We start from the raw sequence: 288358 nt of genomic DNA, 5'->3' as shown, positions 1-288358 counted from the left end.
TAACAATACGGTCCACCTTGTCATGTAGAAAATCTTGGGGGAGAGGTTGCGACATTTTATTTGGATCCAATTGATCACCCTTTCTCTCTCTCCCTCTCTCCCTATTCAATTTAATGAGCCAACTGGATCTGGTCTACATTTTAATGTCTCAAGTATTGCCTCATGGTTTGACTCGTGAACTTTCCAAAGAATCTTATTATGTGGTTTCCACCATATTTTGATGCAACAACAAGGTTTGAATAATGAAGAATCTTCCTCTCTGTTTTCCAATCCTCGAATAACCACAAGTTAGGGTTCTTCATAGAATATCGTCTAAGCCATGTGCCAGTTACAACCACTGCACTGACTTGGTGCAATAACAACAAAAACATGGCCTACAGTGAAAAATGTACAAAATGTGATCATTAATTCAAAAAATACTTAGGTAAAAGTTATAAAGTTATATATTGAAATTAAATATATATATATATATATATATATATATATTAGCAAGTTGTACTAGATTAGACAAGTGGTCAAAGTCAATAGATGAATCCATCTGTACCATTTCTAGTGCTTGTGGGGGATGATAGGTGTCAATTGGGTCCAAAACTTGTATATCCCATTTGTCCACCCATTCAGTCGACTCAGTCATCCCAATTTTCCTTTGCACATGATGGACAACAGCATGTCATTTTTTGTGTGTGGATACTCCATGAACCTACATCAAAGCTTCTAAAAGAATGCAACTCACTGGATCCTTTTAGTGTGCAACAATCCTGATATGGTGCAATGTTCGTATTATCTATCAACCAAAAAAATCTACAAACCATAGACTCACCTTCCTTACCTGGACCCATTGTAGCATTACACCACTAGATGATGGATTTTGCATCTATCAATATTGCTCCATCTTTGTACTTTAGTTCTTCATGACCTAAGGCTCTTTTGATGCATGTGCCTACACCATCATCCTCTCCCTTTCCATGACTAGCCTCTGTGAATTTTTACATATATTGAATTCTATACAACCTGTGCATCCTGTTTAACCAATAGAACATCCATGCATTCTTGAATTGAGATGCACAATTGTCTGACCAAATAATGTGATGATGATATGTGATGCCCCTATTAGCCAAATCTCCATAAAATAGTTGAAAAAAACCTTGTACAAACTCTGTAGAATGTGATCGATCATCGCTGATGTAAAAATGGTACTCCCTCAAAATCTTCCCGTCATCCTTTGTACTTGTAGATGAATGCATGAATGTTATGTGAACAAATATGGAAACCTATTGAGAAATATAATAGTTTTCTTGCACCTCATTTTGTGATTTTAGTGTGTAGTTCTTTGTGAAGTCTACAACCAAAACAATGGTATCCAATGGAAATATATCCTTGCACAACTTGAATTGCAAAAATCTTTGACTTATTTGAATTTGAGGATACATACCAATAAATTTTGCAAAAAATTGTGTCCGAGTTGAGTCCAAAAAATATTTTGCATGTGGGTTGCGATTTTGGCTACCAATCCTCCTTCTTACAAGATCTCTTTGACTAGGGGAAACATGTGTGTTATTTTTCCAAAAATCTTCGATCAATGATTTCAAAGCTTCACTAATTTATTTATCCTTTTGCAGTAGTCTACCACTAAATGTCCATAACTCATTTTTTATTAGATCTTCCAAGCTCTCATGCCTTAGCATGGCTCTCCTTAGAGTACCTCTACCAATTTTTAATGATTTTCTTGCCTTTTTCATGAGTCAAGCTTTCTTCATTTGGCTACTTACTATTGTCAATGTAAGTACTCATCTTGTGATATTACTATCTTTGGTGCATGATTTAGAACCCACTTTGTCATAAGCACTCATTAGATTATTTACAATATTTTTTTCATTTGAATCATCCATAGTTCTTAGCCTAAGAATCTTCATGATAGGCCTAACTTTCAAATTCCTCATCATTTCAAAAAATAATTGGCATTGACCTGTAATATTTAATTCTTCAAAAAATAATCTCCACATATGATTAACTTTTCTTTGACAAGTACGGTTGCTAATCTTGTTAGGCATTGATTTCAAAATGTTAGTATCAATATCAATCAAATATTTTGGTCTTCTAAAACAAATTCTAGAAGATGTTATAATCTCTTCCATTCCCTCAACATTTTGAACATAAACGTAAGGTTGAGTGTATTGCGTACTTTGAACCAAAGATGATGTGCCTTGGCAATAAGATGCAAGAGATGGAATATCACCTACTTGATGTATTGATGTTGTGTCTTCAACATGACATGATGGAGTGTGTACATCATTGGATTTACAAATTAGTGTCTCTTCAACATGAGAGGATGATATGACTCCGACATTGGAAGATGGTGTAGCTTCAAAATTCAATTGTCTTCTGAGCATAACAATCTCATTCATTCTCTTTGTCTTTCCAATTCTTCCTCTTTGTTTCTTTGTATCGGTCATTCTTGATCCTCTTCGAAAGTCAATTATCCATTATTGCTTTGTAATTTTCTTTATTCATGTATTAGTTTCATTTTATCTCTTTTAATTGCCAAATCTCTCTCCCTATCTTCATTTGTTTGAGTTTTTGGTTTCTTCCTTGGCATGATGATGATTTCTACATGTCAAATTATTCAAACATCTAAATTACTTACAATGTGTAAATTACAAATTATTCAAATAAATATAAAAATTATAATTATTTGAATGAATATACAATATATATCAAACAACTTGTCAAATTTTTAACCATTTTGAAATAACATTTCATTCAAACATACAAATTTTAATGAATTCACTATATATTAAGCAACATGTCAAATTATAATCAAATTTGTATCTATATATCAACAAACAATATTTAAAATGGATTGTACTAACCTTTTCTAGACAAGGAATATTCAAAAAGTCTTCAAATCACATATCCAATGTTTGAATTTGGTGTTTGCTATGTTGGAACCCATGATTTCTATCAGAATAATAGAAAGAACAATAGACCAAAAGTAGAGAATGGATGAAATGGGCCCCAAAGTTGCTTTTTGACCATTTTTGGGTGATTTCACATAGTGTGTACGTACTAGAGTGCGTATGCACTATGTCAAAACACATCACTCTCTATCCTCCCTACTCTCTCTCCTCTCCCATCCCCTACTCTCTACCACCCCTACTCTCTCTCACACTTTCACACTCTCTCCCATCCCTTACTCTCTCTCTTTCACAAACACACACACTCCCATCCCCCCTCTCTCTTCTCTCCCATCCCCTACTCTCTAGATCTATCACACACACTCTCATCCCCCTCTCCCTACTCTCTCTCACACTCTCTCCTATCCCTTACTCTCTCTCACACTCTCTCCCATCCCCTACTCTCTCTCACTCTCTCCCATCCCCTACTCTCACTCTCTCTCTCCCATCCTGTTCTCTCTCTCTGCCACCTTCTACTCTCTCACACTCTCTCCCATCCCCTACTCTCTCTTACACACACTCCCATCCCCCTCTCTCTCCCTCTCCCTCTCCCACTCCCTCTCCCACCACCTAGTCTCTCTCTCCTATCTGCTACTCTCTCCCTCCCTCTCTCTCTCTCTCTCTCTCTCTCGCTACACTCTCTCTCCCCTCTCCCATCCCCTAAACTCTCTATTTTACAAATACACACTCCCATACCCCTCTCTCTCTCTCCTCCCATCCTCTACTCTCTAGATCTCTCACACACACTCCCACCCCTCCTCTCTACCCCTCTCCCACTCCCTCTCCCATCACCTACTATCTCTCTCTCAAGTTCTCTCTCTCCCTCTCTACTCTATCTCTCTCCCATCCCCTACTCTTACTCTCTTTCTCCCATCCCCAACTCTCTCTTACACTCTCTCCCATCCCCTACTCTCTCTCACACTCTCTCCCATCCTTTCACTATGTCTCTCCCATCTCATACTCTCTCTCTGCCACCCCCTACTATCTCACTCTCTCCCATCCTTTCACTCTATCTCTCCCATCTCATACTCTCTCTCTGCCACCCCCTACTCTCTCTCTCACTCTCTCCCATCCCCTACTCTCTCTTTCATAGACACACACACACACACACACTCCCATCCCCCCTCTCTCTCTTCTCTCCCATCCCCTACTCTCTAGATCTGTCACACACACTCCCATCACCCTCTCTCTATCTCCCTCTCCCTACTCTCTCTCACACTCTCTCCCATCCCCTACTCTCTCTCACACTATCTCCCATCCTTTACTCTCACTCTCTCCCTTTCCCATCACCTACTCTCTATCCTCCATCCCCTACTCTCTCTCTTTCACAAACACACACACACTCTTATCCCCCCACTCTCTTCTCTCCCATCCCCTACTCTCTAGATCTATCACACACACTCCCATCCCCCTATCTCTCTCCCTCTCCCTCTCCCTCTCCCTCTCCCACTCCCTCTCCTACCACCTACTCTCTCTCTCTCTCTCAAGTTCTCTCTCTCCCTCTCTACTCTCTCTCTCCCATCCCTTACTCTCACTCTCTCTCTCCCATCCCCTACTCTCTCTCACACTCTCCCATCCCCTACTCTCATTCTATCTCTCCCATCCTATATGAGCTCTCTCTACCACCACCTACTCTCTCTCACACTCTCACACTCTCTCCAATCCCCTACTATGTCTCTCTTACACACATTCCCATTCCTCCTCTCTCCCTCTCCCACCGCCTATCTCTCTCCCCCATCCCCTACTCTCTCTCACCCCTCTCCCATCCCCTACTCTCTCTCTTTCACAAACACACACACTCTTATCCCCCCACTCTCTTCTCTCCCATCCCCTACTCTCTAGATATATCACACACACTCCCATCCCCCTATCTCTCTCCCTCTCCCTCTCCCTCTCCCTCTTCCACTCCCTCTCCTACCACCTACTCTCTCTCTCTCTCTCAAGTTCTCTCTCTCCCTCTCTACTCTCTCTCTCCCATCCCTTACTCTCACTCTCTCTCTCCCATCCCCTACTCTCTCTCACACTCTCCCATCCCCTACTCTCATTCTATCTCTCCCATCCTATATGAGCTCTCTCTACCACCACCTACTCTCTCTCACACTCTCACACTCTCTCCAATCCCCTACTATGTCTCTCTTACACACATTCCCATTCCTCCTCTCTCTCCCTCTCCCACCGCCTATCTCTCTCCCCCATCCCCTACTCTCTCTCACCCCTCTCCCATCCCCTACTCTCTCTCTTTCACAAACACACACACTCTTATCCCCCCACTCTCTTCTCTCCCATTCCCTACTCTCTAGATCTATCACACACACTCCCATCCCCCTATCTCTCTCCCTCTCCCTCTCCCTCTCCCACTCCCTCTCCTACCACCTACTCTCTCTCTCTCTCAAGTTCTCTCTCTCCCTCTCTACTCTCTCTCTCCCATCCCTTACTCTCACTCTCTCTCTCCCATCCCCTACTCTCTCTCACACTTTCCCATCCCCTACTCTCATTCTATCTCTCCCATCCTATATGAGCTCTCTCTACCACCACCTACTCTCTCTCACACTCTCACACTCTCTCCAATCCCCTACTATGTCTCTCTTACACACATTCCCATTCCTCCTCTCTCTTCCTCTCCCACTGCCTATCTCTCTCCCCCATCCCCTACTCTCTCTCTTTCATAGACACACACACTCCCATCCCCCCTCTCTCTCTCTCTCCTCTCCCATCCCCTACTCTCTATATTTCTCACACACACTTCCATCCCCCCTCTCTCTCCCTCTCCCACTCCCTCTTGCACCACCTACTATCTCTCTCTTAAGTACTCTCTCTCCCTCTCTACTTTCTCTCTATCCCCTACTCTCACTCTCTCTCTTCCATCCCCTACTCTCTCACACTCTCTCCCATCCCCTATCTCTCTCTCTCTCTCTCTCTCTCTCATCCCATATGAGATCTCTCTACCACCCCTTACTCTCTCTCAAACTCTCACACTCTCTCCCATCCCCTACTCTGTCTCTCCTACACACATTCCCATTCCCCCTCTCTATCTCTCGCACTCCCTCTCCCACTGCCTACTCTCTCCCATCCCCTACTCTATCTCTCTTACATACTCCCATTCCCCCTCTCTCTCCCTCTCTCTCCCTCTCCCACTACTTAATATCTGTTTCTCTCTCACTCTCTCCCTCTCTACTCTCTCTCTCCCATCCCCTACTCTCACTCTCTCTCTACCATCCCTACTCTCTCTCACACTCTCACACTCTCTCCCATCCCCTACTCTCTCTCTTACACACACTCCCATCCCCCCTCTCTCCCTCTCCCACTCCCTCTCCCATTTCCTACTCTCTTTCTCTCCCATCCCCTACTCTTTATCTCTCCCTCCCCTCTCCCATTCCCTACTCTCTCTCTTTCACACACACACCCATCCCCCCTCTCTCCTCTCCCATCCCCTACTTTGTCTCGCACTCACTCTCCCTCTCCCTCTCCCTCTCCCACTGCCTACTCTCTCTCTCCTACCCCCTACTCTCTCTCACATTTTCACACTCTCTCCTATCCCCTACTCTATCTCTCTCTTACACACATTTCCATCCCCCCTCTCTCTCTCCCTCTCCCACTCCCTCTCCCATCACCTACTCTCTCTCCCATCCCCTACTCTCTCTCAAGCTACTCTGTCTCCCCCCTCTCCCATTCCCTACTCTCTCTCTTTCACACACATGCACTCTCATCCTCCTCTCTCTCGCTCTCCCTCTCCCACTCTATCTCCCACCGCCTTCTCTCTCTCTCTCTCCCCCATCCCCTACTCTCAATATCTCTCTCCCACCCTATACTCTCTCTCTGCCACCCCTACTTTCTCTCACACTTCCTCTCTCTCTCATCCCCTACTTTCAATCTCTCTCCCCCATCCTATACTCTCTCTTTGCCACCCCTACTCTCATTCACACTTCCTCTCTCTCTCATCTTTTACTCTCTCTACTAGCCCTACTCTCTCACACTTCCTCTCTCTCCCATCCTATACTCTCTCTGCCACCCCTACTCTTTCTCACTTCCTCTCTCCCATCCCATACTCTCTCTTCCACCCTACTCTTTCTCATTTTCTCTCTCTCCCATCCCTTACTTTCTCTCTCTCTCTCTCTCTCTCTCTCTCTCTCTCTCTCTCTCTCTCTCTCTCTCTCTCTCTCACACACACACACACACACACACATAGCCATTCCCCCCCCCCCCACTCTCTCTTGCTCTTGATTTTTATCTTCTATGCATTATTTAGGTCTTAGTAGTGCGTGTGCACTATAGCGCACATGCACTATTGAGACTAAAATTCAAATACTTTGAATAGCATGTGTGCACTATAAGGCATACGTGCTATTGAAAGCTTTGCATTAAAACCAAGCCTAAGGCTTGGTTTTGTCTTGGAGATCCAACTCAAAGGTTTGGAGTTTATAAACAGGTCCAAGACATGTTTTCTAGAAAACATACAAAAAATAATTAATTTTTCTTGTGTGCTCTCCTTCAAGATTCCTCGTGGTTGGGCATCGATAAGATTAGGTTACATGGCATTGTAGGTCTCTATGTTAGCTATATAACCATATAATTTATTTTTAATTTGAACTATTTCAAGCCTTTCATCTATAATTTCTTTTGAATGTATGTTCATTTTTTTTCAAAAACCACCATGTACTAATTGGGCTATAGATTTTAGCTCATTCATCAAATTTTGCAACAACTTAGTTTTTTTAGAAACTAGACTCCATTCTACACACTTTGAAAAAAAGATTTTGATTTTAGATTAGTTTTCAATTATTTCTAGGGGGAGCACACAAATATTTCACATTTTTGGGATGTGTCTAATTAAAAAATTTATTAAAATAAAAATACACATTATAAAATTACCCAAAAAATTTGGGTTAAACTACATAGTGTTAAGTAACTTTTGACTAGAGCAATTAAAGAATTTCAAAAAAAAAGTTAAAATTTTAGGGGGGCCACACTTTGTACTATGTTATATTTTTTTGGAATAAACAGTACCACTTTTTGTGGCCCCCTTTTTTGAGGACCTAAAACTAAACCATTTTGAAAAACAATTTGTAGTTTAGAAACTAGATTCAAAGGACTATGACTTTTTTTTTTTTGTCATATCTTAAAATTTTGAGCGTAACTATCTTCAAATTCTCATTGAAGTTTAGAAATTTTTTATTATAAGAAAAAGGTGTCCACTTATACCACCTTTTTGGCACCACAACTTGGCACACTTACCCTTGATCTAAGTGATTCTCATAAGGGTGAAGCACTGGGACTTCTTGGGAGGTCACTCATCCCAATGCTACTCTAGCTTGAGTGTGCTTAACTACATAGTTTCCTCCATGGTTAAACCCAATGCTTGCAACCCCATTTACAAAACCTTCACCAAGTGTTGTGCCTTATGAACCATTCATTAGAAGGCCCCTTAAGCTCATCAATTGATAAGTAGGAGATAATTTCCATAGCAAGTCAAATTGTGGTATTGCTATTAGGATTTAATTATTTGATTTTTGAGTCAAACTCATTGATCCATGTTTCATGAGTAGTGATTCAACATGAATCCATCTCTCATGAGAATAAATGGAACACTTAGCACTCATTGGATCTAAGTGATGCTCACAAGGGTGAAGCATCGAGACTTCCTAGGAGGTCACCATCCTAGTACTACTCCAACCTCAGCACACTTAACTACAAAGTTTCCTCCATGGTTAAACCCAAAGCTTGCAACCCCATTTGTAAAACCTTCACCAAGTGTTGTTTTGAAATACTAGAGAGAAGCTGTAAGTACTATTGTATATACCTTGAACCATGCACAAATCAAGAAAGGTACTCATTCAATACCTTTTGAAATATGGTATGGATATCCACCCAATGTGAAATACATTAAGGTATTTGGAAGTAAATGTTACATTCTTAATGATGTTAGAAATGGAAAGCTTGATGCAAAAAGTGAAGAAGGTATATTCCTTGGCTACTCCACAAGAACTAAAGCTTATAAGTATTTGAATACTAACGCTAACAAAATTTTGGAAAGTAAAAATGTAAATTTTGATGAATATACAGAAGTACATGAGGCTGAACCTATAAAAGAACTAGAAGAATACAAATCATTTGTATAATTTTATGAAGGTATGCCTACTGAAGAAGATGTTATAAATCAAGCTGCAAACCAATAGCAAATTTCAGTGACTATTGAGTCACATCCTGTGAATGTCGAATTGTATTTAGGAATCGAGCTACATTTAGATGTCAAATTACTGAATGAAGTAGGGGCACATTTTGATTCTAAGATTAACACATATGAAGGAGATGTTGAGATACTTGACAGAGAAATACATAGTGATTCTAAAACTAAAAGAAAAAATTAAGAAACAAGAGCTAAGCCAAGATTGTCAAAATATGTAAAAAGACATCACCCTGCTAATGAAATCATTGGAGATAAAGATGCTAGGCCAATGACAAGAAATAGATTGAGAAGTGAATCATGTTTGTTGAGCATGAAGGGACCCAAAATAAGGAAAGATGCATTAGAAGATTTTGATTGATATAAAGCCATGGAAGAAGAGATTGAACAAATAGAGAAGAACAAAACATGGAGTCTAGTTCCTAGACCAAAAGACAAAATTGTGATTGGTACCAAGTGGGTATTTAGAAACAAGCTAGATGAGAATGGTGAAGTCACAAGAAATAAAGAAATATTAGTTTTCAAGGAATATGCACAAGAAGAAGGAATTGACTATGGAGAGACATTTGCCTCTATTGCAAGAATGGAAGGAATTAGAACCCTATTTTCTTATGTTTCTTACAAAGGTTTCAAATTTTATCATATGGATGTTAAATCTACATTTCTAAATGGAATATTAGAGGAAAAATTTTGCATAGAATAGACAAAAGTTTTTTTTGATGATAGCAATAAGAACATAGTATATAGACTGCACAAAGCTCTATATGGTTTGAAACAAGCACCAAGAGCATGGTATGAGAGACTTCATACTTATCTTTTGAAGATTGGATTTGAAAGGACTAATGATAACAATAATCTATACATAAAGATAGAGAAAGACAAAGGTATTTTTTTATTTAAAATATTTGTTGATGATATCATATTTGGACGTTAAGATATTTTATGTAAAGATTTTGCAAATCAGATGAAGCAAGAATTTGAAATGTCTATGTTTGGAGAGATCAATTTTTTTGTGGGTTTGAAAGTATATCAAATGAAGTATGATATATACATCACTTAGTCAAAGTATTTCAAAGAAATATTGAAGACTTTTGGATTAGAAGATTTGAAACTAGTAAGTACACCTATCGTGATAGGACACAAGTTATCAAAGAATGATGATTCTACTAAGATGAATCAAACATATACAAGTCTATGATTGGAAAATTACAATATGTAGTACATAGTAGACCTATTATTTCATTATCTATAGTGATAGTTGCAAGATTCTTTGCTAATCCCAAGGAGAATCACTTAATGGATGTGAAGAGAATAATGAGATATCTAAAAGGAACAAAAGAGTTTGGTCTATACTACAAGAAGAATGAAAAGTTTGAATTGAGAGCCTACACTAATGTTGATTGGGTTGAAAACCTTGATGATAGAAAGAGCACCAGTGGAGGATCATTTTTCTTAGGCAAGAGACTAGTTACATAGGCTAGCAAGAAACAAAATTGTACTTCACAATCTATTGTTGAAGCTGAATATGTTGTTGCTGTTGTAAAATATATAAACATTGTATGGATCAAATAGCTACTCAAAGGAATGAAGGAAGAGATCACATAACTAGTGATATTTTATTGTGATAAAATAAGTGCTATCAATATATCAAATAATTCAACGATGTACACAAAGACTAAGCACATTGCAATAAAGTATCATTACTTGAGAGAGTTAGTTCAAGATAAAGAGGTGAAGATGGAATATGTCAACACAAAGGAGCAAATTGTCAATTTCTTCACAAAACTATTACCTAAGGATGCTCATGAGTATCTAAGAGGTAAATTAAGGTTGATACCCCTATCAAAGGTTATCTAAGTAATAAGATAAGTGACCTACATCAAACAAGCTAATGTTCATATGTTACAAATTGATGCAGAGGATCTTACTTTAGGAGCTACCTAAAGTAATCATAGAGTTGAAACTTCAAATCAATCACAAGAAAGGTGACAAAGGGAGAGACTAAAGAAACTAAAAAAGTTTATATCTACATATTTCAAGATGAAATTTTTTTGGTATATGTCTTTGGAATTGTTGTCAAAGAGGGAGAGATCTACTGATGAAAGGGGGAGAGAGCAAAGCCAGAATATCTACTGATTAGAAAGGGAGAAAGTACATTAAACAGAACTTAGAGGGAGATCAGATAATTGTTGATGTTGCTAATTAGAAGAAGACACGTGTATGATGAAGGAGATGCAAGAAGAAACTCAGAAGGAGTTATAAGAAAGAGATTTGTAACCTAATCAGAAGATGAAAGTTGTTGATAGAGGGAGAAATTTTGATACAAGTTTTCTTTTTGGTATTGTCTTAGTATTTTAACCTAGTCAATTTGGTTGAAAAAGATGTTCATCATTTGATTGACTTAGTTGATCAGTTTGGTTTTCCATCAATGCTAAAGAGGGAGATTGTTGAAATCTAATTGAAAAGATCATTGTTGAGAATGGATTAATCAAAGAGGGAGATTGTTGAAGAAGACTATGTGTTTCAATCATTATTTTGTTAGTAATGTCAAACATGTTATTTGCTAGTAAGACAACTACTTATAAGATTCAAGTACTATCACTTAGTTGATTGAAGAAGAGGATTTGATCAATATGATGTAATAAAAAAACCTAGATGAAAGGTTGAGTTATGATTATGTAATGAAGTACAAGAATCAGTTAAGACAGCGATGACATGATGTATTGTTAATCTACTTAAGGTTACAAATGTTGGCTACACTAAGAAAGTTTAGAAGAACAAGTTACACAAACTTTGTCTGCCAAGCTTGACCAAGTGGATAATGGGTGCCGATAAAAGTCAATGCAAGCCAAGTAGAAAGTTAGTTGGAGTCGAGTAGAAGAAAATTCTAGTGGATGTTGTGCAAGACAGTTGATACCGAGTAAAGTTTAGTGGATGTTGAGCATCAATAAACTTTAGTTGATTTCGAGTGATTTTATAGTTGATGCCAGGCAATGTAGTATGTGTTGAGTATCAAAAGGTTGATAATGCTCAGCTAGTGCATTATGTTAAAGATCGAAGATTCACATAATCTAACCCAACAAGTTTGTTTTCTTGAAACTTATGAACCCAGAGGAAGATAAGGTTGATGAGTTGGTGGCATAGAATTTGAGGTAAACTATTTTTAGGTAATTCAAATGGATTCTAGGAGAAGTTTCTAGAAGAGATATGAGATATGGGGTAGATACATTGTATCCTACCTAATCCATTCAAAATCTAATTTTTGACAATGGAAAATGAGTAGGAAAATATCATGATTTTCTATTTATAGGAATGCTTGGTCATGAAGAAAAGTTTTCATGTGTGATAACCTAAGGAAGAGAAGGAGTTAAGGGGTTTTGCTTCATCAAGCGACCTAAGAGAAGAGTTTGCAATGACATGTTAAGAAATAAGGCTTAAGGAGATGAATCCTTGAAGGGTGAACAAGTTGTTAAAGCTACAACATATGAAGGACAAGTAGAATGGAGGACTAAATAGAGATCTATAATCTGCAAGAGAAGTTGTAAGGTGTATCAAATCAAAGCTCTACTACTACTCTCTAACAATTGTATCGGTCTAGGGTAAATCCTTTAGAACAAGGCTCACTTCTAATAGGGTGATTGAAATCCCTTAACTAGGTCACATTTAACAATGTGTATTGTAACCTTTAACAAGGTTGGCCTTTCACAGGGCATCACTTCAGAAGAGTGAAAAGGAGTAGCATGTTACTGGTGGTTTTTTCCCAAATTGGGTTTCCACATAAATCACTGTGTCAAGTGTGTTGATGAATCTGCTATGTTTCATGCTTTACATTTTTGCAAGTTGATTTGACAGTAACATACAAATTTTCAATGATTGCATAATCTTATGGATGCATGCATGGGTATGAATCTTTTATGGGTTCACTAAGTTGTAAAAAAAATTATTTATACATCTAGACATTGGATAACTGATTCACTCCCCCCCCCCCCCCCCAGTTATTCTAAAGTATTCCATCACTTTGTAGTTAAGTGCACTCAAGCTGGAGTAGTACTGGGATGGGTGACCTCTCGAGAAGTCTCAATGCTTCACCCCTATCAGCATCACCTACATCCAATGACTGCTAAGTGTTCCATTTATTCTCATGAGAGATGGATTCATGTTGAATCACTACTCATGAAACATGGGTCAATGAGTTTGACTCAAAAATCACACAATTAAATCCTGATAGCAATATCACAATTTAACTTGCTATGGAAATTATCTCCTACTTATCAATCTAGCACTTCATCAGAGGTAACTTTAAATGAGGAGCTCAAAATTTAATATCAGATTCAAAGGGTTTTTGACACTTTATCAAAAGTAACCTTGATAATGTAGACACCTAAATCTAATTACTTCATTAACATAATTCTATTTAGTCATCTGCTAGAACATTATTGATTAAATATTTAATATTTAATTAATTGATCATGATCCCCTAGTTAATTTATTAATTTAATTAACTATACTCCAATTGATAAAAGAAAATGATAACCAAAAGTATAATTATCAATTAATTCCCTATTCTTCTATTAAATTAAATAATTGCACTATGTATATTCTATTTAATTCCACATACCCTTTTATTAAATAAATAAATCCCCAACCTCTAACTATTCCTAAATCCATATCAATAGCTAAATACAACCCATTCACCCATGCTAACCTCACTTAGCCAACTATTTAACCCACCTCATAAATGCTAGCCCACGTGCATCCCTCCAACATGCCACTTGCATCCTAATTCTCTCCTAAGCTAAGCCATTTAATCCCTTCCCTAAACATGTGCACAACTTTAACCAAGGATTACAAAATCCTAACTAAACCAATAACAAGCGTCCACCCCATAGCCCTTACATTCCTATCCAAGAGACTTTAAGGCTCTTGCAATGCATTAAAGGATCTTTCACACTCCTTATCCCTCACAACTTCCTTTGACCACCCATTTTGACCCTTTTCTCTCATCCAATTCTTGTGAGTGTCACAAGGATATGGATTTGAGATAGCACAATCCATGTGTTTCCCTCTCCTTCAATCCTAGCCTTCCCTCACCCTTAATCCATCCTTTCATATTGGTTATCCATCTCACTACCCCTCGGCCTATAAATTGAACCTTTCCTCTCTCACAAATCATCCACTTTTCATGCAAACTTATAAGGTTATTTTAAGAGCTCATAAACTATCAAAATGTCATTTATAATGGAAAAATCTACCCATGCTCCCATTGTTGAACCCTTCACTTACCCTCATACTTGACCATAATCTATCATTTGAAGCTTGAGCATATTTGAACTTACATCTAACCATAATTTGGACATATCTAAGAATCAAGGTTACACTTGGGGAGCTCACCATACTTGGTTTGCATTCTCCTTTTGTGTTTCCTTCATCCTTTCATATGTTGTTATATTTTTAGTTTGTGAATGTTAAATTTACATCAAATTTTTTTCACACTAATCTAGAATAACATATAGATAAATGGATCAAAAGGTTAGTGTTTCTTTGTGAAGATGAAGTTCTAAGTGCAATCCCTTGTAATACATTCTTCTCTGTGAGAGATAAGTTTGAGGTAAAAAAACTATTCTCTAGTTGGTTGTCATGACAACACCACATGACAGTATCTATGGTGACTTCAAGTAAACTTCTTGTCATGTTCATGTGTATGGGCATGCCCCTGTGTACATCATGAAAAAGTAAGGACTTCCAAATTATTATCACTTGTATTTGTATAAGTTATTGGAAGGTGATGATCTTACAATAACTTAAATCATAATATATATTTTATATAAATATTGAAATTGTTGGTGTAAATAAGTATTTACTTATTACACTTACTTAAGTTTACTTAGGTTAATGCATTATTTAATTATTTTGCAATATTTTATTATTATTTTAGGTGAGACACTTAAGAGTTTGTCTACTCTCATTGAGTTACGCAACTCTAATTATGCACATGGTGTCTACAACATAGGAGTATGCATCATTCACTAAGTTGTCATGTTGACAACACAATTATCCACACTCCTCATTTAGCACATGTTGTCTACACCACTAATTTATGTGCTACACCATTGTAGGCTTATCCTCACATCATCACACTTAATCCTGTGCTCAATGGAGGATAAGCCATATCTAGTGGACATGTGCCTAGTTGTATGACTTATCATGATGCTAACTTCTATGCATTCTAGAACCTCTCCTAAGGCCTTTATATTCAAGCACTCCTAGTGTACTCTCAAGTTGTCATATTGAATGAGTATCGTCATTCTGATCATAGTCCTTTTAATTGGTCTATTATGTGCTTGTGTTGAGTTCTTTAGTTCTTGGGTGAATTCTGGCCTAAGCCAAATTCTGACATGGTATCAGAGCTGAGGGAGATTCTCATCACATAGCCATTTGAGACTATTCATGTTTCAACACCTTGACAAAAATCTAAAGGATTCACAAAAATTAGGAGTGTCTAGAGATAGATCCAACCTCACAGTTGTGTCTGGAGCATCAATTCGGTGAAGATTGACCATAAATTTGCCTATACTAGGTGAAAGTTGATCGTGAGGCAAAAAAATTTTGCAAATCGAAACCCAGAGGCCCCGATTTGCAATTTGGGTATGATTATTTTATTGATCTGATTAATTATTTTTTGGATCTAATTCTCTACAATTATTTGGTATTTTTGAAATTATGTTTGGACCAGTTGCATAGGCAGAGAAATTTTTTTTAGCCAAACAAGGCAGTGACACCCTAGCTTGGTGCTTTGTATTTTGGCAAAATTATTTTATTATTTGCAAGGCTTATTATTTAATTAGAGGGCACATACCATACTTTGGCCATACCTACAAAATCTGCTAGTATTTAGCAAAGTATCCTCCCACGGCTCTCACTATGAAATTTGGGCACTACATTTTTCCAGTGTGTACAAAGCCTTTCCATCAAACGTTTTACATTCCACGGCAACCGATAATCCAAAATTGGCAGCTTTACATGCCTTTGCTAAGAGGAGTGAACAATTTTGTTTTAAACCCTCTCAAACCTCCATGCATAATGAATGTGCGATTAACCCACTTTACTGGATTCGACATCCGACGGTTGCATTGGTATATTCTAGCATCGTAGTTTCGACAATCTGGCACTCATATTTTGTAGCAAAACTCTAGCGACATAAAAGGAATACTCCAAAGAGGCATTGCACATTCTGGTGGCCTAATCACAATCTTTTGGCAGCCTGCTACAATCCCAAGACACGTCGCACATATTGCCTCACCCACACGGACAGTGGACCATGCAAACCACGTCACCAATCGAACAAGGATGCCAAGTCATTGCCACACCAATAAATTGCATGCCCAATCAGTAATCCACATGAGTGAATAGCAGTAGGACACATGTCACGCCCCTGTCAGCACAGTCATCCACTATTAAAGGACGTGTAGGAAGACATTTTGGTGTTTCTGTATGTATCTGTACTGCCATGTAAGTGGCTGACATCATCCCAGCCCTTGGAGTCACTCATGTCATTTTTTCATGAGCTTAAAATTGATGCTTGTCTGGATATCATTTTAGGGAAAATTTTAATTGCTATGATGGTTGTATGACCATCAAATTTAACCCCATCATTCACTGATGCAACCCCTCTCCAAATTGATTTTGGTTTTATTAATCTGACTTTAGGAGGCCATAACTTGGACATTCAAACTCCAAATCAAGTGCAATTTTTTTTAAAATTAGGTAGAATTTTCTGTGCTTTTCAGTGGTGCAGCTCTTTTCTTGTTTTGGTAAAAGGATTGTTCAGAATTTGGATTTTTTGGCAATTGTACCTGGATAATCCTACATTTTGCAAGTTCAAATGCTCCGTACAGGCACATTTGGAGTCGAAAATAGGTTCCATATTTGTTTAAAGTGCGTTATTTTTTGTCTACTTTCTAGATATGGTATCAGATTGTAGTGTTGTGTGGAAAAAAGTGTCACTTTCAGCAATAGGGCCTTTCTTTGCTTTGTAATGCTTCAGAATTGTAGCACATTGTAAAGTTTTAGATTTGTACTCCATTAAGAGCTTGTAACAAGAAAAATTAGAAGTCCACAAAGCCCAAAATTGGCAAGTGGCCCATTGTAATCGCACTACTAATAAAGTGTCCAAAGCATCTATTTTGGGGGGGTTTCTTGATTTAGTGAAAAGGGGGGGTGTTCTTGGTGTTGTGTTCTCTCTTTTCTACACTTTTCTTTCATTTTTTGCATTATGGACAACTTTAAATTTCCTAAATTAACTCCTCATAACTATGCTTTGTGGTCAATCAAAATGTGGTATCACTTAATGCATAATGGAGTTTCACAATATTTAGATGGTACTCTTCCTAAACCAGCAGGTGATAAGGCATTAGAGAGTGATATTTCAGCTTGGGTAGCCATGGATAGGAAAGCCCTAGGTGATATATGTTTGGGGGTAGATGATATGATCATGTATCAAATCAAGAAGTGTACTTCATCCAAGGAAGCTTGGGATACCCTCAAAAACCTTTATGGGAAAGTGTTTGAAGAAGATGTGTTCAAAATTGAAGATGAGCTTGTCTCCTTAGATCTTAAGTCATATGACTTCATACAGGATTTCATCATCAAGGTGAATGAACTAAGGAAAAAGCTTACTGATTGTGGGAGTTCTATCAAAGATGACAGACTGGTCTATCTCATCCATAATAAGCTGCCATCAGAATATTCCACATTTGTATCTTCTTTTAACACCTTAAAGACTACCTTAGGGTTAGCCTACAAGAAAGTCACTTTTGATGAATATGCTAAATTGTTGGATGATGAAGAAAAGAAGTTGAAATCAATGGGGATTCTCAAATCACCTCAGTCTAAAGCATTGGTGGCCAATGAAGGTTCTCAACATTCAGCTGGACAGTCTTCAAATAAAGGAAAGGGTAAGAGGAAATGGAAGAAAAAATAAGAGGATGTAGAAAAGACAACACCTCAATCCAATCAACAAGGCAAGTCCTCCAATTGCAACAAGAAAGGGGACAATAATAAGGAGAAGAAAAAGTGCACTTATTGCAAGAAATCGGGTCATGAAGAGCATGAGTGTTATCTTAATAAGATTGATGAGTTGACCAACATCATGAAGAAACATAATGTTCCATTGCCTAATGCTTACAAGGATAAAGGGTCATCTTTAGATTCAAGGGGCAAAGGGCAAGCACTCATGGAAAATTCAAACTCTTCAAGCGAATAGATATTTGACTCAGGTGCCTCATATCATATGGGTTCTTCAAAGGAGGATTTTTCTTCATTGAATCACTCAAAGGTACCACACATCTTCATGGGAAATGATAGAAAAATGGAAGTTGAAGGAAAAGGAAATGTGGAAATGGAAAATGGAGAGTTTCAAGAGGTTCCTTATGTTTCAAACCTAAGTTCAAATCTCCTCTCAATATACCAAATCACTCACCTTGGAGATGGACATAGAGTTGGGTTCATTCTAGACTAAGTAAAGGTGCACAATCTTAAAGATGATTCCTTGGTTGTAGTAGAAAAAGTGAATGATAACAAGAGGTTGTACTCTTTCTCTCATTTTGTGCCCAAGTCTCCTTCAAAGGCCCTGTTATCTCAATCCAATTCAAACATGAAATTATGGCATGAGTAGTATGTTCATCTTGACATTTGCTACCTTCAGCAACTTTTCACATACTAAATGGTCAAAGGTCTACCTCAAATCAACTTTTCTAAGGGTGAATGTTCAACAAATTTAGTGGATATTCATCTAGAGGGGAAGTTACAAAGAGGGAAGTCTTCAAGAGCAACAGGTGTTCTACAAATGGTTCACATGGTATTAGCAGGTCCTTTTGCATTCAGCCAGGGTCGCTACATACTTACCTTAGTTGATGACTTTTCAAGGTTCACTTGGGTCAACTTTCTTCATAACAAGAATGAAGTGTTGGAAAAGTTTCTAGACTTCAACGCTCATGTAGAATATAAATCCAAAAATGCCATCAAAGTACTATGCATGGAAAATGGAAACATGGATGTGAATAGAAGACTTAAGGACTTTTGCATACATGAGGGAATTGATCTTCAGACTTTGCTAGCATTCAGTCCACATAAGACAGATGTTGTAGCTTTGAGGATTCACACCCTTAAGTCTATGGCAAGTTGCATGATTCATGCCAAGTCTCTCGATCCATCATTAGAAGTCAAAGCAATCTCTAGTGCAACTCACATTCTTAATCATTCCCCTCATCCAGCCTTAGATGGCAAAACTCCTTTTGAGGCATGATGTGGTAAAAAACCTATTGTGACACACTTCAGAGTCTTTAGTTTTCCTACATGGGAAAAAAGATCTTCCAAGGGATGCAAGGAATAGTAATCTCAACCTTGTACTTTCATTGGTTATGAAGATGGTGTGAAGGCATACAGACTTCTAGATCCTGAGACACATCAGATATTTGTGGAGAAGGATGTACATTTTGAGGAAAGTTCACCTAGCTTTTCCTCTACTCCTCTTTGCACATCATACAGTGTGGAAATTGATAGGGATTTCAGTGATAGTGGTTCAACAAATTCAGAGACATGGGGTTCTATCAACAGTTGCAGTGAGGGGTCATTTCATCAGTTTAGTCCGCATGCATACATCTCCACAGTGATAGGCCTAACATAGCAAGGTACATCCAGTCTTCTAGATATAGGTTCAATGATAGATTTGGGGGACAGTATTAATAGTTGGCCTCTTCTTCTTGATGCAAAATTACCTTCTTTAGGTGTCATGAGGTCTCCATCTGACTCTCTTGTTCATTCTCTACATGATCGATCCTCATAGATTGAAGTGATTGTGGATACTTATGATCAGCAATTGCAATAGGGTTCTTCATTAGTTGCAAAGATAGATAGCTCTTTGGGACAAGTTCTTGAACTAGTTGAGCAAGTTTCAAATACATCACTTATCCATGGAATTCTTTCCACACACAGTGAAAGTATCTCATTTGTACCTTTGGCATTGTTTCTTCCTGAGGGGAGGAACACCATTCTACAGTCTTGGATCAGCTTTAATCATTGTTGGGAATTCTTCTTTTGGGGGGGACCCTATCCTATCTCTCTTCCTCTTCTCATCATTCTCTTATGTATATACTAGATGTATGTCATAATGGGGGGTCCTTGATTACTCCATCCATCCATACATCATTTTATCTCTCTTTTTAGGGGAGGGTTTTTCCCATGAGGTTTTCCCTCTTTCCCTGATTTATGGGAGATTGTAAATCATTATGTACATGGGTACCTAACATGGCCTAGTAGCCAGGACCCATCTTGCATTGCATCCTAGATTTTGTAAGCTTAAGGGCATTCCCCTAAGTTGCACTTAAGGGGGGGCGTTGGTGTAAATAAGCATTTACTTATTACACTTACTTAAGTTTACTTAGGTTAATGCATTATTTAATTATTTTGCATTATTTTATTATTATTTTAGGTGAGACACTCAGGAGTTTGTGTACTCTCATTGAATTATGCAACCCTAATTATGCACATGGTGTCTACAACATGAGTATGTATCATTCACTGAGTTGTCATGTTGACAACACAGTTATCCACACTCCTCATTTAGCACATGTTGTCTATACCACTTATTTGCATGCTACACCATTGTAGGCTTATCCTCATATCATCACACTTAATCTCGTGCTCAATGGAGGATAAACCACATCTGGTGGACATGTGCCTAGTTGTATGACTTATCATGATGCTGACTTCTATGCATTCTAGAAGCTCTCCTAAGGCCTTTATATTTAGGCACTCCTAGTGTACTCTCAAGCTGTCATATTGAATGAATATCGTCATTCTGATCATACTCCTTTTAATTGGTCTAATGTATGTACTTGTGTTGAGTTCTTTAGTTCTTGGGTGAATTTTGGCCTAAGCCAAATTCTTACAGAATAAGATCATATGATAAATTACATCTTTTAAATTAACAACTAAATGTTAGGTTTCATTTAGTTGACAGCCCATGAGTTGTTTGAAGGTATTTGGTGAATATCATGTGTTGATATTATGCAAGCCATTACCTTATTGAGTACTTGATGAATTTCATGTGTTGGTGTTTTGCAGGCCATTAATCAAAGTAATTGGTGAATATCATGTATTGATATTCTAGAGGCCAATGCTCATGATATCAAATGTGATATGAAAATAGTGGAGATTTTATGATCAAAGATATCCTTAAAATTGTTTCATTCTTAATATTACCAATGGTGTAATATTTATCAAATTGTTTATCATTCTTAATTAAGAGGAAGTGTTAATGTTAATGTAGTTTCACTCAGATAAAACTCAATAAAGATATATACCTTGTATATATATATGTGATATAGTGTATATATATAATTTAATATCACACTTTTAATCATAAAAATAAGAAAATGTTAGTGATAACTAATGAGAATTAAAGAGACATGTCTCTACTTAATCATGCCTCTTAGTATCATTTGCATATGCATTGAGAAGGTAACTTGAAACAAAAAGAAAAATCATAAGTATTGTTATAAGTTACAATAAAATAAAAATATATTAAAATCAACAAATAGCAGTATAAAAAGCACCCTCACAACAATCAAGGTTGAAGAGGAATCAAGTGATGCAATCAAGTGTACAAAATCCAAGTGATCATCCGATTGTATATTTAGGACCACAACCTAATAGGTTGACTAGTGTAAATAGTTTGAATTATTCATGATGATAAGAAAAGGAAGAATACTTGATGATATGAGATTTGAGATCATTGAAAGGTATATGGTGAGTGATCCTATTAGATGATATGGAAATTATGAGGGAAGTTTATGAGATGATGAGTTGACATAAGTTGGATCATTGGATTAGTATAAGGTAGTAATAAAGTAGTGCATTGGGAAAGGTAATATATTTTGACTATTCTAAGTAATCAATAGGGAAATATAATTCAAGGTCAATGTAGTTAGGATAAATCATATTGAGATATCAAGATATGTGAAATGCTTAAGGATATTGAGTGGGAAGCTTAATTTTTGATTGAGTAGTCAAGATTAAGAGAAAAAAGGTGTACCTATTATAATAACTCTAAAAGAAGGTTTTTAATAAGGATAAAAGAGAATGGGAAAAATAGGTGAGCAAAGTGTAGAGGTTGTGATCAAGATACAAAGAAGAGAAGAGTAAAGAAAAATTATAGAATGACAAAGAACTAATTGGATCTGATAGGAAAGGGGTTTCATATCTAGATCAGTGATTTGGTTATTATCTAATAGTTACAATATAATAAGCATTGAATCGAGTGAACAAGAACTGGTTCTAGTAGAAAATCCCTTAACTAGGTATTCTCTTAAGAGAGTAGATGAAAACATTTAAAAAGGTAGATCTTAGAAGATCTCATTGTACTTATAAAAATGTACAAATCATACCTAATAGGGTGGACCCTCAAAAAGGTCAATTGCATGCTCTTAACAAGACAACTTATTTATTACAATAGTGAACTTGTGGGTATGATCCCCATCATGGTTTTCACCCTATGAGAAGGGTTTCCATGACACCAAAATCAATATTTTATGTATGATGATTTTGTTGTGGTTTAGTTTTGTACCTTCTTTCTTTTAGCATCAATTTTTTTCTTTACTTCTTGGAGGTTAATGTCTCAATTTAGAAAATTGGTGGTTGATGTTTTATGTTACCTATGGGTACTAATTAACCCCCATCCCCACACACCCTTAATACTTAAGAGTCCTAATAGTTTCTATCTTGTCTTTGTCTTCTTTAGTCTCAACTTGTCTCTTATGGCCTTCCACTTTACAAGTTTTGAATATTCAATTAATTTCTTAGGTTTCAATTTGGTAATATCTATCAATGTTGGAATTATGTCTTCTTCTTATTTGTTAAGAATTTTCACTAGTTTTTTCCTTTTTTTCACAGTTATCTCAAGACTCAATTTTTTCTTTATGTAATACTCTTCTTCTATCTTCTTGAGACTTTCCTCTTGTCATTTTTCTATATATTTTTCTTATTTTTTCTAAGGGATTGATTCCTCTACCTTTTCCTTAGGAGATGGTGAGAGAGATTTCTTCTAATCCATTATATCAACAACCTCTACCTCATCTTCACTATTTGGTGGGAACTCCACACTTTATCCTTCAATGTCTTATACATATGTAGGAACATCATGATAACATCTCCAATGAATTTTCTATAGTGATTGTGTCATTAACCTCAATAAGTGTGAATTGATCCTTTCCTTCTTGTGTTTTAGTCTCCTTAGTCTTTAGAATACTATCCACATCTCAAGTGTTTCATTATTTAAACTTTGATTTTTCTCAATTAAAATTTTTGTAGCTAATCCAAAATAGATATTGTGAGTTGCAACTATTATTTTGGATTCATTAGGGCTTAACTTATGTTGCACATCCATTAGTGCTTTCTTTATTATCTCCCATATAATTAAGGGGTTAAAGTCTATCTAGAATCTATTAGCTGATACAATTCATAAGGGAAAAATGAATGTATCTCACAAGGTTCTCTATTGAATTTGTGAAGATGGTGCAATAGAATCTTCAATCTTCCTCTTGTCCTCATCATTTCCTAAATTTTATATTCTCCCAAATGATGCTAGTCCACTTGTATATGTAATGCCTCTCACTATTTCATCAATGGTAGGGACTTTCTTTGTCATACATCTCTTCTTTAATTTTGAGGATTCCTTATCTAATTCTATTATTTTTTCTTCTTCCTCTTCATATTGCTTATGATCACTCTTTTTCATTCAGTAAGTCTCTTTCTTACTATAAGTACCTTGCCTTCTTCATTTTTCAAGTTCTTTCTTTGTTTTGGTTTCCTTGGCTATCGATCTAGTCTACTTTCTCGTCACCCTTATGTATATTGCAAAGATGTTTGTTGATGGGTGTCCAATCACTACAATAGAAGCATCATATGTATCTTCTTCACCACCATTAATATTATATTCTTAGCTTGCTAACATCCTTCTTATCTTCATTTCAATTACTTATTTCTTTAATTCCTTATGAATGCCTATAAAGACTTCATCATATGTCCCAGATATGTTTTCTTTCTTGTCTAGATATTTGGACAATAGTTCCTAGCTTACAAAATTGTATTCTACCTCATACCCATAGGTGGAATCCAATAATATTCTCTAGGTTCTACTACCTACATAATACATCTATCTATATCTACTAGAAATTATATATCATTTATGTACTTTTCAAAATATTAGTAGGGATCATTTCATATTCATGCATCTTAGACTGGAAATCTTTAAAATAACCCCAAATAATTGAAATTCTCACCTAATTACTTGATGATCTCTCCAATTTGAGTGATCATTGATTTCTCCTTAGACCATGTAACCTTTCCTTTTACCAGGAAAAAAGTTATGGATGTAGAGAAGCATACATATTAGTAGTGCTCCATATGTTAGGTATTTCTACTTGTCTTCCTTTATTCTCTCCACATTTTCCAAATGTTGGGTCTTTATTATTTGACACAAATCATACACCACATCATATTTTTCAATTTGATAGACTATGTTGGGTGGATATTTTGAAATCAATAGTTTTGGGTAAAATCTAATTGCAAAATAGGTAGACCAGACACAACATGTAAAAAAAATTATCTCACACCTTAAAGGGAAGGATCACCCTTCTTATCATTCCTTGGATCAACTCAAGGTAAGAAAGAAGTTGAGAGATTTGAAAGGGTATTACCAATATTATTTCCTCTTATCTTTCAGGAAATAATTCACTTACTCATGGAGCGAGTAATGGGCAAGAGGAAACCTTGAACTACACTTCTATCTAGACTTGTAAATAGTGATATCAATAAACTCATACTAACTCAAAGGATAACTAAAAGTGTATTGATTTGGCTCTAAGTCTAATCTTAATTTATTCTATAAGAATAATCTTTACTATTGGGGCACAAAGACTTCCAAACGTAAAGGATTCTAACTATTTTGTGAATCAAAAAAGAGATATAAGATATAGTCAAAGCTTCTAGTCTATATATCTCTACAATTTCTCCTAGTAAAAGCTTCAGCTTTGATTGCTTCCTAATTCTTTTTATACTAATTTATCAATAATGCAAAAACACATGAATCAAAGATAATATGCTTGCACAATTTCTCTAGAGTTCTCTTGCATATAAAAATAAAAGATGATTATACAATGAGAGAGCACTCATTTATATAGGCAAAGAGTTGAGAAGAAGGAAAAACTGGGAGAAACTCAACCAACTTTAACCTAGTCTAACTAACAAGAGAAATTATTGGACTACATGTCACAACAATGTAAATCTTCAGTCTACAAACATGAAAATAATTTAATAACAATCTTAAAGATTTTTCTTTAGTACTTTGAATTTTATGATGACATCACATATTGTAGGAAGATCTAAAATCTCCATTACCTTTGAAATGACTTTTGTCCTCACTACATCAACATATGTTGATTTCACAATCTTAGAATGTGTCAATAGAGAATCCTACATGTGTTTTGCCAAGGATTTGTACAAAGAAAACATGTTCATTTAACGGGAACCACAATCTTCATAATCTAAATTAACATTGATCTTAATTGTGTATTCTTAAGTCATCCCTTCAACTACAACCAAATAACCATGTTCATCAAAAATTTGACATCCTGTTTGTTCCAAGTTGGTCATGGTTCCAATTTCTATTAACTAACAATCTTCTAAGTTTACCTACAACTTTGTAACAAGTTTTCTTAATGTTTCTTCTTTACAACTCATGAGTCCATGAAATCTATAAAAAATTTCACAAGATGGAATAATGTCACATGTGAAAATGGCATCTAGATTAAATTTGAAGATCCCATTTCAATCATTCGGAATTTTTTTCAAAGTGTTAGCTTCTTGAGTCAAAGATGCAATCAAATTATGTACCATTTTTTCCACACTTTTAATATGCCCAAGGACTTTGGTCATACTTGCAATGGCCTATACTCCTTTAGAAATGACTTCTCCCATCTAAGACTTTGTAGCTTCTACTAACCTTTTCTCTTTAGGTGTCTAGAATGCAATAATATCATGTTGAGAGGATTTTTGTCGAATAACCTCATTTAAATGAACAATCTCCTATTTGAGCTGATTTTTTTTCCCATAATTCATGATTACTCTTTGACACATTAGCAAGTGTGTCTTGTGAATCTTGTAAACAACCTAGTCATAACTGCTTTCCAAATTCCACTTTGGTGAATATGTAATTAGAATGACCAAGTCCTTCGACTCAATTCTCTACCAATGGCTCAGCAAGTTCCACAAACTTAGTGTTCTTAGAATCTACTACAATCCTAGAAAAAATCTTATATTTTAAAGATTTAGAATTAGTTTTCTTAATAGGAATGTCATCTAGGGATACCACAACCTTTCTTCTCTTAATCATAATATTTCTCAACCATGTAGACAAGCTAAAATTTTCATCTACAAAAATAGGTATAGTGGAGATCATTTCCATTTATCCTTATTATATTTTTGTTATGACTAAGCATGACTTAGTTTGTATAGCTGAATCCATGGGTGCATGGTAGGAAGATTCTTTCATGAAAAACTTGAACCCATTCAAGGATGTATCAAGCTAAGAAACTTGACCTTATGTGAGGGTTGGAAAATCCTCAAACACATTCACTAAGTGTTCGCATTGTCCAGCTATTAAAATGGAAGGACCTTTTGAAGATATAGGAAGTGTCGATATATTTACTTCTAAGGTCAGGATAGAAGGTGTGAAGAAAGTGGAGAATGAATCCACGTCATCATCTATTGCACCCAAAAAAGGTGCTTCCTGCATGGATGGTCCCTGAGTTTGTATAGGCCATGGAGAATATATGATCATGACTTCTCATTCTTCCTCCTCATCTGCTTCATCAAGTCCTTCATATGATTCTCCTTCTAACTCATTTTTAGGTGTCTAAGATAATTTAAATCCATTTCCACCTTTCAATTTGAATTTTACATATTTCTTTATATCAGAGGAAGATGCACCATATTTTCTTGTAATTTCTAATTGTGAATTCCTTCTAGATCGACCAAAACTTCCACAATTCAAACCTAAATTAGGATTCCCTCTTTTTATACCTTTGATTTTCAACCATTTATTGGTGTTTTCCAAAATGGACTAAATGTTGATATATGATTGAAATGATCATTTGAATGAAAAGATTGTTGAAAGAAGACTGTGTGTTTTCAATCATTGTTTTTTCACTGATGCCAAACCTACTATATGTTGGTAAGACAATTTTTTATATGTTTCAAGCACTAACACTTAATTAATTGATGAGGAGGATTTGATCAACAAGATGTAACAAAAGTACCTAGAGGAAAGGTTGAGTTATGATTATGTATTGAAGTGCAAGAATTGGTTAAGATAGTGATAACATATTGTATTTATGATCTACTTGAGGTTACAAAGGGTAAAAGCACAAACCTGTGTCACCTTTTATAAAGAAACATGATATCAAAATTTGACAGTTCAACATTAATGAAAAAAAAATGGTGTTTGTGTTTAAAATATGAAGATGATGTAAATTGATGAAATGTGTAGAATTGGATGAATTTTATGCCTATAATTTTTATAATTTTTTTGAGTAAGAATTTATTCATTTTATTTTATTTTGAAGTCCCTTTTTTAACTATAAAAAATATAGGGTGTAGTTCTTGTCAAACAAGTATATGCAAATCATCTTTTTTTGTTCTGATTTGAAAACATCTTATAGATGACATGTATAGCTAGTGAAAAATATTATTATTATTATTATTTTTTATGTATATTTTCTTTGTTATTAGTACTCGAGTTTGACCTTATCAAAATCCAACATTTTTTTCCTCCTATCAAAACTTCCCTATCAAATCTATACCTTCTTGGAAAAAAATTACATTTTTGTGAAGAGGATTCTCTCCTCTAGAGATAAATACAATTTTTTAATTTTTTTGATATGATTTACTATGTTTTTCCTTTTTTGAGGGAGCATCCTCTGAAATGTTGAAATATTGACTTATAATATTTTGAGATTATAACATATTATAACTAATCAAAACACTCAAAAAATTTATATAATGATGATATTGAATCTAAGATCTATAAAAGGGTATTTTTAGTATTTGAAAATTTTGAGTTTTGATAGAGAAATAAGATTTGACCAAAACAGGTTTTTGTATCATAAACGATGACACAGATCTATGCTTTTACCCTATTGAAATGATTGGCTACACTTAGAAAGTTCAGAAGATTAAGATTGGACAAGGTTTATTTGCCAAGCTTGACCAAGTTAATAGAAGGTGTCAAGAAAAGTTAGTGCAAGCTGAGCAAAAATTTACTTGGAGTTGAGTGAAAGAAATTTCTAGTGGATGCTGAGTAAACTAGTAGGTGCCAAGCAAGTTAATAGATGCTGAGTGATTGTCAATTGTGACTAGCACCAGTAAAATCTAGTTGATGCCGAGTAACATAGTATGTGTCGAGCATTAGTAAATTGATAATGTCGAGCTGTTGGATTATGAAAAAGATTGAATATTTGTCAAATAAAAACTGACAAGTTTTTTTTTCTTGGAACTTGTGAATTAGGAGGAAGATAAGATTGATGAGTTGGAGGCACAAAATCTTATGTAAACCATTTTGGAGGTGAATTCAAATGGATTCTAGGAGAAGTTTCTAGAGAAGACAAGATGTGGGGTAGATACATTGTATCCTACCTAATCCATCAAAAACCCTAATTTATGTGATGGATAATGAGGGAGAAAAAGAGTTCTAATTTTCTATGTGTAGGGATTCTTGGTCTTGAAGCAAGGTTAGAGGTTAGAGATTTTCAGATGCGAAAATCTAACAAGGAGAAAGAAGAGGGTTTGCTTCATCAAGTGACCCAAGTGAAGAAGTTTGCAATGGCAAACTAAGCAAGAAGGCTTAAAGAGAATGAATTCTTGAAGGGTGAACAAGTTGTCAAAACTACAAAGATTGGTAGCCAAGCAAAGTTGAGGACTAAATAGTGATTTGTAATCTGTAAGTAAGGTTGTAAGTTGTATCAGATCAGTGCTCTACTATTACTTTCTAACAATTGTATCAAATTAGGGTAAATTCTTTGGAGAAAGGTTGACTCAACAGTCATTGGAAAATCCTTTAACATGGTGGCATTCTAAGTGAATGGCATAAAGTCCTCTAACAAGACTCATTTTTAACAAGGTGATTGGAATCTCTTAATCGGGTCACATTTAATAGTGTGTGTTGTAACCTTTGATAGGGTTGGCCTTTAACAGGGCATCACTTTAGAAGAGTGTAAAAGGAGTAGCATGTTACTGGTGGTTTTTTCCAAATTGGGTTTCCATGGTAAATCATTGTGTCAAATGTGTTGATGGATATGTTGTATTTTATGTTTTATATTTTTGCATGTTAATGTTACAGTAACATATTAGTTTTGGTTAATACACAATGAATGAATACATGGTTAAGAATGTTATATGGGTTTATTTAATTGTGAAAATTTTTATTTTGTACATTTGGAACTTGAATAACTAATTCATCCCCCACTCTCATTTATTCTAAAAGAATTCCAACAATTGGTATTTGAGTTACAGTTGCTTGAGAGGATTAGTTTTAAGGTACTAAAAGCATAAAGATCAAGATGTCAAAAAGAGAGTTACCGAAGCTAAACAAAGATAATTTTCCTGCATGGAAAATTTTGATGAAGCTACACCTTGGAGGACTTGGAGATTATGCACAATCTTGCATTTCAATAGCACATGTTGATCTAGTAGGAGCCCCAACTGCTGAAGATTTGAAGAAAAAGAAAGAGCACAATCAAGCTATGTTGGAGATTGCCTCTGCCCTAAGCTATACTAAGTTTGATGATATCAAAGACCTTAAAAGTGCAAAGTAGATGTGGGATGCCTTAGAGACCATCTATGGAGGAGACAAAAATGTTCAAAGAGCTAAGTCAGAGAGCCTCAAAGGTAAGTTTGATGACATGAGAATGGAAGAAGGTGAACACATTGCTCAATATGTTGCTAGAATAAAAGAAGTTGTTAGTGAAATAAAATGTGCTACTAGTAAAATAAATGATGATACTATGCTGAGTAAAGTCTTGAGAACATTGTTGCCTATGTATGCCATTAGAGTGTCTACAATTCAAGAGTTAAGATGTATGCCAAGAAATGATCTAACCCTTGAAGGTTTGGTAGGAAGACTCATTGCTTTTGAGTTATCTAATTTTGACAACTATAGACTAGAGAGTATTGAATCAACCTTCAAAGAAAAATTGTTACTAAAGGATTTTGAGGAGGTAAAGCCCAAGAAAAAAAAAAAAAAGATAAAGTATGAATCCAGTGATAGTAGTATAGATGAGGAAGACATTGAACAATTGGAAGCATTGATGGCAAGAAGATTTCACAAAGGATAAGGTAAATTCAAAGGTAAGATACCTATAATTTGTTTTAATTACACTGAAGTTGGCCATATTGCAGCAAGATGTACACAGAAGAAGAACTTTAGGGAAGGGAACAAGCAAAAAAATAGAAGAGAAGATAATGGAAGAGACTACAAAGATAAAGGAAAGAAGTCATGCTACATTGTTGATGAACATGACTCTGATGAAAATGATGATGAAGTTGTATATGTTGCAATGAAGGATGAATCAGATGAGAATGAGGCTACTGCACTTATGACTTGTGTGAACAAGAATGATAAATGTATCATTGATAGTGGATGCTCACATCACATGACTAAAGTAAGTTCATTACGTTAACCTATTATGATGGAAATAGTGTAAGATTTGGTAATCATGCACCATGTTTAATAAAAGGAAAAGGGTCTATCAAACTCACAAACGAGATTTCATGTGACAATTCTTACTATGTTGAAGGATTCAATCATAGCTTGTTAAGTGTGTCACGATTGAACAATTTGGGATGCAAAGTTGAGTTTGAAAATAAATCAGCCAACATATATGATACAAATGGAAATTTAATTGGAAAAGGTGATCAAACTAGGATTAATCTATTCTATTAGGATATAGAAGATGCTACTTGTCTTATTGCAAAATTTTATGATGTATGACTTTGGCACAAAAGACTGTCATGTCAACTTTGATAATCTGATTAGTATCAATAACATGAAAGGAGTTAGAGGTTTGCCTAAGTTGAAGAAACCAAAAAATATAATATGAAAACAATGTCAGCTAGGTAAGATGACAAAGTAAATCTTATACCTCTAATGAAATAGTTGAAATTGTTCATACTAACTTGTGTGGACCTATTGAAGTGCAAAGCTACAAAGGAGATAGGTATATAATATTGTTTGTTGATGATTATTCTAGAATGATGACAATAATGTTTCTAAAACAAAAATTAGATGCTTTTCAAATGTTTAAATGGTACTTGACAAGATTTGAGAAAGAAACAGGTAAGAGTTTGAAATGCTTGAGATCAGACAGAGGAGGTGAGTTCACTTAACATGAGTTTGAGATGTTCTGTAATGACAGAGGAATCAAGAGACAAACATCAGCACCTAGGACCCCTCCACAAAATGAAATTTTTGAAAGAAGAAATAGGTTTGTAATGGTGTGCCAGAACACTCATGATGGAGAAAAATGTTGCTTTAAAATACTGGAGAGAAGCTGTAAGTACTATTTTATATATCTTGAACCATGTGCAAGTAAAGAAAGGCACTCACTCAACACCTTTTGAACTATGGTATGGTCATCCACCTAATGTGAAATATTTTAAGATATTTGGAAAAAAAAATTATATAATTAAAGATGTTAGGAGTGGAAATTTTGATGCAAAGAGCAAAGAAGGTATATTCCTTGGTTACTCCACAAGAAGTAAAGCTTACAAGTGTTTAAATACTAACACTAACAAAATTGTGGAAAGTGCAAATGTGAATTTTGATGAGTTTAAAGAAGCACATAAAGCTAAACCTACAAAAGAACTAGAAGATTATAAGACATTTTTATACTATAATGAAGGAATGCCTACTGAAGAAGATGCTACAAATCATGCAACAAATCAACAACAAGTCTTAGCAACTGCAAGTCACATCTTGTGAATGTCGAGTTGCATTCAGATGTTGAGTTGTAGAATGAGGAAAATGTACAATCTAACTTTGAGATTAGCACACATGAAAGAGATGTTGAAACACCTAAAAGAGATGCACATAGTGATACTGAAGTTGAGAGACAAAATGTAGCCACAAGAATTGAGCCTAGATTGTCCAAATATGTCAAAAGACACCATCCTATAGATCAAATCATTGGAGACAAATACGCAAGGCCAATGCCAAGAAATAGGTTAAGAAGTGAATCATGTTTGTTAAGCATGAAGGAACCTATGATAGTGAAAGATGCATTGGAAGATGATGATTGGTACAAGGCTATGGAGGACGAAATTCAACAGATAGAAAAGAACAAGACTTGGAGTCTAGTTCCTAGACTAGAAGACAAGAATATGATTGGCACAAAATGGGCATTTAGAAATAAGCTAGATGAGAATGGTGAAGTGACAAGAAACAAAGAAAAACTAGTTTGCAAAGGGTATGCACAAGAAGAAGGAATTTACTATGGTGAAACATTTGCCCCTATTGCAAGAATGGAAGGAGTAAGAATTCTAATTGCTTATGCTACATATAAAGGTTTCAAAGTTTATCAGATGGATGTTCAGTTTGTATTTCTGAATGGCATATTAGAAGAAGAGGTCTACATTAAATAGCCAAAAGGATTTGTGGATAAAAATAATAACAGCATGGTATGCAGACTGCACAAAGCCCTGTATGGATTGAAAAAAACACCAAGAGCATGGTATGAGAGACTCCATACTTATCTTGTTAAGATTGGATTTGAAAGGACAAATGATAATAGCAATTTTTACATGAAGACAAATAAAGAAAAAGGTATACTATTATCTGAAATATTTGTTGATGATATAATATTTAGAGGACAAGATGTTTTTTGTAAAGATTTTGCAAATCAAATGAAGCAAGAGTTTGAAATGTCAATCTTTGGTAAGATCAAATTATTTGTTGGATTACAAGTCTATCAAATGACATATGGTGTATATATCACTCAGTCAAAATATGTCAAGGAGATTTTGAAGACATTTGGACTTGAGGATTCAAAACTAGTAAGTACACCTACGGTGATAGCACTCAAGCTAACAAAGAATGATGATTCAACTAAGGTCAACCAAACATTATATAGATCTATGATTGGCAAATTGTAATATGTAGTACACAATAGACCTGATATTGCACTAGCTATGGGGATAGTTTCTAGATTCTCTGCTAATCCTAGAGAGAATCACTTGATGGCCATGAAAAGAATAATGAGATACCTGAAAGGAATAGAAGAGTATGGTTTATACTATAAGAAGAATGAAAAGTTTGAACTGAAATCCTACACTGATGCTTATTGGGCTAGAAATATTGATGACTAAAAAGACAATAGTGGAGGAGCATTTTTCTTAGGCTAAAGACTTATTACATGGACAAGCAAGAATTAGAGTTATACTTCTCAATCCATTGCTAAAGTAGAGTATGTTGATGTTGCTATTAATTACACAAACATTATATGGATCAAATAGTTACTAAAGGGAATGAAGGAAGAGATCATTGAACCAATGACACTTTATTGTGATAATACAAGTGCTATAAATATATCAAAGAATCATGTAATGCATACAAAGATAAAGCACATTGCAATAAAGTATCATTATGTAAGGGAGTTGGTTCAAGACAAAGGAGTGAAGATGGAATATATCAACACAAAGAAGAAAATTGCTAATATCTTCACCAAAGCATTACCTAAGGATGCTTATGAGTATCTAAGAGGTAAGCTGGGGGTGATTCCCCTATCAAAGGCTATGTAAAAGATAGAGGGAGTACCTTGCATCAAACAAGTTGACATGCATTTCATAAGAATTGATGCAGTGGATCTTACTTTAGAAATTGCCTAAAGTAATCATAGAACTGGAATTTCAAATCAATCATAAGAAAGGTGACAAAGGGAGAAAATTGAAGAGCCTGCAAAAGCCTATATATACATATATAAAGATGCTAAGTGTTGAGTATATGTCTTTGGCATTGTTTTCAAAGAGAGAGAAAGTACAATAAATTGATCAAGTGCATACTAATCAAGAGGGAGATTATTAAAGTAGAAAATTAAGGGAGAAAGTACATTAAACTAATTAAGGGAGAAGTGAAAGTACATTAGAAGTTCAGTTTGGTAAGAAAGAAATAAAGAAAGGGAAAGTAGAAAGCACTTAGAGGAAATATTAGAACAAAAGAGGGAGTTTTATTGATAGAGGGAGAAGTTTTATTCACAAGTTTTCTTTTTGGTATTAAACTGATCAAGTGCATACTGATCAAGAGGGAGATGATCAAAGCAAAAAATCAAGGGAGAAAGTACATTAAATTGAACAAGGGAGAAGTGAAAGTACATTAGAAGTGAAAGTTTGGTAAGAAAGAAAGAAAGGGAAAGTAGAACACACTCAGAGGAAGGATCAGAACAAATGAGGGAGTTTTATTGATAGAGGGAGAAGTTTTATTCACAAGTTTTTTTTTTGGTATTGTCTTACTCTTTTAACCTAGTTAGTTTGATGGAACAAGATATTTATCATTTTTTTTACTGGTTGATCAGTTTGCTTTGCCATCAACGCCAAAGAGGGAGATTGTTGATATACGATTGAAAAGATCATTTGAATGGAAAGATTGTTGAAAGAAGACTATGTGTTTTCAATCATTGTTTTGTTATTGATGTCAAACCTATTATATGTTAGTAAGAAAATTGCTTATATGTTTCAAGCACTATTACTTAGTTGATTGATGAGGAGGATTTGATCAACAAGATGTAACAAAAGTACCTAGAGGAAAGGTTGAGTTATGATTATGTATTGAAGTGTAAGAATTAGTTAAGATAGTGATAACATAATGTATTGATGATCTACTTGAGGTTAAAAAATGATTGGCTACACTTAGAAAGTTCAGTAGATTAAGGTTGGACAAAGTTAATTTGCCAAGCTTGACCAAGTTGATAAAAGGTGTCGAGCAAAAATTCAATTAGAGGCAAGTGAAAGCAATTTCTAGTAGATGTTGAGTAAACTAGTAGGTGTCAAGCAAGTTAGTAGATACCAAGTGATTTTAAGTTGATGCCAAGCACTAGTAAAATCTAGTTGATGCTGAGTGATTTTACAATAGATGCCAAGTAACAAAGTATATGCCAAGCATCAAGTAAATTGATAATGTTGAGTTGTTGCATTATGAAAAAGATTGAAGATTCACCAAATAAAAGTCGACAAGTTTATTTTCTTGGAACTTGTGAATTAGGAGGAAGATAAGATTGATAAGCTAGAGGCACAGAATCTTATGTGAATAGTTTTGGAGGAAAATTCAAATGGATTCTAGGAGAAGTTTCTACAGAAGACAAGATATGGGGTAGATACATTGTATCCTACCTAATCAATCAAAAGCCCTAATTTTTGTGATGGATAATGAGCATGAAAAAAAATTCTAATTTCCTATATGTAGGGATGTCTGATCATGAAGCAAGGTTAGAGGTTAGAGAGTTTTGGATGCAAAAATCTAACAAGGAGAAAGAAGAGGGTTTGCTTCATCAAGTTACCCAAGTGAAGAAGTATGCAATGGAAAACTAAGCAAGAAGGCTTAAAGAGGATGAATGCTTGAAGGGTGAATAGGCTGTCAAAACTACAGAGATTGGAAGACAAGAAAAATTGAGGACTAAATAGTGATCTATAATTTGCAAGTAAGGTTGTAAGTTGTATCAAATCAAAGCCCTACTGTTACTTTCTAACAATTGTATCAGATTAGGGTAAATCCTTTGGAGAAATGTTGACTTAACAGTCATTGGAAAATCCTTTAATAAGGTGACATTTCAAGTGAATGGCCTAAAGTCCTCTAACAAGGCTCACTTTTAATAGGGTGATTGAAATCCCTTAACTGGGTCACATTTAACAGTGTGTGTTGTAACCTTTAAGAGGGTTGGCCTTTAATAGGGCACCACTTCAGAAGAGTGAAAAAGGAGTAGCATGTTATTGGTGGTTTTTCCCAAATTGGGTTTCCATGTTAAATCATTGTGTCAAATGTGTTGATGGATATGTTGTGTTTTATGCTTTATACTTCTGCATGCTAATGTTATAGTAACATATAAGTTTTGGTTAACACACAATGAATGCATGCATGGTTAAGAATGTTATATGGGTTCATTGAATTGTTAAAAATATTGTTTTTGTTTATTATAGAATGATATGGTACGAATCTATGTATAGCAGTATTTTCTATAGCAAATTGAATATCTCTATAATAATATGTCTCTAGCTGATATTATATAACATATATATGTATATCTACATATATATCCAACAAATTGAATATCTCTGTAATAATACGTCTCTAGTTGATATTACATAACATATATATATATATATATATATATATATATATATATATATATATATATATATATAGAGAGAGAGAGAGAGAGAGAGAGAGATTGATTCTACAAAGATATCATTAAGTGGCACAATTCAATTTTGTTGACAACCAAGGAACATGGATGTATGCACAACTTATTTTCTCCCCCACAAGTCATAAACCAATTTTTTATAACAGTGGATAGAATTAAAAGATAATGTGGTTTCTTTCTACTATTGTTTCTTTCATCATAGCATTGGTAGCAATTGATTTTAGGTTCATTTTTGTTCACTAGAACATAACTTTCCTTGATTTCCTCTCCACATATGAAATCTTTCAAAATAGACATGTTTGGTCCCCTCCATTTTAAATTTTTACATCATGGGTTTTCTTGAAGTCTCTAGCATGATATTTTTCACTTGTAGATCATCATCGATGAGGCATTTTTGGATAGGAATTCCAAAAAGTGTGCCCTACAATCCCTAAAACACCAAAGTTTTAAATAAATGCATTGAGATATTTTTGGTCAAAAATGTGTTCCAAATTTGCCCCAAATAAATCATTTTTTTATAAATTAAGGGCAAAACATGATCCCAAGAACAATCATATGTATCAAAAATTCTAAAATGACTCCCTCATGAGCCAAAACATGATAAAAAACTCCATGAAAATGGACTTTTTTTGTCAAACATGTGACTATAAATCACCATAAAATGAATTATTTTGGCATGAATTCAAACGTATAGGGTATAGCAATGCCAATAAATTCAAAAATTCCTCTCCTCTTGGGATTTTAAAGCCATATCATGATCATATCTAAGCATTTGAGTGTAAATTGTGTTCTTCGAGGGCATATACATGGAGTTTTACCTTTAATCTTCAAAATCAAGTTTCTTAAAGACATATGCATAGAGTTAAAGACAAATCGCACCTTTTGGGTGAAAAATTAAATATTTTAAAATCACACCTTTTGGATGCATTTTCTTATTGTATAAGTTTCTCTCAAATGACCCTTAGTACAAAATCACACCTTTTGGGGGTCACTGCATATTTTGAAAACACTCAAATATGCATGTCTCACCTTTTGGGAGTCATTACATATTTTAAAACACATGTAATAGCATGTTTTATTTGTTTTAGAATTACATTTTCATTCAAAATTGCACCTTTTGGATGCAATTGCATATTTAATGAAAATGTGCTTGTAGGCATGTTATCCACAACTTAAGTGATAAATGGGTCATAAATAATATTTACACTATATAAATAAATATATAATGTTCAAATATCATTTTAAAAGTAACATTTATTAATATTTTTTGAATTAAAACTCAAAAATTAAATTAAACTATATAGTTAATATAGTCACTTAAATGAAAAATTAAAAAGCAACTCAACTTAAAAATATAACGTAAAGTGCTCTATAGTTACTTTAAGTGAAAAATTAAAATGATAAAGTAACTTAAAAAAATAAAAAAAGTGAATTTATGTTATATTTTTCAAAAAGTGAATGTCAACTTCAAAATATAACATGATATTTTTATTTGTGTAGTTGCACCTAGAAAGTCCACTTTTTGGGCACTAAAATGGTCATATCTTTTGATTGCCAACTCTGATAAATCCCTAAGATATATCAAACTGAAGGGAAAACTGAAAGAAATAACTTGAGAAAAAAAAGGACCAAAATCCAAAAAATACACACTTAAAAATAAGAAAAAGGATGTTGAAGGCTTAAAAAATGAAGCATAGGCTCAACAAACAGAAAAACTAAAAAGACTTGATGAAAGTCTTTAGTAAAAGGACTCATTATATCAATTAGAAATGATTGGTTGATCAATACTAACCAATTAAATAATGAACTAAATTTATAGAAATGTAAAACTAAGTTGAAAAGTTTTGTACATTTACCTAATTTTTTGGTGACAAAATGCAGGACAATGGACCGCGTGAATAGAACCACTAGGTATGTTGCTTTTTCTACTTGACTGGTAAACTTGATAACCTATCACCATTGAAGAAAAAATAATTTTCATGTCTTGAATATCATCAATTTTCATTGTTCTATTATCATATCTGGATTTGGTTAGCTTGGTTACCAAAGTTGTTGCTATCATTCTCAGAGTGTATTATTCTCCTTGTGCAGAAAATATTGTAACTCTATGAATTATTGTTTTCTATATCCTATAAGGTTTTTCCAACTACATATATTGATCATGAAATCTTCATAGAAAATAGTGAATTCAATTGAGATGAATTTATATGGGAATGTCCACTACATGTGTCAAACCTTTGGTCTACATATGTTTATGCTCATCCTTCAATATTTTCTCTGCATACATAGCATTATACTCTTTCTTGATCACTTCAACTCCCAAATCTTTCATTTTTTATTAAATCTATGATTATACATCTTTAGTAAATAATACTCTCAGAAGGATAATGGATAGGGCACCAACCATATCCACTTTGACCATATTGATAGGATGGAGTTTGAATTTGGGTCGAGGTATCTCTTCATTATTAAGAGAAAGTTTATTAACATTATTTTCAATTGGGACTAATCTGGAATGATACACTAATCAATCGAAAAACCAAATTAATGACTTGTGATATACCAATTAGGGCTCATGTAAACTCGATAGCAAAATCTCAATTCAATCACAATAATCACTCAGTAGTGCTCAAGATAACTCTCATATTCTCAAATAAAAGAAAATGTGTAGAATGAAATGGCTTTCCCTTATTTATCATCGATAAATAGAAATTATTTTATTTAATGGTTAAATAATACCTTTACCAATGATAGGAATAATGCCTTGTCACCAGTTAACAAATATTCACTAGTTGATACTCATCAACAATTATGACCAATAAAAAATAGATATATCATGTCAATTATTTAGTGTGGTCATCTCAGAATTACTTCAAATTCTCAAAGTCTTCAAAAAAACCAAAATCATACAAACATACACCATAATGTGTAGATATAACTTACCACTCATAAATGTAGAGGATTGATAAATTATATCTCTTTATGTGCTCCCTTAAGAAAATAATGTGCTTGGTTTGTAGATGAACCCTCTAGACCATAGGATGATGATTTCCATTCAAGTGACTTCACATGTTCTTATTTCTCTTCTTTCTTCACCCAAGTCTTCTTCATATCACTTCTGATTTCATCAAGGTTTATAGTCTTCTATTTTTTGTTTTCCTTGACCAGTTGGAAGATCAATTATGGATACTGCAATCTCTAGCAAATTGATCATTCATGATACTTAAAAATAAGCATATAGCCTTAAATTATTGCTCTCTTCTATAATAATTCATTAGTTGAAAGGTGTTTGAGGGGATTTCATCTTAGATATGCATTCCTCATCTTTGTGTCGATATTTATTTTATGTGTAATAGTATCCATTGAAACCACCATTGATGAATCCACTATTAGGTCTAGATTGACGCTTGTAAGAAATGACCATACTTATGATAATTATAGAAAAGTTCTTCAAATTAATAGGACTTATTCACTAATTTTCTCCTACACACATTCATAGTATGACCAAGATTTATACAATAAGAATGTGTCTTAGGCCTCTTAAAAAAATTGATTGTGACTTCCTTTTGACCATATTATCATTTCTTAAGTTTTGATTTTGATGACTCACCAATCACAAATGTTCTTTGTCTTGTGTAACCAAGACTAGTTGCATCATTGTGTCTTCTTTAGTTCTAAAATTTTTCACCAAGGTTTTGTAAGTTTTCACTGTATTTCTTCAACTTTTCTTTTTCATATTTCTTAGTTTGGAATTGCTTCTTCAATTTTTTTTCTCCTCTTTTAGCCTTTGATTTTCACTCATAATTTTTTGATTCTCCGAGATTTTGTATGAAGGTTCTCATGCATGATGGAAAATTTTTGAGATACATTTAAAAGTTGTTCATTCTTTTCCTTTAATACATCCTCAATCATTTTCTTGGCATTTTCTATAGTTTTCCTTAATTTTCTTGGCATTTTCTATAGTTTTCCTTACTTCCTCAATCATTATCTTCCCTTCAAAATATTCACACATCCTAATAGACTAAATTTCAATATCTCTTTTCAAGTTTGCCACTTTTTCTTTAAGTTGTTGATTCTTTTCCATCAATTCTACAATTTATTCCACATATTCTTTAGACATGGAATCCTTTTGATAACTGATCAATGTAGTCATGTCTTTCATTTAGTGTTTTAGTGAGTTCTCTTCTTATGGATATTGACTTCCTTATCTTTTCTTGCAGCTCTTGGATCGTCTAGTTTTCACTTTAAAGATGTTTCCTATACATTAACTCTCCATAATTGTGGATCTTTCCCTCAAGTTTTTAGTCTTATTATCAAGAGGGCCAATACTTTGCTACCAATTCTTAGGTACTAGGGAGAGGTCAAACTAATGAGATGTTGTCATTGATGTCAAAGTTAAAGATGAGAAAGGAGATGCATACACAATATACAATGAATACAATAAACAACATGATATGAACCATCAAGGTAAATATTATGAAGAAAGCATGATACAAAGACAATTAACACAAGAATGTATCAAGTTGCAACATGTTCTATTCTCACAAGCATATGTAAGGACATAAGGAAATGTATCAAATGAGATATCTATTTTGAGCCTCATTTAATGTCAAAGTCTAATGACATGAAGATTAAATAGAGGGTTGTAGAGAAGTGTATTAAAAGGAATATATATCTTAAATAATAGAAAGTGTGTGTGGAGAGTTTGAAGAAGATAATTGTGAGAGCATACACCAAAGAGAGAGTGCATTATGAAGATTATAGTGTATACAAGCTTGATAACAGATTATAAGGAAGACAACATGATCTCTTTGTAATAAATTTTTGACCAATTTTATAGCAGAGTTATAGAAAATCAATATTACATAGTTATAGTAATTTCATAACCGATTTGAAGATCCTTTTTTAGAAGAAGTCTTATAGTTGGTTTGAAGTTAGAAGAATTGTGAAAAGAGAAGAATTGGGAATTGAAGCAATGCCCATCATCAATTGAGAAACAAACAAAGAAATAGGTGGAAAGTTTGACATTCAAGTGCAGTGTGTTGATGCTCATGAAGACAACATGAGGGTTGGTGCTTCTAGTAGGTTGGAGCCTGTGAAGTGTGGGAGTTGGAGCTTCTAGTGGATCGATGCTCATAAATGTAAAGGTTGGGGCCTCTTGTAGTGTCTCTCATGTTTGTAGTCTGTACCTTGTTTATTTTGATCTGAGAGATACTTGATATTCTTATTGTTATTTGTATTTTGAGATGACTTGAGGGTCAGATATATACTTTGATTCAACACCATAGATGCATTACTGCTATACATTTCATTTTATCATATTTTCATGTTGATATTATTTTGAGATGATAGTGGATCTATGAGGATATCTAGTTATATGGTTTATTGGACATATTGTTGATTATGTTGTGAGTTGGATTTTTATGCTATGGTTATTTACTTTAGTCTTGTATTTTTACGCTTTCTGAGAATGTGAGTTATGTAAATGGATTAATTAGGTATTTAATACATGTTTATTTGGCTATGATATTTCATGCAATTGCACTTGATCATGTATGTTAGTGTGCAAGATTTATATCCCTGGCAGTGGCACATGGAGATAGTGATTCAGCTATTCATACTTCACCAATGTCATCCCTGTATGGTCAATGTATCCTTATTTAATTATTTTAAATTAAAACATTTTAGTGATTAGTAAATCTAAATTCATTTGGATTATATGATTAGACTAGTGAGGGTGTTTGTGTATTTAGAGGTACGCTTTGTCACGAAAGTGTTAAGTGATTTTCTTTGATTTTGGGTTTTTGGGTTTTAAATCTTTTTAGATTTAATTTATGGTAGCTTTGCCTTGGGTGAATTCCCATTATGGAGAATAACCTATTTTGGTTTGGGTTGATTTTGAGTTTAGCTAGTCTAGTTGGCTATTTTCCCTAATCAACTATTTACTCGAAAAGTGAATAAGTATTGAAAAAGTGATTTCATTATTCACTTCTCACTTTTTGAAATCGAAAATTTGAGAGCTTTTTGAGAATCCTCTTCTGAAGGATTCAAATTTTGTTCATTATAGGAGATGTGAGAATGGGTTTTTTGTGAAGTTAATCTCATTGGATTTGGCTCAAGGAGTTTATGCTTTGCTGTCACTTTCAACAGATTTGGCAAGCTATTTATTTTACTGCGCGGGTTTCAATTTTTGCCCATTTCTCTGTCGAGTAGGACCTTCTCATTTTATTGTTTTTACTCCATTTCAACTTTTGTTTCTTATAGCAGTATGTTAGGAGGCTGAGAACTAGTGTTCCCCTCCATTTTTGTTTGCTAGTTTTTCCTGGTTGGTTGGGTATGAATATTTTCCCTATTTTCAAGATGAGGGTTTAGGGTTTTGAGCCATTATGCTGGTTGTCTTTGCATACAGTGTTTGAACTCATTTATTTTTGGATTTTTGGGGTTTTTATGCCCAAAGGCCAAATGGGTTTTAATTTTTGAATTTTTCAAAATTTTGGGGTTTTACCTTGTTTTGTATGTCGCCCTATTTTCTCAAGTTTTCTTGGCACAATGTGGGTCGTGGACCTTGATGATCCATTTGGATATCAATCAGACCACTATTGCTTGTGTATCATGTTTAGATGATGTTATATTTGATACATTTCCTTATTATGATGATTAGCATGTGATCGGTTTTATAGGATTATCTTATGCCTTGTTTCTAGCATGGTAGATTTTCTTATGCTTATGTTGTAGCATGTTTAGTAGTGACATCCCTATTACGATAGTACCAACAATCTAGTTGGTGACTTGGGATGTTATGCATTGAGGATGGCTAGGGCCCGTGATGGTCTTATAATGCTATTAACCATTGGGAGGAACTGCATACTTAGTTGTTTTTTTCATTGCAATTTTAATTCTATTATTACAATGTTGCTTTTAGTACACTTTGATGTTTCCCTTCTGTACTTTTCCTTCTTGCTATTTGTTATATGGTTAGTGTTGTTTTTGCCTTGCAGATTTAGTTTGAGTGTTCTTGCCTTGAAATGTGGATTTGGTACTTCTCGATGTGGAGGTTTTAGACTCTTCTTTTACCATTTGGTTGTTGTCCTTAATTTTATCTTATTTTCTTGGGTGAACATGTGTCAGCATGGTGCGATACAATAAAGTATCGCACACCCATTAGAATTGTATCGTGCATTCCCTGATTGTGTCACATGCCTCTTGGAGTTTTGTCATGTGATACTTTCTAGTATCACATCCCCTTTGAAGAACTATCATATGATAGCCTTAAAGTATCACACACCTTTATGAGTTGTATCGCCTCATCCTTGAAAATGTCACCCTACTTCTTTAGAAGTATCACGTTATATTGGAAAGTATCGCCCAGTGCTAATTTAAAGTATTGCTTGGAAATTGCAAAAACCTGTATGGACGAGCAGTTGGCACTTTTTGGTAAGACCTAAACTTTTTGAGAAGTGTTTTAGATACCCTCTTTAGTATTTTTCAATCCTTTACTGTCACATTTTGGATTTGGAATGTTTTTATTTGAATCCAGATTTGTGTCTTTCTGTTGTCAGTCTTTTGTTGTTTAAAATATATCGTTTAAGTATAAAGAATTAAATATACATTAGTATAAGGAATTAAATATATGTCAATGTATATTTAATTCTTTATACTTAAGATATATTTTAATATATGTGACAATTCATTTGAGATAGGTTCCAGACCTCTACAAGCTAAGATAAAGATTCTAGGAAATTTTAGGGCTTTAAGATTTTAGACTTAGCCAATTTTTAGGAGTTGGCATTTATCTTTTAGCTTGGTTGATTTCTTATGTTTTCTTGTTTATGTTTTTGGTCAGTGGTGATGCTTGGAGATCTTTGGTGGTTGGTTTTTGGTTAGTCTTCCATCGTGATCTTTATGATCCATGTATGATGGTTGTCTTGTGCTTTCATTCTTGTTTAAAAAGAAAAAATTATCTTGCTTATATTTCATTCTTGTTTCAAGGATCTCTAAGCAGGGCATTACATCTATTATCAAAGTCCATGTTGCAACATTGGGATCTTTGTGTTATGCTTCCACTATTGTTTTATTTCCCATTATGTATTATTATATTATGGTTGTTAGTTTGATATCTTGTTCATGGTTTTGACTCTTATGCTTGAGATCCAATTGTTCTGACATTATCTTTTTGTTCCCATAGTGAGGCCTTATGCACATAGACCTAGTGGTCATGGTGGTACCTATAGTGGTAACCATGGAGATGAACACCAAAAAGAAGGGTGTCAAGAAGGAGGGGGAGAATAGGGTAATTACACTAATCAAAATGACATAGAGGCATTTTTGCTAGTGCTCCAAGAGATTCTTGCTCGATTGGGCCCTCGAGTTGAGGAGCACTACTAGGATCATAATCAGGAAGAGGGATCTCATCATGAAAATTTCCATCAATCAAAGCATAGAGAGGAGGAATGTGAACATGAGTATTCTTGTACTCCACCAAGTGGCAGAGGGCACCATCAAGGTGGTAGGGATTGCAACAATGAAGATTCCATCAAATTGGATATCATGAAGTCCCTTCAACAATCCAAACCACCATTGTATGATGGCAAGGGAAGTGGCCTCAAGGCTAAGACTTGGTTGTTGGACATGGAGTGGTGTTTAACCATGTATCCATATTCAACCAACATGAGAACTCATTGTGTAATTATGCAATTGAGGGACCACGCATCCGTTTGGTGGAATATTGAAAGTTAGAAGATTCAAATTAGTGTTGTAGATATCACCTAGGAGATCTTGGAAGAGAGGTTCTGAGAGAGATTCCTATCTCCTTAGTTTAGAGAGGCTTGTGCTGATGAGTTCCATGTGATTTGGCAAGGGAACATGAAAGTGGATTAGTACAAAATTTGATTCTTTGAACTTAGGTAGTATTCATGCTATAACAATGATGATCTACTCCTAGCTCAGGATGCCCTCATTGGAGAAGTTTGTATGCAACAGCCTCAGACTCTTGTTTTTGTTGTGGAGAAAACACATATTGTAGAGGAGAATCTGGCTAGAGGTTTTAGTGGTAGATCTAGTTCTCAGAACCAAAGTGCTCAAAATTTTTGATAGGATGCATAGTATTCTCAATCCTTAGAGAAGGGCTAGACCCATTCAACACCTTCTAAGGGTGGACAATGTTGTAAGTTTCAAAGAATTTTTTAGACCAAGGGCAAGACTTTGGTACCTTAGATAAGAAAGGGAATAACTAGAATTGAGGGTAGAAATCTCAGCAAGATCATCCTCCTTAGAGCAGTCAATAGAATTATAGTAGGACTAGTGCACCTTATCCTAGTGCTACCAAGGGTGGTCACAGAACAGGTTCCAACTTTGCTGGAAACTATTATTCTTATGGCCAACTTGGCCATAAATCTTTTGAGTGCTCCATCAAACCATCTTCAGGACCTAGTAAGGGTGTAGTGATATCTAAGCCTATTGTAGGAGATACAGGTAGGAATCACAAAGTGTTTGCAACAATTGAAAATCGTCAAGCAGATCATCAGGGTAAAGTAGTCAAGGCTACAAGTATGTTGTATGGTATTTCAACTTCAGTTTTGTTTGACTCTAATACTAGTAAATTGTTTATATCTCCATCTCTTATTTAGTGATGTGGGCTAGTGACAGTATGTTAGGTCAATAGGTGGTAGGTTGAGTTAGCCATGGGTTCTAAAGTGGTTGTTGACTCATTGGTTAGGAGTTGTGTTTTCAAGTTTGGAACCTTCACCACCATAGTGGATCTATGCATTCTACATCTAGGATCATATGACATTGTGTTGGGCATGGATTTTTTAGCCACCCATCAGGCAAATATTGATTGCCATCATAAGGTGGTATAGTGTGTGGATGACACAGGTGGGAAGGTGGAACTTTTGGGTGTTTAGAGACTAGTCTCACTTCGTATGATCTCAACTAATCAGTTGAAGCAGAGTGTGTGGAAAGGTTGTCAGTTGTTTCTTATTTTTGTCAGTGATCTTGAGGAAGTCGATAGCCATACAGTGACTCTTGATGATGACCCACTCCTTCATGAGTATGTAGATGTATTTCCTAATGAGATTCCAAGTATGTCACCATAACGTGACATTGATTTTTGGATTGATCTTGTACTAGGAGCGGAGCTAATTTCACGAGCTCCTTACTGCATGATGACTCAGGAGTTGAGTGATCTTAGATTGTAGTTGGAGAAATTATTGGCCAAGGGCCATATTTGTCCTAGTGTGTCCCTATGGGGTGCACCAGTCATCTTCATGAAGAAGAAAGATGGTTCTTTGCATTTGTGCATTGACTACCGGCAGCTGAATAAGGTGATAGTGAAGAACTGTTATCCTTTGTTGAGGATAGATGACTTGTTTGATCATATGAAGAGAGCACCAGTGTTCTCATTGATCTTAAGTTAGGATACCATTAGCTTCATATCCAGGAGGCTAATATTCATCGAACAACTTTTTGTACACAGTATGTTCGTTATGAGTTCATAGTTGTACCCTTTGGGTTAACCAATGCACCATTAGTATTTATGAGTTTGATGAATGGTGCATTTCACACTTACCTCAATTAGTGTGTCATTATATTCCTAGATGACATATTGATCTATTCCAAGACTGTGGAGGAGCATGAAGTCCATTTACGTTAGGTATTGTAGTGCTTAAGAGACCATCAATTATATGGCAACCTGAGTAAATGCGGGTTCTTCTGGTCAGAGGTGAAGTATTTAGGACACATCATTATAGGTGATGGAATTGTAGTGGATCTGGAGAAGATTTTTGCTATCATGGATTGGTCAATACCTAGTAATGTTTCAGAAGTTCATAGTTTCATGGGATTGGTGGGTTACTACCATCGCTTCGTGAAGGATTTCTCACGAGTAGCTCATCCCATCACTTCTCTTCAAAGGAAAGGGAAGAAGTATGTTTGGGAAAACTAGTGTGAGGCACAATTTAATACTCTAAAGGAGTTTTTGACTAGTGCACCAGTCCTTGTAGTGCTTAATCATGTAGGTGATTTCATATTTTGCATAGATGCTTCATTGGAAGGCGTGGGTGTAGTGTTGATGTAGGATGGTTGTGTAATTGCATATGAGTCTAAGAAACTCAAGGACCATGAGTTGAACTACCCCACCCATGATTTAGAACTTGCATCCATAGTGCATGCCCTTATTTGTTGGAGGCATTTTCTTTTGGGACATAGGTTTGAGTTGCATAGTGATCAAAGGAGCTTGCAGTATATCTTTACTCAACCAAATCTGAATGCATGACAGTATTGTTGGATAGAGTTCTTGTGTGAGTATGACTTTGATGTTCATTACATCAAGGGGAAAGAGAATGTCATCATGGATGCTTTGAGCAGAAGGTAACATGAGCTATCAATAATGTCATTGGGAGTGGATTTTTGAAGCTGTATCTTGGAGGTTTTGCCTAGTGACATTTGGTATCAAGAGGTAAGGGTGGAGATCAAGTCCGGACGTACCCTTGAGGGGAGATTTTTAGGTTATTTTCTTAAGTTTGATGGACTGCTGCATCACATGGGGCATATCTATGTACTTGTTAGGTGTTCTTTGTACCCTAGTTTTGTTGGAAGCACATCGTGCACCATATTCTACACATCCCAGAGTCAAGAAGATGCATTTTGATGTCAAATAGTTGTACTTTTGGATAGGGATGAGATGTGATGTTGTTGATTTTTTTGCTAGATGTCTTGAGTGCTAGAGAGTGAAGGTAGAGCATCAGCATCCAACTAGTCTTTTGCAGCCACATACCATTCCAGAGTGGAAGTGGGATACAATATCTATTGATTTTATCACAAGATTTCCTATGTCATCATGGAGACATGATTGTATCATGGTGATAGTGGACAAGTTGTCCAAGGTAGCACATTTCTCACCCATGAGAGCATCCTACACAGTTTCTTCTGTAGCACATGTTTTTTTGGCAGACATTGTTCATTTTCATGGGATTCCTTGTTGGATTATTTCAAATAGAGATCTAGTGTTTACTTCTACACTACAAACATCTCTCTAGCATGTTTTGGGTGCTCAACTCAATTTTAGTTTGGCTTATCACCCACAGACCGATGGCCAGACTAAGAGAGTGAATCAAGTTCTAGAGGATATGCTTTGTATGTATGTTATGGATAGGAAAGTGAAGTGGGAGGACTATTTGTACCTTGTTGAGTTTGCATACAACAATGGGTATCATAGTTCTCTTGGCATATCACCTTTTCAGGCCTTGTACAGTAGACTATGTCATACTCCTTTGAGTTAGGATCATTTAGAAGACCGTGTTCTTTTGGGTCCAAAGATTCTTCAGGATATGGAGCAACAAGTTGTTTAAATTAAGGAGCATTTGGTTAGTGCTAAGGACAAGTAGAAGAAGTATGCAAATGCCCATTGGTTGGATCATCACTTTTCTATTGGTGATAGGGTGTTTTTGAGAGTACATCAGAGGAAGAGCCCCATCCATTTTGGCAGACCTTTTGAGATCCTCGAGAGGATTGTTCCTATTGCTTATCATATAGCGTTGACACCTAACCTATCATGCATCCATGATATTTTTCATGTTTCTATTTTGAGGTAGTATATATTGGATGTGATCCATGTTCTTGATTGTGATACTTTGTAGGTAGTGGACGGGCACTTTACTCTAGGCCCATTTGTATCCTATAGCACCAGAGGTTGACCTTGTAATGTTGGGACATAGAGCAGGTAAGGTTCCAATACACCCAAGAAATGAGACCTTTGTGACTTGGGAAGATGATACATGACTAAGGAGATTGTACCCCTATCTTTTTGTTGGCTACTAGGAGTAAGACTATGCTAGTGGGGAAGGATGTAGTGCCTCTCGTATTTGCAGTCTGTACCTTGTTTATTTTGATCTGAGAGATACTTGATACTCTTACTATTATTTGTATTTTGAGATGACTTGAGGACCAAATGTATACTTTGATTCAGCACCATAAATGTGTTACTACTATACTATTTAGTTTATCATATTTGCATGTTGATTCTATTTTGAGATGATAGTGGATCTATGAGGATATCTAGTTATATGGTTTATTGGACATATTGTTGATTATGTTATGAGATGGATTTTTGTGCTATGGTTATTTACTTTAGTCTTATATTTTTAGACTTTATGAGAATGTGAGTGATGTAAATGGATTAACTAGTACTTAATACATCTTGCTTCGGTTGTGATATTATATGCAATTGCACTTGATTGTGTATTTTAGTATGTAGGACTTATATCCCTTGCAATGGCACATGGAGATAGTGATTTAGCTATTCATATTTTACCAATGTCATCCTTGTATGGTCGATGTATCCTTATTTAATTATTTTAAATTAAAACCTTTTAGTGATTAGTAAATCCAAACTCATCTGCATTATGTGCTTAGACTAGTGAGTGTATCTGTGCATTTAGAGGTTCACTCTGTCGCGAAAGTGTTAAGTGATTTTTTGTGATTTTGGATTTTTAGGTTCTATATATTTTCAGATCTAATTTTTGGAAGCTTTTCCTTAGGTGAATTCCCATTATGGAGAATAATCTATTTTCATTTGGGTTGATTTGGAGTCTAGCTACTCTAGTTGGCTATTTACCCTAATCAACTATTCACTTGAAAAGTGAACAAGTATTGAAAAAGTGATTTCATTATTCACTTCTCACTTTTTGAAATAGAAAATTTCAGAGCTTTTTGAGAATCCTATTCTGAAGGATTCGAATTATGTTCATTCTAGGAGCTACGAGTGTGGATTTTTCACGAGGTCAGTCTCGTTGATCCAGCTCGAGGAGTTTATGCTTTGTCATCACTTTCAGCAAATTTGGTGGGTTATTTATTTTATTGTGCGAGTTTCAATTTTTGCCCCTTTTTTTGTCAGGTAGGGCCTTCCTATTTTATTTTTTTTACTCTTTTTCAGCTTTAATTTCTTGTAGAAATATGTTAAGGAGCTGAGAACTAGTGTTCCCCTCCATTTCTATTTGTTGGTTTTGCCCAGTTGGTCAGGCATGAACATTTTCCTTATTTTCAAGATGGGGGATTGGGGTTTTGAGTTGTTATGCTCGTTGTTTTTTGATAGAGTGTTTGAACTCATTTATTTTTGGATTTTTGGGGTTTTTACAAAAAAAGGTCAAATGGGTTTTAATTTCAAAAAAATTCCAAATTTTGGGGTTTTTACCTCTTTTTACATGTCACCCTATTTTCTCAAGTTTTCTTGGCATAATGTGGGTCGTGGACCTAGATGATCCATTTGGATATTAGTTAGACCACTATTGCACTTTTATGTTGCATTGGGATGCATGTTCTATCTATCCTTTTGATTTTGTTTTTGGTTGGGGACTTTCTGCTTTGTGTTCTCATCCAATCCTTCTGCTTGATCTTTGTAATGGTGGTGTGCCACACAGTAGTATCTGCCCATAAATTTTTTGGGTGACCCTTGAGCTTGATCTTCCATAGTACTTTTGGATGTTATGATCATCAGGGTTGGGTTGGGAATTTTCATGCCTATGGGCACTCATCATTGGATGAACATGGTTAGGGTAGGGTGGCATATGGAGAAGGCTTCTATCTCCGCAGCCCGATGTCTATTTCTTGAGGGTTGGCATGCAGAAGCTTTGTGAACAAGTGATAACTAAGCTTAAACATTAGGTGGTAATAAAATGTAAAGATAATAAAAATGATTTGGGATGTGCTCCTTCTATTGGGAAGTGGAGAGCTACCAGTATCAGCTTGGGCTTGTCAATGCCAAGCAACACTCCATTATGTTAACCCCTACTTAGTAGCCCTTTGAGTGTCTAACCAAGACCTATAGTTTATGCATTATCTATGTCTTGAATTTAGTCATCATACTACCTAGTGTGTGTGTTAGCCATGGATGTTGCTTGTGTGTTTTTGGGGTTGGATCATTATCTCCATCAGCACAGTGGGTGTGGACCTATGGGTCTCACATAGTTGGGAGGTGTAGCTACCTATATCACCACTAGGGACCGATGTACAGAGATGGTCTATTGTTCTAGTGCAACCATTGCTAGATTTTTTCACTTGGTACTTTAGGTTCTAGAGTATGCTTTCTTGTGATTATGCTTTTATAGGAATTCTTGTGTATCATGTTTAGATGATGTTAGATTTGACACATTTCCTTATTTTGATGATTAGCGTGTGATAGGTGATGTTATCTACTTGTAGGATTATCTTATGATTTGTTTCTAGCATGTTATATTTCCTTATGCTTATGTTGTAGCATGTTTAGTAGTGACATCCCTATTATAATAGTACCAAAAATCTGGTCGATGGCTTGGGATATTACGTGTGGGGGTGGCTAGGGCCCACAATGGTCTTATGACACTACTGATGGTTGGGAGGAACTGTGTACTTAGTTGGTTTGTTCATTGTAATGTTAATTGTCATATTACAATGTTTCTTTCAGTACACTATGATGTTTCCCTTCCGTATTTTTCCTTCTTACTATTTGTTAGATGGTTAGTGTTGTTTCTGCCTTTTAGATTTGGTTCGAGTGTTCTTGCCTCAAAATGTGGATCTGATACTCCATGGTGTGGAGGTTTTATACTCTATTTTTACCCTTTGGTTTTTGTCCTTAAGTGTTTCTTGTTTTCCTAAGTGACCATGTGTCAGAATGATGCAATACAATAAAGTATCACATGCCCATTAAAATTGTATTGTGTGTTCCCTGATTGTGTCACACGCCCCTTGGAGTTTTTTCATGCAATACTTTATAGTATCTCACACCCTTTGAAGAACTATCATATGATACCCTTAAATTATCACATGTCATTGTGAGTTGTATCACCTCATCCCTAAAAATGCCACCTTGCTTCTTTAGAAGTATCACATGATACTAGAAAGTATCGCCCAGTGCTAATTTAAACTATTGCCTGGAAATTGTTGAAACCTATGCGAGCAGGTAGTGGGCACTTTTTGGTAAGACCTAAACTTTTTGTGAAATTTTTCAAGCACCCTCCTTGGTGTTCTTCAATACTTTGGTGTCACATTTTGGATTTGGAATGTTTCTATTCAAGTCCAAATATGCATCTTTTCATTGTCAGTCCTTTGGGGTTTAAAATATATCATTTAAGTATAAGGTGTTACGATATATTTTAATATATGTGATGATTTATTTGAGATAGGTTCTAGACCACTACAGGCTAACATAAAGATTCTTATTTCTATTCAAGTCCAGATATGCATCTTTTCGTTGTTAGTCCTTTGGGGTTTAAAATATATCTTTTAAGTATAAGGTGTTATGATATATTTTAATATATGTGATGATTCATTTGAGATAGGTTCTAGACCTCTATAGGCTAACATAAAGATTCTCAAAAATTTCAAGGATTCAGGATTTCAGACAGCCAATTTTTAGGAGTTTGCATTTGTCTTTTAGCTTGGTTGATCTCTTATGTTTTCTTTTTTATGTTTTTGGTCAGTGGTGGCAATTGGAGATCTTTGGTGGTTGGTTGTTGGTTAGTCTTTCGTTGTGATCTTTATGATCCATGTATGATGGTTGTCTTGTGCTTTCATACTTGTTTAAAAAGAAGCATTACACCTCTAGTAGGTTGAAGCCTTAAAAAAATTATAAAATAACATTTTATATAAGAAATCATTTTTTTTTTTTGGTTTTCTCCTGTATTGGGTTTCCACATAAATCTTGGGTTATTGTGTTCATATGCATAGCTATTGATTTCAGCATTTAAAAGTTATTATAGTGTTAGTGAATAGATTGTCTGTTCTCACTATACAAAACTTACTCTATACCCAAGGTAAGAAGACACAATAATGCTCACAATAGTTGAGAAAACTTCATGTTATTTGTTTTCTCTCTAAATTTATAGGTACAACTCCCTTCGCAAAAATTTATCAATAGATTCAAGGAAACTAATAAAAACCAACTGTACACTTTTACCAAAAAGTGCATAAGGAACTCTTACACACTCTTAGGTAGTGAGGTAACAATCAACTCATCTATTTTTAAAAAATTAATGAAAAGCCCATGGTCTTTTCATCAAAGACAATTTAATCAAAAGGGGGGGGGGGAATACTAGAGTAACTTTAAAACAATCATGCAAAGAAATGGATGAACATAAATTGTAGAGAAACAACAACAAATATTACATACAATAAATCATCAATGTTCACAAAGTAGCAATGACTAAACTGCTTTAAACACCAAGTTTTAAAAGCACGATTATATATATATATATATTCAAAAACTTTCTTCAGCACATAGTCATCCAAAACAGTGTTTATATATATTCTATCTATCTATTGCTATTTTGATTATATCAAAAGCACTTACTTTATTAGAATATCTTCTAAATTATGAAATTTTAACCCTTAGCTAGTTCAATGTCCATTAATTTATAGTTTTAAAGCATATCTAAAAAGGCCTCCATTAAAGCCCAACCTTTCGGTTAAAATAGTTACAATAAATAAAAATAGTTTTGAAACAATTTCAAAAAGAAACAACAAAAAGTAACTATTTTGATTAGACTTCATCGCTGGTCTTATCCTCCTTGCCCATGGTTTGCCTCACCAGCTTCAAGCTCCTGAAGGTATTCATGAACTCTTGCATTGCATGAGAGTGTGGGTTTTTTAAACTTAGCAACTTAGATCTACAGGCATCTTTTTGCCACTTGAACTCTTTAATCTTTAGACTTTGTCATGACATGACATTCCTATTCAAATATAACATGGATTCAATGTTTGCTAGCATGGTGAAATCACTAGCAATGGGTGTGTCAGTGTCTTTAATCTTCATAATTGCATCGTTGAAACTTTTTGTCAATGTTTCAAAATCCATATTGCCATCATCAAATTGTGGAATTCCTGTACGATTTACCATGTACATATCCTTTAAAAGCTCTTCATGCATCCTTGCAATCTTATTTTCAATGGATTGCATTCCTTTAATAGCCTCCCTGTAGATTATTCTTTCCAGCCCATATTATTTTTTAGGATAAATAACATACAGGAATCTATGGTTTTCGTAGGATTTTCACCTAGAAATTTGACTATCCCGTATTTCTCAATTTTAGTAATCTAAAACACAATGGCCTAACATTGGTTTCAATTAGACTCCCATCCTAGTGTAAGAGTTTGAATTTCTCACAAGAGTGTCTCCCCTTCAGCATGTGTAGCAGTGAAATCTAGAATAATTTTTTTTCCCTCTTTAAGGATGGAAGTTATCTAATCCTACACTACATCTAAAAGCAGTTTCCCTTTTTGCATTTAACCAATTGTTGGTTGTCTACAAAATTAGAATTAAAGGACTGTGGGGTCTGAACCACTGGAAGGGCCCCAAGATTCATCAATGAATCTATGTTGGCAGCCATGGTCACTACCAATACCTTGAGTTCCTTCTTTTCTTTACTGTCCTCTTCTAACTGGGTTACCATGTGATCTGCAAAGAACTTGAAAAATTGGTTACCTATGCTCCTAGTAATAGTTCCCAATTCAACAGAAGTAACCTTAGTACCTTCAGTGTCAATATTATCAGATTCAATTTTTCTAGTCACAAGATCTTTAATCAAATGAGCATCAATTTTTAGCTTCTTAACTTTGGAGCCACGAGTCACATACTTGGTTACAATGTCCTTCACTGGTGTAGACACTGGCTTTAGATTCCTTTTCTTGCTAACCAAGTTGGATAGCTAGGATGGAATAGTAGGATTAGTGGAGATTCCTTGAGTATCTTTTGTAGGAGTCATGAACCTAGGTTGGTCTATCTTGGGGGGATTCAATCAACTACACATCACCATCAATATTATCTAAGAAACTAAGACCATCACCTAGATCTTGTTCTTGGGTCATCATCTTCTCCTTATGAATTTCTTGTTGCATTAGGGCCTCAGACTTGGTTTTAGATATAGTTCTAGGAGTTGTCTTCTATATAGGGGATGGCATTCTTTTCTGCCTACTAGGAGCCAATATACTACCTACAATAGGAGACAAAACTTGAATGTCAAAAGTCAATGGTTCAAAAAAAAAACTATTTTTGGATATTTTCCAGATGGTGGTTCATTGACTATTTTCATGCTTTGTCTCCTTAGCTAGTTGTCCATGTGGGTGCAGATGGATCTAGTTCTTATATTTATGTCATCCTCCTCTTCCTAATTCTAATCCACTTCCAGCTATTTCGACTCACTGGTCTCTTCCCATCTTGGTTCAACAATGTTCGAACCATCTTCAACTACCCCTTCTAATTGAAATTTTAGTTTGAGGGAATTATTTTGTTGAAGTGTTAGCCTTGAATGGTCTCTCTTTAACACTCCTTCTTCATTTTTGCAATCATGCCTCAAGTCTTCTAAATGTGGGACTATAGATGACTAACCTTTTAAGCCAAGAACTTGAGCTGCAAACCTTTTACTATCAAAATCTCTTCTTCCTTGATAAGATCCAAAACCAAAACCAAGAAAATTACTCCCTATGACTGAGAGGTTAATCATGTTGTTACAGCTTAAAGAACTAAGTTTGGTAGGAAACATTGACTCCCAATTTTTTGAGGTAGATTATCTTAAATTTAAAAAAATAATTGTTTGCAAACTTTAGCCAAAACAAAACAATCAAGTTCATAATGTGGTAGCTTCATTGGTTCATCCTCAAACCCACCTACTCTCAAATAAGTGAATTTAGGAAACTGGATGAAATTGCTTCCGTAGTTCTGAATCAACTTTTAGGCTTCTAAGGACAATCTAGGCATGGGCACTTTTTTGAGAGCCAAATGCACACTTTCTATCAACACATCATATACCTTTCTAAAATTTTCTAACACCCTATCTTTTTGAAGTAGAGGGCAGTATTGATAGATTTTTATTTCTTCACTCCAAGTTTCATGTGGGAGGGAGGTGATGTTACTGACACAACTAATGCAATATGTGAGGTTGGCCATGTAAAAAATTTCCTTAGACTCCTTAGCATGTTTGAGTTGGCTTCTTAATCAACTAGCAATTACTTCAGCCCAATCCATCCATTTCTCCCCTTTAAAAATGATCTCCACATAATGAAATATCCATTCTTTGAAAAGGAAAACATCAGGTAAACTCTTAACTCGATGCAACAACACTACAAGATCATGAATATGGGGTTTCATATGATCTTTAGAGACTATCTTGGGCAGTCTTGAACCTTTTCCATAATTGGTTTCTATCCACTTCCTGGCTAGGATGTTACAATATTTACTTGGGCTTTCCTGATACTTGACTAGGAACTAGATAGGAGAAAATGCAAAAAATATGCCTTCAAGAAGGCATCAAACCAAGGCAATGGTTTCCCTAGAAATAGAAAACATAGATTCTCCATCTTTGTTTAAGATAATTTTACTTCTCACATCATAGTGATCAATACAAAGTTCAAGCAATTCAAGGCTTAACAGGGTAGGAGGAAAAGTTGTAGCTTCAATCAAGCCACTAATCAAGATTTCCATATAACCATTTATTTCATCAGCTCATTCAAGGAAATTGGGTTGCAATTTTTCTACTTTAACACCTTCTAAATTGGTATCACTAATGATGGGTCTCTTGAATTCTAGACTTGAAACATCCTGAAAGAAATGCAGTACAAATTTCATCTCAAAAAAAGAAAGTAAAGCCCAAAACTATTTTTATCTTGAAAAGAACATAGATGGTAGAACAAAGAGAATTTTTTTCTATGTTCTCACCTATAACTCACTAAGAAAAATGACCTCTTTTTCTTATCTCTCAATTGCTCTTCCTTTAAATCTTTCTTTCGCATAATAAACAAAGAGGAAGTTTATGTTCTTTTTAAAGGAAAAAGAGAACATACAGGCAAAAGTATAGCCTCATAATAAGGCATTCATGGAAAATTAGTTGTGGTTAGGTTCACACGTTTGAAATCCTTTGACAAGACCCTTTATTAAATAACTTCCCTTTGCGGCTATTATGACAATGATCACTTTCATCTAACACCCATTCTTCTTCTCGAGAAAAAGATTTCCCATCTTAAGTCATGATGATGACTTTCCTCATGCTTGAAATGAAGGCACACCTTTGAATTATTACCTCTTGATGTGTCAATTAATGTCTTGGGAACTGAGATTTTTTAACCAACCATAATCACTTTCTATTGAAAAGCCCTAGTTATAGAACCACTTTGAACTACTTCGAACCGAGATTCAAAGGGGGTTTAAAGTAGTTCAAAGGAACACTTTGTAGTCCTTATCATGCATTACTTGTAGGAAAATGGTCAATATAAATCCCTTTGGTTGAACTTCTTTGAACTACTCTGAACTAAGGTTCAAAGGGATTCAAAGAGGCTCACAATACACAAGATGTGACGGATAGCATGGGTAATTTTGTACAATGTTTTTCGATGATCAAGGAAACACGAAACAAAGGCAGGAAACTTAAATAATTGAACTGAGCATGTTTATGGAAAGTTTAGAAAAATCAAGAATAATGGCAACTTAGAATAGGGCTAATAGGGGCTCTGATTGGAGACTAGGTACACGGAGTACATAGAGAACTCAGAATATTGTAGAAAAAACTAGCACAAGAAAAAACCATGGAGGAACACAAAAGAAAAAGAAAGGGAAAAGTGGAATGAGAAGCCAAAAATGGATTATGTATATGATTAGGACTCTTTAAGGGGTCACATCTTTATTGACTTCAAATCCTGCCCATTATAGGTAAAGGGTAGAACTATGCCATCTATATAATTTAGACGAAAAGTATTTGGACCAATAGCTTCTGAAATGATGAATGGGCCTTTCCAAAGAGAATCATAATTTCCATGTACTCCTTTAGGTTCTCTTCTTTTATCCCATAAAAGAACTTCATCTCCCTTTAGGAAATTACTAGGTCGAGCTCTCATATCAAAAATTTATTTTACTTTCATTTGATGTTTAGTGATATGATCAACAAGCTTATCTCTTTCCTCTTCTAGCTTGTTCAAATACATTATCCTCTTTTCTAGAGAGTCCCTAAAAAAACCATCTTCAATCACAAACTACAACTTTGTAACATATATCTCTAGAGTTAGGGACACTTGAGCACGTACTTCATAGACCAGCTCAAAGGGGGCCATGCTAATGGCTCTTTTAGGGGTGATTCGATCAGCCCACAATGCTTCATACAACTTTTTGTGCCAATTTTGGGGATTATCAGCTACCAATTTCTTCATTATAGGAACCAAGATCTTGTTACTAGATTCTACCTACCCATTCCCTTAAGGAAAATAGTCTAAGGAATGAGCTAATGATGTGCCATGTTCATAACAGAAAAGGGACATCTCTTCAAATGAAAAATAGGTTGCATTATCTATAACTATCTTTTGAGGAACCCCAAACCTAACAAATATGTATTCAAATCAGAACTCATAGACTACCTAAGAGTTGGCCTTCTTGGTTAGTATAGCTTCCACCCACTTGGTGAAATAATCGATAGTTGTTAGTATTTACACATGCCCAACACTACATGGAGGATTTAATGGTCCAATACAATCAATACCCCATTGATGAAAAGGTTCATCAATCACTACTGGTCTAAGGGGTAAAGCTGCTAACTAAGGATGACCAATAAAAAGTTAGCATTTTTTATAGTTTTTCACAAAAGAATAAGCATATTTAAACATACCTAGCTAGTATAAATAGTTCCTGAGGATTTTTAAAGTAGTAACTATAGATGAAAAGTGTCCCCCACAAACATCTTAATGATATAATTTCAATAACTTTTTCTATTGTTCCTTGTCTACACACCTCAAAAAGGTTCCATCTACTCCTCTTTTGTATAGTATGTCATTAGAGATTACATATTTTGCCACCTTCAATCTAAGATTTCATTTTTCTTTATAGCTCATATTCGGGGGACATTCCCCATACGTCAAAAGGTATGCTACATTAGAGAACCAAGGATTCGTTGAACTTATTAGCAAAACAAAGGGTGTTGCTTCAGTATTATCAGGGGACGACTCTTTATTCTTAGCTATCAACTTGCATAAACCTTGTCCTCTTACTAAAGAAGTAGGCTTGATAGTTAAATCATATTCTTGAACCTTAGTCACCCATACAGCTCTTCTATTCACCCCAATTTCTTGTTGAGTCGGTATACTTTTTACTATTGTCTTTGGTACATAAACAATTAAATGGGAATGCAAAATGTAGTATCTGAATTGCTTTAATGCCTTAACCACAACGAAAACATGTTTCTCCACTTGAGTATAATTTAATTCCTACTTCTTTAGGGGAATTCTCATGAAAGAAATTGGGGCTTCTTTGTCTTTATCATCCCTTTGGGTCAAAATACTCAATAGAGTGTGTTCTGAAGCATAATAGTAAATGATAAAATCCCTTTCAAAATTTGGACTTACTAGCATGGGAGCATTTTATATGGTTTTTTTAATGTTCTCAAAGTCTTTCTTACCTTCTCTTGCCATTTTAAAGGGTGCTTTTTTGTCATCATATTCAGCAGATGCCTCATTTTTTCAAAAAAATCAAGAACAAAGCTTCTCAAAAAATTGATTTGACCAAAGAAGGATTTTAAATCACTCCTATTAGTATTTAGAGCTAACATTTGTATCACTTTTACCCTATCTAGCTCAATTTTAATTCCTCTTTTTGACACAATGTGCCCAAGCAATTTACCTTCTTCAATGAAGAATATAGACTTTTTAGGATTGAGGGATATACTGTGTTGTTTGCACCAGCCCAACATGGCTTCCAAATCTCTCAAGTGATGCTTTCTCCTTTTAGATTATATGATCAGGTCATCAAGGTATATTACAATTATTTTGTCTCTCAATTCTTTAAAAGAAGAATTCATTGCTCTCTGAAAAGTCGCTCCTGCATTGATCAGGCTGAATGGCATCCGATTGTAAGAAAAACTCCCCAAGGAGTAATGAAGGTTGTCTTGTGTTGATCTTCAAGTACAAAACTGATCTAATTTTATCCTGAATATCCATCAAGCATTGACATAACTTCTAATCTAGCAACTGTTTGCAAAACATGATCCATAGTGGGGAGTGCATAATTTTCCTTAAGACTGGCTTGGTTCAAATTTTTGAAGTCTACACAAATTCTTATTTTTCCATTTTTCTTTCTCACACGGACAATATTTACTATCCAATTTGAGTGATGGATTGGATAAATTATCTGATCTTTCAACATCTTCTCTACTTTCAAAATAGACTCGAATACTTTAGGATTATAATTTCTGATCTTTTACCAAAAAGTGGCAGCTCTTGGCTTCAGAGGGATATGATGCACAAATTTCCCATTCCTGAAGTTATTTAAGTCTTTGTATCCCCAGGCAAAAACATCCTAATATTTGGTGAGAAGTCTCGACAATCTATCTTTTTCTTTTTTAGAGCAAGTTTACCCAATAGAAATCCATTTAGGGTTTTCTTCATCCCCAATATTGATTTTGTCATGTTCACCTAGGTCTTTGTTAGGATCATTTCCCTTTTTCATGGTGCTATCATCCTTTCTACCAAAAAGATGTTTTAAAGACAGCAACCCCTTTGGAATTTTGTTACCTTTTAATTGAACAATTTCTCTTGATTTAGTTAATTCTTCCCCAACTAATTTTCTATCATTTCCTAACCCTTCAAAGAGAATATCAGCAAAAAAATTGGCACATTCGATAAAATCCCATAATTGTGTTTCATTATCAAAAACCTACCAATGATTTACATTATCCAGGACCATAGGTCTGTAAATCATTTCAATTCTATAAGTATCACTTTTAAATTTTGGATGTGGTAGCAATAAAGAGGCTGAAACAACTAAGGAATTAGCTTTAGTATTTTGTGAATGAGGCACAAATTCAATAGACAAAAAATCAAAGGTTTCAATTTCATCCCAAACTAGATTCATGTAATGTCTCAACTTATAATTTTTCACAGAAAACTACTTTCTTACCTTCTTTATGATGAGTTTAGCATTGCCTCTCACCTTCAATTGCTTTATATTATTTTCTTTGGCTTCCTATAGGCCTAGAAGAAATGCTTCATACTCTGTAGTGTTATTTGTGTTATGAAAATCCAATTTAAAAGAGAAAGGGAATATTTATCCTGAAGGTGAAATCAGAACAACTCCTACTCCTGAACCTAATTTGGAGCAGTTACCATTGAATTCCAAAATCCACATGGTGTCCCTACAGTCTCCCATATTATCCTCCTTGGGTCTATCATTAGGCAAGATGACATAATTTCCAAATTGGCACTCTTGATACAATATCCGGGCTTTTGGATTGTTTGAGGGTACCATCATGTATTTATTCTTAGGTTTAGGTTCTAGTTTTATTTTATTTTTTTCTTATTGGAATGTAAGCTTTGGACCAATCCATCTTGATTTCTCCACCCATATCTTTACAAAAGGTTCTACTAAGTAACATTACATAACTAGCTGGTATGTCAGCTACCAGGATGGTGGGTTTCAGTCTTTTATCTAGGCAAGCATAAAGAAAACCTTATACATCTTTTATCTGATCAACTAGGGGTACTTGCTTCCCATCCATATAATAACAATGCCCAAAATTTTTAGTAAGATCTAATCCAAGGGCCTTAGCAACAGGGGCAGGCATAATATTATCAAATGCTTCAGAGTCAATTATACAATTACTAAGTTTATGCTCATTTCACAATAAGGACACATAGAAAGGACTAGGTTTCCTCTCTTCCATCTTTCCTTCTATAGCATTGACAACTAGTTTAGTATGGGGGACATTTTCTATATGTCTTTCAAATACAAAAACTAGATTTTCCAGGGATTCTCGATTCTCAGTTGTATGTTCAGCAAACTGGGCATTAGTGATAGGTGTCCCTTTTACATACTAAACTAACTTATCCAACTCTTTAGGGTTCATTCTTAAATATTCTACTAGAGAAATGGATATAGAAGAAGATTTACAAAATTCTACAATGTCAAAAGAAGACATACTAGAAGTTGTTCCAGTCCTAGATAGAAGCTTGAAATCCGTGTTTTTTGTCGGATCACTCTGTACACGTGCTTTCCCTTTGGAACCTAAGGTAGTTGTGTTAGTTCTAAGATTAGGTTTTTGATTTCTTTGATTCCTAGTCATAATAGTATAGTCTGGATCTTGGAGTGTCACAAAAGCATCTCCCCCTCTTTCTAAGTCAGATTCATATTCAATAAAATAAGTATTTGTATCTTCACCTTCAATTCTTTCACTTACCTCTGGTGATTCAACACCAAGGGCATCTTTAGGTAGCTGAACACATCTCAACCAATGTATACAAGTTTTCCCATCATGGTCTATAATCAAATGGAAAGAACACATAGTCTCTTCAGGTGCCCCCTCAATTTGTAAGCCTAGATGGGAAGCTGTTAAAAGTGGGGTTTTCCCATGACCCTAATATTGCTGGCGTCTATTAATATCTTGATAGGGGGAATGGTAAGGACCATGAGGTCTATTTTTTTGCCTTTTCAACATGGCTATATCATTCACCAACCTTTGAGTGAAAATTTTTGTGGGTGTAGAAGTAGAAGCAAGCCCAAAGGTTTGGACATCTCTCTTCCACTTGCTAGTAGTAATGAATGCATCTTCATATTGGATAGCCAATCTTTGAGTGGCTGCTAAATTAGCAACTACATCTTTAATGAGGTGAAAACTCACATTAGGGGGAACTACATTAATAAAAAATATTTTTTTATTTTTCCCATTTGGTCTAGAGGCAACTCGAATTCTCTTGATTAACCTATTGAACTTTGCTATGAACTCCCTCATGGGCTCATGCATTTCCTTCTTTAATTGACTTAATTGAAGTAACAATGAGCATTCGTTGTTAGGGGTCTTGAATCTAGTTTTGAATTTTTTTTTCATATCATCCTAGCTAGTTATAGAATGGTGGGGTAGGTGGTTAAACCAATCTATGGCAGCATCAGTTAGTGTTCGAACAAATAACCTAATAGCGATTTCTTGGGTCGAGACACTTATAACTCCATAAGCCATGTGACAGGTGCTCAATTGATCATTTGTAGAAATTTTACCATCCCTATTGAACTTAGGTAAGATCTCAGTTGCACTCTTAGGTAATGCGGCATGATTGACCCTTAGGTTCAATGGGCCTATATTTTGACCCCACAGTTGGTTGATAGCCATGGTTGGTAGTACAAATTGTAATGATTGGATGTTCAAATGAGAAGGGACCAAAGCTTTCAATGGAAGTAAAGATTGTACCAAAGGTGAAAGAGGGGAAGGTGTTAGGGGAGAACTAGACCTACTGTAGGATTTAGTTTTCTTCTTCTTCGGGTTGTTAAAATCAAGCAGAAAGCTCAAGTTTTTGAGAGGCTTGAAATTTTCATCGAGAATGCCCCTTTCTCTTTCTCCTCTTGTATACCTCCTTTCAGCCAGGTCTTTCTTTTTTAAGGTCTCGCAAGTAGTTGAGAAAGTCTATTCACCATTGATTCTTCTTGAATTTATGGCATGCCTCTCAAAAGTTTAGCACATTCTTCTTCTCTTTCAAGCATGTTCGATGCTTGTTGAAACTACTGGTTATTCTGGCATAACACCCAAGTAGCAGATGTTAAATTAGAGATTATGTCCTCTTGTGTGTCTTCAAATCTGAGATTAGGTTGTAAAATAGGAAATACATTATCACTTAGAAGGACCATTATAATTCATTATTATTTTTCAAGGCCTAATCCTTTTTCAATAGGGACTCTCCCTAGTAGAGTCGCCAAAAATATGTTAGTGAATAGATTGTCTTTTCTCACTATACAAAACTTACTCTATACCCAAGGTTAAAAAGTCCAATAATGCTATCAACAGTTAAGAAAACTTCATGTTATTTGTTTTCTCTCTAAATTTATAGGTACAGCTCCCTTTGCAAAAATTTATCAATAGATTCAAGGAAACTAATAAAAACCAATTGCACACTTTTACTAGAAAGTGCATAAGGAACTCTCACACACTCTTAGGCAGTGAGGTAACGATCAACTTATCTATTTACAAAAATGAATGAAAATCCCATGATCTTTTCATCGAAGACAATTTAATCAAAAAGTTGGGGGGGGGATACTAGAGTAACTTTAAAACAATGGATGAACATAAATTGCAGAGAAACAACAACAGATATTACATACAATAAATCATCAGTGTTTACAAAGTAACAATGGCTAAATTGCTTTAGACACCAAGTCTTAAAACATGATCATAGATGATATATATATATATATATATATATATATATATATATATATATATATATATATATATATATATATATATATATATATATATATATATATATATATATATATATATATATATATATATATATCTTTAGAAACTTTCTTGAGCACATAGTCATCCAAAAGAGTGTTTATATATATTCTATCTGTCTATTGCTATTTTGATTATATCAAAAGCACTAATTTTATTAGAGTATCTTCTAACTTACTGAATTCCAACCCTTAACTAGTTCAATGCCCCAACATTTATAGTTTTTAAACATATCTAAAAAGGCCTCCATTAAAGCTTAGCCTTTTGGTTAAAATAGTTACAATAAATAAAAACAATTTTGAAATAGTTTCAAAAAGAAACAACAAAAAGTAATTGTTCTGATCAGACTTCATCACCAGTCTTCTCCTCCATGCCCACAGTTTGCCTCACTAGCTTCCATCTCCTAAAGGTGCTCATGAACTCTTGCATTGCATGAGAGTGTGGGTTCTTTAAACTCAACAACTTAGATCTACAAGCATCCTTTTGCCACTTGAACTCTTTAATCTTTAAACTTTTTGACGGCATGAGGTTCCTATTCAAATATAGCATCAATTCAATGTTTGCTAGCATGGTGAAATCACTAGAAGTGGGTGTGTTAGTGTCTTTAATCTTCATAATTGCATTGTTGAAGCTTTCTACTAGTGTCTCATAATCCATATTGCCATCATTGAACTGTGAAATTCATGTAGGATTTACCACGTTCATATCCTTTAAAAGCTCTTCATGCATCCTGGCAATCTTATTTTCAATGGATTACATTTCTTTAATAGCCTCACTATATATTGATTCTTTCTAGTCCATATTATTTTATAGGATAAATAACATATAGGAATCTATCATGGTTTTCGTAGGATTTTTTCCCAAAAATTTGAGTATCCTATATTTCTCAACTTTAGTAATCTGAAACACAATGGCTTGACATTAGTTTCAGTCAGACTCTCATCCTTGTGTAAGAGTTAGAATTTCACCCAAGAGTGTGTCCCCTTCAACATAAGTAGTAGTGAAATCTAGAATAAATGTGTTGCCCTCTTTAAGGATAGAAGTTATCCAATGCTACATTGCATCCGAAAGTAGTTTCTCTTTTTGCATTTGTTTAACCAATTGTTGGTTGTCTATGGAATTATGATGAAAGGATTGTGGGGTCTGAACCACTAGAAGGGCCTCAAGATTCATCAATGAATCTATGTAGGCAACCATAGTCACTACCAATTCCTTGAGTTCCTTCTTTTATTTACTATCCTTTTTTGACTGGGTTGGCATGTGATCTACAAAGAACTTGAAAAATTGATTACCTGTACTCCTATTAATGGTTCCCAATTTGAAAGAAGTAACCTTAAAACCTTTAGTGTCAATATCACCAAATTTAGTTTTTTTCTTATAGGCAGATACTTCTGTTGTTATTTTTCTAGTCATGCAATCTTTAATTAGATAAGCATCAATTTTTAGCTTCTTAACTTTCGAGCCATGGGCTGCATACTCAGTTACAATGTCCTTCATTGGTGTAGACACTAAGTGCAAATTCCTTTTCTTGCTAACTAAATTAGATAGTCAAGATGGAATAATATGATTAGTGGAGATTCCTTGAGTATCTTCGGTAGGAGTCATGAACCTAGGTTGGCCTATCTTGGTGGCTTCAATCAACTACACATCACCATTAGGATTATCTGAGAAACTGAGACCACCGCCTAGATCCTATTCTTGGGTTATCATCTTCTCCTTATGAATTTCTTGTTGCATGAGGGCCTCAAACTTGGTTTTAGATCTAGTTCTAGTAGTCATCTTCTATACAGGGGACGATGTTCTTTTCTACCTACTAGGAGTTGATATACTACCTGCAATAGGAGACAAAACTTGAATGTTAGAAGTAAGTGGTTTAGAAAAAGAAATTGTTTTTGGAGATTTTTTAGATGGTGGTTCATTGACTATTTTCATGCTTTGTCTCCTTAGCCAATTTTCTATGTGGGTGAGGATGGATCTAGTTCTTAGATTTATGTCATCCTCCTCTTTCTAATTCTAATTCACTTCCAGATGTTTTGACTCACTGGCCTCTTCCCATCCTAGTTCAACAATGTCCAAACCATCTTCAACTACCCCTTCTAATTGAAATTTTAGTTTGAGGGAATTAATTTGTTCAATTTTTAGCCTTGAATGGTCTCTTTTGAACACTTCTTCTTCATTTTTGCAATCCTATCACAAGTCTTCTAAATGTGAGACTGTAGGTGATTGACCTTTTATTGTCAAAATCTCTTCTTCCTTAATAAGACCCAAAACCAAAACCAAGCAAGTTACTCCCTATGACTGAGGCATTAATCATGTTGTTAGAGGTTAAAGAACTAAGTTTGATAGGAAACACTGACTCCCAATTTTCTTAAGGTAGATTATCTTTAATTATAGAAAAAAATTGTCTGCAAATTTTATCCAAAACAAATGGTTCATCCTTGAACCTACCTACTCTAAAATAAGTGAATTTAGGAAACTAGATGAAATAGCTTCCATATTTTTGAATCAATTTTGGGGCTTATGAGGATAGTCGAAGCATGGGCACCTTTTTCAGAGCCAAATGGACACTTTCTATCAACACATCATGTACCTTTCTAAAAATTTCTAACACCTTGTCTTTTTGAAGTAGAGGGTAGTATTGATAGACTATTATTTCTTCACTCCAAGTTTCATGTGGGAGGGAGGTGATGTTACTAACATAAGAAATGCAATATGTGAGGTAAGAGGCCATGTAAAAATTTTCCTTAGACTCCTTAGCATGTTTGAGTTGGGTTCTTAATGAACTAGCAATTACTTCAGCCCAATCCATCCACTATTCCACTTAAAATGATCTCCACATAACAAAACATCCATTCTTAAAAAAGGAAAACATCAGCTGAACCCTTAGCTTGATGCAACAACACTACAAGATAATGAATATGGGGTTTCATATGATCTTTAGTGACTATCTTGGGTAGTCTTGAACCTCTTCCATAATTGGTTTCTATCCACTTCCTGGCTAGGATCTTACAATAGACTATAGACACCTAAATTTGTCCAAAACCCATTCCTAGCCAATTAAATAGATATTTATTATGTATTTAATTACCCTACCTTTAGTTAAATAAATTCACATTTATTTAATTATATTTTCTTTTCCTTGATTTACATAAACTAAGGTTTATTTAAATCCTAGCCTTTCCTTGATTTAAATAAACTAAATTTTATTTAAATCCTAACCTATTCCCCTTGCATCCTAACCCATTCACTTTAATTAAGTACTTCGTTTACTTAATTAATCATTTGCTAAACCCACTTGGAATTAAATATTAAATTTAAATCTATTTGAGCACATGGCTCCTACCTTTAACCCTCACCTAACCTCACTACTCCTAACTAACCCACCTTTCTAATCCTACCCACTTCCTTAATCATGCTTGCTTTTCCTAATCATCCTTGCTAATTACCTTTTAATCCTAAGTGTGTGCTCACACATGTGTGAGAAATCCTCACACATGTGTGAGATATGTTCACACTTTCCTCACTCCTCATGTCTTTCATGCCTCTTGCACACTTGTCCTCTTGCATGAGAATCAAGGTGTCTCACACATGTGTGAGAAGCCATTCTTCTCACACCTCTTGCACACTTTTCCTCTTGCATGAGAGTCAAGTTGTCTCACACATGTGTGAGAAGCCATACTTCTCACACCTCATTGATCATGTCACCATCAAAGGTTGCTCACACATGTGTGAACATATTGCCCCCTTTGAATGGTCAAAACCCTAATCCACATGGAGTCTACTTGTCCTCCACTTCATGAGCACCTCATCAATCTTAAGGGATTCTAGCCCTTCATCTTGCCTTTAATCTCAGCCATCTATTGCATCTCATTTCCTATAAAAGGAGATTCCTCTCCTCATTTCATCATCTACTATCTACCCCATTGTTATGTTGCAGGAATTGTGAGCAACCACATCCCATGAACAAGACAATCATCTACACTTGATGGTTTCATGAGGTTTGCATAGTGATATTTCGAATGGTTTTAATGCTCTTTGTTATTTCATATCATGCTTAGTTACATATTCTCTACCATAGGTTTATTTTATTTATTACATTTTTATGCAATACGTTTTGGCATGCCCAGTGAGACCCACTTCACGGGTTCGAACTAACCATCTAATGTGTTTTTGAGTGTTTTGTAAGTCTAAACTTGTAGGTCAAAGGCTTGCATTTGGAGATCAAGTTTCACAAAAAGCCTTTAATCGAGCCATAAAGCCCATCAACAAGTTTGGAGCACATAAGGGAAGTTTTTTGACATATAACACTTTATATTTTATTTCCTATTGCTCTATTTTCAAGTTCTAAAAGTGTATATACATTGAATATATCTCTTTGCTAATAGGAAAATTTTTTTAAAATTTAAAAATACTCCTTCTTTGTTGGTTAATAAATAGGTTTTTTTTTTAAAATGGGGGAGTTTCCTTTATTTTTACGTTATTCTATTTATGTTTAAAATAAATAAATAAATAAAAATTTAAAAAATTTAAAAAAACATTTTTAACTGTGGGTTCGGCACCCACAGACACACCCACTTGTAGCACTTGCGAGCGCCACCCCCGCGGCTGCTCCGCCTACTCCCACCACCATCCAACTTGTTCGCCCACCAGCCTGCAACATTCTCGTCGACTGTGGCTGTGGCCCAATGCAAGCTACCATCGCGGCTGTCCCACTACCTCCCTGCCACCAAAGCCAAAGTTGTCATCGGTACCTTCCTCATGCTCAGCCACGACACTCTGCATTTCCTCTACCCTTCCTTCATTGTGGATACTTTTCGCTGCCCACATCTCTTCCTCCCCGCTTTGCTACATCCCAAACCTTCCTCCTCTATCGCTGCCTCCGCCGGCATCCACAACCCCCACTTCTCCCATGGCTCATCCCACCACCACTCAATCGACACCAAAACCCCTGCATTCACTTCTCCATTTAGCTATTGCTTGCAATCACTGTCCTGCTCCCCTCAGCCACCTCCCTGCAACATCACCAGTGCCTCCTCTTCTTAACACCTCCTTCCCTCATCTCTCACTATGGCCACCCCTCTACATTGTCGCTCAACCCTACTCAAACCCTCCCTTGTAGCCACACCGTTGCCTCAACCCCCCTGCCAACCCTCCACCCAAATCACCACCATCTCTTAGCTCCCTCTGCTACCCTCAAAACCACCAACTTTGTTGTACAACACCCCATTGCCACCAGCCTGCAACAACCCTCCACCCACAAAGCTCTGCTACATCCTCCGCAGTCACCTCTGCTGACCATCACCTGCTCTCGGTTCCCTCCATGCACCAAAAACCCACCACCAATCCCTCTACTCAGCCAAGTGTCTTCCCCACACCACTTGTTGTTTTATTCTTATTTATTTATTTAAAAACAAAAAAAATTGATGGTTAGATTCACTTGGCATTTTCACTTTTTTTTTTTATTTATTAAAAACATAACATTCATCTTTTTACTAACAAGTCTAGGGTTTTTTTTTTCTTCAAAAAAGTGTAAAAAAAAAAAAAATTGCTTCATATGCACCTAACTGTCAAATTTAACCTTGCAATTTTCTGACATCATCACTACATCAGCAGTCCACATGGCCCTCTAAGCCATAAAGAGCAGGCTTTGGTTTTTTGCTCATAACTTGAGCATACGGATTCCATTTTCAAAAAACAAGATATCGCTAGAAAGCTGATTCTGATCCTATCATCATGATGTTGGTTTCATGAGATTTTGATGTAGTTTATATCTCTAATTTTTCTATCAAAGGCTGAACTTTGTGTTAACACTTTATTTGTAGGGTTGTTTCACGTTTGTCCTACATTTTTGCTGCCCTAACTTGTGGTTTTGCAGGGATATTTTCTCACTAACCATATTGCTTGTAGGTTTTTTCCTTAATTTTATTTTGGAATGAACTTTTATGCTTAAAAACTCATCTTTGAATGCATGGTTAAATGCTAAAACAATCAAATTCACTCTTGAATTCCTTAAGGGAATGGACATGTATGCTTAGGCTAGCAAACATTTAGAATTGGTGCTTAAAATGAACTCACACAATCTTGAATGTCTTAAGGGAATGGACATGTATGCTTAGGCTAGCAAACATTTAGAATTGGTGCTTAAAATGAACTCACACAATCTTGAATGCCTTAAGGGAAATTGATTTCATTTTCAGCAATCTTGCTTATGCAAACGCTCGATTTACTTTCTTGTTGATGAATCTACACTTTTCATTTATGTTGATGATGATTTCAAGTTGGAAAGAACATTGTATATTTTAATCACAAGTGTCTTCAAGTAGATTACAAAACCTAAAGCTTCATTGGGAAAGAATGTGTGTCTTTTGAACCCCAAGGCCACTTACTATTCTCTCCTTTCGCACCTTCGAGTGATCTTGGGTGCACAAGAAATAAGTGGTCTTGTTTTTATTTTATTTTTAGGAGGCCTTCTTGGGGATTTCATCACCCCTTGGGATGACCTCAACTCCAGTGTTCTAGTGGAGTATAAAAATCGGGAGGTGAATCAAAAGACACCTCTCTTGGAAGTATAATATTGTCACTCTTGGCTAATCCCCAAAGAACTTTACACCTTTGGGAAGTGAAGGAGGAGATTTGGGTTATCATCTCCCCCCGGTTGTGTGGCAGTATTTTCTTTCATCTACAGATTTGGGCCTCATGTACCTTGCATATATCGAGGATGCCCTCTAGTTGATCCTTGTACATCCTAGTCAAAACCTTATAGGATTGTTGTTGTATTAGATGTTCTTAAGTGTTTGAAACACACTTGCCTTGTACATGTTTCCTTGTTTGATTTTTCATCTTAAACCTAAAAATCCAAAAAAACATCATAAAACATAAATAATCCAAAAAAATCGTAAAACTTCAGAAATCCAAAAAAATCAAAAAAAAAAATTCAAAAACAACAAAAACAGTCTTGGTTTAGGTTCCCCTTTGTCAAGTTGTCCACATCATTCCACATAACATCTTCTCTCCATCAAGTTCATCACCCTCATACATCTCTTGTCTTCATCATTCAAACCATTCTTCCATGTCTTAATCATCTCTATTCGTCCACATCATTTACTTGTCTTCCCTCATCATTCAGTCTAATTCATGATCTTCATCCTAGTCATGCTTCATCATCATCTAGATCCAATTTCCTTCGCCAATCCCATAATGGATTCTTAATTCAATCCTTCACATCATCATCATTCTAATCCAAATTCCTTGTCAATCTTCATCCATAATCAATCTTCCTAGTTTCATTCACGGCTTCTTCTAATTCAACTTTGCATCATATCTTCTACTTTGGATATAGGAGCATTGCATTACACATTGGACTTACATTCAAATTCCACATTCATTTGTTTGCAATATCATAGGGTTTTTATCGAATCACATCAAACCCTCATTAAATTCAACCAATATCAGTATCAAATCAAAATCATATCATATCAAATCAAATTCAATCAAATCATATGAAGTCCAATCCATTTCAAATCAAATTAGCATAACGCTCCTAGTCCTAAGTTCGTATTCCATCCATCCTCAAATCTTTCATCACTCTTCCTCTAACATCTATGGATCCGAGTTGGCTTAATCAAATAGTTGGCAATATTCAAAGACAATATGGAGTGGTACTTCCCGTTCAACTTGCATATCAAATCCATCCTCAACACTTCATATCCAACTCTAATCCATCTCATGTTCATTATTCTTCTACCTTTGACAAGGGAAATCCACCTCATTATCCTTACACTACATACGAGTCTATTCATAGCCCACACAATTCCTCAAACACAAATTCCCTTTCCATGGAAATGGAACAATTAAAGAATTATCTCTTAGTGAGTCAACAGAAAGAGTCCACCTTCCATGCCATGTGTCCTCTTCCCCCATGTTTCAAAGACCATAGTCCTCATGTCCCATCCAATTCCAATCCTCCATGCAATTCCCCATCCTTTGACCTTCATGCCAAAAACCACTATCCTAATCCTCCAAAAACATCATCCCCACCTCATAATGGGTTATCTCACATAAATTCTTGGCTAAGTGTACAATTCAAAATCAAGAGAGCCCATCACCCCAAGTCATACCCCCAGTTCCATCTCAAGACCTTTCTCCAAAGCATGACATTATACATGCCTCTTCTCCTCTAGATCCAAGCATTTCTTCATCCCATCATTCCCTTATCCCTCAAGATCCATTTACCCCTCCTAGTCCACCTCCTAATTCCCTTCCTAATCAAGATCAAGACATTCCAGGTACCACACATTTTACCATTTCCACTCCCTCTCAAGAGTTCACTTTCGTAGATCCTCCACTTCATACTAAATTTCCTTCCACTCCATCCACTAATACTCCTCCATGTCAAGATCAAATCACTCTTATTCCATCTCATGATCCACTCATTCCACCACATGATCCTCTTTTAAGTCAAGATCAAAGTACCCCTTCATTTTCCTTTCATGATCCCCCCCCCATCTCCAAATCCTATTATCCCCCATAATCCCCTCCATGATCCTAATCCTCCACATGATCCAATCACACCTATCCAATCCACTCATGTATCCCATCTACTTGGACTCGCATCTAGTATTAAAAATGATAAGCATCCCATTGAAGAAATAATGTCTCCAGATGTTGGTATACCTTCCACTTCTTCCAACTCCAAAGTTCGTCCATCCACAACTAAAGCTTTCCATCCTCCATATTCCAAGTCCATTTTAGGACCTTATATCCATATTCCCATTTCTTCCTCACTTCCATCCATTCTAGGTCCTTATGTTCCACATCCAAACCCTTCATCCCTTCCATCCATTTTGGGTCCTTACATACATCCATCCACCATATCCATGTTTTCCACTTCATCCCCTCATGCTCCTAATAAATATCAACAAAGGCACACATTCTTGAATTCATTCCAATGTTCACCATCCATACGCTCTCCATCCCACTTACCTTCATACACCCCTACCAAGACCAATGGAAGCACATTGGATGCTAAAGAAAAAATGAATAAAGTCAAAAATCCACAAAATCCAAAGGATCAACATGTCCCCTCTAAATTACATGTCCAAGAAAAGAAAAATCTGATCCAACGCAAAATCAAAAGGCCACAAAGCCTGAAAATCAAAAATACAAAAATTTTGTGGATTCCAAAGCTACTTAATGTAGCAATGAATCTCAAAGAAAGATTCAAAATGACATCCAATTTTGCTAATCCAAAGGCTTCCCTCATGCATAAATCATCCACACTTCCATTTTCCAAATCCATTTTGGGTCCTTATATACCCAAATCCACCATCCTACATCCATCGTCTCCTTCATCCATTTTGGGTGCCTATAACCCAAAATCCAAACTTACATATCCTCCACAATTTCCTCATTTCCATCACCCTTCAAGGTGTGTGCCAATGACAATCTTTCTGTCTCCTTCACCCACCCATTCACAAGTCTTCCAACATAGCATCCATCACCCATATCTTCCTCGCACCCACTCCACCCCCTTAATCCAAACCTTTTCATAAGTCATTGTCCTCCATTCACTAACCTGTCTCCAAAATAGTCAAACTCCCTTGAAAATAAAAAAGAAAACAAAATATCAAGGGATCCCATCCACCTATCTAGATGCTTGAGTCCTCCCTTCATTCTCCTATCATGTGTACATTGCCTTCCAATTCTGCTTATCCATCCATTCACTTTTCCTCTTCCACTTGCACTCTACACTTGGGGCAAGCTCTAGCCATACCATACTACCTTACATCTCTTCCATCCTTCCATCTACCATTCATATTCCACTTCCATCTTTGATCTTGACTTTTACTTTCCTTTCATCCATCCATATCCCTTGCACATTGTCCATCCATTCTCCTACATACTTCCATCTTCCTTTCCCATCTTTGATCTTGACATGTTATCCATATCTTACATCTCATAGTCCTTGTCATGTTCATCCATTTTCCATCCATACTCCTAGATACTTCCATCCTTCTTTCATATGTCCTTGATCTTGGTTATCCCATCCATTTCATCCACTTCATATCCCACATTTCATCCATACCCTTCATATAATTATCCTTTTTTCATACCCTCCCTCTCATATCCCTTATCCATTCCCCTTTCATGCCCATGCTCATGATAACTATTAGAGGCACAATAACAAAATGTTCATACATGCTTTGGAAGAGCACATGCCTTCCCTTCCTCTATATGCTAGCCTCCGTTCCACCTTTCCATTTTTCATGCATCCTTCCCCACCATAATTCTTTCCATTTTCCTATCCTTGGTATGGGGCATTTGGACTCCTTTGAAACATGGTCCTTGGCTCCACATTTTTCTGATACCATATCATTTGGCCTTCCTATCCTTTCACCATTCCTTTCATCTTCTGAGTCACATTGTTTTTCCTCCATTTACCATGCCTTCGTTCTCCCTTGTCATTGGTCCCAATCAATTCTATTCCACATTCGTTCAATAAATTCATTTCTATCCATTCTATCTCACATTAATTCAATCTAATTCTTCCACTCATTTCAATCAAATTCATTTATCCTCTAATCCAATCCATTTTCCCTTCTTCTAATCCTTTCACATCAATTTCTATTCTACTCTCATTATCCTTCATCCTATCGCCATCATTCTTCCAATCTCATCCACATCAATTCTTCTACTTTCATTTCATTTTTAATCTCTTCATCCACCTCTCCATAAAATCATAAAATCAAAAAAATCTCACTGTGCAATCAATACTAATCCAATCAATCTAATATTGCAATCTTGTACATCAATCCTTAATCAATTCATCAATTTGACCCAATCAGTTGATAATCCATTAATCATATTCAAACATCATTATCATGGGATGAATCCTTCTCAATCCTTGGATGTGCATTACGCTTATCATTAGCTCTACCATCCTTAATCAATCATCATCAATCAATCCATTAATGGGTTTTTAGCTTGACTAGGGGCAAAATGTTGGTTTGCTTTTGGTTTTTTGTGCATGATTGCTTGTTAATTGTAAGCATTAATATTTTTTGCATTTATCATGGTCTTTGCATCCTACTGTCCCAAGAATCATGGTCTTCCATATCATGGTTTCATAAGGCATATGGTTGTATTAGACTCTTTTTATCATGTACCTGACACATTGTCATCTTGGTTCCTCATACCTTGGTGCATACTGTTAAATACAATATCAAACTTAGGTTGTTCACACCATTGCAGCATAACTCCCTTCCATTCTCCCATCCATTTTGAGAGAACATCCATGTTCTCCTAACCCGCATGTCCTCTCAAGGGGGCATAGCCTTCCACCCTCGTCATCCTTCCTCATCCTTCCATGACTTAGGCATCATGCTACTAGTCTTATCCTCCCATCCACTATATTTTATTCTTCTTTGATATAACATTACTAATGCTATATCAAAGAGAGGCAAAATGTAGACACCTAAATTTGTCCAAAACCCATTCCTAGCCAATTAAATAGATATTCATTATTATTCAATTACCCTACCTTTAATTAAATAAATTCACATTTATTTAATTATATTTTCCTTTCCTTGATTTAAATAAACTAAGGTTTATTTAAATCCTAGCCTTTCCTTTATTTAAATAAACTAAGGTTTATTTAAATCCTAACCTATTCCCCTTGCATCCTAACCCATTCACTTTAATTAAGTACTTCATTTACTTAATTAATCCTTTACTAAACCCACTTGGAATTAAATATTAACTCCTACCTTTAACCCTCACCTAACCTCACTACTCCTAACTAACCCACCTTTCTAAACCTACCCACTTCCTTAATCATGCTTTCTTTCCCTAATCATCCTTGCTAATTACCTTTTAATGCTAAGTGTGTGTTCACACATGTGTGAGAGATGTTCACACTTTCCTCACCCCTCATGTCTTTCATGCCTCTTGCACACTTGTCCTCTTGCATGAGAATCAAGGTGTCTCACACATGTGTGAGAAGCCATTCTTCTCACACCTCTTGCACACTTATCCTCTTGCATGAGAATCAAGTTGTCTCACACATGTGTGAGATGCCATACTTCTCACACCTCATTGATCATGTCACCATCAAAGGTTTCTCACACATGTGTGAGCATATTGCCCCCTTTGAATGGTCAAAACCCTAATCCACATGGAGTCTACTTGTCCTCCACCTCATGGACACCTCATCAATCCTAAGGGATCCTAGCCCTTCATCTTGCCTTTAATCTCAGCCGTTTGTTGCATCTCATTTCCTATAAAATCAGAGCCCTCTCCTCATTTCATCATCTACTATCTACCCCATTGTTATGTTATAGGAATTGTGAGTAACCACATCCCATGAGAAAGGAAATCATCTACACTTGATGGTTTCATGAGGTTTGCATAGTGATATTTTGAGTGGTTTTATGCTCTTTTTTGTTTCGTGTTTCTTATTTACATGTTTATCTTCCATATTTTTAGGTTTGCATAATCATGTAGGAATAGATATGAGTTGCTTAGTATTTATTTCATTTAATACATTTTTATGCAATACATAGACAACACAGATTCTCCATCCTTGTTTAAGATACTTTTACTTCTCACATCATAGTGATCAATACAAAGTTCAAGCAATTCAAGGCTTAATAGGGTAGGATAAAAAAGTTACATCTTCAATCAGGCCACTAGTCAAGATTTTCATATAACCATTCATTTCATCAACTTGTTGAAGGAAATTGGATTGCAATTTTTCTACTTTAACACCTTCTAAATTAATATCACTAATGATGGGTCTCTTGCATTCTAGACTTGAAACATTCCTGAAGAAATGCAGTACAGATTTCATCTCAAACAAAGAAAGTAAAGCCTAAAACTAATTTTATCTTGGAAAGAACACAAATAGTAGAATAAAGGGAAGGTTTTTCTATGTTCTCACTTGTAACTCACTAAGAAAAATGACCTCTTTTCCTTATCTCTCAATCACTCCTCCTTCAAATCTTTCTTTCGCATAATAAACAAAGAGGAAGCTTATGTTCTTTTTAAAGGAAAATGGGAACATACAAGAAAAAGTATGGCCTCATAATGAGGCATTCATGGAAAATCAGTTGTGGTTGGGTTCACATGTTTGAAATCCTTTGACAAGACCCTTTATTAAATAACTTCCCTTTGCGGTTGTTCTGACAATGATCACTCTCATCTAACACCCAATCTTCTTCTCGAGCGAAAGATTTCCCATCTTAAGTCATGATGATGGCTTTCCTCATGCTTGAAATTAAGGTGCACCTTTAAATTATTATCTCCTGACATGTCAATTAATGCTTTGGGAACTAAAAGTTTTTAGCCAACCATAATCACTTTCTTTCAAAAATCCTTAGTTATAGAAATGCTTCAAACTGCTTCAAATCAAGATTCAAAGGGGTTAGAAGTAGTTCAAAGGAACACTTTGTAGTCCTTAGCATGCATTACCTATAGTAAAATGGTCAATATAAATCCCTTTGGTTGAACTTCTTTGAACTACTTTGAACCAAGGTTCAACGGACAATACACAAGATGTCATGAATAACATGGGTAATTTGTACAATGTTTTTCGGTGATCAGGGAAACATGAAACAAAGGCAAGAAACTTAAATAACTAAAGTGAGCATGTTTAGGGAAAATTTAGGAAAATCAAGATTAATGGCAACTCAGAATAGGGCTAACATACAGTAATTAGTTGGATATAAAAAATTAGTATATCGATTCACCGTGCCCCTTCTTAGTATAAAAGTGTTTACATATAGGTATTTATGTGATTAAATATGATTTGACAACATGCATGAATAGAAGTCAAAGATTGCAACATAGTGTATTTTAAGACTTTCTTTAATATACAACTAGATAGTCACAAAACTAATATAAAGAATTCGTAGGCACAAAACAAAATCAATAGTGGAGAATGAATGTAGCAGTGTTAGTAAAAGTGAGGAAATAAATTTGCATCTCTAGGTTAAACAACCTAAAAAAATACTATCAATGATGGAAAATTGAAAATGAAGATGTACAACAGTTATAAACATGTATGAGGAAAGAATGTCATCACTGGCAGTCAGAGGATGCCACAATAATGTCAGAAGAGCCCATTATAAATGTCATTTCACAATAAGGAATTTGTTAAAATAAACAATAAAAAATTTACCAAAAATCCATATCTTTATGGAAAACGTAAGAGTGTAGACAAAGAAAATAATTCAGATACAAAAGAAGTCCTAGATGATGGAAAAGCCATAGAAGGGTTGACTACATATACATAAGATGAAGAAGAGGCCTACAATGAAGAAGATGATGTTGATATAATGGAAGAAATTCATTATGCTTACAAAAAAAATGGAAATATTAAGAAGAAAATGAAAAACAAGAAACAAAAATTGAAGAATTGTATGAATCCCAAAAGGAATCTTGAAATTTTGAAAGAACAACTAGAAGAAGCTAGACAAGTTCAAGATGAGATGATGAGAAAGTTAAATGCTAAAGTTGTACACTATGCAAAATCAAAGGGGGAAGTCACCATGTTCAAAAGTGATTTAGAGAAAACTACTACCAAATTGAATACCAATCTTAAATTTAGAAAGAGATCTAAAATTTTGATGGATATAATTGGTAGTCAAAGACCATCCAAGAAAAAGAAAGGAGTAGGATATGAAGGAGAGGATAACAAAAAAGAGCATACTATTGGAAATATGGCTAGGTAAGATGAGTTAGTTTTTCATTTATGGAAACATATCTTTAAGTACATAATGGCAATATATACTTCTAAAGATTCTACAACTAGAGATAGAAAATTGTCTAAGTGTTAGACAGTTTCACTAGTAAGAATTTGCGTAAGGGAAAAATTCACTTAGGAACTAAGAACTCAAACACAAGCACATAGTAGACCAAAGAGAGAGAGAGAGTATGATCAGAATAACAATGTATTCAATAACTTGTTCCTCATAAGGGTACACTAGGAGTGCCTGAATATAAAGGCCTCAGGAGAGCTTTTAGAATGCATAGAAGTTAGCATCATGATGTGTCATACAACCAAGCACATGTCCACTGGATATGGATTATCCTCCATTAAGCACAAAAGTAAGTGCGGTGATGAGAGGATAAGCCTACAAGGGTGGGACATGTAAAACAGTGTTGTAGACACCATGTGCTCAAATAGAGTTGTGTACTTGATGTAGGAGCATCCTGAGTTTCTTTGTAATCCTGCACATTAGTTCATTCTTCCTAGTTCCCAATTGGGCCAAATTTTCTCACATTTAATTTTGGTATAGTTAATTATATTTGATGAGGGCTGACTTGTGGTTTCTCTATGTTCTAGAATTATCCATAAGCCATTTTGGCAAGTATAAGTAGGGTGTTTAGGTTTAGGGTTATGGCAGATTTTTGGGGAAAGTTAAAAAGAAAAAGAGATATGTGGATTTAAAAAGCTAATTTGGAGATCTGGAAGTTGTACATTTGTAATTGGCCGTAACCAAGAAGGCCTTACAGCTGGGCATGTATGCTGAATATTTGATGAATCAATAAATATATCCTTGTTCTCTCTTTCCTTGGTGTTTTTCCTTGTGTTTTCTTCCGTTGCATTAACTCTTGCAGGGTGGCTTGGATAGCTGGGTGTGCCTTTGGCCCTAGTTATTCATCCTTTGCCTACATCAGATGGTATCAGAAATAAAAGTTCATCCTTGTGGAGATTGGATCATGTAGAACCCTAATTTAGATCTTGTTGTAGGGTGGCAGATCTGTGGATTTGACCTATAACTTGTAGAGGGTTACGATCTTGCAGGAACCTGATTTGTAAAGATGGTTCGTGGTAGAGGAAATAATGTTGATAATGCTATATTGGATCAATTAACACAAATTGCAGCCATATTAGATGTTGTGGAGATAGCCTAGAGGAGAGGAGCGCTTCTTGAAGATGTAAGTGATGATGAAGCAGCAGCACCAAACCATAATCTAGAACCTGAAGAAGATTGAGATGAGGAAACATTGTCGCGATTATTGTCTAGGGAAAATTCAAAGCCTACTGTAGAAGTTGTTCCTTATGATGGGAAATTGGATACAAATACTGTGTTGGATTGGATCTTTGATATGGAGAAGTTCTTTGAGTATGAAAACACTACTAATAATAGAAAGGTGAAGATTGCAGTCGCTACGCTGAAAGGTCATGCATCATTATGGTGGGAGCACTTACAAACTGATAGACAAAGGAGAGGAAAGGAGAAGCTAAGAACTTGGCCAAAGATGGTGAACAAGGTAAAGAACAAATTCCTTCCTACTGATTACCAAGTTAGGTTATTGAGAAAGATGCAAAATTTGAAACAAAGGGACATGACTGTGAAAGAATATACTAAGGAATTCTATAGATTGGACATCAGATTTGGACATGTGGATGATGATGTTGAGAAAATTGCAAGGTACATTAATGGATTGAGATCTGGAATTCAAGATGAGATAAGTTTTGTGAAGTTTGAAAGTGTGGAAGAAGCATACCAGTATGCCTTGAAGGCTGAGGAGATCTTGACAAAGAAGCATGAACAAAGACAAAGAGGTAGAGGTGGTAGATTCCAAAGAGGTAGAGGTAGATCTTATGGAGAAAGTAGTAGATCTAACAATTCTATGCAAGATAAAGTCAAATCTGAATGGAAGAGTGATAATAAAGGAAAGACCAAATGGAAAGGTGGTAATTCTTACCAAGGAGGCACTAATTCTTACTAGGGAAGAGGTAATTCCTATTCTAGAAGTGGATTTCATGGTAATTGTTTTAGATGTGGCAAAGAAGGGCATAGATCTTTTGAATGTAGATCCTCTGAAAGTGGATAGAATAATAGAAATGTTGTGATTCAAGAAGACATTGAAAGTTCACCAAGTAGACTTGAGGTTGGAGAAAATCTGATGGTGAGAAGAACCTTATGTAATAAAAGTAATGAGGAACCTATTTTAAGGAGAAGTCTTTTCATGACAAGATGTAAGATGGCTGGAAAATGCTGCAAAGTGATCATTGACAATGGGAGTTCTACAAATCTGGCATCAGAAGAGTTGGTTACCAAGTTGCAGTTAGAGAGGCTGAAACATCCCAAACCTTATCATGTTTCATGGATCAAAGATGAGCATAAGATATTGGTAAGTGAGCAATGCCTTGTGAAATTTAAAATTGGACATTATGTTGATGAAGTTTTGTGTGATATTATGCCTGTGGATTGTTGTCACATTTTGTTGGGTAGACCTTGGCAATATGATAGACATGTTGTACATGATGGAAGATTGAATCAATATACTCTTTGGGTGAATGGGAAGAAACAAACATTGTTGCCTTCGATTGAGGTTCCAGATGAGGTTAATTGTACTACTATAAAGATTTGTATGGTTAATGGGAAACAATTTGAAAAGGAAGTGAAGAAGAATTAGGTTTTTTTTGCCATAATTTCAAGAAATCCAAGTTTTGTCAGTGAAGGCCAAGTGCAAGAAAATAATGCTAACCGAGTGCTAGATAGTGCTGACTGAGTGACAGATGGTAGTATTGACCAAGTGCCAGAAGAAATTGTAGAATTGCTCAATGAATATAAAGACATTATTGCTTATGATCTTCCTAATGGATTACCTCCAGTAAGAAGTATAAGTCATTGTATGGATTTGATTCCTGGAGCAAGTTTGCCAAACAAAGCACCATATAGATTGACATCTACCGAGAATGAAGAACTTAACAAACAAGTGCATGAGTTGTTATAGAAAGGTTTGATCAGAGAAAGCTTGAGTCCATGTGTTGTACCTATTGTATTAGCACCTAAAAAGAATGGAGAATGGAGAATGTGTACTGATTCTAGAGCCATTAACAAGATAACACTGAAATATAGGTTTCCTATGCCAAGGATGGATGACATAATGGATTGTTTAAGTGGAGCAAAGTATTTTACCAAGATTGATTTGAAGAGTGGCTATCATCAGATAAGAATCAAAGAAGGTGATGAATGGAAGACTGCTTTCAAGACAAAAGATGGTTTGTATGAATGGTTGGTTATGCCTTTTGGTTTGACTAATGCACCTAGTACTTTCATGAGGTTAATGAATAAAGTTCTAAAAAGATTTTTGGGTAAGTTTGTGATTATTTATTTGGATGATATTCTGATATTTAGATATTCAATAAGACTAAGGAAGAACATCTTGAGCATATTAGACAAGTATTGCAGAGGTTGAAAGAGGAAAAGTTGCTGATTAATATGAAAAAGTGTTCTTTTATGTAAGAGGAGATTGTGTATCTGGGATTTGTGATTTCAGCTAATGGTTTGAAGATGGATCCTAAGAAGGTTAAAGCAATTTTGGAATGGCCTACACCTGAGAATGTGAGTGAGGTAAGATCATTTCATGGTTTAGCTAGTTTTTATAGAAAGTTTATAAAGAATTTCAGTGCTGTTTGCAATGCTATGACTGAGACAATGAGGGGAGATAAAAAGGAATTCAAGTGGACACGTGGAGCTAATAAGAGTTTTGAGACTATGAAACAAAAGGTTGTAGAATTACCGGTATTGGCTTTGCCTAATTTCAACAAAGTATTTCAAGTTGAATGTGATGCAAGTGGTAATTTAATAGGAGCTGTATTAAGTCAAGATGGTAAGCCTATTGCTTTTTTTAGTGAAAATTTGAATGATGCTAGAAGGAAATATTCTATGTATGATCAAGAGTTTTATGCTATTGTCCAAGCATTGAAGAAGTGGAGACATTATTTGATGCCTAAGGAGTTTGTGTTGTATACTGATCATAAAGCTTTATGATACTTGGAAAGTCAACATAAATGAATCAAAAACATATGAAGTGGGTTGAATATTTGCAGAGTTTTACATTTATGATTAAGCATAAGATTGGAGTTACTAACAAAGTTGCTAATGCATTGAGTAGAAGACGTTCTTTGTTGACTGAAATGAAGGTTGAAGTTCTTAGTTTTGATGAGATGAAAGCGTTATACAATGCTGATCTTGATTTTTCTGAGGCATAGAGAGAGTGCAGAGCACCAAATCTAATAGATCACATAAGTAAGTATGATGAGTATTTCATTCAAGAAGGTATGTTGTTCAAAGGCATTCAGTTGTGTATTCCTAGAAGTTCTATGAGGTTGAATCTAATTAAGGAAAAGCATAGCGGTGGATTAGTTGGACATTTTGGAATTGATAAGACATTGGGTTTGCTGAAAGAAAAATATTATTGGCCACAAATGTATAAGGATGTTCAAAAAATTGTAAAGAGTTGTGGAGTTTGTCAAGTTGCAAAAGTAGTGAGTCAAAATATTGTTTTGTATACACCTATTATTGTTCCTGAGAAACCTTGGACTGACATTAGTATAGATTTTGTTCTTGGATTTCCTAAGAAAATGAAAGGGTATGAATCCATATTTGTGGTAGTGGACAGATTTTCTAAGATGGCTCATTTTATACCATGTAAGAAGACATCAGATGTTGAGTATGTTGCTGAACTTTTTTTTAAAGAGATTGTGAGATTGCATAGGTTACCAAGAAGTATTATTTCTAATAGAGACAGTAAGTTTGTTGGATATTTTTGGAAGACTTTGTGGAAGAAGATGGGAACTGAGTTGAAGTTTAGTTCTACATTCCATCCACAAACAGATGGACAAACAAAGGTTGTGAATAGAAGCTTGGATAATTTGCTAAAATGTTCGGTTGGAAATAAGCCAAGTAATTGGGAGATGGTATTGGCACAAGCTGAATTTGCATATAACAATTCTATGAATAGGAGTACAGGGAAGACACCTTTTGAGATTGTTACTGGAATGCATCCTAGAGGCATATCAGATTTGAGAGATGTTGTTGGTGAATAAAAGAGAAGCGTTGTAGGAGAAGAATTTGCCAATTTTATGGAGTCTTTGCATAAGAAAGTGAAGTTGAGATTGGAACAAAGTAATCAAAAGTATAAAGAGAATGTTGATTAGTCTAGAAGACACCATGATTTTCAGGTTGGTGATGAGGTGATGGTTCATCTAAAGAAAGGAAGATTCCCAGTTAGAACATACAGTAAACTGAAGATGAAGAAATTTGGACCTTGTAAGATCTTGAAGAAGTTTGATAGTGGTAATGCTTATGAAGTTGAGTTACCTGATGACATGGATATATCTCCTATATTCAATATTGCTGATTTGTATAAGTATCATGAGTCAGAGGATGAAATTGTTGTACCTGATGATTATCCTAAGAAGCAAATCGAAGAGGTTGAACAGATATTGGATCAAAAAGTTGGTAAGAGCACAAGAGGAAAATATTACTATGAATATTTGGTGAAGTGGAAGAATAGACCAGTTGAAAATGCTACATGGATTTCTCAGTCTGAGTTGGATTTAGCTCAAGGTGTGACACTTGCATGATTCAGGAGAATCATTTTTTTTCCCAACCTTGGTTGTCTGATGCAGGAGCATCCTGGGTTTCTTTGTAATCCTGCACATTAGTTCATTCTGCCTAGTTCCTAATTGGGCCAACTTTGCTCACATTTAATTTTGGTATAGTTAATTATATTTGATGAGGGCCAACTTGTGGTTTCTCTTTGTTCTAGAATTATCCATAAGCCATTTTGGCAAATATAAGTAGGGTGTTTACGTTTATGGTTACGACATATTTTTGGGGAAAGTTCAAAAGAAAAAGAGATATGTGGATTTAAAAAGTTGATTTGGAGATCTGGAAGTTGTACATTTGTAATGGCCATAACCCAAAAGGCCTTGCAACTGGGCATGTATGCTGAATATTTGATGAATCAATAAATATATCCTTGCTCTCTCTTTCCTTGGTGTTGTCCCTTGTGTTTTCTTCCATTGTGTTAACTCTTGTAGGGTGGCTTGGATAGTTGGGTGTGCCTTTGGCCCTAGTTATTCATCATTTTCCTGCATCAGTACTCCTATGTTGTCTACATGACAACTCAAAAGGTGTGCAAACTCCTAAGTGTCTCACAAATAAAAATAATAAAATAATAAAAAATAATTAAATAATGCATTAACCTAAGTAAACTTAAGTAAGTGTAAATAGTAAAGTACATATTTACACCAACACCCCCACTTAAATGCAACTTAGGGGAATGCCCATAAGCTTATGAACTAGGATGAAGATACAAAATGGGTCCCGACTACTAGGCCATGTTAGGTACCCAAGTACATAATGAAAATGCAAATCTCCCATAAAGTGGGGAAAGAGGGAAAACTTCATGGGAAAAACCCTCCCCCAAAAAGAGAGATAAATAAGGATGCATCAATGGATGAAGTAATCAAGACCCCCCCATTACAATATAGATCCAATATATACATAAGAGAATAAGAGAAGGAAGAGAGACAGAATAGGATCCCCCCCCAAAAAAAGAATGCCAACAAGTGAAAGCTGCTCCAATGAAGAAGTTGGTCCATGAATGCAGAATAGTGTTCCTCCCCTTAGGAAGAAACAATGGCAAAGGTACAGTCCTGAAGATGTGTGATGGCCCTGAAACCTGCTCAAGTATCTCTGTACTGATGTTGAAGTTCACCCCTTCCAACTGTGTTAAAAAGAATGAATGCAGATCTTGCAAGGATGTATGTTGAACCTGTTCCACTGAACCATCTGTCTCCTCAACTGACAAAGAGACCTCCACTAATTGCTATTCATAAGGATCCACAATCATGCCAATCTATGCAAATTGATCATGCAGAGAATGGACATGAGGGTCAGAGTGAGCCCTTGCAACAACTGTAGAAGAATCATCATCAATGAGAAGATATAAGTTCTCAAGTCCATCTCCCAAGTCAACTGAATCTGGAGCTAGAAGATGAGATGTACCATGTTGTGATGGACCTTTCACTATGGCAATATAAGCACATGGACTGCACTGATGTGACCTCTCACTACAACTGTCGACAGAACCCCACATGTCTAAACCTGTTGAAGCACTATCGATGGTGTCACTATCAGTTTCCACTATGTATGATGTGTAGAGAGGAGTAGAGGATAAGCTTGGAGAACTTTCCTCAAAGTGAACAGCCTTCTCCAAAAAAATCTCATGAGTCTCTAGATCCATCAGTCTGTAAGCCTTCACATTGTCTTCATAATCGATGAAGGTACAAGGCCTAGATGTCGGTGCCTTGCAACTCCTAGAAGAAAGGTTTTCCCATGCTGGACAATCGAAGACTCTAAGGTGACTCACAACTGGTTTTCTGCAGCACCATGCCTCAAAAGGAGTCTTGCCATCTAAGGCTAGATGAGGAGACATGTTAAGTATGTGAGTAGCACTACTAATGGCTTCAACTTCTAATGTAGGATCAAGAGACTTGGCCTTAATCATGCAACTTGCCATGGTCTTGAGAGTCCTAATCCTCATAGTTGCAACATTTGTCTTGTGTGGACTGAATGCTGGTGAGTTTTGAAGATCAATCTCCTCAATTTTTCAAAAGTTCTTAAGTCTTATGTCTACATATTTGTTCTCATTGTCCACCCTTAATACTTTGATGGTTTTCCTTGACTTGTGTTCAACATGAGTCTTGAAGTCTTGAAGCTTCTAAACCACTTCATTCTTATGATGAAGGAAGAAGACCTAAGTGAATCTCGAAAAGTCATAAAAAAAATGTGAGTATGTAGTGGCCTTGGCTGACTGAAGTCACTGCAAAGGGTCCTACTAATACCATGTGAACTAGCTGAAGAATAATTGAAGCTTGAGAAGACTTCCTTTTATCATACTTCTCCTTGAGATTCATATCCACTAAACAAGATGAACACTCTCCCTTAGAAAAGTTGATATTAGGTAGACCTTTGACCATATGTTTAGAGCAAAGTTGTTGAAGAGAGCGGAAGTCAAGGTGACCAAATTGCTCATTCCATAAGTTGATTTGTGTAGTAGAGTGAGTTAACAAGGCTTGAGAAGGACTCTTAGGCACAAAGTGGGAGAAGGAATATAACCTCTTGTCATCATTGAATTTCCCCACTACTACCAATGAATCATCTTTGAGACTTTACACCATCACTTAATCAGGAAGGAACTCAACCTTATGACCATCTCCAAGGTGAGCGATTTGGTAAACTGATAGTAGATTGGAGCTTAGATTTGGAACATAGAGAACATCTTTGAATTCCCCATCTTCCATTTCAACATGTCCTTTTCCTTCAACTTCCATCTTAGCATCATCTCCCACAAAGATGTGTGGTACCTTTGACTGCTTCAATGAAGAAAAGTCTTCCCTTGAAGAACCCATGTGGTAAGAGGCACCTAAGTCAAGTATCCATTCTGGAGAAAAAATTGTGTTTGTGTTTGCCATAAGTGCTTGACCTTTACCTTTTGAAGAGGTAGGAGTAGAATCCTTGGAAGTACTTGGAACTTGAATCTTGTTCTTCTTGAGTAGATTTTCTAACTCATTGATTCTTTTTGTCTAGCAATGATGCTTGTCATGATTTGGCTTTTTGCAATATGCACAAAAGATTTTGTCCTTATTTTCATTACTTCCTTTCTTATTTGAAGAAGAACCGCCTTGTTGAGAGTAGTCATGTTGTGTCTCAGATTGTGTTTTCTGCTTCCACTGCTTCTTCTTCTTGTTGCTTTTCCCCCCTTGACTAGATTTCTGAGCATCACTAGACACCATGGCTTTGGTCTTAGATAACTTGAGAAGTCCAAAATCCACCAAGTGAGATTGTTCAACAATCAACATGTCTGCAAATGCATCAAAGGAAGGCTTCTGGTAAGCAGATCCCATGGTTAACCTGTGAGTATTAAAACTTGAAACAAATTTGGTGTACTTAGAAGGTAGCTTCTTTAGGATGTGATGTAGCAACCTGTCATCCTTCATGGGATTTCCACAATCTTTTAGAAGTGCCCTATACTCATTGACTTTGATGATATAATCCTGAATTGTGTCATAATTTTTAGGATCTAAGAGAAGTAGATCATCTTCAATCTAAAATCCCTTTTCTTCATCCACTTTACCATACAACTATTCAAGTTTATCCCAAGCTTCCTTAGATTCTGAACAATTTTTAATGTGAAAGAGAAGATCCCCATGTACACAACTCCTAATTACACCTAAAGCTTGTTGGTCTTGTCTTTTCCAAGCAATGAGTTCTTTAGCATCAGAAGGTTTGGTAATTGTACCATCAACATAAAGACTATATCATTTTTCCATTAATCTGCTCCATGCAATATCTTTCCATGTAGAATAGTTGCGTGAAGTTAGAGGAGGACATTTAAAACCCATGATGCAGAAAATGAAAGAGCACAATAGAGAGACACAAAAAACACAGTACACACTCCCCCTTTTCACTCAATCAAAAGAAGCCCCCAAAAAAGATGCTTGTGGCACTTTATAAGTAGTGCATTTACAATGGGCCACTTGTCAAAATGAACAAAGTGGACTTTTTGATTTTGCTTTTACAACTACCTTATAAGGCTAAAATTTGTCACTTAAGCACTATAGCTTAGTTTTACAACAATTTTAAAAAAGAACCAAAGCTTTACAATGCCAAAGAAGGCCTAATTCTGAAAGTGAGAAATTGGTCCACACAACCATAGAATCTGACTTCAGATTTGGAAAGTAGACGAAAAAAAATGCACTTTAAAAAAAAAATGAAACTTGAAAAAGTGACCAAATGTGCCCGTATGGAGCTTCTGAAGTTGCAAAATGTAGGATTATGCAGGTACAATCACCAAAAAATAAAATTTTTGCAAAATCTATGCACCAAAACTAGAAAACAACACCACCAGTGGAAAATTCAAGAAATTTTACCTGATTTCAAAAAAAATTGCACTTGAATCGGAGTCCGGATGTCCAAGTTAGGAGCTCGCAAAGTCAGGCTGCCAAACTGAATAGCAATCTAGAGAGGGGTCTGGAGGAGAAACTGCACGTCTAAATTTAACAGTCAAATGGCCATCAACACATTGTAAAGATGCCTAGAAATGATGTTTAGATGGGTGTCAAATTTAATACAATGTTTTGATGATGTCAGCAAAAAATTGGCACCCTTTGGTGACGTGGCTGTAGATTTATGTGTCCATATTGTACGGACTATGTTGACATGTCACTGCCAGATTCCACGTGGCACGTGGTAGCTTCGGGCTTACGTGGAAAAACGATGACGTGAATTTCACGTGTCAGGATGTCCACGTGGTGAGCAGGGACTGGACAGCTTGCTGCAGGCATGGCAGATTCTGCGTGGCATCAGTTGGTGGGATTTTTAAAATTGTTGCCACAGAGGGAAAACCATGAGCACCACGAATAGTGACAACGACGGCCGAAAAACTGCAAAAAAAATGTCAGATTTTCAAACCCTCAACGGACTGTGTTACAGTGCACCGAAAAAAGCAATGTGGATGGTGAGAAGAATCTGAGGGCGGGAAGGATTATGCAACCTGCTAAAAACTTCAAGTGCTGCTAGAGTTCACTGCGGGCTGGCCAAAAGACAAATGCAGCAGTCGAAAAACCTCGTGTGGTCGGAGATCTTTCAATGGATCTGAAGGTTTTAATCCCACATCATCTGTGGGTAATGCAAGGTGCCTATATAAAAGGCAAAACATACAACAATTAAAAAAAAAGAGTTTCTAGTTACGGTACTCTCGACATCATGACTTATATGGCCGTCGGTTGGATATGGAAATGCCAAAAAGGTTATCTTTGGCCCGGGCCGGTGAGAGGGAGGGACACAGACTTTGTTGTACAACTTGTGCGCCAAATAAATAAAATAACTTGCCTGCGACAAACAAAATAAATCCCTCCAAAAATGGCAGATCCAGGGTGTCATTGCCCAAGTCTGTCAAAAAAAAATTTCTCTGTTGGTGCCCGAAGGCTGAATAATTTCCAAAAATTTGACAACAAATATGACGAAAATTACAGAGAAATACAGATTTGAATTAAAATTAAATCATATATTTGAAAATGATGACCATACCCATACTGCAAATCGGGGCCTTCGAGTTTCAATTTACAAAAATAATTTGCCTCATAGTCGACTTTGGGCCAAGGTAGGCATGCTTATAGTCAATTTTCACCGGATCAGCATTTCGGATGCAATGGAAAGGTCAAATCTGATGCTGGACGCTCCCAATTTCTGTAGCACTCCGGATTCAGGCTGAGGTGATGAAGCAAGCGAGAGGTCTCGAACGGCTTGTGATGAGAAAATCTTCAAGTTGCTCTGATACCATGTAAGAATTTTCCTAAGGGAAAAATTCACCTAGGAACTAAGAACTCAAACACAAGCACATAGTAGACCACAGAGAGAGAGAGTATGATCAGACTAACAATGTATTCAATAACTTGTTCCTCATAAGAGTACACTAGGAATGCCTAAATATAAAGGCCTCAGGAGAGCTTTTAGAATGCATAGAAGTTAGCATCATGATGTTTCATACAACCAAGCACATGTCCACCAGATATGGATTATCCTCCATTAAGCACGGAAGTAAGTGCGATGATGAGAGGATAAGCCTACAAGGGTGGGACACGCAAAACAGTGTTGTAGACACCATGTGCTCAAATAGAGTTGCATACTCCTATGTTGTCTACATGAAAACTCAAAAGGTGTGAAAACTCCTAAGTGTCTCACAAATAAAAATAATTAAATAATGCAAAATAATTAAATAATGCATTAACCTAAGTAAACTTAAGTGTAAATAGTAAAGTACGTATTTACACCAACACTAGCAACACAGACATTATTTTTGTATAGAAAAAGATACAAAGATATTTGGCATGTGTGAAGTTAAGGGAACGTATATCAGAGTTTCATGATGATGTACCTAAGTGTGAAGGTTAGTACAGATAGTACAGACAGAGTTATAGGCCAAATACCAGTAAAGACAATATGCACAGCAAAAAAAGGTACAAAAGGAAAAGAGGTAAAAAGTGTTAAGGAATTATTTTGGTCACAAAATAATTACTTTTTTTTGTAGGGATGACGTCCTAGATGTTTACCCTAAGTCATTGTAACGTGTTTTTGCATCAAGCTGACTGCACAAGAGTTTTTGTGAAAGGAAATGGTATTAAGTAAAGAGTTATTTTATGCAAAGTATAAATGTGTGTGATATGTGATATATCTTTGAATGTGAATTATATGATGGACATGCAAACTATGTGCATGATATACGAACTTATATGAGAGATCTATAAAGTTAATTCTAATTTCATATTAGGCTATGCGAGGTACGATACAGAGGTTTTTATATCTATCTCTTTTGTATGAAGGTACAATATTGTATAATTGCATGTTAGGGAAGTGGGCTCTTCTTGTATACAATTCTAACTATAATACCAACTCCTAAAAAGGTTGAGGCTTTTAATAGGGCCTATTCCTCTAACAAGGACCAAGACATTATATGTAACTCATAAACTCCTAACAAGGTCAATATCCTTAACATGATTTTTTTGTTTAGTGGATCATTTTGTTGGCACCATCCCCACCAAGGTTTTCCCTTGGCCAGGGTTTTCATGGTCAACAAATAATGGTGTTATGAGTTCTTTTTGTGTATGGTTATATTTACTGTTCAACATTATTGGTTTAGTTTCATATGCATATTGCAAAATAATTAATAATATCCAATTGTGGGCATAAGTTTGTAGAATATATATTCACCACGCCCCCCCCCAGTATTACCTATTTCTAACAATTAGTATCAGAGCAGGTTACTTAGATAGGCTTAGCAGCTTCACTAAGATCCCTATAGATACGGAGCAGTTAAAGAGAAATCTTGAAGAAGCCCTTGATCAAATTTTTCTTCTTATAGAAGAAAGAGACAACTAAAAAGATAGGTATGAATATGCAAAAGATTACATTGGTAAATTGAAAGATAAAATTGATCATCTAAAATATAGAAAGGAATCAATGGAGCATACTATTGATAGTGATGAAATAGGGACCCTCAAGAAACAAAATGAGATCTTGAAACATGAGTTGAAGATTGTTGAACTTGAGTTTGAAAAACGATGACAATAAGATTGAACCAGATCTAAAATCTGAGAATCTAGACTTAAGACCCCATCTTACTCAAGTAACATCTGAATTAGAAACTAGAGCATGTATAATTAAAAAATACAATATCATTGTGAAGGGAGAATTAACACAAGACAAAAAAAAGTTAGAGAAGCTTTATTCCAGTAGTGAGAAAATTGATGAATAACTATTTTTTTGACTGGTCTTCGATATCTTATTGGAGAGAAATCTGTCAAGAAAACTGAAGTTAGGAAGGAACCATATCTTGAATCCCCTAAGTCTAAAGAAACTTATCAGATTAGAATTGAATCAACTATATCTACAGAAGTATCTAAAGAAGTTGAGCAAGTTAATCAACCAGAGAAATGTGATGAGCCAAAGAAAATTGAGCAAATTGAATCACCTAAGAAGACTAGACATGAATTCAAAGGTAGATGTTTTATATGACATCAAGTTGGTCATATGAAGAGAGATTGCACAGTTAAGTCATTTAAACCTATTACTAATTTATATTGTTATGATTATCATTGTTTTTGACATATAGCAGTAGATTGTAAGAAACCTAAGTTTGGTATTAATAATGGAAATAGTAGAATGTTTAGGGATACTAACCATGTAGGTAATGAAAGAAGGAGACCACAAAGTAGATCTAATGATGGAGAAAGACCTAATGGAGTAAGGAATGAGATTGTTTTTTACAAATGTAACAACCTTGGACACATTGCAAGAAATTGCAGAGCATGTAATAGTCAGAATGGAACCAATCAGAGAAAAAATACCCCTGTATGTTAGTTATGCAATAACTTTGGACACACAACAAGATTTTACAGAATGGATAGAAGAAATTTCAACAAGAATCCTAACTATAGAAGGAACAATAATAGAAATGACAATGATAGCACTAATAGTCAGAAGGAAGCACTCAAAGAGCATGTTGAATAATTTAAGGAAGTATTTGTGAGAGAAAATTATCTAAAAAGTTCACATACTATCTTAGAAGAAGAAAAAAATTGATGCACCTGAAGAAAGAATTAAATTAGCTATAGTGTGTAATTCAACCTATTTGAATTATCCACATCTTATCAAAGATAGAGCATCATAAAGATGGAAGGAAGTTAGAAGTTGTGTTGAGAGATGCGAAGCTAAAAAAAGGTAGTAAAGACCCTAAGGAATCTCTAGTTAAGAGCACAAGTCATTTGGTGATCAAATGAAGGAGAACGGAGTCAAACAAGTTTACTGGTTAATAGAGTAGTAGTTTCATGAATTTTGGTAGATGCACAATAAATTTAAAGTTTGATTTGAAATATTTAAAGGATGCGAATAGGATTTTGAGTATCATTCAATTGTGTGAAGAGTTAAGGAGTGTTTCAAAGGGAGTTGACATCAAATAAAGGAAAATTTGAAGTGTTCAGATTATGAATTGAAAGCACCCTAGTTTCACAAAATTCAAGTATTTCACAAAGTTTTTGAAGTATTTGAATCTATTGAAATTGTGAATTCTATTATTTGCAATGTAAATGAGAGTCCAAGATATGTATTCAAGAAACATTTGTTCATTTCCCAAGTGGATGATCCCTTAGGATCATTTTCACAAGTTCTAGAAAATGTTCTTCACGTACAAGAAGTTAGGGCATACGGTCACTATGAATTTGACAGCATTGGAGACAATGATATATATAAGAACCTTGGCCTAGTGTGCTAGGGTGATTTGTCATTGAAACAAGAATTTAAGCACTTAAAAGAATTGAATATTGTGAACCACATGTTCTTTATAGAATTTGACAACCATGAATGGAGAAAAACTATTCTGAGTCACATTCACAAAGGAATATTTTTGATTGGAGAGGTACCTATCATGATTGATAATAATATGATTCATAGGTTAACTAGTTTGTGCAATAAAGGAAAAATTGTAGTTAATGAAAAGAATGTAAAGAAGATGGTAGAGACAAATATGAAGACCAAATTAGATGGAATAAACATGAGGATTGAAATTAAGTAGACAAATGTGAGAGTGATCAGCAAGATCATAGGTTACAAGATGAATCATAGTTCAAGATTGAACTCTATACTTGTTGGTTTCCAACATGTAGCATATATGATGATAGTTGAGAAGGAAAAAGTGAATATGTGTGATTCTCTAAGGCACCAATTGTTGGATAACATTGAAAACATCAAGAAAACTAGAAGTTTAGTATTTAGTTTTGAGTCATTATTGATTCACCTATTCTTCCTAGTGATGAGGCAATTGCCTAGTATGCCTAATAGAGAATGAGATAACATGAATCAGTGCACCATGAGCTTGGTGTCACACCATTACAGAAGATAGATTGAGGAAATGATTATGGAAGATATCATCAGAATGATGAGAGAATTTCAATCTGCAATGAAGAGAAGGTATAGAATACCAACCTCACTAGTAAAAAAGTACAAGGACATATGTTTCATGGTTGAAATAGATGTGACTTGCATGGAGGCAATTGTGCCAAGAGTCAAGTTCATAGACCCCATGGGTTATGAATTAAGTGAGTAAATCATTAAAGGTATGCGAAGATCATACTCGAGTCTAAGAAGGACAAGGACACTCCTAGATGGGGTACTTGTGCTAAAAAGATCAAAGTAGTAGAGAGAAATCTCTATAGAAAAGAGATCAAAAAGAATGTTGAGAAGAAGATAGAATCAATTCTCAAGGAATTGGGAATGACAAGGAAGAAATTAAATGAGATTAAGGGTATAGCCTTGGAGATGAAGGCTAGGAAACAATCTGAGGTATTGGTAGCTACTCCTATTTTCATAGTAGCACCTTCAAAAAGAGTGACAGTAGCAGGATCTACCTCATAGATACCTACTGCTCAATATGTTGCAGTTTCTCAATTACAACCTAATATTGTACAACCCTAAGAAAAATTCAGAGAGACTAACTAAAGTGAAACAAGAGGTTGAGTCACCTTGTAAGAAAAGGACCAAGCAACTATCTAGTGTCCCTGGAAAGAGGAGAAAGACACTCCAAATGGTTGAATCAGATGAATCTAATGGATTTGATGAAGAAGATGGACCTACTGAATAGGTATTTGGAAAAGCAAGGACAAACATAGGAAAGAATCCTTGGAAGCCTAAGGTAGAGAACTTGAACATGCAAATCATAAATGATAATAATTTCATTTAGTTGAATAATTTTTATAGCATGTATAGTAATATGGATAGAATCCACTTAGAAAATGCAGTAATAAGGAATATGATTCTTAAGAATAAAAGGTTTGAAGAAGTTCAAAGACACATTCCAAAGGATTTGTTCAATAGATTGATTAATTGGAGAAGATTCATTGGTGAAAACAAGAAAATTAAAGAAAATATGATCAAGAAACTTTGTGAAGTTAATAATGATGAAGACTTTCAAGATATATCTTAATGCAGTAGAGATAGCATCTTATGGTTGTCCAATCTACTCAGCATTTCAGAAGGAGCCAAGGACTCATGGAAAAAGAATATGAAGAGTCTTGCTATCAGTTTTGGTGATTGTATTTCTTGCTTATCAGCCTAAGAAGAGGTAATGGAACACATTTTTGACATTTAAATAGATTTTGAAACCTTTTTCATTGATGTCAAAGGGCGAGAAGAAAGAAATTTTTATACATATGTAAGGAGGAGCTTAGCTATGTATATAGGAAATCATTGTAAAAGGAGAGATAAAGAATGATGGAAATATGATATGTAATGATCCATCAACACATGAATAACATTTTAAATATTTTGGAGGACTTTTTTTTTAGAAGTTTCTTCTTATGTTTATTGTTGTTTTGTAAAACATTTTGGGACTTAGCCAATTTTCCCATATGTTTCCATCAATGAAAAAGGGGGAGATTGTTGGGAATATATATAGGTAATATGAGTTAAGGTTGTCATTTATGGAAATAAATATTTTAGGATGTGATGAAAAAATATACTACTAAAGATTCCACAATCAAAGATAGCAAATTGTCTAAGTATTAGATAGTTTCATTGGCATCAAAGAAATTGATTTTGATATAGAGAAGGATACAGATATATTTGGCATGTGAGAAGTTAAGAGAAGGTATATCAGAGTGCCATGATGATGTACCTAAGTGCACAGGATAGTACAGACAGAGTTATAGGCCAAATACCTGTAAAGACAGTACGTACAGCAAAATAGAGTACAACAAGAAAAGAGGTATAAAGTGTTAAGCAACTATTTTGATCAAAAAATAATTACTTATATTTGCAGGGATGACATCCTAGATGTTTACCCTAAGTCAGTGTAGTGTGTGTTTCCATCAAGCCAACTATACAATAGTTTTTGTGAAAGGAAATGGTATAAGTAAAGAGTTATTTTATGCGAAGTAGAAATGTGTGTGATATGTGATATATCTGTGAATACAAAGTAGATGATGAACATGTGAACTATGTGCATGATATGTGAACTTATATGAGAGATATGTAGAGTGAATTCTAATGTCAAAGTAGGATATGCGAGGTATGATAGTTAGAAATAAAGAGGCTTTTGTATCTATCTCTTTTGTATAAAGTCACAATATTGTATAATTGTATGTTAGGGAAATGGGCTCTTCTTGTATATAGTTGTAATTATAATACCAAATCTTAACGGGATTGAGGATTTTAACAAAGCCTAGTCCTCTAACAAGGACTCCGACACTATATGTAATTCATAGACTCCTAACAACCTCAATATCCTTAACAAGATTCTTTTGTTTAGTGGATCATTTTGTCAGTACCATCCCTGTCGAGGTTTCCTCTTGGCCAAGGTTTCCCTGGTTAACAAATAATAGTGTTATGTGTTCTCTTTATGTATGGTTATATTTCTTGTTCAAAATTATTGGCTTACTTTCATGTACATGTTACAAAGTAATTAATAATATCTAATTGTGGGAAAAAGTTTATGTCAAGAAAGGAAGAAGTATGGAAGATTCATTCAGAAAATTTGATGGATTTGAACTCAGAAAGGCTCATAGAAAGAAAGGATATAAACCTAGCATCTATGGATATTGCTACTCATGCAACTACCTTAATCACAAGGCAAGAAAATGTAGAATAGAAATGATAAATCCTCATTAATGGAGAAGCAAAAACTATAATACATACTTGAACCACAATATTGTATGTTATAAATGCAATAACTATGGACATGTAGAAAAATGTTGCAGATTTGATAATGGAGAGACTCATATAGATGACAAGAGATGGGATATAAAAGTTTATCACAAAAGAACTACAAAATTATGAAGAAGGAAGATAACTATAGGAGGGGAATAAATTAATGCAAGTGAAACTTGTAATTCATATACCTCCTAGTTTTAGAGGAGATGTGTGAACTCAGAGGGAGATACATCCATTTTTTCCTTGAAGAAAAGAGTGAGATGTTTTGAGATAGGTTGATGTCTTGAAGATTACTTAAAGAGTTTGAAAGGAAAATTGTATTGATGTAAAAATTTGAAAAAGGAACCTTGAAAGAAGAAAATTAAGTAATGTACTGGAGCATGGAGGAGTACTAAGGAATCCTTAAGGGAAGTACAGGAGAACTTTCATAAGGGAAGCATTTGATGCCTAGTTTGAAAATAGAAGATTGATGGATATCTCATATCTATTAATTCCAAAGGGGGAGAGATAAATAAAGGTAGGGAACCAGAAGGAATGAGGAACTATTTCCATCAATGAAAAGGGGGAGATTGATGAGATGTTTTCATTGATGTCAAAGTTGAAGATGAGCAAGGAGATGCATACACAATATACAATGAATACAATAAAACATAATATGAACCATCAAGGTAAATATAATGAAGTACATATGAAACAAGCACGATAAGAAGACAATTGTCATGAGAATTTGTCAACTCACAACATTTTCTATTCTCACCAGCATATGTAAGGATGTAAGGAAATGCATCGAATGAGATATCTATGTTGAGCCTCATGGAGTGTCAAAGTATGTTGACATGAAGATTAAATAGAGGGTTGAAAAGAAGTGCATTAAAAGGAATAAATATCTAAAATAATAGAAAGTTTGTATGGAGAATTTAAAGAAGATAAGTGTGAGAGCATACACCGAAGAGAGAGGCAATTATAAGTATTATATCAGAAGTATATTCAAGGTTGATAATAGGTTATACAGAAGAGAGTGTGATCTCTTTGTAATAGATTTGTGACTAAGTTTATAATAGAGTTATAGAAAAATAATATGACATATTTATAGTCATTTCATAATAGATTTGAATATCCTTTTTGAGAAGAAGTCTTATAGTTGGTTTGAAGAAAGCAGAAGTGTGAAAATAGAAGAATCTGGTATTGAGGCAATGCCCATCATCACTTGACAAAGAAATAGAGATAGAGTTGTAGATTCAGACATCCAAGTGTGGCATATTGGTGCTCACAAAGATAGTAGGAGAGTTGGTGCTTCTAGTAGGTCAAAGCCTGTGAAGTGTGAGAGTTGGAGCTTCTAGTGAGTTGGTACTCATAAATGTAAGGGTTGGAGCCTCTAGTAGGTCAGAACCTACAAAACATTGTAAAAAAATGGTTTATATAAGAAAGCATTTATTTGTTGTGGTTTTCTCCCTCATTGGGTTTCCGCATAAATCTTGTGTTATCGTGTTCATGAGTGCAACTGTTGATTTCAAAATTTAAGGGTTATTATAGTAATTGGTTGGATTTTTTGTTATATTGATTCACCCCCCCGTATAATCCTGTGCTCTTTAAAAATAGGTAATATATAACTTCAAACACCTGTCTACTCAACTAAACTATTAACTTCCAAACCACAAAGAATATAACTAGTGCAAGTAAATAAAAGGGAAAAATATCAAAAAACCACACAACTATCACACAAAGCATAGATATTTTGGAATCATAGAAACCCTTGTTAGAGGGTGAAAATCATGACGGAGGTGATACCAACAACTCACTACTGTAGTAAATGATTTTCCCTATTAGAAGCTACAAATACTATTTATAAGGGTTCACCCTATTAGGAGTGATTTGTAACTTGTTAGAAGTGCCAAAAAAATTGCAAGAATCTACCTTGTGTGAGGATTTCAAACACTATTTTCAAAGTTTACCTGGTTAAGGTATTTACAAAAAAAAACTTCTTATAGTTCACTCGATTTTGGGATTTTCCTATTGCAATTGCTAAGAAACAACATGATCTCTGATCTAGATGTGGCATTGCTTGCCTACCAAATCCAATCTACTCTATGCATTTCTGCAACTATTCTCTTCTCTTCTCTTCTCTATATCTTGATTACATCCTTAGCACTACACAATCAACCTCATTTTTTCATCACATGACTCCTTAAGAACAATTCTACTAGAGAGAGAATTTCTCCTCTTGGTCTTCAAATTTCATTCAACTTCAAGCTACCCACATAGATACCTTATGAAATTCATAAATCACAATGTTGTAATATGTTTTTTCATGACTACATCAGCCTTTAAGAAGATCTCCTTGTCATATATCCAAAGTAGCAAAACATGTTTTGACTCCTCTAATGAACTGCTTTGAAACTATCTTATACTTCTAAAATAATCTAAAAATGTCAACTTGTCATTACTATAACCTCCAATATTTATCATCACATTATGCAAGAGCATCATCAGTTTTCTTGATGGTTACTTTGGAGTTCATGGAAGGAGGCTCAATAGTTGCTTTAGAGGGTGCTTCGACTGATACATAGTCGAAGGAGAGGTGCTTGGTAGAGGTTACTCGGTTACCACTTGGCAGTTCTTGGTTGAGAACTTGGTGGATGTATAGACTTTGTGATCCTAGAGGTTCTCAATTATTAAAGGAGCTTGACATATCTTGGGGGCACTCAGTCGTTGAAGGATCTTAGCGATGCTTGTGGGAGCTTGACACATACTAGGAGCTCGGTGTAACTTGGATGAAGTGTTACCTGAGTTGCTCAACCATTGAAGGGACTCATTCTACGAAGGAGGTTGTACTTGGTCATTACTAGGTAGTTTTTGCTGGTTTTTGACCAAGTGACTCAGTTAATGAAGGCACTCAACATATACCGTGGCTTGGTTTACACTAGGAACATGGCAGTAGTGTTGCCCTAGTTGGCTTGGTCAATGATGGAGCTTAGTTATTCCTGGTGGAATGATGTTGCTCAATGGTGGTTTTTGACACTCAGTTTGGTCTTGGTCTTTGTGGTGCCCAAGATGTCTATGAGCCAACTTTTGGTATTTAATTTGGGTTGTGGGTATTTAATGAGTGTTGTAGCCGACTTGTGGCTTATGCAAATATTTAATGTAAGGGTTTATTTTAATTTATAATGGACTACGTCGACTTGTGGCTCAGTTGGGTATAAGTAGGGGTGTTTTGTGGAGTCTTAGGAATTCATTCATTTTGGAGTGAGTCGTAGTCATCCAGCTTAGAGAAGAGAATGAAATGTAGGAGCGAACTTTGAGAAGGGCTAGTAATTGAGGCTTGGCAAACCAGGAGATTTCCTTGTGGGTTTGCGAGCACAACTTGAGATTTCCTTGGGATCTCCTACAAAGGTGTGGATCTGGACTAACTAGTGTTGAGTTGGATCTTAAGGGATCTTGTAGAACTATTTTTGTTGTTATTGGTTTTGTATTTAGCTGTAACTCAGAAGGCCTTACAATTGGGTACATTGCATGTAAATAGTTATTTTATGAATAAAGAGTTGCATTTGGTATCAGATTGTGTATCTTATATTATGTTTTTATTGCACGATTATTTGCAAGGATTTGGATTACCTCTAGTAGGGGTACCTTCTGATTCTCGTTGTGTCAGGTGGTATCAGAGCACATTTTTTCTTAAGTGTGTAGATTGATTATCGAAGTTAAGGCAATTTTCACCAAGACCTTAGATTAAGAGAAGTTGATTTAAGAAGTTCTTGATCCGGTTGATATTGTGGTGAATTGTTCTTTCTAGAGTCCTAGATCTCTTGGTTGTGAGGTGGCAGATCATGGTTCTCAGTTACAATTGCAGAGGACTTGTAGATGGATTCATGGATGCAAAGATGGAAGATTGATCTTGTTGAGTCATGATTGCAGAGAGTTTGCATCAAGTGTATGGCAGATCCATGTTCTTCGACTTGTAATTTTTTCTAGTTATTTGTGCAAGATGGTAGGTTACAATTTGACTTGCAAACAACTTGAGGTTGTCACAAGGAACGTGGGAAGGATTTGTTGCAGAGGGTTTTTGAAGATCTTGGACAATGTCTCTGAGAGGTTTAGACCCTAGGATGATGGAAAATCTCTATGATGTGGTGGAGAAGAGGATTTCTAAGGTGTCTACATCGTTTGAAGCTAGTTTGGCTAATCAAGTTAAGGACGAGATGTGGAGGGCATTCTATAGAAGTTTGTGGAGTTGGAGTCTACCGATCTGGAAGAGAGTTTTTTGGCCCGTTAGAAGGCTTGTTCAAGAGAGAAGATGGCATAGAAAGTTCAAGGTGGTGGAGGTTGGTTTTGTTGATCAGTTTGTGGAGTCTAATATAGAACCTAGAGAGAAACTTGATACCATTGCTAAGGATATTCCTAACCTTGTTGATGTTGAGGTTGAGATTTTTTTTCATGATCGATTGAGTCTGACATGGAGATTGCAGAGCACTTGGTTGTGGATGATCAGGTTGATGTTGGTGATGAGTTATGTGTTGCAGAGCATCTTATTGTGAGCAATAAGATTGTTGGTGTTGTGATTTTAACATGTGTTGATGGACTTCTACACATTGTTGTTGATGGGGAGTTCGTTGCTACTGGTGTGGATTCAATAGTTGCTAATGTGGGTGTGGATTTTTTGATGAAGCATTATGTTCAATTTGTTCCTAGGAGTGAGCATCTTGATTGGATGGTTGAGATTCTGGTGTTTGACATATGGATGTAGATGTGGATGATTTGCATGTTTATTTTCTTTTCCCTATTGAAGTAGAAGCCTTTTGTGAAGATGAAGATGGTTTTTGATCTTCCTTTGGACATCAAAGTATGGGACATATTTTTCTATTTACCAAGGGAGTTTGATGTAGGAGCATCTTGGGTTTTCTTGATGGCTACTTTGAAGTTCATGAAAGGAGGTTGTAGTGTCTCTCATGTTTGCATTTTGTACATTGTTATGTTTTGTTTTGAGAGATACTTTGAGTGCATGTTTGAGGACACTCGAGATGACCTGATGGTCAAATATTATATTTTGATTTACCAATATCATACATGTTAGATGCCATGATGTTCAGTTTGATCATATCTACATGATGATGCTTATTGATGTGACCTGATGCTTTATGATAATATATGGTTATTTTGCATTCAGACATATACTTTGTTTATAATTATACGATGAACTTACTAGAGTCTAGAGACTTTGATTTGATGTTATGGCTATTTACTTCAATTTTCCTTTGAGATGTTTTATGAGGTAGTGAGTGATTTAAATAGATTATTTTAATGTAATTTAATGCATTGATTGCTTTGGCAATATTATTATATGCAATTGCACTTGATCGTGTTGTTCAGTGTGTAGGATTTATATCCCCGATAGTAGCACATGAAGTTACTAATTTGGTTGTTCTTACCTAGCCAATGTCGTCCCTATATGGTCGACCTATCCTATTTAATTGATTAATTAAACCCTCGAGTGATTTAATAAATTTGGAATCATTTGCATTATATGATTAGACGCATGAACGTGTCTGTGCATTTAGAGGTTCACAATTGTTGCAAAAGTTATTAAGGAATTTTTTAATTTAATAGTTTAAGTGAAATTTATATTTGATTTAATTATTTTAATTCTCAGCAATTTTTTTGTAGTTGAATTCCATTTAATTGGAATTGCTTGATTTTGTCTAGGTTGAAAAGCGGTTGTTTTAGTGAGCCAGTTAATTTTCTAATATTATATTTCGCTTTTAAAAGTAAATATATATACCAAAAGGGAATTATTTCCTCACTTCTCACTTGAGAAATAGGAATTTGGAGAGAAAATTCCAATATCCTCTTTGAAGTATTTACTATTTTGTTTGATATAGGAGCTACAAGTGTGGGATTGTCGTGGGGTTGATCTCATTGGATCCAGTTTGGGGAGACCTTCATTTGCTAAGATTTTTGGCAATGACCATGAGGAGATTATTTTATTGCACATGTTCCTATTTTAGCCCTTTTGGCTACAAGATAGGGCACTCCCATTTACTTTTTTTCTTTTTTGTGGGGTCTTCTTTTGGTAGTAAAACATTTGGAGGCTAAGAACTAGTGTACCCCTCTATTTATGCATGCTAGTTCTACCTGGTTGGGTGGGTATGAACGTTTATCCCCTTTTGGACTTGAGGGTTTGGGGTTTCATGTCATTATGTTGGCCATTTTTGTATATAGACTCCAAACCCAAATTTTATTTGATAGTTGTGACCTTTATGCCCAGCGACATAATGGATTTTAATTTTGAGGTTTTTGTCATTTTTGATTTTCACCTTGATTTGTGTGGGCCCGACTTTCTAAAGTTTTCTTGGCATGGAAGTTGGTTGTGGATCTAGATTATCCGTAGGGATATCTATCTGACCCTTGATGTATTTATGTTGCATTGGGATTCGTGTTGAATTTGTACTACCAAATATAGGTCAGTTGAGTGATCTATTTTATTTATGTTCTATATGTTTCTCATCGAGTCCTTGTTACTATGATCATCATGTAGTTGGTGTGCCCAAACACAATCATGTGAGTGTGCACTTGTCAGTCTTGTGAGACCCGAGCTCCTGGTTGCTTGTCAATTGAGTTATGTTCATTGGGGTTGGGTTGGGAAATTGCATTGCCCATAGGAACTCATCATATGATGAGCAGGTATATAGGGTAGGTTGGTGTGGAGGGGCTTCTCTCGTAAACCTAGGACATGTTCCCAGCGAGGTGTACATGAGGAATTTTCTAATTAAGTGATAATTAAATAAATTTATGGGTAATTAAATAAGAAATTACCACATTTTTTGCATGACTCGTCTGGGGACATAGTGCATTGGCCTCCTAGGGGAATGATTTGTAGCGATGTTCAGCTTAGGAATCGCAAGTAATCTACTCTCCGCTAAAGTCCCTACATAGTAGACATAGAGTGTCTGACTAGGACCTATTATATTGCATTGTCTCATGATCTTTGTTTCAGTCCTTTGTATTGTTTGGTATGAGTGTTAGCCATGGATGATTGTCTTTATGTGTGTTTGAGGTCGGATCACTATCTCCATCAGCATGGTGGGAGTGGGCCTATGGGTTCCACATGGTTGGGAGGTGTAGCTACCTTTACCATTGTTGGGGATCAATGTATAGAGTTGGTCTTCCTCCATGTTTAGTTCTCAACTTGGATGCTCATATGGTTCTATGTATTTTTCAGAGTATGTTTCCATGTGATTTATGTTATTTCAGTTCATTGAGATAGTTGATTTATGCACATGTATGTTCACTGCAACGTTGCTTCCACATGATTACATTAGATGCTTGGATTAGACGTTATGGTTGAGATGTTACACTTATGTGATCTTCCTTATGCTTTTGACTATTTACTCCTCAATTATTGTGGATCTAATACTCCTCAATGTGGAGGTTCTAATTCTTTTCCCCTTTAAAATTTCTCTTTAGGTTGTTTCCTTGTAAACCTGGCCAACAAAAGTTCAGCACTGAGCGATACTAGAAAAGTATCGCACACCTTGGAGAGAAATGTTTCGTGATACTGGAAAGTATCACCCAGTAGTATCAAGTTCTATCGTGCAACACTAGAAAAGTATCGCACAGTAGTAGTAAGGTCTATCACACACTTCCTAAAAGTATCACATGGTAGTTATAGAAATTATCACACAGTACTAGAAAAGTATCACCTGGTTGTACTGTAATATGTCGTACAACACTAGAAAAGTATTGTCTAGTTTCTTTTCAAAAAAATTTACAAGAAAATAGCAGGTGTCTCAAGACTTTTTGGTTGAGAGTCGAAGGGTGTTTTGGGTACCCTCTGGGATTGTGTTCCTTTCTAGATCTCAACAAGTCATAGATTATTGGTTTCTTGTCTGTGTAAACTTTCATAATTGGTTTTGGTCGCATTAGTAAGTAGTGACACTTGGAGATTTGTTGGATGTCCAGATTGCTTGGTTAAGTCTTCCGTTGTGATCATTCAATCGATTGAAAGTTGATGTTATTTGAATTCATGCTTATTACTTCAAATAAAAATGTATTGGTTTTTATTTATCCTTGTTACAAGGATCTCTAGGTGGGGCATTACAAAGGCTTAGTACTTGCTTTGGAGTATGCTTGGACTGATACCTGGTCAAAGAACTAGAGGTGCTTGGTAGAGGTTACTCGGTCACCTCTTGGCAGTTTTTGGTTGAGAACTCAGCGGACGTATGGACTCGGCGATCCTAGAGGTGCTCAGTTGTTGAAGGAGCTCGGCATAGCTTGGGGGCACTCGGTCATCGAAGGAGCTCAGCGATTCTTGTGGGAACTCAAAACACATTGGGAGCTTGCTATAGCTTGGATATAGTGTTTCCCGAGTTGCTCGATCATTGAAGGGACTCAGTCTATGAAGGAGGTGGTACTTAGTCATTACTGGGTAATTTGTGGTGGCTGATGTGTTAACCAGGTGACTCGATTAATGAAGGTGCTTAGTGTATACCATGGCTTAGTTACACTGGGAACTCGGCAATAGTATTGCCCAAATTGGCTCAGTTGATGATGGAGCTTGGTTATGCTTGGTGAAATGTTGATGATTGGTGGTTGTTTTTGACACTCGCTTTGGTACTCTTGTTCTCTGTGGTGCCCAAGTTGTCTATGAGCTGACTTTTGGCATTTAATTTGGGTTGTGGGTAGTTAATAAGTGTTGTAGCAAACTTGTGGCTTCTGAAAATGTTTAATGTAAGGGTTTATTTTAATTTTTAATGGACTAGGCTAACTTGTGGCTTAGTTGGGTATAAGTAGGGGTGTTTTGTGAAATCTTGGGCATTCATTCATTTTGGAGTGAGTTGTAGTCATCCAACTTGGAGAGGAGGATGAAGTGTAGTAGCAAACTTTGAGAAGGGCTAGTAGATGAGACTTGACAAACCAGGAGATTTCTTGGTGGGCTTGTGAGCACAAGTTGAGATTTTCTTAGGGTTTCTTACCAGAGTGTGGATCTAGACAAGCTAGTGTTGAGTTGGATCTTGAGGGATCTTGCAGAACTATTTTTGTTGTAATTACTTTTGTATTTGGTTGTAACTCAAAAGGCCTTATAGTTGGGTGTATTGCATGTAAGCAATTATTTTATAAATAAAGAGTTGCATTTGGTATCAGATTGTGTATCTTGTGTTGTGTTTTTGTTGTGTGGTTATTTGCAGGGATCCAGATTACCTCCAGTTTGGTTACCTTTGGATTCTTATTTTGTCATCACATCACCCAACATGATCACACATATCGTATTTCTCATCATTATAGAATAGTCTACCTGTCTTCAACAACTTAAGTGTTCTTAATTGTCTTGATCATTGCGACAACCAAAACTTGTTTACCAATCAACCAATTAGGTTGAGGTCATGTCTATGATGAAAGATAACCATAATGATGTTATGCATGTTATCGCATGAAACAATTACACAAGTACCATGATCACCACCAAAGTGTTGTCTAAGCTGCAAATTGCTCTATTAGATTTACCATGTGTGTCCTATCATTGGCCATAAAACCTTCTTGTCAATCATGTCATGTCTTCACCAATCATATCACATAGTTGTACTAACTTAGTTGTCATCAATGACAACAAACCAAATATATTCTTATGACTAATTTCCATCTATTCATCCCAACAATCTCCATCTATTCAACAAAATACCAACTTCTAATAGGGTAAGTTTCTAGCTGAACTAGATTGGACCTTATAATACTAACAATTGGTATCAAGCCCTAGGTCATCTTACTGGTAACCTTAACATCTTGAAGTAAAGATTAGGGTGGTGAAGAACAAAGGTAAGAAAAAGGTCTAAAGTTTTACAAGGATAACTATTCCATATGGTGTGACCAGACAAAGACCTATATCAAAGGAATGGGGCCACAGTAATGTGCACTTGTTGAGTAAAAATATGTTACACATATCAAGACACTTAGTGCAAATAAATTAAAGGTGCAATTGGACAGAATTCAAGCATTGGAAGTCATTTTAAGTACTTTATCTCATATCAAAATGTATTGATTTTCATGGACTTGATATTGCTCATGAGATTTGGGAAAAGATTAAGGTAGTCTATAGTGGAGATGTACATTAGAAAATAGTTTATGTAGATAGCTCAAAAGGAAAGTATAATGACACAAAAATGGTAAGAGAAAATATTGCTCAAGTTTTGTGATGTGGAGCCTAATCAACCTCAAAGGTTAATTTTTCCCCACTTTATTTGGCAGAGTTTCCCCCGAGATTTTACTATGAGGGTTTGGGGATAGTGCCCCTTGTGATGTCCTGGGGTAGAGCGCCGAGTGCAGGGGTTTTCGGGGGAAACACCCCCAAAATCTTGATCGACTTTATTATTGTAAAAGGCATCAACTACTATTCTTCTATTAGACAATTTTGTTCTAGCCCTAATTTTGTAACCGAGAAAAAAGCTTGTATAAAATGGCTTACGGTTAGGGATTTCATGATGTATGATGAAATTGTAGCTTCTTGCAGTGGTATTGAGATGTAAGGGATTACAAATTGTAATCAGGTTGTAATCACTGGATAATAAGAATATTGGACTCGTTGTATGGTGGACATAGCCTAGAGATTGGGTGCACCATGTTAAATCTTTGTGTCTTGTGTTCTCTTCTGTGTGATTTATTATATTTTTATATTGGTTGTATTTGCATGTAATTGTTATTTATTTCTATAGTTAATCCCAACAATAGGGTCATAGGATAAAAGAAGTAGGTGTTTCTATTAGAAGTGTTAGTGTTACCATTGATGATGAAGACATGGTAACTAAAATGTTGAGAACCTTGATACCTTCTTATGCCATTAGATTCTATGTTATTCATGAGTTGAGAACTTTTGATAGTCTCCATTGGTGGACTAATTGGAAAGCTTACTGATTTTGAGTTGAGCAACTATGATAATAATGTTCTTGAGGTTGAAGTAGATTTCAAGGCCTCTATCTTTGGTTCTGGTGGAGAAATGAAAGAGACAAGTGATTACAGAGAGAGATTGATTCAATTTATGATGAAGAAAAGAAGGGGGAGGAACTTGAAGCCCTACTTACAAGAAGATTTCCTAAAGGTATCAGTAAGTACAAAGGAAAATTACTTTTAAATTGTTTCTCATGTAAAAGGATAGGATATATTGTTGCTAGATGTCCTTATGGTAATCAAAAGGATAAGATCGGAAGATCTAAAGACAAAGGCAAGAAGCACTGTTATGTTGTAGTAGATGAAGGTGTGACAAGTAATGAATTGAAGGATAATGATGAGGAAGAGGTGGTGCTTGTTTTTTTCAAGAAAGAGACCACTAAAGGTGTGAAGGCATTAGTCTCACATTTTGATCACAATAATGATTGGGTCATTGATAGTCGATGCTCATATCACAAGGCTAGTGAGTAAAGTAAGTTTATTAGGCTTGAAATATTTAATGGTAGTGTAGTTAGATTTAGTAACAATACACCTTGTTTGGTAAAAGCTAAAGGCTCTATCTCAATGAATGGTAAGAGTGATTTAGAAGACGTTTATCTTCTGGAAGTTGTAAATCATAACTTGCAAGTGTTGGTCAGTTAAATGATACATGATATCATCTAGACTTTAAAGGAGGTATGCGTTGAGTTCTAGGAAGCTCGAGAGGTTTTCTTGTTGCCAAAAGACACATCAAAGGTAACTTGTTCCATTTGAATATTTTATTAATAGTTGTTCTGTTGCAAAAGCTGAAGATAGTTGGCTTTGCATAGAAGTTGTTGTCATGTCAATGTTGATATTGTAGTTAGATGATTTCCTCTTGTAAAACTAGATAATGTTAACTGCAAGGAATGCCAATTGGGTAAGTTAAGGGGTGCTATTTTCAATAACAAGTCATATTCATCAGAGAATGTGTTGGATTTAGTACATACTGACTTTTTTGGTCATATGAGGACAAGGAGTTATTGTGGTGATAAATATTTCATGCTATGTGTTGATGATTACTCTACAATGATGTGGGTAACATTCTTGAGAAATGAATCTAGAGCATTTCATAAGTTCAAGGTGTTCAAGGTACTTGTAATGAAATAAATAGCTAGTAATTTAAAGTGTTTGAGATCTAACAAAGGTAGAGAATACACTTCTTGAGAATTTGTTGGTTATTGTTATGGGAATGGTATCAAGAGACAGATGTCTACTCCAAAGACTCAATGGGGAAATGAAATTGTTGAAAGAAGAAATTGAACAATAGTTGATGCTGCCAAAACCATAATAATCCAAGGATACGTCTCTAAGATGTATTAGAGAGAAACAATCAATATTGTAGTCTACACTATGAATTAGGTGCAAGTAAAGAAAGGAATCTATAAGACTCCCAATAAATTATGGTATGGTCATACTCCTATTGTGAAGAATTTCAAGGTGTTATGTAGTATATGTTACATAAGAGAGATTATTTCCCTAGAAATTTTGGTCCCAAGAGTTACAAAGAAATTTTCTTAGGATATTCTCCCAATAAAAAGGCTTATAGGTGTTTCAATAAGAGGACTAACAAGATGGTTGAAAGTGAAAATGTGAAGGTTGATGAGTTTCCAGATAGATCTGATAAGCTTGATTATTCCAACAAACATAAATTTGAAAGGGGTCAGGAAATTGATTATGTACAACATGTTGAACAAAACAATGAAAATGAAATAGCTCAACGAATGAAAGACAAAGAAGCTCCAAGGACTAAACCAATGATACCAATGTATGTCAAGTTGCATCATTCTACAAATCAGATTATTCAAGATAAAAATGCAGGAGTACAAACTAGAAAAATAAATTATACAAATTAGTTTAATTTTAAAATTTGAGCCTAGAACTGTTAATGAAGTCATAAAGCATGACAATTGGATCGAGGATATGAAAGAGGAGCTTGATAAAATTGAAAAGAATGATACTTGTACATTAGTTCTCAAACTAGTAGACAAGAATGTTATTGGCACCAAGTGGGTATCCAGAAAGAAGTTGAATGAAGAGTGTGAAGTGATTAGAAACAAGGTAAGATTAGTTTGCAAAGGTTATACACAATAAGGAGGAATGGACTATGGAGAGACCTTTGCATTGGTTCCAAGACTTGAAGGGATGAGAATACTACTTGCATACGTTTCTTAGAAGAAGTTCAAATTATTTCAAATGGATGCCAAGTCTGAATTTTAAATGGGATTCTAGAATAACTCTACAAAGAACAACTATATGTTATAGCAATATTAGAAGATAATGGCATGGTGTGAAAGTTGCAAAAAGCTTTGTATGGTCTAAAAAAGAACCAAGAGCATGATATGAAAGATTGCACTCTTATCTAATTAGAGATTGATATCAAGAGAACTAGTGAAGATAGCAATGTTTATATCAAGATTAAAGGAGATAAGTTAATGCCAGTAGAAGCATTTGTGATTATGATCTTTGGCGGTGATGATGATATGAGCTTGGGATTTGTAGAAGAAATGAAGAAAGAGTTTGAGATGTCACTAATAGGAAAGATCAAGTTTTTCATTGGAATTGTAGGACATGCAACTTAAGGATGGAATTTTCATTAGCCAATAAAAGTATGTAAAGGAAGCATTGAAGACATTTAGAATAGGAGATTCCAAACCAATTGGAACACCCATGGTGATAGGATGCAAGTTGTCCAAAGATGATGAATCAAGTGTAGTAAATGGAACTCTTTATAAGTCAATGAATATTAATTTGTGTTATATTGTTCACAAAAGACTGGATATTGCACATGTAGTTGGATAGTTGGAAGATTTCAATCAAATCATAAGAAAACAAACATGTTTTCAATAAAGAGGATATTTAGAATAAACTACTAAATATGGTATTTGGTATCCACATGATAGTGATTTCATTCTAAATGTATTCACTTAAGAAGATTGGGTTGGAAATATAGATCATAGAAAAAGCACAAGTGGTGTTGCATTCTTCCTAGGTGGAAGACTTGTATCTTGAAATAGCAAGAAACAAAATTGTATTTCTCAATCCTCAATAGAAGCAAAGTATGTAGAATCTTCCGGAAATTGTTCACAAGTTGTATGGATAAAGCAAGTTTTGGAAGAAACCAATGAGAAGATCACATAAACAATGACTATCTTTTGTGATAATACCAATGCAATAAATTGTTGGTAATGGACCTACATCCCTCGCATGGTTCGCAACATTTCATAACCGCCTCTTATGGTTCTATATGATTATTGGTTGTATCAGTCATTGTCAGGCTAATCTTTTGGTGAAACACCAACCATAACCATTCGAACAAGTGGTATCAGAGCTTGGTAACATGTTTGAATCCACGCAGGTCACAACAAGTGATGTTGGAAGGGAGATTGTTTGTAGTGGCTCAGCATCCCCTCTGAGGTTCGCAACATGGCTTAATTGCCTCTTGTAGTTCTATAAGACTATTAGTTGTATCAGACATTAGTAAGTTGATCTTTTGGTGCAACGACATCCCCGGCCATACTAACATAGACATATCTAAGAACTTGGTACAACGCTCTAAGATTAAGCATATTACAATAAAACATCACTTTCTAAGAGAAAATGTGCAAGAAAGGGAAGTTTGCAAATATCTTCACAAAGCCATTACCTAAGGATTCTTGTAGGTATCTAAGAGGTAAGTTAGGGGTCACTCACCTACTAGAAAAAAACAAAGATGTAGTATTAATCTAGTGGACTCATTACATATCTTTTATTGGATGGCTATTAAGTGAACTACTTCTCAAGGGGAGTAATTGGAACTAAAGAAGTTAGTTGTTGCAGATGGTGACTCTTGTTGACTAACACCTTTCGCATTGTTGTAAAAGGGGGAGAAAAACTAAGATCAAGATGATTACAAAGTGAAGGGGAGAAGAAATGTGAAGAGAAGATCTAAAGATGATTAGAAGAATATTAGATGATGCATCAACGAAGGGGGAGAAAAGTGTTATCAGGGAAAATAGTGATAGTTATATTGCCACCAATGCCAAAGAAGAATATTATTGGCATAATTGATGCAAATCATACTGAAGGAGCATTATAGTACATATTTGATGCTCAATTGATGAGTTATTATGTTGTCATTAATGTCAACTTAAGTGTTGATGGTTGACAATTTACCGAGAGCATTGTTCTAGCATATGTAGAAAGGAAATCATAGTTAAAGATGTTGTATAGTATGATTTGGAGTGTATGGTACATATGAGAGTCTCAACAGTGTCTCATGATGCATTGTTTATGATTATACATGTTGGAAACAAGTCAAAACAAAGTTATGATTGATTGAAGTGTGATAGCACAACCCAGAAGAACAGTTAGTGATAGACAATGAATGATTTAATTGTTCTATCAAATCTATGAAGATTCATATGGTGTGGTTTTGGAAGTATGATCTAGACTCAGTTATGTGATTGGTCTTACAATCACGCATTGTTATGTTTACTAGAAGACATGGTTTGGATTGAATGAAGACTATTTTGTGGAAAACGATAATACAATTGGAACAATTTATGTTTGATCCTTACCATTGATGTAGTGGTCGGCTCTGACATATCTTTCATGATGTAACACTAATGGGTTGTGGTGAATTAGTCTTGCACTGATCATTGTGATGGAATTTCTTTAACTCATGCATGATTATTGGAAAAAGTTAAAAGAGCTAGATGTTCTTTGTCAAATCAATGCATGGTTTAAATCATTGATCTAGTGGAGCTTGCAAATGATGGATTAGGGTTTGGTAACATGTTTTGGTAGGACAAAGGTGAAATACAAATCTAATTCATTTTTGTTTAGGTAGTGGGTGCCTAAGAAGTGAAATGTGTATTTATATTGCATAGTTGTATTTGCAAGTGTGTAGATAATGAATGGTTGATGCAGTCGAGCAATTGATTGAATATGTGCAAGAAGATGAATCTAAGCTTACCTGGATCTGTACAAGCAAAAGAGAAGTGTTATTCCTAGATCATCCTCCTTGTTGAATCCTAAAAAGTTCTCCAAGTTAAATCCCTTACTTGGATCACTCCTGACAGGGTGAGGACCCTAACTGGTATATTGATTAATTTCCTTAACTAGGTGGTTCATTAACTTGAGTTAGAAATCCTCTAATGAAGTTACCACTAATAGGACTAGAGGCAAAGCCCTTAATGGGTGACTCCTAACAAGGTCTACTCTTAACCAAGAATTATTGTAGGCTCCTAACGAGGTTGGACCTTTAACTAGACGAATTTCAAAAGAATGCAAAATATTTGTGGGTACTACTTCCCATCAAGGTTTTTTTCCTCTAACCAAGGGTTTCCACGTGAAAATATTGGTGTTATTGTATTACTTGTGTGAATGGTTGAATATTTTAGGGATTAGCTTTGATATTATTGTGTTGCTTTTGCATTTGCTTTTTGTTGCACAAGTTAAACATTTGGTGCATATGGTTGAATATTTTAGGAATTAGCTTTAATTTGTGTAAATGAGTTGGTTAAAGTTTAAGGGCTATGCCTTTAACCAAGTGCATTTCATAAGAGTGCTAAATATTTGTGGGTATTATTTTCCACCATAGTTCTTCCCTCTACCTAAGGTTTCCACAAAATATTGGTGTTATTGTGTTACTTGTGCAAATGGTTGAATATTTTAGGGATTAGCTCTAATCTGTGTTAATAAGTTAGTTAAAGTTTGAATATGATAGAATACTAATTCACTCCTACACCACCCCACCACCCCCCCTCCAACAAATGGTTGAATATTTTAGGGATTAGCTTTGGTGTTATTGTGTTACTTGTGTATATGTTTTTATGTTTTGTTTTGCTTCTTTCACAAGTTAACATTAGGTTCATATGGTTGAATATTTTAGGATTAGCTCTAATATGTGTTAATAAGTTAGTTAAAGGGTGGGCCTTTAACTAGGCACATTTCATAAGAGTGCAAAATATTTGTGGGTACCACTTCCCACCATGATTTTTCCCTCTGACCAAGGGTTTCCACAAAATACTAGTGTTATTGTGTTACTTGTGCAAATGGTTGAATGTTTTAGGGATTGGCTCTAGTATGTGTTAATAAATTGGTTAAAGTTTGAATATGATAGAATATTGATCACTCTCCCCCCCCTACCCTCCCCCCCAAGTTTTTCCCTCTGACCAAGGGTTTCCATGTGAAAATATTGTGTTATCTTGGACCTTATAATGCTAACAGGCAAAGCCCTTTCCACAACCTTTCCCATGCTTTTGTGTTCAAGAATAGGTTGTAGAACTATGATTTCAAATTTGAGCAGTACAAGTGTAGTCGACGGATTCAATAAAGTTTCATCATTTTTTGCCAGGAATAAGTTGACTAACCAAGTTGTACCCAAAAAGTTGACTTGTCCTTGCCATTTTTTATTGAAAATCGAATATTCAAGTCTCTTCTTCCTAGATTTGCAATTACAACCGATTCCAACATTCCAATAGTTAGGAAATTCAAATCCAAAGTTCAATTTCCTCATCTCATTTTCAAGTGCGCTCACTCTCCCTTATTTTCCCTTGCACTTCATTACATCAATAATATCATTTATACTTATCATATCACTCTAATTTCCTTGGGTACCTGAAACCCCCTTGGACATAGATCTTGCATTTGCACCCTTCCTCCTTTTCTTGTGTTAATCAGATTTTTCTCGAGGGTGGGTTTGTATTTTCAATGTATATCGTAAGATCTTAGTAAGTGATCTACATTGCTCGCAATTTTCTTGTATACATTTCAGTTGAGAACTAATTTCTCTCTTTGAAATTCAGGTACAAATTGCAACTATCATTATTTATGTTCATTTTATCTAAATAGCCTTAATTTAGTATAACACTAAAAAAAGACGATTTGTTTGTAACATATAACATATAATATTTACATCTCTTTGTTTGGTTTCTAATTAAAATACACCAAATGGTCAACCCTTTAATACATAGGACCAAGAAACTTGGTTCCCATTAAATACATACACATGGGCTCAAAGTCCACCGGGTAAGGTTATTTATGTGCTCTGTCTCAAGCACAAGACCTCAACTCAAGAGACATGTCAATAGGCCACAAATTTGTACAAGTAAAGCTTTCAAGGATATTCGAGTCCTAATGTAGAATAGTCTTTGGCCAACATACTCTTATATATATCTAGGAGCCCATTAAGCATTGAGAATGATGGGCAAAAGTACCACTGGGCATGATAGGTTGTATGCTAGACATCAGAACATATAACAATGTGGCTTACATTTAAATTGTCGAAATAAAAATTGAACAAATCCCATAATGAGGGAGGCACTTTAAATTGTTAGGAAAAGAACTTGCAAAGTGCAACATAAGCCAAAATATAACTGAACTATACAAGGGCGGTAAAAAATGCCACAACACATACAAAATTGATCAACCATATGGATATCCTTCAGTCCACATTGTTGTTTTCATATTGTCCACGAATAGATCCAGTCAATAATTGGATCAATATTGTCATGTCTAAGCTGGGAAAACAAATTCTTATTTTACACATCTGATATTTTTTGCAAATTCTTCAATATTTGGACCATTTCCCCAGGGACCAGAGCTTTCCAACATCTTTACCAGCCTAGAAACACCTTCAACTATCCCATCAGTGTTTATATTGCTCTTTTTAGGAAATGCAAACAAAATCTTGTTCACGTCTTCCTCTATATCAAGACTGAAAAGCTCCTCAAACACCTATCAACATAACTGCCAACTGTCAAAAGATGTGAGAGATGATTGAATATGCATCATAATACTTTAAAACAAATACCTTTTCCATTCTTGAAATGACCATCTTGTGAATTGTTGCTGACCGTGAAACCAAATTCAGAATGAAAATTCCTTCCATGCAAAGGGACTCTTTTGCATTTCTTAAGAATGATTCTTCCACAAAACTTGAATGTGGACAGCTCAAACCAGTGCTGCACACATTAATATAGATAAATAAGTAAGACTTAATAGAGAATCAACAAAGTAAATAGAAGAAACGCAACAAAAATTAAAAAATTATATTATAGCTTGTAATCTTTGAATACGGCGGCAGCTATATTTAATGCGTGGAGCCCTTCTCTCTGTCCTATATTTTACATTTATAATAATTTTTATGAATGCAAATTGAAATTGAACCAACTTTACAGTTTCGTTAACCACATATTAAGAACAATCACTTACCTTAAATCATCAGAGTCTACATCAATAATAAGAACATGCACACCTTTGCTATCTTCTATTTCCATATTGCTTTGATGTTTCATAGAACTTGTATGAATGTCAGCTATTGAGGTTTCTGCATTAGCTTGCGAAAACTCAGATTCTATAGAACTTGCGAGTAAAATGTCATGTGAGCCAGTAGATTTTGAAAATTTTGCTATTTCTTCAACCTTCTTCACTCCATCGCCTATATGCAGCTGTGTACCATTCACATTTAGTCATGTTATAAAACTTTCAAATCTAAATGCTGTTAAGTTTCTTGAAACAGTATATACTGTACCCCATCAGATCAAAAGGAATAAGATATTTGAAATAAATGAGCAACTGTATTCTACAAACAATAGGCTGAAAATAGATAGTCATTACAGTTCAAACTGTCACATATTTGAAACATATCTTGTCCAATCAATAGAAGAGTAGCCTTTTTCCCAGTGAGAGAGTGGTCAAGCCACCGTATTATTAACTCAGCATTAGCTCAAGTCAAAACACTGTAGAAAATATGATGGTAAAGGGGCCTGAAGGGAAGCAACTTGTGGTTTATGCATGCAGCACAATCTATGCTGTTCAATCCAGTCACAGAAATACTTGACATGGATTTGCCAATTGAAAGACAAAGCAGTCATGTAATGCAGACAACCGATAGTTAACCTTATCATGCAGGTAATATATTTTATGCCTATGCACCCTGCTGCTTGAAACAGAATTCCTCAAAGCATGATTTAATCAATCTTTCCACCAACCATCAAAGGAATGATGCTGGTGCTTGTTTGATGAGAATAACAATTTATTTAGCTAGTACTCTTGATCGAACCTCCATGCAAATAGACAAATGATGTTTTGTCTGATCGGGCACATAAATGACAAGGTGTAATATCCCCATTAAATAAAGACTCATATAATTAAAATATACATAAATAATAATTAAATAATTATAATAACATAATATTAATCATATTATAGTATTGCATAATATATTACTATTAAAATATGAGAATTCGATATTATTATATAAAATAATAAAACATTAATAATCATAATATAATGTGAATTGTATTAATGTTAATATTAATAAAATTATTAATAAAAAATAAAGACATAATAATAACTTAATATTAACAAATAATAGAATGAAAAGACACATCTTTTCGCATATCAAGGTATATTAAGAATATCAATCACCCAAAAACATATACATGAGGAAATATGATATATCAAATTGGATCTGCAAAAGCTAAATTGAATAATTTCAATTAAATTATGAAATATCGCAATAAGGGACATTACAATTGGTATCAGAGCTAGCATCCTGCCAGCCTGTTAATACATGAAGACGTTTAGTCTATGATGCCTGCAGATTCTAGACTTTGAGCTTGCTTTACTTTAAACAGTGATCATGCAATGAGTTGAAAGATGTAAAGAATTGTGATACACTCACAGGAACTAATTTATATGCAGCAGGGTTGTTGAGATTGATACAAGTCGGTTTAGTCTTCATCTAATGTGCTTGACAGGAATAGACAAATTTTAAACTTCATTGTGCTGCCTGCGTGTGCATTTATCTGACAGCCTGATAAGGTTATTTCTTGGCATGGAAACAGCAGTAGTAACCATAAACTAATCTTCTGCAGCAACATATTGATTATTTAATGTCTATATCAAAGCAATACTAAATGAACATGGATGCACTTTGTCAATTATCGTGGTCATTGGAAGAGACAAAACAGAGGAGCATGGCAGGCACGTGGTGACTTACAGCCAATGAGGACAAATTTTGAATACATTAATGTTTAATATTTTTCAGGCTGTAAATCGACGGCAAAACTAAAGCAGGCTACGATTAATAAAATAGTTCTGATAATGTTGTGAATCGTCTCTAGCAGATTTAAGAATAAAAACTTTTATTTCATTCAACCTGTGAGCGTTGCAAGCTGATGACACAAACGATGTCAGGCAGTTAGATTTAATGGTTTGAATGCAGTGAAGGGTCTACCTAATTGAAAGTTAGTTGCATGATTTAATGGTGTCGATTCACTTTAAAGAATGTCCAAAAATCTGTTTAAACATATGTTTGATGTGATATGGTGGTGACAGGGAAACTTTTAGCACTAACTACAAAAATGTGTGTGCATTGAAGAACAATGTCATGTTAACCAGCAAAACTCGATGGAGATACATATCTCTGGTCTGAATAGCAAATAAATGCTGAGAGCCCCTGTTAATACTCAGTTGATGGACTCAAAAGCTTGTGGATTGTGACGGCATGTATTTGTGTTACCAGAAATCATCAAAAAATAGAATATTATCAAAACGATCAAAAGGAGATAAAAGGGAAGGCAAATAAGCATATAAGAAAGAAGACAATAAAGAGTATCGTTAGCCTAAACTGCATATATGCTCTCTTCCTAAATACACTATCAGCCCAACCGGCCTATACAACTGGTAACTGGCAACAGTATACAGAGGCTATAGTATCAGTAAATAATTCCAGTTGCCTGCACCTCTTATAATCAGACATTGATATATCTATAACACCACGAGAGGACACTCTGTTGATAACACACGACTTATGTAACTCCAAGGTAGGTATATTATCCATTATAATAATTACAATTAACTCACTCAAATAATATCCATGCATGGTCCCATTATAAGTCTAAGCCAATGAATAGGTAGGGATACAATATGGGAAAGGCCTGTATAAATCCAGCCAATGGGTTATCTCCAGATTGGTAAAGAGTCAATGTCCCCAAATGCCTTGAGGACATGTCCAACAGAGGCTTAAGGGCTTGGATCCACAAAAAACTTGAGGGAGATCATTGAGTTTGGTTTCAAAGTGACCTATTGTATCTGATTATTCCTCCAAGCCAGAGTTATAATCGGAATAGCATGGATTTTCCTACCTTGCCATAGCTTAATTGTGATTTAAAGAAATTATTAGATTAAATAGAATACAATTATAATAAATCTATTTGTGTATAAATAGACAACTCACAGAATAGGTAGGGATACAATATGGGAAAGGCCTGTATAAATCCAGCCAACGGGTTATCTCCAAATTGGTAAAGGGTCAACGTCCCCAAATGCCTTGAGGACATGTCCAACAGAGGCTTAAGGGCTCGGATCCACAAAAACCTTGAGGGAGACCGGTGAGTTCAGTCTCAAAGCAACCTATTGTATCTGATTATTCCTCCATGCCAGAGTCATAATTGGAATAGCACGGATTTTCCTAGCTTGCCATAGCTTAATCGTGATTTAATTATATTATTAAATTAAATAGTATACAACTATAATAAATCTATTTGTATATAAATGGAAAACTCACAGAGGGGTGTCTAAGTAACTTGTTGCATCTCAGCATTCTCATAAACTGGAATGATAACCTTACCTAAAAGGGTAGCTGAGAGAGAGAGAGAAAAAAGGTGTATTCAGGGAGAGGCTAGTATAAATCCATCCAATCGGTTGTTCCAAGAAAAGATAGGATCAGCCTCCCCAAGTGCATTGCAGACACGTCCAAGAAAGGCTTAAGGGCTTCGATCTATTAAGCCTTGAGGGAAACCGTTGAGTTTGGTCCCTAAGCAATCTATATACATCCTAAGTGTTCTTCTCAACTAAGCATCCCACTGAGTACGCCACCTCATGTGGACGCGTAAACACCGCTATCAAGGCCAAGGGGGGCCAAAGTTTCCCTCTTGGACTTAGTATGGGATTAGCTTGGAGTAATTTGTCATGACTGACATTTTCTTTAAAATTTATATATACACACTAATGATCACTTGTGCTTGGAGGATTATATTGAAGAAGTAAATTTTGAAAATCTTTTCTTGACCCCAGCTTATTGCAAATTGTAAGACATTAATCAAGAATGCGTGCATTACATGTCTTCATCGTGTCTACTTCATGTCTTCATGCTTTCATGTGTCTACTCTGTGTTTTCATGCACTACATGTTTGCTTTGTGTATGCTTCGTGTTATCATGCATCCAATTATATGCTTTATATATTGGCTCTATGAGAAAATTTATGATCTTGCTTGAGGACAAGCAAAGGTTTAGGGGAGGACTGTGATATCCCCGTCAAAATAAGATTCATAGAATTAAAATATAGATAAATAATAAATTAATTAATTAATGATAATATAATATTAATCATATTATAGTATTGCATAATATATTAATATTAAAATGTGTAAATAAGATTCATAGAATTAAAATATTAGAAAAATTATAAATAAATAAAATAATGATAATATAATATTAATCATATTATAATATTGCATAATATATTAATATTAAAATGTGTGAATTTAATATCATTATATAAAATGATAAAACATTAATAATCATCATAGTAACACAAGGACGCATCCCGCGCTTTGTTCCCCACGTCTTGGAGATGGGGACACACCGAGGACTCAGGGACTTCGTTCCCCCATTCCCAACGGCACCACCAAATTCTGCCACCTCTGCCAAGCACCGAGGGGGGGGGATGCCCAGTGTTGACTATTTGCTGATTTGACTATTTATTTTCAATATTCGATGTTCCAATTCAATGTAATGTTCAAGTATTTACTCTTTTACATCTTTGTATCTTATATTGCAATACATCTTTTCATAACTAGCATTGTATAGTATATACAACTGTCCCCCCACCCCCCACCCTAGTCCCCTGCCACCATCCCCCTGCTATCACCAAATTAAGCCCCCTCTCTCCCCCCCGTCCCCTAGGGCAGTGCAACTATGATAATCACAATATAAAGTGCCCGTTAATGGGGTAGTTGAGGGATCATCCTCTTCATATAGGGCAAAGAACGTTAATTGGGTCCTACCAGATCCACAATGGATAAAGATTAATTTTGACGAGGCATCATAGGGAAATCTGGGCCCATCCGATATTGGAGCAGTCGCTAGAAGTGAAGATAGCAGTACTATTGCACTAGTGGCTAAGCGAGTTGCAAATGGAACCAACAATCAAGTGGAATGTTTTGTTGCCATTGAGGAAACTTTTCTTGGGCTCAAGTTGGGGGCTCAAAAAATACACATTGAAGGGGACTCGAAACTAGTAGTAAACAAGATAGCCAGGAGAATGATGGACACATGGTATTTGGAAAAATTCATCCAACAGGTCCATGATTTGTTGGAAAAAGTGGAGTTTAGAATCACTCATGTACCTAGGGAGGCTAATGCCCACACCTTGTCAAACATTGGGGTAAAAGGATCACTAAACAACAAATTCGAACTTTTTGAAGACTATAGGTATGCATCCCAATCGGATTTTGATCTATCAAATCATTGGTAGATCACAAGGTGGCGATTAGTAATGAAATGGAGGCTAGCTTGTATTGCAAATCGTGATGAAATGTGACTTTGGCATGTGTGAGTCCGCGGATGAAGTTCAAGTAATGATGGTGCGTAATTCGGAGCGGTGTCATTCTAGAGACTTTGAAGTTTTAGGCTTTATAGGAAGTCCTAATGCTTCACCTCTATGAGCATCACCTAGATCCAATGAGTGCTAAGTGTTCCATTTATTCTCATGAGAGATGAATTCATGTTGACTCACGAAACATGGGTTAATGAGTTTGACTCAAAAACTACTACTGCAGGAGCAGCTACAGAAATAATATTTTTTATTGTTTATCAGGGGTACTTATATGTTTTAGGGCATATTTTAATAGTTTTCTATCACTTAGTAAATAATTGATGTTTAGGGCACATTTTAATATTTTAGGGCAGAATTTGATGTTTTGTTAAAGGATTAAACAAAACATTTACGGGACTGGTGGTTGCCAAAAACAGTTTTAACTGTTTACCATTGTTTATATATTCTCTGCAAAGTCGATCGTTGGGAGAGGATTTTTTATTGGAAGAAGGCTGAGATATTGTGAAGATTATTTGTACTCTACCCTGAACAGATGAAATAAATAATATTATAGTGCTTTCTTACTACTTGGTTTTTATTTTGTTCACACTGCAAATTGATTAGGGATGCATATCATATCTATTGGTTTCTGAATAAAATAGTAGTAGCATTGTTTTTTTTTTGTGTAGAAGTTATTGTTGCAGAAAGCCAAACTCGCACAAGAATCTCTGGAAGTTAATTTGGGCAGTAATGCCTCTTGCTCGCATAAACACCATATGAAGTGGCCTGAGTGTGGTGAAGAGCGGGTAGGAGGAATGTACAGTATGTTCTCTGTGGTCATTTGCAAGACTGGGCTACAATTTGAAGAAATATGTGTTTGGTAAGGCAGCATCCCTATGTGCTTGCCATGAATGAACACATGTAATATGTAAGGTGTTGTTCATATTTGATGTTTTTTCCTATAATCTTCTCCAGTTTCTTCTTTCCGTCCAATTTTGAAGCTAGTATAGGCTTTATAATTGTTATCTCCTCATCATATTGGTATCAGAGAGAGACAAGGTCTTGTTGGGAAGTGTATGTCTACAGAAGAATCATAGGCTGAAGCTGAGGCTCACACCATGCCTCCGAAAAGTATGACTCCAGATGCCATCAAAAAGATGATGGAGGAACTTCTAGAAGAGAAGTTGAAGGAGTTCAAGAATGGTTCTAGTGACAAGGATAAAAAGAATGAGATGGAAGAAGATGCCAGTGAAGATGAAGAAGGAGAACAGCACCAGGATCCACCAATGGAATTGCCTGTAGATCAAAAGGCATTCGTTGATGCTTTAAAGTCAATAAGAGGGGATGTTGCTGACAAGCTACCTACATATGTGTAATGACCCTTACTATAAAGGCCACTGAAACCCTCAAACTGGACTTAGGAATTTTGTCAAACAGTTGGCATGTAACCGAATAAGGCTGCAATATTACTAATTGTTGTACAACAAAACCTCAATATATGATGCCAATAATGTATGAACAACAATTCCAGATTATAACACTACCAATCTAAGAGATAGATGACAATATAAAACTCAAATATGAAGTCCAATGCAATTCTGATTTTATGACAGCAAATAGAACTGATTACAATGAGACTGTCACAACTATGCACTTCTAACACATCTAGCTCTTGACAATGCAATGTTATGACATGAACAATAACCCAGTTCAGATTTGGAATGCAAATGACGAAACTTTTACAACAGTTATTAATGACTGGAAATAACTATTTATGCAATGACAGTGCTGACTGTTCTAATCCAAAACATGCAATATTTTGGCAATCAAAACTTCAGTTTGTGCACCTGGAATAGCTCCAATTTTGCCGGATATGAATGCTGAATTAATGCCACACGAAGACCTCACAATCTGCCCCAAACCAACTCACAAAATTGCTGCTGCTGCCTAACTGACAGGGCCGTACAGGTACGGCCTGGTACGGCTGCTAGATAAAAATATTGCAGCGTTTTTTGTCACTCCAAAAGCAATAAATCTGGGCGCCTAGGGTTGCTGAATAACCCCTTAAAATATGAAATTCATCCGTCAAGCCAATTAGGAGTTATGAGCAAAAACGTGGGTCCAAACCCTGGACTGGCAGTCTGAAAATAATGCACAACTATGTCTACAAACCCTGTTAATCAATCCACAAATGCTAGGGCACAACTGAAACCCTTATTCCAACCAAAGTAAACCCTTATAACTGAATCTCAATGAAGTCCAAATGAGATGGCTGAATTACCAACTCCTCAAATGCAACAATTCAGGTGATATTTCACACCCTCAAAGTCGCCAATCCAAGGGAGTGATTCGTTCCCAAAGATCAAATAATTTGCAGACCCAAGAGACTACAAATTTGCTCCATAATGGAAGAAGTAGAAGAAATCTCAAATCCAAGCATGTCCAAAATGAGAGGCCCAGCCCTCTATTTATTCACTTTTCTAAGAAGTTGCTAGAACTTCTAGAAACATCCTTTATAAAATCTCATTATAATGCACTTTTTCTAGAACTTCTAGAAACATCCTTTATAAAATCTCATTATAATGCACTTTTTATAATAAAGTAATTTTATAAAATAAAAAGTGCAACTCAACTTAAAATTATAACATGTAGGCCCCAATAACACATAATAATAAAATATAACCTCTTAACACTTCTTCAAGAGCAAGATATGACCATCTAATCCGCAGAATTGACTCTCTCTCCACACCATTTGCCTACGAGAGTTTGGAATAGGCAAAATCATGATCAATGTCATGTCGAACTAAAGAGGGGACATTATAATATGGAGGTAGTCTCAATAGTGAGGAAGTGATTGAATGAATTGAAGCAATCACCAATCACTTTGAGTTGAATGAAGTTCCAAAGAATGATAGGGTAAGGATTGGAAAAGGAAAACTGAGAGGATCTGCTCTGTCATGGTGGAATTATATCCAAGGAGAAAGGATACAGAATAATAAAAGTACGATTTCTTCATGGGAAGTAATGAAGGCACAATTTCTGCCTGCAGATCATGAAGTGCAATTGTTCAAAAAGCTACAAAGCTTGAGGCAACGAGAGATGGACGTGAATACCTATACTGAGGAGTTCCATAGGTTAACTTTTAGGGCAAAGAAATAAGAGGAGGAACCAGAAAGAGTGGCCAGATATTTAAATGGTCTGAGAATGAACATACAGGAGGAGATCAGCCTCTTGGCCCCAGATACATTGGGGAAGTGTTTTCAACTTGCTCTTGAAGTTAAGAGAAGTTGAAGAGGAAGGGTGATCAGCAACAAGGAGGGAGAAGTGAAAGGAATGACCGAGGCAAAGGAAACTTCAACAATAGAGGACAAGGCCAGAGGTCCCAAGGCGAGTCTAACCCTAAGGAGCAAGCGGGTGACTCAAGTAGCAGAAGAGGCTACGGTGGAAGGGGATCTAATGGAGGAAGGTGGATCAGGTAGAGGATCCAGGTTCTTAGGAATGAAGTGCTACAGTTGTGGTCAGATAGGGCACCCAAAATATAAGTGTCCAGAAAGGGCATCTACTTCTCAAAATGGTGAAAGGAGAGTCACTTATGTGCAGGAAGATAATGTGAGTATGAACTCACCAGAAGTTCAGTTGATGACAGAGGCTTAGGGAGAAAGTCTCATGTTAAGGACACTTCTTAAGGAACTGCTGAAAGAAGATACCACTCAAAGGAGGGCTCTTTTTCGAGTTCAATGCAAGGTGAAAGGTAAGTTGTGCAAAGTAATAATTGATTCAGGTTCCACAGATAACATCATTTCACTTGAAGCTGTAAACAAATTTAAGTTAGAGAAACTTCCACATTCTTGTCTATACAAGGTCAGTTGGTTGAACAAAGGGCAACAAGAAGTTGTGAACGAGCAAGCTTGGGTAGAGTTTAGTATAGGGGAATATAAGGATAAAATATTGTGTGATATCTTGCCCATGGATGCTTGCCACCTCTTGCTGGGAAGACCTTGGCAATTCAATAGGAAGGCACGCCATGATGGTGAGGAAAATTCTTATAGCTTCCAAAAGGATGGAGTAACATACAGATTGAATTCTGAAGGAGAAGAAAAAGGGGTTGGTCAAGTTGGACCTAGTGTGTTGATGGTGGGTGACAAAGAGTTCATTAATACTCTTGAAGAAGATGGAATAGGCTTTGCAATGGTGCTGAAGCCTAAGGAAGATAGGAAGAAGGAACGTAGAACAATAGGCCCAAAAGAAGTTGAAGAGTTGTTGAACCAGTACAAGGAAATCATTGCTGAGGTAATGCCTGAGTCTCTGCCACCAATAAGAGACATAAGTCACCAGATTGATCTTATTCCTGGAGCAATGCTACCCAACAAGGCAACATATAAGATGACACTGCAACAAAATGAAGAGATTGCTAGGCAAATACAAGAGTTGCTTGACAAGGGGTTGATAAGGAAAAGTCTTAGCCAATGTGTTGTAACCTCGGTTCTTGCTCCAAAAAAAGATGGTAAGTGGCGGTTGTGTACTGATTCTAGGGCCATTAATAGGATAACTATAAGATATAGATTTTCTATTCCTAGAATAGAAGATTTGTTGGATTGTTTGGGGGGAGCTTCATATTTTTCCAAAATAGATCTCAAAAGTGGGTATCATCAGATAAGGATACGAGAGGGGGATGAATGGAAGACAGCCTTTAAAACTAATGAAGGTTTATATGAATGGCTGGTTATGCCATTTGGTTTATCTAATGCTCGTAGTACATTTATGCGACTAATGAATGAAGTTTTGCACGACTTCATTGGGAAGTTTGTTGTTGTCTACCTTGATGACATTTTGGTGTATAGCAAGAATAAAGAAGAGCATCTGCAACATTTGAAGATGGTTTTTCAAAGGCTACAAGAACAAAAGTTGAAGATAAACTTGGAGAAGTGTGACTTTTTGAAACAAGAGTTGGTGTATCTTGGATTTGTGATATCCAAGGGAGATCTGAAAATGGATCCATCTAAAGTGGAGGCCATCATTAATTGGCCAACACCAAGGGTTGTTGGAGAGGTTCGAAGTTTCCATGGTTTGGCCACATTCTATAGGAAGTTCATAAGAAACTTCAGCAACATTTGTGCACCAGTTTTAGACACCATCAAAGGAGGAGGTAAAATGAAGTTTGAATGGAATAATGCAGCAAATAAGAGTTTTGAGGAACTCAAACAAAAGGTAGCCAAGTATCCTGTTCTTGTTTTACCAGATTTTAATAAAGTTTTTACAATAGAATGTGATGCTACTAGCTATGCAATAGGGGCTGTTCTTAGTCAAGAAGGTAGACCCATTGCATTTTTTAGTGAGAAGCTGAATGAGGCAAAGAAGAAATATTCTTCTTATGATTTGGAATTGTATGCCATGGTCCAAGCGTTAAAAAAATGGAGGCACTATTTGCTGCCTAAGGAGTTTATTGTGTATACTGACAACCATGCTCTTAGTTTCTTGAATGGACAAGAAAAACTCAACCATAGGCACATGAAATGGGTTGAGAGTTTGCAGGCTTATGCTTTCACAATCAAGCATAAGAAGGGACAAGCCAATAAGGTGGCTGATGCACTTAGTAGGAGAGTGCTAACAGTGCAAGAAGTACAACTCCAAAGCATGGGTGTAGATGCATTGAAGGAAATGTATGTGGAGGATGAAGATTTCAGTGAAGCATATGAGGTTTGCACTAAGTTGGAAGATAGTTTTCATTCTAATTTTTCTGAATTCATTGTGCAAGATGGACTATTGTTTAAAGGTAGCCAACTATGTTTCCCAAATGTTCTATGTGGGAGAATGTCATTAAAGAAAAACATTGTGGAGGTCTTAGTGGTCATTTTGGACTCAACGAGACATTGGAATTGGTACAAAGATTTTATTATTGGCCCAAGATGCAAACAAACATTAGGAAGTTTGTGGAAGGTTGTCTTGTATGTCAAAGGGCAAAAGGAGTATCAACAAATGCTGGACTTTATCAGCCTTTACCCATACCAAACAGACCTTGGGAGTGTTTGAGTATGGATTTTGTAATGGGATTACCAAGGACAAAGACAGGTTATGACGGCATATTTGTGGTTGTTGATAGATTCAATAAAATGGCTCACTTTATTCCATGTAGAACCACTAATGATGCTAGTTATATTGCAGGACTGTTCTTTAAAGAAATAGTTTGTACTCATGGTTTTCCATTGAGCATTGTATCTGACAGGGATAGCAAGTTTGTGGAGCACTTTTGGAGAACCCTATGGAAGAAATTGGGCACAAATTTATCTTTTAGTTCAGCCTATCATCCTCAAACGGATGGGCAAACTGAGGTGGTTAATAGATCCTTGGGAAACCTTTTGAGATGTTTGATACGGGAACATGGAGGTAGTTGGGATGCCATCATACCTCAAGCATAGTTTGCATACAATGACTCAGTGAATCGTAGCACAGGCATGAGTCCTTTTGAAGTTGTTTATGGGAGACATCCAAGGGGAGTTTTAGAACTCAGAAATATGGATGGCTTGGAGAAAAGGAGTGGACATGTGGAAGACTTTGCTGAAGCAATGATGGAAGTGCATGAGCATGTGAGGAAAATGTTGCAACAAAATAGCCTTAAGGTGAAGGCTAAAGTAGATCTAAAAAGAAGAAATGTACAGTTCCAAGTTGAAAATCTGGTTATGGTACACTTGAACAAAGATCAGTTACCTCGGGGCAGCCATACAAAGTTGATGATGAAGAAGATTGGACCATGTGAAATTTTAGAAAAGTATGGAGAAAATACTTACAAAGTGGCATTGCCTCCAGATGTAGCTACCTCACCTCTATTTAATGTCTCAGATCTCACATTGTATAAAGGTTCAAATGAAGAAGTTGGTATAGAAGCAACAACACATGAATCAAATGATTGGATTCAAGAGTTGCCTTCTAAAGAGAAGCCACAAATGGAGTGCATCATCAAAAGCAGAGAGGCCATGGGGACAAGAAACAAAGTGCACTTAGAGCATTTGGTCAAGTGGAAGGGCCTTCCAGATTCTGAAGCTACTTGGGTGCTAGAAACAAAAATTCTGAGGGAAGGTGGGGATCTACAATAGTTGGTCTCCAAGAGGACTCGAGACAAAATTTACCCCCGGGAGTATGCTGTAGGAGCAGCTACAGAAATAATATTTTTTATTGTTTATCGGGGGTACTTATATGTTTTAGGGCATATTTTATCATTTTAGGGCATATTTTAATAGTTTTCTATCACTTAGTAAATAATTGATGTTTAGGGCACATTTTAATATTTTAGGGCAAAATTTGATGTTTTGTTAAAGGATTAAACAAAACATTTACGAGACTGGTGGTTGCCAAAAACAGTTTTAACTGTTTATCATTGTTTATATATTCTCTGCAAAGTTGATTGTTGGGAGAGGATTTTTTATTGGAAGAAGGCTGAGATATTGTGAAGATTATTTGTACTCTGCCCTGAACAGATGAAATAAATAATATTGTAGTGCTTTCTTACTACTTGGTTTTTATTTTGTTCACACTGCAAATTGATTAGGGATGCATATCATATCTATTGGTTTCTGAATAAAATAGTAGTAGCATTGTTTTTTTTGTGTGTGAAGTTATTGTTGCAGAAAGCCAGACTCACACAAGAATCTCTGGAAGTTAATTTGGGCAGTAATGCCTCTTGCTCACATAAACACCATATGAAGTGGCCTAAGTGTAAACACCATATGAAGTGGCCTAAGTGTGGTGAAGAGCGGATAGGAGGAATGTACAATATGTTCTCTGTGGTCATTTGCAGGAATGGGCTACAGTTTGAAGAAATATGTGTTCGGTAAGGCAGCATCCCTATGTGCTTGCCATGAATGAACACATGTAACCTATAAGGTGTTGTTCATATTTGATGTTTTTTCCTGTAATCTTCTCCAATTTCTTCTTTCCATCCAATTTTGAAGCTAGTATAGGCTTTATAATTGTTATCTCCTCATCAACTACACAGTTAAACCCTGATAGCAACATTACAATTTCACTTGTTGCGGAAATTATCTCCTACTTATCAATTGATGAGCTTAAGGGTCTTTCTAATGAATGGTTCATAAGGCACAACAATTGGTGAAGGTTTTGAAAATGGGGTTGCAAGCAAACTGGATTTAACCATGGAGGAAACTTTGTAGTTAAGTGCGCTAAAGCTAGAGTAGTACTAGGATGGGTGACCTCCCGGGAAGTCCCGATGCTTCACCTCTGTGAGCATCACCTAGATCCTCAAATCACCATAAATCCTCAATGTATCCAATCATCACAAGGGTGGTTGTTGAGTCTTAGCAACTTGCTCTTGTGCAAAATACCAAATGTGGAAAATCATCAAATTTACATCATTTCGCTAGAAGGTTTGTTCTTTCGCTTCCAATCCTTAAACCTTCATTGGAATGTGCTCTAATCAATTAGTTGGATGATTTGCTTAAGTCAAAGCCACTAGTTTTAAGAATGGAGGTGTTGGTGTTTTAAAACATCATGTTTCAAAATTCCTAATGAGAACAAAATACATTTAGGAGCAGCTACTTTCCATCTACAACATACCCGTTCAGACACCGGCGTCAACTATAAGGCTAGACCTTTCTTCTACTTCAGGCTCTGCAAAACCTAGGCAAGTGTACCTCAGATTCATTTATATGGTACCAGTGTTAAAGCATACAACTGAATCTAGAGAAAGCAAATAAAACCCTTTTTTCTCCTATACTTATGCAATAACAAGGTATGCAGTAGCAAATTGCAAGCCCTATGAAATCCACAAGCTGAGTAAGGGCATCCTTTTACTTCTTAAACAGAAAGGGAAATGGATGATCATAAATTTGATTTCAGTAGAACCCAAATATGCAACAATAAGAAACATGTTGATCCTGTCGTTGATCAGTGCCTTATCTATTGGGCAATTCCATAAATCACACATATACATCTATGATACCAGTGACATATTCCATACATCAAGATATCAAATCTATCCTATCACTTTGTGAATCAAACATCAGTGTTCATAAAGACCTCATACTCATGCAATATCCTTCTCAAATAACCAGAAACCCTGTCAAATATATCAAGCATTTACTTAGCTCTTTGTTCCAACAGCAAAACATACAAGACATACAACCTTAAGGGGATGCAAAAGCGTTTAAGTTCTTTGTCCCTAAACCACAAAACATTTGCAAATTATAGAGATAGGAGACAAGAATCAAAATGAAACTAAGAAGTTTGTTGTTCATTATATTCATTACTTTGAAACTATACATTCAAGATGCATACAAATAACTCATAGAACCACTAAATAGACCAGAACTATCGATATTATCTTCATTACTATTGTTCATACAAGAGAGACAGCTGAAGAATGGTGGAAATACAGCTTTGGATCCAACCTTGTGGTCTCACAGACAAACTGCAACCAACCATTATAATAAGAGAGAAAAAAAAAGATATAGAAGAATGAAATCCCAGATCTGATCTGGAAGTGACACATGTCCACTTGAATCTTCACTCCCTGCCGCTGCAAAGCCTCTCTCTTCTCTCTACAACATGATCTGAAAGGAATCTCATCATTGTGTATAACAAACTTGAAATATCTCTTCATAATGATGAGAAACCCTTGCTCTAATAAAATCATCAAATATGCATCTAAAATGTTGATAAATCATCTACTGAACTAATTTGTAGGTGAAAATACCATCACTAATTGCATCCTTACTTCCTTTGGCGCACACCCAATTCACCATTTTGCCAAGAATAAAATCTGAACTACTACAACAGAATGTGATTGAAAAAGAGGCACCTAGGACAAAACCCTAAATAACTCAAACATATTGACTCATGTGCAAAAACAAACTACAAATTTGGAAAGTTCGCTTCGAGACCTTTCCAACGGTATATGATATTCATATATTTGCTTATCAGAGATGCCCAAAATGTCCATTTCAAGTTCAAGTTCTTCACTGGTTCACAGGTCTGCATTTCTTTGCAAATGTTTATGAAAAAATTTAACTTTCACTAAGGTCGAAACTTTATTATATAATCACCTTTGAATTAAAAGACCTTGCACATGTAATGGAAAATAATCTTTTAAAATTTGTTTTTATGACCTTTTATTTTCCCTCCAATTCTGCATCCAAGTCAAACCTGGGTTGACCAATCTGACACGTGGCAGCATGTGATTGGTTCGCTTCTGCTCCGTCACTACCACCTCATCTGCCTATTGGGCACCTTGCCACGTCATCGCCACGTGTTGTACTCTAATTGGCTGGAACTGCTCTGTCATCGCCACATGGCTCACTACCACATGGTGGCATGTCGCTTCCCCGCATTCCTCATCTTCCAAGAAACTTCAATTTCCACAGAAGCATCAGCTGTCGAATCTAACACGTGTCAGCATCTAGTCAATTGCTCTTGTTCTTTGCCATGTCGTTGTCGATCACCACGTGGCGGCATGTCGCTTTCGCAGATTCTTTAACAACCTTGCATCTTTGAAATGCGAGGAAGCGACGTTCGTTTGATCTGACACGTGGCAGCATCTTGTGCCTCTGATCTTGAACCCACCACATCATTGCTCCTCATTTTCTGTGTCACGTGTCACATTGCAATTGGTTGTCAATCCACATCACTGCTAACGTCATCTCCTCAATTGGCATGCTTGGTCAAAATTTCTTCCTTCCCTCCAAGTCAACGGGTCCCACCATGCGAGCCTTATGGCTTTCCAAAAGAGCCACGTCTTCAAGACACTATAGGATTGTGCTGAATGGTATTTAAATATAGGACAAGACACCAACCCACCCAATGTGGGACTGAAACCTTCACTTGTTCCTTTTGTTTTCCTAAGCTATGTGCCCAAAACCTTGGAGAACCTGTGTTCATCCTTCCACGCGACTTCCACCCGCCTCTGTCGTTTCATTCCGGTTGGCTCTCCTCCTTCACCCCACGGAGATGGCACTTCTTTTTGTTTTAAATATTGAACGCCTCCCCTTCTATACTCAAGGCAACTAGCAAGTTTGGCCATGATGCAGAAACGCCATCTGGCAAGTCAACCTCAAGAAGTTTTCCTCTGCTCCAATGAATATCACTTTTCTTCATCTTGCTCCACCTCTTTTCCATTTCACAAAACTGGTCTCCTCAAACAGTGAGATATAGTCACTCAAGGTGGATGGAGCCTCTGTATTATTGCACTCATCATCCTCCAATGGTAATCACTACAACAGTCTTCTTCCTCATTGCAACAGGATCCCTATCGAATCTCCATTGGGCAAAGCCCCTCCAATGGCCTCCTCTATGTAATATCCCCTTGCTAACTGCCTTAAGAACTTGGAACAATGAATTTGAATTCTCTCTTTAAACAATCTCCAATCTCATAGACATATAATTGGCAACAAATAGACTTTGATAAGATTCCCAAGAACAATATAGAATAGTTGGTCTTATTGATAATACTATTATCTTTGATGTTAAGTTACAATACATAACATTCACCAACTCAATGTTACAGATTCATCTTGTTGTTCAAACATAGCTCCATGAAGTAACTAGTAGCTCTCCTTCTGAATTTTGTGAGATGCTTTAGAACGATGATGCACCTTATAAATGATTCACTAGGCCAAATCGATTGCTTATCTAATTTATTGGGACAATGGCACTATATTATTGGTTGGATGATCCCTAATTTTGGGTGGTGTCTAATATATCTTTATCAATATACAAAGGAAATTCTGTTTAGGTATGATCAGACCCTCTGATTTATATAATGATTCCTTCTCTTACTCTGTTCCACTCCCCTTATTTATAGAGGAAACAATCATCCATCACCGAGTACCTAATGATCTCTAATAAGTATGTAACCCTGTTGGTTCGCTGTGATATTCTGAGTATCAATGCTTACTGTGATGTCTTCTTATTTCTCTTCATATTAATTCAATATCTTTAGAGTCGTGTATCTCTGACTAATGAAAGTCTGTGGCTCCACTAAATACACATAGAGATGGTTCTTGCAGATCGAATAGTAGTGTAACTGTGGATCCCAAAGGCTTACTGAGTATGTAATTCAGACTTTAGACTATTGGTATGATATTCCACTGGAAGCCACAGGAGATTAATAATATATTTCCAGGCATGAGTTCCAATTATATGTGTTGTTATGCACATATGCTATCATCTGCGAACTTGTGGACTTATCTTTTCTAGGTATATGCGTTGGTGTCTTTGCAAAGTAATTGGACTTCCCGTCTATCCTATGCAACGCTTTCAACAGTGATGCCCATCGTTGTTCATTTCTTTCCTTCTATTTATTAATATTATTATTATAATATCATGAAATGTTCATGTAAGATACGGTAGTTCGCATCTGCTATTAATATAATTTTGAATTCATTAGTTGCCGTGTATAAATACTTCAAGGAATTAATCACAATATCTTATAATTTCCATCTATAACAGTGTTCGGTGCCTCCTCTTTCTCCCATGTTGCACATTTTGCTTAAACTGAAAGATGACTCAATTCCTTCCACGTTCCATGAATGCCTTCAATAAAGCCCTGAGTTGGATCCGAAGTGGTTGCTGATCCTTCCGTCAGTCTGCAGATTATAGAAAAGATATCATATTCGATGGTGACTGTAATGTTCTCTTCAATCATTTATTTCTAGTAGATAGTTCACTAATTTCACCATTGAGTATTATTATTAAATCTCTGATTTCCATCTAATTCTTCTTTTCCCCATCCATGATAGTCCCTCCTATTCATTATGCATACCCATTTTATATCTCTTTCATGGTCTATTCTTGAATGGTCACATCCTTAGAACTTAATAGATATGTTCTAAAACTTATATAGTTATAATATATATTACATTAAGTTATAATTATCTAATTTCATATTTACTTTTACAATTATTATTTATATTAATATTCTGCTATGGTTATTTATTATCTCTTTTCATAGCTGAGATATTACATTAGATAATATTAAAAATGTTTTCTTTCATCATCATAATAATTTGGATGATAATATATTATAGGGTATTATTATTATTATATTATAATATTTAATTTCTCAAAGTAAACCATTCTTTATCCATTTTATTATTATTTTATTATATTTATTATTATTATTAAATTCTTTTAGAGGAAAATAGGGAACATTACACTCTAGTTGCCGTGATCTCACTTCACATTCACCTCTGACACAACACGGCTTGGATGAGAGCTCTTGTTAACCTTACAGCTGGCTCTCTGCACTGCCAATGGCATAATCCTTAAATGATCCCCATGTGCAAATCAGCTGCGACTTAGTCTCTCACCTCTACTGCATCCAATTCTTGCACAGAATGAACAAGACTAAAATGTTCAGTTTCATCCACTTTCCTGAATGATGACGTCACACATGGATCTTTAAAATCCAATTGAATAAGCATTGTGCCTTCTTTCAAGACAGAGGGAGGAAAGATGTCAAGGAGTTTTGAAACCTCCTCCCAATCATTGTGAGCAATGAAAAACTCAAACTATGCCTCCCATGAAGAAAGGTTGATCCAAAATTACACGATCCATTGTTCATTGATCCCAAGCATCTAACTAGACAGCTACACCCTCATTTACAACACTAGATCTCCATACGACAAGCAAAGTTCCATTTTTATTGCAAATGGTAAAGGATCCAATCATATTTATCTTTAGTATGGGTATCTTTGTGTTTCCAAATCACATTCAGAAATATCATGCTCCACATAACCCAAATATCTAAATGTTGACAAACAAGGCTGGCGTGTTGAAATGGCAACCTTTGAACACTTTGGAAACAAAATTTTCTAGTGCAATGATCTTTAGCCCACTTGCACAAACATTTTGCCACATCTTTTATCATATAAGCTACATAACGTTTGAGTACCTCTTCATGATGTCACAACTCTATTCGACCTCGAATGCACTATGTGACATATTATAATGATTTGAATTATTACAACATCCTTTAAAACCTTCACACCCCACCTTATCGTCCTGACGATGTCAACCAGTCCCCAAAGTGGATCTGGCTAAAAAAAATTCAAACTGAAACACCTGAAACCTCAAATTGATCAATTGATCACCTGGAACTAATTGGATTCAAAATCAATCACTGAACCATCATTTAAAACTATTTTTGATCTTTCCTGCAAAACTCCAATTTCATGCCAAGAGGTCCTCTGACTGACCTTAAAAATTGACAGAAACACTTGACTGAGCCGTGTAATCTGACATGTTGATTCTTTACTCCACATTCTCTTACCCTGTCAGATCTCGTCTCATGACGACTTTGGGGTCAAAAGATATTGACCATCAAAGTTGCCTTCTCAGAACTGCCTGCAAGCAAACATGCCAGAAAGCCATAAATCGCATTCAGTTTTGGCTTTGAAAATAGGTCAAACTAACACTTGGGGGAACAAAGACTGAGGCATTAGTTTATTGTCACGAGGAGAGTATGAATCTGTGATTTGGGCTCATGACGAATAACGGGGTGCATTTGGTGAACGTTCAAAGTGGGCTCCTTGGATTCGCAAAACTGGGAACAGTGGCAAGATATCAATTTTTGCAAACGGAATGGAACTGGGAAAGTGTGCAAACGGATTCATCAAGACTTGAAAACTGGCAAACTTAAAAGAATTTTCAGAGTAGAACACAGTGGTACAATCCATTTGGTTCAGAGAATCACGGATTTAGAGTTATGACATCACGAACAGGGGTACTGATCAATCTGCACTTATGACACCAATAAAACTTTACAAATTGCAAATGGAATCGCATTTGAAAACTGATCAAACAAATTTGTCATAAGCTCAAATCTGAAAAATAACAAGTCTTTGATCTCTAAAATGCAATGCAAAAGAAATTTTCTCATTAGGGTCAACTACGTCAATGTTACAAATGGTCAAACAGGACCTCCCAAAATTCTGAACAATTTGCATCAGCATAACAACAATAAACAACCGACTTTGAGGGATTCAAAACCTAGTCAACACATATCGAAATGACTTGAAATCTGAAACATAGGTTCTTTGATATGCATACTAAACATTCCCAAAGCAGTGAGTTATGGAACTTCACAGAATGACTCGAAATGACAATTTATCTTCATGGGAGGCGTGGATATACTGAATGCAAGGTGTTAGAAACATAAAACACCTCTTAGGCCTCAACAGGACAACCAAGTACACATGCATCAAAAGCACTCATAGGGCTCAATTTTTAGGATGGTACTCAAAATCAGGGCTTCAATTTTGAGTCCTCATAGGAGGGATGCCTTGAGATTTATTCACAGAATTTGTTCAAAAACCCAGTTTGGTCCTAAGACTCATTCCCCATTAGTGGGCTTCACAATGTAGGTTTGGAGTGATATTTAACTGGGTAGTGCATTGATTTCCAAGTTTTGGACATGTTGCAGGTAAGTCCTTAGAAAAATCAGAGTTGTGACTTAATGAAGAAGTCTGATCCATGAGTTTTAAAGTCTTAATAAGTTGATTTAATTAGGCTTTGATGTCCTATTTGCAAACCATGTCATCAGACATGTGCCCTCAAAAATTTCTTAAATTTCATGACTTCAAAGTTCTGATTTTTTTAGGTTTGTAACAGCTAAGGGACTATTTTAAGCTCTTAAATTAATTACCCTATAGACTAAGTCCTTTGGCCTACTTTTCAGGCCTTATCTTCAGAAATTAGAAGCAAAAACAATATTTAAGGATGAAATAACTCATTTTGGACCTTGTTCAAATCCATATTTCATTTGCAGCCTATAAATATAAATTTCTTGAGTCTGTGGGTTGGATTTGAGAACTAAATCAAAGGTTTATAAGGGTCTAATAGTTTATTCCTTTATTTAAGTCCCTTAAATTATACTGACTTCGAGCTTTGAGCAGGGATATGGTGGAAGACAAAGGGATAGCAGAGAGGAAGGTATTGATAAGGAAGTTGTCGAAGGGGTTCTATCCCAAGTCCTTGATGGTCTCCAAGTGGAAGAGCATTACAGTTACAAACATGGAACACCTCGACATAAGAAGAATGAAGGGATGGATGTTCAGAACAAAGGACCATTCACCTCCAGATATAGTAGTTAAAATAATAAACAGTGGCCACTACCATGCAGCTGGGTTTCCATCTGCCATTCAATACAATGGAACTTCTAATGGAGTGTGCAAAGAACTATGATTCAGAGAGCAGGACAATCAAAGTTAAATAAAAGGGTGTTGGCATCCTAAACAAGGAGGTAGTGAGACTTGAGAGAGACCTTTGGGATTCCATAATACCCAAGGATGCAAATAAGGACTACGGAAGAGGTTCAAACATTGTATGAGGAGAAACTTGAGGCATGTATGGGCATCATCAACAAGAATTGGATTAGCGAACCAACAAAGCATCACTCAAAATTACCTAACAAGCTTGTAAAAGCGATTAAAGAGATTAGTACAATGATATGATTTTCATGTTGAACGGGATCATGGGAACATCCAAAGGGGCTTTCTTTGAGACTTGGATGTTTTACTTCATTCGAGAAATATACTAAGATACCGATGCATGCCTTGAGAGCATGGCAGTTGAAACGGAGGCAAACAGGCACATGGAGGCGTCAGGATGCCCTGCGGATGTCGTTAAACTGCCATCTGCAGGCATCCAGATGGATCAAGAGGCCTTTTACAGGCTTTCGGATGCATCTGGATGCCTACGAATAGCATCTACAAGGCATCTACATGCCTCCACAGACGTTTGATTGTAAAACCAAAAATAAAATGCCTTTTGGCATAAGTTGCAATTAAAACGTGTGATTTAGGCTTATTTTATCATATTTGTTTTTGCCAAACCCTAAAACAGCCCTACTAGAGGCCTTTCAACCATTCAACCAACATTTTGTTTGCAATTAGGTTTGCTCTTCTCATTTGGCTTCCATTTTGGCATTTTGAAGGCAACTTGATTATTTTCGAAGAGGAACAATCATAGGGCGAGAGTTGGCTTCCACAAGTCCATTAAAACACTAAGAGGTAAGCATTTTATCCCATTTTGATGAATTTTTTCAAGCTTGTGAAAAAAAATTCAAGTTCTTTTCATTTTTTTTTTAAATTGAGAATCAAGTTTAGGTATCTATTTGAATGGTTTTGTATCATTGTTTTCTACTTGTATGCTTGATATTCATAGTTTTTTTATTGATTTAAATTTATTTAATTTCTTATTATAAAAAGAAACTACATTGTATTGTGCAAGAATGGCTACCTCCGGTAGTTAGAGTTTTGTGGGAGGACAAGGTTAGAGTTCAATAGCAGGGCAAGGAGGGGATAATTTCAAAATTGATTTAAGATCTCCTCTATGGAGACATACAACAAGAATATCACAGGTTGCAGGTGGTGGCTCCTATATTTGGAGTTGTAGTTATTGCCAAAGTAACAAAGGAAAGCCTTTCAATAGCTCTTATTCTCGGGTAAAACTTCGTTTCATGGGCCATGCTGGTAAAGGTTGTGATAACCCCAGCCGTTAACTTCCAACGTTTGGCCTAACTGCAGCAATCTCACAATTCTTGCTTTGCATGCCAAACCATCAATCCTTATACAATCAGAATGTAGGAAATAATCTCACACACAAACTCATTGTCAACAAAGGCATGAACACCTCTTACGGCTGAACACTAAGAGCAGCAATAGACCACCAAAAATCACAGTGGCATTTGCAGTAAATAGACACCAGTCTTCCACCTATATCCCACACCTCAGCAATGGAAATGGAGTGATCACCTTTAGCAATAGACTCTCCTTAAGTCACAGGAAAATACAGTAGGAGAGATAGCCAATCCTATACCTCAGCACAATTGCCAATGCAACTCAAAACAGAATTTTAGATTTGAATCTACAATACTTGGGCTATAGATCTAATGGAACAACTCAAAATTCAGACCCTTATACTTCAGCAAGGCCACAAAAATTAGAACTCAGAAAAAACCACAAAGGCAACAAATACAAATATATATCCAAGCATGCTTTTCTCAACAAATAGGCTTGTATTTATAACCTCCATATTCCCATTTGTTGCCAAAATGTAACTTCACTCAAGAAGCTTCACCACACACCATTAATTAGAAGCTTCCATTAGATTCTTTCACTTGACTTGGCTTAACTAATTAATAAATGGCTCTTTCCAATGATAACTCAACCCTCAACTTAAGTGAAATTATAAAGTTAAATTATAACTTTATAATAAGTCATTTAATTATTAAATAATAATTTGGCCACTAAAAATATAATAACTCCCAAAATACTTATCATTTAAGAATGTTGTCTGAAATAGGAGTCATACCTATTATTTCTCCGTGTGACCAAATGCACTTTCCAAAAATAGAAAGGGTCCATCTCAATCAACACCAACTTACCATAAATAGTAAGTATACAAAACTAGGCCCAAACGAAGCCCAATTTGAGCCAAATGAAGACCAACCTATAGCTTACTGAATTGTGGACAAGATAAGATCCTCCCAAGCCAAGCCACTGCCTTAGAAGACCCTCTATCCACAATAATTAGCCTATGAGGATCACAATAATAGGTTAATCCGTGAAACTCTGATGCTAGCAAAAATGGGGACATTACAAAGGTTTTGGAATGTGCAAAGGTGCACATGGGAAGGGGTTCTCTAATACGCAGATAACTTCGTTTGTAAAAGAACAAGAGGATGTTGATCATTTGGTTAAAATATCAAAAAAGAGTTATTATCAACCTCCTTCCTCAATCAAGAACAAAATGCAACCACCTGCTGAAATAGAACCAATTGTATCTTCCAAACATCCATTCATGCAAGTACCTATACTAAGAGAGGAGGACGAAGTAGAAAACTTTGCCGCAGTCAGGAAAAGAGGCCCATTGCACTTTGCATTTAAAATGGAGGCAAGAGAATGTGCTGATGAAGCCATTGCACATTGCCTCTATGCTAATGGCCTTCCTTTCAACCTAGTAAGATCACCATATTGGAAGGAAATGGTAAGAGCCGTCAAAGAAGCACGAGATGATTACACAAGTCCTCGGTATGAAAAGGTGCGTACCACTCTTGCAAAATGAGAGAGTTTCTATAGAGAAAGCACTAAAACCGATTAAAAATTCTTGGAAAACTTTGGGTATGACAATTGTGTTTGATGCTAGGGAAGATACAAGAAACAGGCCATTAATTAATGTGATTGCAGTGTCCCCCAAAGGGGAAATGTTTCTAAAGGCAATTGATCGTCAAGGAGAGTTGAAGGATTCACAATTCATCTATAATATTCTCATTGAGGCCATTGATATGGTGGGTAGTGAGAATGTGGTCCATGTTTTTATAGACAATGCCAAAAATTGCAGGGGAGTTGGTGCTTTGGTTGAGGCTCACTATGACCATATTTTTTGGACATCGTGCACTGTACACTCCCTCAACTTGATTATGCAACAGATTGGCACTCAAATAGATTGGGTGAAGCAAATATAGAAAGAGGGAGAGGACATACAAATGTTTGTGACTAACCACAACGTGTCACAATCCATTTTTAGAACATACTCACAATTGGAGTTGCTAAAGGTAAATTAATTTTTTGCAATTAATAAATTTCATGGATTTGTAATTTAGTTAATATTTATAATTTTATTGTCAATTGACATACCGTTAACTTGCTTAGGTTACTGAGACCCGTTTTGCATCTCATACTATTGTTATGAGATGACTTCTCAAGGTGAAAGATGCTTTGAGCCAAATGGTCATTTGTCCTCAATGGGGTGCGTGGAAGGCTTCAAATATAGAAAGAGTCCTACAGATTAAGTGTATGATCTTGGATGAATGTTGGTGGGTTCGTGTGCAATATGTATTGGATATCACCGAGCCCATCATGACTATGCTTTGCTTTGCCGATACAAATACACCTTTCTTGGAAGATGTGTATGATGGCATGGACACCATGGTTGAAAAGGTAAAACATTCTCTACAAGAACATGAGAATGACCCTGCAAAATGTGAAGCCTTATGTAGTGAAGTGAAAGCAATAACTATTCATCAGTGGGAGAAGATGACTACCCCATTGCATCTCCTTGCATATGCTTTATCTCCGAGGTACTATAGCGAGGCAGTACTTTCTACACCAAATAGAATTTCACCATATGCTGATGAAGAGGTTGCTAATGGGTGCTCCAAAGCTTTTGCAAGAATCTACCAAGATAATGAGATGCATGAAAAGGTGAGGCTAGAGTTTGGCTTATTTCCTTCCGGAGCAAAGCCTACTCCATTTGCGATTAAGGACAAAAATAAAATGGGAGCAACCACATGGTGGTACAAGTATGGTCAACCATACAAGCATCTACAACCTCTTCCAATTAAAATCCTCTCACAAGTAAGTTTTGATTTTTGCTTTCAGATTACAACTTGTATTCTGCAATGATCAACCTAGTTTTTAACATTTGTCATATAATCATTTATTTTTCGTTTGTATGTTTAATTTTCAAAAATCAACTTTGTGAACACAATACAGGTTACAAGTTCTTATGCTACTAAAAGGAATTGGCGTACAAACTCCTATATCCATTCAGTGAAGTGCAACTTGTTGGGGTCAAAGAAAGCTTTGGACTTGGTCTACATTCATACCAACTTGCATCTTCTGTCACGTAAGGAAGATGAATACATGGATGGGGCAGCCAAACTTTGGGATGCACTCCCTGAGTGTGCAAACTTGAATGTAACATTGTGTTCTTCTATGATGATGGATGATGGTGACGATAGGTCCATGACACATGGTGCATCTAGCACAAGTGCAACCATTCTTGGTTCAAATGATATGGACCTTGCAGCAGTTAGAGACGAGGAGGATCCAGATTATTTTGAGAATCCTTATGATTTTGATTAGTAAACATTGAATCATGAACTATGTTTTTTATTTTGTAGTTTGGACATGGAGTCTATTGTCTAGAACATGAATATTTGTGCCTATGAAGTTTTAATTTGAAGCTAGAACTATATAATTGACATATGAAATATCTTGAATCTTGATCAATGGTGAACTATCATATGATTAATGATACTATCAAATGATGTATGTTTTTATATTTCTAAGTTTCTAAGTTCTTGTATTTATAAGTTTCTTAAATTTTTTGCATATATATACACACGTTTCCAAATGCATCTGTACCCAAAAAACAAAAAAAACCCGCATCCCGTATCTGCTAACAATTCCGCATCTGAATCGGTAACTTAGGAAATATTAGTAGAAATTGTGATGGTGAACTAGGTAAGGATGATCAGTGACAATCTAGATACCAAACTAAGGAACTTACTAAAAATAAGGACATTTTATAAGAGTCCCTATGTGATCTATCTACTAGAAGAAATATAAGTATCTGGGTTTTTAATGTAAAGACGTGATTGGAAATGATAAGTGACAGTTCAAGGTGTATGAGTGTTATCCTGAGTTGCAATTGCATGGAGAGGCTAGCTATAGGAAAGTTGCTGATATCTTCACCATGAACATCACACGCTTAATCCAAGGTGCACTACATAGAAGATTATCCACGGAGGCCATGACATTGATTGAGAAGTATGGATATTGGTATGTCCAATTCCCCACTTTTTCATACATCGAGATCCAAGGGTTCTTCAAAACCTTACAAATTGCCTAAGCATCCCACGGATGAAATGGTTTTGTTGGAGGTGGTAAGGCAGTTATCAAAGTTTAGTTATATGTAGAAGCGGATGCACAAACAAGGAATTTCTTCCTCTATGACGATAGGGAAGATGCTTGAAACATATCTTTCACTACAGGTGTAATGTCCCCATTTTTCCCAGCATTGGAGTTTCAGGGACTAGCCTCTTATTCTGATCCTCATAGGCTAATTATTGTGAATAAAGGCTCTTCTAATGCAATGGCTTGGCTTGGGAGGGTCTTATCTTCTCCAAATTTCAGTAAGCTACAGGTTGGTCTTCGTTTGGCTCAAATCGGACTTTGTTTGGGCTTAGTATTGTGTACTTACTATTTGTTGTAACTTGGTGTTGATCGAGATGTACCCATTCTATTTTTGGAAAGTGCATTGGTCACATGGAGAAATAATAGGTAGGACTCCTATTTCAGATGGCATATTTAAATGATGAACGGGAATGCCAAGAACAAAAGAAGTCAACTCACAAGAAGGACACCAAACAGTGCCCTAAGAAAGAAGCAACAAAAAACAAAACAAAAGCAAAAAGAGGGGTCTGAAAGGAACAACCCTCTCCAACACCACTTACGGTTATGACCAATCATGAAGAACCTCAAAAAAAAGGATAAGCAATAGGCCAAGTCAAATCCCTAAGCCGCTTTGAAGTGATTTGGGAAGAGAAAGGCCACTGCCGATAGGAGCATGTCCTAGGCTTCACAAATTTGGAACATGGGGTTGGCCCAAGCTGACACTTTATGTCTCGCATTGTGAGTGGCCATGTGAAGAAGGAAAAAATAAGCTAAGGTTGAGGTGTCACAGGATGCTAGTTTTGGAGTGTGTGATACGTGAGCCTAGTGGCTTCGTAGAGATATAGGACAAGGCACCTCTCATCCAAATACTTTAGTAAAGTGGGGAGCAACCCCGCATCTGTGAGAGGCCGTAGAACCTCCCTCTGATCTCATAGTATAAAGGGCAGTGAAAGATGAAGTGCTCCTCCAACTCCAATTCCAACTCCCAAATGTTGCCAAGCAAATAGATCTTGTGTGCTTTGTCAATAGGTGATCAATGTCAACAAAGCCAATCTAACACACCCTAAAAGAACCAAAAGGGATTTGGAGAGAATGCAAACAAGGGTGGGATAAGTAGGAGGGTAGACAATGAGCATCTTCTTCAACTCCAAAAAGATATTTACATAGAAGGTCGTCTTAGGGCAAAGAGCTGCATGGGGACACCACGAAGATGGGACTATCAAGAGAGTACTAGAAGTGAGAGATGTGATCCATCTCAATCCCAATGGACACACGAAGGGTCAAAGCCTCGACAAAAAAACCACGAGCTCAACCAAACGAGACAAGCCCCGTGGGGATTGACCCAAATAGTTTAAATGAATTGAATGTAAATGTCCCCTCTGATGTACCTATTCAACTCCTCTCGAAGAAGAAGATTGGGGGGACACCACGAAGATGGGACTATCAAGAGAGTACTAGAAGTGAGAGATGTGATCCATTTCAATCCCAATGGACACACGAAGGGTCAAAGCCTCAACAAAAAAACCAAGAGCTCAATCAGACGAGACAACATTAGTAGCAACGGACTCCAAAGAACAGTAGGCAAGGTAAGGGTGTTTATGACACCCATCACCCAAATTGTCAAAGCCCTAAAGGCAAGGCAATGAAGGTACCATACTAGATCAATGATGGCCTCAAGCCTAAAGCAATGGGCCCCAAACTCTGCAAGAATAATGTACAGGATAGATTGCTTGTACCGGATAATGCATTGAAGGAGGAGAATCTAAACCTACTTGGTAGAAACCCAATAAGAATTCAGCAGTGAAAGACCCCACATTAGTAAACCATAGAGAACAGTAGTTTTGATAAGAGTGTGAATAACTGTCAATTTGGACAAAGTGTCCTTGAAATGGTGCCTAAAACACTAATGCTCAAGGACTAACGAACCATACCCCTTATTTATATGCAACTAAAAACGAGGTCTCATGGTAATGCGCGGGCTAAAAAACTTGACCCCCAAGTATGAGTATGCAGGAGAGATCTCAACCTCTAGACCTCTGAAGAAGAAATGGAGGTGAGAAGCCTTAATAGCATTAAAAGCATCACTTGGTCTTCCCAAATTAAATGTCAAATGCCACAAATCACAGAAGGAAACAAGACTGTCCAACTGTCTTTGCAAATCCTTTGGGAGGAAGCCAAAAGTAAAACATCATCTACAAAAAGCAAAATAGAAATTAGAGCTCGGTGAGAAAGGCAACCCCCTAGCTGAGTATGGTCCTAAAGAAATCTCTCAAGCTCATCAATGTATATATTGAAAAGAGTAGGAAACAAGGGAAAGATTTGCTTAACCCTAATAGAACTCCTAGTGAAGTCTAAAAATCCAAAGGGGGTCTCTTCAAACTCCGCAAAACCATCCCGTAGAGTCTCATGATAGCTTCTAGAAGAGAATCTTATATACGCTGATATTCTCACAATGACTCCCATAATGGCAATCAAGTCTCCCAGCAACATTGTGCTCCTACTAAGTTTCTCTTGCTTGTGTGCCATCCATGGCTGTCACTAGGGCTGGTGAACCTCCTGCGAGCTATGTTTCCTTTTGTCATGTGGTGTTGTTGCCTAGTGTTTTTGCATTCCCGTTGGCCTCTTGTTCCTATCACCTTGATCTTTGTCATTGCGTTGTCTCTCTCCCAAATAATTTTTCGCTCAGTCTCCCCTACGTTGGGGCTTGTTTTTCTATTTGTTTGCTCTAACACTCTTAAATTTGCTTCTCTCCCAAAGGTTTTGCTTGGGCCTATTCTGTTCCCAACGATGTCTACAGCGTTTGTCTTGTCTTGCTTGTTGTGGGCCAACGAAATTCTGTTGTTCTTTTTTGTTGGTGCCTATGCTTATTCTCCCACCATGTTTTTTGCTTCGAGCGTGTGCTAGCGTTGCTTCTTGTCACTGCTACCTTCCCCGCAGTATAAAGTGATCCACTCCTCAAGGGTGTGTTTCTAGATTCTTTCCAACACTTGTGTTTTGTTCCACCATGCAGGAGTTGCTTGACATTTGACGTTTTTGATCTACTTGCAAGGCTTCTCTGGGCTACACGGGCTTCCTATTTTGCTCCTTCAGTGTACTCTACCTATGTGTTTCTACTTCTGTCCTAACTGGGTTTGCATGTTGGCTCTTGGAAGCTTTATTCTATTGTGTTGCTATTGTCATCACTCTTCTGTAGACCTTTGACCATGTGTTGCTCTACTTTCAACCCGACCCTGACAGCGCTTGTGCAGAAACTTTGTTGCTTCCTACTTGCATCACCCAACATGTTGGCCTTTGTTGAGACTCCCTTTCTCAACCTCCTCCTTCCCTGACATATTAGAGGTTCTTTGATCATCTGCTCAAGCTCGAATCGGAAAACCAGCTCCTGAAAGGCACTGTGACAACTCTCAAATAGACAATTTCAACACTCAAATTGCAAACCAATTCCAATAAAGCTCTTTGGAATAGTTTTCCTACCGAATTCACCATTGAGATAGGTGGTATCAAGTCCAACTTAGACTATGTCATTGTGCAGTTGGGAGAGTTAGACACCATAAAGGACAAGCAAACTAAATTTGTGGCTAAGCATTCCTCTTTGCTATCTGAAACTGAGCAAAAAGTTAAAACATGGGCTTTTGTGAGGTTTTCACACCATCGCCCCAAAATTTTTGGGGACCCCCTTTTTCGAGCAAGCCTAGGCAATTTTCACGGGTGTTGGGAATTTTTCGGTTGCCTTAGCAAAATTTGGAGTTGTCCAAAGGTTTTTGAATTGGCAATTATACACCTTGGACCCCTTTGGGCCAGGAGGGGATTTGGTTTGTTTTCACATAATGCGAAACTAGATTTTCCAGAACATGTAATTTCTTCCTTAGGCCTAGCAGGTTTCAACAACAACAATTTGATGGCTAAAATGATATCTAGCAAAGATAAAATTGCAAATTTTGGACTTAAATGGATTTTGAAAATTTTGATTTCATTGAACGAGTTTGAACATTTTCAAAATGAATTTTAGATTTAGTCATTTTGGAAAATCTTGAATTTTTTCAGTGAAAGGAATTTTTGATATTGAAATTGAATTTAGAGTTTGAATTTCGATTGCCAGGAAAAGGATTTATTTTGTTAAAAAATTGAAATTGTATTGCAAAAGTGAAATTGGATTAAATTGCAAAATCTTATTAATTTGGTTGACATTTTGCCTAGTGGATTTTAGAAATGATAAAGGAAATTGGTAATTTGGAATTGAAAATTAATTTTTGGCATGCTAGATTGGATTTTAATGATATTTTAATTATCGAAGTGTTGTTAATTGAAAATTTTGACATCTCCTAGACTTACCTTATTTCTATTTTGCAATTCTGGGTCAAACTAGCAATTAATGGGTCAATTTCTCTATGGGGCTTAGTTATTTTCATGTTTTATTTAAAACCGGGCCATTTTGGGGGGTCTAACTTAAGTTTTTGTTTCCCTCCAAGTAGGTCGGCCCACTTAGGAGGTCAACAGGAGGATATAAGAAGGGGCTTCCCCCCTCTTATTTCCTCATTCAATTTCCACTCCTTTTGCTTGTTGTTGAGCGATTTCTTCTAGCTGGGCGAGTTTCTTCTTTAGCGGTGATTTTGGCTTGAGGATTTCCATTTTTGGGCAGCGATTTTCTTCCTAGAGGCTGGGCGATTTCTGCCCTAAGGCAAATTTGTGGGTAAAGATCTGACTTCAAGCAAGATTGGACGATTTTGGAGGTCTGATTTTCCTCCTAGGGCAGCGAATTTTTTCTTCAGCTGCCGCAATTTTGTTTGGTGGAGAGACAAGGTGATTTGAGATCTAACTTTTTGCAAGTGTTGGCGATTTTAGCTAGACAAAATTCTGATTTGGAACAGACTTCTCTGCCCTAGAGCAGTGATTTTCCTTCTAGTTGGGCGATTTTGGCAAGGAGGCCGAAATTTGGTGAAAGGAGCAGATTTTGTGCAAGTAATCCATTTGCTAGGGCATCACATTTTGAATGAGGACTGAAATTCCTGAGATCAACTCTGAATTTGAAGAGGCCCGATTGTTGGTAGAAGGCAGATTTAAGGTAAGATTTTCACTCATCTTTAGAGGTGAAGATTGGTTTTAAAGGCCGATTTTATTCTTTGTTCTTACTTGATTCCTTTCCCTTATCTTTTTCTTGCACTTTTCATCCACCACTTCATCATTTCCATTGATAGAAAGAAGTTGGGAGATATAAGTGTAGATTTCATGATAGGACATTTGGAGAAGCAGAAATAAGCTAGACCGCCCTAGGATTGAAGTTGAGAAATATAAGTGTAGTCCATCCTAAGGTAATGAAGAGGCAGAAATAAGTGAGAGTCCCACCCCTAGGCTAGAGAGGCGATTATAAGGGTAAAGATAGGATTTGGAGAGGTAGAAATAAGCTAGATTCCATCGATAGAAAGAAGTTGGGAGATTCATAAGTAGTCCATATCATTTAGAATGAAGAGGCAGAAATAAGTGTTTAGGATGGTGGATGTTACTACAAGCAAGAACTCAAAGGGAATGAATACCAAAAAAGACAAGGAAGACATGATGCCTAAGACCACCTTCTCGAAAATGAGGCAAATAAGTGATACCAATATAGGCACGGTGAACATGGTACAGTTGAAGGATAGATTGAAGGAAGGACAATCCCCCACGGCAAAGAAGATCTACAAGAGCAGAATTGTACACGCAGTGGTTTTCCCTCCTACCTTGTGTTGTGAGGTTCTCACACCATCGCCCCAAAACTTTGGTGACCCTCTTTTTTTTTTATCACCTTGGTAAATTTTTGGATTGTCCAACAATTTTGATTTTTTGAGAATTTTGAACCTTGGACACCTTCAGGCCAGTGGGGAGAGGCTTAGCTTATTTTCACCCGGTTCCAACTTGATTTTCCAGAACGACCAATTTCATCCTTAGGCCGGACAAAATTTTCAAAAACAACATTTGGCAGGATAAAATTGTAAAATTTGTACTTAGACGATTTCTTTTGAAAATTTGGATATAATTGTGTAAATTTGGATAATTTTCAAAAAATGAAATTTTGTTAGATTTAAACTTTTTTGGAAAATCTTGAAATTTTTTCGGTGAGAAAATTAATTTTTGTTATGATGAAAGCAAATTGCAAAATCCATTTTAGACTTTAGAGAAATAATTTTATTTGTGTTAAAAAACTAAAATTGCTTAGCAAAATCAATTTCAAATGGAATTGCAAAAAATTGGCTTTAATGGATTAAATTTGAGTTGAAAATTTTTTTAAAACTTAATGAAATTGGTAATTTAATATTGAAAAATGACTTTTGGCTAGCCAAAATCCGATTTTAATGACATTAATTGCTAAATCATCATTAAATGGAAATATTTAGCTTCTCCAAGGGATTATTTACTTTCTATTTGCAATTTTGGTCTAATTGGCAATTTTAAAAAGTAAATTTCATCTTGGCAAAGTTAATATTTAGCTAAGCATTTAATTGGGGGCCATAATAGTGCATTAATTATTATTTTTCTTGCTCCCAGGGTCCTAGTCAGCTAGCTAGGAGAGTAGGAAAGTTGGGTATAAGAAGAGGCCTCTCTACCATTTCCTCCTCACTTCTCACTGTACCTCCTCAAGGTGTTGGCAATTTTAGCAAGAACAGTCCTCTCTCCATTTTGGGCGAATTTAGACTTGGAGCAGCTCTTCTCCTCCTTGGCGACTTCTCTTAGGAGGCAGATTTTTTGCATTTTTGGGCAAGTTTGCTTGTAACTAAGCATTTTCAGTCCTTGGCGATTTTTCATGGAGGCAAATTTTTGCATTATTTTGTGACTTCCCTCCTTCTATTAGGGTTGCGATTTATGCCCTAGGTGACTTTTTGAGGGCAAAAGTTTCCACTCTTGGCATTTTTTGAGGGCAGATCTGATTTTTGTGCCATAGGCAATTTATGATGGAGGTCTGATTTTCTCGATTTGGGATTGCATTTTTACATCAGACCTAGGCAATTTTAGTTTGGAGAGGAGATACAAGGTGAAAGTCTGATTTTTGTGGACAAATGGTGGACAGTTTCAAGAGTTTAAATTTCTGATTTGCAAGAGGGTTTGAAATTCTCAAGGTCTGATCCTAAATTCCAAAAGAGTCAAGATCCGGCTATTGGTAGAGGTGACTTTTAATCATTTAGAGTTAAAAGGGGTCCTTAAGCTGACTTCCTTCTTTTGTTCTAGTCTAAGGATTGCCTCCCTTGATTCTGCTAGTCTAATTGTCCACCACTTTACCATCCCGTAATAGGGTGACGAGATGGAGGATGTTAGTACAAGCAAGAATCCTACGGGGACAAAAACTAAGAAAGACAAAGAGGATATGATGCCCAAAACACCTTTCTTCTCGAAAATGAAACGAATAACCTACACCAATATTGGTACAATAGACATGATACGGGTAAACGACAGACTAAAGTAAGGACAATCCCCCTTGGCAAAAAGGATATACAGAAGTGGAATTGTACACGCAGTGGCTTTTCCTCCTACATTGCCCTGTCCGGAATTGGTTATGGAATGTGCATCCCGGTTTGATAGAATTAGTAAATCCATCATCTTTGCCGAAGGGAACAGGGTGTTGGCCAATATTGGCGGACAAGCAATCGAAGAAACATTTAACATTCCCCAGTACAAGAACATGACAGTAGTGATGATGGATCAAACAGCTAAATCATTTCAGGATAACCAGGAGGCCTATTTCACACACCTAAAGCAGAATTGGCTACACGAGGGAAAGAAGGGAGTCAACAGATCATCAAGGCTTACAATGGCAGACTTCAAATCAGAATATGGAGATCTCGTTGTTCTTTTCAACTAGATCATGGGCCTAGCTCAAGGTATGCAATTTGAAAATTGGATGTACTTCATTGATGAAATTGAAAAGGGGAAAAGAAGATTTGATTGGGCTAGGATCATAAGTGAGAACCTAGAATTGCAACTCAGAACCGTCCAAAACCAAAAGCAATTCTACATGGGATCCTATCTGTTTTACCTAATTGCTAGATTGTACAAGAGTCTGAGACTTAAGGATTTAGGAGAAGTTGGCAACCGGGGCAATATTTGGTGCATGAATGCTATCCACAGCTTCATTTGCACAACAACAAGGATTACAAGATATTCTGTAACGCCTTTTCCATTAAGACAGTAAGGGTACTACAAGGGCACCTGCTAAGAGACTTTCATCAGAAGCAGAGGCAAAGATAAAGAAGTATGGATATTGGTTCATCCAATTTCTGCAATTCGCCTACATTAGAGTAGCAGGGAGTACAGTTTGTCCCAAGAGGCTTCCAAGATACCCACCCGACAAGGTAGTTTTGATGGAATTGACTAGGCAACTTGAGCACTATGATAGAATAATGAGAAACGAAGGTAAAATAGGCATTACCTTCTCACTCGCAATTGGCAATGATAGTTGCCCCAATAGGGCCGCCTTTGTAGTTGCGGAGAAGGAATTGGAATGGTATCATCTAGGATGGTACAGAGCAAGGCAAGGGTTTGATCCTAATGGTCGTATCAAGGTATCTCATGGAAATGAATTTAAGCATGTTCCCATTATAGAGGACTTTTGGGCCAATGCCAAGGATGACTTTCATGTGAGAAAGCTAGCTTCCTCAAGATTGTCGGTGAACATGATGAGAGATATCAAATGGAGAGGCCTTGATATTCTCGATCAATTGGAAGATGATGGTAATGTGTTGAGAGGAGATTATGATACAATAGAAGGAACAAAGTTGAATCTAGTTGATTGGGATTACAATCAGGATCCTTCTTTGGAGGCAATTACCAGGACAGTTGATTTGCATACCGAGTCGTGGTATAATGAAAGATTAAGGAGGCTACAAAGACAAAGGGTATCCCTTACTTATGAGATGATGAAGCCAAAAGAGGGGCAAACATAATCAGTCGGACAAAAGGGTGAAAGAAGTAGCCGGCAACAGGAAACAGCCAGAGACAAGAAGAGGGCCTTGGAGGTAGAGAAGGGCAAGGAACATCTAGAACCTCTGGCCAAGAGATAGCATACAGTTCCATCAAGGGCAAGCATAGTTGAGGCTAGAAGCCAAGAGGTCAATTCAAGCGATAAAGGGGCCGCGGTAGAAGTAAGCTCTGATTCAAAATCAAGTGGTTACAGTGAGAGCACCAAGTATTCCCCTTTCTCAGAAAATCAACAAGGAGACGATATGGCAGTAACTAGTGCAGAAGAAGATGGGTCGACTAACATCGAGGCAATAAGTCAAGCGCCTGAGGCCGTTGGTGATGCTTTGTTAGTCAAACCAAATCCAGATTTGGGGAGATGCACCACACCACTGTGGTTAAGGCAAATGCTTATGCCAAGAGGCGAGGTAGTAACTGCCCGAACGGCGGAAGACATCCGAGGATTGATAGAAAAAGGTGATAGCGAGAACCAGAAACAAATGGCAAAGATAGTGGCAAAGGTAATCAGGAGCAACAATGATGGTCACCGAAAGGTTCAGATTGCTATACCAACAGTCAATAAGGCAATGGATGAGATTGCGGCCCAAGAATATGAGATAGTGGAACACAACTTGGGAAGGAACACGGATGATATGGAATGTGAAGAGATTCAGGAGGGTATAGCTTCAATCAGAAAAAGGTTGAGGAAGGCAAATGAAAGGATCGTACAGTTGGAGACCGAAAACAAATATTGAAGAGATTGTCAAGCCATCCAACAGTTGCACCAGGCAACCCTTCCTCAAGATAGCGGAAGCAACCTAGAAGAGATATCAACTCAACTACATGAAGTTAGGGATTAGATCCATGATACAATCCAAGATGGGCGAAATTTCTTGCCTTCATCTTGACATTCTGGTCATTGGTGACTGTTAGAAACAAGTTCAGATTATTTGAAGAAGAGTGGAAGGATTTCCCTCTCATCAAAGATTTAGCTATTCCCAAGCTACAGGTGTTCATTGGGCTACCGGAGGCATATTTGCAGAGGGCCAAGTTGGTTGATGAGAGAGGATTGGGTACAGTCGAATCTTGGTTTGTCGCCTTGACTACCAGATTGGGAATACTCAAAGAGATATAGAAGGCAGTTGCACAGCACAACCCAAGCGTCGACACTTCCATTTCAATCATGATGAGGGACGTTGGGATGGCACTTGATTTTGAAGACATCAGAGAAGAGGATATCAATGAGACAAGACTCGGATCGAGATTAGATGAGTTGGGAAAGGTTGCCATCAAGAAGAAACATTTGAACACCCTTTCCTCCCTAAATGCTTTCATTGGGTTCGCAAAGGAAGATGAGAAAGATCATGAGAAGACACTACAAGCAGCAAACAGCGTGATGAAATCGGCAGAGCTCAAGATAAAGCACACACCTTGTCCTCCTATAGAGGAAGTCAACGTAAGGCTAGCTAGGTTCATTGCCTTAGCTAGAAGAACAAAAGAAAAGGGAAGAGTCATATTAGAAGATCATTTAATGTAAGCCCAAGTGGCAATTTCTCTTTCTTCTAGAATAGGACAAGTGTCTATTTCTGATTGGCCACCATTTTGGTGCCTTCTCATTGGTTGCCACTTTTACACTATTTTCATTGGTCCATTGATAAAGTGGCATCTTCTCATTAGCAGTGGGGTGGGAACCCTAATTAGAGTTTCTAGGATTTGATTTGGATCGTCAATTTTGCCTCTTTATCTCTACCGTCGGTTGTAATTTTGGCATCTATAAAGGGCCATTTGCTCTCATTTGTAAGGGTCAGAGAAAATTGTTGCATAAGATAATACCGAAATTCGCTATTTCTTTCTCATTGTTGTGACTTGCATGGTGATTAAGGGCCTTTGGTATTATTGCATGGTTTCTACTTCCAAATAGTTAAAGTAAGTTTCTTTTCAACTTGTTGAAGCAAATTTCATTTCAAGTTGCTAAGTGAGAGTAAAGTAGATGGATAGTTGCATGGTAGCATTAGTAGGTGTGTGATAGGGATCAATACTAGACCACTAGCATCCTACGGCTTGTTGGGAAGCCTTGCGTGGCAAACTAGTTTATTTTTCCTTTGAATCATTGCACCTATGGAAGTGAGGCCGCTGGTTAACTTTCATTAGGTTTGATCCCCGTCCATTTGCTAATCTTCCTATTATAGGAGTAGGAGTAAGATAGCAAGAAGATTAGGACTTAGAATTTAGGAGAAGAAAGTTAGGAAGATAGAAGTCATTAGAACCATTATTGCCTCCTCGCGTAAGCAATATTATCTAGCGCTACATCCTCCATCATCACCGTCACCATCAACATCACCTAGCACTCATACAAAATCATCACCATCTCACCAAAAACCCAAGTCATCCTTAAATTAATAAGCGTAAGGCCGCCTACGTGATTACCAGCGAATCACATCAATAAAACTGAGTGAGTATCCACAAGTGTAAGGAACATTGGAGTTATTCTCATATCCCACGAACAACTTTTCAAGAGAGGAATTGTATGTTTGATACTCTGTATCAAATATGCAATTACGAATATGTTATGAAAGTGATACAAAACTCGAATCAACACCTTGCCTTGTCCGGAATTGGTAATGGAGTGTGCATCCCAGTTTGATATTGTGACCAAGTTCATCGTTTTTGATGAAGGGAACAAAGTGTTGGCTATCATCAGCGGACAAGTGGTCGAAGAAGTATTCAATATTCTCCAGCATAAAGGCATGACAGTGGTAATGATGGATCAAACAACCAAGTTCTTTCATGATAATTAGAATGCCTACTTCATTCATCTAAAGAAAAATTGGTTACATGAAGGCAAAAAGGGAGTTACCAAGTCGTCAAAGCTCACCAAGTCAGATTTCAAATCAGAGTATGGTGACCTTATTGTGCTTCTCAGCCAAATCATGGGCATGGCTCAAGGTATGCAATTTGAGAACTGGATGTAATATTTTATCGTTGAAATTGAAAATGGAAAGAGAAAGTTTGATTGGGGTAGAATTATAAGTGAAGATTTAGAGTTGCAACTAAGGACAATACAAATTCAAAAGCAATTCTACATGGGGTCCTACCTTTTCTATCTGATTGCGAGACTATATGAACATCCTGGACTTAAGGCCTTAGGAGTGATTGGCAATGGGTCGCGGCAATGTTTGGTGCATGAGTGCTATCCACAGCTTCATTTGCACAACACCAAATAATATAAGATGTTTTATGACGCCTTTGCTATGAAGACAGTAAGAATATTACAAGGGACACTTGCTAAGAGGCTCTCATCAAAAGCAGAAGCAAAAGTTAAGAAGTATGGGAATTGGCTCATCCAATTTTTGCAATTCACATATATCAGAATAGTAAGAAGTATAGTTTGTCCCAAGGGACTTCCAAGGTTCCCACCCAACAGAATAGTTTTGATGGAGTTGGCCAGGCAACTATAGCATTATGACAAGATGATGAAACTTAAAGGTGAGACAGGGATTACCTTTCATTTGGAATAGGCAATGATACTTGCTCCAATCCTGTCACCTTTGCAACTGCGGAGGAGTTAGAACAGTATCATCTACGATGGTATAGAGCAAGACAGTGATTCGATCCTAATGGTCTTATCAAGGCATCTCACGAAAACACAATCAAACATATTCCTACTATAGAAGATTTTTGGGCCAATGCACAGGATGATTTTCATGTGAGGAAGCTAGCTTTCTCAAGGTTGTCAGTGGGCATGATGAGGGGAATCAGATAGAGAGGCCTTGATATTCCCGATCAGCTAGAAGGTGATGAAAATGTGCTAAAAGAAGATTATGATACAATGGATAGAACGGAACTAGGTCCAGTGGATTGGGATGATCATCAGGATCCTTTCTTAGAGGCAGTTACAAGGACAGTTGATCTACACACTGAGTCATGGTACAATGAGAAGTTAAGGCAATTACAAAGTCAGAAGGTACACCTTACTTATGAGAAGATGAAACCAGAGAAAGAAGTTCCAGCAGAGTCAATTGGACAAAAAGGTGGGGGCAGTAGCCAACAACAAAGAGCAGTTAAGAGATGGAAGAAAAATTTGGAAGTTGAGAAAAGTAAAGAGCATTAGGAGCCTCCAGCAAAGAGATAGAATGCAACACTGTCAAGGGAGAGCATAATTGAGGCTAGAAACCAAGAGGTTAATACAAGTGAACAAAGGGTCTCGGTGCAGGTGAGCTTTGATTCAGAATCAAGTGGTTATAGCAACAGTACTGAATACTCTCCTCTTTCATAGAACCAACATGGAGATGGTATAACAGTTACTAGTGAAGAAGAGGATAGGTCAATTGATATTGACGAAGAAAGCTAGGCATCTAACACTGTTGGTGATGATTTGCTAGTCGAACCGAATCCAGATTTGGGGAGATGTACTACACCACTATGGTTAAGGAAAATTCTTATGCTAAGAGGCGAGGTGGTGATTGTCTGAACAGTTGAAGATATTCAAGGGCTAGTGGAAAAAGAAAATAGTGAGAAACAAAAACTAATTGCAGAAACCGTGGCAAAGGTAATCAGGAGCGATGATGAGGGTCATCAAAAAGTTCAGATTGCTATACCAAAGGTTAGCAAGGCCGTGGATGAGATTGTAGCCCAGGAGTATGAGATAGTAGAGCATAACTTGGGAAGAATCACGGATGACATGGAGTGTGAGGATATCCAGGAAGGAATGGTTTCAATTAGGGAAAGGTTGAGGAAGGCAAACGAGAGGATTGCTAAGTTGGAGGCCGAAAACAAGTAAAGGAGAGATTGCCAGCCTCTCCAACAGTTGCATCAGGCAACTCTTCTGCAAGACAGCGGGAGCAACATAGAAGAGATATTGGCTCGACTGCATGAAATCAAAAATTGGATCAGTGCTATAATTCAAGATGGGTGAAATTTCTTGCCTTCCTTTAACTCGATATTCAGGTCATCGGTGACTATTATAGATAAATTTAGAACATTTGAAGAGAAGTGGAAGGATTTCCTTCAAGTCAAGGACTTAGCCATTCCCAAAATACGGGTAGTTATTGGGCTACTGGAGAGATATTTGGAGAGAACCAAGTTGGTGGATGGAGGAAGGAGAACGATGGAGTCTTGGTATGTTGCCTTGACCATCAGATTGAGGATACTTGAAGAGATATGGAATGAAATTGCACAGCACAACCCAGGCGTTTACACTTCCATTTGAACCATGATGAGCGATGTTGGGGTTGCGCTTGATTTTGAAGATATCAAGGAGGAGAGCATCAATGAGATAGAGTTTGGATCAAGATTGGATGAGTTGGGGAAGGTTGCCATTAGGAAGAAGCATCTGGGCACCCTTGCCTCCCACAATGCCTTTATCAAATATGCGAAAGAATATGAGAAGGATCATGAGAAGACACTGCAAGCAGCAAGCAACATGATGAATTTAGCTGAGCTCAAGATGAAGCACACACCTTGCCCTCCCATGAAGGAAGTTAACGATAGGCTAGCCAAGTTCATTGCCTTGGCTAAGAAGATGAAAGAAAAGGGTAGAACTATATTAGAGGATCATTTGATGTAAGCCCAAGTGGCAAATTCTCCTTTCTTCTTGGGTAGGATAGGTTTTTTATTCCGATTGGCTACCATTTTGGTGCCTTCTCATTGGTTGCCACTTTTCCTTTTTTTCATTGGTCCATTGATGAGGTGGCATCTCCTCATTGGTCAATAGGGTGGCGACCCTAGTTAGGGTTTCTAGGATTTGATATGGATCATTGATTTTGCCTCTTAATCTCGACTGTATTTTTGGCCCCTATATAAGGCCATTTGCCCTCATTTGTAAAGGGTTGAAGAAAATTTTTGCTTAGATAATACCAAAATTGTTTCTTTATCATTGTTGTGTCTTGCATGGTGATTAAGAACACTTGGTGTTATTGCATGGTTTCTACTTCCAATAGTTAAACTTAAATTCCATTGAAGTTGTTAAAGTAGGTTTTATTTCAAGAAAGTTATTAAGCAAGAGTAAGAATAGATGGATAGTTGTATGGTGATATTAGTGGATGTGTGATAGGGATCCATAAACTAGGCCACTAGCATCCTAGCTACTTGTTAGGAAGCCTTGTGTGGTAATCTAGTCTGTTTTCCCTTGAATCATTGCATCTATGGAGGTAGCGCCGCTAGCAAGCTTTCATCAAATTCGATCCCCGTCCATTTGCTAATCTTTACATTCATAGGAGTAGAAGTAAAGCAGCAAGTAGATCAGCAGTTGGAGTTTTTTTTTTGAAAAGCAAAGTTGGAAGTGAGAAAAATCGGAAAAGTAAATTGAGAAAGTCAAGTCAATATACATTGCAAAGCTAGATTTCATCACCATCACAACAAAAGTTTGACATTTTTGAAAGAACGTAAGCCCGCCTACGTGATTAACCAGCAAATCACATTAATATAACTGAGTTAGTATCCACAGGTGTAAGGAACCTTGGAGTTTTCTCATGTTCATAAGTATTTACTTTTCAAGAGAGGGTTGAGTGTTTGGTATTCTATATCAAGTATTCAATTGCTATATGTTATGTAGTGGTATAAAACTAACATCAACAAGGCTTCCTTATGCAACAATACTATGGCTGCACCTCTTTTGGGTGTTAAGAAGTTGGTTCAAGAGAAGATTAATAATGAACGTGTGAGGCATGCTCACGAACTCAATTTGCAAGTCACGGGCCTTCCTACTTCCACTGTAAAACCCACTTCAATCGGTAACTCCTTCCTTTGCGATCAACTAGGCATCTCTGATATTACATTGGATAAATGTTGGCTCGGTCTAGATAATACTACCTCTACTCTCTCTCTCTATCTAATAGGCCATGGGCTCTTAGGGTAAAGAAGAAGTTAGCCCCTCTTCCCAATAGGATTTTCCTTGATGAGAATCTCACGAGATCACAAGTGGCAAAGTTGAAGTAGACCAAGGGCCTTGTTACAAAGGCAAGACGCAACGAGAAATGGGCGGTCACGCAGAACCTTAGAGCGGTGATTCGCATCCACCCCCCAATGGTTGCGAACTAAGACCAAGCCTCAAGGCCAAAGGACAATCTCGCTAGCAGTTGAGCAAGAGTGAGCCCTCCCCTACCTTTCTTCTTGTCAACTGCTGGAACCGTTGCTTTCTTAGTTAGAGATGGTCTTTTCGGCTCTATCTTGGTCGTTCATTCTAACATCATTGCTAGATTCTTGTAGATCTATATGGGCCGTATGAGTTTCCATCACAGAGATATCTTTGTGGTTGTTTACTACTTTCCACTTGTCCCATCGCCTTATGGACTTGCACGAGTGCATCTCCTAGTATGTGACTATGGGTGATATCAATATTTTAGACGTCTTCAATGCACGTACTAGGGAACAAAGAATCAGCTTCTTTTATGATATGTCAAATTGTACAAACTCTAGCTTGGGTAAGTAGAACTCTGCTGTAGCAAATAAATGCGGATTTTAGAATTGAATAAACAGCATCCTTTCTTGATTGGTGTTGATGCTTCGAAGTTATTGATTTTCAGTTTGTTAACATTTCAAGAACTGTAATCATTTACCAAAACTCAAAAAAAGTTTTTAAAAAACCCTCAAATCACACCAAAAAAAATCAAAAATCCGAATAAACAAAAAAAAGAATTTTTTTGGCAAAAATCAGAATTGCAAAAATTACCATTCCAGGGGTGGCCATTACACTTCATGTATCTTCTTTCAGACAAACAACATGAAATTTAACTCCGAAAGACAACAAAATCTTTCAAATATGCAATCCAAAACTATAACATCCCGATTTCCTGGGTCTAAATTAACATCTAACATACTCAAAGAATTCAGTTTCTACTTCATTTCATAGGAAGACAATTATGTCATTCATGTTCATGTGAATAAGATTTACCGTTAAAGTCAGTCAAACAAAATTTCTTAACTAAAAACTTGAAATACCATAAAATGAAATTACTATAGAAATTGTTAACCACATACCTCAGAAAAACTGAGATCGAAATCAAACTAGGGATGCTTCTGCAACCACCCAGGTTAGTCCTCAAATACACTATAACAATTTCATATGATGACTATAATCTTACAAACCGCTATCTTAAATCAACTGATAATTACAATTAAATACCACTATATTTTAAATTAGGGCATCACATACCACTGTATCAATTAGGGCATCACTTACCTTCGGTTCATTTAGGGCTTCTGATACTGCTATTTCACTTAGGACTTTCGCTACCACGGATTCAACTAGGGCTTCCGATACCACAGATTCAACTAGGGCTTCCAATACCACAGATTCAATTAGGGTTTCCGATACCACTGTATCATTTAGGGTTCCAGTCATTTCTCAATCAATTAGGGCTTCAGATTCCTTTCTCTCCGAATATTTAACTATGATAGTATCTCAAGATTAGAAATATGCTTATAATCGATATTCATAAAAATGAAAAGCAATCCATGATTCTATCTTTTACAACTAGGTGCAATTTAACAGTAACAATGAAATAACTCAATTTAATCTTACCTCCTCATAAATAAAAGTGATATTACCTATTTTTTCCGATTAACAATTGAGTGTATAGCTTATCTCTCTCTGACGCATGTCCGACCTCTTGGGGAGAGGTGAAACATTGTCAGAGGCTTAACCACTCAAACTCGGACCACAACATATCCCCACACGATCTCTAACGAGAAAGGCCCTCCCTACCCAGAATAGACGGGGAACATCTTGCCATCTACTGGGCTTCCTGATAATTTAACTTCACCATACGACTTGCCAACAGGAGATCTCAATAACAGGAATGTGCATGAGCTATTAATTCATATTAACTGATACGGATTTGATTATTACAGATTTCCTCTTTTTCACCTCGTCACCCTTTTTCTTGGCTACACAACCGGGTGAGTCTCATATATTTGGAATTCTCTTAGCAGTCGGCTCTATCAATTATTCAAGAAGATTGCATACAACCATCATTTCACACTTTGTAATTGCATAATTATGTTCTTTAAAGATCTCAACAATTTGACAACATTCTTCAATGTTATTATTTATCATGTTTTTATCTTAATTAGATATTTGTATATGCAAATCAGGTTGTAATGGTTTTATACTAGAATGATACACTTTTGACTTGAATCTTAAAGAATTCAGAGAAATTATCTTCTCTCTTATAAAGAAAAATGGCAAGCTTAAATCAGAACAATGAAGGCATCAGACCTTATTAACTGAATTATGTTTTCCAATTAGGAACGACAGATTAAGAGTTATGATTCCCTTGTTACTTGAAATAGAAACATAGCATCCCATGCTATTACTAAGATTCTCGTTGAACATGTACGTCAACTAAAGGAGCAATTTCATATTCATTATCAACGAGGAAGGGAATGAAAAAACGGTTTAATAGAATGTATTAGAATCTCTTACCATTACTATGCTATTACATGTAGCAGTCAACTGACTTTTAAAAGATCACAATAAACTTAAAAGGTTAATGACCGGCTTTTATCATTGCCTTATATCACAATTAAGAAAAATGGCAAACTTTAAATGGAATACGATTAGCTTCAATCACAGATCATTGTCTTATCACAAAGGAAAACGATACACTTGCAAAGAAAAACAGAGAACATATATCAATTCTAGTCTTACAACCAGCTAAATATTCATAAAAGCAAAATGGAGAGTAACACAAGTTTCAAATAGATTCTTACGTGACTGTTCCTAAATTCTACTACGACAAAGATATAGACCCGAGCCTGCTTCTTTTCACAATACTGAGGATGTGAGGTTAGTGTGAGAAGAAAAATAACAATCAGGGAGTACTTTGCAGCTTTTCTCCTTCAAAGACGTGTGTCAGAAATCAAGAAAACAGAGAGGAAAAGATGTATGCATTGATAACTCGAGAGACTCTAATATAAAGTTTAATTTGGCTCATCGGCTTCCCAACAATTGCAAGATTTCATTTGAATGCCATACAAAACATTTAACGAAAAGGAGGAAAAGAAAGCCGAACCATGAGTGAAGTTATTTCGTTTTTACCGCTAAAAAGGCTAACGATAAAAGACGTAAAAACCATTCGAATTCCCAATTAATAAATCAACTTTGAAGAGAGAAAAGAATAAAAGCAAATAAGAAGTTGGAAGGAAGAATTGGAAGATTATAATTTGAAAATTATAATAATTCAATTATTATAATTTGAACATTATTATAATGCACAACTATTAAATTATTAAATGATAATGGTGCCAAAACATTTTTATATTTAAATGCACGAAATTAAGTATTTATTAAAATAATATGATGAAAGATAAATTAAAATCCTTTGAAATACGTTTTATATTTGAACTCAATTAATTTAATTATATTATTAAATAACTCATGCGAGTCCCGCAGATGTATTCTATTTCAAATTGCTAGGTCCTTTACCCATCTGCCCAGTGATGGTAATGCCCTCCCTAATTCTTTTTTGACAATGCTTCCACCCCTTCGACATGCTTCCTGCAAGGAATTTCTTAGTAATTAAATTATTTAATCATAAATAATCATAACAGTTAACCTTTCATCTTAATTCCATGAATTTGTGATTAACGATCAACTAACATGTCATCTTCACTTGAAATCATAACAACCATCTTACCATTTCGCTAGATTATATCAAATTAAACTACCAACTAACTTCATGTGAACCTCAACGGCTATATTTCAAGCTAGGTCAAAAAATGGGATGTAACATACCATTCCCCTTGTGGTTCATCGTCCTCAATGACACTAAAAGAATATTCCACATACAAGATATATATATAACATTGTGATATCATTTCTCAATTCGGTCAAAAAGAAAATCATAATCGAAACTCAAGATTCATTTTTGCTTTAAAGTTTCCAAAAAGATACTTGCATGGTAACACGTACTCACCTGAGTTCTTTTTACCTTGCGGTTTTCATAGCATCATTTGAGTTTATTCTTTTTTCTATTCCTGTCATACTCATGTAGGTACTCACCATATCATTAGTTTGATTTCATACTGATATCTTCATTTAAGAGAATTTTCAAGGTTCAATGATGGTAAATAAGATAAGCATTCAAAATTGAAATTCTTCAGCTAGCAAGCTCTAGATCATAACTTAAATCACTTATACATACCATTTGGCATAAGGCATTTATTAATGGGTAGATCATTCTGATTAACTTACAGATCACTTGAAAAAGATTATTAGATCCATGTTTTTCCATTTTTGTAACTTCAGCCTCTTTGCCCTTCTTATCACAATAGCATTTCATTATAATAATCATTTCATGATCGAATATACACTTCATCTCCAAAGTAATATACAACAACTCAATATATAAAGTCAACATTGCATGTGTATTATACATGTACAGCAGTGTGTCAAGGGTAAAAACATGATATATTATGCAAGATCATCATATATCTAACTAAGATCATAGGCATCTGAAACAATTCATAAGATTCTCATCATTCATTTGTAAATACTTGGAAATTCATCTTCCCATTTCTGTGATTCAGGCTTCCATGCCCATTTCGCCAAAGTTTACATCTGTAAACAAGCATTGATAGTTCCAATTATGCAAGTGTGTTTACTCCTTACTCGAGCACATAATGATCTTGTCGTTTAACCAACATCAGAGAGGATCATGGTTCACAGTTTTTGTTTTCATTCAGTTCAAGTTCAAATAGGTAACAATTTATTTCTATCATTAATTTGGGTCGACAAACCCGATCATGATGGATTTAGATAACATTTTATCAAAATTATATAAACTGTGTTTGGATTGCGCAAGCCTCGGCATCTGGACCCATTTTAACCTTTTCATTCTCGATAAAGAATGGCCCTCCCTCCAAGGATAAGGCATATGTATCATTATAGTCCTGCCATCTGAGTATTCAGGTGGATTGAAATCCCAATAGTTATTCCACAAAATAACTGAAGCGTCTAGACAATCAACAAAGATCACTTGTTCCGACAATTCTGCCTAATTGAAGTCCCAACAGTTATTTGACAAAGTAACTGAAGCATCTGGACAACCTAATTCCACCTTGGCCAAGGATTTCAAAATTGTGGGTTTACAACCCGATCTCCACCACTCAACTTGCCAATCCTTTTTATCTTTTTAATAGTTTATACATTTGTCCACTTTATATCATTTCAGCCTTCTTGGCTATTCTGAATGATTTTCCATTGTGATTTTCCAGTTATGCAAATTGCATTTTCAGTTTCTCAGAATCATTCCATTGAGGTTCGCATGAAGTCAATTGGTAGTTTAATTTGATATAATCTGGCGAAATGGTAAGATAGTTGGTCGCTATGATTTCAAGTGAAGATGACATGTTAGTTGATCGTTAATCGCAAATTCATGGAATTAAGATGAAAGGTTAACTGTTATGATTATTTATGATTAAATAATTTAATTACTAAGAAATTCCTTGCAAGAAGCATGTCGAAGGGGTGGAAGCATTGTCAGAAAAGAATTATGCAGGGCATCACCATCACTGGGCAGACGGGGCAGACGAGTAAAGGACCTAGCGATTTGAAACAGAATACATCTGCGGGACTCGCATGAGATATTTAATAATATAATTAAATTAATTGAGTTTATAAATAAAACATATTTCAAAGGATTTTAATTTATCTTTCATCATATTATTTTAATAAATACTTAATTTCGTGCATTTAAATATAAAAATGATTTGGCACCGTTATCATTTAATAATTTAATAGTTGTGCATTATAATAATGTTCGAATTATAATAATTGAATTATTATAATTTTCAAATTATAATCTTCCAACTTATTTGCTTTTATTATTTTCTCTCTTCAAAGTCGATTTATTAATTGGGAATTCGAATGGTTTTTATGTCTTTTATGTTTAGCCTTTTTAGCGGTAAAAATGAAATAACTTCACTCTTGGTTCGGCTTTCTTTTCCTCCTTTTCTTTAAACGTTTTGTATGGCATTTGAATGAAATCTTGCAACTCTTGGGAAGCCGATGAGCCAAATTAAACTTTATATTAGAGTCTCTCGAGTTATCAACACATACATCTTTTCCTCTCTGTTTTCTTGATTTCTGACACATCTTTGAAGGAGAAAAGCTACGAAGTACTCCCTGATTGTTATTTTTCTTCTCACACTAACCTCACGTCCTCAGTACTACGAATAAAAGCAGGCTCGGGTCTATATCTCTGCTGTAGCAGAATTCAGAAACGATCACGTAAGAATCTATTTGAAACTTGTGTTACACTCCATTTTGCTTTTATGAATGTTGAGCCGGTCGTAAGACCGGAATTGATATATGTTCTCCATTTTTCTTTGCAAGTGTATCATTTTCCTTTGTGATAAGACAATGATCTGTGATTGAAGCTAATCGTATTCCATTTAAAGTTTGCCATTTTTCTTAATTGTGATATAAGGCAATGATAAAAGCCGATCATTAACCTTTTAAGTTTATTGTGATCTTTTAAAAGTCAGTCGACTACTACATGTAATAGCATAGTAATGGTAAGAGATTCTAATACATTCTATTAAACCGTTTTTTCATTCCCTTCCTAGTTGGTAATGAATATGAAATTGCTCCTTTAGTTGATGTACATGTTCAACGAGAATCTCAGTAATAGCATGGGATGCTATGTCTCTGTTTCAAGTAACAAGGGAATCATAACTCTTAATCTGTCATTCTTAATTGGAAAACATAATTTAGATAATAAAGTCTAATGCCTTCATTGTTCTGATTTAAGCTTGCCATTTTTCTTTATAAGAGAGAAGATAATTTCTCTGAATTCTTTAAGACTCAAGTCAAAAGTGTATCATTCCAATATAAAACCATTACAACCTGATTTGCATATACAAATATCTAATTAAGATAAAAACATGATAAATAATAACATTGAAGAATGTTGTCAAATTGTTGAGATCTTTAAAGAACATAATTATGTAATCACAAAGTGTGAAATGATGGTTGTATGAAATCTTCTTGAATAATTGATAGAGGCGACTGCTCAGAGAATTCCAAATATATGAGACTCACTTGGCTGTGTAGCCAAGAAAAAGAGTGACAAGGTGAAAAAGAGGAAATCCGTAATAATCAAATCCGTATCAGTTATGATATTTCAATATTTATCAATTAATATGAATTAATAGCTCATGCACATTCCTGTTATTGAGATCTCCCGTTGCCAAGTCGTATGGTGAAGTTAAATTATCAGGAAGCTCAGTAGATGGCAAGATGTTCCCTGTCTATTCTGGGTAGGGAGGGCCTTTCTCGTTAGAGATTGTGTGGAGATATGTTGTGGTCCGAGGTTGGGTGGTTAAGCCTCTGACAATGTTTCACCTCTCCTCAAGAGGTCGGACATGCATCACAGAGAGATAAGCTATACATTCAATTGTTAATCGAAAAAAATAGGTAATATCACTTTTATTTATGAAGAGGTAAGATTAAATTGAGTTATTTCATTGTTACTGTTAAATTGCACCTAGATGTAAAAGATAGAATCATGGATTGCTTTTCATTTTTATGAATATCAATTATAAGCATATTTCTAATCTTGAGATACTGTCGCAGTTAAATATTCGGAGGGAAAGGAATCTGAAGCCCTAATTGATTGAGAAATGACTGGAACCCTAAATAATACAGTGGTATCGGAAACCCTAATTGAATCCGTGGTATCGGAAGCCCTAGTTGAATCCGTGGTATCGGAAGCCCTAGTTGAATCCGTGGTAGCGGAAGCCCTAAGTGAAATAGCATTATCAGAAGCCCTAAATGAACTGAAGGTAAATGATGCCCTAATTGATACAGTGGTATGTGATGCCCTAATTTAAAATATAGTGGTGTTTAATTGTAATTATCATTTGATTTAAGATAGCGGTTTATAGGATGATAGTCATGATATGAAATTGCTAAGTGTATTTGAGGACTAACCGGGGTGGTTGCAGAAGCATCCCTACTTTGATTTTGATCTCAGTTTTTCCAAGGTATGTGGTTAACAATTTCTGTTGTAATTTCATTTGATGGTATTTCAAGTTTTTAGTTAAGAAATTTTGTCTGATTAACTAGAACGGTAAATCTTATTCACATGAACATGAATGACATAACTGTCTTCCTATGAAATGAAGTAGAAACTGTATTCTTTGAGTATGTTAGATGTTAATTTAGACCCAGGAAATAGGGATGTTACAACAACTAAAGGTTCAATTTGTAGCACAATGGTGATCTCTTAAAACCATTCAACTAGACACAAGGTTTTTGTCCTGGAAACTAGCAACTAGAAGAGGATTTTCATCCACGATAAGGAAAAGGAAGAGCTCAGATTCTTTCAAAAAATTCTAAAGACTCTAGACAATCAACTTGAAAATTTTAACTTCAAAAGACATCAAAATCTTCCACATCTGCAATCCAAAAAATTGAAGGTTCGATTTGTAGCACAATGATGATCTCTTGAAACCATTCAACTAGATAGGAGGTTTTTGTCCTGAAAACTAACAACTACAGGTGGGTTTTCATCCACAATAAGGAAGAACTCAAGTTCTTTCAAAAATAATCTAAGGACTCTAGACAATCAACATGAAATTTTTAACTTCGAAAGACATCAAAATCTTCCATCTGCAATCCTGAAAACTAAAGGTTCAATTTGTACCACAATGGTTATCTCTTGAAACCATTCAGCTAGATAGGAAGTTTTTGTCCTGGAAACTAGCAACTACAAGAGGGTTTTCATCCACAATAAGGGAGAACACAGGTTCTCTCTAGACACATAATAATATCATTTGCAAATCTCACCTCACAAACAAGCCCAAATCTATCTTACATAGCTTTCTATAGGGAAATATTCAATCTTAAAATATAATAATTTATTTTTTTCTCATCACCAAGACATTTTAGAACAATTAGTATAATGTTTTAATTTCATGTGCGAAATTCCTCAAGCCTCGCCTTCCAGCTTAAAACATATATTATTACCTTTTCAATGAACTATCGCACTATGTTGTCCTTTGAGTACTTGAAACATTAGACAACTTAAGTAAATAATTTAATATTAATAACTCAATAGCCAAGTCAGAAAAAATAATTCAGATGACATAATTATGCAGTTCTGATTATAACAGAGTGATATTGGTCCATCATGTGACGATAAACTAAAGCAACTGGCTAACCTACTAAAAATAGCTTGCCCCTCTCAGAAGTTTGGAGAGCACCCAAAGGTAATTTTGAATGCATCAAGAAGCTCCATATAACCATTTGAATTCATCACCAACACAACCCAAGAACTCCAAGAACTTTGTAGTTCTCACCAAGCAGCTTACAAGAAAACTCAAAACTGAGCTAAACGCTCACAAATCAATTCTTCTTAAAATGGTGTGACACTCCAAACAATGTTATAACAGCGAACTAGGGTAAGAATCAGAAATAAAATCTCTTTGTATGGCTGCACTATAATTGATGACACATATCACACAAAATATGACACAGATCCTAAAAGTCACAATTGATGATGATGGCAACTCCTCCAAAATGATGGCACTCAAGGTCCAAACCATGTAAACGATGGTGGAACAGAAAAATATTCTGAGAATTCAACAGTGAAACCCTCCACACTTGCAAACAAATTATTTTCTTGGAAATCTGACTTCTTCAAGTTTGACAATGATTAAATCATATCACATACAACTCACAAATGAAATTGCCCCAAAGGAGAAGAATTTTTTTGTCTCCTAATCCGTTAATAAAAATACAGAAGGCTTAATGGAATTGCCCCAAAGGAGAAGAAAGTTTTTGTCTCCCAATCTGTCAACAGAAATCCAAGAGAATTTTTCTTCTCCAAGATCTCCAGAATGTCAATAATACTGATGTTCAAAAAGCTTTTTATTTTATAGTTGTTCTTGATACCTTGCCCTTATATTAGAAATTATTGGGCCTTACTTGAAATACTATTATTAATCATTTGAACTTCGTTACTTTATTTTTTAGCCTATAGGAAATGGGAATAGGTTAGAGACCTTCTCTATTTCTCTATTTCCGAAATGAGAACATGACTATGTGGGTATTCCCGAGGAACCTTCTAAGTAAATTATGTCAAGTTTCTAAAACCTAATTGATGAGCAATTAGAATACTCTTACTATTTTCCCTATGATGTAAAGAATTTGTATTTAGTGTGGATCAAAGTATAAATGAGTGCATAATATATCTAAAACTTAAGCATTGAACTCTCGACAACTTGTCAAACACCGACGTCACTTTTCTTTACATAGGGATATTAGATTGTAACTGGTTTCTTTCAAAATAGAAAAAAAATGCTGATAAATTTTTATTGTTCGACTTGCAACCAGTTCCACAAAGAGTGCTTAATAGAAAATGACAAAAAGGAAGATATAAAAATGGCAGGCATCCAACAGTACACTCATCAATGAAGAGTGCAATTTTGTCCACAAATACTCATAAAATATATGTTCTTACCATGCAAAAGCAAGAATGGTGCCCATAAAACACAGGAAAATTATGTGTACCTTCATTCGTTCATCCTCAATAAAACCAAAGTATTCTTTTGCTAAATTTGCAACAACAGGATCCAGTTCCATAACCTGAACAACATAAATTAGAATTTTCAATTATTATCTTGATTCAAAATTATCTAATTTCATACTCCAGCTTCCATATAAAATTAGATGGATGAGTGTTTCAACCTCAATCTGAAGGAAGGGCATACGCTTGTGTAAAAACATTGGAAGCAGACCAGCACCAAGCCCAATTACAACAATCCTGATCTAAAAAGCATAAAAAAGCAATAATCAGTTACAAACTCGGGAGGACATATTCAGACTTCAACTAAAACAAAACATTAGTTTCAAAGTGTAGCCTGGAAAGTCTAATTCATACTTAACATCTTCCAAATAATTGGCAAAAAACAATTGTCGAAGCAATTCCATATACATGGTCCTGCATTCACATATACATCTTGCAACTAAATGACAACATACGTATCTCATACTCCAAAGCTCTCTATATGCCCTGCCTCCCCAATTCCCCAAGATTACATGTCATTTATGCATTTCAGAACATCTAAGAATCAGAAGGGCCTCTATATGTTCCACACATTCAGGTCTCCCAAATTACATCTTTTATGCATTTCAGAACATCAAAAGTTCAAGAGATTGCAATAACCAAGGACTGAATGAAAATATGTCTAATTACAATGAGTGATAAAGTTTGAAGGTTGGTGTTTCACTTGTTACCGGCATTTTTGACAAAATCCAATTCTCCAAATTGGAAAGAATTAACCCAAATCCAGTGATCATAGCACCATGATACAAACTAGCCAAGTAATAGTGATCCACATGGAAGTTTGCCTTCGGCTCTGACCAAGCAAGTAAGAGAGGACATCAGCCACCAACATATGCAACTGAACTTGCTGGAACCACAACCTACAATGCTCATTTCCTATGCATAGAAAGTATTAATAATTAAAGAAAATACACTGCAGTAATTAGACTAAAGTCTCTGAAGAAGTAAATAATTCAAAATAACTAATCTTATTTAAACCACTCAAAAAATGTATTTGCACCCGAGTGATTTCCATATCAAACACTTATAGAGAATAATTAACAATCAGTAAATGTATTCATGGATATGAGATGACAAAAAAATATTTCCAATGTAAGTGGGGGTATGTATATTTATTGAAATGATAATTGAAATATTCCTCATATAGAAGTACGGAAGATCTTTCCATAATGGAAATGATCAAGAACTAAGGACATTAACAGGAGTTACTAAAACTAACTAATTTAGTTACTAACTAATTTAGTTACTAACTAAACTACTTAATTGACTTAAATGACCAATAAAAAGGTACCTAGGTGCATTGGTCAGTCCATCAAGCATCACTAACCATTCATACAATCCTCCGTTTGTCTTGAATGCAGTCTTCCACTCATCTCCTCCTCTAATACTAATCTGGCAATAACCAATCTTCACATCAATCTTTGTGAAATACTTAGCTCCACTCTAACAATCCATTATATCATCCATTCTAAGTAAAAGGAAACCTATATTTTACTGTAATCTTATTTATGGCTCTTGATTCAATACATATCCTCCACTCTCCATCCTTCTTAGGTTCTAGCACTACTAGTACTGCACAAGGACTTAAACTTTCTCTAATCAGACCTTTCCATAACAATTCTTGCACTTGCCTATTCAGTTCCTCATTCTCTACAAGTGTCATTGGGTATGTTGTTTTATTACGTAAACCTGCTCCAAGGATCAGATCCATGCAATGACTAATGCTTCTCATAGGTGGCAATCCATCAGCTACACTATCTAATATTGTAACATCTTGTTTTCCAACCTTACCTAACAACTATCATATCATTGAACACATAACTTTTCCATATTCGTGAGCATGAGAATACAGTTATAACAGCTATTTTACATTTTCATATGAAAGAGATTTAGGGTTAAAATCAATTTAACTGAAAGCAATTGAAAGAGCATTCAACCAACAAATATGATATATATAATTGCCATCATAACTAACTGTTACTTAATGGAAAGAGGGATATTTTCCTACTAAATTCAACTGATCAATACTAAAGAAAATATTTGCAACCGTCACATGATAATTTCATATTTGACTAAACTTAAATAACTTTTTTTTAAATACCCATTAAAAGTAGACAACTTGAATGCAAATCATATCTCTATCTTGTACAATACTTGGCGTCTGGTGGAGAGGAGAAGCATTGTCAAGGGCTTAAACCTCCCAACCGCAGACCCTTAAGTATCCCCACACAAACTCAATTGACAAAGGCCCTCCCTACCCGGGATTAGGCATGGGACACCCCTGTCTTGCCATTGAACATCTAGGTGTTAGAGTGTTATTCCACAACCGGCTTAACAACGAGGATCACACCCTTAGACCACCATAAGCTGACTCAGCTTGTTAGGTTACTTGCATTCATTATTTGTTTATTAGTTACTGATTTCTTTCTCTTATCATGTAGGGATAACCTGTTGTTCATTGATTATCAGTCCACACGCTTCATCTTGAGCTTGCTAGTCATCCTGGAAGAACTTCCAGGCTGGTTGTCTAATCATTGTATATTCATAGCCAAGTACATTCTGCCCAGCCTGGGCTTATGGCTAACATTATGTAAAGATTCGTGATGCGGTCTGATCTCTCCTTGAGAGTGTTGTCTCTTATCTCAAAAGGTATACAGCAGATACCCCTATACAAGCTTGTGCCATTTCAATCTTACTCCAAGATAAGCAACAATTTTGAAAGGTGATGTTATTATAGGTTGCCACAGTTTGCTCGATCTTGAGCATATTTACAAATCTTAGACAAAATAAAAATAAATAGTTCATTTCAAAGCAAGGCTCTATCTATGATAATGTTGCCTTCTCAATTCTAGGCTAATATTTATGAGCCTCTTATATCAATTGCAAAGAAAAAAACAAGCAGAAGTATTGCATGACCTAACTGTAATATCGCTTCCTTGTATACTTAATCGGACTCTAAGCAGTTGTTGGTAGGTGTAACACCAAGATTGCAAACATAAAGCAGGAAAATATTTGATACGGCCTCTAATGCATCTTACGGCACTTCCATGCTTGTGTCCTCTAGCAAAATGCCCGACATGGTATGGCAAGATATGTGCAAGAGATTTCACAGTGAATTGATCACATCACGATGATGTTTGGTTCAATAATCAAGGCAAATGAAATAGAAACTTTATGTGGTTGTGAGGTGCTATGAAAGAATCACAGGAAAAAATGAAATTGTGAACACAATAAAAATTGAAAAGAAAGCAATATGAAATTGCGATGTCTCTCCTATGATGTTTTGAATGCTTCTCAAGATGAACCATCGCACAAATTAAGATCTTTGCCTTCCTCAGTTGCATGCCCGATTACAAGAAAGTATGAAGGTGGAGAAGAGTTACAATCAAAAAGCCATCAGCGACATAAGTGGCAAGCCGCAATATTATTAAATTGGGCACCGAAAAAATACATGGGCCTGATGAAAGAAAATACAAATATGGCCGCTCATGATATAATAATAAAACCATTGTCAAGGTTGGAAAATAATAATAATATTGAAACATTGCCAACTGTTGAACATAAAGGGCCATTGGAAAAAATAATGTTAAAAACATTGACATAGGATGGAAATAATTAATTTTACTCCTTATATTTATAATAATGATCATTTAATTTATTAATATATATTACAATTGTTCTTAGTTCATTTTATGCTCAAGTGGAAAACGTTTGTTATCTCATTAAGTGTATCGATCCAGTTAGCTCATGGTGGTTACTTGGTATACCTTAGCTTGCCTAGTCCTTTTCCTCGGCAATGGTGGTTTAGGACCCATACCCATTAACTCAATGGCAGGTGGTGCCCTCATGCCAATTCTCTTTCTGGAAAGGCTTCCCCCCTTCTTCGCACTCCTACAAGAAAAAAGTTTACCGTGGTAATAACATATTTCTAATCATTTTATGAAATCAAAATTACCATAGCACATAATCATATTAGCCAATCATTTCCAAATCATATATCATCATAATGATTAACCAATATTCCAATTTCCCTTGAGATCATAACGAATAACCGAAACTTTATTTTCACACGAAACCATAACAAGTAACTAATTTAACTAGTCACTCAACTTCTCATGAAACCTCAACAGCTGTAAAGGAACATTTAAAATTGAGCAAATAATTGGGATGTAACAAATATGATGTCTTCGTATTTTGTCAACAATTCTTTGATCTCTTTAGGTTGTTGAACCATAGTTGGAAAACTCTCACTTGGCAACAACTCGCCAAGCCTCTAAAAGTTTATTTGGGAAAAAATTGGCCAATTTTTTTTTTTAAAACTCGGGAAAACACGGGAATCTAAAAAAATTGCTAAAATCTAATTAAAAATACATTTTTTGCAAATTTCAATGAGAAGATGCATTTAATGAGTTAACTAAAGAGAACACAAAACAAACAAGCAGAGTTTAGATATATATAAATGCATAGTGGGTACAATATCGCATTCTCATATAGAATGCTAATGTCAGGAGGCAAAATAGTAAATAGTTTCTATCAAACAAATAATGTTTTTGGCTTTAACCTGCTGCGGCTGAGTCATTTTGTAAAACTCGCTGAGTTATTTGCAAATACTCAGTGATTAAACAGCGAGTTTTTTTTGAAAAAAACGGCAATTTTTTTTCTAGGAGTAAAACTGCCAAAAACTCACCATCGAGAAAAACTCAGTGAGTTGTGGCAAATCACCGAGTATTCGGCAATTATGCCAACTATGGGTTGTTCTTCCTATCCGATATCAAACTTCTTAGGGATTAAAGCATAACACATACTATCACTCTTCAAGCCATCCTAGTACTTTCTCCCTTCAACCAAACAAATCCTGACGCTGGTGAAATTCCCATTCTTAGGACTTTGTACAAAGGAATCATTTCTTGTTTCATTTCATTTGCAAATATGGTATTCCTATTCGTTCTACTATCATCCAAAGCTCATATATCATACCTACTGATGGAGCCCAAATCTTTTGCTTCCATTTGTGAAAACAATGTTGGAGATTCATGATGGAAGTCTGAAAGATGCAAAGACAGAGGGATATTGATGATCATGATTAAATCATTGGAAGAAATAATGATATATGTCTATAAACAAATGAAGCCAAGCCAGAGTTAGTTCAATGCTCATCAATGTTTGAGGTTATGAGTCTCAGTAAGGATTTCAAAATTTACTTCAAATACATTGAAGCAGCAACCAAAACTGGACAAATCAAGAAGGAAAGTGTAATAGGGAGTCAAACTTCTATGATGCTGGAAATATAAAGAATTTTTAAAAGAAAGAATATATAAATCAGTAGCAAGTATATGAGCAATGACCATCTACAAGTTTGACACAAAAGTTTCAGATGCAGGGGTATATCATAATCATAGTTGGATATCAACTTGACGCAGCAACATGCAGCATACAAGAATGGATAACAAGAAGACCAAGTTCTAATGCTTGTTGGGACTAACAAAACATGTGGCACTCTAAATGTGAATCACTAGTATCATGTCAGATGCATGGATCATTAAATATAGAGACAATGTTTAACAAAACACATGGGCGGCTGTGTAGAAGAAAAAGGGAAATAAATTATGATCATTGGCAACAAGATACACCAAATCAGTAGCAATAATATTTGAAGCAATTCATGGAAACATCAAAACCCACCAGATAAAACAGTGAAATCCATTTCCAGCATTAACAACACAGAATATGGTCATTGACATGTCCAAAGGTGACTGTATCTGTGTGTTTGAAAGAAGAGTGATGAAAGACAAAGTTTATGAGGCAACCCGATAGTATTACACAGGGAAGTTCACAACCACAGGTGTACTTAACCATCTGCTATGTCATCCAAAGCCAAGACCAGCATAACTCAAAATCATGCCCTCCATCAGCAGATGTTCTTTTTGTGATACTCACCTGGAAGTCAAAGGAACTTGCACGATAATAGGGGCAACACCTGCATACGTGAAAGGCGTTCTACATAAGGCGTACAAAATATTCAAATCTTGGAAAGAGTTGAATGGAAATTGGATATCTTTGAAGAATATATAGCTAGAGAAGAAACCGCTGCAAAATCCTTAAAAGTTTTGGAGCTATCACCTGAGCAGATGCAATCAGCAATTTTGTTGAATATTTATCACATTCACTTAGTTGCGTCAAGACTTGGAAATGAGAATCTCCACCATCACCCATTTCTGATTGCAACCGTGTATCAAAGAAATTCGTTGATTTCCTCATATAGCAGTCATATGAATAAGGTGTGAAAATGGTGTTTACCGCATAGGTTAATTAAGAAACGCACACAGACAATGAATACGAACACGAACAGCAGAACTCTTATTATTATTCGCATATGCCAAACAGTACATTATGCTTCGATGATATGATCTGATGATAAGATGAATACAATGCTTCCCGAAGAGGTTATAAATACTTTCCGAAAAACTTTCCCGAAGGAGTCCGTCGGCCACATGCATGTCGTTACATAAAAACCTTTCCGAAGGGATCCGTCGGTTGATACACAATTGCCTTTCCGAAGGGACCCGTCGGCTGATACACAATTTCCTTTCTGAAGGGACTCGTTGGCTGATACACAATTTCTACCGAAGGGACCCGTCGGCTGATAAACAATTTACTTTCCGAAGGGACCCGTCAGTTGATACACAATTTCTACCGACGACATCATCCCCCCCAAAAAGAAAAGTCGTCTCCTGAAGACTATTACAAAATCTATGAGAGAATCAACAACCAAAATACATTGACTGACTAACTAGTCTTCAACACTGTCACCTTAGCCAATCTGACATCTGACCCTGATAGCCACCTGTGCCGATTTCTGCCTTCCAATTCCTAGTACACTGAACCAAGTGTCGCTGCACTGCCTCCAACTGGATGATCAGCTCCTCCCGAGCTCTCTACGCATCCACCAAGACAGCCTCACGGCCAACACCTACTCTCAGTGCCTCTGGTACACAGACACTCCATGCCTGCAGCAGCTCTAAGTCTTCTCAACTGGTCAGACTCCCACGACTGATATCCGCAACGACTGGGGGTCTAGATGAGGTCGAGGGGCAGCGCCCTCATGGGGCCCCTCGCCACCAAGACCAAATTAGCACTCTGAAACCCACACAAAACTGCACGGAACACACTATTTCTATCATTTCCTGCTGATTCTACACTCTTTCTGGCAATCGCTGATGCTTCCCCTTCCTTATGGCATCATCTGATACTCATTCTGAGCATTCTTGATTTGTCGACATTTTTTTTTTTTTTAAATTTTTTTTTAGAAAACCTCCTGTCACCCTTACACCATACATCCTGCCACTATATCGACTCCTTCCTTATGCAATATCCTGTAACGTCCTCCCTCCAAAGTCTGAATGCAATAGAAGCCGCACACGAAAACCCCACTCTTCAGAATCTGTAATCTTGCAATCCAAATCTGTATACATGATATGCTTGAAAAATCCGTACAATTACCTCGCATTCCAAATTATAATTTCCATACGTTGTCTTTACTTCCAAATTCTGTATGCCATACGGCCAAAATCCACAATGTCAATGGCTTTCCTCAAAAATCTGTACTGATCAAACCCCTAAAAAATCTGTACGGTCACTATACTAGAAATCCGTACAACTATTGTTGAAAATCCGTACTGGGATACCATACGGTGATTTCAATAAAGTTCGTACGTTAACCTTCTCAGGCTATTAAAATCCGTACGGTGGTCCCAATGTTACAATATGCAGCTCTTTAAAAACCGTATACTGCTTAAAAAATCGTACTATACTAAAATCGTACATTAGCCTTAAAAAACCGTACATCTAAAAAAAGTGCACCAATCTTCAATTATGAAAACCATACCACTTTTTCCTGAAAACCGTACGGCACTCCTTTTCCCTGAAAACCGTACGATACATATGGAAGCCGTACGGTATTCTTCCCTTAACTATGAAATTCGTACAGTACTGTTTTCTTCAAATATTGAAACACGTACACCAAAAAGAATACCGTACACTGCAAGGAAAAGCCGTACTTCTCATACTTTATAATATGCAAACACCGTACTTCCTCCAAAACCGTACGGTGAACAGTTAAGAATCTGTACGATGCTTTGTTTCCAAAATCCGTACAGTAGCTCCCAACTTAAAAACCGTACAATTCAAAAACCAAGTGAAAACCATACGGTGAGCTGACAAAATCCGTGCGATACTTTTTTTCATTCTTTTTTTTTTTTTTTCAATAGCAAAGTCAATTTTCCCTCCGACCGTCGGCATCGTCGATCTGCAACGACGAAGGGGTCACCCCAAGGCCATTCTCTGACGCAGAAGTCTTCCGGCCGTGGTATACCTTCAGCTTCAAGCCATTCACCGCCTGAGGCACTTCCTGTCCATCCAAAGTCCATAATTTTATTGCTCCATTGTCCCCTACTTCCCAGATTTGATATGGCCCGACCCACTTAACTTTGAACTTGCCTTGTTTGATCTCATTCTGCTCATCGTACTTCAACACCCACTGTCCGAGTTGAAACCTGCTACGCCTGTTCTGCGTCATCTCCATATCGCCCAGTTTTTTCCCGAAGCTCGCTACCATGGACTCCGTCAGCTGCCCCTTCTGTCCGTCAATAACACATTCACTCTGTACTGCTACAACTTTTATTGAACCCTTCCTCTTTGTTGTCTGTGCAGATCGTATCGTGTGTCTTCCTTGCTGCTGGTACCTTTTTGCTATATTTGTGGTTCGACGTAATACTTTCTTCCGGCGCAGTCGTACAATAGAATCTTTCCTTCTTTTGGGTTCGTACTGTATGTTCTGTCTTTCAGCTTCAGTCATATCCGCATTTTCTTCTTCGGCTTCTCTGTGTTGCTTCGAAAATTCATTTCTTCCTTCAACTTCTCCATGTTCCTTCAAACATTCATTTCCTCCGTCGGCTTCTCTATGTTCCTTCGGACATTCATTTCCTCCTTCGACTTCTCTGTGTTCCTTCGGACATTCATTTCCTCCTTCGGCTTCTCTGTGTTCCTTCAGACGTTCATTTCCTTCTTCTTTCTTACCTTTGTCGATCCTTAGCATATTACAACTTGGAAAGAGCTCATAATCCTCTATCTACCAGTGGTAAAGACCATTTACTAAATCCAGATCATCATCTCCTTCCAATCGTAGGACTCCCTCCTGATCTGGTTCCATACTTTGCCCCTTTTCATCCTCTTCTCCTTCAGAATCTGACGATAGGGCTTCTTCCCCGACCATCTGAGTATGCAAATCGATGACATACTTCCGGCCTTTGCTTTCAAGTGATAAAGTATTTTTCTTCCAATCGTGCTTCGCCTTGGCTTGTATCAGCCACCCCCGGCCCAAAATGGCATCATATCCTCTCCGCTTCAGTGGGATCACAACGAAATCCAACAAGAATGGTTGTGTTCCAATCATCACCGGTTGTGCTGTTAGGACTCCCAATGGCTTGATTCCATGTTGATCGGCCGTTAGCAGCTGGAATGTGGACGGCCATAATCTCGGTTGTCCCAACTTTTTCCAAGTGTCTTCAGGCAACACATTGACACCGGACCCTCCGTCCACAATTGTTTTCGTCAATACAGTCCCGAGAATTCCCATTTCGACGACTGTCGGATGGCGTCCGGATGAGAGGGCTAACAACATCGGATCTTCTGCACTTGCGCCACTTTCCTTCTCCTTTTTGTCTGTTGTACTTGCTCCACTTTCTTGCTTCCTTCCATATTCTTCTGGTAGTTGAGCAGTGGGAACAATGTTTGTGAGTGTTGATCGGAGCTAAGGCATAGTGAGCAACAGATCACTTATCCTGACAGGTATCTCGGCTTGCAATATTTTTCATACAATTGTCTGTTCTGTGCAGTTCCGTACGGAGGTACTCGGCGTGTCCTTCAGGTGTGTCGTTTCTGCCTGTGTTGCTTTCTGGATCTCTACCCGTGCTTCCTCCAGTCTCTTCTTTTCTTCCGTCAGGTCGGGGTACACTTTCACTTGCTGCCGTGTGATGACCAAAACCTCTTCTTCGTCCATCCTGACGGTGATCAAGTTTACTCCCGACTTCGGACACCTAGCATCTTCATGATCACCAGGTCCACACCATCTGCATAACAACTTCGGTGTGTTCGTCGTTGTACACTCTCAGGCAAAGTGACCCCACAGATTGCATACGCGGCATTGAACAATCGGTCGACCATTCGCATCATACTGAATTCGACTCCTTTCACCTATATTGTTGTTGCTGCTATTGTTGTTATTTTGACCGTGCCGGTTGTTTTTGTATCTGCCCGATGTGGCACCTTCCGTACTGGTGTTCCCATTCCCTCCTGACGGGGATGCCTCCTATGTCAGGAACACTTGCTGCGGTGTTCTTGTTTTCAAGTTGAAAGGGCATTCCTTTACCGGGTGTCCCATAATTTGGCAAATCTCACAAAATTGATCTTTCGAGCATGATCCCTTCGTATGGCCTTCTTTCTTGCACTCTGTGCACCATAGGTCGTTGCCCTTAGTCTCCTTGTTCATGTTTTTGAACTCCCTCATCATCCGAAGCATGTCCTTCTGAAGAGCACAAACTTTCTTGCTACTACCTTCATCGTCACTGCTATCTTCTCCTGAAGGCTCATCGTCATCTGAATCTGATGAGCTGGTCTTCTTCTTCTTCTTTGTCTTCTGTTCACTTTCAAGGTTCAATGCCCGATTGTATGCTTCAGTATATGTCAATGGTGGCACGATCTTCATCTTTTTCCGCAGCTTCAGGTGAAGGCCTTCAATGAACCATCTTTTCTGGAGCCCATCTGCCGGCTTATTCTCCATTTTACAAATTAAGTCCTTCAACCTCCTGGCGAAGACCCGTACTGTTTCATTCTTCTTTTGCTTGGTATCGAATATCTCTGCTACAATTTCATTATCGTCGCGCAGAAGTTGAAATTCTGCAATGAACTCCTTCATGTTATCCCAACTGTTTAACTTTTGTGGATCAGTATCAGTAAACCAATCAATCACAACACCCCGTAGGGTAGCAGGAAATTGTTGAATCCATTCGTTTGTATCTGTTATGCCATTTTCCCTCCAGATTGTTTCACGTGTTTTACAATGTCGAATGGGATCAGTTGCTTCATCACCATCAAATTTAGGAAACTTTTCTTTCGAACCTACCATTATCACTGTATGTTGAGGGTTTTGTTGTGTACCTGCGCTGTTTTGCACTCCCACGCTATTTTGAGCACCCGCGCTGTTTCCAACACCCGCGCTGTTCTACACACCTGTGCTGTTCTGGACACCCGCACTGTTCTGCACACCCGTGCTGTTCCGCACACCGGCGTTGTTTTCGACGTCCGCACTGTTTTTGGCTTCCGCGTTGTTTGGTGAAGAAGAGGTTTTGTCAATCGAAGTTGTCCGTTCTGGAAGTATATCTCGGACGAAGAGGTCACTCCACGCTCGTGCTCCTTCGGCACTTCGAGCCATGCGAGTCGATCTCCTTCCGTCAAGATTCTCTTCCCGTGGCGTATGCAGGTTCAGAAACTCCTCCCTCGCTTCTTCCACCAAATCAAGCCGTTGTCAAGTCTCCTTCAACAATCCTTCCGCACTCCTGTTTCCGTCGGCAATCTTTTGGAATCTCCTTCAGCGCTCTATCTGCTAAGCCAGAATTAAATTTTCCTGTGCAACGCGTATGTCATCTTTTTCCTTCAACTTACTCTTATCTTTGTTCAACTGATTCGGCATTTAATTCATATCTGCCTGCCTGCGTACCAAGTCCATCGAGCAACGGCGCCACATGTTTACTGCATAGGTTAATTAAGAAATGCACACAGACAATGAATACGAACACGAACGACAGAACTCTTATTATTATTCGCATATGCCAAACAGTACATTATGCTTCGATGATATGATCTGATGATAAGATGAATACAATGCTTCCCGAAAGGATTATAAATACTTTCCGAAGAACTTTCCCGAAGGAGTCCGTCGGCCACATACATGTCGTTACATAAAAACCTTTCTGAAGGGATCCGTCGGCTGATACACAATTTCCTTTCCGAAGGGACCCATCGGCTGATACACAATTTCCTTTCCGAAGGGACCCGTCGGCTGATACACAATTTCTACCGAAGGGACTCGTCGGCTGATACACAATTTCCTTTCTGAAGGGACCCGTCGGCTGATACACAATTTCTACCGAAGGGACCCGTTGGCTGATACACAATTTACTTTCCGAAGGGACCTGTCGCCTGATACACAATTTCTACCGACGACAAATGGCTTCAGCAGCAACCAAATAAAATATTGTGAATCGATAGAAAAATGAATATTATGTTGAAATTGTTTACAAATCTTGTTCTTATTCAAGCAACAAAATGAGAATTACAAACTGACTCAAGCTCCTTTCAAGCAACCACACTAGAAACAACATTTGGAAGACCAAGAGTCACAACTTAGAATCCACTTTTTACAATGAGACAAATACAACCAATAGAAGACCAAGAGTCACAACTTAGAATTCCACAAAGATGTCCATCTTGGGATTTGAACCAAAATCTCCACAATGAGAACTCATAGCTTCAACCAACTAAGCTAAACCCCTTGGACACATGCAAATGAATATTATTAATCTTGCAGCCTGATATATGAAGGTTAAAATACCTAAGGTCCTTATTTCATAAATTAAACTCATGTGAAGATTAAAGTTTCAATTAAATTAAGGAAAACAATTTAATGTAATTATATTTAAAAGGGGTGTTATTTAGATATAACTCTTCACTTTGGAAAGTCGCCACTTCACATGAGTAAGATATAAATAAAGATTATTTCATTTTGGAAACAAGACATATTGGAAAGACACATTCGGAGAAGTATTTATAAAAAGAGATTTTTTTTGTATGGAGGGATAAGGAGTTTTAATATGGCTTTGTAATATGAATTCAAATATTTTATTCTAATAATAAAATAAAAGGTTCTTTGTTTATTTTTATTAAAGGCTTGGAGATTTAAACTGCAGTTGATTCGTCCTTTATAATCATTTTTTAATTATGTAAACAATTTTGGTCAGATAAGTGGACGAGGTCATCTATGGCATTTTAAACTCGATCATCGCAAATATTGTGGAATATTTAATTGTTTCTAAATCTGTGTCCAGTCTGTCTCCCCGACCTTAGGAGTCAAAGCGCAATCTGGACTAGTTTAGAACTGCGTATATTTATTTGATCCATCGCATCTTGATTACTAAATTGTTTATATTTTATGTGCATAGAACATTATAAAGTTGTACGTTATAATCTTCATTGTAGTTGACTATGTTGCTCGAATAAACTAAAGCACTGGTCTTTTATCATTCAAGTATTGGATTTATATTTGAAGTTAGGAAATCTATAACTTCCTTCTTACAAACCTCAAATCCATTGTTAAAACCCTAGACAATTTATTCAATCCAAACACTCAACATTCAATTTCATATTAATTGAGTTCAAAGACCTTGCTAGTCGAAGAACTCGCAAAGCCTAAATTTTCTATAGAAAAGCCTTGAACCAAGCAGTCGGCGTTTGAGGTGAAGGTCTACCTGCCTAGGTATAGCAGAGTCTAAAGTGCAAGGGAATCAAGGTGATTCTCGTTCGTTGGCTAAAACTAATTAAGAGATCCTATATGAGAAGTGGCAAGCTCTTGGATTTCAATCTGCAGTTTTGAAAACCAACACCTATTAAGGACTACCCAATGCGATATGACATATAATAGGCATAATATCACAAAGAGCGTCATCATGATAAGATAAAATTTTCAGTTTCACCAGGCATTGTTCACTTACCAGTACCTTATGATCGTTATAATCCATGCAATTTGATACCTATTCCTTCTATTAGCATCAAAATCTTTTCTATCATACCTACTAAGGTCTACCCACATCCATAGGCATAATATCACAAAGAACTTCATCATAATAAGATTCAATTTTTACTTTCACTAGGCATTGTCCACTTACCAGTACCTTATGACTGTTCTTGATCCATGCAATCTGATAGGGTTTGGGAAGCTTCAACCTCTACAGCTACAATTTGTTCACCAACTCCTCGATGCGAGGTTACTTGAACTCCTCAAAAATGGTTTCTAATCCATTTCTTCATCGCACAGGGCTCTTCTCACCAATAAGGCTTCTTCATCTTTAAGGTGGTTCAAAGATTCAGCAGGTTTTTCTACATAAGCAATTTTACCTTTACCTTTTGTCCTCTTCCTTGAATTCCCTTGGGTGTATTCAAATGCTTGGTGTTCTCCATGCTTGAAACAAGTCCCTCTACATGACTCTTTCGTCATCTCCCTTATAGCTACTTGACCCACTACCCCTTTGGAATTTTTTGTCATCCTAACTGTATGAACTTTCTTCTTTGAATTCTACCTTTCCTTTGGTTAATCCCCGTGAGGTCTTCCTCCCCCTACAAATGTTCTTCCTCTTTCTCTTTGCTCTTGTCTTTTGTTCAATTTCTCCTCAACTTTAAGGGCATACTCAACATTCTTCGACTTGACTAAACTAATCTCATCTTGAATTGAAATTCTTAAACCATTGAAATATTTTGTAACCCTCTCAACTTCATTGAAATATTTTGTAACCCTCTCAACTTCATCATCAGCATGACCAAATATGATGTCCAATGTCTAGAATTTCTCAATGTATTCCTTCACACTAAGATCTTTTAACTTTAGGTTTTGCAATTTCCTAAACAAATTCACTTGGCAGTCTGCAGGTAAGAAATTGGACTTCAATTTGTTGACCATCTAATCCCATGATCTGATTTTCTCTGCACCCCTTCGTTGCCTATCAATCTGTAAATGATCCCAGCATAAGGATGTATGACCTTTCAACTTTATACAAGCATCCCTTAACTTCTTATCTTCACTTGTACCCTAAAATTCCAAATATTTTTCCATTTATGTGATTCAATCAAGCAACTCATTTGAATCCAACTTTCCATCATGATGATGTGAAGGCTCTAAGGCAAGGTGGAACTCCTCAAACTTTCAAGTTTATGGATCACAACAACTATTCATAAAGCCTTCAACTCCTCATGGTCTTTCTTCACACAACAAGCATAGGACTTGTTAGGGGAACAAAATGTGTTCACAAGATGGATTGGACAAACTCAAAGGCTTCTATGTCCAATCAACAACTCAATACAAGTTCAATCCCAACAACTTATAAGACTTGTCTACAAGAAAACTTCACACATTCTTGGCACTTTGGGGTTTACACAACAACACTAAAAAGGTTATTTAGGTTCAAACTTTTATGTTTTCCTTCACCTTAAAACCAAAACTAACACAATTCCGTCATTGGTTCATACCATCAACTTTGTTTATGGCACTTGCTTCACAAACATACCTAATTGCTACAAGCCCTATCTAGTGGGTCTTTTGACATTTTCTCACAAACCTTTGACCATGGACCAAATCAAACCACCATCCCAAATATTATTTTGGGAGTCAATAAACAAATGCCAGAACTAGTTTATGAATCACAAATTTCATAGGAAAACTATTGCTAATTGAACTAAGCTAATAGGGCTATTAGGACTCCATTTACAAAGCAACCTCACTCAAAATCTCTTGCTGAACACAACCAAGGCCTTGAACATCTCTACCTTGCCCCCACATACAAAATCCAACATTGTCCTTACGACCTATTTACACTTACTACCTATTACCCTAGGCCTGTCACGTTGAGATGCGTGGCCTAAATACTTAAAATTAGCCATCATAGGAGACTACTCCAAGACCTTCAAGGTCTTAAAATACTTCTTGAGACCTAACTTTCCCCTAGGAATTAGGATTTTTGGCCGGTGGGAAGCCATGTCATTTTAGCCATGAAGCCAAACCTTGGGTTTGTGAGGCTTTCGGACTAGTTTGGATATAAATGAGTGTAACATACTTCAAACTTAATGGATCTCCACCAAACTGCTGCAAATGAAAGGTAACTCACGGGCCTATTTGAAAATGTGAATTAAGGGATCCTACCAATACACACAACGTTGTACCATCCAAGAAACTTTATAGGAAACAATAAATCTTAGAACATTATCTTTTATTTGGCAATAAAAATTACATCTCCTCCCAATGCCTCAACGCAAAGAGTCATTTGTAGACATTTCTCAAATGTTTGAGCCAATTCCAACTAACCATTTGAACTAACTAGCCATTGGATTACAATTTGACAAAAGTTGCACAATTTCTTGCAAAAGTTGCATTGCAACTTTGCAATTTTGACGCTTTCCCAAATTTTGTTCCCCCAATTACATTTCAATCATGCCAATCATGGCCCCTAACATAAAAAAACATCAAATCTACCATTTGCTCATTGTAATAACCCTATACTAGTTATAGCTTAAACAAACACTAATTCCCTTTACCAACAAAGATTTGGGCATTCAATCAAACCCTTGGCAAGCACTCAGATAATTTAAAGTCCGGCAAATTTCTGAATAGTTCTAATGATCAAATAGAATTGCAAACTATTTTCTATGCCACATAGCAAGGAAATACTGAACTTCTCATCATAGTCAATCTTAGAATTTATTTGCAAATGCCAAGATTTGATCTTTGGCTGAAATGTAATATTGCATAATGAAGTTATCACTAAGTTAAATCTATCATATCATGCCAATTCAATTTTATTGATAGTAGCAAAATATCATGAAACCTGGAATTAAGATTTTACTTTGTCTTGCACAATAGCCAACAAATTGCATCTTCATGAATAACCAAACTGAACAATATGTGAATGTTGGCTTTAATCCAATCAGTCACAAATATGTTGCCGAGGGTCCTCTTTGTATAACCACATCCCTGCATAGTAAACGGATTGCCTAGAAATATAGATCGCAGTATAGTAAATCCACCATTGTAGCCCTTAATGAATGCCTACTCTGTCCAAACGTTGCTACAGGAGTTTGACGGCTGCCCAATATTGCAGAATCTCATTCCTCTAATCAAATCCCAGGTACTGCAATTAATTTCCTTGCAATGAACACTCTTCATATTTTAGTCAAAATTTTCAGTGTGAAACACTTCTCATGCACAATTAGGATAGTAGAGAAGTATGGAAAATTTGCTATATAACAGAAGCAATTTGCAGCACTTCTTGAATTAATTTTCAGAACTCAAACCCTCAAACATCAAAACCAAAATAATAATATTCAAAATTCAATCTCTCAATCCAATTGTGTTCTCGAAAGCCACAGCATGTATAGAAATGGAGATTATACGAAATAATGAAATCACTATACCTCAGCAGTGATTCAAACTCGCTTCCAGCTTCAGAGCCTTATACCTCAGCAAGGGCACAAAACCCAGAAAATGTCACCAAGACAACCAAGCAAAATAATCAATCAAATATTCAGATGCTTTTTCCCTAACAAAGAGTTCACATTTATGATCTCCAAATGCCCTTTTGTTTCCAAAATGCAAGTTCACTTACAAAGCTTCTCCAACACAACTTTATAACATTTGGCTTAGGCAATATAATTAAATAATTGGCCCCTTCCCATGATGACTCAACCCTCAACCTAAGTGAAATTTAAAGTTAAATTATAACTTTATAATAAGCCATTTAATGATTTAATAATAATTTGGCCACTAAAAATATAATAAATCCCAAAATACTTATCATTTAAATATGTTGTCTGAAATAGAAGTCACACCTATTATTTCTCCATGTGACCAAATGCACTTTCCAAAAATAGAAAAAGTCCATCTCAATCAACATCCGACTTACCACAAATAGTAAGTACACAAGACTAAGCTCAAACAAAGTCCAATCTAAGCCAAACAAAAACCAACCTGTAACTTACTAAATTGTGAAGAAGACAAGACACTCCCAAGCCAAGCCATTCCTCAGAAGACCCTCCTATCCACAATAATTAGCCTACAAGGATCACAATTATAGGCTAATCTCCCAACTCCGATGCTAGCAAAAATGGGGACATTACACTCATTCACTTGGGGATTGACCAATCAAGTCTTTAAATGGTAGTTTAAGACATTATGGCCTTTGGCCTTACAAATTGGTTTCAAAACATAACTGCTCCCCTAATGGTCCTTAGAACCTTATTACAAATTTGATCTAATTATGAAACAAAATCTTGTTGATACTCTCCTTGACCCATGAGTGTTCCTGCACCACATAATCAATGTTAAATTACATGGATCGTTTTCTACAAATGTACTAACAATTGCCATTGTATTGATTGTGTTCCAAATGTAAATGAAGGCTTATAAATAAGAGAGGAGACATGTCTCTATAGTTTTTGATTAGGTAAAACAGGTTTTACAGGGATCCTGAAACCCAAAGTTTTACAGCGAAAAGAGCGAGATGAAACAGACTAAACAAACAAAAAACTGCCTCAAAAGGCCGGAGACAAAAGAAGGCCCGAAGCCAAAGTACAAAAGCCAGAGACAGAAAAGAAAAGCCAGGCAAACAGGCTAGTGGCCATCCATGTCCATGGCCTGCAGGGTTTCTGCAGCATCATTGTCCTTCTGAGGAGATATGTCTCTATAGTTAATCATCACTAGATAACATATTAATATATTAGTAATATAAATAACCATATATATATATATATATATATATATATATATATATATATATATATATATATATATATATATATATATATACAACACTATGTTTACCATACGAGTAAATTAAATGAATGCATACAGACAATGGAACACGAACAGCAGAATTCCATTATTATTCGCATATGCCAACCAATATATTATATTATGCTTGAATGATGATTACAATACTTCCCAAAGGGGGTATAAATACTTTTCGAAGAACCTTCCCGAAGGAGTCCGTCGGCCACATACAACATGTCACTACATAACAAGAACCTTCTCGAAGGGACCCGTCGGCTACATAACAATAACCTTTCCGAAGGGACCCGTCGGCTGATACACAATTCCCTTTCCGAAGGAACCCGTCAGCTGGTACACAATTTCTACCAACGACACACTATATATTATTAACATGGATAAGTATATGTAGGAAATGATGATTACTAATAACAATAATGTATATCAAATCAAATCAATCCAACTGAAGCTACAACGTTGACACTCCCTCTTAGCTAGGGAAGATTTGTAGAACACATTATGTTCTCAAGTATATGAAGAGATATCAGTTCAGTATGATATTCAATTCACTATAGGGCTAAATTTCTCAACACTCCCTCTTTAGCAAAAAGGAGAATTGAAGCAATTATAATACAAGATTTGAATACCACTTTAAGTGTGGTCTATGAAAAATTTAAGTTATGGTGTCCGACAATATCCAACCCGAAGAACCATAACAATTGGTTTTCATGGTGTCGAGCAAAATCTAGCCCAAGAACCATGATGAGTTGATCATCAAGGTGTTCGACAAAATCCGGCCCGAAGAACCATTATAACACTTGCTCCAACACATTTTGGTGTTAGGAAATAGATCAACTATTAATAAGGTTGTCACCTTACAATTGTGACCTCACACATATGAAAGATCGTCACCTTTCATAACACATAATTGAAAATATTTAATCTTTTTATGATAACAACTTAATGAAGTCTGTCATGATAACAGGTCTACCATTTATAAGATTGTCATCTTACAATGATTACCTTCTATTTATATGTCAATGAAAGATTGTCACCTTCATTAGATATCATATGCGAAATAGTAATCACCACGAACCAAGTCAAAGGGTGTAATAAGAGCTTTCACCTCAATTCTCTCTCATAGAACTATTGATAAGGTCGTCACCTTACAATTGTGACCTCACACATATGAAAGATCGTAACCTTTCATAACACAATTGAAAAAATTTAATCTTTCTGTGACAACAACTTAATGAAGTATGTCATGATAACATGTCTACCATTTATAAGATTGTCATCTTACAATGATTACCTTCTGTTTATATATGTCAATGAAATATTGTCACCTTCATTACATATCATATGCGAAATAGTAACCACCATGAATCAAGTCAAAGGGTGGTACAAGGGCTTTCACCTCAATTCTCTCTCATAGAGAAGAACATGTTACAATAAATTTCACTTAGAACTTCTCCTCATAGAGAAGATATTATTCACAAAGGATTGTGCCTCAAAAATTTTCCCTCTGAACAATGATCCTTGGAAGTCAAGTACAGTAGTTACTCCCTTAGAAGCTCTCTTCCCCAAGGATTCTTGTCAAACTCACTCTGAATCTGATATCAATTTTCTAATTTTCTAGTGATAAGTCATCACTTCCCCATGATATACATAGGAGTAGGCCCATCAACATCATGCAGTCACACGTGTATTTCTAGACTCCCATTGAGTATCAATCTTCTAAGCTCCTACGTTGCTTCAGAAAAAGTGTCATACTCCCTCTTAATGTCAATCTTCTCCCTCTTAATGTCAAGTACAGTAGTTCCTCCCTTAGAGGCTCTCTTCCCCAAGGATTCTTGTAAGACTCACAATGAATCTAATATCAATTTTCTGATTTTCTAGTGATAAGTCATCACTTCCTTATGATATACATAGGAGTAGACCCATCAACATCGTGCAGTCACACATATGTATTTCTAGACTCCCACTGAGTCTCAATCTTCTAAGCTCCTACATTGCTTTAGAAAAAGTGTCATGCTCCCTCATTACCTCAATCATCAAAGATGTTTGCTTCAAGAGCCTCACTTTTGTTAGTATTTAGAGGTCTGCTACAAATGCATTCACATTGCCATGTTATACACTATCTCTAATATATATATATATATATATATATATGTTACAATTTATCCGAGTGAAGCTAGAAAACATCAACACTCCCTCTTAGCTAGGGAGGATAAACACAGGACATGTATTACACCATTGGTAATATTAGGTATGACAAAAATATATCTTTCATCAGATGATATCTATCATGAGTATTGGCCTCCCAAAATATCAAAGATATTCACCAAGTACTCAAAAAGTTTTGATATCACATCTGATATCAAGAGTATTGGCCTCCCAGAATATCGATATTCGACATTCACCAAGTACTCAAATAAGGTGTGATATCACGTTTGACATCACGAGTATTGGTCTCCCAAATTATCGTAAGCTATTCACCAATTACTCAAAAGAGGGTTTGATATCACATATGATATCAAGATTATAGGCCTCCCAGAATATCAAAGATATTCACCAAATACTCCGAGTAATGGTCTTCCAGAATGTTGAGATACACCACATTCACCATTTACTCAATTTATTTAATCTCATAATACAAGCTATTGTAAGATCATCACCTTACAATAACTTCTACAAATACAAGTGACATCATTTGGAAGTCGTCACTTACTCATGATGTACACAGGGGGTAGGCCCATTAAAATCACATAGTCACGAAGAATATTCCTTAATCACAATCTTCTTGTCTCATACAATTTATTGATCATAGAGGAATTCCTCTCAAAGTGGTTTACTCCCTCTTAATCAATATGATCAAGATCATGAAGGTTGACTAAATCATATCATGTATTTACTCCCTCTCTTTCAAAATTGCATGAAATGTCAATCTCCCTTTGAATCAATCTCCCTCTTCTTCTTTTTTCTTTCTTGCTTTTCCTACAAGAACATTCTCAGAGGAAAAGATCAAGGCAAATAATTCTCAATAGTGTGTATTGAAAAGAATAAGAGAGTGAGTAATATAATACTCAATCTTTACCTTTCATACTCTCATAATGAATATATTAAATTATTAAATATCATTTTAAATGAATTCAAGTATATAGTTCACATGCAACTATACATACTTAAATACATTTTATTTCAATATATATTTTGAATTATAATGACTCATAATGTTTATTCCACCATAAAGAAGAATATAAATAAACTTCACAATTAAAACATACCTTATCACTTACGTTTATTGACATGGTAGGTCCACTTTTATCATACCCTTAATACTTAATTGACTTCCCATATTTCTTCATAGTATGTCTTATTTACCTTAATTAATGCATGAGTGATTATGACTACTTAAAAGAGCGTTCCATTCTTATATTCTCGTGCAATTTTGTTTCACTATCCCCAAGGCATTAATAGATTCTAGGTATCTCAATTTGATGATGTCTTGACTCCTTCCAATTCCATAGTGCTGACGTGTATTGCTATATTCATAAGTATAAATACCATTATTGGTATTTCTATCTCCTTAATCATTTGTTGCCTGAGATGGTTTCTTTAATAATTTTAACTGGCAATGAGACTATCTACTTGAAAAACCTAAAATATTCTTTACACATTCAGCTGAAAGTTGTCCACTGAAAACTATCCAAATATCTGTTCTCGCATGGCAAAAATTTGAAGTAAGGCTTCTATCTCCATATCAATAAACCATGATCACTTTTCATAGTGCCCCTCCAGGCATGGATACCTCACTGCTGAGTTAGGCGAGTCTATATTATCATATGCAGCAACTTGGTTAAGACCTTATGGAGATTGGTCCATCTTACATTGAATATTTCCAACAGTCATCCATATGTCAGATGTTCCATATACTAGCAGTTCAAAAATAAATAAATAAATTGGGGTATCGTTTCTTCTTGATAGATGTACTCTTTTCCAGCAACTGTATCGTTTCTGCAATTAAACTCTATCAAAACAGAACTATATCCAGTAACCTTTGACAATATTAACAGATTTAGTAATTTTACAAGTAATCTGCTAAAAAATGGATATCTTTTCTCAGGCTGATGTGTTTTGTATCGTATCTTGCAGATACAAAATGATTGCATCTGTAATTAAATCGTTATGTAGTGTTAAATCTAAAAGCACGCGCGCTAGCGCCTCACAGTTTTGATTATGTTTTACAAAGGCCCTCTAGTCATCAATGATTTCACTGCAACCACAGTCATCCGAGACAGCAAGGACAGTTTCTCTGTGTTTTACATAGCTTGTCTTTAACTAAACTTTTGGAGTCAAATTGGATCCACGTCTTTCATGTAGAAATCATTTTCTTCGCTGGTATAAGATTCAAGCTGTTTTCTCATCTCATCAAAGCACTTGTCATTGATGAGTTTATTCTTCTTCAACTGTATTCTTTGTAGTTGCATAATGCACTAAAATCACAAGTTAATACTTTTTTTTCTCAACATATTGGAAGAGTAGATATGAATTCATGAAATCTATAGGCTGGTAAGGAACCTGCTCTAATACCATGTTAGTATTTAGAGGTCTGCTACAAATGTATTCACATTGCCATGTTTCTGGTATATTTTTTCCAAATGGCAGCGACCTTATATATATATATATATATATATATATATATATTAAAGTGAGTAAAGAATAGACATGTCTCGTGAAGAGACATGTCTGTTTGTTTAACATAATTACAATCTTATAATTAATTACATATATTATCTCATATATATATATATATATATATGCTAGAATTTATCTAAGTGAAGCTAAAAACATCAACAACTTTATCCATCTTGATCATTAGGGTCTTTGGAGCTATTGTCATTAGATTGAGTCTGCACAATATTTGGTAGCATGTGTAAAGTACCAACTTTCTTTTCCTGAAAGAACATCTTCAAACATAAAGGAAAAGATCAAGAAAAATAACCCTTATAGCATGTATAGAATTACAAATAAGAGAGAGATAAATATAAAAGATAAGAATACTTATCTGCACATGAAGATTGAAAAATTGTTTACTTAGATTATTTGAGAATGGAACATCTCCCCTCTAAATAAGGTTCAAGTGGGAATGGAACATTGAATATTATTCCCCCCACAATGTAAAATTTCCACTCATTCTTATTGTTGAACAATTTTGATCAAATATGACAACTAAGTTCCAACTTGCTCTTTTTGTCCATTGAATGTACAAACATTCATTTAGCTTAATAGTAGAAGCGAACATGTCCTTCCATTTTCTCAAACTCGTCCACAATACGCCAATATCTTGATTGAGCATAATTGTGCCACATGTATGAATCTACAACTCATACGCCGAGTTTCATTCATCAAAGAAAGACTCGTTAGATGGTTCAAATGAATTCTTAAAAGCTTCATTAACATCTCACAACAACTCAAATCTCTTTTTTTCATGCAAAGGTATTTGTTTGATCTTTTGATTAAACTTATATTGCGCACATCTCGCAATCTATGCATTCCAAATTTATATCATTAGTGAATCCATCACAACATGGTTTACTCCCTCTGAATTAATATGATCAAGATAACCAAAGGTTGATTGAATCATATCCTCTATATGCTCCCTCTAAATTTCAATCTTTCTCTTCCTGTAACAACATTCTCAAAGGAAACAATCAATGCACAACTTTTATACAAATGTAAAAAGAAAAATTTATTATATTAAGAATGCAACACTAGGAAATTATACTCAAGAGAATATTTATCTCATGTAGTCAAGGATAATGCCCTTCAGGTGACTTCCTTATTCATTACTAATACTTCTCCTTGTTTATAAATAAATTTCATATCTTATTCTATTCAGTAACAATATTGGTATTTCACAATAATAAGTTATATTACTATCTTGATATGTACCCACTAAATCCTTTATGATTAATAATATTAGATTATCAAATATCATTATTGACGATTATTATCCTTAAAACAATTTTACATTTTACATTATACCATTATACAATTTTACATTAAAAATTATCATTCATTTACTTTTCTATCTCTGTATGTTGTGGTGTATTTATTAACATATTGATAGTGTAAGGAATAATATATTTCATAATAGTATGAAAAATTAAATAATGAATCACCTATACTTACCTAAAACTCTAATAGTGCTTTAATTTCTTAGCACTCCCCGATAAGTCTTTAAAAGTATACGATAGCTCTATTTGGTATTGGTCACATTCCCTCTTGGTAATGTCCAACGTCCAATCTATGTGGCAGCTCATCCAATCATTCCCTCGCTGCTCAACATCCCTCGCACCAGGAAAGATAATTCTTATCAACCTTTTCTTCTTGACATAGGCGTTCCCTTTCAACATTTACTTCTTTGATAAAAAGTACATATGCATATGTCACTCCACATCATAGTCCCTGTTGATGCTGATGAGATGTAATTTATTTGCCTTCCCTTGTATCTGTTTTTTATTGTTTTGATAATATTCTTCTTCTTTTTTATGATTTCTGATACCACAAATACATGCCATCACAATCCACAAGATTTTGAGTCCATCAACTGAGTATCAACAGGGGCTCTCAACATTTAGTTGCTTTTCAGACCAGAGATATGTATCTCCGCCAAGTTTTTCTGATTAACATGACATTGTTCTTCAATGCACACACAGATATTTTAGTTAGTGCTAAAAGGTTTGCTGTCACCACCATATCACATCAAATATGGTATGCTTAAACAAATTTTTGGACATTCTTTAAAATGAACCGACACCATTTAATCATGCAACGAATTTTCAATTAGGTAGACCCGTCACTGCATTCAAACCATTAAATCTAACTACCTGATATTGTTCGTGTCATGAACTTTCAGCACTCACAGGTTGAATGAATTAAAGTTCTGATTCTTATAACCACTAGAGACAATTCACAACATTATCAGAACTATTTTGTTAAACGTAACCTGCTTTAGTTTTGCTGTCAATTTACAGCCCGATAAATATTAAACATTAATGTATTCAAATTTTGACCCCATCGCCTGTAGGTCACCACATGCCTATCATGCTCCTCTGTTTTGTCTCTTCCAGTGACCACGATATTGATGAAGTGCATCCATGTTTGACATCAGTTTATGTTTTCAATACCAATCAAGTACTCCCCACTGGATCATTGTCTTATTAAAATTTTTGTCTCGTCTCCTACCTCGATAAGATGGAGAAAATATAAAAATCTTCAGATCGTATATAAATATATTCATTCTCCCTTTTTCTTCGTTGGAATTCTTTTAGTCTGCGTTTTCTCTCTGTTTGTCCTTATTCCCTGATACAAAGAACTGAAGTTTCTTTAAAATAATGTTTGAGTTGTTTCTCCGAGTTCGATGATTATTGTCAACTGAGTCACTTCTCCATCATATTACTCTATTTCGTATTCTTCAATATTATGTTGAGTTTCATGTTTTTATGTATCCTTTGTATATGTCTTTTGCCACTGATCTAAATGTTTTCCAATGCTAACTCATTTTGAAGGTGTTGAAGTGATATACTCATTACATTGAGTATTTGTATTCATGGTTTATATGAACATTGTTTTATGTCTCATATTATTGATAGGTGTATGTGTGTGTGTGTGTGTATATAGACGTCTATGTATTCATAAATTACTTAACTAATTGGGCTCTTATGATCAGAAGAGACTATTTTGTTATGAAGTTCTTGAATGTAATTGTTTCAACACCACATGTCTCTACGGGACATTACTTTGTTGTAGCCTCTGTCAGATTGATTTTATCATATCTATCTCATTGATAATAAATTATCCTTAAGATAAGTATCTTATATATATAATATATATTATATATGTAATATAATATATATTATATATATTATGCATTATATATCTTATATATATTATGCATTATATATTATTATATAATTATATAATTTTATATTATATTATATTACATATATGGTTAATATATTAATATTATATATATGTTCAAAGGCGAGTTATACATATAGTTATTTATTAACTAAATGGTGATTAACTATAGAGACATGTCTCTTCATGTCTCTTGAAGAGACATGTCTCTCATATTTATATGAGATCCAAATCTGCATTTGGATATCATCAATCACAATGGGCATGATTATACATGTGCAGAAACGATCTTAGTTACTTTAACAGAAGGAAGCATCCTTTGGATCGTTTTTTGCAAATGTACCAACAATTGCCATTGTATTGATTGTGTTCCAAATGTAAATGAAGGCTTATAAATAAGAGAGGAGGAGACATGTCTCTATGGTTAATCATCATGAAATAACATATTAATATATAAGTAATATAAATAATCATATATATAATATATTATTATATAATATGTATAACAATATATATATATATACAATAATATATATTATTAAAATGGATAACTATACATAGGAAATGACGATTACCAATAACAATAATGTATATCAAATCAAATCAATCTGACTGAAGCTACAACTTTAGAAATTAGGGGGATTAAATTGAGGTTTTGCATTAACTTTGGTTATGGCTCTTAGGAGTCTTTCATGTCCATTTTCAAATTTTCATGTTGCTTCTTCTTCATCTTTTTGTTCATTCTCACTCGCATCCACAATGGTTCTCCCTTTCTCTCAGCAGTTTCTACAGCTTCTAACCTAGCTGCAATTAGTCTCAACATGTCCAACTTCATTTGAACTGCATCTCCCCTTCCATAAACCATATTTGCACAAGTCCTCTGCAATCGATTTAAGGCTTTGCAATATCTAGAATTAAGATTCAATCTCCGTAAGGAACAAAAACTAGCTTTGATACCACTTGGTGCAGCCAAGGATAGGGGGTCCTCGAAAGATTTGTCCAATTCTTTCAGCAAGAGCACAATAAACAACAATTAAGAGACAAGTAAGATCAGCCTTCTTACTATCAGCAAATCCAAGTATAATGGATTTACAACATGCAATCTTGCAAGCCTCATTACACTTAGAATTTCTTACAACTAGCCTTCAAGACATTATCATAATCGTGTTAGTCAAAACTTGCTTCCGATCTATAACCCTAAGGAGCAATTACATCAGCTTATCAATCCTTTGCAATCAACAAGTCGGCCAAAGAAGATCACATTCTCCAAGACCAAGAAAACATATTACAAATATAGGTTAGGACCTAAATCATATGGATTTCCCTCAACTTGACGAAACAAGAACAGTGATAGAAGAGATATATTGACAAAGACCCACGAACATCGACATATGCGTCATTAAGCTTTACAGATGGGTAAATAACTTCACAACATCAGACAACATGAACTGGCCACAAAACATGTATAATAGTTAGGCCCCGCCAACAATCCACAAGATATTGTGAAGGATCAGAGATCAGATGTGGTATGATAGATGTTAAGATTTATCTGTATTTCAGATAGAAGATTTTTTTCTCTATTGATTTGCTTTCAACTATGATTGCACACAGGAGCTTTCAATATTTATCAGAACTTTACTGATATTATTATAATTTAATATTGATAAGGAATCAAACTGAAATATTATAATGGAAAACAGTATAGAGAAAACTCCAAAAGTCTGTAGTATGTGAATCGAGTGTCTGCAATATATATGACCAAGGAAGACATTATGAAATTTGTGTTCGTTATGGTGTATATCACAGATTTTCCACCCAACATATAAGGGTTGACGAAGAGTCACAACCGATGGAAGAGACTTAGCATAGAGTCACGACTATCGGGTCGTTAATTTTAAGTCAACAAATATACAAAACATGCCAACCTTTGTCTAATCAATTCAGTCATGGGAAATATGGATTAACGGGTCAATATACCAGTTAATGTTTTAAGTCAGATTTATTATTATTTATATGCTAAGTTGCTGGTTCAGATGCCGGTTTGACATTCGGGTTCAAAATTCGCCCGGATTTTTTTGACTTGGGTTTGGGTTTGTTTTGGGTTCGTCCATAGATTTATTTATTTTTTAAATTATATATATATATATATACTGCAGCAAATAAGTTTCATCAAGGGATAAATTTCATCCAAAGGATTTTTCATAGGACAGTTAAAAAAAGGTTATAAAAAGGATTCCCATAAGCTGAAAAAGTAATCAGAACAATTGGATAATGATCAGCTGAATGAACTAAGGAGCAAGTTGTGCTTCCATTGTAGAGAACTAGAGGCACCTTTGCATAAGTGCAGTATTAAAGTGAAGGCTAAGCTAATTGAGCACTTCTTAGCTAAGGAATTGACCTCAGAGGATTTGGAACAGCAATCGGATTCAGGGGGAAGCAATGAGGAAAACACAACAGGAGAGGAGTCGGGAGGTGAAAAAACTATTGCACAACTTACTAGTACTCAACAGGCAATAAGTTTTCAAGGTGAAGAGTGTGATACAAAGGAAGCAAGTTGTTACATTGATTGACACAAGACCTACTCATAATTTTATCTCTAAGAGTAATTAAGAAAAAATGTTTTTCAACAAAGGAGAATGAGGGATTGAGAGTCATTGTGGCTAGTGAGCATAAGCTACAAATCCCTTGCACAATTACCTCGATCTTCACATCTGGATGGGTGATTATGACATGGGAATTTTTATGTAGTGGATAGGGAGATTATGATGTTATTCTCGGCATGACCTGGATAAAGTCACTAGTTGAGTTCATTTTTAATATGAAGAAAATGGAGATGTGGATTGAAAATCAGGGTAGGAAAGTGGTACTTAGGGGATTAACATACGATGGACTCAAGGAGGTCTCACATAGGAAGATGGAGTGATTGTTCAAACACAATGAGATGGAGTGGGCAACAAAATGCCTTATTACACCTACACTTTCAAAGCAGCAGTTTAAGATTTATCACCCAGATGTTCAGAAGGTCATATCGAGACACACTAAGGTGCTTGATAGCATTCCTTATGGGACCCTTCCTAAGAGAGTTATTGATAATGTGATAGAACTGGACAAGGAACCAAAACTTGTGATCACCCCTTCATACAAACATTCAAAGAAATACAAAGGTGAGATCGAGAAAGCAATTAAGAAGTTGTCAGAGATGGATCACATCAAACCTAGCAAGATAAGATAAGATAAATTTATTAATGTTCAACAAGAAACCATAAAAGGGTCTAAGTGACTGAAAGCATACAACAAAGACAACAACCAACATCACAAACACCAAATGGTGACCAGAAAAGGAACAAATAAGAAGGCAAAGAACCCACGAAGGAAGACTGAAGGTCCTTCCTAGGCGAGAAAAAGGCCAGAACCGAAGGATAAGGTCCAGGGCAAGGGCAAGCCCCGGACCGTCACAAAGGACCATTAGAAGTGGAATGTCGTTGTCGAGTGAAACTACTGCAAGCCCTCACAAGCCTGGTGTCACTAGAAGTGGAGGGATCAAGTGGCTGCTTCGTGCCCTAGGCAAGAGACAATAGCAAGAAAAAGCAAGTGACAAGATGATCGAAAATATCACCCAAAGGGAATAGATCCTGCAAGGCATGTTCACAAAGCACATGACCTCTTGAAGGTACTGAGCAAGAGACCAATGGTCAATGTAGCTGAAGAAAGATGAAAGAGGCATGCACTCTCCGAACAGGCAGTGAAACCTCCCCTAATCTCATAGTAGGTGGGACACCAAAATAAAAAATGAATCTCAATCTCAACCTCAGCCAAGGTGCAAAGGTAGCAAATCCAATCATCTTTGTCAATCTAGTGGTCATTCTAGATGCAAAGTTGGCGGGAGCTGATGCGGAAGGAACCCAGGAAGATGCGAAGGGCATGACCTAGCACTAAGACAAGTAGAACGGGTGCACAATGACCCCATCTTGAATGTCCAGAAAGTGCTCAGCATAGGTGGTCATCCTCGACTGAAGACAATCCACAAGGTTGCACCAGGACATGGTAATGCAGTGTCTATAGATGTCTAGTCTGACATGCTCACTCAACTCCTGTTGTGAGGACACTAGAAGATAAAGTAAATCTTAGACTTGACCTAGGCAAGAGAAAACGGCGAGAAAAAGGAAGTGATAAGCTGATTGAAAATATCACCTAAAGGGAAGCCCTACAAGGCATGATGGCAAAGTCACATGACCTCTTGATGGTATTAAGCAAGACACCATTGGTCGATGTAGCTGAAGAAAGACGAAAGAGACCTACACTCTCTGAACATGCAATGAAACCTCCCCTGATCTCACAGTAGATGGGACACCTAAAGATAAAGTTAATCTCGGTCTCAACCTCAGCCAAGGCGCAAAGGAAGCAGGCTCGGTCATCTCTGTCAATCTGATGGTCCGTCTGGATGCAAAGTCAGTGGAAGCCGATGTGGAAGGAACCCAAGTAGGTGCGAAAGGCATGACCTAGCACCAAGACAAGTAGAAAGGGTGCACAATGACCCCATCTTGAATGTCTAGAAAGTGCTCAGCATAGGTGGTCATCCTGAACCGAAGACAATCCAAAGGGTTACACCAAGTCATGGTAATGCAGTGTCTGTAGATGTTCGGTCTGACATGCTCATTCAACTCCTATTGTGAGGACACTGGAAGATAACGAAATTCTCAGTCTCGACCTAAGCCAAGGTGCCAAGGCAACAGATCCAGTCGGCTCTGTCAATCTAGTAGTCAGTCTAGATGCGAAGCCAGTGAGATGTGAAGCCAGAGGAATGCGAAGCCGGTGGGAACCGACACGAAAGGAACCCATGAAAATGTGAAGGGCATGACTCTAGCACCGAGACAAGCAGAAAAGGTCCACAACAACCCCATCCTGAATGTCTAGAAAGTGCTTAGCATAGCAGGTCATCCTCAACAGAAGACACCCTAAAGAGTTGCACCAAGTCATGGTAATGTATTATCTGTAGATGTCTGACATGATCATTCAGCTCCTGCTGTGAGAAGCAAGTGGGCAGAAGCATCCAAAGAGTACTAGAAGGGAGGGAGGTATCAATCGCGATCCCAATCAACTGAACAAGGCAGAGTGCTAGGTGTACCGAGATTTGCTAATAGGGTCAGACCCAACAATAGTCATAGATGAGCATCAGGCCAAGTACGCGTATCTGTGATGCCCATCAGCAAAATCTGCAGAACCCCAAAGACAGTGAAGGAACTAGACCAAGTCAAAGATGGCTCTAAGTCTGAAGAAATGAACACCGAACTCAGCCGAAATAATGTTGTGAGGAATAGATCGATGACATCTACTAGTCCACCAAAGGAGATGGATCCGAGTCCTCTCAACAAAGGTCCAACCGGTGTCCAGGAGAGAGGGCCCCCACACAATAGATCCAGAGAGCATCGTCGATCTAACCAAAGAGTCCAGAAGGGACAGCTTGGATGTGGTGTCCTAAAAGTGATGTCCATTTCTCAAGCATAGCCAAGAATCTGAGCCCCTTGTTGACTCTGGGTTGCATGGTAGGTCTCATGTTGAAGTCGGGACCAAAGAACTTGAACATGAGATAAGTGTGCAAGGAAGCAATATCATTATTTACTAGTGAACTTTGATTATTATTAATATTAATTTATATGTTTATTATTATAATGGTTTCTATAGGTTATTTAAATATTTTTTTGAAATAGATTATATTGATCTATTGTTTGGACGAAATTAAATGAGGAACTATATATTTAATCAAAGCGAGATATATATGTCTGTGTGTTTTAGCAAACCACATTATGTATAATATATCAATTATGGCTCAACACAGTCCAACCCTCCCAAATTTGCTTGTCCTCAATCAACTAATGTTAGAAATCAGAAACTGAACTTATTTCCTCATCTTATTGAGAAATTATTCTTTGTTCATCTCATATGGTGCTAATTGACTTTTTCATTTTCCATGCTTTGAATCCTCCCATTTCAATTCATCTAGAGTATACACTTGAAAATATGTATAAATATATAAAGACACAAAGCATACACATTGATCTAGAAGACACGAAACATACACGATGAATACACATTCATGCATGATGACACAAAGCGTACACATAATACACATTATTAGACACGTTTTTATTTCATTAGAATGTTTCCTTGTTTAAACTTTTACCCTATAGGATGGTAGGATCATGCTCGGATACCACTTGTAATGACCCCTAATAGGGTCTTAGTATATCTTCTCACAAAATCCGTAGTTAGGGTTTGCATTATGTTGATTTACTACTGAGATAATTTGAACTCTCTATCATCATCATATTTAAAATAATAATTGACTTATACTACATACTTGGGCCTTAATTCTTTAACCTTCTCCTAATCACTAACTCTAAGTCGGATGGTAGAATTATTGTTGCTCGAGCATGGAAATAGTCAACTTGAGGCTCCCTCATGATATTGACCCCATATTGGGACTCCTTTGCCCCAACGTGATTGAATTACTCCTTCCCCTTTGCAAACTTCCTATCCACTTGGTTGTTAGAAAGTGATTAAGAATTAACATAGTAGATATTATTGTATTCACAAATATATGTAAGACATATTTCTTCTAAATAAACATTCAAGTTCATAATATATTTAGCAATTAGAATGTTTAAGTCTCAATTCCTTAATTCTCTCTTAAACTCAACCCCAAGGAGAGCATGGCTTTACTTGTTCTAGGGCGCTTAGCACCAGTTTTCCTTTCCCTACACAACACCATCTATCAACTCCTAGGACCATAGTGAGAGAAGACGGGGATAGACTATAAAAATTCTAATTTATTTTCTTTACAAAATATGTACCCCTTAATTACTTAGTACATTTCCCATTATTATAATTTATTATAAATTAATTTCCAATATTATGATTACTTATTAATTATTTATCAACTACATATGAATCATATATATATATATATGTCCCTTATTAAATATATTTAAGTCATTTTTGTTTAACTATATATTATAAATTTATTTAATATTAATCTGTTTCATAATTTATCATGTCATGCATAACCAAGCACATCTCATATACATAGTTGTCAATTATACATATGCAAGTCATTAAAATAAATGTTAAAAACTTAAAATAAAATAATATGGAAAGTATGCATACCTTTAATAATGAAAATTTCTTGAAGAACTATCCTTGCTGATTTCCATGTGACTACCTTTTTGTATCTCATGTTTTCTTCATTTATCTTCAAATGCATTTCTTAATTTCCTCATGCATTTCCTCCTTTTTCTCCTTCATTTTCTCCTCCCTTTTCTCTTTTCTAAAGTGTTAGAAATCTTTTTATATTTCTATCTTCCAAAAGTCATGTCTATATGCTTAATAATTGCATTCCTTAACATTTATTGTTTTTCTTTATTACGTCTCCTTCAGATTAATCTCTATTTGTTAATTAGTTTCTCACTAAGGTTTATCTTCATTAATTCTACTTCTTAGTTATTTTGTTTCTAGTATAGTAACTGAGTATAAATTTATTAATATCATTATTTACTAGTGAACTTTGATTATTACTAATATTAATTTATATGTTTTTTATTATTATAATTTCTATATGTTATTATTTATTTTTTTAAATAGATTATATTGATATATTGTCGATATAAAATTAAATGAGGAGCTATATATTAGATCAAAATGAGATATATATATATGTGTGTGTTTGTGTGTGTGTGTGTGTGTGTGTGTGTATGAATGCAAATATATATATATATATATATATATATATATATATATATATATATATATGTTTATTATTATAATAATTTCTATATGTTATTTATATTTTTTTTAAATATATTATATTGATATATTTTCGATATGAAATTAAATGAGGAACTATATATTAGATCAAAATAAGATATATATGTATATATATGTATATGTATGTATGAATATATATATATATATATATATATATATATATATGTATGTATGTATGTATGTATGTATGTATGTATGTATGTATATTTATTTATTTATTTATTTATTTTTATTTATTTATTTATATATTTAATTTAATTTAAATTTTTTTGTTTTGATTTTTTTTAAGCGAACCACATTATATATAATAATATTTCAGTTATGGCTCATGACAACTACATGCCTAGATAAGGAATAGACGTTGGCAATAGCCAGAGGACATGGATGCCATAAGGTTGCTGAAGCCGTAAGGGAAAAATAGCAAATTGTGTTAAGGGACCTAAGGCTTCTCAGAAAGAATCTTCCACGGGCCACTACCTCGGGTACTCCTAGGACATCTTCTCACCCGTCCTAGTAGTAGTATAGTTGCTTTGGTTTTAATTTTTTTCCTATCGTCTAGATAGACTAAGGGGGTAGACTATAAACAATCTAATTTATTTTCTTTACAAAATATGTACTCCTAAAATACTTAGCACAATTTCTCATTATTATAAATATTTACTAATTAATTTCCATGATTATGATAACTTATTAGTTATTTATCAATTACATATGAATCATATATATATATATATATATATCCATGTCCCTTATTAAATATATTTACTAATATATTTAATTTATTTTTGTTTAACTATATAATATAAATTTAATTAATATTAAGCATTTCACAATTTATCATGTCATACATAACCAAGCTTGTTTCATATACATAGTTGTCTATTATATCAAGTCATAAAAATAAATGTCAATAACTTAAAATAAAATAATAGGAAAAGTATGCATACCTTTAATTATGAAAATTCTTTGAAGAATTACCCTTGCTGATTTTCATGTGACTATCTTTTCTTATCTCATGTTTTCTTCATTTATCTTCAAATGTATTTCTTTCTATTTGAATATTCTCCTACATTTCCTCTTTCATTTTGTCCTCCCTTTTCTCTTTTCAAAAGTGTTGGAAATCTTTTTATATTTCTATCTTCCAAAAGTCACGTCTATATGCTTAATAATTGCATCCCTTAACATTTATTGTTTTCCTTGATTACGTCTCCTTCAGATTAATCTCTATTGTTAAATTAGTTTCTCACTAAGTTTTATCTTTCATTAATTTTACTTATTAGTTATTTTATTTACATATTTATTTCTAATATAGTTAATAAATATTAATTTATAATGTCATTATTTACCAGAGAACTTTGATTATTACTAATATTAATTTATATGTTCATTACTATTATAATGATTTCTACATGTTATTATTATTTGTATATTGTTTTGAAATAGATTATATTGATCTATTGTCTATATAAAATTTAATAAGGAACTATATGTTAAATCAAGATGAGATATATATATGTGTGTGTGTGTGTGTGTGTGTGTGTGTGGTTTTTGAGTGAACCACGTTATATATTATATCAGTTATAGCTCATGACAACCACAAGCCTAGATAAGAAGCAGAAGTTGGTGATAGCCAAAAGGAACATGGATGCCCTAAGATTGCTGAAGCCGTGAGGGAGAAACAGCTATTTGTGGAAAGGGACCTAAGGCTTCTCAAAAGCAAGCTTCCATGGACCACTACCTCAGCTACTCCTAGGACATCTTTTCATCCATCACAGTAGTAGTACAGTTGCTTTGATTTTTATTTTTTTCTGCCATTTGGAAGACGACAACTTTTCCGGGTGGATTAATAATAATTGTTAGTTAAGGGGTAGAATAATAAAATAGTTGTCCAAAAGATGTTAGAGATGGTTGGTGGACTTAACCAACCATGGGGCCTAATTGTATCCACAATGGAAGGAAGCAAACTATCATGATAGTAGTGTACTCAATATTATTATGCTATGAAATTTATATCATTCTGCCATATCCCATTATATGATTTTGTGTTTTCTCCGTTTGCTCATGTAATGATATCTGTGATTCGTATCTGGTACTCCTAGTGAATAGTTATTAAGTATATTGTTCTGGTAATACATCTCAAACTAGGCATCTAACATAACAACTCAAATGCAAAACTCAATAACACTCTTGGCACTTCAAAAAACATGCACGAATTAAACAACACCCATTAATCTGAAATATACAGCAGCAGCACACTATTCTTCAAAAACAAAACGAATATGACTCCCTTTATATCAGCAACAAAAGAATTTAAGGATATTCCTATTTCCATAGTATTCCACACACAATATTATATGATAGCAGCATTAATTTCATGAATACCTCCACAGAGTAGAAAAACAATTTCACACACCATCCATGAATACATCCATAGAGTAGAAAAACAATTTTACACACCATCCATAAATACCTCCACAGGGTAGAAAATAATGTTCACATACCATCCATGAATACTTCCACAAGGTAGAAGATCAGGTTCACATACCATCTAACCCTTTGAAATAATCACACCAATAAATCAAAATCCTTCACACAAATGTTAATAATCATAGTAACATGACTCATCACGAGTCACCCAAGTCGACAAGTCGGGCCACCCCTGTCAAGTCAAAATGACCCATGCCCCTGACCTGCCAAGTCATCAAATATCTTATATTTCTATAAGGTATTCCTATTAATATACTCTGGCTCGCCGAGTCACTATTGAGTCACAACTGAGTCTAAGTCAGGTCATGAGCCGAATTGCCCTTACTGAGTCAGAGCTGGGTCCGAGTCTCATTACTTTGTTAATATTACAAACCACGACTCCCCAAGACACACCCAACAATTGCAAGAATGCTCAAATCAAGTCTGTTTGACTTCCTTAACATCCACAATCCAAACACTACTCAATACAACGAATCACTTTTTCTCCAAATAACAAATAACTTACATGCCAAAAATAGTATTTTTGTCCAACAATATACACAACTGTAGATCACTACCAAGAATGAATTAAAACACAAAGCCCTCGTGTTTATTCAATATCTCGCACCTTCATTGCCTTCGCAATGAAAAATTCCACTCACAGTAAACATGCAAAAATGGGATTTCCATAACTACATTCTAAGGAGACTCCCAACGCAATGGAAATGTGAAAGTCATGATCGACAACAAATACTTCCACCATACACTCTTTGATAGATAGCCAATTAAAATCTTTTTTTTAATTCAACACAAAGCACTCTGCGAGAACCATTAACGCCTCCCCATTTCTATCATACCCACCCAATGAACATGCTAGACTCGTAATGCCTTCAATCAATAAAATCGGATATCCTGAGCTTGTGAAGCCAAAGTTGTGTTAGTTGTGGGGTGGTAGAGAGTGGATGTGGCATGTAATTGCAGAGGATTTGCACAAGTAGGATTGGGAAGCCAATTATTGCAGATTGTGAAACTTGAGTGAGTGCTGAAGGCATTTCAAGTGTGAAAAGGTTGCTGAGTTGGAGCCAGCTGAAGGTGTGTTCCATAGATTGCCAAGGAAGAGGCAATTGAAACCCTGAGACAGATCATCGAGATGAGGCAAATGCACTAGAGGATTGGGAGAGATGTTGCCAAGAAGAATGACACCTAGGAAGATTGAACAAATGATGGAGGACTTTAGGAATGAGATCAGAAATTTGAAATAAAAGAGCACAGACATCCTGCCAATTTGCATTTTCAATTAGGATTTAAAATCTGATGTAACAAATATAAGGCTCTGTATTTCATTTTCTGAAAGGCAGATAATCAAGATCACATATAATGACAAATCTTTGTAGTTGCCCAGGAAAGCAGCAGATTATTTCTAGAAGACATCAGAAATTTGAATTTCTCCAGCATTCAGAATTTGAACAGCAGGACTATTGTGGAACATTTGTATGTTGTCTTAAGTTCTTAACCTTGTTTTGATTGGTCTTCTCTCAGAAGTTAAAATCCATTGAAATTGATTCTGGATTGCATATATATGTAATTGTCTATATTTCTGATATTAGGATAATAGATGGTATTCAAATTAATGTCATCCTATAAAGTTATATTTAAAAGCCTGCATTCTAATTATTTCTTCTGCCCAAGAAAATAAGGCACTGGTCTTATCCATCATTTAGAATAATTATCTGTTTAAGGTTTCAAGTTGGTGGTTTACCTCTATGACTCCTTTTACTGATCAACTCATTCTCTGATTATAAATTATAAGCATTCCTATATAAAGCATTTTAAATTATTCATAACCATTTTAATTTCAGAACATTGAGATCTGAAGAATTATTTTCCAGAGCATTTTTCAAAGTAATCATTAAAACTTTTAAGGAGAGCATATTTTTGAGCATTTTACATATTTGTGTAATCAAATGCATATTGAAGATTCTTTAAATTCTTTAAATTCTTTCTATTGCATTTGTGATTAGGTTGTCTGCTATAAAAAGCCTAATAGCAATAGGAGCTGTCTTAGGAACAGGCATACCCACCTTGGCACTGCGGAGCCAGAAGCGTAGAGGACTTGAACTAAAGTTGTCAGTCCTGTCAAGTTCGCCATAATGAGTTGGGATCCCAGCATTGAGTTGGCAAGGCTCATAGGATTCCAATCTGTGATTTTCGGAATCAACAGGGTGTCTGATGCAAGAGCATCCTTGGGTTGTGTAGTGAACCTTACCAACAAGCCACTAAACAGATCCTAAATTTAATACACTGCTGAAAGTATATTGCTGAATTAAGAAATTGTTCTGTTTAAATAATTGATGTAAAATAGTGCCAATGTATTCATTCAATGATCACCAAAATGTTTTTACATATGATATGCAATTTTCAGGACTGAAACATTACAACATGGCACATTACAGACAAACCCTAACTGTCTGAATCCAACTAAGAACTTGTTACAACTACAGACTGAAATGAAGAACCTGGATTGATCAAGTGCTGGAGGCTGAATGCTGAAGATGATATGATGAAAGTGCAACTCTAGTTGAAACTCCAAACCAGCAATTAAGCACAAGTGAAAGGACTGAAATATCCTTCCCACAGCTACAATAATTCAAGTGAACTTTCACACCCTCAAAATTGCGTACCAATTGAGATTTTTCGTTCTCAATGGCCAATTGTGACTACTTGCAGAAACCCTAGGCTCCACAATGCACATCAGCAAATATCAATAATAAATCCTCGATGATAGGCAATTAGCCCTCAATGCCTATTTATTCTTTTTTTTCTCGATAGATCGGCCTCCTTTTTAATTTTTTCTCCACTTCTTCCAGCAACCTCTAGAAGATTGTTTTATTTAATGATTTTATAAAATATATCACTTAATTAAGTTAATTAAATATAAAGTTATCTTGTAATATATTTTTTTAATTGATAACTTTATAAATAATTAACTCCTCCAAAAACAGGGACATTACAGGTCCGCCCCTCCTAAAATTGCTTGGCCTCAAGCAATCTTAATGCTGGATGTTGCAAACTCACTTCTCCCTCCCAAGTAGCATCTTCAACAGGTAAATCTTTCCACTTAACCAGATACTCTCTGATTACTCTCCTGCGAAGCTGCTTCTCTCTACTATCCAGAATGGATTCTGGCACTAAGATCAGTTTCCCCTCATCATCCAAGGGAGGTAATACTACAGAAGGCATCACATTCTGACCCAACGCCTTTTTGAGGCGTGATACATGAAACACATTGTGCACTCTACTATCTATGGGAAGCTCCAACTCATAAGCCACCTCACCAACTCGCCTGATGATCCTGAATGGTCCATAATAGCGTGGCTTGAGTTTCTCTGCACCACTCTTCTTGAGAGTGGACTGCTTATATGGCTACAACATGAGGTAAACCATATCATTTACCTCAAAACTACGCTCAGTTCTTCTTGTCTACATACTGCTTTTGCTAGTTCTGAGCTCTAGCAATGTTGTCTCTGAGAGTAGCAACTATATCCTTACTTTCCTGTAATAGTTCACTTGCACGGGGTACTCGACTGTCTCCCAACAACAAATCTAAGAAACTAGGTGCCTCATAACCGTAAAGTGCCATGAAGGGTGTCATTTGTATAGTCATATGATATGTAGTATTGTAACAATACTCACAGAGATATATCCATCTGATCCAAGCTCGCTGTTGATCTGCCAAATAATTCCTCAAATACCCTTCCACCCATTTGTTTACAATCTCTATTGACCATCGGTCTGTGGGTGATAACTAGCGCTAGGTGTAAGCTCAGTGCCACACAATCGAAATATCTCCTGCCAAAAGTGACTCATGAAGTGGCTGTCCCTGTCACTCACAATGCTCCGAGGCAAACCATGTAATCTAAAAACCTCCCTAAAGAAGACCTTTGCCACCTGAGTTGCTGAGTATGTAGTAGTGATAGGGAAGAAGTGAGCATATTTTGTTAGCCTATCCACAACCACATAAATACAATCGCGCCCCTGGGCCCTAGGCAAGCCCGTGATAAAATCCATAGAGATGCACTCCCACTTCCTTTTAGGAATAGGAAGTGGTTGTAGGAGTCCTGCTGGATAAGTGTGCTCTTGTTTGTTCTGCTGGAAAACTTGACATTCACGCACATACTGCAAAACATCAGCCTTAAATCCCTTCCAAGTGAACCACTCTCGTACTAACCTGTAAGTCTTGAAATACCTAGGATGGCCTACTGTAGGTGAATTATGGAATGCTCTCAAAATCAACTGCTTCACTTTTGATCCTGGGACTAAGTAAATCCTATTCTTGTAAATGATCAAATCATCTATGAGAGTGTACCTAGTGTCGATCACTTTTCCCTCCACTATATCAGAGGCCCATGTGTCTCTAGCATATTCTGCTACAATCAAGTGTCACCAGTCCTCTGATATCTGAATCATAGAAGTGAGGTGTGGCCTACGAGATAAAGCATCTGCAACAATATTCTGTGTCCCCTTAATATAGGTGATATCAAAATCATAGGCCTGTAACTTACTCACCCACTTCTGCTGACGATCATTTAGGTCCCGCTGTCCCAAAAAGTGCCTCAAACTATTATGATTAGTTTTAACACAAAATTTGTTGCCCACAAGATACTATCTAAATTTGGCCAAGGCATGCATGATGGCCAACATCTCCTTATCATATATGCTGAATGATCTCTCAAGCCCTCTGAGTTTCCTGCTCTCATAAGCTATAGGATGTTTGTCTTGCATTAGTATAGCACGAACTCCCTCTCCAGAAGCATCACATTGAAGCTCGAATGGCTTCGTGAAATCAGGCAATGTTAATACTAGGCATGTAGTCATTATTTCCTTGAACCGCATAAAACAATCTTGTGCCTCCTGAGTCCACACAAATCCTCCTTTCTTCAGCAAATCTGTCATGGGTGTTGCATGTCATGAGTAGCCATTGACAAACCTGCGATAGAATCCACATAGACTAAGGAACCCCCTTAACTGTGTAAGGTTCTCTGGTGGTGGCCAATCAACAATAGCGTGAATCTTTTCAAGATCCATTCGCACTCCTTCTGCACTAATGATGTGTCCAAGATACAACAATTTTGTCATCCCCAAATCACATTTGGACTCCTTGGCATACAAGGACTCTCTCTGTAAAATGCTCACTATTGTCTCCAAGTGCTCTAAATGTTCCTGCCATGTCCTGCTATAGATCAAAATATCATCGAAGAATACCAGCACAAATTTCCTCAACTGATGGTGGAAGACCTTGTTCATAATGGACTGAAAAGTGGCAGGTGCATTAGTCAAACCAAAAGGCATGACTACAAACTCGAAATGCCCACAATGACATCTAAAAGCAGTTTTTTCAATATCCTACTCTCGAACTCTGATTTGGTAATAGCCTGATCTCAAATCAATTTTTGTGAAAAAATAAGCCCCATGCAATTCGTCTATCAACTCATCGATGCATCGGATGGGATACCTGTTCTTTATAGTTCTCTTATTCAACACCCTGTAATCAATACACATTCGCAGAGTACCATCCTTCTTTTTTACCAAAACAATAGATGATGCAAAAGGTGACTTACTTGGTCGGATGTGTCCCATAGCTAGCAACTCCTTGATGGTCCTCTCGATCTCATCCTTGAGTCGTTTTGGGTGCCGGTATGGTGTGATCATGAAAGGCTTAGCGCCTTCCTCCAGCTCAATAATGTGCTCAATACCTCTATCTGGTGGCTTGCCTGGTGGAATCTCACTGAATACCTTCTCATACTTGATTCTCAATTTCTAAATATCTGAATGATATTTAGTCTTATGTTGCTCCTCTTGGGTAGGCATCAAGGTGCATATTGCCATCCACTCTAAATTATTATGCCTGGCTAATCTCTCCAACAGCCTAAATGAGATAGTCTTTACATCACCATTACGGATAGCCTTCAGCACATGAGTCCTGCCATCCACCACGAATCGTATCTCCATATCCTCCAATCTCAAGGTAACCTCCTTCAAAGAATGTAGCCACTGCATCCCAAGTACTATGTCCATGTCACCCATGTTGACCACATGATAGTCTGCCTTAAACTCATAGTTGTTCAGGCGCAAAGGTAGATCTCACACCATCCTGTCACAACAAAGAGTATATCCATCGGCTACCTTGACTCTCAATCCCTCAAACTCCTCAGTAGTGAGTCCACGCCTCTCCACAAATCGTGCATCAATGAAATTATGCGTGGCACCTGTATCCAACAAAGTAATAACTTTTTGTCCTGCCAAGACTCCCCGAAATCTGAAAGATCCCTCTCTTTGAATACTAGACAGACGTGCCTCCTGTAAATGTAGATCTGGAACCTCTTTTTTCTCAGCACTATCTACCTCTTGTTCACCCTCGGCCTCATCAAGATCCTCATCATGGTGCTCTGAGATGTCTGAATCTGAACCTTCGTAATAAGCCCACATCACCCGGTTAGCCTTCCCCTTAGGCCTCATAGGACAATCATGACCAAACTCATAGGGACCTTTGCAAAAGAAGCATAGCTTCTTCCTATGCAGGTCATTAAGCGTTTCCTTATCCCAAGGTGCAGTTGGCTTGCCTTTTGAGTCACTAACCTTCTCCTTACCCTTGCTGAATTCCCCTTTGTTATCTCTAAATGATGAAGAACCCTTTGAACTAAACCGGTTTGCTGGAGCTGCAAGTTCCATACTGCGGGCTTTCTTCATGGCTTCCTGTAATGTAGGAGGATCAAAGGCCTTTACCCACCCCTTGAGTGGTTCAGTTAATCCCTCTGTGAATAAAATGACTAGCCTCCTTTCTGAAATGTCAGGCACCATCACTGCAAGCTTCTGGAAGTCATTGATAAATTGTTCTAAGCCTCCTGATTGTCTCAACTGGGCTAACTCCCAAAAATAAATTTCAGGATTTTTTTTATCAAACCTTTCTATTAATCTATCCACAAACTCCTGATAAGTGGTTACCTGATTGTGTTGCAATGTGATCATGCCATGTGTCCACCAATCATGTGCTACCCCATCTAAGTCTAAAGTGGCATACTTGAGTGCTTCATATTCTCTCATAGTCTTCAGAGATAGGAAAGTGTCCACTTTATGAATCCAAGCACGAGCAGTCATTTTTCCACTGCCATCAAATGTGGGTAATACCAACTTGTTGGTGACCTGTTGCAACTCATTGTGTTTATCTACCTGCTTCTGCCTGGCAGCTCCGTAGTTCAGGTACCTGTCAAATGTCCATCCATCCTATACATATCCTATTAATGAATCCCACTCATTCCTCGCTTGTCAGAGTTCATCTACAATATCTGTTACCATAACATCAGGTGTGCGTGCTAGAGTTTCTTCCCTGAATGTAGGACGTGTGGGTCTGTCAACTGTTCCAGACCATGTCCTATGTTGTGATCCTGCTATGCTCCTATCATCCTGGTCATTATTATGATTATTTCTCCTATTTTTCCCAATCAAATGTTGCATCATAACCATCATTGCTTGTCTACTTGCCTCTATTGACTATAGAAGCCTCTCCTGATGCTGTAAAGTCTCATCATCATGCATAGTTCTGGGTGGGCTTTGAGAATGTCTCTCAGTCATATTCTCAATTATGTTGGTTCTTTTGTAAACTAAATTGGCTGCATTAACCCTATCAGGCTGGCAGGAAACCACTCTAATACCACTGTAGTGACCCTTACCAACAGGCCACTAAACAAACCCTAAATTTAATACACTGCTGAAAGTATATTGCTGAATTAAAAAATTGTTCTGCTTAAATAATTGATGTAAAATAGTGCCAATGTATTCATTCAATGATCACCAAAATGTTTTTACATATGATATGCAATTTTCAGCACTGAAACATTACAACATGGCACATTATAGACAAACCCTAACTGTTTGAATCCAACTAAGAACTTGTTACAACTACAGACTGAAATGAAGAACCTGGATTAATCAAGTGCTGAAGGCTGAATGCTGAAGATGATATGATGAAAGTGCAACTCTAGTTGAAACTCCAAACCAGCAATTAAGCACAAGTGAAAGGACTGAAATATCCCTCCCATAGCTACAATAATTCAGGTGATCTTTCACACCCTCAAAATTGCGTACCAATTGAGAGTTTTCGTTCTCAATGGCCAATTGTGACTACTTGCAAAAACCCTAGGCTCCACAACGCACATCAGCAAATATCAATAATAAATCTCGATGATAGGCAGTGAGCCCTCAATGCCTATCTATTTTTTTTTTCTCGATAGGTCGGCCTCCTTTTTAATTTTTTCTCCGCTTCTTCCACCGACCTCTAGAAGATTGTTTTATTTAATGACTTTATAAAATATATCACTTTATTAAGTTAATTAAATATAAAGTTATCTTGTAATATATTTTTTTTATTGATAACTTTATAAATAATTAACTCCTCCAAAAACAGGGACATTACAGGTTGTTGGCAATCTTGCATCAACGAAAAATATTTATTTTTCAGATTGTTTAGTTAGTCAATTTATGTGTTTACAGTTGCATTACTTTGAGTTGAATCAAAATTTGCCACAGGCGTCAGAGCATGATCTAGACATCATGGTTTGTGATAATGTGAAGATCTGTTATTGAATAGTTTGTTTGATTACTGTTCTTTTGTTGTTGATTCCACTGTGGAACTCAAGGCTTGGCAGTTTGGACAGATCACTTTGAGGTTCCTCTGACCAAGACTGCATCACCAAGGCAGAAATTTCTGTCACTGAGATGATGGTTCCCATTGACACACATTAGCTTGAGGAGCTTAGGGACAAAGACAAGCCACTAGCTGCTAAAGTTTACTGAAGGGGGGCCTATGGAATTCAGGTCCCAAAATTCATGATTTTGTGAAAATGTGAAGATCTGTTATTGAATAGTTCGTTTGATTACTGTTCTTTTGTTGTTGATTCCGCTGTGGGACTCGAGGCTTCATGATTTGGACAGATCTCTTTGAGGTTCCTCTGAACGAGACTGCATCACCAAGGCAGAAAATTCTGTCACTGAGATGATGGATCCCATTGACACGCGAGAGCTTGAGGAGCTTAGGGACAAGTACAAGCCACTAGCTGCTAAACTTTACTGGAGGGGGGCCTATGGAATTCAGAAGGTCCCAAAATTTTGTCTTCTTCATCAGAAGTTTTGCACCTTCTAAGATCTCTTGTTGCAGACCTTTTCAGAAAGCACTTAGTTGATTGTGATGGTACCTTTAGTTTATTGATTGTGCTCTACTCTGATGAGACCATAAGTTAATATATTTTAGTATTATACTTGCATGGCAAAGAGATGGTATAAATTGAATTCAACCACATGGGTTTAGAAAACGAAAAAAATAGAAAACAAATGGAAATTTAAAAATTGTCCAATCCTAAATCACTACCAATTTGAAAACCCCACCAAAAACACTGGTGTTTATTCAACTTTGACTGGTTATTTGCCAGTTTGAGCCAGATTTGACAGGCACCCACCAGTTTTAACTTTAAGACGAAACTGGGATTGCATATTCTGATCACGAGTTTTACCAGTTTCTGCTTTTATAGGTTAATGTGACAGAAGTATGTATAATGATAATCTTACTCTTAATGACTACAGTTGTTTGAACCAATTGTATGTCTGCTTTGGGATGTTCTATGGAGGTGCTATTTTCTTCATCTTGTTCTTCTTATTGGCTGCCAGTAATCGTGTCTTGATGTCAGTTGTTCAATGTAGCTACAGATTTGAGATCTTTCAAGCAAAGGAACTCCAACTATTTTACCAAATAAAAAAATATATATGGAAATCTCCCAAAACTATCCATCGCAAATGATCAATAAACAAACCATTTATAGGCTTACCTTGCATTGCAGAAAAGCCTGAATCTCCAATTCTCCGATTTTTTTTCTTCTTAGAATTCAAATGATGTTTATCATCAATTGACTTTTTCATCTTCTCATCTTGCCTAAGATTCTTTGAGTTTTTCAATAATGCCTCTGACTGGATCAAACCAGGACATCTTTCAAAAATGAGCCGCCGATAAATTTCACTCTTTGTAGACAGGCTGAGACTGTCAGATCTACCATTGTCAGTGCATACATCTTCAACAATAATTCTTCCTGTGAGAGGAGAAACAACCTACAAAAGAAGGTTTGGTGAAAAAAAAGTCAGCAATTCAAGGGAAAGCGTTTTTATAAGAATAGCTTCCACTTTTTCTGGTATCTACTTTTATAACCTTGAATTCATCACAAATCTGCAACCTCACATTAGTTCCCTGATCAGTAAACATTGATTGGAATAAAGAAAATAGTGTTGGTGTGGGCTGTGGTTTATTGATATTGTTAATAACTACAAAGTTTTCATATATCATGCAGCAGCATATTTCATTAATAATTAGATTCCAGAAATTCTATCTCTGCATTGGGATCAATTATCATTCATATGCATGATCGTGCAGTTTACCACCAATATTACACACGCCATCAAATATTGTACTGGCTTCATTTCTGATTTGTGAGATTAACTGATTAACTTCATTGAGTTGAAGTTAATTACATCAAGGAAAGATCAAACATTACACTGTGGGATATTACAGACGAAGAAAGACAGTGAAAACAAACATTGCAGCAAAACTCTTGTTTACATATTTATATTCTTTTCACTAGGGTTTTCCTCACAGTGAGATTATGGTTTTTCTCAGAGTGAGATTCCAGATATCATGGTAAGTTTTGGTGACAACTTGGAACAAAATAAACACCAAATTGAAGAGTGGCATGGTGTTGTGTTGTAAAACACGCGCCCCACTGCAAATGGGAAACCCCATTTTTTGGTTGGCAGTAGGAATAGTTGTCTCTGGTAGCCTTAGTTTAGTGGCAATTTCAAAGCCTCCAGGTCAGAGGTATGAGTTTGAGTAACTTTTATCCACCTAAGAGTCAACAGGTATGAAGTCTTGAGCAAAGCATCCAAATGCCAAAATAAGATTGAGTCATAATCTAAGAAGAGAAGGATCTAGTGTACAGTCTAGGTTCTCGTCTTTGGGAAAGGAAGAAATAGAGTTTGAAGAATGGAGAGTGGAGTGATGGGAACATGAGATGAGAAACAAGATGGAACAATGGGGCAGAAGTTTATGCTTGAAAGAAAGGGAGTTTTTAAGTCTTTGAGGAGTTAAAAAGAAGAAAAATAATGAAAAGAGGGGTGAGTTTATGAAATTTCGTAAGGAGAGAGCATGTTTTTGAGATGCCACAACATGGAGCTAGGACTTGAAGAGATTGGATTCTGACCTCACTAAATCCAAGCCGGGACTTTATACCCCAGACTTCCGCCCCCTTGCCTTGAAGGAATTTCAACTCCATTGGCATTGTAGCTTTGAAATACGAGGGTTTCAAGGTGCACAATCAGGACTTCCCTACCCAAGTAGATCCAATTCAAGAGGGTTAAAGACCAGTCTCTCAGAAAAAACACCAAAATCAGATCCCAGATTAAGAAGAAATTCGTGATCATGTCTTGAAATTTGATGTGAAACCAATTACACTTAATCATGAAGAAGTATTGAAATTGAAACGAAGAAGGAGAAGGTGAAGTGAAGTCTTTTTGAGGGAAAGTAGACTTATGAACTGCAAGGGAGGGCAACATGAAGTTGGGACTTGGAGAGGTCCGGTTCCAACCTCACCAATAAGGATAGCATCTACACACAAGGGATCCCAACCTAGAGAGAATTAGAGAAGAGGGGTCTGGTCAGCATCCCAATCAAGTTCCTCTAATCTCAAATTTCTGCCCCCTAGATGAGACCACAGTTTGAATCCACGTCGATTCCCAACTAAGTGTGAGCTTTCCCGGGCATAACAAGTATGTTGCAGGCTTGTAAAGAAATCGATCTCTCCACCCAATGGCATGAAATCAGATCTTCAAAGTAAAAATTTCAAGACTTGATCTCAGATTTTAAACTGAAAATCGATCCCAACCATCATGTTTCAAACAAAGGCAAAGGATGATTTCAGGTGAGAAATGCCGGCACACAACTTGTGAGTGTCAAAGATGAGAAATGTGTAGAGGATATAAGCTGTACGAGTTCTGATTTTTGTAATGGCAATCAGAATTCTTTGCGCTATGATGAGATAACAACCATTCCACGTGTGGAAGAGGATTTGATGAAGATTCCTAGCAATGACACTCAAGATTTGGGAATAAAAATGATTTATGCATTTAAAAAATCAAGTCACAACAAGTCTGAATTTGTATATCAGGCCTTGGGAAACAAGTTAGAAAGTTCATTTGATGGCATTGGATCCGAGGATCATGACTTGGATGCATAGGCAGTTATATTGGGAGCAGAAGTATGCGGAGACACTGGTATATCAGCAGATTCTACTTGCCAATTGAGCCATCTTTGTGGTACATAGCCACAGTACCTTAGTTGTTGATGTGTGTGCTGATGACAACACACACAATGCTATCATTAGGTGAGTGATGTGCATACAAACTCATATTACAGTACAGATTTTGTGTCAGAACATTTGCATGGGAAATTAAGAATGTTAAAGTCCTTATCATTAGGTTAGGCATCTTAAGCTTAAAACTTAATAACAGCATGATTGCCACAGCCATAGAGCATTTTGATGTTGCTCGTCAGATATTGGTGTAGATGTCCAAAATTGTCTTATAAATTAAATTATTTAATTAATAATCTGCTATAACATTATAACTAATTTCAATTAATTAATTATCTTTGTTAGATGCTTATATCTATTTAATCAGTTATATTTAATTACATTAGATTCACTCTATAAGGTTTTTAAATTTAATTTATCTAAATGCCCTTCTCTCATGTACTAAATTTAACTTAATACATTCCCCCACATAAAATCCATTTTAAATAAAATCATATTTATTTAAAATCCTACATATTCTATTGTCTATAAGGCTCTAAGCCTTGATTAATCTAAGTCTAATTTAAATCTAACCCCAATACCAACCTAGAAACCTACCCTACACCCATCACTTCACTTGCTAGATACACTAACCTCACTTAAAAAGTGATTCAATAACCAATTAACACTAATGAGTTGCTCACATGTCCCAAGGAAGTCACCCAGCTTCCTTAAATTCTCCAACTGCCCCCTTACACCTTTGTCCCCCAATTCTTTCTCCAATGTTTCTCACACGTGTGGGCAACCTTGGGCCTTTGAAAGCTTAAATAATTTTTGTTGACTTTTGCATGACCATCCCATCTAGCCTATGTGTCTCCCATGTGGCTCCTATACGGATGCCACATAGTTGCCACCTCATCCAAGCCTCCAAAATCCACCCAAAAATCTATAAATAGAGCCCTTGGCGAAACAAAATGAATCAATTAGAATTGCATTGTTATCATGTTAGTAGCTCTAGAATTTCTTTAAGCATTTTATTATTTTTCATAGCAATCTTGTTCTTAGTTTACTTCTAAGATCATGTTGGTTAAAATGAATTATTTTTAGCTTCTTATATGCAAGTTCCCTTGTTGTCATGAGCTTGAATCTTCATCATCCATTGTTGGAAGCTCCTCATGCTAGTTCTTGAGGTCTTCTATCATCTATTACCTTTTGTAGTTGCATAGTTTTATCCATCAATCAAACAAGCAATCACTTAAGGATTAATGTATTTGTGTCTTGAGAGAGCACAACCACATCTCCCAGAAAAGAACATACCAAACAAACCCTTAATCTAAGTGATGTGAGTGATTAAACTTAGTTGTATCCTCTCCCCTCACTTTCATAGATCTTGGGTGAAGAGAAAGCTCATCTTAGTCATTTCTTCGAGTGAGGCCTATCTAGAGGGGAGCATTTCTCTCTTTAGAGGACAAACTTCGAATGAGTAGATCCCTCGACTGGTATACAAATAAGACTCTAGGTAAATTTCGGTCTTAACTCCTGGAGCTTAGGGGATGAATGTTCATGGTAGTCTAGATTAAGTGAAGTATCCCTAAGTAGCCAACATGGTCAACTAGGCTTTTAAGTGAGTCATGCACATACAAACCAATTGGGAAGCTGCCACGAATCTTACTAATAGAGATCAATTAGTAGCCTACATGATTTAACTCTGGAAGTGTAATAATGTTTGTGCAAGGAGGGGGAAGAATCTCTCTTGAAGACACTCACCATATGTATCCTCTTGAGTGCTTTAAAGAAGATGATACAACATTGGAATTCTCCTTGTGTAGTCTCATTTGATTGTATTTTGCATAGCTCTTGCAAAACAAAAAAACATAGGTGCCCTCCAGGGGGTGACACGACTGTGTGAGCTGAAGGGATATCAAGTTGCAGCTCTTAGGCTAGAAAGTACTCGTATTGTCTTTGTATTTACAAACCACGTAAAAATAGGGTGCCTTGAAAAGGTCAGTACAGAACATACACAAATGAAGTATCAAACAGTATCAAAATTTTGCAAAGTCACAATTGCTTGCCTCCTGCAAAGTTGCTTTGTCTTTTGCAAGACTGTTTTCAGATGTGTGTTTCCAAGAGCTGTCTATCATGCCCAAAATCTAAGTCAAGGTATACTAAGCATAGTCAATGCCTTTGATGTATGCTTCAAAATCAATTCTTGCAAGTGAACAAATTGACCTAGAAGACAAATCAAATAGTCAAACTATTGGAATAATCAGACCCAAAGATTATTGAAGGGGGGGTGAATCAATAATCTACAACAAAATAAAACTTGGATTTGATAAAACTTTTCTCGAAGTATTCACAACATGCATGTAAAGGAAGATGCAACAACAAATAATCATCCACACAACATCAACACATAACACCAAAAAAAATCGAAGTATTCACAACATGTTCTTGAAATACATAATTGTTGACCAGCTTCTCTTCATATTCTTCGTCTAGTCTTCATACTTTGTGGATCCTCTTCATTCTCATAAACTTCTCCCCCTTTTCTTTACATCTCTCCCCTTGACAACAATGCCAAAAGTGTCATGCTTATTTGAAATGAAACTCGCCCTAAGGAATAGTCCCCTTTACATCAATCCATTGAAATATAAATTGTAGAGCTCATTGGATTGGTGCAACACATGCATCTTAATTTTGAAGTAAAGGCATGACCCCCAACTTATTCTAAGATACTCAAAAGTACTATCAATAAGTGGTTTACAGAATATATCTGCAATCGCTCTTTTGTTGGAATGCATTCCAACCTCACCACCTTCTCCTGCACATGTTCTCTTAGGAAATGATACTTCATGGCAATGTGTTTAGTTTTCAAGTGCATCACTGGATTCTTGGAAATGTTTATGCCACTAGTACTGTTACAATAGATTATTACCAGTTCAGTTATCTTCTCTTTGATCCCTTCAAGAATCTGCTTCATCCAAGCTATCTGAGTGCAGCTTATTGCTGCAGATACATACTTTGCTTCTCTTTTTTGTTTGTCCAAGACACAAGCCTACCACCTAGAAAGAATGCATCTCCACTTATGCTCTTCCGGTCATCAATATTTCCTGCCCAATCAGCATTTTAAAGCCATTCAAAGATAAATCTCCATATGAGCATACCACAAACCATAATCAACAGTCCCCTTAAGATATTTGAACATTCTTTTAACAACCATGTGGCATTCCTTTGGGCCTAACTGGAACCTTGCCACTACCCCAACTACCTGTGCTAAATCTGGTTTACTGTGCACAACATAATGTAACGTATCGATCATTAACCTGTACAAAGTAGCATCAACAGGATTTGAATTATCATCCTTAGAGAGTTTACAACCCGTAACCATTAAGGTACTAACCGGTCTAGCACCTTCCATGCCAAATGTCGTCAACACTTCCTTCATATACTTTGATGGATTGAGGTATGTTCCACTATCCAACTAAGATATATACAATCCCATAAAAAAATTGAGCACTCCAATCACTGACATCTCAAATTCTTTCTTCATTTCATTACCAATTGACATACTCATCTCGTCATCACCTCCAAAGATCATATTATCAACAAAGACTTCAGCTATCAATACCTTTTCACCTTCAACCTTCCAGTAAACGATATTGTCATGTGAAATCCTATTGGAACTAGTTTTAATGAAATAAGAATGTAGTCTTTCATACCAAGCTTTGAGGGCTTGCTTCAGTCAATATAGTGCTTTGTGAAGTTTGCATACCATATTCTTGTCCTTGATTAGTCAAATTTATCTGGTTGTTCAATGTAAACCTCCTCCTCCATAATTCCATTCAAGAAAGTTGACTTGTCAGCCATTTGATATACTTTGAACTTCTTGAATGCCATATAAACCAATAACACTCTGACCCTTCCAATCTTGCAATTAGAGCAAATGTCTCACCATAATCTAGGCCTTCTTCTTGAGCATGTCCCTTGCATACAAGTATTGCCTTGTTTCAAATCACTTTATTTCTTTATTCACTTAGTTTCTGAAGACCAATTTGGTACCTAACACATTCTTGTCTTCAGGTATTGGTACAAGAGTCCATGTTTCATTCTTTTTAATCTGATCTAGCTCTTCTTTCATGGCTCTTTCTCAATCATTATCTTTTATTGATTCCTTAGTAATCTTCCCAATTCAATAAATTCTATTGTCTAGTCACCTTATGTCTCTTTTTTGCTTGTTCCTTCTGATTTCTCAGGAAATTTATCAATCTTAACATTCACACTCCCAACCATTCTATTAGTTCTTTTATTAAAGCATTTATAAGCTCTACTTTTAGTTGGGTAACCAAAAAATATACCTTCATCACTTTTGGGTTCAAACTTTCCTAAAAATCATCTCTTTTAATGTAACACTTACTACCAAAAATCTTGAGATAATTAACACTTGGAGAGTGACCATACTATAGCTCATAGGGTGTCTTATTTGTTTCCTTCTTCATAGGTACCCAGTTTAAAATGTATACTGCAATGCTTATTGCTTCTCTCCAATAGATCCTTGGTACATCCTCCTTAAATCAACATGGTCCTTGTAGCATCTACTATTGTTCTATTCATTCTTTCTGTAAAACCATTATGATGAGGAGTTCTCGAAGTAGACATCTATCTTTTGACTCTATTATCTTCACAGTACTTCATAAACTCATCAAATGTGAACTCACTCCCTCTATCTGATCTTAGACACTTCAAGATTTTACTTGATCCCTTCTTTACCAATGCTATGAAAGCTTTAGATTTGTTGAATGCCTCAGACTTCTCCTTGAGAAAAGTCACCCACATCATTCTTGAATAATTATCAATAAATAAGATGAAGTATCTATTCCATTACAACTTCTCTATCTCATAGGGTAAATTTGTTGAATGCCTTAAGACTTCTCCTTGAGAAAAGTCACCCACATTATTCTTGAATAATTATCAATAAATAAGATGAAGTATCTATTCCATTACAACTTCTCTGCCTCATAGGACCACATAGATTGGTATGCAATAAATCAAGTACATTCTCTAAAGAAAAACACTTGCTCTTGAAAGATGAACTAGTTAACTTACCAAGTTGACATTCCTTATACATCAAGTTCTTTGGTTTCACAAGGCGTGGCAATCCTCTTCCTACATTGACCTTGCTTACTTTCACCAAGCAATCAAATTTCACATGTCAAAACCATTTATGCCATAACCAATTGTCCTCCACTCTAGCAACCAGACAACTATTAATAGTATTGTTCAACTTAAATAAGTTACCTCTAGTTTGTCTTCCAGTAGTTATCTCATCACCGGATTTTCCAATGATTCTGCATAAAACTCTGTTGAATTCCAGTCTGTAAACTTTGTCATTCAGTTGTCCCACACTTAATAGATTATGATTAGACCTTCAACATAGTATACATCGTTAGTGGTTCCTTTACCATTAAAGGAAAATAGTGCCTTTACCTTGTAGTAAACATAGTGAACTACTACAAAACCTTACAATTCCACCATTAAATTCTTTGAGCGTAATTAACTTACTCTTGTCACCGGTCATGTGATGTGACCATCCACTCTCTATGATCCAGTCATCACTCAGTCTTATGTGTGACACAAGTGCTTTCTCCCCCTTTTTGTCTTCTATGGGACGATCCTCTTTGATTGCAACAAAGACAATCTCTTCTTCCCATTTCTATCAAAATCTTAATCGGTTTCTACGTCATCCAAACCTACATAGCATTGTTTCTTGGACTTCCCCTATACTTCTTGTGTGTGTCTTTCTCTTTTTGTGATTCTCCATTTGGACACCTAGCAGCAATATGTCCAATCTTCTTACAAGAGAGACATATTAAAGGTAGTTTGCCTTTGTACATACTAGTTCCTCTAGGTAGCGTTCTTGCTATTAATGCTTCGAGTTCTCCTTGTTTTCTTTCTTCCTCCAAGAGAGCAGCATCAATATCCCTGGATAGACTTGACAAGCTATCACATTCCGAAGAATCTCTTTAGCTTTCCTTGAAGGATTACTTATTGTACACTAGAATTGTGCACTTATCTAAACCCTTCTATCCAAGTTATTCCATGGATTGGAATGCTTGAATGGCGGCTTCGAGCTCCCTAGTCATGGAGTGCAAGGAGCATAAAACAAGTATGAAATGAGCTCTCAAATGAATCTTAGAGATGCAACCATTGCTAGTAAACCATGAAATGGGAGATTCTTGAGACAAGAGCAAGAGTGCTAGTGTCAAAAGAAGTTCTCAAGTATGCAATGCAAGTATGATCTATGCTAGAATGAGACGCACAATGCAACTATGCTAACAATATGAGAATGCTACCAAGCCATGCTAATTAAACTTCCATGGATTGGAATGCTTGAATGGCGGCTTAGAGCTCCCTAGTCATGGAGTGCAAGGGGCATAAAACAAGTATGAAATGAGCTCTCAAATGAGCCTTAGAGATGCAACCCTTGCTAGTAAACCATGAAATGGGAGATTCTTGAGGCAAGAGCAAGAGTGCTAGTGTCAAAAGAAGTCCTCAAGTATGCAATGCAAGTATGATCTATGCTAGAATGAGATGTACAATGCAACTATGCTAACAATATGAGAACGCTACCAAGCCATGCTAATTAAACTAAGTGATTTAAGCTATTGCATAATGAATTAAACTACTTGCAAATGACTCTAAGCTAGTATGAAAATGGTGATGAGAGAATTTAGACAAGTAGAACTTCTCCACAAAGCTCTAAGAAATCTGTTGAGAAACCTACAGCATAACAATACTCAAAAACGGGATCCTTTGAGAAGGAGAGAGCTCTCTCTTTTAAAGGTAGACGAACAGTTGAGATCAAGATCAAGAAGTGGATAATCAAGGGTGGGGATTGACTTTTTGCATAATCCATGTGCAAGAGCAAGTCAACCAATGAAAAGGAGTTGACTTTTCATGTGAGACAAAAGCCTTTTCTTTTAATTTGAAAATAAGAAAAGGACTTTGTGTGCAGATTGAGTGGGTTAGAAGAATGGGTTCTTTTATTTAATTAAAAGGGGGACATGTTCTTTCAATCAAATATGGACTTAGAATAATATAGTCAAACTATAGGTCAAAATCAAATAAATTGATTTTTAGCAATTTAGCCTAGGCAAATAATTAATTAATTTAGCCAAAATGTTGAGAAGGGGGCTAATAGTTTAGATGACCATTTTTAGGTGATTACACTTACTATAAAGGCCTTGAAGGTTGTTTCAACCTTCAAAATATTGTTATCATAGTTGTTATGCTCAAAAGCAATGAGCTTACCGATCGGTTCATCGACAGATGCCTTCTTAAAAGTTCTCAATTCATTGATAGCTAACACTCTAATGGCATAACCAGAAAACAAAGTTCTTAACATTTTACTTGCCACAGCTTCTTCTTCCCTAACACCACCTGAACCTCTGATTGTGTCAACCACATCTTTGATGTTCTCTCCTTCTACCATCTTCATGTCATCACACTTGCCTCTGAGACTTTCTTCTCTTGCTTTCTACAAATGCTTATCACCTCCATAAACTTGCTCTAATTTCTTCCAAACTTCAAAAGTATTCTAAGACCTTTAACATCAATATATTTGACAATATCCTCTTGTTGCAAACATCCCCTAGATCACACATCCTTTCAACTCACAACCCTCAGTTCACTCCACACTACAATAGACATCTTTTCCTGCCCAAGGAGCTTCTTCGGTCAATCCACCACCTGTGCCTCAAGTGTCCTACCAAGGACCCCCTTCCACTCCTTTCATCATTGCACGAGCTTCAACACCTCCACTCCCCATGCAAGCAATTGTCCCTTTGTCGCAACAATTCGCATTGTAACAATCAAATGTCATCCTAGCATCGTAACCACTTGTCACCTTGCAAGTGCAGCAAACACCTGAGTTCACAACAAGGATGCCCCATATAGGACCCATGAATCAACTGCTTATCCCGCAAACCATTATAGCCACGACCCCGTTTCCAAGAGTCCCAAATACTGCAACAGCACAAGCTATCATATGGCCTAGCTTTGCAACACAATTTCCCCGCACACTTCATCATCCTCTTGGAGCCTCACACAAGGACAAATGCACGCCCAAGGTATCCAAACACAATTGCAGCCTTCCACTTTGCAACCCCTAGTCCTCTTTGCAGGCCACCACCCAACACAACCATTCACCACCTACTTAGTTATGCCTTTGTCTATTGTTGCTCAAACAATGCCACAACCTCAACAAGTTAACCCATCTACTTACATCAACTATCTAGCACAGCCTCCTGTAGCAACTAGCATACAAGGCATATACTTATCTTATAGCAGTACAAGTGCACCCCCAACCTATATAGGTCATTCCTATACCCTTTCTGCCAATCAAGCTACCCATCAACATGCTACATCATATCAAACACCATTGCAGCAGCAGCACACCTATCCTCCAATATCCCTAACCTCCTCTATAGCAGTATCTACAACCCCCTCATCAACAATATCTGCAAACTAAATCTCCAACAATTTTCTACTCAACCTCCTCCCAAAATCATCCATAGTCACATTATGCATCCAAGCAATCCTCCATACATAGTAGAATTTGCATTTCATGCCACCAAACACAAAATAAAAGAAAACAAAGGATATGGATCCTAATCTCACTACAAGTTCCTCAAGCACAACACCAAATCCTAATAACACCACTGTCACTTTTGACCCCCAAAAATAAGTATAAATTGAAGTGTACTAGGATGAACTCCCAACTACTGGCACCATGGAAGCCTTCACGAAGCATTCATCTAATGCGCATATGGTTATAATTGTCATATGCCAAAAATGTAACTCTTATCATTGCTAAATTGTCACTTACCTCCCTAGGGTACTTGGTCCTATAGACTCAACACGTCCTTTGTACATCCCGAAGGAGATATACCAACCTATCATAAAATAGATCATGGACTCTGACATGAGATCCTAATCTCACTGTAGGTTCCTAAAGCACAACACCAGATCCTAATAACATCATTGTCACCTTTGACCCCCAAAACCAAGTACAAGTTAAAGTGTACTAGGATGACCTCCCAATTACTGAAACCATGGAAACCTTCATGAATCATCCAAGTAATGCCCATATGGTTATTATTGTCATATGCCAAAAACATGACTCCATCATTGCTAAATTTCCCCGAGAGGGTACTTACCAAGTTAACTTCCTAGAGCACTTGGTCCTATAGACCAACCAGTCATAAAATAGATCCTGGACTTTGGCATGAGATTCACTCAATTGTTACAACCATCCCCCAGATCACACATCCTTCCAACTCACAACCCTTGGTTCAATCCACACTACAACAAACACCTTTTCTTGCCCAAGGAGCTTCTTTGGTCAATACACCATCCACACCTCCAATGTCCCAACAAGGACACCCTTCCACTCCTTCCATCATTGCAGGAGCTTCTATAGTTCATTGCAAGAGCTTCTATTGTCCCCTCATTGCAACAACCCACACTATAGCCAAATGTCATCTCAGCATCATAACCACTTGTCACTTTGCAAGTGCAACAAACACCTAAGTTCACAACAAGGATGCCCCCTATAGGACCCATGAATCAACTGCTTAACCCACAAACCATTATAGCCACGACCCTGTTTCTAGAAGTCCCAAATACTACAACAATGCAAGCTATCACATGGTCTTCACAACACAATTTCCCCACCCACATCATCATACTCTTGGGGCCTCACACAAGCACAAATGCACACCCAAGGTATTCAAACGCAATTGCAACCTTCCACTTTGTAACCCCCAAACCTCTTTGTGGCCCACCCAACACAACCACCTCCGCAAGTTGAACTCACCAACTACTTGGGCATGCTTTCATTTGTTGTTGCTCAAATAATGCTACAGCCTAAACAAGTTAACCCATCTACTTCAACTATCTAGCACCCCCTCACACAGCAACCAACATCCAAGGCACATACCCATCTTACAGTAGTGCAAGTGCACCCCTAACTTATACAGGTTATTCCTAAACCCTTCCCGCCAATCAAGCTACCCAGCAACATGCAACATCCTATCAAACACCATTGCAGCAGCAGCACACCTATCCTCCATAATAGTATCCCCAACCTCTGCAGTAGTATCTGCAACCCCATCAATAGAAATATGTGCAAACTCGATCTAGAGCAATTTTTTGCTTAACCTCCTCCCCAAAATCTACCATAGCCAATGTACACAAAAGGCCAATCTTCCCATCAAACCCCACAATACACCCATCAAAACCCTCCATACTCACCTGCACCATCTAACCCATATAAAACATCAGGGCCCAACACTGTGGGCATGCCCACTCCACCAACTATTTACCCTGAGTGGGAAGAAATGAATAATGACCTCAAAGAGTTGCATGCAGAGACAGAGACCAACACCTTTAAGTTTGAGAAGGTTTGTCCTTACCCTTTTGATCGCTCTACTTTGAACATCGATATATAACAAATATCGAGGGTAGGGAGATCCTATTGCGCACGTCAAAGAGTTCTTCATGGGCTGTTAAGAGGTTTCTTACAAAAACACTTTCCTCATGTGCCTCTTTCCAAAAAGCCTTGGAGTTACAACATAGTCACGACCTTTGCAAAGTTGTTGGAAAAAAATGTGTCACAATACACACATATGGTTGAAAACGAACTATCACTCTTGGACCCATGCAAAACTAAACAAAAAGGAGGCGAAAACCTAGTTGACTCCCTTCGACAGTGACAAACCCTTACAACGCATTTGTCATGTCATCTTCCTGAGAAACATGTCGTCAAGATATTCATCGATGTAATGTCCCTGTTTTTGGAGGAGTTAATTATTTATAAAGTTATCAATAAAAAATATATATTACAAGATAACTTTATATTTAATTAACTCAATAAAGTGATATATTTTATAAAGTCATTAAATAAAACAATCTTCTAGAGGTTGCTGGAAGAAGCGGAGAAAAAATTAAAAAGAAGGCCGACCTATCGAGAAAAAAAAGAATAAATAGGCATTGAGGGCTCATTGCCTATCATCGAGATTTATTATTGATATTTGCTAATGTGCGTTGTGGAGCCTAGGGTTTCTGAAAGTAGTCACAATTGGCCATTGAAAACGAAAACTCTCAATTGGTACGCAATTTTGAGGGTGTGAAAGATCACTGAATTATTGTAGCTGTGGGAAGGATATTTCAGTCCTTTCACTGGTGCTTAATTGCTGGTTTGGAGTTTCAACTAGAGTTGCACTTTCATCATATCATCTTCAGCATTCAGCCTCCAACACTTGATTAATCTAGGTTCTTCATTTCAGTCTGTAGTTGTAACAAGTTCTTAGTTGGATTCAGACAGTTAGGGTTTGTCTGTAATGTGCCATGTTGTAATGTTTCAGTGCTGAAAATTGCATATCATATGTAAAAACATTTTGGTGATCATTGAATGAATACATTGGCACTATTTTACATCAATTATTTAAGCAGAACAATTTCTTAATTCAGCAATATACTTTCAGCAGTGTATTAAATTTAGGATTTGTTTAGTGGCCTATTGGTAAGGGTCACTACAATCAACAACTTACACCCTAAGCACGACACATTACATGCATAGGAATTGTATACACACCTACAAGGACATCTAAACGAAGGGATTTGACAAGAGAGAGATCTCCCACAAGACAACACAATCGAACATTACAAAGAAAACCACCATGATAGACCTAGTAATGACCATCCCCATTATTGGAACAAAAATAAGAACATTGCAACTGATGGAGCCACTGACACCAAACATGTGCATGTTCTCGCCACTAACTCTAAGTCATTTATGTCAGCTTATCAATAACCAGTGCCACCTTATCAACCACCAACAAACCAAACAAACGCTATACCGATCCCCTAAGGACAAGAAATTGTGAGTCCACAATACTCAAAAGCGCAACCACCCTCTTGGCAAACCTCTGGAAGTAATCTTTGACAAAATGGCCATGGCCGAACTAATTGAGTACTTGCAAACTCAACCCTTCGATAAAAATCAACCCAAACACGCATGGTACAAGGAAAATGAGTACTATGGCTATCATCATGTTAATGGACATGCCATAATCAAGTGCATGAAGTTTAAACACTATATCCAAGGAGTTATAGATTGAAGATCACCATGGATCTTCCTACACAAGCTTCACCCAATACTAGCCTCCAATTATACCAAAATGTGTTTCCTCAACACAACATTGGCAATGCTCCTGCTAATCCTAATCCTCCAAAACAAAATCCAAGAAAGAGCAAACAGGGTGACTTTGGTAATGGTAAAGATAAAACTGCAGCCTATATCAACTATGGGAAATTTGTTAGTTGCATCAGTCAGATCGAACACTTTGTTGATCTAATCCATGTTAAGGATGCAAATAGTCAATGTGCAATAACTACTTGTCGACAAAGGATATCTATTGCAAGTACTGCCACTGCTTGGAACACTTTGGGAATATGCCTACACAAATCTCCATCTTGGATCTCCTCCATATATCACCCTTTGAATTTGAGCACCGTTAGCCACTTCCAGACCACCTCAAAAACATACCCTTTTTTCTGAGCAATGAAACATATCCATTCCAACCCTCGCAAGTAACATTAATTGAAACAGGGCCTAATTTATCCAAGGAATTACATACCTTTGCTCAATTTCTTTTATCTTCTTTCGTTTGATATTTACTAAAAAAAGATTTCTTCAGCCTCCAAGTTTCCTTAGCAATTTGGTTCAAATCAGCCAACCCATTTCCATGAGGGTTCTCAAAAACCCTAGAATTTCAGGTTCTTTGTCAGTGTTGCTCCGCACCAAAGGGGACAAAGTGTCATCTACACCAAGGCCCAAGTGCGACTTTTTGCTTAGCTCCTGGACTTGTGACCTAGAGGCCGGATCCGCATTCGTGATGATTTGGGCAGATTCTTGTTTTACACAGTGGATTCATCTAAATTTGCGGACCACAAATTCAAGCGAATCCACTGTGTAAAACAAGGATCCTGCCCAGATCAGTACGAATCCTCAAGGATCAACAAGCAAGCCAAGGTTTTAAATGGGTCTAACTTATTTAATATGACTTCTTTAATATCTTTTTTGCTTTCTAACACTAAAACGGCCCTTTTATTCAACATCCAAATACAATTCACCTTAAATTTGCTCTCTATTTCGCTCTCATTGTATATTTCTCTTATATATATGCTCTCTCATTGTATATTTCTCTTTTTAATATATAGTCAAGACTCCTAATTGGGGGAAAAAATCACAAATCCACGGATCCGATTCACGCACCGAATCAGATTCCTATCTCGAATTAGTAACTAAGGTTTTTTGCCTATTTTAGGATCTGGTGAAACCCCATGGACTTCTTGACTGGCGCCAGGAATTCCAAGCAGGTATCGTGAGATTAGGAGTATCAAGATCTCCCTATGTCCAATGATTCTCTCTCCCACCAGCAACATCTCTCCTCCTTTCACCCATCTCTTATGACTGCCCTTTTTTGAAGTCTTTAATGAACTATCTATTAAAACCCTAAAGTGGACTTCAAAAGCAATTTAAAGATGCTTAAGACGATCAATCTCCTTTGTAAGGATATATAGGACTTAAAAAGCAAATAGAATTATTCTTGATGATTTTTAACTTGTGCTTTTTGGAATTCTTGCTTTGATGAGGAACCAGCTAGGGTTTCAGCCATATTTTGTCATTGGGAACAAAAACTCTCATTGATTCAAACTATCAGAGGTTGCGGAAAATCAGCTGAAGCTTGCTTTAGGGTTGGCTACATACAATGGTCATATTTAAGCTTAATTGGTAAAGTTTTGAAGATTTAAACAAGGGTTTGAGCATGTGTTTGAAGGTTTATCAATTGCAGATCCTAAATATATTATTGCTGCAATTATAAAGCAGATTACAAGTATTTGTTTCTTGAAGAATTCATCTGCAGTAGACATTCAAACTTTTAGAAGGTTTCAAGGCATGTATTACATGTGAGTGCATTAATTTTAATGCCTAGTTTTTCAAGTATTGTTGTCATAGGAGTTATTTAATGACCTAGGCGATCACTATATTGTGAAAATTCTAAGTATTCAAGCTGACATGAAAATCTGGAATTTTCAGCTTAGAATTTTCAATGCAACTTCAGTTTTGAGATAGAAATATTATTATTAGAATATATTTTATTTTCTGCATTATATTGACATATCAAAATTGTAAACGATCATTCATCCAAACACATCCAAGGCAGGAAAATTGTATTTACAAGGATCTGCCTGAAGAGTGTTCTTACAGATCCAAAAACCACAATATTGGTATGCTAAAACTAACCTCTTGCACAATTGTTCTCTTTATAACTCCATCACTTGCCATCATGAACCTGCAAGGGATACAAGATACATTGACTATCAAAGTTTATCAGACACGGTTCCTTAAATTTTTCATAATAGCATGATGGTAACAATATCCACAAGGCTTTTCTTGTGTGGTAGAAATCCCATGATGCCATGAATAAATGTGATACAAATATGCATAAGGCTTGACTTGGGAGAATAAATTCATGTAATTCCATATACAAATGTATGTGTTACTAATAAAATAATGTAAACAGGCAAAAAAATCTATCGAAGTACTTAATCACATTACAGAAAAATTGAGTGCACCATTACATTACACAGCTTTATAAACCATTTTTAACTTGCACAAGAAAGTCAACACCAACTCCAAATTAAGTAATAGAACTTGAAGGGATAATAAATTTACCACCAACCATATGAGATGAATAAAACTTTCTTAACCATGATGATTTAGGCCAGATTCTGGAGTGGATGTATATCCCTCATTACAAGATCTGTGTTAATTAATGGCACATTGATGTGTGCTGACCCTAGAGACACTAATTTCTACAAGGTTAATATGATAGGTAGTTATAAGAGCCTATGCCCCTCATTTATCGCATAAAGTTCTGAATCTATCCTCCTATCTTGGAATCCTCTGAAATCCTCAAACTATTCCACTGTATTTTGTAGTCTACCTTGAGTTTTCAAATTATCTGTTAATTATAAAATATCGTACTCAACGGTAATAACTTTAAAAATATATTTGAATAAAGAAGAAACTTACGGAATCTTGGATCCACTTTCACTCTTCTCAGGAGCAAGACCTCCCACAAGCGGTGATAGATCTTTCTACAATTCAAACCACACTCCAATTGATGAAAACAGTACACACACTTTCAATTCTCTAAACGAACACATAATAACCTGCGACCAAATTTTTAAAAAATTAAGGAAGGATGTACCTGTACAGACTCTAAACCGATACAACTATGATATTCATCTAAGAAAACCTGTAGCAGCAACTGTCTGTTAGATGAATCTGAAAGGTGTGATAACATGCCAATTAACATCAAAATTAAGCATGTTCCCTGGCCTGAGCTTACCATAATCAGCCGACCTGCCTTTGCATTTTCTACAATTTGCCATTGTCCTTCCTCTGATGAGAATAACCACTCATTAGCCCTAGCCTGAAAAACAACTGATAAATAAAGATTAACAGACAATGTTCATCAAAAGAATGTGCTGAAGATTTTAGAATGTTGAACCTCAACTCGCAAAAGAGGCAAAAAATACAGATTTATAGGAAAATAAAGTCCATCATAACAGACAACTAGGATTTTTGGCAGGCACCTTAATGACAAAGCTTAAAAAACATATGGCAACAACTGGAATTCAAATATTCTAAATTAAGAAGGCAAGAATTTGAAGAACGTCAAAAATCATTCCAGATGAGGACATGTTTCATATATTAAGGAGAAATCCAAATAATGAAATACATATTACCAAGTTGTCCACTCATAAGAAATGAACTACTAAATTGTGCTATAATACATTAGAAGACTACTACAGATAGAATATCATGAATGAAATTTTGCCCTAGAAGATTTGGCTGCACATACAAAAAACAATGAAAGAGTTTAGGAAGAGTATGATGTAAGGTGAGGAAGAAAGTATTAACATGAGACTTATTTACAACAGTCTAAATATGTCACAGCATGAAAGAGGTGGTAAGATAATTGAATAAGAAGCAAATAATATCCTACTCAATCTAAAGTACATAGAGCAGTAATCAGTGTAAGAAATTGAGGTAATTGCTCCACAAGGAGGGCTCAAATAGGAGACAATTCCAATAAAGGAAATTGATCTAAGAGACTAATCTGATATGAGAAATCAAATATTTATACTATCTCATCTTATTTGGGTAAGAATAACACCTTTAACTTTACCTTGCTCATGGAATTGCAAATTTAGGACAAAATATAAGGAGATCCAATAAGGGGGCATTACAGTGATATACAAAGTTGAGCGTAATATGATGAAAATCGGTAACATTTACAATATGATCTGAAATGAATAAGACTGGAAATCACTGAAAATCATGAACACTGGATGAATTCATAAAGGAGAGGAGCTTGAGTCCCAAAAGGAAGAGCATGCCCAACACTTAGTTTTTTTACAAACCTAAATTCCAAGAGGTGGTCAGCACCCAACCACTCCTTGGTAGGTAAGAATCCAACCACCCACTTGGAACAAGAATTCCAAGTCATGTCAAATTTCCACTCCTTTGGCAAGAATTCCAACAACCATCACATTTCCGCCCAGGGTTATAGTCAAATTCCAAGCATAGTAAAAATTCCTGCCTCCATAGAAGGCCACTAGAAATTGTACGCATGCCTTAGGTAATGTGGCTGAAGAAGAAACCTCGAGGAGTAATGGCTTTGCAGATCAGCTACTCTGGAATCAAGTCAGCCCTATCACCAAGGGGCATGTCTCTTTGACTTGGCATTTACATATATGGAGATATTCGCTTCATTTCCAATCATCAAGTGCAAATTCAGTCAAAAGGGGGGCAGGGCAGAATACAAGAGTGAATCATTGGAATTGTGAAGGTCAGATTTCCAACAAGGTAGGCATTGAAAATAAATCTGCAATGTGAAAACTCATAAAATAAAGTCGATTATCATATGTACCTTCAAGAGAGAAAGATGATGCCTTGAATGTAGTGATCAGAAGTTGGGAATCATGTTTAAAATCAAAATTAGGCTAAAATTTGAATTTTATATTCTTAGGATTGCATGATAAAATCAATGGGACGATAAAAAATATGTTCACATTTGGCATGTACTTAACATGCATTTTGGTCATCTGAATTAGAAATTGTATAAATAAAAAGTTTTATGCAGCAAATTAGAAATCAATTGGATATGATACATCTTTGACAGCTCTTCTTGTTGTGCAAGGTGAAATGCATGAGAAGTTCAAGTAGAAGAGGAGATCCCACCACAACATGAGGATAATCAGACAAATGTGCCAAGGGCATTTTCTTCAAGCACAAGCTCGATTCCGACATCAAGATTGGTATAGAAGCATCACCGAGGCAACCACAATTTATCATGAAGTTAGCGAGAGGTTCAAGATCAAAAGTCCAAGCGAAGATGCGAACCCAAGTCTAGGTTCAAGTCATCGAGATGGAATTTAAAGAACAAGTTATACAAGGAAAATCTAGGGTGCTTCAAGTACATGGAGGACGTCATTACTTCTACAAGATCAGGGCCAAGGCATCAAGATTTCAAGTACAAGCAAGCTCAAAGCCATATGAATGAGAAGATTCCAAAGGAAAAAGGATGGAGAAAATTTACGAAAAATGAAGCAACTTGGGAATGTAAGCCATCACAATCAATCAAAGACTTGAAAATGTTGTGTAACAAGAGATATAATTAGAGATGCAGAGACTTCTTTAAGATGATGAAGAAGTGGAATTGATGAAGTTCACAAGATCAGCATGATGACATGGTGTCCATTCATCTTCATCAAATCCGAGATATCCAATTTCACGTGTCTAAGTTCATCAAATCAAATTATTCCAAGTTAGCATGTGAGTGTACTTCATGTCTTCACCTAACCTATATTTTCATTGGTTCATCAAAGTAATATAATTTTTTTGTTGGCTCCAAATTGATGCCTTTTTGTAATTCAATAGCATTTAATGCTTGTAGCTGGAAATTCATCGTGGTCATTCATTGTACTTGAGCTCCCTATATAAGGCCTTCTCTTCTCATTTGTAAAGAAAGATTTTTGAGACATTGTTGCTACAATGCTGCCAGAGTAATTTGCAGACTCATTTTTATTATCCTGGTGGATTACTTGTATTATTTTGGAGTATTGCATGGTTTCTACATTTCCTCACTTAAATTAGGATTTTGTTTATGTAGACCTTGTAGAACCCAAGTCCAAACCTATAAACCTGTTCAAGTAGACCCTGTAGAACCCATTGTAAAAGCTACAGATAAAGGGAAAGGCAAAGCCATAAGAATCCAAATAAATGAACCTCAAGCTCTACCAAGCAAATCTGTAAACCCTCCCATGTCAAAATTAGATCTAGACCTGGAAAAAGCTAGAAATGAGAAGGAAGATCTTGCAAAAGCACTTGAGAAGGTTGAGAATGAAGCTCAAGCTACGGAAACTAGGAGAAAAATCCAATTCATAAAATCTAATTCTGCATTGGCTTCATGGCCAAATTGATCTATCCCACCTGTAACTCCTGCACCGGCTAGTGGTCTAATAATCTCAACTCAGGGAATATCCCAATCTGCCCCTGCCTCATCATCCACCATTGGCACCCAGGTCCCCTTTGTCCAACATCAACAAACTCAAAATGTAGTTCCTCTAAACCAAGCTAACATAGTGAGTACCTCAAATGTTCCCGGTTTCCAGAAGAAACTTGTATACCTGGAAAAGTATAGACAAATATCATTTGCTGGTATCCTTGGTGCTCCACATCCCATATCATTTGATTTAAGAGACAAAGTGGTTAAGTTTTCTGGGAATAATGTTGTTACCGGTGAAGAACATTTGAGAATTTTCATTGATATGTTAAATGATTATGAAGTTGAACATGAAGATATGGTAATGAAATCGTTTGTGCATTCACTAACTGAGGATGCGAGGGATTGGTTCAGAAGGCTACCTGATGACAGCATCACCTCATGGAGTGGCTTGGAGAAATTATTTAAAGAGCAGTATGGAGATAATACCAATGCTGGGTTCATGTTGAATGAATTCAATAACATCAAGAAAAACCCAAATGAGTCCACATTTGACTTCAATGTAAGATTCCAAAAAGGTATGTACAGACTGTTTCAAGTTATGAGGTTGAATGAGGATGTTTGTCTCACAACATATTTCAATGCTTTTGATAGCAAAATGGCTTATCAATTGAGGGATAAGGATCCCAAAACTTTAAGGGACGCCTATAAAGTTGCAATAAATATAGAGAATAATAAGAAGGCATCTGGCAAACTAGGTAGGAGGGATGATCCAAAGCTTTTTAATCCCAAGAACAATAACAAAAGGGAGGGTGATAAAACTCCTATAGGAAAGAAGCCAGAAGAACCTACTATAGGCCAGGTTTTGGAATTGCTGAAGAAGATGAATCCCACTAATTTCAATAAGCCAAATGCTGCTGAGAGAACCCCTATGAATAATAGCAATTTCAATAGGCAACCTAGAATGCAAAATTACCCTTACACTACCCAGTGGAAAGATGGTAAGCCAATTTCTAACCAGACACAAAATGTGAAAGATAAGGGTACCCTAGATCCCCTGCAAAGGAACACTGTAAATATGAATGATGATGTACCATGGTGCATTGTATGTCAATCACCTCATTCTTCTGATTATTGTGTTGTTGCTCAATCATTTGCCCAAGATCAGGGCGTGCAACTTGAAGAAGAAAGTGCAGAGAAAAGCCATGATGATATAAGTTGCAATATGGTAAGCATGTGTGATGATTTTATAGATTCTGATTCTGAGGAACCTGAAAATGATATTACTAGTCAGAGAATTGCTTATCATTTACATCATCAGCAAGTGCTTTCAGATGATGAAGGTTATGATGAAAATAAGGTATGTGTTACATCTTCTAATGTAGGTCACACAAGCTTAAGAATGCCCTCCAAAGAGGAGATTGACAGAATCACAGCAGAAATGATTTCCCAAGTCCATAGTAACTACAATTTGAGAAATAGAACAGTAAATAATGATGCAGGAAAGCCATCCAGTGTATTCATCAAAGATATCACCCATAAGATGAATAATGAAAATAAGAAAGTCAATATAGATGTGCCTAAGATCAAAGACAACAAGGTTAAGAAGTGGGAACCAAAAAAGAAGGTTCAGTTTCAAACAAATGAAACAACAAAAGCAGTTGTGCAACCAAAGAAATCAGGACCTAATACTATCAAGCAAACAGTGGTGCTTGCTGTTCAAAAGACTTCAGCTCCAGGTATTCTTGTAAAACCCACTATTGTTGAACCTGTTGATATGATATCCATGTTGTCCCAAATAACTGTAAAAGTACCTTTGTCTGAACTTCTTAGAATTGAAGAGCATAAAAGCAAGGCTTTATCATGGTTGGGAGGGCTAGAAAACAATAATACTGTTGTAGAACAAACTGTTATCCAACAAACCCCACTAGTAGTAGAGGATAGTGGTATCATATCCCAGATTCCCCAAATGTTTTTAGATGATTCCTCAGTGGCATTTATAGAAGATATCGATCCATTTTTCCTCAGTGTGATCATAAAAGGGAAGACCCTAAAAAATTGCATGATAGACTCAGGAGCTTCTAACACCATAATGTCTTTCAAAGTAATGGAAGCCTTAAGGTTGAAAGTGGACACCAAGTAGGGCAGATGCAGAGGAATGGATGCTAGGGAGGTCCCAGTCATAGGTACCATAAATGCTTTACCATTCAAATTAGCTGCATATCCTGAAGTAGAGTTAACCATGTCAGTCCTTGTAGTGGATATACCTCCACACTATGGAATGTTGTTTTCTTGAAAATGGAGTGCTGCTATGGGGGGCAGTCTGCAATGTGACTTAACTTATGCTACTTTTCACATTGGAGATAAAGCTATCAAGGTAAACAGAGAGCCAAGGGTCAATCACATTTTAGGGGAAGAAATTGACAAAGATGCCACTTGTTTCTTAGATACTGGTGTAAATGCATTCAGAGCTGAACTGATTATTCAAGAAGTTGAGAATTTGCCTACTGTAATTGAACATGAAGTTGAATGTTGTACGAACTCACCAATATTATGGACAATGTATTTTGATGGGGCTAATTCTAAAGAGGGTGCAGGGGCAGGGGTAGTTTTTGTTTCCCCTGAGAAAAATACTTTTAGATACTCATTCACTTTGAAGTTTTCTTGCACAAATAACATAGCAGAATATGAGGCCTTGTTACTAGGATTGAAGTTGTTACACATCATGGAATTAAGAAATTGCATGTCATAAGTGATTCTGAACTAGTTATCTCCCAGATAAAAGAAACCTATTCATCCAAGAACAAGAGATTGAAACAATATAGAAATGCAATTTGGGATCAGATAGAATCTTTTGATGCATTTGGTATCTCATGGAGAGATAGGACTCAAAATAAAATGGCAGATTTATTAGCAAATGTAGCAATCAAGCCTAAAGAGATATCATTTGCAGGAATCTCTCAAATTGAGGTACAAAATAGACCTTCAATACCTGATAACATTGAAAATTGGCAAGTCTTTGAAGATGACAAGGACATTATAAATTTTTTATTAAACGAAGATAGATACCAGGGTCAAGAAATGGATTGCAGTGATTTAATTGAAACCATAGATGGTAAGGAAACCATTTTTGGCCAGGAGATTATGCAATTGAAAACCAATAAGGTGCCTAAGGGGTTAGTGGTTTTGGAAAGTATTTTTGATAATCAGGATAGAGTAAAACCAGGATTTAAAGACCCTAAGCCTCAAGAATTAGAAGAGATAAACCTTGGTACTGATGAAGCTCCCAAAAGGGTTTATATTGGCCAAAATCTGCCTGCTGAAATCAGAAAGCCATTGATTGACTTGCTTAGGAAGTATAGACATGTTTTTGCATGGTCATATGATGACCTTAAGGCTTATAAGGAAGATTTGTTCCAACATGTCATACCACTAAAGGATAATGTAAAACCTTTTAGACAGAAACAAAGACCAGTGAACCCTACCCTAGCTCCCAAAATGCAAGAAGAATTGATGAAATTAAGGGATGCGGGGATAATCAAACGAATTAGACATTCCACCTGGGTTTCAAATTTGGTACCTGTCAAAAAGAAAACTGGAGACATAAGATTATGTATGGATTTCAGGAATTTGAACATTGCATCCCTAAAGGATAATTATGGATTACCAAATATGGAAGCCATGTGCCAGCAAGTAACTGGTTCTGAGCTAATGTCAATGATGGATGGTTTCTCTGAGTACAATCAAAATTTGGTAAAGGAAAATGAACAATTCAAAACAGCCTTCACAACCCCATGGGGAACCTATGTATATGTAAGGATGCCATTTGGCATGATTAATGCAGGAGCTACTTTCCAAAGAGCTATGGATGTGGCATTTCATGATTATATCAACAAATTTATGGTTGTATACCAGGATGATCTTACAGCCTATTCTAAAAAGGTTTAGGATCACTGTAGGCATTTGGAGAAAAATTTTATCAAAGCTCTGGAATATGGAGTATCCTTGAACCCAAAGAAATGTACATTTGGGGTGACAGAAGGCAGATTACTAAGACATATAGTGTCTAAAGATGGGGTGAAAATAGATCCTGAGAGAGTAGCAGCTATTGATAAAGTCCCTAAGCCAAAGAATGTAAAAGGAATTCAATCCTTCTTTGGCCAAGTTAATTTTCTTAGAAGGTTTGTTACCAATTTTGTTGAAATTAGTAGACCTATCTCAAAGATGCTCAAGAAGGGAGCTACTATAGATTGGAATGGTGAGCCTTCACAAGCATTCCAGGATATTAAAACTGCAATAAAAAATGCTCCAGTACTGAGAACTCCAGATTACACAAAGTCTATGCATATTTTCTCTTTTGCATCCTTTCACACTGTAGCCGTAGTCTTGTTGCAAAAAAATGAAGAAGGATATGAACAACCCATTGCTTTTTTCAGTAAGTCACTGGAGCCTACTGAATTGAAATATGAGATAAATGAAAAACAGGCATATGCTTTAGTAAAGGCTGTAAAGGCTTTTAGATGCTACCTAGTAGGTGTTATTGTCATTGCCTTTGTACTCAGTGCAGCTGTGAAGGACATATTTTCTCAACAGGAAGTATCAGGCAAAAGGTGTAGATGGATCAACAAGATCCAAGAATTCAATATTGAAATACAGATAACTAAGTTGGTAAGAGGTCAAGGTTTGGCTAAACTCATGGCTGAATCTAATTTGGATGCCAATCAGATAAATGTGGTACTTGATGACCTCAGATCTGACTTATGTGACATGGATCATTGTGATTGGTACACTAATGTTATATATTACCTGCAACACATGGAAGCTCCTTCCCATTTCCCTGAAAATGAAAAGAGGAGTACTAAATTACAAGCCATCAGATACATAATTGTCCAAGGCAGTTTATGGTGGAGAAATTTTGAGGGAGTGTTGCTAAAGTGTATTGATCAAGAAAAAGCAAAAGAAATCTTAAATGAAATGCACGCTGGAGTGTGTGGAGGACACTATATGGCCAAGACCACTGCACATAAAGTGATGAGGGCTGGATTTTGGTGGCCCTCCCTTTTCAAGGATGCTCAAATCATGATTAGGAAATGTGACCCTTGTCAGAGGTTTGCTAGAAAACTGAAGTTCTCAGGTAATACTCCATTGAAGCCAGTGGAGGTCCAAGCACCCTTTCAACAATGGCGTATGGATTTTATAGGAGAGATTTCCCCCAAGTCTAGCACTAGCTATTCTTGGATTCTAGTGGCTACTGACTACTTTACAGAGTGGGTAGAGGCTATCCCCACAAGAAATGCAAAAAGTAAAGTTGTCAATAATTTCCTACTGAATAATATTATTTACAGATTTGGTTGTCCTCAAAAAATTGTAACAGACAATGCAATGTGCTTCAGGTCTGAGGAATTCATCAAATTTTGTGATAAATATGGAATAACAAGATCATCATCTTCTCTTTATCATCCACAAGGAAATGGACAAGCTGAATCCACAAATAAGAGCCTGTTAAAAGTTATTTAGAGAACCTTGGATGACAACAAGAAAGCATGGGATTCCAAGTTACAGTTAGCAATATGGGCTAATAGGGTAACTGTAAAGAAAGCTATTGGTGTAGCTCCATTTGATATGGTGTATGGAATTCAAGCAAGAATGCCTCAGAACAACCTGGTAGGTTTGTATAACTACATTCAAATGTATGATGAGGATATCATTGATGATATGCAAGAAAGATTGGATGAACTAGTTGGGCTAACTGAGACCAGGAAAGCAGCATCAATCAAAAACCAAAAGTTGCAACTACAGGTTAAAGCACCCTATGATAAGAGGACAGTGAGCAAGAAATTTGAAAGTGGAGATTTGGTCCTCATGTGGAATGCCAGGATAGAAGATAAAGGAAAACATGGTAAGATTGATCCCATATGGTTAGGTCCCTATCTGATTGAAAACACATGGGGAGAAGATTCTTATATTATCAAAGCTCTATCAGGCAACATTCTTGAACTACTAGTTCATAGACAATTCTTGAAGAAGTATTTTTCTTGAGAAATACTTATTTTCTCCATGAACAGTAGTCTAGGTTTCCTTGCGCATTCTGTATAATCTTTGTGTCTTCTGTACAGTCCCTGTATATTCTTCTGTTCTATGTTTTTTCTCTCTCTAAGTTGTCAGTTTAAAGCTCAAGTGTGTGGCTTGCTTCTCCCAAAGATTTCTGAGCCCTCATTTGAATCCAGAGGATTCAATGTCCCCAAATAGAGCCACTGTTGGTCTAATTTTGGCAAAATATTTTTCCCCATTTTCTTAAAAAAATCAGAATTGAATTTGTCAAGTGGAGACTAGGGTTTTCGCTTTAATCCTGCAAAATCTTGGTAGCATTTGAATTTTCTTGTCAAAGCCCTAGGTCTCGTTTCCTTTTAAATTTTCGGGCGCAAAACTTTTTAAAAATTATGCAAATATTTCCATCCGCCCCGAGTCTCCCCATTTCTTTTCTGTTTCTCACCCTCTGATCCCTAGAAGATCTACGACGATCGCTATCTCGCTATGAAAAGATGCGAGTGTTTTACCCTTAACGACATAGCGACTGCCGTTAAGTTGAAGAGCGGTGTCGTCAAATGGAGATACGGTGATCAGAGATTATATTGCTTCAGAAATATTTGATCACGGTTTTATGACAGACCTGTCAGAACCTGAAAAGGGGTTAGAACATTGAAGTACAAAAGGCGTCAACAAAAATCTCAATTTTTCCGATTAGTCGCTTTGTCGCTATCGAAAAAATTGAGCACTTCGCCGTTAGTGACATGGCGCCTTCACCAAAAATAATAGCCGACAGTCACTTTTAAGTTTTCCAGTGACCATAAGTTTTCCAAGCTGCGTGATGGACATGGGGTTTTATTGTTATGTCAGAAGCATTAATGAAGGTGGTTATGACTTCACTTGCCTTTATCTTTCCAGCCCCGAATTTTGATGAGTCCCAAGAAGTCACTATGTCACTATTGGAGAATTTGTGTTTCTCGCCGTTAGCAACATAGCGCCCAAATGGAAAGTAATACTGCGGCAACATTTCAGAGAAAGTGGGTCTCAAAAAATGCTCCATCAGATATCAGTTATAAAGCTTTAGAACACGATGGCATCTAATGGGCTACACATATACACCGGGAAAAGTGACGGCACCGGAGGTCACTATATCGCTATCAGAAACTTGTTCTTCTCGTCGTTAGTGACATAGCGCCCAATCGGGAAATAAACACACATGGGCCCCAAGCAGCATGGTAATATGGCCAGGTTTTTAAAATATGAATCTAAATGCCAGCGGAGAAGTGTTTCCTCACGTCGTCAATAATTGGACCCATGCCCTAATTCATAAAACATATGAAAGATTTTGATCGTCAAATCTATCTCAAATCTACGATCGTTGCTATCTTGCTATGATGAGTTGCACGAAGGTTACGAACAGCGACATAGCAACAAGGGGCCCACCATATTTCTTTTAAGTAATGCATCAAATATCTCCCACACGATCAATGCAGAATTAACGATGGTCACTATCTCGCTATGGCAAGGTGCTCACTTTTTATGTATAGCGAGATAGTGACTCAGCGACACGTGTCCTCAAAATTCTATGGGTCCAGTTCAAAAGCGCCAACAATGAAGGAAAGGTACACATGGCGAATTTTCATTGGGTTGACTGCCAACTTGTCAAGTGGAACATGAGTCATCTTTGCTTGCATCCCTGGATCGTAGGATTTTTCGAAAATCTACGGTGTAAATTTGAATGGAGAAGGTGATGCCACCCTGTGCATTTATGAGAGATGAAAGCTTCGTGTGTGAGAAAAAACAGAGTATAACACAGAAGATTTTCTTAATTCCACCTTACGCGAACAAAGATTCCAAGCATTTCTAAGCAGAAGCAGTTATTGAGAAGACAGTGCTGAATTTGGTAAGACTGTGAAGCAGTTTGTTCGCAGAAAGATTGCAGAAATACTGAGAAGAACTAGAGCGGAATCCAAAAGTAAGTATTTGCACTATAATCCTTGCACTGTTTCAATTTCTTTGAGAGTTAATTAAAAATGGCTCCAAAGCAGAAGGTGTTTTCTGGTTAAGAGAACTATTTGGATAGGAATGTCCACGATGATTTGCTTGAACTGCTCCCTCCTTCCACCGTTGAAACTGTAGACGTTAAAAGTCTAACTTCATTAAACCCTAGCCTGAGAATAGCAGGTGGGTTATTTGACAAGGGAAACTGGGTTAGAGATGCAACAACTTCACAGACTAGTCTTGTTTTGTTCAAAAAATGGTTTTCAGAGAGGAACCTTTTTGCCCCACAAGCCAATATCTGAAATTTTGATCTAGGGAAACTGGTGATTCCCAGTGTTTTCATGGACTATGATCTTTTGGAAGCTGTAGCTAAGAACTACGACCAAGCCCATAGAGTAGTGAGGAGAACTGATGGTGAAATCTTGATTACAATCAGCCCAAAGGAAATTAGGGAGGTTTTCAATTTAGGGCCTGTCACTGATTATCATGTGCCCATTGATTTCAAAGGGTTAGAGAACGAATATATGTCTAAGAAATATGCAGTTAGGCAAGGTGCGTTGAGGGCACACATAGGTAGAACTGGAACACTGCCAGCAATAACAGCATCCTCCAGGGAACCTTTCAAAAGGGCATATTTCAATTCCAGGGCTATAGAAATATATAGGTCCCTGTGCAAAGTTTTTGGGAGAGATGAAGAGGAGTTTATGCCTGTGGATTTTATGTATATGATTACTCAAATTTCCTCTTTTGGGTGGATATAATTTTTGATTTTGCTTCCTACTTAGCTGAGGAGATTCACATTGGACTGACTGGAATTGCTAAGGGTAAGGTGGAACAAACTTTTGGCCATTATTCTTTGTTAATGCACATGTTCTTGTTCAAAGGAGTTGCATATTTTGGTAAAGAAATGGAATTAAACAGAGAAGAGAATGGGGAAGCACTACCAGTTCAATTGTGGAGTGCAAATATGACTTGGGATGCAGAGAATGCCAATTTTGTTAGGTTTGATAGATATTTCACTTCAAAGCTGAGATGCCTCCTATTAAGGGACAGTCCCAGAATCCCCAAAGCACTAATGGGTCTCATTAGGCCTATGGACAATCCAAGTAGTTTGAAAGTTTCACATAATTTGGGAGATGTTATTCCATACTCTGTTTCTACTGTATTTAGAGTATATGGTTTTAAAGGAAGCCCTCACGTACTACCTTACCAAGTGCCTTTGAAGGTAGGAGTTGCTGAAATATTGTGGCAGCTGGGAGGAGTGGAGGAAACCCTTCTATTGAAGAGACAAAAGGGGTCAATTTTTCCTACTTGCACAGTGGCTCATCAATTTGTAATCACAAAAAAGGGTTGGCTTTCTCTGCACAAGATTTTGGATCCTTATAAGATGGCTACTTCTCATCCTCGTTTTTGTGATTCTGAAGGTTTTTATCATTTGGCTCTGAGGCACAGAATTAAGCTTGGTAAAATTGAGCATGAATTTTATTTTCCTGAAGACTTAATAAGGAATGAGTACTCCTTGTAGGAGCAAGAGACTAGAAAAGAAAAGTGGAGAGTCTTTTCTAAAATTTTGGATTTCATTCATTGTTTTGATCCAGATTATAGTCCTTTGGACGATACAGTTACAAATGTAGATAAGATGAGAAAACTTATGAATAATTTTCCTAAAGAGGCAATGAATGAGAAGAAGCAATTCTTTATTAGGTTCTACCCGGATAACGCCAGGGAAGTAATGGGAAGATTGGGTTTTACTCCCAATATATGGGCAAATCAAATAACTGTCGAGAAAAGGCCGGGTATATCGTTATTCAAAATAAAAGGAATACTGTGGACAAAGGCAAACAAATAATTGAGTCCACTAGTGATGTTTTTGAAGAAAGGCCTCCTAAACCTTCTCCCAAGAGGAGAAAGATAATAAGGGAAGAGGAACCACATGATGAGAGTTACTCACCTTCCCAAACCCCCATGAGAATTGAGGAGGAGCAGCTCACTGATGAGCAAATTGAACAAATTGGATCACAAGGGGGAATTCTTGTTACCCAAGCAAAGATTGATGAAGGGAACCCCCAGGAGCCTCCTGTGCCAAGTTTTGAGTTAACTATAGCAGATTTCAGGGGAAGGGAATTAGACCTTGTTTTGGAACAAGCCAGTCAACAATTTTTGTCTGATGACAGTTTTGTAAAGTCTAGGGCTTTCCATCAGTTTGCTTGGAGGGCAAACATGCACAATTTTGAGGAAAGATGTAAGAACATGAAAACAGAGCATCCAAAAATGGATGAAGCCTCCATCCAAAACCAAATAAAAGAACAAATGATGCAAGAGTTCCAGAACATTACCCCTGAAGAGGGAAGGCAAATGGTAAAGACTTCTAACATACTATTGTTGCCTAATTGGGATATTGCAGATGCATTGATTTTCAATTTTGTTTCTAATAAATTGGAGTTACAAGACCCAAATAGAAAGGAGTTTGCAGGGACTACTTTTAGTAATGACCAAGCTGCTCTTGTCATGTGGTCACTAAGAAGAGGATCCAGGATTGTACCAAAACAGCCTGATGATTCAGGATTGATAAGGAATATCATTGTAAGGAGAGTTGCTGATACCTCACATGTACAGGCAGCCCACATGAATGTAGATTATTCTCAATTTGCCTTGGCTACTACAAAAAGGGAAGAAAAGGAAATGACTGAATTACAGAGCAAATATGAGGCAGTTGTGGATGCCTACAATAAAGAGGTAAAGAAAGAGAGTTGAGCTTGAGAACAAGCTATTGGAAAAATCCCCCAAGCCTAGAATAACATACCCTCGTCCCCCAATTGAACCCTTCAAATCCACCCCCCTCATAGAAATACCAGATACACCCCAAAGGCCACAGTACTACACTGTTGAGGACATTGAAGAAGAAAAGGGTAAACTATGGGCCTTACATGTAGAGTTGGAGTCAAAATATGAAGATAAATTAAGAAAAGCTCTCACATATTTGGGGGACAAAGTTGAATGGCCACTAATCCATGATCAGTTGGCTAGGGTGACCAGTATCTGGGAGGAGTTGAAAGCCAATGATGAGGCTCTAAAGCCTATCGTGAATAAATGGGTGAGAAGGGAGAAAGAAATGACATTTTTGTGTTTCTTTGTCATAAAGAATTCTTATGATCAAATTGAAAAAACCTTTGACATTGTTTCTAATCTTGCTGATTTTGACAATAAAAGGATTCATTTACAGAAAATAATAGTAGGCTACTTGAACAAGTACAAGAGCCAAAAATTCAGTTTGTTTCCTCGTGCCCTAGCTAAAAGAAATAATTTGAAAAACAAAGATGAATGGGCAAAGGAACTTGATGATATTTTTTGTTTAAGGATGAATAGAATTGTAAATGAAACAGGGTACGCATGGTGGGCTTACCACAACGGAAGAAATGGTGAAGGCCCAAATATTCTTTGATTCTTTAAAACAGGAATTTGTTGCTATTGATAATGAGGCTGAGTATGTGTTAAAAAGACAGAGAGATATTTTGAAATTCAATTGGCTAGATGACACACTGTTTGACAAGTGGATGGCAGAAATAGCTCCTGGTGAACAGTTTGATGAAGATGAAACTGACAGTGATGAGGTGCAGGGTGAGGAGATCCAACTCATTGACACCGTCACTACACAAGCCCAACTAGAAGAAGAAGACAAGAATAATCAGCCACCTTCAGTTGCAGGCCCCGGCCCACAGGATGCTGATACAACCGAAGAAGAGAAAAAAGTAGAAGATACTCCCAAGATACTCCCACCATACAGGATAAAGACGGTGAAAACCCACAGGTGGAGATTAATGTGCAATCATCAAAACAATCTTCATCGTTGGCTAGCTTGGCAGTTGCATACAAAGAGAGATCAGAATAGCAGCCAAATCAGCAACAATAGAGGATGTAACAGAAAGGGGTCCACCAAAGGAATGTTTGATGTATAAGTCTTTCTGTTACTCACATTTTGTCATTTGGTGATAGGTGTATGTAAATATTTCTTGTAAAGGACACCTGTCATTTTCTCTTAGCCTGAAGCTTGTTGCATCTCACACTATATAAGTGAGATCCCAGGGCTAGAGAAGAGGTCCGATTTCTATTGTTTCTAGGTGATATACTTACTTAGTTTTTCGCTCCAATATTTTGAGCAAGTTTATGATGTATTTTCTTTGTTAGTTCTTGAGAATACATGAACATAGAATGATCTCTGTGTTTATTCTTAAGGTCATTCTAAGTTTATTGCAAATGTATACAATTTTCAAAGAAAATGAATACAAATTATGAGCTGTCCCCATATCAGTTCTTGCTGAATTTTGTCTCCTTTTGATTACTTGGTTATCTTGATATTGTATGAGTAAAGGCTTGTGCAATTGAATACAATCCAGTTAGGTTGTATATCTGTTCATCACTGCTATTAGTTCAATGGATTAAGTAAAAACTTTGATGAATTTGATAAGGTTGCTGTAGTAGTGGAAAGGATTTTTGAATGATGAACTCTGATAAGAATTGTTGATAATATTTGTTGTAAGGCAACAAATTAGATCTAAGGATTTGTAGTAGACTTTGAACCCCAATGGATTAGGCACTGGTCAAATTGATTCAGCTGGAAGAGAAATGTGTCATAAATGGTTTTCAAAATGCAGAATTATAATCAATTTTACTTTTATTTCTTGAAGATTTTCAAAGTTGGCCTGTACTTGTTTGCATGGAATGTTTTAGCTTCAGTTAGCCACTATTGCCAAGAACTCGTACAGATCTATAGAAGAATTTTGGCCGGATCTGTTATAAGGGATGTGTTTATCAAATTGTCAAGAATTATGCATGTATTTGAGGATATGAGATGAGAATCAAAATGAAACTAAAATAATTCTCATATAGTGTTTCCCAGTCTTGAATCATCCCTGAGTATACCCACCCTGGTTTTGCAGAGCCTAAAGAGTAGAAAACCACCCTTGGTTTTGTTGAAGTTGGGTCCAAGTGGTTTGCACATATAATTGTTAATAGGAATTGGCTAATCCTTAGATTGTGTGAGTGATATCATTTTGGTATTGAGCATTTTGTTGCTTAGTAGTTTTTCAAAACTCCAACACCACATACTCCTAATATATAAATAAATCAAATTTTTTATCTGATTATATATTTTCTTCCTTTTAACTCTACTCACTCTAACCATATCGGTCACTTTTTTTTCCAAATGACATATTTCCTTTATATATATATTCATATTTATAAAGCGCTGCAAATAACATGACATGGTTGGGTCTAATTCTCTTTCGTAGATCGATGATGGCATGTATTATGAACATGTTCCAAGTATTATGTTCTGTATCATACTTATCACTGCTCGTCATTGCAATCATCAACATCTCCGTTCCTATTCCGCTCCTCTTATGGCTTCCTTGTCTTTGTAATCATCGATGTCTTCATACCTATTCTGCTCCTCGTATGGCTTCCTTGTCGCTTCATATTAGTTTGATCACTGTTTTTCAAATTATCATTAGTTGCTGCAAATCATTAATAAACATTTTAATACAACTGTTGTAATATGTTTGATTTCCTTCTTAGTATTGTAACATCTCACTCCCCATGCTAAACAACTGCTATTATATGTTCAATTTCCTTCTTAGTATTGTAACATCTCACTCCCCATGCTAAACTGAGAAGATCATGTATCCAAAGTTTGACAACCTTATAGTCACTTTCTTTCTTTATTGAACCTGAGGTTATCAAGGAACCTTCTACAAATTTGTTGGCTTTATCGTAGTAGTCTCTTCATGTATTCATGTTCTTGTTCATATCCAATGTCTTTTAATGGCAGTCTTCACATGTCATCTTTGACACTATCACCAACAATATATATTGAGCATCTTTGACATTAATGAGAGAGTCTTAACTGTTTCAACTGAGAAATTTAACATCAATGGCAATATTTCCATCAGTAAGAGTGATCACAAAACTCACATCCCACTATCTTCGACAGGAGGTGGAACACTACTTCTAATAATGACCTTGACTTTAGTCCTAAAAGATACAATTATTGAGAATTGGATGGACCAAGATTTAACAAACTCAAATGATGAAATTGAATAAGTACTATCTACACAAGGTTGGCGACTAACAGCCATTGGGTGATTGAGACCTTTTGTTAACAACTTCAGCCACTTTGAAAGGAGTGTTTCATTTGAGAACCACAAAAAACAAATAGATTAGAAGTGAAGGTCATTCTCATATATGTATTACGGCCACAAGACTCTGCAAGATGTATTCATAAAGCAACAGTATATCTCCAGCACATGGACATGATTTTTAACGAGAAAGAATATCCTTAAGCAAAGTATGCTGATGAGACGGACATAAGCTGTGCAAACCCCTGTGAGGAGCATTAATCCTCAACTCACTGGAGCCTCTGCCCTCAAACTCCACAAGGACACACAAGGGGCTCTGTCCTAAAAACTGAAGGGATACCAACCCTCAATCCCACTAGGACCTGCCACCCTCAACCCCTGCCCTAGCTTTATAAAGAAAAATATAAAATTTGTTACGGGCCCATCTGAATAAAAATTGTAATACACTAAAAGTAAAAAAGCGATATCAATCCTATTATACTTTGATGTGAATTGAACTCAAATTTTTTATTTGTAAAAAAGTGACCTGGAAAACTACTTATGGGATTTGTAAAAATTAGTTTTATGCATGCTTTGTAGAAATATTTTACAACTTTATGTTTTTTTATTGTTCAGAAATTTTGGAAAAAAAATAGCTATTGAACCATTTGACTAAGACAAAGCAGGCCAATTGCAAAATAGAGGTGATGCTGGAATATTTACTGGAGATTTCAGCAATGAAACTGATACATACCAGGATTGACCTTTCACAGATCTATAAAAGAGGCAGATATATATGAAAGTTTTAAAAGAAACTAATCAAGAAAATCATTGAATTCATAAGTTTGTGACTTATTGAAATATATGAAGCATATCTGAAAAAGACAGAGAAAATTGCACATATTGTTCGAGAAAGGAAACCATGAAATTATGAAAAGCATAAGGTAAATTATCAAGTGCCTTTTGATGATAAGTGTAATTGAACTCTTCTCCTGTCAAAAAAGCATAGAAAGATAGATATCGTGTGGCACAAATGTATATTCTCAATTAATTCCTCACCTTTGGTACTAGAAAAACTCCACAGCTATAGGAAAAAGGTCGAAATCCTTCATAAGAATCCATAATTACAGCCCTGTAGTTGAAACGCGAGATGCCATACTCGCCTAGCATAATCTGCACCCTGCGGCCAGGCAAAAGATGTTTCATACCATCTTTGGCTCCAATTTCCAGATCTTTTAAACCATTCAATAGGTCTTCACCAGGGGCATGTTGTTCCCGCAGTTTGTTCTCCTTAGCAATAGTCTCAAACAAACCTTGAACCTAGACAAATGCATATGAAAAAGGTGGTTGATAACACCTTAATTTTTCATCCAATATTAAATTTCACTACAGCATATTCAGTTACTCAATGTATCATCAGGAGTTATCATGACAAGAAATCTCATGATGACACAATTAATCTAGGCAAGACATAACTCATGTTAAAATAAATCAAATGACAATTTTGTGAATTCTCCTTTTGAACAACGGACAATTATACTGTCTAACCATTTGTCAAAAATTGCCGGTAATCTTAAAGAATTAAATGCAGTTGTGCAATTTTCTCACACTCAGACGGTAACCCCTCTCAAAATTCATACCTGCAATTCATCATATTTTGGTGCAGCAGAATCAATAGATGTTCTCACTAGATGGAGAGCACTTGAATCATCTTTCAACGCAACAACTAGAAAAGGATGATAACTGGATACAGATGAGGCATGTTGCAAAATGGGATGAACAGTTACTTTCCACCCATCCCTAAATGTGGAAAACAGCAATTCTGAAATGCCATATTGAAATGTCTCAGTTGCAAAAAAATAACATCTATTTATAATTGCTGGACTCTTTTAGAATTAGTTCATTTATTGGGATTAGAAAACATTAATCATCAACCAAAAGAAAAATTCAAGTTGTACAGAACCGCAGAGAAAAGGCAATATGAAGAGTAAACTCATAAAGACTGCAATGCTCTTCCTAACAAGGGCAATAAAACATAATCATCAACTCAATAGAATTTGCACATTTCATAATGCTGTTTATGTGGTAGGGTCATAACAAACCTATTACGTGTGTCTGAACTAGGCTTATGCAAACATATTTTCCACCTTTTCTAAGCACTCGCTTTACCTGTAGGTATATGCAACAGTTCTATCAAAATTCCAACCTGACAATATCAACTAGATACTATCTTAATTTTACCTAAGCTGCTAAAATCATATGATGAATAAGAAATTCACAAAAGAGATGATCCAAATATAATCATTTTTTAAAATAAAGCTTATTTTAAGGATTAGCAGAGACCTCGGTAAGAAATTGAATCCCCAATTTAGGACCCAATTTTGGTTCCATTAATGCATCCAAGCCTCCTTTATCTAGAACAACATCAAACGTCCCATCGGAGAACTGCTGCCAAAAAGGTATGCAACCCAATAAGATAAGCAACCCAATATTCACAATTAGTTACAGTAGAAAACATTCCCTTGTTCATTTTCAAGTTAAAGCTTAGTGCAATGAAAGGATTGCTCTAAATGTAGACCTAAAAGCTACCATATGAGAATTGCCTGTCAATCAATCGCCATCTGATAGACATTAGACAGCTTTCCAGGCATGTGAAATGCTTGCAGAACCTGCAATCCTCCCATCTTTTTGGATAACATATGTTTTATAATGTGGAACAACATGTGTAAGAATGTCCGTTTGGCAGCGGGAATACAAGTGGAATAGGCATATGTAAATTCTTAAAATTTTGAATTTTTCGATTCGATGCACCAAATCGGAATTGGAATAGGAAATAAAATAGGAACGCGTATTCTAATTTTAGCCCAAAAATGAGCTTTTGCAATTCAACCTAAATAGGTGGAATTGGAATACGTATTCCTATTCCAATTTTATTTATTTTAGAAAACATAAATTTTTGGGTCCATGAATTCCCCATCAACCAGAGAATAGGAATATGTACCCCCATTTTCTATTCCAGAATAGCTATTCCTATTCCCATATTTCTATTCCCGCAGCCAAACAGGCCCTAAATGTTTTGTGAATAGTAGTATTGGCAAAGTTTATATTTACCATTAAGGGTACAAAATCCTAATGGTAGGATCATTAATTGCAAAATTGCCAAATACTCACATGATTCATGAGTAATGTTCTGTGCCAAGATCTTAACCTTGAACTCGCCAACTTGCAGGTTCAAATTTCAACAAATCTATAGACCAATGGGTAAACATGAAAATACAGAAAAATGCTGTAGCAAAATAAAATTTCTACCATTTAAAGTAATTCAACCCATGCAGGCACATTTGTGCAATTTTAGAGAAGTTTTTGGCTATATATGAAAAATGGCATGCATCCTGAAGGTCCATGCAGTCTCAAGGGCCCTAATTTGAGCTTGGCACAAGGGAATTTATATGTCATTCCAGCCCTATATCATGCCTGATTAAAAATATTCAACCCATGCAGGCATATTTGTGCAATTTTAAAGAGGTTTTCACCTATATATGAGAAATGGCATGCACCGTGAAGGTCCATGCAGTCTCAAAGGCCCTAATTTGAGCTTAGCACAAGGGGCTTCATCCATCAATCCAGCCGTATATTGTGCCTGGTTATGTACTGCGGGCACTGCACCCCAACTTTACTGAGGGATGCCATGCCCAAACTCCCACACCAGATGCTGCCACAAACCCTCTGGCAGCTGTCACCTCCAGTTCCCCACTTTTGTTTTAAGAATGCCAAACTAATTGTTTTGGGCCCATGTTTTCCACACATGAGATTTGTCAAAATTAAAACATATAATTTATAATCAAGTGACACTGATAAGAATTGAAATCATTTTCTCATCTATACAGGAAGGAAAAATTACTTATAACATCAATAAATTCAGTTTTTTCATGTTTGTTATTGTTATAATATAAATTTGTTTGTTCTTCAACATTTAAAAAATTGAGTTTCTTGTAATCAAGTCTAGTAGAAAAAAATTCCAAAACAAATTAAAGGGTCAACAATTCCCCAACAAATTACAGGGTCATTTGATGTGTCTTGTAACTGTAGTTTGCATACATTTTATGTCTTTTAAGGAATTTAGAATTTATTTTTCATAGATTTTAAATTTTTATAGGAATTTAGTTTTTCTTTTTTAGTTGCTGCACTTTGCCAAGTTGCCAAGACCAAGCCAAATTTGGCTCTGCCATATTTTTGCCTGAGCTTGTACTTCAAATAGTAAAAAGTGAGTGTGCCAGATGGTTGAGGGCCAAGGCCTGTTTACTCTACAAAGGAAGCACGGTGCATAATCCATTGGGATAAGTATATATATGGCAATAGCACACTTCGGCACCTTCTCGCCAGCACATATTAGATGCATAGAAAGTGAGGGATGTCCCCATTTATGTTTAGACATCATGCACCTTAAAAACTAATTTGCTTATTGTTGGTAAACAGATTTTTCAGTTTAAAATTACATGATTCAGCCCAACAAAGTGCATGTGGCAAACTATTTCCAACAATTGAAAGGCCCTTCATATGCAACCTTCCTCTGCATTAAGAGGGGCAGCTCCCTCGTAAGATGTAAATTTTGGGTTTTTTAAAAATTTAAGGGAAAAACAAGTATTAAGATTTGTAGCACTTTGTTATTGCCTAAAGAATATACAAACTTCTTAACAAGAACTCATACTGATAAAGATTTAAACTCCATCATGAATACCAATGAACTACGCATACAGGCATTAAACGAAGCAACTTCAACTTTCTATATCACAGACACATTTTCAAGATATGAAGAAAAGTACTTGATCATATAGAATAGATTTTTAATTGACTATTTGCCTTTACAAGAGCGAGAGAGAGAGAGAGAGAGAGAGAAACATTATATGCGCATATGATAAACATAACTGATAAGAGTTTGAACAACCAAAGGTATTGAAAATACTCTTGGTTATTGATTTAGGATACAATGAGAGAGCGCATATATATATATATATATATATATATATATGTGTGTGTGTGTGAGAAATATACAATGAGAGCGAAATAGAGAGCAAATTTGAGGTGAATTGTATTTGAATGTTGAATAAAAGGGTCATTTTAGGGTTAGAAAGCAAAAAATATATTAAATAGGTTAGACCCACTTAAAACCTTGGTCTGTCTGTCGATCCTTGACAATTCGTGCCGGATTCATGCTGATCCAAGCAAGATCCTTGTTTTACACAATGGATTTGTCTGGATTTGCGGGCCGTGAATCCGAACGAATTAGGATCCAGATCCAGCCTCTAGGGCACGAATTCAGTAACTAAGAAAATACTTTCAAGTTAACTTGGTTCTCAATACATGAAGTTATACTGCTTCAATAATAAAGTTGTCCTCTCAATTCTGCAAGTTTCAAAAAGTACTTATACAAAGCAAAATGATCCCTTATATAGACTTGAGGTTAAGAACTACCCTTTTGTGGTTATAACTACCTCTCAATTACGTGATTTTGAGGAGGTTAATTAACATTGCAAAAATTAACCTATACAAGGAAAGCATCTAAAAACATGACTCAAGCCAAAATTATCAAAAATGCATGAAATATACATCAAATCACCACGACTTCTAGTTACTAGAATCCATCCATCAAGATGTGATAGATTTATTCTTCAAGGCCCTATAAGCACCAAGTATTGCTACCATCGAATCATAATTGGGAATGAACACATTTTCCATTCTAAGTTTGGTTGTGAGGTACTTGTCTTGGATCTCCTCCAACTCCTGTTGATATGTTGAAATGTTGCAATCCAGCAAAGTGATAGAGACTAGACAGAGCTTCTTCATAGTTTCAGCATCTGACATTTGATTCTCTATCTCTAAATGAATTCTGATAATGAAGGAATCTAGAAGAAATTGACAATCAAAATGTTGAAGATTGCTCATTTGTTCCACCTATAGTAATTGTGACCACTTCATCCGAGACTTTCACTTTTGTCTGTTCAAAAGCAGTTATCAAATTTTCAAATTTAGTGATCCCTTTGCTGACAACTTTTCAAATTCAGTGATCCCTTTGCTAATGTTTATTTCTTTCCAATGGATATCTTATTCCATATGTGCACCTAATTATAATTCTAATCAGCAATAAACTTTTCAAGGATCAGAGTGTTCACATCTACCTTTGACATCTCTTGCAATTCATTAGCTACTCCTTGCCAAGTGGTTTTTTATTCCTTGCTGATTTCAAGCTCTTTAGACATCTCTTATACTTGCACAATGATTTTGCAACGTATGTCCTTTCCTTTGTTTATGAACTTTGAAGCGTTTTCTATCATTCTATTTATCCATGCTTCTACCATCATGTTGTGAGACTTGTGTTTGTTTACATTCTCTACCACAATATGATCAAGAATACCTTCAGGACCTGTTGGAGTTGGTGAAGTAGTTATTGCCTGGGCATTAGAGGAACTAACTAAGTTAATGTATGATACCAACATTTGCACCTGCTCTTTGAGTTGTTCTTTCGACTTACTTTCCATCTTCGCCCTTTGTAATATTCGTGCCGCAAACAACTCGAAATTTTGAAAATCTCCTTTAGCAGTTGATGGACCAAGATCTACATTGCTCAAAGCAAAGTCTGATTCTATGGCTTCTTCTGCATTCTTCTCCATTATAGGCCTCGCTATTTCTACACATAAGTTGCCTGAAGTTTCATCAATGGCCAACCTAGACATCACCTTAGTTTTCTTCACTTCAGGCGATTTTTGGAGAAAGCCAGAAATCACATCAAATGGAGCCGGAAGCACTTGGACTAACTTCTTTTGCAGACTCGCTCACAGCCATGAAGGTGTAGGAGCCTAAGATGATACTTGTGTATTATCCACTTGATGCTCAGTGATCACCATTAAATCTTTGGTGTTCGATAGCTGGTTGTCCACCTATGTGATGTCGACTAGTGATATCTTGGGACGAGAAAAATCATGAGGAGAAACTACTATTGCAAGCAAAGAAGCAACTGGAACAAATTGTTCAACAACTCGAGGAGATTTTTGAATATTCTCATGGGTTTATTTCCTCCCTGATTCACTTTGAAAGTTTTACCTTTCAGCTTTGACCTTCTTCTCTTGACTGTAAATTCAACCTTGCATGCTTTGGATAAATCGAATGGCTGATTTGGATCTTCATCATCACCATTATCACCTACATTCAATTGTTGCATTGTCTTATCTGAAGTTGCTACAGGTGCCATACGAGATGATTCTCCTTGATTGTTGTTTCTTCTGGTAGCATTACCCCCTCTACCTTGAATTCTAGCAGTTGTATTTTTTATCCTCACTTTACTTACCCATTCTTTTGTTCTCTTGATGATATAGGCGAATCTTTCCTTCAGATTTTCCAATTCCTAAATAGACCAATCAATTGGTGGGAGTTCTAACAACTCGATTTTCTCGTCGTAGAAAGGATCAACCAATGAACATTTGTCATCTTCTATGTTTGTCACATAAATATCCACTTTGAAATCTATCATTTGCCTTACAATGAGCCTCATCCAATCTCGTTTCCTGACTTCAAAACCACTTTCAAAATCTTCCCAAAAGTCTTCTAGAGCCTGAAAGTGACCAAGGTCGGGAGTTAGCTTTAGTCCGTTGACAGCATAGCCTTTACTATCGTAAGGGAACCGCATGTATAAGGATATTAATTTATTTTGGTAATGGATCTCTTTATGTTCTTCACATCCGCTAATGTGTCACACCTGTAATGTTCAATGCCAATAGGAAAAGAGATCTCATCTACTCTCTTGTTCCTACAAAGCTTATTAATTTGCCTGATTTGCCCGCACATCTCGATCAAAACTAGTTTAAGCAAACAGATTTCCACAATCCATGAATATTGAAATGATTTCTGGGGAAGATTGTGTGAGAGTTTTTTCATCCCCAGAAATCTGTTCAACAATCTTCCCCAGAAATCATTTCAACAAAACTAGTTTATCATCAACAAACCTAGGTAGCATGAGGGGGTATCCAGCATAAGATGCCAACCAGATAGAAGTGAACTTTGGAAAGTGTATGAAGTAACTTCCGCACTTTTGAATTGCCACTGCTACTTATGGCAAAATTTTGAGTCTTGTGTTTCCTTGAAGTTCCCTGGCTGTTAACATAGTGAATGCATCATTCACTCTCTCTCTTGAAATAATGTAGCCTTTTCTCATACTGCAACTGAGGGTATTGATTATAAATGAGAGCCGCATCATCATATATACCCTATCTATTAAGCCTAGGCCGACTTTTCGTACTTGCTATAACATAGACGGTAAGAAGTCATATAGAAGTAAACATTAGCTTAAAGTTCTATGAGTTGTTTATGCAGGGTGTCACTAATAAGCTCTGCCCAAATCAATATGTTGCTTCCCTTCGCAAATCATGTTGATAAACAGAAACATCCAGTCTTCAAACTCATGCGAGTCCTTGAGTCCCACTATTCTACTTAGAAGGATTACCATATCTACCACATCTTCCTTCAATGATGACCTGTGGATGGACTTTGAATTGAGATTTACCTTTCCTTGGCTACGAGAACCATGACCTAGAAACAATGTTAAAGCACTGAATTTGATTTGCAACATAATACTCCCTTCCCATTCCCATGTCTATGTCGGCATATTGTTCTCCGATAGGCAACCAGAAAGCTATGGCAATAGAAACAGGATCCAACCAAACAATCACCTTATTATTTGATGCAATCACTTTTCTAGTGTTTGGGTGGTAAACCTTCATACATTCCAACACTAGATCGGGACATTGTGCCAAGATGGGGTGACCTCTAGCTCGAGCTAATCCACTTTCAAATATCTTTGTAGCTAAGGGAGTCTTCTTGCCACTTTCAAGAGATGACCAAAAACCTTGCAAGCTGACGCTTCCTAGGATAGTGTCACCAATATCAGGAAGAGTAAATTTTAGGATAGGAGCGCAATCTAGCCTTTGATACATATATTTCATCTTTTAAACTTTTTACTTCACTTGTTTTGCTCAATGGAACTAACCAAACACTTTCTCACACATCTTTATTTAGTACACCTGTCACACTTTTCACTATACTCCAATAGCTAGTGTAGAATTGCCCCGTTACATTGCTTTGTCTTTGCTTTTCGAAATTTCACTTAGAGAAGACCATGTTGTCATCACAAGTTTTCTTATTATTTGGAAAGATGATCCCCCACAAACAAGTATTGTTGATCCCTCATAATGATAAGCTCCATTTTCATCTACCCATTGGCCATTTGATGTAGCGAGTACTTCTCTCAAGTTGGCAGCAAGATGTGCATATCTTCTCTACAAAGCCCAAACACTTCATCAAATTGTTCACGGGCTTCTTTCTTGCTATGTTAATGCTCAAACAACATTCAAATACTCAAGACACCAAGTCCATTGCAGACATAGGTATTCAATCTTCAATCCCCTCTAAGCTCCTTACAGACGATTCTTTCATCACAAGTGACTTGCAGACACATATTCAAATGGAATAGATGATTCTATATTACTCATTTTATGTGCTCAACACCCTCAAATATTCTGCTTTGCATATTCACATCTATGATTGCATTGTGAGCTCAAATAGAGATGACACATTTGTCAATAACCTATGTGTGTCTAGAAGGCATTCTAACAAACAGTTCGCATGCCTTGCCTAGAGATCCTATTAAACATTTTATATATATTCTCACATCATGAATAGTATAAGCAACCTTTGAATTAAACAACACTAGTGCCCTATTTACTTCTCCAGTTATGATTCACCATCTAGCAATCATGTGCAGGTGGTGATTTCGTATAGCAGATGTGGGCATTTAATCAAATTCTTCTACTAAAATCTCTACACTTTATTCCTCACAAGCTGCATACAGTACCATAGACTAGAATAAGGCTTGGATCATTCCTTATACTCCTCGAGTGTTACATCCCAATTTTCGACCCAATTTAAAATGTTCATATAGCCGTTGAGGTTCACATGAAATTAGTTGACAGTTAAATTTGTTATAGTCTTGTGAAATGGTAAGATGGTTAGTCGTTATAATTTCATATGAAGATAACATGTTAGTTGATCAATTATCATGAATTCATGGGATTGAAAAGGCGATTAGCCGTTATGATTATTTATGATTATTAACTTGTTATGATAATATGATTTAACTGCGGAGAATTTCCTTGTAGGGAGTACGTCAAAGGGGTGGAAGCATTGTCAGAGAAGAATTGGGCACAGGAGCATCACCACCACTAGGCAAATGGGTCTGAATCGTGAATCACCATAGTCGAGGACCTAGCGACTACATAACAGGATACACACATTAGACATGCATGAGCTATTAAGTAAACATTTAAAATATTAATTATTTTGAACTTAATTAATGTGTACCTCGAATGGCTTTTGGTTGACTTTTCCACCACATCAATATAATACATATTTATGTACGTTCACAGATATAAATTAAAGGTGACATCATAGTATTATTTTTATACAAGATTTTATCTATTTAATACGTACATTTAAATGCATGTACAAGAAGATAAAATAAATCTTCCAAGATGAAACATATATTTAGATATACATATTTAAAAAGTACGACCTTGGATAAACATTTACTATGTGCCATCTTAATAAGATATATTTACGTGCAAGTAAATAAATATGTTTATAATATTCTTTTGATTTATAACTTTTAAGTTTTTTTCCATATTTATTCAATTCTTTATTTGAAACCGAAATGTACACTTGGCATATTATATCGGCATCCAAGAAGGCAAAACATTTCTTTAAGAGTTACGGCTTCTTGGAAGCTTGGAGGAATCAAATGCCTTTACATATATTTGGAAGCCGAGAGAAGTCGGATATGTATTTTGCCTCCACACGATTTTACTCCTGCATTTTCTTTCCACAGTTTTACTCCTTGTTTCTACACCCTTGTTGAAGGCAGAAATCAGAATCGTTCTAATATTGCATATGGATCGCTTTTGTGGGAAGCCTTTTATTATGGAAGCCATGAGAAACCAAGAAGTCATGAATCGAATTCTCCTTTCTCACAATATACCTCTGCATTTTCTTGTCATGTTGTTCTCTATCCTTCTTTACCTTTGCTGGAAGTCGTGATTGATAGTCACAACTGAGATTGCGTTTGGAATTACTCTCGTGAAAGGATTAGTTGATAGCGTTCAGCCCAGGGCTCTTTTATCTTCAAAAACTTCTAGGTTATGTGGTCGGTTTCCCACACTCAAATGAAACATAAAGTATTTTTTATCAATTATAACTGCATTCGTAATTACAGCGGTAAGATACAGTTCCAGAATATGCCGTAAATCATCTTTATTTAATATCATCGATTTGTTCCTCTTTAGGACAGAACTTCTTATGATGGGTCAAGACCAAGTATCCATGACATGATATCATATCCTTATTCTACCATTGAATGTCGGAATCAAATGGTATTTATTCTGCAAGTCTTAAACTTATATTTCTCAGTTCACAGAAATGTGATATGCTGGAAACATATAATATTCTTATATCAATTCAGGATCAACAGAAAGAGTTGGTTGCTCTAAGATTCAAACACCTGGGACACACCCAACTGTATGGCCAAGGAAAGGGGTGAAGAGGTGAGATCTACAATAACATGAAATAGAATCAAATGTGACATAACAATATACATTATTTTTAAAAGGAATATTTAATAGCTCACGCATGTCCAATTCATTCTCTGTTGTCAAGTTGAGTGATGTGTTTAAGTACCAGGATGCTCAGTGGCTGACAAGGTGTTCCATGTCTATTCCAGGTAGGGAGGGCCTTTCTAATTAGAGAAAGTGTGGGGATAAGGTCTGTGGTTGGGTGGTTAAGCCCCTGACAATGTTTCCCCTCTCCACAAGATGTTAGGACGTACATCAAATAAAGATAAGTTGAGCATTCAAACATTTATTGGTAACAGGTATTTTTACTTTTATGATATTTATAAAAGTAGAAGATATGATGGATTAATTTATATAGTTGAATTCAGTTATTTCCTTTAATGAAAGCAACCTTTCTCATCAATGTAATTGGTAACCATTTAGATTGGTTAACCTTCCAACTAAATATAGAATATATCTATAGGATTGTTGTTTCAATCTTTCATTTATAAGAATAATGATTATGAGCATATCTTCTAATCATATGTTATTGTCACAGTTAGCAATAGGAAGAAAAGGAATGGAACAGAAGTATCTAACGCCCCAAATGATACAGTGATATCTGATGTCCTAAATGATACAGTGATATCTAATGCCCTAAATGATATAGTAGTATCTGAAGCCCCAAATGATACAGTGGTATCTGATGCCCTAAATGATCCAATAGTAATGGATGCCATAATTAACACAGTAGTATGTGATGCCCTAAATGATCCAATGATAATGGATGTCCTAATTAATATAGTGGTATGTTATGCCCTAAATGATCCAATGGTAATCGATGCCCGAATTGATATAGTGGTATTCGATGGTAATTGTCAATTGATTTTGATATAGTGGTATTGGATGGTAATCGTCATCTGATCCTAAGAGGTATTTGTGGACTAACCTAGGTGTTTGCAAAAGCATCCCTAGATTGATTTCGGTTTCAAATTCCATGGTATGTAGATTTTAATTTTCATAGTAAATTCATTGATGGTCAGATCTATGAGATTTCCACAATCCATGAATATGAGTTTTAGTTTCTGGATTCGATTGTGTGTAGTTTTTTTATCATCAACGTTTCGGATCATACTGCATGATCCATCATCAGGATGCAAGAGAACATGAAGAACACAAAAAAAAATATGAAGTATCCTGATGATGGATCATGCAATATGATCCGAAACGTTGATGATAAAAAAACACAATCGAATCTAGAAACTAAAACTCATATTCATTGATGGTGTTTTGAATTGTTAATTATGAAATTTCCGTTTAACTATCTTCCTATGAAAATAAAGTAATCACTGTAATTCTTTGATATGTTAGTCGTTAGTTAACACCCGAGAAAAAGTGGTTGTTACATCGAGACTCCAAGTCCCCTACGCTAAACGCTTTGACACTCCAATATGGGCAGGCATCGAAAAAGACAAACCACAAATGCTTCAAAACTATCTATTGTTTGTATTGGAACGTTCTCTGACCGTGGGTTGGATGGTGTTTTTGGTACATTTGGCTTCATTGCTCCCATTTAATGGGTATGGTATATCCATGTTTAATCAGCATATCTTGTGGCCTATTTTCAAATGTCACTCTTAGTCATTGTTCTCCATGTTTCCTCAAACTTGATGCTCCACGAAGCCATAAGGTGATCCCCTTTGTATTTTGTCAAACAGTTCATGTACATGGTCGCCCTTGCTATGTGAATGTTAAAGACAACTTTCATATATTCAAAACACCAAACTCATCACAATTATGAGTTACTATCTTCATAACATCGTGTAGTGTCCTCGCAGGCTAGGTGTAGCTATTATCACCATAACGATTTGCACTTGAGTATCAATCATAACACTAGCCAATGACCCATTATCATTAAACTCAGAAGACTCGTGGTAGAATGTATTATAATCTCCTTCGATCATGCTTCTAGGCATAGTCTAAGTGTATGTAGTTTCAAACTTCTTGCAAATGTTAAGAGTCATCGCAGGTAACGCAGTGATTCATGCAATAGTGAGCTCGGGATTCATTCATCAATCAAATATTTGATACGCCGGTGGTTAATATTTTCAACATTGTGTCCTAAGATTGTATTAAGCAATGATGATGTGCTATGTCTCTTGGATTTTCTCTGCCTGCGAGCTAGAGATTGATATGAATAAAACTTTGCAACTGCACTTTTCTCCTATTGATGTTTTGAGCATTATTTGTTAGGTAAAACACAAGAAGCAAGTGTTTTGGCCTTTTCCAGAATAATGTTGGATTTGTCACGGCTTCTAATCTTTAAACCATTGATTCCATCCCTTCATGTCTAATATGCATTTTCCATCATGCACATGCCTTTGAGATGATTCACCTTTCAATTCTTAACCTTTATCAATTGGACAAAGAGGTTGATAATGGTCTCCAAAACACGTGTTTTGAGCTTCAATCTTAACCTTTTTGGTTTTTCAAGGTTAAGATTTAGGGTTCGAAACACGTGTTTGAGATGTTATGCTTAACTCTTTTTATAGGGATGAGAGGTTAAGATTTCGAATAGAAACGTGCATTTTGAACCTCTAACCTTAACCTCTTAAAATTTTAAAGGTTAATGTTGCCATAAAAAACATGTGTTTTAGCACCTTTCATTAACCTACAACAGCTTTTGATTCGGAGGTCGATTTCCAAAAATTCAAAGTGTTGGATGGAGCTGGGAACAAGCCGAAGAAATTGGAATTATAGAATCACTAAAACTTCGATAATGATGTGAACATTTTGATGCTCAAAGTTAGGTATGTTTTGACTCATTTTAGGCTCAAAAATGATGGAATTTCGGACACTTGATCTACACAACCATAAGACATATTGGCCTCAACGCAACTACTATTTCCCCAAGAGTAACCATAGATGACATGATGAAAATTTTAAAGTTCTCGTGTAAATTTGATACCCGGGCAACAAGCATTTAAACTCCAAACCAGCTTAAACTTAAAAATCTCTCCCGCTGCAAGCATATCGTAAATTCCTAACAGTGACATATCACACAATACCATCCTAGAATGAGTGACTGAATCTTAAAACGAATACTGCTACTATTGTGCACACCGACATTGACTCGTACTTCAAATAGTAAAATTGAGCAAACCTGATGGTGGAGGCATGTTTACTTCATACAGATAATACGGATTCAAATCGATTGGGATGAGCATATACGTGGTAGTAGCACATTTCGGTACCTTCTTGCCAACACATATTATACGCACAAAAAGCAGGGGGGTCTCACGTCATCCTGGCGTCGTCTAATTTCAAAGGCATTTAACCACTAAATCCTGCTTGTATAAACCCCACAAGAACCCTGAAGCAACCATACTGCAAAAGAATATATTTGCCACACAAGCATTCCATAATACGAAACAAAACATAACGCTTAAAACATAGAAAAACTTCAAATAAAAAGTGTACTCCATATCCAAATTCAGAAACATCCAGAAAATTCAGATAACAATGAAATGCGAAAAGGGCAGTCAAGTTGAATAAATTGCCTGCATATTTGTCATGTCCATAACTCTCCAGATCATGCTGGGTCGAGTCCGCAGGTACTTTCTGAGCATATTTCCGATGACCACTTTGGAGAAGTCGATATTTGTAATACGCTTAAATCCTGTGTCGTAAAGCTTTTCTGAAAGCTCAGAGTTTCCGCAGCCAGGAATGAGGATGTCCAACTCCAGTTGGGCATTGTTGGAACGGAGGTCACAATGTTGGGCGAGTGGCTCCGCCAGATTCGACCACTCGCCATACCACTCGAAGGGCTTGTCTGATCGAATTTTGAAGAAGTCGTCCCAGTTTTCACGACTAGTAAAGTCTTCAAGGGCTTTCATTAAAGTTTTCTGAGCTTCTGGAGCGTCCATTTTGCAAATACCAGGCTGTTTTATTTTCCTGATCTTTGCTTAAAGCTGGGTATGCTATAGAAACGTGTATGCGTCTCTATGTGTTTTTCAAACGGTAATGTTGTGTTTTTTGGGGTCCAAACGGTAGGCCTATTGTTTTTGTTTTAGATTCTAAGGCCAAACGGTATTGCTTTTCTTAATAAATAAATATTAAATTATCCATTCCATTTTGCTTTTGTTGTTTATTTTTAGGGTTTCAACAATCAAATTTAGTTCTATTTTTAAAGTGTAATGTTTTATATTTATCTTCAAGGTAAAATTAGGGAGTTTATAATCAAATTTACACCTGAAATTTTTTAAAAGGTTTAACTCATGGGTTGAGGGTGGTAATTAAGGGTAAGGCTAGATTGTTTCTGATTCCATTCTACATTTACTATTAAAGTTGATTTAGGATTTAAACAATTATACTTTTTCATTTTCAAGGCAAATTTCTAGTTGAAATTTTAGTACTTTCAACCTCTTTGTTCGTGTTGGAAAAGTCATAAATATTTTTTTTTTTAAATTATTTGTTCTCGTGATAAATCAATGGCATTGTGGAGTTGTTTGAAATCACCGACGATCGGGGCTAGGGTTTCATTTGCCTGTGCAAAGGGGAAGGTGTGATTTGGTGTGCTACCAAATAATGGTTGTTGTGGTCGTGTTGTTGGATAAAAGGAATATAGAATCAACCTGGTGAATGTACGATCGAATAAGGGCATCATGATTTTCTTAGTGATTGGTTGAGACAACATGCTTTTGGATACTTTTGGAGGGAGAATTGTCTTCTAGAACCTATGTTTTGGAGAAAAGGTGGATTGGGCCTAAGTTGCAAGGAACAAATGAAGCTCTTGGGAATAGGGGTGTGAATAAAATGTTGAATGTAGATGCTCTGCACTACTAAATGCCTTCATCCCTATGGAGTCTAAGGTTGCAACAAATATTGTTGTTGATCAAGATGATCATGGTTAAGGTGGGGTGGGCAAAAAGACTCCCAACAATAATTGGTAGCCACAATATGGGTGGATGGTAGAGCCAAAAAAGATTAACAAATGGAAGGACATTTCCAACGGTGTTGAATCTCTGGCAAGGAGGAAACAAGATCACCCAAATTGCTCAAAAGGCAGCCTCCATCAAAATGAGGAGTGAAAGGGTTATGGAAATCTAGTTATAACAGGGTCCATATGTTGGAGCTACAATTGTTGAGAGCTTGATTGGAACAATTGTAAGACAAGTGTCAAAACTACAAGAGAGATATTTACCAATAGTGTAGAGTGTCATATCATTTGATTGATGAAGAGGATTTGAAAAGAAGAAATCATGAGATGACCTAGTGAAAGGTTGATTTGAGATGTGTAAGTGAGATGGAATTACAATGGGCACTTGATAAGTTAGTATTTGACAAGATAATGTGTTGTTCAATCAATAGAGAAAGTGTAGAAGATAGTTGGATGAAGCTAAGAGTTGAAACAAGTCAAAAGGATAAGCTTGACTAAGTATCAATGTCACATGGTCAATGAAGGAGTTGAAGCAAAAGATTGAGGAAGTTAAGCATTGTTGAGTAGAACAATGTTGGTCAAGTATCTGTATTGGTCGGGTGACAAAGATTATCGAGTGACAGTATTGAATAAGTTGTACAATGATGACCGAGTGAGACAATTCAATGATGACCAAGTGATCCAATGAAGGTTGAGCAGAAGAACATAGTGATGACCGAGTGATAACAAAAGAACAATTTATGAAGGAATCAAGATTTGTGGCCGACATATTTAAAATATTGGAATAAGAAAAACATGTTGACAATAAGGATTGGTGAGTTGTATTATTTAATGCAAGGAAAGGATTACTTGAGTGATCAAAAGCTAAGATTTGAGAAGATGTTTCTAGAAGTGTTGAGAAGAGAAGATGAACAAGAAGGTGAATAGATTCATTGAATGTTTTGGATTTGATTGTAAACCCTAGGATCTATGATTGCGATTAAGTGGAAAAAGATCAAAGCTACCTATTTAAGGAGGTATTTGGTATGTTTTTGGTGTTGCTAGACTGGAAATTTGTGAAGACAAGTGGTGAACAGAATTGCAAGGAGAAGTACAAAGTTTATAAGGTGAAGAATTGCTTGAGGAGTTGCCAAGCATATTTGAGATGATGAGAACGATGGAGTCCAATCAATGAACCAGAGTTGAGCCAGGAACAAAGATCTAAATTTGCAAAGTGAGTTGTATGTTATCAGATCAAAGTTTTGTTGTTACTTTCTAACCATTATAGCAGTAGTAAAAATCTTTTTGATAAGGTTGACCTAACAGTCATTTGTAAATCCTTTAATCAAGGTAACATTCTAATGGAATTTTCTGAAGTCCTCTAACAAGGTCACTCCTAACAAGGTGATTAAATCCTTTAACAGGGTCACACCTAATAGTGTGTTTTGTAACCTTTAACAGGGTTGGCTACTAATAGAGTTCACTTCAGAAGAGTGAAAAGTGATAGTATGTTACTAGTGGTTTTTCCCAAATTGAGTTTCCATGTTAAATCTTGGTGTCAAACATTATCTGGATGTTTGTTGTTTGTTTATGCTTTTTTTTTTTTTTAAAGTTTAAGTTTATTGTTAACTATGATAAGTTTCTACAAGTCAGCACATATAGAACATAGAGCTAAATGGAATGAATAAATTGGATTGCAGTGAATAATCTTAGTTAGTGCATTATTGGGTTAAGTTTGTTGAAGTTTCAAGTTCTTTATTTGTACATCTGGACCTGGGGATAACTGATTCACCCCACCCCCCTCCCCCCCTCTCAATTATTTCAAATATTCAAACACCATAAATATGGATTTAGGGGGTGAAGTTGAATTGGAGATTAAGCAAAATGCATTAATTTTTTTTAGCTAGGATAAATAGGTCAATTTGGGGGATTTTGGCCCAATTTTAATGACCTCCATAGGTGGAGAGTAAAACATTGGGTGCCCATTTTAGATGGGCAAGTACAAATTTACCCTATTGCCAGGGTTTTTATTATTGTGATGTTTGAGAAAGAACATGGTAAAGTCCTCTGTGATTTTTTTGGTGTTGGGAAGACAAGTATGCCATTACGTTTCATCCTTATGGTGATATCATCACATCCATCCTTCTCTCCAACAATAGAAAAGTTTAACAAAGTTCTGGTGTGGGTAACTCCCAAATATGCCCTAATGTTGTTGGCTAGATTCCTACTTTAAAGTGATTGAAAATTCATTAGGATGCTTTCTTATGGTGGATGATTGTTCTTCAAATCTATTGCACTTAATGTATGCACGAATTTTAGTTGAAATGGGTGTTTCTACTACACTTTGTGAAGAGATTAAGATTAAAACTTCTAAGGGTTATTAGTTACAGCTAGTGGATTATGAAGGTTTTTCTTAGATGTAGACAATGTTTTAAAATTGGACATCTAGTTAAACATTGTTATAAACCAAAACTAAAACAAATAGCCACATGGTGGAAGGATGTCAATTTAAGCCTTTATAAAATAGAATAGAAGCTTGCAAGGCAACAGAGTTTCTCTCAAGTATTAATGGGGGATGAATCCCAATGGTTATCTGACAAACCAAGTTAAGTGAAAACTACAATAGCTAGCATTGTTAAAGCTCCCAAGAAAGGATCTATGTTGTAGAAGCAAAAGATTGAAGTGGCTACACCAAAGGACATGGAGAAAAGAAGGCTAGCAAAGGTAAGGGACAAGGAGAAAAATTTGGTGAATGTGAGAGCTTTGATAGGGAGGGATGGTAGTTCATGTGATGATGGGAAGATCTCCTATAAGGACCCACTAGATTGGAAAAGTAAAGTTGCTCAAGTAGAAGAGAGTTTGAAAACAATGAAAAAGAAAAAAAAAAGATAAGAAAGTTGGAAACAAATCCTTTGATATGGCATTTAAGTCCCAAACCAAGGGGGGGGGGGGGGGGGGGTGTGGGGGTGGTGAGATTCAAAATGATTGAAATTACTCTCTAAAATTTTTCTTATTGGGGGATTGGAATAGACCTTGATGGATCAAGATGGTGGGTGGGTTTGATAGAAATTGTATATTTTTCTGATTGTATTACTTTGTCCCAACCAAGTTTTTTTCCTAGAATTTGATAAAAGATCATTTATCACCAATCAAAAAAATGTGTTCTCATTATGTAAACAACTTGAAGTTTTTCATTACCTTTTTCTTTTGTTTTGTATTTTATATTTAGTGTGCTATGAAATTTAAGAGTTGAAATGTGGCCAACTAAGATTCTAGTACTTTACACCTCGCACTTTTTATTAGAAAAATCCATGTGTGCAATTGCCAAATATTCATTTTCAATAGAAGAACAACTTGAAGGTTAGATTTAAAATAATAAAATTATAATAAATAAATAAATAAAATTAAATACAAGAGAAAATATTATACTAAGTATGTTTCCATTTTTAATAAGATTTAATAATAAATGATAAAAACACAAAATAATTAAGTAAATAAATAATATAATATAGAATAATATAAATTAACTAAATATAATGAAAAGGCAAGAGTCTACAACGCATTGGTGAATTGTGAGCCTCTCATCGAGGAGGTCTTGGGTTCAAATCTACTTGAAATTAACACACAATAATAATTAATCTTAACAATAATAAAAAAAAAATTATAAATCATCTAAGCTTCAGTCGATTAACTATCAAAAAAGAAAAGAAAAGAAAAGAATATATACTATAAAAATATGTGACTTCTTCAATGAAGGTATAAAAGGGATGAGAGTTCATTTAAAGAGGAAGGGATAAGAGGAGAAGAAAAAAGTTAAATAAGGATTAATGGAAGAGAAAATGAATTAGAAGAAAACAAAAAAGTGACTAATTCAAATGGTTGCAAAAATGAAAGTACGAGACTCTTCAAAAGGGTTGTAATTATGAATGGTTGTGACTCTTCAAAAGGATTATAATTATGAAATATTGTAACTTTTCAATAGAAATGTGATTATAAAAGATTTTGACTTCTTTAAAGGATTGTGGTTATGAAGGGTTGTGACTTTTTAGAAGGACATAGAAGACAAATAAAACAAGATTTATAAATTGTATGCACTTAAAATTTGTCAAGTCAATTAATTAAATATTTTAATATTTATCTTCTATTAACTTTGATAAAATATTATTTATTAACTTAATTCATTTTTGTGAAATAATAAAATATATTTATATTTAATTAATATTCTTTTATTAGATCAAGGCTACGGTCATTTACCGAGCAAAATAAATTTTTTCTATTAGCTTTAATAAATTATTCAATTTATTAAGTTAATTTGCCTAGGTTTATTTACACTATCCTAACTCCACTAATTATATCTATTAAGTGATTTACTAAAATTATTTATTACACACTCGCTTAAGTGATGAAGTCTCTCAATCCACCTATCTAGTCCATGTCATATGAAACATCATCTTTGCATGAATAATCAGTTTTAATTAATTATTAATTAACTCTATTAATCATCACCCATGTGTCCTATTATTATGAGATAAAAATGAGTATGTGCCCTCAAAGAATGAGTCACATGAACACTTGTCCTCATGTGACTTGATCTTTGCGACACATGTCTCCAGGTGACAAATATTAGAATGATAAGAATAACTAGGGAGGGGAGGGGGGTTCAATTATCCTCTAGTCCAGATGTACTAATTTAAATTTTTAAACACTTCAACCAACTTAGATCTAATCATTAAGTAGCTCGATCTCTATAACAAATTATTATTAACATAAACTTGTAGTCCACTGTCCCAATAATAACAAACTTGCAGAATGTAAAACATTAATAGTAAAAAATTTCAAAAAAATCCACACAAGTAAGACACTCGGATTTAACGTGGAAATCCAATTTGGGAAAAACCACCAACAACGTGTCACCAATTTTTCACTCTTATGGAGTGAGCTTCATTAGGAGCCAACCTTGTTAAAGGTTATAACACACACTATTAGGTGTGATCTTGTTAAATGATTTAATCACACTGTTAGAAGTGGCCTTGTTAGAGGACTTAAGTCCATTAGAATGTCATCTTGAGTAAAGGATTTACAAATGACTATTAGGGACCAACCTTGATTAAAGGATTTTAACTGATACAATGGTTAGAAAGTAACAATAAGTTTATTTGTACTTTCAAAATATAGATCAAAAATTTGATTCAATAGCTAACTCATTGATTGGCCTCCATTAACATCTCCATCACTAATTCACTTGCAAACCCTTCAAGCAATCACTTTCACCTGAACACTTCATTGTTCAACCTTCTGCTCAAGTTCGCCAATCAATATTATCAACAATTTCTCTAACCTTTTTAGGTCTACTCACCTCTATCAACCTCTATAGATTAGCCATTATGCCTCCTTAAATAGGTAGCTTGATATTTTTCCACTTAAACACCACCATTGATCTTAGGGTTAGGTCAGATTCATCGAATCCTTCCATCTTTTCATTTTCTCCTTCCTCTTCTAGAAACTTATCCAAACATCTCTTTGAATCCATGCATAAAAACACTCAAGCCTAGTTTCCCTTGCATTAACTATTCCAACTCATCAATTGTTATCTTCAACACACTTTCCATATTCCAATAATTCAACTATGTTAGCCAGGAATTGAGACTCCTTCACAAACTATAAAATGTTGACACTCGACAAACATTGTGTTCCTTGGCATTGGTCATTGCTAGATAACTCAGTCATTACTAAACTATCTTGCTTGGCTTATACTGCCTTCGCTTAGTCTTTTTACTAGCACTCAGTCTAACTTCTCTATTACTCTATCTTTTACTGGCGCTCATTCGACACTAATTTTCTCAGCTTATATTGTTCACTCTATCAACACTAGCATAGCCCAACTTCAACTATAGGGTTAAAGCACAAACCTGTGTCACCTTTTATAAATGAAAAGTGATATCAAAATTTAAACTCTTCAACTTTAATGACATAAAAGTGGCATTTGTGTTTAGAATTTGAAGATGATGTAAACTAATGAAATGTGTAAAATTGGATGAAGTTTATGTCTGTAATTTTTTGAAAAAAGTTTGAGTGAAATTTTTATTTATTTTTGAATTTTTAAAGTCTATTTTTTAAATTTTTTTAAAATGCTAAAAATATAAAGGTTTTTTCCCGTCAAACAAATATATGCAAATGTTGATGGAATATGTTAGAGTTGACATGTATACTTAGTGCACCAAAAAATAAAAATTGAAATTCGACTAATATTTTTCAAGTCATAACTGGTCAAAGTCAAAGTTATCAGAAATTGACAGTTTTTTTCTCCTGTCAAACTTTTTCCATCAAATCTATATATATATATATATATATATATATATATATATATATATATATATATATATATATATTTAAAATTACATATTCTTGAAGAAGACTCTCTCCTCTAGCGCAGCATTAAAAAATAATAATTTTTGAACATGATTTACTATTTTTTTCCTATTTTTGAATAGACATCTTCCTAAATCTTAAAATACCTACATGTAATATTTTTAAATTATAACATATTATCCATATTCAAAATAATAATAAAATTATATGGTCATAATCTTGACTCTAAGACCTACAAAAGTGTATTTTTAGTTTTAAAAAAAACTTTAATTTAGTAAGTCAAATTGGCCTTCAAAATGAGATGTTTGTAGAAGTTCTTAATTTTGCTTGTGTGGCTGCCACATAGACAATTACGACCGAAACACTTTCGACCATAACACTTTTGGTCGAAACACCTGTGGGCCCAACAAACTACTAGTGGTTAGTTTGGCTATTTCATGTGTAAAATAAGATTTGTGTTTTCTTTTTTTAAATAAATATAGAAAACAACGAAAAATAGAAGAGCATTTTCAAAAGTCAACGAATTTTGAAGCCATTTTCAGTAACTATTTCGTGAATTTAATTAAAATTGCAAAGGATTGAATATTTTTAAGGTGTTTTTTCCTATCAACTTATTTTTATTTTTATGTATTCTAAATTGAAGCATTAGCTAGTATTTAGTGTTCAAAATCTAAATTAATTTTTTGGTTTCTATAGATTAAAGTATTCAATGGGCAGTAAAAATAAAAGATCAAGGAAATATGATAGGAAAAGAGATGACAAAATGAAAGGTCATACAAAATGTAACCAAAACCAACCTACTGAAATTCCTAAACAGGACGAGATTCATGAAGAGAATGAAAGTAATGAAGAGGAAGAAATTGGCAGTTCTACTGATAAAAACAAATTATAAGGCATAATAAATTTGATGGATTTGGTTGAGGAACTAATTTTTAACCAAATTCCATCTAAAGATATGATAAATGATAACACTATTAGAAAGCATTGTCAGAACATGTGGGATGAATATTTCAAAGATAAAAGTATAGTTGGATAGGCACAATTATTTGTCAAGTTATTTAGGAGAAAAGGTATGAGACCTTTTTTGGAGTTGTTGGGTGTTGATAATAGGAAAAACCATGAGCATAATATTAATAAAACAATAGTTGAAAACTTACAAAATGCTTATAACAAAATTGACAACACAACTCAAGGAGGTGATTTGAGTAATGCACATAGAGCATTGATGACTACTATATCTAGTAGAAAATTGACACATAGAAAGTAGGTACGTGCAATTTTTGATGTACTACATATATCTAGAAGAACTATTTAGAGATACATCAAAAGAATAAATATGCTAGATGATAACATTGAGAATAACTGGGTGAATATTTGTAGAGTTCTTCGAAAAGATAGAATTTTTGAAGATATGAAAAGACAAGTATTGAATTTTGGACCACACATTCTCGTGTTTCTTCCAACAAAGGTGATATTATACAAATTAAAGATCAAGAGACAAGGGCCAAAATTGAACATCCAAAATATTTCATAGATATAACTCAAAGTGAATTATTTCAAACATTCAAGCAAGAATTTTCAAATGTCAAAATATGTCAGAGAATTTTTGGGAGTTTGTGTCCTTCCTTTGTATGCATAAATAAGATGCATGAAACTTGTTGTTGTCAAAATCATGTTGAATTTGGTCTACATTTGCAATCATATAAAAAAGTTATGGCAGTACTTGATCCTAATTTGGTCATCCCTAGCAGTACAACACAATTTGTGAAGTCCATATTATGTGATAAATTAGAAGATTCAGATGAGTTTAAAGTGCAATGCATCAAAAATCAATGTGAAGATTGTAGAGATTTACGCAATCTTTCTAAAATGTAAATTGAGAATATTTATGAATCAACACCAATTTCATGGATGAGATATGAATATGAGACATACCAAAATAAGACAGGAGATGAATCCAAAAAAATTGTATTGAAGGAGAGTGAATTGCGTTATGATGAGTTTATGACCAAGTTCCATCCATTGATATATCCACATATCCAACATTGTCATGGTGCACGATGGCAAGCTAAATAGTTTCGTGATTCCAAAAATTGTTTTCCACTTGGTTGTATACTTTCAGTTGTAGATTTTTCTGAGAATTATACATTTGCACCTCAAACAAAGCTTCAAGGGAAATATTATCATTTTGAACAAGTTGCAATATTTGTGCAAGTGACCTATGGACATGCACAATTTGAGGTGGATGAGATAGAAAGGTTGGATGAAAATGAACACATCATCATCAAAGAGGTTCATTTCTATATTAGTGATGATAGAGTTCATGATAGGAGTTATGTGGCTTGTTGTTTTACAATGTTCTCTGAAGATCTTAGAAATCTTGGAATAAATGTTTCAGAGCACTGGATTTGGTCCGATGGATGTGTAGGTTAGTATACACAAACTTACAGATTTATTTAACTTTATTTTAACTTATATTTATTTGGATATGCCTATTTCAATTTGATACATGTGCACAGATAATTATTTCTACTTATTATGTTTCATGTTCATAGGACAATTCAAATTTGCAAAAGCATTTAATTGGTTAGCAATGCAACATGCTAGAACCAATGTTAGATTTTTATAGATTTTCTTTGAAAATAGACACTAGAAAAGGGGAGCATGATGGAGCTAGAGCATTTATAAAGCAAGCGCTTCGACAACATGAACTTGCAGGTAAATATGTTCATTTAATGTGCATGTTTAATACTAGTAGCATATATTTTAAATTATATATATGCATGTTGTATGTACATATAGGGAATAGTATAGAGAGTGCAAATCAAATTGTTGAATGGTGCAAAGTTCATTTTGCTACTCGAGATACTGAATATAATAAGCGTTACTTTTGGGAAGTGAAAGGTGAACTAGGTTATAATTATTTTTAATGTATTTTTCAAATTCTTGAGTTTTTTATTAAATATTTATTTTGAAAAATGACAATTACTTTTTATATTTGTAATAGATATAGATCGATCTAATCCTTACAATTGTCAACCGATTCCTGGTATTAGAGTGATGACTACAGGAAACCATAAACCTCCAATAATTAAATTAACAGAGCAAATATGTTTTTGTGATGACTGCATTAAGGACAATCCAGTGAGTGTATGCCAAAATATTGTGAATGGATATATTTCACATTGGAATTTGAAGGAGATAGTTAGAAAGCCTCCTTTTGAAGATGCTAACATTGACATTGACATCCATGATCCTGTATATTCAGCTAATTATGAGCATATTTCTGATTTAGTTATGGTAGATTTGTGTGCATATATACATATATATAAATTAATATACATGTATATATTCATTTTAAAATTAATTTATATTTATCTATTTTTATATACATGCAAGAGATATTTTTGCAATTCAAGCCTTACCAGATAATGCGGAAAATGTGGTTTATTTTTTTTTAAGATGCACAAAAGCAAAACACAAGTTGCTAGAAGGAACTATAGATGCTGATGGACAATCATATCCAATTGGATCAATTGTTATTGAAGGAACATATTATCAACAAACAAGGGTAGCTGATAGTGGTATTGAGTTTATTGAATACAAGCCTAGAGAAAAATTTTTACATTACAGTAACCATGTTATAGCAACAAAGTTACAATTTGAAGCAATACAAAGAAGAGGACGTTGTGGAAATCAAAAGTGGAAACTGTCTATTGAAGAACATGAAAAATTTCTAGAGATAATAAACACTAGAGAGGATCCTAACAATACAATGTTTGTGGAGCTCTAGTTTACATATGTACTTATTTTGGAGCTCTAGTCCAGCTATGTCTATATAGCTAGATTATAATACTTTCACATTTAATGTTGACTAGATATTTGTTTTATAAATTTGTATACATTGGATCATTTATCAAGTGGATATGTGAAATTAGACATGTTTTGTTATTTTTATTTAAATTAGACATGGATATCTCATTTAAGACAACCTCTTAGGACCTCCCCTTAAGAAAACCTCTTAAGACCTCCCCTTAGGACTACCTATTACCTAACCTCCCCTTAAGACCACCTATTAGAACATCCCCTTAGTACCACCTTTTAGGACCTCTCCTTTAGACAACCCCTTTAGTAAATTTGTATGTATTTATATACATTGTTTATGTTTTCTTATTGATTATTAATGCTCTTATGTATTTATGTATATAATCTTTCTGTTCTTATATGATACATGTTCTTTATGCTTGTACATATAATCTTTATGTTCTTATATGCATTAACTTTTATTAATTAAATGTTGTAACATGCATTCTTTAGGTCATACTCTTTATATGTTCTTATGTACATGCATATGTTATATTCTTACCTGTGCATTAATCTACATTTTTATAACATGTTTAATTTAGGATCTCCCCTTAAGACATGTCATTAAATATAGTTAATTATACTTAGATTAAGGTATTAAAAACAATAACATGTGTACATAAACATGAATATTGAAAACATACATGTGTACATTTAACATGAACATATTTACATAAATCTATGAAATAAAATATACATTCTTTATGTTTGTATATAATCTAAGTTATGTTCTTCTATGTATTAACTTTTATTAATTAAATGGTGTAACATGCATTCTTTAGGTCATACTCTTTATATGTTCTTATGTACATGTATATGTTATATTCTTACCTGTGCATTAATCTACATTCTTATAACATATTTAATTTAGGATCTCCCCTTAAGACATATCATTAAATATAGTTAATTATACTTAGATTAAGGCATTAAAAACAATAACATATACATAAACATGAATATTGAAAACATACATGTACTCTACATTTAACACGAACATATTTACATACATCTATGAAATAGAATATACATTAATCTACATTCTTATGTATAATTTAGGATCTCCCCTTAAGACATGTCATTAAATATAGTCAATTACACTTAGATAAAGACATTACAATCAATAACATATACATAAAAATGCAAATATTGAAAACATACATGTCTACTTTTAACATGAACATATATACATACATCTATGAAATACACAATACATTAAATTAATCTACATTCTTATGTATAATATAGGATCTCCCCTTAAGACATGTCATTAAATATAGTTAATTACACTTAGATTAAGGCATTAAGATGAATAACATATACAGAAACATGAATAACACATACATAAACATAAAAGATTAAGACATTAAAAGATCAATAAGATGTACATAAACATTAATAAAAATATGAATATTGAAAACATGCATCCACATTCAACATGAACATATGTATATGTACATTTATGAAATAAGATCTGAGACATGTACATATATATAATAAAATATATCTAGAGAATAATGTACCCATATCAAATGTATAAAAATATCATGTATCAAATGTCTCCAAATAACATATATAAAACATCAAAGTTTCCATATAAACATGTATCTAGAAATAACATATAAAACATCAAAGTGTCCATATAAACATGTATCTCGAAATAACATATAAAACATCATAGTGTCCATATAAACATGTAAATCCAAAATACTATATCAAATGTCTCCAAAATAACATGTATAAAATAAAAGGTCATGATCTAATCAGCTACATCCCCCTCCTGATCTTGGATGTCCCCAAAAGGGTCTATCAACAGCGTCTGAACCCTGTGTCAAATGATAGTGTCAAATTATGTACATGTAAACAAATTATATATTATACATATAAATCAAATATATATTTAAATTGTAACATACCTGAGACTCGAGACGTGTAGGATCTGTCAATGTCTATAGATCACCAAAATGTAACATACTATCACTCAGACCCTATAACACATACACAAACACACACATATATATAAATTTAAACATATAGACATATAAATACTGTAGCATCATGTAATGCTCTGCCGATCTAACTAATATTTGAATCATGCAATGATAAAACATTATTAATGTCCAAGTCGATAGTGCCATCTGAAAGCATAGAGGTAAATAGACCAGGCTATCTAGCTATGAAATCCTAAGTAGGGGGGGTGTTGTAGGGTCCTGAGTAGCTAGGGCTAGTGCTGTAAGGGCCTGTGTAGTAGTAGGAGTAGTAGAAGGTGCAGGAATGTCCTCCTACCTCTGTGAACCCTCTGATCCTACTATACGTGACAAAATATGACTAATCTAAGAGCTGATGTCATGAAGTGGAATCCCTATGACTGTAGATAATGCTCGATATGAATCCAAAACATCAGATACTATATAGAATCCCAAACGACACAATGCATCCAAATTTGAGACTGCAGAAACCTCTAGCAAAGAAGGTATGTCTACTACCCCATATGCATCATCAACACTTGCACTAGATGATGCAGCTGCACTGGCACCTTGAGACCGTAACATATATCTACCACACCGATCAAAAGAAATCTCTTGCAACCGTGTGGCAATGGTGGTGATGCTCGACTAAATCTATGTCCTGATTGTGTCATTAGGAACACTCTAGCCTGTAGCAACCATCTGTGGACCTCTCAGCATAACCAAAAGGTTTGGACCCACCATTTCCCATTTGCTAATGGGCATAGGAGTGTCTGTGGATTTGAATATGTCTGAAAGTCTCCCCAGACCCTGCCCAACATGACCTAGATAATCTATGTAATCAACATCATGGTGTAAATGAAATTTTGCAAACAATTATTTGCAGAAATGTAGAGGGAACTCATCCTTGTATGGCCATCTATGATGAGTAGCCAACTAGCGAGGATATATGAATGGTGCCATGAGCTCATCAGTACACTTCGTTATAGAGTAGCCTCTAACTCTAGCTCTATTTGTATAAAATGGAAACATGGTCTTCACCATGGAAGTGGAGACCTTAGTGTCAACCTGTCTATACTTCACAGTGCCAATGACACTATGAGATAAAGAAGAATAAAATGTCTCCATACTAATATCATCAAAAGAATTGTATGATTCAATGGTTTGAATCATACGAAACAACTCCTCTCGCATCGCTATGATCTTCTCCCTATTAGGAAGAGTGGTAGAAGAGGAAAGCAAGGAGTCCAGAACCCTTATAGTACGAGATAACTGAGCAAGTGTATCTCTAAATAAACTCTATCCTCAGTGGAGGATGTTGATCTGTGTGCTGTGCCAGACTCAGCACTCTGACCCCCTCTATGGACACTAGCATCCCCTGAGGATGTAAGACCACGATCCCCAAAACCAGATGCCATAATGTATATATGTATATAATGTATGTGGATATGAGTGTGAAGTAACAAGACTAATAAATATCCAGAGATCTGCATATGCATATATATATACACATATAAACATACAAGTGTATAAATTAAAATAATTAAAAGTTAAATTTAATTTGAAACACATGTACATATAAATACACAACATTAAATGTATGGTGCTATTCAATCATGTAATGTATATATTTTAAAACAAATTATCTTAGAGACCATATCTAATGTATTTTAATGTGTTCATTCAAATGTGAAAAATAAATATTTGTACATGTACGTGTACATGCGATAATCTAAAAAATAAAATTTCTTGATTAAATTATAACTAAGTGTACACATGTATATGCGATAAAATAAATAAATTCTTGACTAAATTAGATTTTGATTTAACTACAAGGTTAAACAATTTTTCTAAATTACATATAAATTCATATAAAGGTACATTTTACCTAATGTTTTTCTACATTTTTACCTAATGTTTTTCTGCATTTTTTAACTAATGTTTTAAAACATTTTTACCTAATATTTTTCTACATTTTTAAACTAATGTTTTTTGACATTTTTACTTAATGTTTTTTTACATTTTTAACTAATGTTTTTCTACATTTTTATCTAATGTTTGACTACATTCTTGTTTATGTTTTAAATAATTTACTAACAGATCTAAAAAATAATTTAAATATATTAAAAAATTAATAAATCTAAATAATTCACCCATAAAACACGTAAAAAACAATTAATTTGACTACCATTAACATTTATTCATCAACAAACACTTTAAAAATGGAAAAAAAAAAGGCACTAACCTATTACGGCCGAAACACCTAGACCGCTCTACAAGAAATTTAGAAACCACTATAGTGAAATGGTAGCTGCAAAGTATTTTTGAGGGTTTTATAAAACTGTGGGGTTTCAGTCAAAAGCGTTTCGGCTGAAATGGTATAGGCCACGTGGGCACATGGAACTGCCATGTATGTCCGACAGAAATAGGTATGACCATAAATGTTTCAGCCACAACCCTCTTTGATATCACAGAGGGTGACACAGCTTCATACCTTCACCCTATAAGTTCCTTAATCTTCTTCTTTGAAGCACAATTAAGACTAAGTATTTATTCTTCTTTGATCATCTCTTCTAAGCTTCAACACAACTATCTTCTCTACTTAGTGTCATTATTAAACAAAAAATTATCTTTTCAAAGCCTAACTGATCAAGTGCCAATTGTAATTCCTTATAACTCAACCTTTCCACTAGGTCCCCTTGTAATCTCTTCTTCTCAAATCCTCTTCATCAATCATCTTGATATGATACTATACTCAGGTAGTAACTATCTCACTAATAAGGTTTGACATCAATGACAATATAATTTTTTTTCTCCAAATGTAGTTCCAATAATCTCCCTCTTTGGCATTGATGGAAACACCTCTAATTACCATGCAATCCAAAAATATTTGACTTGCTTCAAGAAAATCTGTCTATTTTTAATATCAAAGCTTCATTAATATCCTTTATTTCATTTTGATTCTCATGTTAGCATCCAACAATCTACCTTTTTGTTTCTTTTTTATTCTCACCCATGCAACTCTGATAAGCAACACCTCTAGTTATAATAGAACTAGGTATAACAACACATAGGCTCCCTCTATTATATTAGAACATGAAAGCAATCAACTACCTCTTTGATATGCATCATCTAAACTTCTTCACTATCTCTAAATGGAAACAGTTTTGTAAATACTTCTCCCTCTTTACTCATGCTTCCATGGTAATAATTCAATATCTTCGTATTTGACAATAATGCCATAGACACTTCCATACACAAGCATCAATAGGATACTTCAACATCTTTAGCATGTAAATATCTCTTGGTCAATTCTTTGAACTAGATTATTCTATCATCTTGCTAATGACTGATTCAACATTGTGTACTTCTCTTTTCACTACTTCAGGTAGATCCTAAAGTGTGACCTTCTACACCGACTTGTAAGATATTCTGATCAACACATTTGATACAAAGCTCCATCATAGCTTAAGTAGCCTCAGTTAGGGGAATCACCCCTAGTTTACCTCTTAGATATTCATGTGCATCTTTACGTAAAGATTTTGTGAATATATTGACAATTTGTTCCTGTGTATTCACATACTCCAATCTTACTTTTTTGTCTTGTACCAAATCTCGCAAGTAATGATACTTGATAACAATATGCTTGGTCTTATTATACATCACAATATTTTTAGATATGTTTATAGCACTTGTGTTATCACATAATATAATAACAAGTTTAGTGATCTCTTCCTTCATTCCTTTCAACAATTGCTTGATCCATACTATGTTAGAACACTTAATTGGTGCTGCTACATATTCAAATTCACTTGTAGATTGGGAGATGCAATATTGCTTCTTGTTTGTCCATGAAATTGGTCCCTTTCCCAAAAAGAAAGCTCCACCAGTTGTACTCTTTCTGTCATCAACATTTCCAGCCTAATCTGCATCGATATACAATTTTAGCTCAAACTTGTCATTCTTCTTATAATACAATCCATAATCCTTTGTTCCTTTCAGATATCTCAATAGTCTTTTCATAGCCATCATGTGATTCTCCTTAGGATTTGCAAAAAATCTTGCAACAATCCCAATTTCTAGTGTAATATCTAGTTTGTTATGGACAACATATTGCAACTTACCAATCATTGATCTATATAAGGTTTGATTCACATCAGTAGAATCCTCATTCTTTAAAAGTTTATGACCAATGGCCATAGGTATTCCAAATGGTCTTTGAGTCTTCCATACCAAAAAATTTAGTATCTCCTTGATATATTTTGATTGAGTAATGTAGATACCTTTCTTCATTTGATACACTTGCAAGCCAACAAAAAAATTAACCTCTCCAAATGTAAACATCACTCTTGTCTAATTTGATTTGAAAATGACTTACACAATGCATCATTTCCTCCATATATTATATCATCAACAAATATCTTAGCCAAAAGTATCCCTTTTTAAGATTCAATATTCAAGTATAGATTTCCATTATCATTTGTCCTTGTAAAACCAATCTTCACCAAATATGTATGAAATCTTTCATACCATGTTCCAAGGGCTTGTTTCAATCCATAAAAACCTTTGTGCAACTTACATACCATATCACTTTTGTTTGGGTCAAAAAATCCTTTAGGTTGTTCAATGTAGACTTCTTCCAAAATTCCATTCAGAAATGTTCACTTGACATACACCTGGTATACTTTGAGTCCTTTTTTAAGTAGAATATGCTAGCGGAGTTCTTTCTCCTTCCAATCTTGCAACAAGGGAAAATGTCTCCCCATAGTCGATACCTTTATTGGCTTCTCATTTAGATTAATAACTTGGTTCTAAAAACACAACTCATGGATTAGACGTCCAAAATAAGCAGTTATCTTTCTTATGGAGAAGGTTCATTTAAATTGTCAACCTGAGGACATATACTTAAAACAAGTTTGCAAAGTATATGCAACATGAAACTCTCTAAGCTACTCTATCATTGCAAAACATAAACTATAATAATTTTGGAAATAAATCTAAGTACACAGTAATGGCTATAGGAAACTGCACAATAATGGCTGCAAGAACTGTATATTATCTAATTTGTCTATATCTCTATGTATGGCTGCATATCATATGCTTGATTATAATTTCAAATATATAAGCTTATTGACTCTCTAGCAACCATCTAACAAGTGTCTCATCATTCCTTTAAACAAGGAAGAGAGACTTATTATAAAACTAATGACTAAGTGTGCTAATTTTTTGTTCCACCTTTTCAATAGTCCACTCAAACGCATGATGCCCCTTTATTATTATGAATTAGATCAAACCCCTTTACCAAGTTATTCCTCTCCTTTTTTTTTCTTCTTTCTAGATCATTTTTAAAATCTAAATTTCATTAAGAAACATGGAAGTTATGATCATTTTATTGAAAGTGATTTTCTACTACTTGAAAATGTGCCACCTTTTACTCAATCAACTTCTGATCTGTGGTGCTCATTTAATATTTTGAACCAACTCAAATGCTCAAAAGGGTTTGTGCACCTTGTTTTTATATTTCTAAGTCCATAATCCATTACTAATTTCATTAAGAATTGAGTGAGATATGCCTATTTTTTTGAAACTGACTTTTGACTTTTTCTGTATTTCTTGCAACTGCTGAATGTTGACAAGTGTCAACTTGCTTCGCCTTCTTTCTAGCTGCATGAACAACTCAAATATTATTGGAAATGATTGAAATGATCATGAATGAAGAATAATGGAACTGGTAAAAAATGTTTTTAATCATTGTTTTGTCATTGATGTCAAACTTGCTACTTGCAGGACTGACAATTTCTTAAGTGATCCAAATACTATCAATTGGTTGATTGTCAAGGAGGTGGCAATCAATAAGATGTAACTAGAGTACCTAGAGAAAGGTTGAAGTTATGATGTTTTAATGAAGTATAAGGATCAGCTAAGCCATTGATGAAATAGTGTATTGATGACATACTCTATGAGGTTGGACACACTAAGACACATCAAAGATGTAAGGTTTAACTAAGTCATTTGTAAAGCCTAACTAATTTCATTGGAGAGAACCGAGCAAGCTAGTTAGAGCTGAACAGATTCGTAGTTGAAGTCGAGCAAGTTCAACTTTAGTGTGTGCCGAGTGATTTTTAGGTGCCAAGCAGCCTTCAGGTGCCGAGTGAAGATCAAGTGCCGAGTGATCTTTAGGTGCCGAGTGAAGATCAAGTGTCGAGTGAATCTGGGTGCCGAGCATGATATAGGAGTCGAGTGATATTCAAGTGCCAAGTAACATAGAATTGGTCAAGTGTCGAGCATCAATAAACCAATGATGTCGAGTTGCTACATTATCTGTTAAGTCAAAGATGCACTAGATCAGTAGCAATAAGTTTGTTACATCGAATTTTGTGAATTAGTTGGATGATAAGGATGATGAGTAGATGTCACAAAATTTTAGGTTAACCATGCAAACCAATTCAAGGCGAATGCTAATGGATTTATCATGAAGTTTCTAGAAGAAGCAATTTGGAGGGAAAACAATACCATTTTCTCAAATCAAGATTTGAGTGGGAAATGAAGAACAAAACTTCTTTATAAGGGTTTACAAGTCAGAAATCAAGTGCACATGTATGAGAGGGAGTTGGTCATAAGTATGGTTGTGCAAAGAATCCAAGAGGTGTAAGTACAAAGCATCAAGACTCTGAGTTGATCAAGTGATCATGAAGTGCATTGGCATAATGAGTGGAAGAACTCAAGGAGACAGATCTTGAAGGGTGAACAAGCTGTCTGCACTGCAAGGAAGAAAAGCCAAGCAAAGAAAAGAACTGAAGAGTGATATGAAATCTGCAAGGTTAGAGTTGCAATCTGTACTAGGTCAAAACCCTTCTAATACTCTCTTACCATTGTATTAGATATTGAAATCCTACATTGCTAGGTTAGCTTA

At 35.9% G+C, this 288358-nt stretch overlaps 1 protein-coding gene across 2 annotated transcripts; it reads right to left on the bottom strand.

Annotated features, from left to right (window-relative positions):
- Positions 1–116237: 116237 nt before the first annotated feature.
- On the bottom strand, positions 116238–268406 carry LOC149532963 (S-adenosyl-L-methionine-dependent methyltransferases superfamily protein). Of its 2 annotated transcripts, none has more exons than XM_089803209.1 (16): positions 267891–268406; positions 255026–255127; positions 254785–254851; positions 254323–254504; positions 253742–254002; positions 235380–235463; positions 235239–235286; positions 235061–235125; positions 234269–234317; positions 217396–217672; positions 171339–171460; positions 170790–170870; positions 170613–170687; positions 117091–117326; positions 116690–116840; positions 116238–116613 (listed from the first exon to the last, which is right to left on the bottom strand). In XM_089803209.1, exons 1-16 carry the CDS (start codon positions 268254–268256, stop codon positions 116413–116415), a joined length of 2367 nt encoding a protein of 788 aa, XP_089659335.1. In that variant the 5' UTR covers positions 268257–268406; the 3' UTR covers positions 116238–116412. The 2 variants fall into 2 exon arrangements, with proteins under 2 accessions (XP_089659335.1, XP_089659336.1); XM_089803210.1 differs by having other exon boundaries at positions 116471–116632; positions 267891–268374.
- Between the last annotated feature and the right edge of the window lie 19952 nt (positions 268407–288358).

Source organism: Cupressus sempervirens, chromosome 10 (genome assembly GCF_028749045.1).
Source record: "Cupressus sempervirens isolate cs-2001-9-10 chromosome 10, ASM2874904v1, whole genome shotgun sequence".
In the NCBI taxonomy this organism is placed as follows: Eukaryota; Viridiplantae; Streptophyta; class Pinopsida; order Cupressales; family Cupressaceae; genus Cupressus; species Cupressus sempervirens.
The sequence above is the reverse complement of the archived record's forward strand: the minus strand, read 5'-3'. Positions and strand labels throughout refer to the sequence as shown.

Coding starts and splice junctions, on each gene's coding strand:
- LOC149532963 (XM_089803209.1), bottom strand. CDS start 268,256: ATGGACGCTCCAGAAGCTCAGAAAACTTTAATGAAAGCCCTTGAAGAC. Junction 234,318..235,060: donor GAAAGTGGATCCAAGATTCC/GTAAGTTTCTTC, acceptor TATCCCTTGCAG/GTTCATGATGGCAAGTGATG. Junction 117,327..170,612: donor TTGAGGATGAACGAATGAAG/GTACACATAATT, acceptor AATGGTACACAG/CTGCATATAGGCGATGGAGT.